At 38.6% G+C, this 288358-nt stretch overlaps 1 protein-coding gene and 1 non-coding gene across 3 annotated transcripts; one reads left to right on the plus strand and one right to left on the minus strand.

Annotated features, from left to right (window-relative positions):
* Positions 1-23134: 23134 nt before the first annotated feature.
* On the minus strand, positions 23135-184403 carry PAK3 (p21 (RAC1) activated kinase 3). 2 transcript variants are annotated; one of them, XM_028522624.2, is made up of 19 exons: positions 184199-184403; positions 183203-183268; positions 182974-183083; positions 177314-177460; positions 148357-148558; positions 126716-126816; positions 122007-122051; positions 120718-120871; positions 117790-117827; positions 112764-112895; positions 111769-111934; positions 100943-101006; positions 61326-61374; positions 60910-61022; positions 59486-59603; positions 57946-58045; positions 57283-57479; positions 32630-32767; positions 23135-29751 (listed from the first exon to the last, which is right to left on the minus strand). In XM_028522624.2, the coding sequence occupies exons 5-19, from the start codon at positions 148529-148531 to the stop codon at positions 29662-29664; spliced, it is 1680 nt and encodes a 559-aa protein (XP_028378425.1). In that variant the 5' UTR covers positions 148532-148558; positions 177314-177460; positions 182974-183083; positions 183203-183268; positions 184199-184403; the 3' UTR covers positions 23135-29661. The 2 variants fall into 2 exon arrangements, with proteins under 2 accessions (XP_028378425.1, XP_028378426.1); XM_028522625.2 differs by lacking the exon at positions 122007-122051 and having other exon boundaries at positions 184199-184402.
* A 15806-nt stretch (positions 184404-200209) lies between these two features.
* On the plus strand, positions 200210-200316 carry LOC114505817. Its single transcript, XR_003685287.1, has one exon. It is a non-coding gene; the product is annotated as a U6 spliceosomal RNA (small nuclear RNA).
* The last annotated feature ends 88042 nt before the right edge of the window (positions 200317-288358 follow it).

Consider the following 288358-nt stretch of genomic DNA (forward strand, 5'->3'; position numbering starts at 1 on the left):
TTAGAGAGGAAAGGGAGGGAGACAGAATGAAACATCAATGTACAGTTGCTGGGGGTTATGGCCTGCAAACCAGGCATGTACCCTGGTTGGGAATTGAACCTGCAACACTTAGCTCTCCTCATTTTTAAAAATTATTTTTTTCTTTGCTTCTCTGCCAGATTGTTTTCTCTACCTGTCTTCCCAAACACTGAATCAATCTTTGCTTCATCTAACCTACTATCTATTCCTCCCAGTGTTTTATTTATCTCTGATATTCCATTCTTTATTTCTGATTGATCCTTTTTTATGATTTCTATGTCTTTTTTTATGCTGTTGAATATCCTTATATTCGTTATTCTGAACTCTCTGACAGATTGTTTGCCTCCATTTCATCTAGTTCTTCAGGAGAATTGTGTTGTTCTTTCATTTGGAGTCTATCTCTTTGTCTTCCCATTTTGGCTGCTTCTTTGTCTGACTTAGTTTTAAAGCTAATGAGCTGTTAAACTAACCAGTCATTAATCCAATCAATCTGTGATTAACTCTCAGGCTTAAGTACCATGGGATGGAGCAGAGTAGTTCCTGTGGGCAGGGTTATTGCTTCCCCTCTGGCTGGTCCATTCAGAGATGAGTGCTCTGCCTGAGGGAGATGGCTCCTGCTGTATGGGGAACGACTCAACACTGGGATCCTGGCAGCTGCCATCCCTTTGTCAGCACCCAGGGAAGTGGCTGCAAGCGAAATTTGTGCTTTGGCCCTGCAAAAGGCTCTCTGCATCTCCAGCCATCTCTCCCTAGCTGACAGGATCCCTTCTGCTTTTCACAGCTGTTGTTATCTGGGTTCCTTTCTGGATCCAAGGCTATAGCCTAGGGAGCCCAGCTTGGGATTTAGACCTCACACTTCTCAGAGGGAACTCCAAACTGCTAAAACATTCTTCTAGCACTTCAGCTGCCACCCATGGGAGCCCAGCCAGACCTCTTGCATCTCCTCCACACTCCCTATCACTCATGTTGTGCTGAAGTGTTTCCTTTTCTCTGTCCATGGTTGTAAGGCTTCTCTCCAGCTACTGTTCAGTTGGTTATTCAAGATTACTTTTCTACATTTTAGTTGTAATTCCAGTTTGGTCCTGGGAGGTGGTTAGTATATCTCTCACTCCTCCACCATCTTGGATCATCAATCCAGACTCTTTATTAAAGTTTATTTTGTCAGCTATAAGTATTGCTACCCCATTTCCCCCCTTTTCATTTGCATGAAATATTTTTCCATCCCTTTACTTTTAGTCTGTGTCTATTTTTCATTCTGAGGTATGTCTCTTGTAGACAGGCTATATACATGTCTTGTTTTCTTTTTCTTTTTTAAAAGATTTTATTTATTTTTAGATGGAGGGGAAGGGAGGAAGAAAAACAGGGAGAGAAACCAACATGCGGTTGCCTCTCATGTGGCCCCCATTGGGGACCTGGCATGCATCCCAGGCATGTACACTGACTGGGAATTGAACTGGCGACCCCTAGGTTCACAAGCTGGCACTCAATCATTGGACCCACAACAGCCAGAGCAGGTCTTTTTTTTTCCTACTCACTCAATTACCCTATGTCTTTTGATTGGAGCCATTAAGCCATTTAAAGTGATTATGTATAGGTACATATTTATTGCTATTTTATTCTTTTAGCTATGTTCTTCTGTCTCCTCCTCTTCCTTTTCTTCTCTTCCTCCTTCCCCTCCTCCTCCCCTTCTTCTTCTTCTTCTTCTTATTGTTCTTATTCTTATTCTTCTCCTTCTCTTCCTCCTCCTTCTCCTGGTTCTCCTCCTCCTTTTCCTCCTTCCTCCTCCTCTTCTTCTTTGTCTTCTCCTCCTGCTGCTTCTTCTTTTTCTCCTTCTCCTTTTTCTCCCCCTCCTTCTTTTCCTCATCCTTCTCCTCCTCTTTTTTTCTCCTACTCTTCTTTCTTCTTCTTTTCTTCTGCTTCCTTTTCTTCCTTAGTCCTTTCCTTCTTCTCTTTCCTCCTCTTCTTCCCCTTTCCTCTTCTTCTCCTTCTCCTCAGGAAGACCCTTAAACATTTCTTGTAATACTGGTTTTGTGGTAATGAACCTCTTTAACTCTTTCTTTTGTGGAAGGCTCTTTATTTCTTTTTCGATTTTAAATAATAGTGTTGCTGGGTAAAGTAGTCTTGGTTGTAAGTCCTTGCTATTCATCACTTTGAATATTTTATGACAATCACTTTTTGCCTGAAATATTTCTGTTGATAACTCAGCTGTCAGTCTTATGGGAGCGCCCTTGTAGGTAACTGTCTTTCTCTTGCTGCTTTTAAGATTCTCTCCTTGTTTTTAATTTTTGCCATTTTATTTATGATGTGTCTTTGTGTGGGCCTCTTTGGGTTCATCTTGTTAGGGACTCTGTGCTTCCTGGACTTGTGTGTCATGTTCCCTTGACAGATTAGGGAAGTTTTAGTTCATTATTTCTTCAAACAGGTTCTTAATCTCTTGTTCTCTCTTCTCCTTCTGGTACCCTTATGGTGAAGATGTTGTTATGCTTCATGTTGTCCCAGAGGTCTTTTCAAGTATCCTTATTTTTTTTAATTCTGTTTCTTTTTGCTGCTCTGATTTGTTGTTTATTTCTTCCTTGTCTTGAAAATCACTGATTCAATCCTCTACTTCATTCAACCTGCTGTTTATTCCTTCCAGTGTATTCTTCATTTCAGATATTGTAATCTTAATTTCTGACTAATTCTTTTTAATGGTTTCTATGTTTTTTTCTTGCTATTGTAATTTTCTCTAATTTCCTTTTAGTTCTTACTAAGTTCCCTGAGCATCTGCATAATCACTTTTTGAACTCTATATCTGATAAATTGCTTGCCTCCATTTCACTTAGCTCTTTTTCTGAAGATTTCTCCTATTCTTTCATTTGAGCACATTTCTTTGTATCCACATTTTGGATGCTTTTTGTGTTTGTTTCTATGTATTAGGTAGATCTTCTATGACTCCAAGTGTTTGAAGGGTGGCCTTATGTAGTAGATGTCCTGTGGGACCCAGTGGCACAATCTCCTTTATCACTTGAGCTGGGTGCCCCTGGAATGTTCCTTGTGTGGGTTATGTGGGCCCTCCTGTTCTTATAAATTCTTTAGTGCTATTGGCCTGTTTGTGCATGGGGTCAACCCTCCAGCTGTTTGATATGAGGATCCACCCTGAATATAGTATACACATATGAGCTGCTCTGCAGGTGCTAACCACAGGAAGCAAAATTTGCTTCAAAATCATCTGGTGTCTGCTGAGAGCTTTCTTTTCATATTTTGCTTGTGAAGTTAATTGGATCCTACTCTGATGTTGTCTGAAGCTGGCCTCTGAATATGTTGGGTTTTGGTTTCTTGGGAGGAGCTTTAGTTCAGACCTATGTTAGATGCTGCCTATGACTGGCCCTAGGCAACCAGTTTGGACCAAAAAGTGATCTAGAATTTGTAGCTGCCTCTGCTGGGCCTGGGTGTGCACAGGAACAACCAAACAGTGCACTAAGATCCACTTCCACCAGCACCAAAATCCAGGGGCAGGTCAGTAAAAGACCCAAGGCACCCTGTGCTCAGGCTCTGCCTGCCTATACATGCTGGCTGTCTTTAGGCTCAGTTACAGAAAGAACCTCTGGTGGTATTCAACTTGCATGAGGTAGGTTTCTCACTGAGTTACTAAGTAGGGGTGAGTGTCATTCAGCAGGTTGATACAGGTTCAAACTCAGTGCCAGTACCAGGTCTGAGCCCATTCATCAAATGTCCCAACACTATTAGCTTTTACATGTATACTAAGTCTAGCTGCCATACGCTGGGTGTTTGCATACCTTTGTGGTGGGTGGGGTTTCAGGGAGTTGTCAGTAAGGCCAGCAGAGTTTATTCAACCCAAACAGACCAAGATATGACCACACAATTCAGTCTGTCCAAGATTCTTCCCAGATGTTGATCTTAGCAGGGTGGGGCCACTGGGATTTGAGAGGGTGGAGCTACTGGATTTCCCAAGAGGGGGAGGTGCCAATCAGGTTTGGGGGATTACTAGGGGAGTGCCCCAAGCCCCAAGAGCTACACAACTCAATTTATCCTGTATTCTGCTGAGTCTTCAGCATGATGGAGCTACCAAGATTCAGAAGGGTGGGGCCCTACAGGAGCCTGGGGAGTGGAATAGCAGATCTCCTGTGAGTGGGAGGCACTAGTCAGGTTCATGGGACTGTTGAGAGAATAACCCTCTCACCAAAGTCACAGAACTCAGTCACTGACTACCCCCCTAGTCTGCCCAGAGCTCTATACCTCAAGCCGGGCAGTTGACTCCTTAGCAGGGCCCAAGCTTTGCTGGATGGGGTGGCAAAGAGTCTAGAGGGTAGGACTACTGCATTTTCTCAGTGTGATGCCATGTGGAGGGGAGTGTTCTACCCAAGGAAGATAGCATCTGTGGTGTGGAAGAAGAATTCAGTCCATGGATCTTGGCTATTTTCTATTTAGCTCCCTCCCTAGAGCCACAAACCCCAGTGTCTTCTCATGAGACTCTAGTCTTCTCTGTCCTTCCTCTACCAGAGCCCAGAGTGAGTGGCTGTGAACAAAGTTTTGTGCATTGGACCTTCAAGGCTGCACCTGTGTCTCTAGCAGACTCCCACCTCTCCTTGGCAGACAGAATCCCTGCTGATTTTTGACAGCCAGATATTATGTAAGCATCTCTTCCTGGCTCTGGTGATCTGGGCTGTGGAGCTCAGCTTGGGGTTGAGAGCCCATGCTTCCTAGCTGCTGCTCATGGTAGCAGGCCATTCTTTTTCATGTATCCACTCTTCTTACCAGTCTCGATGTGTCTTCTTGTAAATCCTTGATTATAAGGCCTCTGTTCATCTAGTCTTCAGTTGGTTATTCAGGTTGATTGTTCTATAATTTCCTTGCAATCCAGTTTGATTCTTGGAAGAGGTGAGTGGAACTTACATCTACTCTGCTGAAATCTTGGATCCTGGATTGTCTTTTCTATTTTTTATGTTGTTCTTTGAAGCACAAGATTGTTAATTTTGATGATGCCTAATTAATCTATTTTTTTCTATTGTTGCTATTGTTTTGGTGTTATAGCAAAGAAACCATTCTCTAAGCCAAAGTCAGAATATTTATGCTTATGTGTTCTAACAGTTTTATCTTTGAACCATTTTTTAGTTAATTTGTGTATATAGTATAAAGCAAAGGTCCAACTTCATTCTTTTACATATGGATATCCAGTTGTCTCAGCACCTTTTGTTGGAAATATACTTTTCTGTTGAATAGGTGTGGCACTCTGGTTGAAAAGTAATTGACCACAAATGTATGGGTTTATTCCTAGGCTCTCATCTTGTTATGTTGATTTTTAAAGTATTTTTAATGATTATGCTATTACATTTTCCCTAATCTTTTCCCCTTTATCCCCCCTCCACTCTACTCCCCTAACCCTCCAGCATTCCCAGCCTTAGTTCATGTCCATGGGTTGTACACATAACTTCTTTGAGTCCTCTGTTTCCTATGCCATTTTTTATCTCTCCCTGTCTATTTTATGCTGACTAATTATGCTTCTTTTTCCCTGTACCTTTTCCCCTCTACTCTTCCCTTCTCCCTCCCCACTGAAATCCCTCTGTGTGATGTCCATTTCTCTGATTCTCTTCCTGTTCTGGTTGTTTGCATAGTTTCTGTTTACATTGTTTTTCTTGTAGGTTCATTTGTTGAGTTGTGAGTTTGTTGTCATTTTACTGTTCATATTTTTATCTTCTTTTTCTTAGATAAGTCCCTTTAACATTTCATATAATAATGGCTTGGTGATGATAAACTCCTTTAACTTGACCTTATCTAGGAAGTACTTTATCTGCCCTTCCATTTTAAATGAAAGCTTTGCTGGATAGAGTAATCTTGGGTGTAGGTCCTTGCCTTTCATGACCTTGCATACTTCTTTCCAGCACCTTCTTGCCTGCAATATTTCTTTTGAGAAATCAGCTGATATCCTAATGGGCACCCCTTTGTAGGTAACTCTCTCCTTTCCCCTTGCTTCTTTTAGGATTTTCTCTTTGTCTTTAATCTTGGGTATCTTAATGATGATGTGCCTTGGTGTGTTCCTCTTTGAGACTCTCTGGGATTCCTGGACTTCCTGGAAGTCTATTTCTTTCACCAGATTGGGGAAGTTTTCCTTCATTATTTGTTCAAATAAGTTTTCAATTTCTTGCTGTTTTTCTTCTCCTTCTGGCACCAATATAATTCAGATATTGGAATGTTTCAAGTTGTCACAGAGGTTCCTTAGCCGCTCTTCATTTTTTTTTGGAGTGTTGTTTCTTCCTTCTGATTCAGTTGGATGTTTATTTCTTCCTTTGTTCAAAATTGTTGCTTTCAGTCCTGGTTTTCTCCCTGTCATTGTTAGTTCCCTGAATATTTTGCTTTATTTCATTTTGGATATCTTTCACTTGTTCTTTCATTTTTCTACCAAACACAATCAGTTCTGTGAGCAGTTTGATTACCAGGGCTTTAAATTCTCCATCAGATAGGTTGCCTATGTCCTCTTTGCTTAGTTCTTTTTTCTGAGATTTTTGCTCTGTTCTTTCATTTGTGTCATGTTTCTTTGTCTTGGTGCCTTGCCTTAGGTATTCACCCAGGCAGGGCAACTTTCTTTGTTGCATTGCAGCACTGCCTATGGGAGAGGGGCCATAGAGGAAACAGTGTGGTTCACCCGCTGGCCTCTAGTAAACTTTCCAATGAACTCTCAGACTTTTGTGTGAGACTTGGAGAAACTCCCACTGCAGCAACCCCAGCCATAGCCCACAGTCAGCTGAGTCTCAGTTTTTCCCTTCAGTCAGCCTCTCCTGCACAGCCTCGCTGAGCTCAGCAGTCAGCCCTGTCCTCAAGGTCTGCTGCATCAGCATGGTTTTTCTGAGTCCACCCTCGTGGTTGCCGCCTTACCAGTCTGCTTATTCTGGTTGATTTTTTTTCTTTAATTCCTTTGTTGTCAAAGTTTCATTCAGTTTGTTATTCTGGTGCTTTTGGTTGTTTATTGATTTTAGATTGGTTGTTATCCTCCTTTTGGTTGTCTGAAGAAGCAAAGGGTTTCTACCTACACCTCTATCTTGGCCAAACTCCCTTGTTATGTTGATCTTTAAGTCTGTTTTATAGCAATACCACACTGTCCTGACTACTGTAGCTTTTCAGTGTGTTTTGAAATCAGGAAGTATGAGAGTTCCAATTTTGTTTTCCTCTTTCAAAATTGTTTTGGCTATTTTGGGTCCCTTGAATGTCCATATACATTTTAGGATAAGCTTTCAATTTCTTCAAAGAAATTTGAGATTTTGAAAGGGATTGCATTGAATTTGTAGATCAATTTGGAGAATATTGCCATCTTAAATATATTAAATAGCACTTGACTGAACATCAAAATAAACATGAGGCATGTATTGATTTTTGATAAAAGTAAAGCTAAACGTAAAACATTATTTACAAAGCTAAAAAGTAAAACATTATTTATTTATAAAATGGTATAGTAACCCTTTTTGAAAGTCCTCATTTCAAAAGCGCTCAATCTCTATCTTGTGTTTTTCTATCTCATATTTTAAAGATAGAAACAAAGACTTTGCTATTAGAACTGTGACACATAAAAAAGGGGCAGCCTGGCCCTTAGGATTCGTGGTTTTTTAGACTCACTCTTCATACAGTCCCAGGCTGGAAAAAGGTAGAGTAAAACTATTATTTATCAAGAATGCACTGTTTACCAAGCCCTGTGCTCTGCATTTTACCACAGCATGGTCTCACTCAATCCTTACAACAACATGGGTATAACTATTCTAGTTTTACAGATGAGGAAGTAAAAGCCCGAGAAGGGTAAAACATTGGATCAAACTAACAAAGCTATTAGGTGGCAGAGGTGGATTTGAATTAAAGTTGTTCTAATTTCAAACCTCTGATATACCCACTGCTGACATTCTCGGAGACCACTGAGAGTATGAAAATATCTGTTCAAACCCTTTTCTATCCTTGCTGCCCAGACTTGGCAGAAGGTTCTCATATCTTTTCTATGGGCCCTCCTAGCCTGTTGAGTTTCTCCCAGATGCTTTTTACAGACACTAAAGGATACAAGGAAAGTCTGTAGTCTGTGCTGAAATTCTTACTTTAGCTGATGTGGACCATGGCATAGTGAAGCTCTGCTCAGAGATAGGCATTGCCTTTTGTCCCACAGATGGACTTATAGTCAAATCAACACATACTTTTGGATTTCAGTGTAGAACTTCTTCCCTGGTAAACCATTTGAAATGAAGTTTAGTGACAATTGTATAAGAATGCATTCTACTCAGTAGTAGGGGATTTCTATGTGTCTAACTCTATATAAGTATAGGACCATTTCTAATGATTTTGAATATATCAAACACATCTAGGTTATTGGTCAATGACCATAACTTCTGGAACATAAATATAAGAGGAGAGTTAATTTACCTTCCAGGCTGGAGCCTGACTTGCAGCAACTAGAAGGACAAATCCAAACACCATGAAATGGAGAACACTGTATGTTTCTTTTGAATGATGCCCAGAACAAAAATGCTTCTTCCTCCTTATCAATATGTGAGATCTCCACCTCAGAACTGATTATATCATTGGGCTTATTTGTTTTTCCTATAGGATTATCACACAGAGAGAGTTTACAGTCACAATCTGTAGCCAACATCCTTTACCACCATTTTTTACCCTCTACTGACTTAGGGATCATTAATTTTGATTCCTTGATGTGACTGTCATATGTGGTTCCCATATCTCTCTATGAATCTATAAACAGGGGTCAAGGATCTCTTGAGCTTGATGTGAGATCCTTATGAAGTGGATGCCCCAGAGAATGAGGTCTATCATCGTGGTGCCAGAGATTCCATAAAAAGGATTTAAGAAATGTTACAATTTAGTCAGATTTACTTTTTAGAAAACAAAACAAAACAAAACAAAACACTCCAGCAGCAATGTGGATCAAAAGAGTGCCAACAGTGAAAACTGAGAGATCAGTTCCTTCAGGCCTCCCGTTATTGATTTTCCTGCATTGCTGCAATATCCTCCAGTAGTATTGGAGGTAAAGACTAAGGTATATTTTGAGAGATATTTAATAGGAGGGATCAAGAGAACTTGGTAACTAAGAAAATAATAGTGGTATTAAGATGAGGAGAAATTCAGGATGATGCTTAGATTGCTGACTAAGGGATGGTGATTAGAGACAGCAAAAGGAGAGGACCTCATATGGTGAATATGAGATAATATATTTAGTTTTGTACAATTTGAGTATCGAGTGCATTTGGGACACATTAGTGGGGATTTCAAGTAGGTAGATAGATTTATAGTTAGGGTTTTAATCTCAGAGGAGACATATGGGCTGGCCATGTTAATTTGGGACTTATGATATAGGCAGGAGCTGGAGACATGGTGTAAATAAAATAGACCATGAAAGAATCTTGAAGCAGAGGGCACCCACATGTAAAAATGACTAGAAGCAAGATTTTGAAAAGGAAACTGTGGAAATGGCAAATAGAGAAAGGTAGGAGAATGATCAGGAGAGAGTGGTCACTTAGCCAAGAGAACAGGGTTTCAAGAAGAAAGCAGTCAACCAAGGTTTATTGAGTGACTACTGTATGCCTGGGGATGCCCCAGGGAATTAAAAACAAACTATGTTTGCCCTGGTGGAGCTTACTTTCAACTGGGAATAACCAGATGATAGATAGATAGATAGATAGATAGATAGATAGATAGATAGATAGATAGATAGATAGATAGATAGATGATAGATAGATAGATAGATAGATAGATAGAGTATGAAAAGAAGTTGATAGATGTTATGGGGGAAATGACTGGAGAAAGCATATCAGGAGTTCTGGTGTGCAGTTAAAATGAGATAATCATTGAAAAAAATATTTAAGCAAAGACTTGAAATGGCACATGGGGTATGTGGATACCTGATGGAAGAGTTTTCCAATCAGAAGGAACAGCCATCATAGAAGCTCTGAGGGAAACACGTCTAAAATGTTTGTGGGATAGAAAGGAACCAGTATGTCTGGAGTAGAATGAGTGAAGTAGAAAATAAAAAGGAACAAGATAAGAAGGCAAGAGTGTTGTACACACAGAAAAGTATTTTTAAAGTCATTATAAGGACTTTGTCTTTATTTTGAGAAGACTATAAGACCAACGGAGAGTTTTGACTTGTGTTCAATGTTCTATTGAGATTATAATTAGGCATGCAAGGGTAGAAGGAAGGAGGCCAGTTAAGTGACTATTGAAACAATCCAAACAAAAGATGAAAGTGCCTTAGATCAGATCAGATACAGTGAAGGTGGTGAGAAGTGGCCATATTAAATATACATACATTCACAAACACACACACTCACAATCATAAAGCTTTTTAATGAGTTTTATTCAAGTACATTTTAAATAGATAAGATTGCCTGATTTTAATTCTGTGATTTAATTATGGGCAAGTTGTATCTTATATGGATGCTATAATGCCACCTGCTAAATGAATTGGAATAGGTAGTTTTTCCCAAGAATATTATGTCAAGGTTTTTAAGAGTATTACACAATGACTTTGGCAATGAAAGAAAGGAAAAGATTTAGTAACCATTAAATAACTGGTTATTTCAGCCAAAGATACATGAAGTCATGAAATAGAAATGTGAAATATCGGCTTGTTTTGCACAATATAAGCCCTCAATAATACAGAGAGAGTAACTGCATGCTATTCTCAGATGCAAGCCACTGGTGTTAATGAGAAACGATTTCTTACTTTTGGAAGTAGATGGGAAAAAATTGGGGTACATATTCACACTGTCTGCATACTTCACCAATTAGGACCCAACCAGACTTGTCCTACACAGGACCAAAGGCTAACAATGACTATCTTGTTATTGGAAGAAACACTTCTCTGTGTTTGGATTGCCAGCCAGAAATCAATCAGAGCAGTGACTATTATTGAAAGTGTCTGATTGGCCAGGCTATTCCTGAAAGGCTAACAGTAACACTAGTTATGATTTATTGAATACCTACTATGTGACCAAATAAAAATTTTAATGTTAACATTTTTATTCTTCACAAGCCCATGATGTATTTGTATCATCTTTTTTATAATTGAGGTAAATGCTTAGAGAAAAGTGAAATGCAGACCTAGTTCTGAAGTCTAAATTCTTAATTCTATATCAGCTTAAGGGGGATGCATAATTTAAGAAATTCAAATGAACTGACAGCACATGATAGAGTATTATTGGTGCAAGAGCAAAAGAGGTGGTGGGAGGCAGGATGGAGCATTTTTAGTATAGTAGTTATTACCTACTGGGAATTATGAATTTACTCTTATTTTTTGTTGAAAAACCCCACTTCACAGAGACTTCTATAGGAGAGAAAGTGGGATGTATGGAGATTAGAAAGCTGATATAATATGTAGGTAGACTAATATAGAAACTTACAGGTTGCCCCCCACCAAACCATTTTGTAGCAACCTTGAATGGAGCAAGCCCCAGTGCAATGTTAGTGTATGATGATAGGAGCTACATAAAGGAGTGCTGAGTTATATTGAGGCATTGAGGGCCTCCACAGTGAACCCCAAATGGTTGCTCTATCTATGGGCAGGTGAAAAATGTGAATGAACTTCTCACAATAGGCCACAGTGTATACTCTAGGCAGTAGGTAATTAAGGGAAAGTCACTGGGCTGCTATCTATGCATTAGCTGGCAAAGTAAGTGCCCTTCCAGGCAGGGTTCATTCCTTTACTTCTTACACATTTAGAGACTAAGGAGACAAACAGGTACTTGACCTGGCTCCTGCAGCTCCTATAATCATCTTAGTTGTAGCCAGGCACCATGACAATGATGAGAAACACCTTGACTGGAAATTATTCATGATTGATGATAACATATGGAATCCAGATTATTTTTTAATCCAAAGGAGTTAGAATACAAAATTACAAACTGGGGCAAGTCATTTCCACAGTCAAATCTTATGACAGAAATATCCTGGAAGCAGATTATGACATATGCACTTCTGTTTCAGGAGAAAAACAGCTTACTGAACACAATACATTCAAAATCAGAACAAAAATTATTGCTGAAATTGGAAATGGACTGATAAAATTGGAGATTAGGATCTTCCTAGAGGGGAATAGTTTGGAAATCCTGCTCTGTACTTGAATGGTAGAAGAGTAACTATATCTCATTTAAGTTTGGGGAAGCTTTTCCCACAGAGCCCCCATCCACCATGGATGAGAATAAATCTACTAAGACATCATCTGTTGAGGGAGGAAATATGGCCGATCTCTTGAAGGAGAAGGACCAAGAGCCTTTTCCTCAATTGGGCTTTTATTGGGTTCAATTTGCACAGGAATACAGGCAAAGCTCATCAATCATTGTCAGGCAGTTAGGATCAAATAATCATTAACATACAAAGAACTATGAGGGCTTATTCTGAGTCAGGGTCAGTTGAAGGGCTATAAGACTTTGGGAAACAAACTCATTTCCTGCTCCAACCCTTATCAGAAAATTGAGGGCATTCTTAGCAAAACAGGTTTCACAGAATTTTATGTATTCTTTCTTAGGCCTGCTCACCCCAGGGAAACACTGGTTCCAGCCCAGGGCTGCACCACCCTCTGTCATTGTTTCAGGCTTAAGTCAGGCAGGGGAAGTAAGGCAGCCAAGAGGTTAGGGGACTTATTGCAAACAGAATGAGGATAGAATCAGGCTATGTCAAAGCCAAGGGGCGAGGGTCCATCATCCCCTTTTTCTATAGCCCCCCAAGTCCTTCCCTGGGGGCCCCTTCATGACCATGCCTGTCTTAGGTTGTCCCTCCCTTGAGGAATCTTACCCATCATTGGCTAACTGGTCAGGCTTGGGGCCAAGCAGGGTGAAGTAAAGGGGACAGAGGTGGCACCCCTGCCAGGGAGATAAACTTTTTCTCCTTAGTGGCTTAGGGTCCCAAGGTCTCTCACTCAGCCTTAGCCATGGGGGGTTACAGCTTCTGAAACCAAGCAGGGCAGTTCCCAACATTTAAGTGATTAATTTTGAGAATTATGTCACACATCTATTTATATATGAAGGCAATTTTAGCTACTATTTGCTAATGTCTGCTCAAAAATTAGAATAAAAATGTAGAAAGAAAACATGATGGATCTATTCATTTGTATCTACTTCAGGATTTCAGGCCATAGTGTTAAGAACCTTGTTTTGTAATATAACATTGTTAGAACATAGAATATAACATTCCCCTCCTACAGTTTAAAGCACAGCAGGTTTTTTTGCCTGCTGTAAAATTAAAAGTTGTTTCTCATTATGAAATTTTATTCTCATAGGACACCATAGTCTGAGGAACCAGCCAGTCAATGTATGTCCACAAGAAAGAACTCATAAGCACTTATATTTGAGCTCTGTTTCCTTAGTGAGGCCTCAGTAGTGTCTGAAGAGAAAGCAGGAAGTGTAATATGTAAGATGGGCAGGACAATTGACAGTGGACTTAAGTTAGGAACTTCTTGATACCAAGGTAATGGTAGTTGCTGGTGGAAATAGGTTGGGGCATGATATCCAGCCTGCATCCTATGTCCTCCCTATGACCTATGAATTGTCATAGGGGAGGTATCTTGCAGCCTGTTTCTCTTCTTATTGAACATTTTATTGAGGTAATTGTAGATCTACATGCCATTGTCAGAACTAACACAGACATATCCTGTGTACTCATTACCATACATTTTCCACCAATAGTAGCATTGTCTATTGCTTCTTACTTTGTAGGAATGCATGTCCCTAAAAACAGGACCCAGTTACCCTAGTTAAAATGTTAAAGTAAATGTGGAATAGAGTCAAGCTGCCAATTTCCTTGTAGCTCCAAGCAGGTTTGTTTCAGAGACCATGGAGATTCTTAAAATAATGATTATAGCACAAGCTTCAAATTAATCTTTATGGGAGGTGGTAGCCCTGAAAAAGGCTGGGATATGTACATCTCAACCTGACAAGCCCTCCTAGGAAGAGAGAGGGAGAAACCAAGATCCCTGATTTAATGAGGTGATAGAAATAAAAAAAGCACCACCAAAATGGGTCCAAAGATTTAGCAGAATGGGATGATGTCATGGGAAGTGTTTCTGATGTCAGGTATGGAAAACAAAAATGAGTAAAAAGTATTGGCTATAAAACTTCAAGTGGGTGAGTCACCCTCATACACTAACCAGAGGTTGCTAGAACTAGGGACTGATGTGAATATTGCAGATATAGATACATAGAGCAGAGAGCACAATAGTAATGACAGTGGCATTGGTATAGGATTAGTGAGAGACAATGGCAGTAGTGATGCTTGACATAGGTATGTGGGGAGCCACCAGATGCTCCCCAAGTGTCTGGGAGCCCCCATGGAATGGGACCCCATGGAATGTGAACCACCATAATTTGTGGGGCACTTCTGGAACTACCCCCTCCCCACTTCAGCAAGTGAGAGAGTTAGATGAGGCTAGAGTTCCAGAAATGGAGCTAGTAGGGCTGAGCAGTAGAGTAATACATTTATCATTTTCTGAGACTCTATTCCTTCAAGTTGTTGTGGCAAAGGAAAATGTCTTTTAAATTTTATTTTTGATGGACTATATTGGTAATTTGATAATACATAAAGTATTTCTACTTCATTTAACAGATTAAAAATAGTTGGAGGAAACGTTCTAATCAGAGATGGAAGGATATAAGGTTGATAGTACGAGTGGCAACTCAGTAATGTGTGCATATGGGCTGTAGAAAACTTGGCTCCTTAAAGGCTAAGTTCTAGGATTCTCATTCCCTGGCCTCTTCATATTTACAGAAAATGCCTCTTTTGTGTGGAGAGATTCAGTGACAGAAATAAAGCTTGCATGTAAACACAGTGAACTTGGGAAACAACCAAATAACAGTTGCTAAGATATTAATTCATTTATAGGAAATATAGTACCACTTGTACCCACTTTAAAGAATATCAAATTACATACAGGTGCGCCAAAGGGTCATTATACACACTGTACAAGTAATATTGGTGGAACCAACCTACAGTTTTCTAAATCTCTGGTACTTTTGTCTGGAGTATTGAGGACTCAGAGTTTCTGAGAAAACTTACTCCAATAGATGCATCTAGAAGCTTTGAATGAGCTTTACTGTCATTTAGTCATATTTGAACATGGTTTCTAAAAGAAATGTCATTCTTATCAGAAATAAGGATTTTATTATTTCCTGTTTTTTTTCTTTTTTTCTCTTTATTTTATTTTAATCATTGTCCAAGTACAGATTTCTCCCTTTTACTCCCAATCCAGCCCACCCACCCAACCCTCCCCACTTCCCTCCCATTACTCCCCTCCCCCTAATTTTTGTCCATATGTCTTTTAAATTTGTTCCTGTAAACGCTTCCATTGTCCCCTGAAATTCCCTCTTCTCTCCGCTGTGGTCACTGTCAGCCTGTCCTCTATTTCAGTATCCTTGGCTATATTTTGCTTGTTTCTTTGTTTTGTTGTTTAGGTTCCTGTTAAAGGTGAGATCATATGGTATTTGCCTTTCACTGCCTGGCTTATTTCACATAGCATAATGCTTTCCAGCTCCATCCACGCTGTTGCAAAGGGTAGGAGCTCCTTCTTTCTTTCCGCTGAATAGAATTCCATTGTGTAAATGTACCATATTTTTTGATCCAGTCATTTACTGATGGGCATCTAGGTTGCTTCCAGCACCTAGCTATTGTAAATTGTGCTGCTATGAGCATTGGGGGGCATAGGTTCTTTTGGATTGGTGTTTTAGTATTCTTAGGATAGAGTCCCAGCAGTGGAATTGCTGGGTCAAAAGGCAGATCCATTTTTAGTTTTGTGAGGAAGTTCCATACTGCTTTCCATAGTGGTTGTACCAGTCTGCAGTCCCACCAACAGTGCACTAAGGTCCCCTTTCCTCCACAACCTGTACAACACTTGTTTGTTGCTTTGTTTATGATGACCATTCTGACTGGTGTGAAATGGTATCTCATTGTGCTTTTAATTTGCATCTCTCTGATAGCTAGCGATATTGAACATCATTTCATGTGTCTTTGGATTTTCTCTATGTCCTCCTTGGAGAAGTGTCTGTTCAAGTCCTTTGCCCATTTTTTAAATTGGGTTCCTTGTCTTCTTAGAGTGTAGTCATGGAAGTTGTTCATATATTTTGGAGATTATACCCTTGTCTGAGGTATCATTGGCAAATATGTTTTCCCATACAGTTGGTTCTCTTTTAATTTTGATACTGTTTTCTTTAGCTGTGCAGAAGCTTTTTATTTTGATGAGGTCCCATTTATTTATTCTTTCGTTTATGTCCCTTGCTCTAGGGGACATGTCAGTAAATAAGTTTCTGCATGAAATATCTGAGATTTTCCTATGTACGTTCTCCTCTAGGACTTTAGTGGTGTCACATTTTATATTTAAGTCTTTTATCCACCTTGAATTTATTTTTGTATATGGTGTAAGTTGGTGCTCGAGTTTCATTTTTTTGCACGTAGCTGTCCAGTTCTCCCAACACCATTTGTTGAAGAGGCTATTTTTACTCCATTTTATGTTGCTGCCTCCTTGTCAAATATTAATTGACTGTAGAGACTTGGGTTTATTTCTGGGCTCTCTGTTCTGTTCCATTGCTCCATGTGCCTGTTTTTAGGCCAGTACCAGGCTGTTTTGATTACAGTGGCCTTGTAGTATAGTTTAGTGTCAGGTATTGTGATCCCTCCTACTTTACTCTTCTTTCTCAAAATTGCAGCAGCTATTCAGGGTCGTTTATGTTTCCATATAAATTTTTGAAGTGTTTGTTCTATATCTGTGAAACATGGCATTGGTACTTTAATAGGAATTGCATTGAATGTGTAAATTGCTTTGGGTAGTATGGACATTTTGATGATATTAATTCTTCCAATCCATGAACACAGTATATGTTTCCATTTTTTTGTGTCCTCCTTGATTTTTTTCCTGAGTGTTATGTAGTTTTCTAAATACAGGTCTTTTACCCCTTTGGTTAGGTTTATTCCTAGATATTTTATTTTTCTTTTTGCTATTTCAAATGGGATTTTTTTTCTTGATTTCTGCTTGTTCTGTTTCATTGTTGGTGTACAGAAATGCCTTTGATTTCTGGATACTGACTTTGTATCCTGCTGTTTTGCCAAATTTAATTATTAGGTCAAGCAGTTTTTTGGTGGTGTCTGTAGGATTTTCTATGTACACTGTCATGTCACCTGCAAACAGTGATAGTTTTGTTTCCTCCTCTCTGATTTGGATGCCTTTTATTTCTTTTTCTTGTCTGATTGCTGTGGCTAAAACTTCCAGTACTATATTGAATAGAAGTGGTGAAAGTGGACAGTCTTGTCTTGTTTCTGATCTTAGTGGAAAATATTTTCATTTTTGCCCATTGAGAATGATGTTGGCTGTAGGTCTCTCAGATATGGCCTTTATTATGTTGAGGAATGCTCCTTCTATTCCACTTTGCTGAGTGTTTTTATCATAAATGGGTGCTGTACATTATCAAATGCTTTTTCTGCATCTATTGATATGATCATGTGGTTTTTGTCTTTGCTTTTGTTTATGTGATGTATTACATTTACTGATTTGCGAATATGGTACCATCCTTGCATACCTGGAATGAATCCCACTTGGTCATGGTGTATGATCTTTTTAATGTATTGTTGGATGCGGTTTGCCAGTATTTTTTTTTTTTTTTGAGGATTTTAGCGTCAATGTTCATCAGTGATATTGGCCTGAAGGTTTCTTTCTTTGTTGTGTCTTTATCTGGTTTTAGAATTAGCATGATGTTGGCCTCATAAAAAGAGTTTGTGAGTCTCCCATCTTTTTGGATTTTTTGGAATAGTCTGTGAAGAATAGAGGTTAGCTCTTCCTTAAATGCTTTGTGGAATTCTCCTGTGAAACCATCTGGTCCAGGGCTTTTGTGTGTTGGGAGTTTTTTGATTGCTGCTTCAATTTCTTTTGCTGTTATTGATTTGTTCAGGCTTTCTGCTTCTTTTTCTTTGAATTTTGGAAGATTATATTTTTCTAGAAATGTGTCCATTTCACCTAGGTTTTCAAATTTCTTGGCATACAGTTCTTTGTAGTAATTTCTTACAATCCTTTTTATTTCTGTGGTATCTGTTGTAATCTCTCCTCTTTCATTTCTGATTGTGTTTATTTGGGTCTCCTCTCTTATTTTCTTGATGAGTCTGCTTAAAGGCTTGTCGATTTTGTTTATCTTTTCAGAGAACCAGCTCTTGGATTCATTGATCCTTGGAATTGTGCTTTTAGTCTCTATGTTATTTAATTCTGCTCTGATCTTGGTTATTTCCTTCCTTCTGCTTGCTCTGGGCTGTCTTTCTTGTTGTTGCTCGAGTTCTTGTAGACGTAGGGTTAGGTTGTTTGTCTGAAGTGTTTCTAATTTTTTTTAGGTGGGCCTGTATCACTATGAAGTTCCCTCTTAGGACTCCCTTTGCTGTGTCCCATAACTTTTGGGTTGTTGTGAGTCATTTTCATTTGTTTCCAGAGACCTTTTGAGTTCTGCCCTAATATCATTCTTGACCCATTCATTGTTTAATAGCATGCTGTTTAATGTCCATGATTTTGAGTGTTTTGGGTTTTTTTCCTTTGCGTTGGTTTCTAACTTCAATCCCTTGTGATCTGAGAAAATGCTTGGTATGATTTCAATTTTCTTGATAATTTTGAGGATTGTTTTGTGTCCTATCATATGGTGTATCTTTGAAAATGTCCTGTGTACATTTGAAAATAATGTGTACTTAGCTTCTTTGGGATGGAGGATTCTGTATATATCAATAAAGTCCATTTCATCTAGGGTATTGTTCAGTGCCACAATATCTTTGCTGATATTTTGTTTTGAAGATCTGTCCTTTTTTGACAGTGGGGTTTTAAAAATCCCCCACCATAATTGTGTTGCTGTCCATATCTTTGTTGAAATCCTCTTAAGATTTTGTTTATGTATTTGGGTGCCCCTATATTGGGTGCATATATATTTACAATATTTATGTCTTCTTGATGGATTCTTCCCTTGAGTATTATGAAGTGACCTTTGGGTCTCTCTTTATGGACATTTTTTGGAAGTCTATTTTGTCTGATATGAGTATTGCTTCCCTGGCTTTTTTTTTCCTGTCCATTTGCTTGTAAGATTTGTTTCCAGCCCTTCACTTTTAGCATGTGCAGGTCTTTTATCCTGAGGTGGGTGTCTTGGATGCAGTATATGTGGGGATCATGTTTTCTCATCCATTCAGCTATTCTATGTCTTTTGATTGGAGCATTTAATCCATTTAGGTTTAATGTTATTATTGATAGGTACTTATTCATTGTCTTTTATATACGTGTGTTTTTCTCTCTCTCTCTGTCTCTCTCTCTGTCTCTCTCTTTTCCTTCCTTTCCTTAAAGCAGTCCCTTTAGAATCCCATGCAGAGCTGGTTTGGTGGAGGTGTACTCTTTTAGACTTTTTTTGTCTGAGGAGCTTCTTATTTGGCCTTCTATCTTAATTGAGAGCCTTGTTGGGTAAAGTAGCCTTGGTTGAAGACCTCTGTTTCTCATTTCTTGGAATATTTCTTGCCATTCTCTTCTGGCTTGGAGGGTTTCCATTGAGAAGTCAGCTGTTAAGCTTATTGGGGCTCCCTTGTACGTTACTTCCTGTTTCTCCCTTGCTGCCTTTAATATTCTCTCTTTGTCTTGATATTTTGCCATTTTAATTATGAGGTGTCTGGAGTTGGGCCTCTTTGGGTTCCTATTGATTGGGACTCTCTGTGTTTCCTGGATTTGTGTGACTTTTTGTCTCATCAAATTAGGGAAGTTTTCCATCATTACTCTTTCAAATAGGTTTTCTATCCCTTGCTCTTCTTCTTCTCCTTCTGGTATCCCTATTATATGGATATTATTACATTTCATATTGTCTTGCATTTCTCTTAATCCCTCTTCATTTTTTCTGAGCCTCTTTTCATTTTCTTGCTCTTTCTGGATGTTGTTTTCTACTTTGTCCTCTAGCTCACTAATCTGACCTTCTGCTTCATCAATCCTGCTTTTCATTCCTTCTACTCTGTTGCTCAGTTCAGAAATGGCATTCTTCATTTCCTCTCGGCCCTTGTTGATAGTTTCTATTTCCTTTTTCATGTTAATACATTTTTCAGTGAGTTCATTGTATTTTCCCTATAGTTTCTGGTAATTCTCTGTCAGCTCATTGAGCTTCCTGATAACCATTGTTTGAACTCAATATCTGATAGTTGAGTTGCCTCTATTTCATTTAGCATTTTTTCTACAGCTTCCTCCTTTTCCTTCATTTGGGGATTGTTTCTTTGTTTTCTCTTTGTTGGTGGGATTCTTCTTGTTAGCCTCTGTTTCCTAAATTGATCTGTTCTGGTTCCCTGTAATTACGGTGTGAACTTCTGTGGTAGAATACCTGTGAGATTCAGTGGTGCAGTCTCCTTCTTGTATTGTGGTGTTCACGACTTTCCCCTAGTCTTTTTTGTGATCAGTTGGAGGAGTAAGGCGAAATGGTTTAAGACAGCAAGACAGTATACTATGATATTTACATTAGCAGACAGTATAGAAGAGATGGGATATCCTTTGGCTTCTTATAGTGTTAACCATGATCCTCCACCCCACTATCCATGTTTTAGAAAGGATGGAAAGAAGGTAAAACTCTTATTGGGCATGAAAGGATTGTTAGTTAGATCTAGAAAGCTGTGAGGCTGTGGGAGGTCAGATTCTGAGGTAGGGTTGGAATAAAGATTAGTAAATAGGAGTAGCATATAAAAGAATAGAGAGAACCCCCACAATAATAGAGTTCAGGAAATTGCGAAGTGGGCTGAGATCAGGCAGGGGTGCTGATTAGTATTTACAATTGTATGAACTCGGTCTTATTTACAGTAATATTAAAGCAACAATCTTGTGGCAGAATCTATGAGATCTAGATAACAATAAGGAGTACAGAACCTTGAGAGGTGTACTAATGGAACACAAATGAAGGATAGTAAATTATCAACACACTGTGACTGAAATAACAGGGGGAACCTATCTAATGACAGTATAGACAGCCAAGCAAAGAAGATTATACAGAAAGAAAAAGCATACCAAAATACTATTAAAATAAAAAATGTCACAAAAGTGAGAAAAAGATAATACAAATTTACAGTAACTTGCAAGCTAAAAAAAAAGGTAAAAAAAGCAGAAGATGGAGTGCAGGAGAGATAAATTTGGAGTGGAAGGAATAATGCTAGGATGAATGGAAGAGAAACATAAGGGATTGAGAGATATAAAAATAATAAGAATTGAAAAATAAAATGTCACATAAAACACAAGATAAAATCAATCAACCAACAATAGCCAAAACAAAACAAAACAAAACAAAACAAACAAAACAACCTCTTGTTGGTTTCTAACTGGCCAGACCAGTTTTTCTGGCCTTGCTGGCTTCAGCATGCTGAGGGGCGTTTGAAATGCTTATCCCTCTTCCCAGTCAAATCTCAGTAAGTCTCTCAGGTACCATCCCTAAGGCTAGCAGGGCACTCTCCCCAGAGCCAATCTGACTTTCCTCTACAGGATTCTGGGTTTTCCTGAGCACGCTCTCCGGAGCTCAATGTCTCGGTCTCCCGGGCTTCAGGGCTCCACAGGGCTCCTGCGTCTTTTCAGTTTCAGATGCAAGATCTGGGGATCGCAAGATGCACCCTTCCCCCAAATTTCACTGCGGCAGGTGCTATGTTTTCAGGAAGCATTCACAACTTTTCTGGATTCATGGTGCGATCTCTGGGGATTGTAAAGGGGTGTGCCCATCCACCAAATTTTTCAATTTCAGGCTCTAGGAACGCTCTAAGTGTTGCATCCCTTCCGGGTTCACAGTGCGAGAGTCAGGATTCCCGAGGGGGCATACGCTTCCACAGTTTACCACTGCAGCCTCCAGAAACCTGAGAACACTGTGCCCTTTCCTTTTTTTGGGCTGTGACTTCTGGGTTTTCCACTGATCCACACTCCCACTGGCCTGGGGGTGCGGGCGCACTTCTAGGCTGCCCCTGGTCATGCTGGCTGGAGGCATTCGCTTCTCCCAGGGCTATGGGTGGGTGCTTACAGCCCCTGCATGATTGTCTCCCAGTCCAACTCCCCTTTCTCTGTGCCTTCAAGCCACAAGGTCTCTCCTGGTGTTGCTCAACCCCTGAAGTCTGGGGAGGGAACAGCGACTCTGCTGTCCCGGGTGCCCTGAGGCAGACCAGGGAGCAACGGGCCTGGGGACTGCAACCCCACTGGTCCCCTAGCTGATCCCTGGGTCCCTGTTGTCCTGAAGCAGTCTCCTTACTGTCTGGTTTTTCAATGTCCGCTATAATTTTTGATGTCCTGTTTTCAAAAATGTTTCGGTAACCTAGGCCACTTGCTCTGTTCTTCCACCCATCCGCGAGTTTCCCTTTCCTGCACAGAAGCCGAGAATCACGCTCCCTGGAGCAAAGCCGCCATCTTACTCTATATTTTCCTTGTATTTCATATGTTGGGCACAGTGCCCAACATATAGCAGGAGGTGAAGATATATTTTTTGAGTGAAAGAGTGAGTGAGTGAATGTATTTCTTGGTAATGTGAATTTGGAATTTTTCTTCTGACTTGTAGACCTTGAGACTAGATATAAGATAAAAAGTAAACATTACACAGATGGCTTAACATGTTTAGAATTTTCCAAGCAGAAAGATGAACAGGCTGACAGTGTCCAGAGGGGAGGGGGTGGCTATTTCAGGGGGAAAGGAAAAGGTTTACAGGAACAAGTATAAAGGACACATGGACAAAAACTAGGGGCAGGTGGAAATGGGAGGGAGGTGGAGAGGGCTGGGTGTGTGGGCTGGGATGGGAGTAAAAGATAGAAAATTGAACTTGAACAACAATTAAAATAAAAATTTAAGAAGATGAACAAAATATATATTTATTACATATTATTTCCTTTTGCAGTTTTCCTTCACCTAAGTCTTATATCTGCCAGGCTTTTGCCCTGCATTGAGTGTACATATTTGTCTACCTGAATTGTTCTATGTAAGCAATAGATAGAGACTGTGTCTGATCTACTTGTGGCAGACTCCACAGGACATTTCTTATATTGCATTTCCCGGCTTTGACACCTGTGAGTGCTGCATTTCAACCTGTGAAGTAGGTAAAATCGCAAATGTTGAAAAGGTGGGGGAAAGGTGACAGAAAGGAGAAGTACCAGCTCATTGATGCTTGTTATTTTTATTTGTAATACTTTAGGTCCAAGTTTCAAACTGCAATATTTTTACACTCAACACACAGTCATGCACAATCCATATTTCAACTTTCTATTGCTTCAACCACAATTTAAAATAACAATATTGGAAACAAAAAAGGTCTTAAGAAGATAAAATGCTGAGGTCAGAAGGATGGAATCATTCCATCAGCAGGTCTACAAAAGGAATAACTTACTTAAAAACCAAACAAGCAAAAAGACCATAAATATCTTTAATCCAGAGTTACAGAAGAATTTCACTATACATTGGTTTACAGATAACATTTTAACAAAAGTAATGCACAGCCAAATGAGATACAATTCTGATAAACATTGAAAATGTAGATCCTCCTCAACTTGCTTTGTCTGGATATTATGAGAATAATCTCAGTAGACATCAGTACCCTGTGATCTGGCTCCTTCCTGCTGATGTACTGAGATCTAAAACTCAACCCCCTAATGGTTATAGGATTCTGTGAAAGATCTTATAATCATTAATGAATATAGTATATGTGGTCCATAAAGCACACCACACACAAGCACACACAATGAACTTGAATTTTTCACTTAGGGCTGGTTGGCACTCTACTATAGGCAAGGAATTGGGACTGTCTGCTAACTACTGTCCAATTTACCCTCTTTCCAGCAGCATGCTCATATAAATGGCCAATCATTGTGGGAATTATAATCAGAAATGCTATCTTTGGTTCCCAACAAGTAGATTTGTCAACATTCCTTAATGCCGATAGCATGTAATTACATTTTTATCTCTCTCTTTGCAACCTGCAAGTATGTAAGTCCACTCTTAGTAGTAGTCCAAATCATGACAATACATGGCTTCTGCCATCTTGTGCCACTTATGAAGTAAATTCTATAAAGCCCAGCATTGCTTCATTGGAAAGAAGAGGCTCAAGTATAGTTCTATTCTAGCAAGTGTGACAGTGTATTTTGTTCTAGTTGAAAATACTGGCTACAGCTTAATAAAAACCAGACTTTACATACAGAGTGTATATAAAATGAAAACTGGGGACACTCAACAGAAAAGTGGACATTAAAACCAAACTAAGACAAAACAAAACAACATGAAGGAATTGGAAGGCTGCCACAAGTTTTTTCAACATTCCCTAGTAGTAATAACCTGATTTACTTGAGTTTTTCATCAACTTTCATAGTGCTATTGTTTAACTGCCACATAGAAATCCAGGCTTAAACATATGATATTTGCCATCACTTTAAGCAGGTTGAATTTACAAGGCACCTATAATACCACAGAATGTTAGAACTTTTGGAAAGACCCTGGAGATCATCTAGTCCAATACTCTTATTTTACAGATAAAGAAATAGCCATGACAAGGTTAAGTGACTTGCCAAAGATCACACAGTAAGTAACAGAATCCATGTCTCCTTACTCCTAAACAAACACTCCTTCCATTACATCTGACATTCTCTACAATTGCTGTTCCTTTCCTCTTAGGTACTAAATGAGGTGAACATGGTAACTGCCTTACTGTTGGTATTATGGGATAGCAGTTACCTGATGACAGCTTCCAAAGGGGACTCTGATGGCACTAACCAGTTTCAATAAGTTTATCTTGTAAGTTCAACTATATTACATGGCAGTAAATGTTATTTGTATTATAGTATACTTGTACACAGAAGTGTGCACACGGAGGTGATATTTCAGTTTCCACATTTTCAGATTCAGTTAGATATTGTTCAATATTAAACAGACATTCCCGATGCATGAGGAGTTGGGTTATATTTATTTAGTTACTAAAGGAGTGTGGGATCAGAAAAGGAGAGAAAAAAATTGAAGTTAACCAACTAAATGATTATATATCATTAACAATTCTCTTATGAAAAAAATTCTTTCTTAGGAAAAATGTTTCAATTATTTCCAAGGCCCCATATTTCCATCCCAATCCACATGTAAATATATGTTCAGAATTGTGTGTTAAGTTCACTCAAAAATCCAAAGCCTATTAGACTGTCAATTTACAAATGCTGAAATGCAGTCCTCTTGCTCAGAGATTAGGAGAAGCTCGCATCACGGGACATGCCTTTACTTAATTGAATATTAACTTCAAGTAGCTTAGAAAAGGACCATGGCATTCAACTGGGGATAGCAGGGTTAAGACTTCCATATATTGAGAATGGTCAGTGAAAAGCCTGTGGTTCTCTAGGTACAAGATCTGCTCTTGACAGAACTGAGTAACATCTGAAATTACTACCTCATTATAAAATACCTCACCTAAAATTTCTTTGGTGTGTTACAAGGAAATTCCTCTCTTTTGGTAGATAGTCTCCCTTTTCTCTTTAACAATGATAACTACTGCATACAACCTATAATCAAGGAGTACAGTAAGTACATGGTGGCCATCTCAGACCAAAGCTAACAAGACTGTGACTGAATGCCAACAGGCAAATGCAGTTCTAAATATTTGTCTTAATGTTTTCATAGTTAGCTTTTAGTTGCAAGTCATAAAACTTCTACTGCAATCAATGGGAATTGCCTACTGGTCATTAAAAAAAAATCCTACCTGAATGATATAATATCCTGTCACACAAGAAAATATTGGGATTTGGAAATTTTGTCCTTCTATTCTCCAAAATTCAACTTGAAACTCTGCTAAAATGATCCAGAAAGGTGATACCTGAAACACCTATTATCAAGGGAGGCTAATCAAATGTCACCTCTCCAATAAAGTAACCGAAACAGAAACCTTGAAGGTCATACCAAAGTGGAGAGCAACCAGTTTTAAAGCAGAAGGATGTGTTTGGAGTTGCAATGGTGACATCTCCATAGCTTTAACTCAGAGATAATAATCCCCTAAGAAAGGAAATGCCACACTGAGTGTGCGGCAACATCAGCGCCCAAGCAAATATAAAACCTATGGAATAATTGTAACAAGCAGATATTTGTGCCCTGCATGCTCTGGGCTCTTGCTTCTGGCATCTTTTCTATTTTTCTATTGTCCCCTTTCTGATGTTTATTATAAAGCAATATTATAACAAAATTAGAAATTTTTTTTTGCATAATCCCATCACCTTAACTGATTTCAATTCTCTGTGTTCCCAATCTTTGTCCATGTGCACACTTATTTTTACATAGTTGTAATTCCTGTTTATGTTATTTAAAAAATGATTTACAGAGTCTCTGTGAGAACTTGCAGCCTCATTAGAAATGAATAACCCACTGAGCAATGGAATACAATTATTTACATTGATCTTTGAGCTGAGATATATCCTTTATAGACAAACTTCTCAAACTACCAAAACATATATATAGACAACAGGAAGTAATTTAATATTTATTTTTGTTTTAGCAATGGAATGTGCTTCACAGGGGAGGGATAGATGTGGGGATCAGCTGGTTCAACTCAAATGACGGGGCACAATTCACAAGCCTGAAAGAAATCTGAATAACATTATTAAAGAATAAATACTTGAGTTAAATCTTCATATGTGACTTGGCCATCCAGTAGCCAAAATGGAACATGGATGCACAAGTATTTACAATGACACACAGATGAGATCAGCAAGAATGAAGTCATTACCCAGCAAGCTGACTGATTTGAGAAGATTATGTCATCCAAATATCCTCAGAGGATTAGGACAACTCACTGGATCCTTGTTACAACATTAATGTTCTTTTTTTCTTAAATACATAATCTCTTCTGTGCTTCTCACCCTTCCCTGACTTCCCACTGCCCTATCCCTATCTCAGGACATTTTGCAATCAATATTCGATGATGTGCCCTCATTATCTCAGATCACACTAGCAACTTGAAAGATCTGGATAGACTCACCTGTGTCAAGATGAGCTTTTAGAAAAAAATCCAGGGTAAGGGAATAAATGATTAACCATCTAGAATCCAAGTTGTTCAAGTGTATCAAATGTGAATTCTTCAGCATCATTTTAGCAGGAGAAACAGCTTCTCTCTAATACTTACTAGAAATATACATAACTCTCCAACACAGGGAAGGGTCTTCAGAAACTGTTTTTATTTTAAATTTTACATAGATATAAATTTGTAAGAGTAAAGCCTATTGGAATATATTATAAAATCTTGGTACAGTAGAATGTGACAAAGAAGTACCTGGCTCCTCCTGGTTAATATGCTGAATTAAAAGCATAAAAGAGCCGCCATTTCTCTGCTTACAGTGAGCTGAAGGATCAGGGCTCCAGGTCTCCCTCACCACAAAAGATCTTTATGACATAAAAGGGGTGCTAATTGTCAACTAGGAATTTCCAACCAGGTTTGGGGCTCTTTCCATTGGAAGGCCATAGTTATCAATGTTCTGAATTCTATCTGTATCCCAGGTATTATTTCATTGAATTCCCTGGCACTGTGAATGGAAAAAAATTAAAAATACTTAATTTTAAATGAAATAAAAATTTTAAATGAAATAAAAATTACCCCCCTTTCATTAGGACAGCGTGGCATTAAAATATTCAGGTTCAGCCATGATTTTGCAAAATATAATGTGGTATGCTTCAAATTAATATTTTTTATTTGATTTTCTTTTCACATTTGTTTTTTTATTCCACTGTGGACATTTCTCAGGGGTTCAAGTCCCTCCCAAATTTTATAATCAAAGAAAACAATAGGAAAATAGGAAATCCACCAATGGTGTCATTTCCTAAATATAAATATGCATTATATGGTTAGCAGAAACTTTCTAATGAAAGTGCTTCCATTTTAAGGAATAGAAAATGGTTAGATGGATGGATGTACCTTGGCAAAGAAGGAGAGAGGCCCAAGGCACTGATCTTTCTCCCTCTTGCTGCATATAGATAGGCTCTATTCATATTCTTGATATACTACTAATCAAGAAGACTTCTACAACAAATTGCTAGCTTTTCAAAGGCTTAGAGGAACAACTTTGCAGATTTTATAAAATTTGACAATTCATTGAAAAGAGAAGTATATCCTTTTCTATGCTAACACCCTCCAGATATTTTTCTACTGTCAAAAGATTCAGGAAGTTCTAATTGTTAATTTTTTGATAAAGAGCCACATGGTGAAACGATAGTCAAATTTTCATATCTTCTCTAAGCCACAAAAGGAATTCAGTTGGACTTGTGTTCCTTGGGACATATGACTGCACATCCTAATTATTTTCACTGGAGAACTTCCAGATCTTTATGAGCATGTTTCTCAAATTCAAAAACCCAAAATACTAAGTATGAACACACTATAACTTGAAACAGAAATTGGTGACATATAGGGAAAATGGGGACAAATTCTTATGGCCAATGGTCACTGAGACATAATTTTCACTGACCTCCCATTTCTTACAGAGTTGAATGCTTACAAAAATATCTGTTTTCCAGACCTTTTAAAATTTTTTAAATGTTATAAGTTGTCAAAATAGTTTTTTCATAAGCAAATGTTGGTTAATGGGTCTGTTTCTTCCTGATGTGTTTATTTTACAGTGCACATGTTTCACAAGCACAAGGGAGGATTAAACTAGGTATTTTTTTATCTTTGTTTACTTACTGTCCAAGAAGGATTTCAGTACTTACTGCTTATTTTCCTTTTGGCTCTCAGAGAGAGTCCCATCTTTGCTTAAGTATGGTTTCTCCTATGAAGATTTCCTAAGTTTAGTACCTGGACTCACTCAACAGGAATACAACAGTTTTGGCATATCTTTTTTTCAGTTATCATGAAGTTGAACAAGCTAATTTATATAAATGTTAAATCAACTACCTCTTAAGCATTATCATGAAAATGTGACAGGATTTCACCATTAGAGCTTTATTTGGATATACAGTTTTGATAGCCTTTCCTGAACACACATGTTTCTCCTTGCTTTTGGAAAGTATCTTAAAATACACCTTTTCCAATGCAAGTGCAGAAAAACAAGTACACAAACCAAGCCACCACTATAGAAGAAGAAGAAAAAAAAATTGCAACTCTAATAGGGCATGGACTTCCACATGTTCACACAGTACTTGCTATTTTTTTTTGTTCACTTGTTTTGTTTTTTTTGTTGTTTTTTGTGTGTGTTTTTTGGTTTTCTTTTAAAAAACATTTTGTATTTTCTTCTGAACATCTAATGACAATGCAAGTGAAAAACATCACATTGGGTAAGGAATTTTGAAAGAGGCTCGAATGCAAGAGGGACTACTCTCTAACTTAAAAAACAAACACAACACTATGAAGAGGGAGTGTGCACCTTTGAGAAATCTTTTTCTTCAAAGTGAATGCACAAAATGAGAGGATTCACTACTGGCTCTTTCGCTTCACGGTGGAAGTGTCCACTTTATGGACACTTCAGCATTGCTGCCCTGTTTGGGCTGCTATTCAGGCTTACAAATAAATTACATAATCTGAAGGAGTAGGAAAAAGGCTTATAAGAAGTTTCTATTCATTTGAAAGTTAAAGAACCCCCACCCCCATTTGACTATCTTTCTTCCATTGTTCCTGAAGCAGAGTTTTATTTTAGTCTTACTCATGAGGGAGATGGTGTAGGGTAAGTCTTTCAGTCCTAGCGGCTGCTGTTCTTAATTGCTTCCTTTGCAGCAATAATCAGAGGAGTCAGGCTGGAGAGAGGTTTGGCTAATTTTAAAAATGGATGCTGCAAAAAAAAAGAGGAATTACTTGAATTATTTCCTGCAACAAGTATAATACTTTACATTTTCAAGCAGTCCTTTTTCATTAACATGTATTTTGAGCACCCAATTAAATATTTTATTAAAATAGTGCTAGCTTTTGTCCTTCAGTGTTATGAAACCTTCTGGAAGCTGACTGGCAGAGTTCGAAATTTGAGTTGGGGTCTTGTAAAATGTCAGTGTTTACAACAGTCTAACTTTTTGAATTTTTTAAGACTGATGATTTTATCTAGAGCTTCTCTTATACTTGGAAAAATGTCTTTGACTTTGACTTTGAAACCAATGGCTTCCTAACTGCTAAATAGCCAACAGCTGTGCCTCTATCATTTCACTTTTGGCTCCTCTGTAGTACTTAATACAAGTGAATATCTCTTCCTTATTTGAAATGGTTTTCTCTTTTGACATTCTACTATCTTGGTTCTCTTCCACAAGCATGTTCACTAACTACTCTCTCCCATCTTCTTCCCTGGTTTCACCTCCTCCCATCTCCCATATACCAGTACTAGTCTCTCATCACCTTCTTTTTCTAAGTTAATTCCTTTGAGAGCTCACTTACTTTCATGGTTTCAACCACTCATCAGCTTTATGGTGATAACTCCCAAATCTATATTGTGTGACCTGGTATCTTTCCCTAATTTTGGTCCTATTTCTTCAATTGCCTGCTGGATATTTCCTTTTAAATATCCTTCTGTCACCTTGAATTCAGCATTTAGAAACACATGTTAAACACTCCCACCTGGGACCTCTTGTGTGATGTAAACCACAGAGGCTTTGGAGTGAGAGCACTTAAATTCAATCCTCTCTACTTATTACAATGGTTAAATCAGTTAAGGTAAATGCCAGTTCCTTGTAGACTACAAAGAAGCAAATACATCCTGCCATTGTATTATTCTCTATCACTTTTGTTTTACTGAATGTTACCAGTGGTTTTATATTCTGAAGTCTCTTTTATCTTCCTCTGTCTTATGTCCTACATGAAATCAGCTACCAAGTACTTCCTTCTCAATGTTCCTCAAAATGATCTGTTGCCTTCCCTAGTTCGGGCCTAATCAACTTTAATTCTGAACTATAACAATAATTCCCCCTTGATCTTCCTTGCTTATTTTTTTTTCCCGTTGCTAATTCTTATCACATACTACTAGATTACTCTTTTTTAAACACAAAGCTTTCATCATGTGATTCCCTCAGATATCTTCAGTATTTCCCCACTGTCTATATTCCTAATTCTTTAGCCTGGTGTTCAAGGCCCTCAATGGTCTTATCTCTTGCAACTTTCTACTTGAACTCTTCAGCTATACTTTCTATTTTCTGTTCTCTTAAACCTTGCCTACATGACTTTGATCACAATATAGCTGTGCCATCTGTAATTCTTCTCCCCTTTTCTTTAACCTATTTTAAATTGACCTGTCTTTCAACACCCAGCAGAACTCCTTCCTGTTTTTAGACATTTTCTGATTGCCTATTGAATAATGGCATTTACTGTTTGAACAGTCACTTGGTTTGAATGAATATCTAAACAAATTTGCATTTTATGTACCCAAGAGATTATGAACTTCTGGAGAGGAGAAATCATCATGCTTTTAACAGGTTTATATCACACACTGTACTTAAGCCTTGCAAAAAGGAGTTGTTCAATAAATATCAATTAATGGACAGAGAACTGGCTTAGGCCATATAGAAAGTCACACAAATATTCAATACCTTTGTCTTTTCTCAATCCTTCTAGTGGTATGAATGTCATACATCTCTTTACTTTCTAACCTCTAAACTGGGCATTGATAAACTAAAGTCAGAGAATGAAGTTATACGGACTTAAGGTGATATACAGGTTATTGCTAATATAAATAAAATGAAGAGATGCAACAAACTATTCAATTTAGACTCAATATAGTTTTACATCAGCTATCTCACTGGTTCAGATAAAAGTACTATGAGGGATGGACAAACTAGATAATTGATTGAATTATCTATGTGACCATATAACTACATCATGAAAACCACTATCTTTTTTTATCCTTGGAACATATATCAGGATGTGTATGTGGGGTGGTGAGAGGAGTGAAAAGATGTGGAAGTGAAGCACTTAAAAGTTCAGGTTTTTCATCTGTAATTTGAGATAGGAGGATTAATAAAGGGCCATTCCCGATTTGACATTTTAGGGTCCTAGAAGGGCCTGTGAAATGCTCATAAGTAGCAGAAAAGAGAAGGTGTAGCTTCTTTAATTCCTCCAAATAGGCTTATCCCTGGTGTGAATTGGGTTGGGGGATATTTTTTGCCTGGTCTCTGTCAGGAGGGAGTTTAGAAGCAATGGAAATAGTTCTGTATTTTATTTTTTTCCCTAGAATTGGCCGAGTCTGTGGTTGTGCCTTTTGTTTAACTTGACTGTGTGTTCAAAGTCTCAGAAAGAACAATCAATCACTGTTCTCAAATATTACAGAGCTTGATACATGTCCCAGCAATGAAGCTACATGTGTAATACTAGACTTGTGTTGCTTTATCAATATAAATAAAGGTATACCTTGTTTCATGGCCCTTCACCTTATTGCACTTCATGGATGTTGCATTTTTTCACAAATTGAAGGCAAGACCCCTCCCCCACCAACAACAAAATTATTATTGTAGTAGTCAGACAGACATGAACAGAGCAAGGACAATGGGCCAGGTACAGATGGTCAGCAGGGCTGGAAGCCCTGGGTGCCCAGCAACAGACAAAACTAGGAAAACAAAGACCTCCAGGATGACCTTTCCTCCCCTAGCATATTACTTGTCATGTGGTTTAGACACCCTGACCTTTCATTTCGCTGGTCATGCAGTTTGGATGTAATTGTCCTACTTTATTTTCACCTGTAAAAGCTCCTTGGCAGATCCTCGCCTATCCACATCCATCTCAAGACAGCGATTTAAAAAGTCACGGAATACAGCTGACAGTCTTTCAGGATTCTGGAGCTCTGGGGTTCCATTGGTAGCTATCAGATATAATGCCTATAGGAAACAAAATCAGAGAAATCTATTCAGCACATACGTATTAAGATTATGAAGTGGCATAAAAGGTACAAATCCAGTTTCTTCTGCTTTATTCAGTGGGTCTTAAAAATTCCAGTATACAGAATGACATTGACATACATTTCAAAGTTTCTATAACCTTTAGTTATTACTCTTGGCAGTAAGTGACAAGACATCAAGATGTCCCACCCCACAAAATTTGGAAATAAGGTTATGTTTGTCCTCTGAAAGTTAAACCAGTAAAAATCCATATGCTATAATGAATGTGTGATTAACCACCCAGGAAATTAAACCAAGAATTGCCTGTAAATCTGTGGTTCTGAAGAGTTGGGAAACATATACATCAAATCATGTTGATCTGACTATGTATAACCCCTGAAAGGCATGGTTGCAAAGGATATTGTGATTTATTAAGTGTTTATCTCATTTAAAGAATACTTGTGAGCAACCCAAGGATGAGGAGAGTCCATTAGAGAATTAGAGAAGTATAAAAACCAGAAGATGGCAGTGCCTGGATGAACAATAACCTGTATGGCCCAAAAACTCAAGTACTTTTATACTGTGTCAGATGTACCTCTATAGATTTTAATTAGATTTCCCATGAAGGTCTACCTATGAGAAAAGCTCGTGTTAGTAGCCCTGGAATCTGGCAATTATGTATCCTACTATAAAATAATAAGTTGCTACTATATCATTGAAATCACTGTTGTACAAGGCTACCAGAGATATCTATCTACTCATGGTGAGCTGAAATAACCAAGGGACCTAGTATTCAAGGCATAGAGTCGGACCTGAGACCATGATTAATTCACAAATCCCATCGTTCAAAGGCTCTTGATAGCCAAAAAAGATGGCCATTCCTCATGACTCCTCTAAGCAAACAGTTCTAGAGCACTAAGTATGCTTCAGCAATTTTTAGACATTGGAAGATCCAAAGATATTGGGTTGGCCAAAAAGTCCATTTAGTTTCTTTTTCTGTAAAATAAAAGACACATTTTTCATTTTCACCAATAACTTTATTGATATGGATATTTTGAGTGTGTTGGCCTCTCTCCTATGTGGTAGAACATTGATTGTTCTCAATTAATGTCTCGAATTGATTGCTATCAACTTCAACTGGTCACTCGAACATGGAACATCATCCAACGAGAAATATCCAGCATGAAACTTTGCAAATCACTTTTGACACATTTGATCAGTCACAGCACCTTCTCCATACGCTGTGCAATTTTTTTTTTTTTTTTTGCGTTTCAGTTGGTTTTTACCTTTCTGGAAATAATAAAGCATAATATGCTGAAAATGTTGCATATTTTCTTCCATCTTCAATATGAAAATGACTTCACAAACATTCACCAATTTTGATGTTTTTTAAAAAATGCACACTGATATGACAGCTGTCACAATACAATCGAACACAATTGTTTTGAATGAAGTTAAACACAACTAAGTGCTACTAGAGCCATCTTACAAAAAAAAAAGAAAAAAAAAAAACAAATGAACTTTTTGGCCAACCCAATATATAAAGAATGTTCTACTTTCAAAGATCACACAATTTAGTGAGGGAGAGAGACATAGCTTCAAGACAGTGAGACAAGACCTAATCAAGGAACAGAGCAAGTGCTAAGTAAACACAAGGATGAAGCAATTTACACCAGAGCTAAGAGCTTCACATAAGACATTGGCATTTGAACAGTATCTTGAAGATTAAGTAGGGATTTTCCTGCAGGTACTGCCACCAGGGTTATGCCTGCCTATGCAACCAACCCCCTAACTATTACACAAACACATTCTCTCCTTAACTTGCTTGGGCTTTGCAGCAAATTATCAACTCCCCTCCCTTTTCCCAAGCCAGTTTTCATCAGTGGTAAGAAGATCTCTCCTTTTAAGAAACCTCCGCTGATGTACTTTAGATAGGGTTAGGAAGGAGTGTTTTATCTTGTGGCTGCCAACCTATAGCGTGCACTAGAATCACCTAGAGAGCTTGTTAAAACAGATTCCTGGGCCACCTCATTGTAAATCAGATTCAGTAAATCTGGAGAGGGCCCCAAGAATTTTTGTTCTAACAAGTTCCCTTTTTGATGCAGAAGCTTGTGGTTCCAGGATCACACTTTGAGAACTGGTTTAATACACCCAGCTAATTAAGCAATAGGATACACTGGAAATTCCTACAATCACCTGGGTAGATTTAAAAGCTTCCCCATGCCCACTTCTCAACTCAGGCCAATTAAGTAAAAGTCTCAGCGTGGAACCCAGGCATTGGTAATTTTTTTAAGCTCTCCAGAAGATTACAACTTACAGCCAACATTGAGAAACACTGCCCAAGGACTTGCAGCCCACTTAATAACTCAGAATTTTTGTATCACAAATACAATGAAGATGAGAGCCACAAAATCCCATAGAGGGGGATTCTTTTGCATTGTAATGAGTGAGAATTACAATGCCACATACTTCTCTAGGATGAGATGAAACTTTCTTTTTTTCCAAAAAAATATTAAAGAAACCCACATGTGAATTCACCCTCCTCCAAACAAATAACTTCTTTTCTGTCACCCTTCCTATCTAATTTTAAATTATTTTAAATTCATAATTTCAAATTGATGAACAGCAAATGCAGGTGGTAGCTATTAGCACTTCCATGCCAAAATACAAACCAGTATCAAATCTAGTCTTGACTAAAAGGAGCTAGTATAGAAAAAGAATGCTTTTAGGAAATCACGAATAATACTAAAATCAAATGGTGCACAATCATAGCAGATAAATTTAAGTTCAGAGTGCTTTTAGTCCTTGGATAATTAGTGCTTGAAGCACTTGTTCTCACAAACCATTTCAGTTCCTTTATTAAAAGAAAACTGGTTACTGCAAATTAAACTCACTGCCTCCTCCCAAAACTCTCTTATTTCTATGGGCCACAATTCTGCCACACTCTCTAGCCTTTGCTGCCTTTCTCTTTGCTCTGTAGCCAAGCCCAGTCCTAAACAAACACATCTCTTTTCCTTCTTTCCACCTTGCCTAGATCTCTTTGAATGACATACTGTTTCATTTTCTCACTTTTCATTCAGTATTCTTAGCTCAATACATTCTACTCTATATACTATTGTTCCTCACAAGTACAGATACATCTCTACCCAAGTTGTTCTCACCTCTCTTCAGTCCATGCCTAATTACCTCAGGAAATGCCTGCCTCTCTTTCCATTCCATTTATGAATAAAAAATGACCCTGATAATAGTTGTGAAGCCTGAATGGTCTTAGTGATACAGTGCAGCAAGGGAAAATAATTGTCATGTAATATGAGGGAGAATCAACAGTAATAAGGATAGTGCTGTGAACTGCTGCAGAACTTCAAAGAATGCATGTGCCCTCTTCTGAATTTCTATAAAAAGAATGGCTGTGGTTTTTGTTGGGGGATGGGACTGATGGTGGGTGAGAAGGGGTCTTAGTTGGCAGCGTAGCATGTGATTCATGCAGGGTGAATAGTGTCACTAACATAGGTATGAAATGCAAGTCTGCCTTTTACTTAACATAGTATCATAAATATTGTTTGTTGTTTTTAAATTTGCTCAAGAAGTATAATTTTAAGAATCGCATAATAGTTCAGTATAGGGATATACTATAGTTAATATTGTTGGACTGATTTTAAATGCACGTACTAAGAAAAAGGTTGAAAGGAAACACCAATATGTTAACAGTGGTTCCCTCTGGATGGTAGGATTAATTTCTGAAACATGTATTTCAATTTTCCAAATTTTGTACAATGAACATGACTGCTTCTGTTATTTTTAAAAACTCTTAAAACATCACTTAAAAATGAAGGTAAAAGGCTGTGCTGTCCAATTTAAACAAAATTCCTTATTTTTTTTTCTCTTTGTGTTCTTAGGATTGAATCTGCTTTTCATCTAGTACTACCCCTTGAAGGGAAGAAAAGCTCAGATGATTTCTTTTTCAACTATCGTTTTTGTTTTAATCAAAACAGTATTACTTTTCAACTAATTTCCATCATAAAAATCCATACTTTCAATTATTATTATGGGCTGCACTGGCTTTTGTGGACTTGTCTGGGAACAAATTCACTATGCACATGCATGTTCTATGGGAACATGCACTCTGAGTTTCAAATAATTAACTTAAAAACAAACTTTTATAATACATCCTGTGTGTTAGCTATAAAAAGAAAATTGTTGTCAACAGCCATGTTAATGAAAGACAAATACAACTGTATATAATAATCATGGGGAAAAAAGGATTTTACTAGCAAAGTTGTCTTAGCTGAAGAAAGATTGAGGAAAATATATCTAGGCATGAGTGATCACATTTTGGTTTTATCTGAGTTAGTGGAAACTCAGAGAAAGTGGGATGGTTATTAGAAATTAGACTAGAGATTTCCTTTTTAGTTGGTTGATTCTTAAGAAACCCACTTGAGTTCAACTTGCTCATCCAGCAACCTGCCTCTCCTTCACTCTTACTGTAACCATAACTTCTGTTACTACAACCTATAGAAATGTTTTTCATACTCAACAATTTCTCTCCATATCCACTATCTCTGCTTAAGGCTGAGTTTCCCTCAGACTGTTCCATAGCTTGCTGATTGGTTTTCTTTACTCAAGCCTTTTTATTCTCCAGTCCATTCTCCTTACCAATCTATCTCATCAGAGACCTCATCATGTTACCCAACTCTCTGCTTTGAAAATTTTTGGTGACTCCCCATGGTCCATAGAAGTGTTTTTCAAAGTATTTTCCCCCAAATTCTCCTTAAAGGCAGCTAAGAGGAAAAAAAGGTGGGAGAGGGAGATAGGTACAGAGATTCTAGGACCCTGTGCCCACACATATCTATTTCAATGTGAGAAATATATTTTTATTTTTTTTTATTTATGCATCCAAGCAAAGCTTCATCTGAACCAAGGAAGCACTATAGTCATTTGAAAACTACTGGTCCTCAGGACATAGTAAAGATTCCTTAGCAAGGTATACAATGTCCTTCATGATTTGGCACCTGCCCACCCTTCCCACCCTTATCTGTTTTCTTCTCACCCTGGAACCCTTCTTACCTCAACCCCACACACATGTGCCTGTTGCCCAAAGCCATACACACCAATTTGTTCATCATTCCCATAATAGGAAATGTTTTTTCATATCTGACTAAAATTCTATCCCTATTTCCCTTAGGTGCCTGGTGAAATTATACTTGTTTTTTAAGCTCTATTTCAAATGGCACTTCCTTTTTATAGTCTCTCAATCTGTCCCTGATAGATATAGTGATCAACCACCTCAGTTTTCTGAGAACTATCCTAGGTTTTAGCACTGAAGGCCCTGTGTCCCTCAATACCAAGCAAAGCAGGATAACTGGTCACCCTACAGATAGAGTTAGCCACTTCCTCCCTTGAGTTACCAGAGTCCTTTGTTCATATGCCCATTTTTGTACTGTATTGTGAATACTTGTTGTGTCTCTTTAGGTCTGACATCCTGGAATGTGAAGGTTGAAATTGTGCCTTTATCACCTATGGATTTCATGGCAATGGACTCAAAATAGTTGTTCAATAAATATTTTGTTGATGAATGAAATGAGAGACAAAATATATAAATAAATGTAACTTAACTGGGAATATAACAGACTATATACAAAGTGTGAGAGCTCAGAACCCAAAGTAAATTTTAAACATGTAAGAAAATACACAGAGAATTACAAAGGCAACTTTTTGTAGTTGAAAAGGCCTGGCACGTGATAACTTCTGACTAATCACTTCCCAGTGTGGGCTAAGGAAGAGGGCTCCATGAGCAGTGATGTAAGGAGATACCATTAAAAGGAGGAAAAACTGGAAAAAGATGACCAAAACAGGAAGGGGAAGAACAAGTGCTCTCTGGAACTTGGAACATAGTTCAGAAACTTAGTTTCCTCTGACTGATCTTGAGCAGAGAAGGTGGTTTTGATTAATCTTCTGTTATATCATTGAACAAGGTCTGTTTAATTTCTAAGGTAAGGTAATATAGGACCTATGATCTTATTTATAATCTTAGAAAGACAACTTTTGGCTAAAAAAATGGTGTCCCTCTTCATTGTGATATACCTAGAAGCTTGTGATATTCTGGAATTCTTAGTGGTTCAAATCTCTAAGTGACAAAAAGATCACAGTTTTCACTGATCCCAATGTGCAACTAAATACACCTAAGTACTCAGAGAAAATCACTTTGTCCAGTTGAAGGAATAATTCAATTTACCTTATTGGCAATTTCCTCAGTTAAAAAAGATCAAAGCAGTCATCTTAGAAGTTACCACATTTCTTCAAAACAATCCATTTATACCCAATAAATTTTCATTAAAGCACTTTTGCAATAGGACTATTTAGTTAAAAAGTTTCAGTTTGTGAATTCATTCATTATAACAGTTTATATATTTTAGGTTAGGATGCTAGAAAGCAAACCAGGAGACTTACATGGAAATGTGTTAGTAACCATGAGAGATCCCAGCAGTGGATAAAAAGAGGATAGGCAATGGTACAAACATTTCCTTCTAAGTTGATTACTTGAGACTCAAAACACATTTTTTTCCCATGGATATTCTGTTATACATGGTGAGCAGGCTCCCAGCTTAGTTCATACAATGCAGTTTAACTGTAAGACCATTAGGCAGGCTATTCATCTACCTTGCAGTATCTATATAAATACTATGTCCATGGGAAATATTAATGTCTAACATTCATTAAATGATTACTATTAGCTCACTTAATCCATAAAACCCATTGAGGTAGACTGAATTATGATTCCCAATTGACAGATGAAGAAACTGAGGCCTGTGATGTTAATATAATAAATTATCTAATATCACACAACTAGTAATAAGGGGATCAATATTTGAATCCAGGGAGTATAAATCCAGAGCCCATGCTTTTGACCACTGCACAATGTCACCTTCCACAGTTCCCAGTCTCTGAAATAATAATTCTCCTACCAGAGGTAGACAAGGGCTCTTCAAGAAATGAGGCACACTGAGCATGAACAGCTACACCTCTAATTTTACAGAAGAAATAGGCCCCTTGAAGTTGTTTTCCACTTGCTTGGAAATGGGAAACAATGAGTTAGAAGAGTTTTACACTGTATTTACCAGTGTCTATATATATGGGCAAAATCAAAGGCAAAAACAAAGATTTAGAAGGCCATTGAACAAAACATGTGAGTGAGAATTTCAGTGAGCAAATACCTATCATCACACTCCATGATTTGCATATTTAGAATAAATTTTGATTTTGAGGGATTTAACTCCTTAGTTATAAGTCTGGTTATACCTATCAGGGCCCCATAGGGGCATTTGCATTTCACAGGTGATTGGTGATTTGTGACCCTATGCAGCAGAAAGCAATGGTATCCAGCTCCATCCACGCTGTTGCAAAGGGTAGGAACTCCTTCTTTCTTTCTGCTGCATAGAATTCCATTGGGTAAATGTACCATAGTTTTTTGATGCATTCATTTACTGATGGGCATCTTGGTTGCTTCCAGAATCTAGCTATTGTAAATTGTGCTGCTATGAACATTGGGATGCATAGGTTCTTTTGGAGTGGTGTTTTAGTATTCTTAGGATAGAGTCCCAGCAGTGGAATTGCAGGGTCCAAAGACAGATCCATTTTTAGTTTTGTGAGGAAGTTCCATACTGCTTTCCATAGTGGTTGTACCAGTCTGCAGTCCCACCAGCAGTGCACTAGGGTCCCCTTTTCTCAACAACCTCTCCAACACTTGTTGTTTGTTGTTTTGTTTATGATGGCCATTCTGTCTGGTGTGAAGTGGTATCTCATTGTGGTTTTAATTTGCATCTCTCTGATAGCTAGCGATATTGAACATCGTTTCATGTGTCTTTGGACATTATGCTTAGCGAAACAAGCCAGGCAGTGAAAGACAAATACCATATGATCTCATCTTTAACAGGAACCTAAATAACAAAACAAAGAAACAAGCAAAATATAACCAAAGACACTGAAATAGAGGCCAGGCTGACAGTGCCCACAGAAGAGAGTAGAGGGAATTTAAGGGGACAGTGGGAAGGGTTCACAGGAACAAACTTAAAGGACACATGGTCATAAACTAAGGGGCGGGTGGTAATGGGAGGGAAGTGGGAAGGGGTGGGAGGGGGGACTAGATTGGGAGTAAAAAGGAGAAAACTGTATTTGAACAATGATTAAAATAAAAAAAAAGAAAGCAATGGTAAATTAGTGCATGTTGTTTTCTCAATATTTCTTTATCTTTCTTAATTTTCTTACTTTGGAAACCTTATGATGAGACTGTTTACTCATTTATAGGGTCACCAGGAGACTGAGGACAGCACATAACAACTTATTAGGACAATAAGGATTATATATATTTGGCTTATTCCCAAACCATGCTATAAGGTCACTGAGGAATGATAAGAGTAGGATAAAGGAATATCATTCTTGGCCAAAAGTAGGTCTCCAGTCAATTTTTTATCTTTCTTTCTCCCTTCTTCACCTAGTCAGAGTCTCTTAGATTTTAGTTTGTTGTGAAATCAATTTCTCCTTTGCCTGTCTTCTGGGTCATAACTCACAACTTTGAGGTGTTTGCTTCCAAATTGCAATCTAAAAGATATTTGAAGCTTTCCTATAGTTAGATCCCACTTTTGTACGTTAAATTACTGACAGCCAATGATTCATCAAAGTTGTCTATCTTTTGATAGGCACTGTTTTTTTTTTCTGATTAAAAAGAAATCCTGTTACTGCTTTATAATTATTTTAGTTGCAGTTATCCCAACTATCCCCTACTTTTAGGCATAGGTTTACCCTCAGTGTAGGAGTGTCAACAAACCATCAATAAACCTTGCTGTTCTATAGAAGGTTCAATAAACCTTGCTGTGGCTTATGGAAAATGGAATGCTCCCAGCTCTTCCTAAAATACACTCAAAACAACACTGACCGAGTGCTAGCAAAGTGTGCTTGCTTCTCTGGAGATCAGTAAGTTTATGTCTGACTTTAATTCCAAATGAGCAAACACCTTCAAATCCAGACATTCCAATCCACAACATAGGTTCCAGTGGCTAGAGGAAGCTAGAAGCACCTTGTCCTTGGTTGCTGTTTTTTAGTTGCTAGAGATTCTCTTCTGCTTTTGCTCTTTTCCAGACATGAAACTAACCAGAATTTCCCTAACCAGAATAATACTTGTGTAGCGCTTTAAGTGTAGGGAAAGGGGGAGTAATGAGTTTCCTAGTGCAGACAACAGATCCAAATTTAGATTTCTGCCCTCTCTTCTCCCTGGCTATAGAGATTATGCACTCCTAATCATGAGTAGTCAGACTGATGGCTTTATTACCACCAGTATGTGCTATATACTCAGGAGCCAGCATAGTTTAATGATGAACTCCATTTTCAAGAGAAACAAAATTGAAAAAGAAAACGACATATTATGAAGGTATATGCTGAACTAATGCCATTTCCTTTTTGATAGTGTTACTGGACAAGTAAATCAGAGAATGCCATGGAGTGCATCAGGACTTCAACAAGGTTTTGAAAGAGTTACTAATGACACTTTTTTGGATGAAATGAGGAAGTAGGGGAAGAATGAGAGTGTGCTCCTTTCTGACTGAATAACCATGCTCAAGAGGGCTGATTAAGATTTGTTTTGCAATCTAGGCAGGGCTCTGTAAAGGGCTTGCCACAGAGCTTTGCATTTATTTGGTTTAGTCCTTGGTGTAGAATCCTGATATCATAGGTTCCTAAAGCTCCACAGGTGATTTCAATGTGCAGCCAACTTGGAGGACCACTATTATAGGATCAATGGTTTGCATACTATACTACATAATGTTTTTAGCATTCACATGTCTCATTGATACCAATAACTATCTTCCAAAGATCCAATGTTTGATACAGTTTCACAGATGCTTAAAGCAAGGGTAGAACAAGAACAATTAAAATTCCATCTCAATTAGGATGAAGGTTTGGAAAATTACACATAAAAAGGGTTCTCCCCACTGGGTCCAGTAAGGCCCTCAATTCAGTGTTACTGAGACATTTCATAAATACCAAATTCCATTAGAACTCATTAACAAGAACAGCCCTGTTATATGCATGAAAACAATATTAATAAAAAAGCGCATTTTTCGTGTTGAGAAAAAAAATAAAGACTGGTTATATGGAAGTTACTATGCTTCATTATTTAGAATCAGGTCATTATAACCACAGATATTTTAAAATTTAATGTTAACTATACTTTTTCCATTACCATTTAGTCCCCTTATACCTCCTAACTCCCAGCAATCACCACACTGTTGTTCATGTCCATGAGTCCTTTGATCTTTCTGCTCAATCCCTCTATCCCCTAACCTCTCCACCCCCAGTTGTCATCCAGCTCTCCACTTATAAGTCTGTCCCCATTTTCCTTGTTCAGGTTGTTCATTAGATTCCACATATGAGTGAAATCACATTGTATTTGTCTTTCTGTGACAGGCTTATTTCACTTAGCATAATGTTCTCAGGTCCATCCATACTGTCACAAAGGGCAAAACTTGCTTTTTTATGGCTGAGTAGTATTCCATTGTGTAAATATCCCAAAGTTGGCTTTTTTTTTTTTTTTGCATTTGAAGCTGTTTATTATTTTTTTGAATTTTAACTGTTCAGCTACAGTTTTCTTATCTGCTCATCTACTGATGGACAATTCGGCTGCTTCCACATCTCACCAATTGCGAAAAAACTGCACTGAACACAGGGGTGCTTATGTTCTTTCAGATTACTGTTCTGAGTTTCTTTCCATATAATCCAGGAAGTGGGATCACTGGATCAAAAGGCAGATACATTTTTAATTTTTTAAATGTATAACCATACTGCTTTCTATAGTGGCTGCAACAATCCAGGTTCCCACCAACAGTGCAAAAGGGTTCCCTTTCTGTACATCCTCGTCAGCACTTGTTGTTTGTTGATTTATTGATGATAACCATTCTGACAGGTAGAGATGATATCTCATTGTTGTTTTAATTGGCATTTCTCTGATGATTACTGATGTTGAGCATTTTTTCATGTGTCTATTGGCCATCTGTATGTACTCTTTGGAGAGGTGTCTATTCAGGTACTTTGCCCATTTTTTATTTGAGTTGTTTGATTTTTTGGTGTTGAGTTTTGTAAGTTCTTTATAAATTTTGGACATTAACACCTCATCAGATGTATTGTTGAATATTTCTCCCATCCTGAGGGTTGTCGCTTCATCCTGTTGATGATTTCCTTTGCCGTATAAAAAATCTTCAGTTTGAAATACTTCCACTGATTTCTTCCTTTTCCTGTTTCCTTTGCTGGGGAGTTATAGCTGATAAAATCTTGCTATGAGCAATGTCCAAGATTTTGCTGCCTATGTTTTCTTCTACATTTTTTATGTTTCGGAGTCTAACATTCAAGTCTTTCATCCATTTTGAATTTATTCTTTTTTTGTGTGTGGTTTATTTTTATTTGTTTATTTTTTGGTTTCATAAATTACTTTACTGTTGTTTAATTACAGTTGTCTGCATTTTGTCCTCCCACTCCTCCCCACCCCATCCAAACCCACCTCCCTCTCTTGTTTCCACCCTCCTCCTTGGTTTTGTCTATGTGTCCTTTATAGTAGCTCCTGAATATTCCTGTATGTGGTGTAAGAAGGTGGTTGAGTTTCATTTTTCTGCACATATCTGTCCAATTTTCCCAACACCACTTATGGAAGAGACTATTTTTAGCCCATTGTATGTGTTTGCTTCTTCTGTAGAATATTGACTAGAAAGGTGTGGATTTATTTCTGGGCTCTCTATTCTGGTCCATTGATCTATGTTTCTCTTATTATGTCAGTACCACAGCATTTTTATTATGGCCTTACAGTATAGTTTGATATTAGGTAGTGTGATTCCTCCAACTTTGTTCTTCTTTCTCATCATCATTGTTGTTGCATGGGGCCTTTTATAGTTCCATAGAAAATTTTGAAATATTCGTTCTAGTTCTTTGAAATACATCATTGGAATGTTGATAGGAATTGTGTTGAATCTACTGATTGCCCTGAGCAGTATGGGCATTTTAATGATGGTAATTATTCCTATCCATGAACATGGTATGTATTTCCACTTATTTATATCTTCTTTGATTTCTTTCTTCAGTGCCATATAATTTGCAGAGTACAGACAGATCTTTTACATTCTTGGTTAGAGTTATTCCTAGGTACTCTATTCCTTTTGTAGCAATTGTGAATGGGATTGATTTCTCAATTCCCCCTTCTGTCAGTTTGTTACTGGCATATAAAAATGTAACTTATTTCTCTATTAATTTTGTATCCTGCTACATTGCTGAATTCATTTGTCAGTTCTAGAAACTTCTTGGTGGAAGCTTTAGGGTTCTCTATGTACACTATCATGTCATCTGCAAGAATGATAGTTTTACTTCTTCCTTTCCACTTGGATGCCTTTTATTTTTTTCTTCTTTTTTGATTGCTGTGATTAGGACTTCCACTACTATATCGAATAAATAGTAGAAAGTGGACATCCCTGTTTTGTTCCCAATCTTAAGGGGAATGCTTTTAGTTTTAGCCCTTTGAGTATGATGCTGCTGCCATCATATGGGTTTGATGGCATATGGGTTTGTCATATAGGGCCTTTAATATGATTAGGTATGTTTCTTCTAATCCCACTTTGCTGGGAGTTTTTAACATAAATTGGATTTTATCAAATGATTTGTCTGCATCTATTCATGTGATCATGTGGTTCTTATCCTTCATATTGTTTATGTAGTGAATCAATTTATTGCTTTTTGAATGTTGTATCATCCTTGCTTTCCCGGAATAAATCCCACTTGATCATAGTGTATGATCTTTTTGCTGTGTTGCTGTATTAGTTTTGCTAATTTTTTTTATTTTTTTAAATTATATTTTATAAATTATATTTACAATAGTTTTGATTTAGCCCCTTTGCTGCCTTCCGCTCAGCAACCACCAGTCCCTTGGGCAATTCCCTCACCATTGTTCTGTCCGTAGGTCATGGGTATAAGTTCTTTGGCTACTCCATTTCCTATACTGTACTTTATATCCTCATGGCTATTCTCTAACTACCGATTTGTACTTCTTTTTTTGTACATTTTTTATTGTTGTTCAAGTAGTTTTCTGTCCTTCCCCTCACCCCTCCCCACCACCCCAGGCCTCCCCACCTCCTTCCCCTGTTTCCACCCCCCCTTGTTATTTTCCATATGTCCTTTATAATGTTACTGTAAACCCTTCACACTTTTCCCCATTATCCCCTCCCCTCTCCCCTCTGGTCACTGTCAGCCTGTTCTCAATTTCAATGTCTTTGGCTATACTTGGCTTGCTTGTTCATTTTGTTGATTAGGTTCCTGTTAATGGTGAGATCATATGGTATTTGTCTTTCACCACCTGGTTTATTTCACTTAGCATAATGCTCTCCAGCTCTATGCATGCTGTAGCAAAGGGTAGTAGCTCCTTCTTTCTATTTGTACTTCTTAACTCCTCACCTCTTTACCCAATCTGGACAACCCTTCCCATCTTGCAGCCATCAGAACGTTCCCTGTATCCATGATTCCGTCTCTGTTCTTGTTTGGTTAGATTGTCTTTTAGATTCAATTGTCCATAGATATGTATACTTATTACCATTTTATTGTTCATAGTTTTGATCTTCTTTTTCTTAAATAAGTCCTTGCAATACTTCATATAATAATGGTTTGGTGATGATGAACTCCTTTAGCTTTTTTTTTTCTGTTTTTTAAGATTTTATTTATTTATTTTTAAAGAGGGGAAGGGAGGGAGAAAGAGAGAGAGAAACATCAATGTGTGGTTGCCTCTCACGTGGCCCCCATTGTGGATGTGGCCTGCAACCCAGGCATATGCCCTGACTGGGAATCAAACCTGCGATGCTTTGGTTCACAGCCCGAGCCTTTAGCTTTCCCTTATCTGGGAAGTTCCTTATCTGTCCTTTGATTCTAAGTGATATCTTTGTTCCATAGGGCAATCTTGACTGTAGGTCCCTGCTTTTCATGACTTTGAATATTTCTTGCCAATCCCTTCTAACCTGAAAAGTTTCCTTTGACAAATCAGCTGACAGTCTTATGGGAACTCCCCTGTAGGTAACTAACTGCTTTTCTCTTGCTGCTTTTAAGATTCTCTCTTTAACTTTAACCTTTGGCATTTTAATTATGATGTATGTTGAGCCTATTTGCATCTTGTTTGGGACTCTGCATTTCCTGGACTTGCATCTCTATTTCCTTCACCAAATTAGGGAAGTTTTCTGTCATTATTTTTTCAGGTAGATTTCCAATTTCTTGTTCTTTCTCCTCTCCTTCTGGCACTCCTAGGATGCAAATGCTGGAATGTTTGAAGTTGTTCCAGAGCCTGTTTACACTACCCTCAGGGTTGTTTTTTTTTTTTTAATTCTTTTTTCTTGCTGTTGTTCTGATTGGTTGTTTTCTGCTTCTTTATGTTCCAAAAACTGATTTGATCCTCGCCTTCATCCAGTCTACTGTTGTTTTCCTGTAAACTGTTCTTAATTTTAATTAGCATATCCTTCCTTTCTGACTGGATTGCTTTTGTGCTGTCACAGTCCTCATTAAGTTACTTGAGTGTCCTTATAACCAGTGTTTTGAACTATGCATCACATAGATTACTCATCTACATTTCTTTTAGCTCTTTTTCTGGAGTTTCAATCTATGCTTTCATTTGGGCCATGTTTCTTTGTCTCCTCATTTGGGCAGCCTCTCTGTGTTTGTTTCTATGTATTAGGTAGAGCTGCTTTGACTCCCTGTCTTGGTAACATGGCCTAATATAGTAGATGTCCTGTAGGTTACAGTGGCACAGCTTCCCCTATCATCCAAGCTGGGTGCTCAAGGTGTGCCCTTTGTGTGGGTTTAGTACACCCTCCTCTACTAGTTGAGTTGTTGCTGTTGGCAGGTCAATGGTGGGGAGATTTACCCAGGCCAGTCACTGCAATGATTGGCTGTGACCATTGACCACCATCCTATAACCACCATGGAGGATTAGCTGTGCAGAGGCAGGGTGGTGGTGCTCTAATGTAGTTTATAGCTGTCCACTGGGTACACAGGCCCTGATATTTCCTGGGTGTTTCAGGCCAAGGTCGGCTTCCACCTGTGTTCTGTCCAGGGCCACTCTGCCTGCACTATAGAGCAATCTGAGATGGCTGCTACTTGTGCTGGGCTTCAAGATTCCCAGGCAAAGCCAAACTGTGAATCTAGGCTGGTAGCTGCTAGTGCCATACCTGAGGATACTCAGCAAGAAAAATGGGGGCTGGGGGCTCACAGAGGGTAGATGTTACTTGTTTGAAAGAATTTAGGAAGTTGTGAAACATGAGCTAAGACCAGCCATTCATATGGAAAGGTCACTGTTAACAGCTCTAAACTGGGAAGGACGGAGCCTCAGTGGACCTCCAGGGCAGGGCAAAGAGGGTTAGCCAGGTTGATTGAGTCCAAGATATGACATCTGACTGCCACCTCTGTGGCACCAAAGGGGAGGGTTCAGAAAAGTGGCAATGACCTCTGCCTGCCTTTCTGTCTGGGAGAAAGCTGTCCCCCAGCTCCTGCCTTGATGCCAGACACTTCCTCTTTGTATGTCATGGGTACCTTTCAAGCTGCTACCTTGGTGCTGGAGCTCAGAGGGAGTGAGTCTGAGTCAGTCTGTGTGTGGGTTCATTAAGAGGAACTTGTTGGGACTCCAGAAGTTTCTTCTACCACCTCAGTCCCCACTGGTTTTTGCAACCAGAAGAAACGGGGACTTATATTCCTGCCACTGGAACTGTGGGCTGGGGCTCAGAATCCTTGTTCCTGAGACATCCCTCCCAAATATTTATCCACCGTACGTGAATGTGGCACTAGGTCTTCCATGTCTCTGCTCCTTCTAAAAGTCTGAATGGTTGTTGTTTCTTTAATCCCGTAGTTGTCAGACTTCCATTACACTTGATTTCTCATGGTTCTGAGTGATGGTTGTTCTATAATTTAGTTGTAACTTTGATGTGGTTGTGCAAGGAGGAGAGCCATGTTTACCTATGCTGCAATCTTGACTGAGAGTCTTGGTTTGCTAATATATTGTTGAGGATTTTAGTGTCCATGTTCATCAATGATATTGGCCTATAATTTTCTTTTTTGCAGTGTCTTTATCTGGTTTTGGAATTAGGATAATACTGGCTTCATAAAGTCATTTTGGGAGCCTTCCCTCCTCTTGAATTTTATGCAACAGTTTGAAAAGGAGAGGTGTTAGTTCTTCTTGGAATATTTGATAAAATTCACCTGTGAAGCCATCTGATACAGGGCTTTTGTTTGTGGGAATGTTTTTCATTATTGTTTCAGTTTCACTAGGTCTAATCTGACTATTCAGATTCTCTGATTCTCCCTGATTTTTTTTTTTTTTAGAAAATTGCATGTTTCTAGGAATTTATCCATTTCATCCAGGTTGTCCAGTTTGTTGTCATATAGTTATTTATAATATTTTCTTACAATCCTTTGTATTTCTCTAGTGTCAGTTGTTATTTCACCTCTTTCATTTCTGATTTTATTTATTTGGGTACTCTCTCTTTTGTCTTCATGAATCTGTTAAAGGTTTGCCAATCTTGTTTATCTTTTCAAAGAACCATGTCATGGATTCATTGATCCTTTGTATCATTTTTTTAGACTCTATTTCATTTATTTATGCTCTGATCTTTAATATTCCCTCAATTCTACTCAATTCGGGCTTTGTTGGTTATTCTTTTTTCAAGTATGTTTCAGTGTGAAGTTTGATTTGTTTATTTGAGCTTTTTCTTGTTTTTTTTTTTTTTTTTTTTTTGAGATAGCATCATAATGCTATGTATTTCCCTCTTAGGACTGCTTTCCCAGTGTGCCACAGATTTTAGATTGTCGTGTCCTCATTTTCCTTGTTTCAAGGTATCTTTTGATTTCTTCCTTGATCTCATTTTTGACCCACTTATTGTTTAATAATACGTTATTTAGCTTCCATGTCTTTGTGTGTTTTTCAGTGTTCTTTTGGTTGATTTCTAGTTTCATAGCATTGTGGTCAGGGAAGATGCTTGATATGATTTTAATCTTAAATTTATTGAGACTTGTTTTGTTTCCTAAAATGTGGTCTACCCTAGAAAACATCCCATGTGCACTTGAAAAGTGTGTATATTCTGCTGCTTTGAGGTGAAATGTTCTGAACATATCAATTAAATCCATTTGATCTACTGTGTCATTTAAGGCCACTGTCTCCTTGTTGACTTTCTGCCTGGAAGACCTATCTATTGATATTAATGGGTATTGACTGTATTTCTGTTGATGTCTCCTTTTATGTCCATCAAAATTTGTTTCACATATAGGTGCTCATCTGTTGGGTATGTAAATGTTTACTAGAGTTACATTGTTGGATTGTTCCCTTTATGTAGTGTCATTCTTTGTCTCTTACTATATATAGCCTTGGTTTTAAAGTCTATTTTGTCGGATATAAGTATTGCTACCCCACCTTTTCTTTCTTTTCCATTTGCATGAAATATCTTTTCCCATCTCTTTACTTTTAGTCTGTGTGTATCTTTCGACCTGAGTTGTGTCTCTTGGAGGCAGCATGTATATGGGTCTTCTTTTCTTATCTATTCAGCTACCCTCTGTCTTTTGGTTGGTGCATTTAAGCCATTTACATTTAAGGTGATTATTGATATGTTTTTAGTGCCATTTTATTGTTAGATTATTTTCCTCTTGTTTTCTTACTGTTTTTCTTCTTTTTCTTCTTAAAGCAAGGTCTTTAACATTTGTTACAGTATTGGTTTTGTGTTAACAAACTACTTTAGCTTTTTATTGTCTGGGAAGCTCCTTATCTATCCTTTGATTTTAAATGATAGTCTTGCTGGGTAAGTCACTTTGGTTTTAGGTCTTTGCTTTTCATCACCTTGAATATTTCATGCCACTCCTTTCTGGTCTGAAATGTTCCCATTGAGAAAGCACATGACAGTCTAATTGATGCTCCCTTTCATATAACTACCTGCATTTCTCTTCCAGCTTCTAGGATTTTCTCCTTGTTTTTCAGCCTTGCATTTTAACTATAATGGGTTTCAGTGTAGGCCTCTTTGGATCCAACTCGTTTGGGAGTCTTTTTAAAAAATTTATTTTCAGAGACAGGGGAAGGAGGAAGAGGGGGAGAGAAATATCAATGTGTGGTTGCCTCTCACACACCCCCTACTGGGGACCTGGCCCACAACCCAGGCATGTGCCCTGACTGGGAGTGGAACTGGTGATGCTTCGGTTCACAGAACACACTCAATCCACTCAGGTGTGCCAGCCGGGGCTATTTGAGACTCTTTGAGCTTCCTGGACTTGTGGGTCTTTTTTCTTCATCAGATTAGGGAAGTTTTCAGTCATTATTTCTCCAAATAGGTTCTTGATCCTTTGCTCGCTCTCTTCTCCCTCTGGTATTTCCATGGTGTGGATGTTGTTATGTTTCATGTTATCCAAAATGTTTCTTAAGCTGCCCTCATTTTTTTTAATTATTTTTTTTTCTTTTTGCTGCGTAGCCTGGGTGTTTCCTTCTATCTTGACTTCCAATGCACTGATTCGATCCTCTGCTTCATCTAACCTACTCTTCATTCCTTCCAGTATATATTTTATTCCAGATATTCCAGTCTTTATTTTTGGCTGGTACTTTTTTCCTCTAGTATTTTCTTTTGATTTTTTTTAATTAAAAAAATATTGTTGTTCAATTACATTTGTCTCCATTCCCCCTCCCTTTATTCTCCCCTGCCTGTGCATCCATCCCTCCCACATTCAATCATCCCTCTCGTTGTCTTTGTCTATGGATCCTTTACACACCTTCCTTGACTTCACCCTTCCCCCTTTTTCCCCATTATCCTCCTCCCCCCTCCCTTCTGGTCATTGTCAACAGGTTCTTTATTTCCATGTCTCTGGTTCTATTTTGCCCACTTGTTTGCTTTGTTGATTAGGTTCCATTTATAGATAAGATTGTATGGCATTTGTCTTTCATCACCTGGCTTATTTCACTTTGCATAATATGCTCCAGTTTCATCCATGCTGTTGTGAAGGGTAGAAGTTCCTTCTTTCTTTCTGTTGTGTAGTATTCCACTTTGTAAATGTGCCACAGTTTTTGTATCCACTCCTTTACTGATGGGCACTTAGGCTGTTTCCAGTACTTATATATTGTCATTAATGCTGCTATGAACATTGAGGTACATATGTTCTTTTGAATTGGTGTTTCAGGGCTCTTAGGGTATAATCCCAGCAGTGGAATTGCTGGGTCAAAAGGCAGTTCCATTTTTAGTTTTTTGAGGAAATTCCATACTGTTTTTCACAGTAGCTGCACCAGTCTTCATTCCCACCAACAGTGGACTAGGGTTCCCTTTTCTCCATAATCTCACCAGCACTTGTTGTTTTTTTTTTTTTTATTTGTTTATGATGACCATTCACTGGTGTGAAGTGGTATCTCATTGCAGTTTTAATTTACATCTCTCTGATGGCTAGTGATGCTGAGCATCCTTTCTTATGTCTATGGGCCCTCTGTATGCCCCCTTGGAGAAGAGTCTGTTCAGGTCTGACTAGTCCTTTTCTGTGGTCTCTATGTTTTTTTTTTAATGGTGTTGAGTATCCTTACAATCATCACTCTAAACTCTCTATCTGATAAATTGCTTACCTCCATTTCATCTAGATGTTCTTTTAGAGAATTCTCTTGTTCTTCCATTTTCAGTCTGTTTCTTTGTTTTTCCAGTTTGGCTGCTTCTTTGTATTTGTTTCTATGAAACAGATAGATCTGCAAAGACTCTGGCATAAGCCTTTGCCAGACACTGCTTGTGATTGGCCCTATTCAACCTGTTTGGAGCTATCAGTCATCCACAATGTGTAGCTTCCTCTGATGAGCCTGAGTGTATGCTGAAAGAACCAGACTGCATACCAAGGCCAGCTTTTATCACCACCCAGCCCCAGGTAGGGTCATCTGAAGTCTCATAGAGCTCCCTGAGATCCACCTTAGTTGTTAAACTAATTAATGATATAGCTTCAAGCTGTAATCAGCAGCTCAGCTTTAGCACCACAGGGCAGGGCAGAGTAATTCTTGTGGGCTGGGCTATTGCTTCCCCTGATGTTGATGCAATTCAGAGATGAGTGCTCTGCCTATGAAAGCTGGCTTCTGCAGTGTTGGGGATGACTCAGCACAGGGATCCTGATGGCTGTTCCTTCAGTTCTCTCCCCAGATCTGCCAAACTTAGACTCCCCTGAAGCATCTCTAGTCCTCTCTTTCCTCCCTCTATTGGAGCCCAGGTGAAGTGACTGCAAATGAAAATTTTGCATTGACCCTTTAAGAGGCTCTCTGCACCTCCAGCCACCTCTCACTGGCAGACAGAAACCCTGCTGCTTTTCACAGCTGGATGTTTTCTGGGTTCCTTTTCTGGCTCTGGTGCTGTAGGCTGGGGAGCCCAGCTTGGGGTTTAGACCCCACACTTCTCAGGGGAAACCCCCTGGACACTTAAATATCCCTCTGGATCTTCAGCTGCCACCTGTGGAAGCCCAGCCAGCCCTCTCATGCTTCCTCCACACTCCCTACCTGTTTCATTGTGGTGAAGTAGTTTTTTCTCTCTGTCTATAGTTATAAAGCTTCTCTCCACCTAGTGTTCATTTTGTCATTCAGGATATTTCTCTACAACTTAGTTATAATTGCAGATTGGTCCTGGGAAGAGGTTAGTGTAGCTTCCACTTATTCCTCTGCCACCTTGGACCACTGACCAATCACAGGTTTTAAAAGTTATATTTTCTTTCTTTATTATTTATTTTTAGAAAGAGGGGAAGGGAGGGAAGAGACAGAGAGAAGCATCAATATGTGGTTTCCTTTTGCACACTCCCTACTGGGGACCTGGCCCACAACCCAGGCATGTGCCCTGACTGGGAGTTGAACCAATGACTCTTTGGTATGCAGGCTGGTGCTCAATCCACTGAGCCACACCAGCCAGGGTTAAAAATTATATTTATAATTAACAAAAACAAGCTAGGTTGATGAGCAGAACACCAACATTTGATTTGCACATTGAGGGAAAGTTTGATTTTAACCCCAGTCACTTTTATAAACAGAACAAACAATCCATGTGATTATTGAAGATGTCCATTGGTCACATAGCAACATGTCCAAGGTCAATTATGTTGAGTACAAAGACTTCAGGCAGTGGGAAAAAGAAGAAGAAACTTGTCTCCTCTCTGTTACTGGAAGGGTACCAATGTTATAACATTAGTTTGGTTAATAACTCTCTAACATTTAAAAGACATTTTATAAACAAATTAAGTCAATTAGTACATATTAATTTACTTTTTAAGAAATCCTAAACACTTTATAACTAGGGGTGGTGGGTAGTACCTAATTCCTTGCATCACTGGTGTGTTAACAGGCAATATACATAGAGCATGCTCAGTTGCAACTAACACAACAAAGACATGAAAAACCCACAGTGAAATGCAAACAACACTCAAATGTATAGCCCCAGAGTTGACCTTTAACCTCTCCTGTTCAATGTTACCTGTTTATGATAAATTAACTGAATTATGTTAACCCTCTACTCCTTGAGGAAATAGGAGTATAACCAGTGTGGAGAGGAAGATTTGGGGAAAGTGGTATATCTAATCACCCCTCTTGGAGTAAAAAGCATGCTAAGAATCCTTTCTCTCATTTTCCTTTCTCACATTTTTATTCATATATGTGTCTCTCTAATATATTTCCTACACTGAGCTAGATACTGTTAGGTGATTTACATGCATTATGTCATTTAGCTTTCATACTGATTCTGCAAGATAGATATTGTCCCCATTTTACACAAAGAACCCAGCATATAAAAGTTTTATGTGATTTGCACAAGGTCACGGAGCTTATAGGTTGTGGGCTAGGACATACCTAGATCTGCTTGACTACATGGGCCAGATTTTTTACATCAACATGCAACCCCCTACTCTACCACTCTGTCTTCCTTCCACTTATTTTCTTTTTCCTCCTCAAAGCCTAAAGTGGTGGATGGGTGGTAGTACTGGAAGTATTTTTAAAGAAAGAAGGACTAACCTACTTTTCCTTTATAATTCTGAATGTGTATGATTTTCTATTTCCCCACATATAGCCTGGTGACCAGTATCCAAGAAAACATAGGCTTTCTACAGGCTCATGTTACATTTCTCTGAAATCTCTTCATGCTTTCAGTGACATTTTTTTAACAATCTGAAATAAGGGCATATAGCCTGAAACGTTGTGTTTTCTTTAAGAGAGTATGATAATAACATACTAAAAATAAAAACTAAGAAAGTACTTGTGGTGACCAACAAAGAGATAGGGGGCTGGCTCAAGGATTTGTTGATTGTTTCATTTGAGGTTGAACACATGAGGGAAGTAATGAGTAAAGTTAGACTAAATCCTTATCAGTGGACTTCAACAGGGTGGTCTTTCTGACAGGTCTTCTTGTTATATAGCCTTAATGCAGGCTTCCTGAACCTGGTGTTTTGTTAATCTGCAAGTACTTGTTTAGATACAAGGCTGTGGATTCTAAGAGACAAAGTGTTAATTAAGAGTTCTAATCCTTGCCTAGAAGATGGCTATAAAGATTAAATTTTGTTTCCTTTTTTCTAACAGTTAACAGCCTAGCAAAAAAAGAGATCAGTTGTAATGGGGAACTGAAGAAGAGAATAACTGCATTATTGTGACCAGTTGCTTTATAGTCATCTACTTAACCCTTAAATTTTGCAGGTTATAAATTACTCATTAGAAGGCAGAAAGCAAAACAGCCATAATCCTGTTTAGTGTCTCCAACCTCCAAAGAATTAGAGCAAAAAACCTTGGAAACAATAGGCCTGATGTGTTTTCATGCTGCTATTTCTTAACAAGCAAAGGTGGTTAAACAATGAGGACAAGCCCAAGTAATTATCCTGATATGCTGGTCCACAGGTCAGGGGTGGGCTTGATTAAATTCATGGAAGGCTGACCTATAAACATGGGAAAATGCCCCTTCTTTTCCACTCAGCCCTGCAGGCAGATAATCAATGAGCACATTTTACTTCCAGATTGAGACCAGAGCAATAGCCCATAGCACTCATTAGAGAATTCACTCCAATCTGTTGTTTTCTGATCAGTGAAGGGATTAGGACAAGAGGACAAGTAGCAGAAAGGAATTAGGAGGGGACAAAAGGAGGCTTTCCCTCTCTCCTCAATACATAGGGAATGCAGGTCTAAATTACAAAATTTTCAACTGCAAAAGCAACAAGACAATTAGTTTGTAGGTTTCTTTACATGTATAGAAAGCTACATATATTTGGCTTGAATATAAGAGCTTAATGTGCCAGGGACATCAAAACTTTTGGCACCTGCGCACCATACTGGAAGAAGAGTTGTCTTGGGCCACATATTAAATACAATGTGACATGTAATCACAAAAACTATCATAATGTTTTAAGAAAATTTATGGTTTTGTGTTGAGCTATATTCACAGCCATTTTGAGCCACATGTGGCCTGTAGGCCACAGGTTTGATACCCCTGGAACACTTAATTATTTACTAAGGACAATGGTTTTTGTATACTAAGAGTAAAATTCAATTTTAGATTCTTAGTGGTAATGATGTGAACATTTTTCAAGATGCCTTTGGCATTGTAAGTCTATTAAATAGACCAATTACATTTTGAGAGTAGAATTTGAATCTTTGCATATTTCTTTTTTTTATTAGTGTGATAATCTTTATATGTACAACACAGCTTCTAGTTCACCCTTTGGCTATATAGAATGAAATAGCTACTGGCTGACCTTTGTATTGAGCAAGCATTTCTTTCATATTCCTTTGCCTTTTCCTCTCATGATCAACAGCATATCTGAGTCAAGATGGTAGTGTTAAGCTATGAAATGGAGCTTTGCTCTTTGCAACGTAACCGGACTATGTAAGGATCAAGCCTCTAATTCTGCAGTAGAAAACTGAGTTACCCAACACAAACTATTTCCATTTATTTTCTTCTTGACAGTCTAATTAAGTTTGTGATTTCATCAGGCAGGCATTGTGTCTATCCTATGTTCCAATCACTACCTATCAAGCTGTTGCTCAGAAAATCATTACTGATAATGAAAAATCATTACTGATAATGAAACAAAATCTAATATTAAAAATATAGCTATTCTGGAAATGTACTTATTTACTTTGTTAAAGTAGTTATAGAGCAAGTGTTTCCTAGATAGATCATTTAACCATAGCATATAATAAAATGACTCTTTTCTTCCCACATCTTGCTTCTTTTTTTTAAGCCTTCTTAATAGCAGAAAGCTAAACTAAAAACTTTTAAGGATCCCTGCCATTAGACATATTGATGTGAAAGCACTGGAAAAAAACTGTTTGAATATCTTAAAAGAAATGAAAAGTAACTCCTAGTAATTTTGAAAATTATAATTTGAAGCTTCTATGTCACTTGTCCCAGGAAAGAGCCCATTCTGGCCAATTCTGATGGAGACAAGAAATGACATTTTGCCTTTTCCCTTACCAGAGGATGAAGTACCTGAGTTTTCTTTTGACTTACCCTGAGTGGATTTTCATTAAGGTAAGGGGGTTCACCTTCCACCATTTCAATTGCCATAATCCCCAGAGACCAGATATCAACTTTCGGACCATAAGCTTTTCGAGTCACCACCTCAGGTGCCATCCAATAGGGAGTTCCCACCATAGTGCTTCGTTTACTTTGCTCAGGGGTGATCTGGGCACAGAACCCAAAATCAGCTGCAGAGAAGAAAAGTCCCTTAAAACCAGCTCAAATTATTTTTCTTTTATAATAGCTCATTTTCATACATGGCTGTACTTTCCTTTGCTAGACACTGAGCTTCTACAACTGTCTAGCTCATATCCCTTTGTTGCCTGATCTCTCATCTGGTCCTGATTTTAAAAGGGTCTGAAATAGCTAACTGAAGTGATGCCAGTCTGGTTCCCTCCAACTTACAGAACCCTTCAATCTTCTTATTATATGTCACCCAGCAGATCGAAGTCACTAGAAATTCTGAAATATTACCTCCCGCCCAAAATATGGCCACAATCTACAGAAACACAGCATTAAACAATTATTTACTTAAAACTGGGCTCTAAATGCTTTCAAACCAATTGCTTTCAACAACCATTTTCTTCTCAACATAGTGAAAAAGCAGAAATCCCCCAATACACTCTCAAACACCACCAGAACCAAAATACCTACTCAATTTAACAGAGCCATCCATCCCAAGGAGAATATTGTCACTCTTTATGTCTCTATGGATCACCTGGTTTGAGTGCAAGAAATCCAAAGCTTGGAGGCACTATTGGATCAGGAAAAAAAAGTTCTAATTATATCACAAATAATTTTTAAAACTAAGTTTAATCTAGATAAATTTTGGGAAGGAGTATAATTTTATGTTGTCAAGTGAAATAAATTATGAAGTGCTTTAACACCATTTTGAAATCACATTGCCATTTACATCAGTGATGCAATTTAGTTTATACATATGAAACTCCTGAGTCAGACTAGGACATGAAGAGTGGTAGTATGATGAGTAGCACTAAGTCATTAATATAGTCAAACTAACCAATTAATATAATCATACTTTGACCTAGTTATCTAGAGGGTATGAATTCAGCTTGGTCTTAAACAGATGCAGTAAGCTTCTGCTTCAATGGTATGATCTGATTCAGTAGGTCTGGAGTGGAGCCCAGGAACCTGCATTTAAAACAAGTGCCCCAAGCTATTTCTGATGGACATCTAAGTTTGGGGACCACTATGAAGTAACTATAGGTACTTGTTTGAAAATGGCTTTGCATTGCATTAATAGAAGATGGAACAAACAGACTCAGAATCAAATATTCCCCTAAATACTACATGTTTGATATATTACATGAATAGAAAATATATGTGTTTAGTGGATATGTGTGTATGTTTGGGGAGGAGAAAATGAGAGTGAGAGGAGAGCAAGCAAAGGAGAAATTTAGGTGAAAATTTAAGATAAAAATCAAAGACCAGCTGGAATTATTTGGTTTCATTTTTCTATCACTGTTTTTTAAGTTTCAGTGGGTCAGGATTCCTAATGTATCCATAGAAAACCTCACCACAATGAATAGAATAGATGGTAATGCCCAATATAAAATTCCAATGAAGAGTGTTTTTTAATATTGAAAAATAATATAATAAAATATTCTTGGTTTAGCTTGAAAATAGGTATATGCCACTATTATTGGAAAAGAGGCAGATACTTTGATTCACTAGAGGCCTATGAGGGATGTCCAAATTTGTACTGTGGACATAACTACTTTTTGGGCTGAGGGAAGTCCTGGGTTAAATTACATTCTAGAAAAATATGGGATTATAATATGGTCTGTATTTTCACATGGCTCATTTGCACATTCAAGACAAAATAACTACCGTGTAAAAATTCCTTCAAATCAGAAAGAAGTTCCGTGCCAACATTACTGTTTTCCATGTTCACTGAAAGTTAAAAGCATGTAGGCTTAAATGTACCTTATGAATGGCATAATGGAACTCAAAAGACCCATATCAAAACAATTAAAATAAATAAGGGGCTGCAGGGGGAAGGGAAGGGGAGTGCTATTATGTTAAGATTTAAACTGAATTTAGTCTCTCCATTTTTTCAGTACAAAAAATGCACTATTATTACTTTGATGTTATAAACATTCTGAGTAGTCAGAGATAAAGAAGGAACTTCCAATTTTGGTGTTCTCATCATCTAGAAATGCTGTTTTCTTACCTCTCTGCAGACAGCTGCTATCTGTCCTTCATCCATACAGGTCTCTGTGACCACATCTGTCAAAGAGCCACCGGCCAAATATTCCATGACTACCCATAGTTCATCACCCACTAAGTAGCTAGAGCAAGAGAAGAAAAAGATGTTGACTCAGGCCTGAGAAAGTGGAGATTCTTCCATATTCCCATTAAGAAGGCAATTTGCAAACAGTCTTTTTTCCATTTGATTGTATTACATAACAAGAAGAGAATACCAGTGATGATGGTAATGAGATACTTGCTTAACATTAGAAGAGAATATGCATGGAAACCAAAGGATCATCAGTTATGACTGTGTGCCATGGAGAAAGGAAAGAGCAAGGAGGCCTCTGGTAACTGACTACTACATTCCTTGTAAAAGCTAGTTTCAATGAGCAGGATGAGTGAATAGCCCTTTTGGATAACTCAAGCCACAATGCTGACTTCTTGGACTGCAGTGGCCCATGGCATACAGACTTTTAGGCCCTTTATTCATATCTTGGCATTATTTTTTATTTTCCTGAATTGATTACTGAAATGTTTTCCAGCAGTCACTAAATCAAAATGATTCATGTTTGCAATGGATTTACTGTGCTGAGGTACCAGTTCCAATAGAAGTCAATTGTAACACTTTATGAGACAGTGATTTCTACTGTAAAATTTTACCCTTCTCTTTTCACCTCCTTTTTTTCTCTTTCTGTACCACGGGTATACCTGGCTCAAAGCACAGAAAGAAAGATCTTAAGCTCATTGAGGTTGTAGACCTAGTCTTATTTCTTTTGTATTCCAACCACAGAGTATATAGCACAGTGGAGTTAAACAGACACTTACTGAAATGGAATGACACAGGTGTTAACCACAAGTGAAGAGCTGATGCTGTCTTCAAATGTCTGTTTATAAACCACTTTCTAATACCACTGATGAAAGAGACATTAATTACCTGGTCTAGGAAAAAGATTTGAGATTAAAGTTTCAATTCCCTAGGCCTCATTATCAGTTAATTACAAAATACCCATTAGAGCAAGGGTATTGTAGACAGCCTTCCTCACTTAGACACCCAGAGACTGCACTGGCTTCAAACACTTGATGAAATAAATGTTTAATGCACCACAGCCCTCTCCTATATGCAATAGGCTATTTCTTGCCGAGACAAAGTCATGATCCCCAACGGGAAATTACACAAACTGCTCATGTTTAAAAGCAACACTATAAAATGTCTTCCAATGTTTGATGGATGGTCAAAGATAAGTGGATGCAAATTTAGCAATAGCTCTGATATTCTACAATTTTGTAGCATTTGAGAAATATTTATAGAATGAATACTAAATGAATAGATCCTAAATAAAATAATCTGTCAAGAAAATGATATACCATAAAGAAAACAAGTGCATAATGAGAGAAGACACTTACCTATCTAAATAATTAACAATATTGGGGTTCTTATTTTCCCTCATGACTAGAATTTCATTAATAATTAATTCTTTTTTGGGCTGCTGTTGAAGGTTCATCTGCTTTATGGCCACCTAAATGATGATTAAAATATAAGAATGAACTATAATTATTAGACTAAAAACAAACATCCACATTTTGGGGTACACAAATTCTTTATCTTAGTAAGCTTTTACTTGGTGCCACATACCTATTCCCCTTTCTGTGGTTAATCATGAGTAAACTATCCCCTTCAGATACTTTGGACATCAAAAAAGAAAACTTCAACATTAAGCCAGTGCTATCCATTGTTTTTCAGGCATAGATGCTATCAAAGAGGAAATCTGATCAATATGAATAATGGAAAATAAAAATCGACATTGAATGTTAGCACTTACCTCTTGTCCTGTTGCAATGTCTAGTGCTGTATAAACAGTACCTGATGCCCTGTGGGGGAGAAAATTATCAACTGAATAAGCAAAGTACTATTAATATATTTCCTTTTAAATAAATATAATTATTTTTAGGAGAGGCATATCAGTCAACTCAAAATTAAAGGATGAAGTTAAAAAAGAGTAACAACTGTTTTGAATAGTAACTGCACTTTAATTAATCATGACATATTCCTTTGGTGGACTAGGAACTCCATTTAGACTTCCTGGCAGCAGTCTATGTGCCATGGCATTTACAGTAATAATTTGAGCAAAATGTCCTTCCTCTTGTTAGGAATCCCCTGGAACATTTTAAATACTCCTTGGATGTTGCAACAACCAACACTGCAATTCTCTAATTAAACTAAAATACAGTTTAGGAAAGAATATATCCTTTTTTTCTTAGCAAACTGTAAATTAGTTGCTTCTTTTAACATATGGACAAAGTGGCTTTTAAAATATATTTTTAATTCTTAAGAATATCTTCATTTAACAAATCAAATACTCTCAGTCCTGTACTTACCTGTGTATTACACAAACCAATAACAACATGGCTTTACTGTTGAGTCATTTTTTTTTTCTTTCTGCTAAAATTCTCAACAGCTTCTACTATGAGGTTACATTCCAGTCCACTATCCTTTTAAAATCTACCATTTCTTGATTCTTGGTGGTATTCATGTTTGCATTCTAACTCCAATTGCAGGGTTCCTTTGCTTTGCAAATAGAAATTGCCTAGCAAAGCTCAATTCATGGTAAGGTTTTGTGAAATACTCATGCATTGTGAACCACCTCCCCACCTCCATCCCCAAGAAAAAGGAAAAGCCTAGTTATTTTTGTAGAAATGTTTCTTGTGAATAAAGGAATTAGGGAAAAAGTCACAGTTCTGTGACTCTCCAGGCATAATAATGCTCCAACATTGCACTTTCTGGCAATTATGGTTTCTCATTTGTTCTATACTTACCCTTTGTTCTTTTGTTTTTTATGTGTAGGAATTCTCTTGTTATGTCAGCCATTTCTTTGTCATTCTTCTCTTTGGATGAGCTAAAATATTTATCATAGGCCTAAGAAGTTTACATTACCTACTCCTTGGAATTAAATGAGTGGTATAGTAAAAGGAACATCTGAGTACTAATAGAGATTTGAGTTCTAACATTTGCCCTATCATTAAGCTACATGACCTTGGGCTACTCATTTGGGCTAGTCATTTTCCCTCTCTATTTCAGTCCCTTCACTTGGAAAATAATGATCACAACAACAGTAAACATGTATTGAGCATGTTGTGTGTGTCAGACACTGCACTAAAAACCTCATATAAATTACCTTATGTAATCCTTACCATATTTCTATAATGCAAGTGCTATTATTCCCATGTTATAGATAAGGAATCTGAGGCTCAGAGAGGTTAAGAAATCTGTCCAATGTTATAGACTTTATAATTCTAAGCCTGTCCCTCTGACCTGCAAAATATAGGAAATGGGTTACTTTACTTTTAAAGTTCTTTCATTCCATGATCTAGAATTTATGAACTGTTCATGCCACTTTGTATGTGCATTTAAATTATATTGGAAGTAAACTGAGAAATCATGCCTAATCAATAGGTGCCATCTAAACCAGGATTTGGTAATTTCAGAAATTTCTTAGATTACTTTAATCAAATTGGCATCTTAATTTTGTATGTTTGAGATTCTGGGCTCAGTGCACTTAGTTGGTCAATGAGTACTTGTTGAATAAACAAATTAATAAAAGTCTTTCAAGCAAACATTCAATTGCAATAAAACCTTGCATTTCTCTGAAGGAAACATTTCTTCTTTTACTTAAATCTACATAAAACTCTTTCCTCTTGGAAAAAATTATCAGACATTCCTAATATTAGTGGCCAGTTTGTGATTTGACCTTCCAAACTCAGAATTGCCTGAGTTTAAAGGAATAGATCATCTGAACCTGGTATGTATTTCAGCTGCATAAGCCCTGAACAACTATTTAAATCTATATGTTGAATGAAATTTAAAAATGCCTTTACTTGGTTTAATCTTATATATGTAGACCACTTGCTCAATTCTTTCAGGTACAAAAAAGTGATGATATCTGCAAAATTAGGTAATGAAAGTATCTATCTCATAAAACTACAGAGAACTAAATGGTACAATTTGCTTAAACATTTAGCCCTGTGCCCAGATGAGAGTTGATGTTTAATATAGTAACTGCTATTGTCATTATTTTGCTGCTGCCACCATTAGCTTGACAGTAGAGGATCATTGATTTGCTGAGTTGTTAGTTGGCTCTCCCCAGTCTCCCAGACAAAACATTCTTCTTAGCATCCATAACTATTTTCAAAAAGGACAAGGACTAGCAGAATACTTTTTAGAAGTTCCATGTCCCTTTTTTCCTTACTTAAATAGTTTTGTTTTTTCTTTAATTTTGGAATGCCTTTATCAAATGAAGAAACCATTATAATATGCAGAAACCATAATATAAAATGGGAGCTTTTCCAGTAAAGCCTAGGGGGGGAGGCCCAAAATTCCTGTTCCCAAATTCCTGCCCAGGTGGCCTTCCCCTTTTTCAGACCCCATCCTCCATTCCCTAATCCCATTTTCACTGTCCTGGAGGCTAAAATTGTGATTGGCTTGGAGTGCAAGGGTTATTAGTGTTTAACATCAGCAGAGCTTTAAAATCCTTGTGGGTTTTTTTGTTCCTCTCCTACCTCCCTTAGCACTTCATTGTCTTAAAATTGCTAGAGTTCTAACCATAGAATCACAATATTTGGGGGGTTTTGGTATACAAAATGCCCCAAATCCCTAATCCACAGAGGTTTAAGACTGTGAAAATCTAGGACATCAGTTATTAACTCAAAAACGAGCTTTCTCCTCACTTGTCTTTCCCCCACCTTATTGCATACATGCAGCTGTCTAGTGGGAGCCATTTTTCTTCCCCCAACTCTTATCCCTAATTTTAAAATAGTGACATCCTCATCCAACCCACTTTCCACACGTGATACCCACACCAACATATTTTCATCCATTTGGAATTCACTGCTCTGACCAGTAAGTTACTGGTTGGCCCAACTTCCAGCCTGTGTAGAATCCTTAACTCAAATGCATGTAGTCAAGTATTAACCTGCAGAGTAAAACTTACTGCCTTGTTTCCAGCTCCATCTTAACACTTCTAACATCTCTCTGCACCCAAGTTCTGATGTCTTTCCATATTCTAATTGGTATAAATGTGAATATCTCCCCTTCTTTTATTCATCTATTAAAGCACTCCTTTTGCTCACTGATGGGGTTAAGAACAGTAGTGCTCATCCCCATCTACTCAAACCTCTCCAGGTTCAAATCCTACCAGTTCCTAGTTATGTAGACCTAGGTAAGTAATTCAACCTCTCCTTGGCTCAGGATTATAGGATCACATGTACACAGTGTTTAAAACCAGTCCTGGTATATAGTAATTGTCAACAAATATTAGCAAATATCACTGTCATCATCATCATCATCATCATCAATTTCCATCATCATCCACAGACTACAACTTTATTTTAATGACATTTAATTACATTCACCACTATTATCCATCCTTTCCAATTATATAAGAAAAGTCTCCTAATTTTGAACAAAAGATTTTTAGTTAACCTATACTATGTTTCAAGAATATTAAATCAACCAACTGTTCAACCTTTGGGCCTCATCATCAATTACAGTGTGATGTGTATTGCTGGGTTCCTGGAATTACATTAGATGCTTTCTCAACAGTTTCTCCTTGACCTAGCCAAGCACTTATTACTCAAATGAAGACATTGGCATTTATCCTAAAGGATCTAGAAATAAACACAAAATAAACCATTTCTCTCTTATGCTCCCAAGACTAGTCAGTTTAATTATCAGCAATTTTCACCAGGTTTTGATGTTTCCTCCTAAGAACCAATGTCAAGCCATTATCATCAGTCATTGCCAAAGTGGAAACATGGTAGGACTTATAATTTAGATAAATCACTCTGATTCCAGCATAGAAATGAATTAGAGCAGGGAAAGAAGGCTAGTAGGAAGCTAATGGACTCAGAGAAAAATAAAAGGGAAAGAGGACTAGAGAGCTCAATGGAGTCCACGGACAGTTTCCTGGTAATAAGTATGAGCGAGCCAGAAGGATAGGGCAATATTCACATTTAAGTTTTACAAGTATAAATCTGATGTTAATGAGGTCAGAGTCAGGGATTTAATCCACATTTAGGATGGTTATTTTTGACACATATACCTAGTTCTACTGTTGTTGCTGCTGCTAGAAAAGTCTATATCATTTATGGAGCCTTACTTTCTGCTTGCTCTCTGTAGATGTGTGAATAATCTCACTTAATGCTCATCCTAACAACCCTATGAGGCAAGTTCCAGCATCTTCATTTTACAAATGAGGCAAACGAAACAGGGAAATGTAAATGTAAGTCCAAGCTTACATGTTAGTCAGCAAATAAGCTAAAAAATACATTAGTTTGACCCTATGCTCTTAACCACCATTTGATGATCTGTTGTATTCAGCATTTTTACATCAGTGCTAAGTGCAAGTGTGGTTCTTCCCAAAGTCTGCATTTATATCTACCATGCTAAACTGCCACCCTAAAATACAGGAGTGAGCAAAGTAGGCGTAAAGTTGTGAGTAGGTGAAACACATAGTTTATTCTTGTATTATTATTTATTAATTATTGTATCATTGTACAAACAACTGTAAACCCCTGTGTTTCTCTTGCCTCTAATTTTCTGCTCACTTAGTCCATGTGTCCCCTGAAAGCCATTTAGTTTGTCCCTGGACATGGTAAATTTGATCCCTTTGGCATAACTATATAAGATGGTTCTTCTGTTTTCTGACTCAGTTACAATTTGGTCATGTTGCAAGAGTGGACTGGTTCAAGGATTAGTTCTTAGAATTGGACTTTATCTTCTGCTGAGTATTTAAGACACAGTTACCACTTTTAGGCCCCTATTTAGAGATTGTCTTGGTATATTAATGCACTTGACATAAAAAAATACATAGATATCACATTGTACAAACTACCTACTATATATTTGATTGTTTTGTTGGGGATCAGGAAAGGAAGTGAACTGTGTTACCATTTACACATGATAACTTTTAGAGAGAGAGATTTTAACAGTGATTTCTTTTCTGTGATTTGCTTCTCAAAATGTACTACTAAATTAAAAAAAATTAAAATTATGTAAAAGTCATATCAACTCAGTCCTTTTCTAAGTATACAGAATGTAGCCAGGACCAGGTGGTATAGTTTTTAACTATGAGGATTATAAATCTGAATAGAATTTTTTTTCTTCAGCTAGGGTATGACATTTTCCAGAATATTTACGATCATTTAATTTTAAATAGAGCTGTAACACATTATGGATATGAGGCCAGGGAGTTCCCAGGGTTATATAGTCCAGTGATAATGAGGCCACACTTATAGGGCTTAATGCCTGGGAAGGCTAGATAACTTTAAACCTACCCACTTCAACATTAAGTTTAAGCAGCTGTTCCACCGTGTGCACCATTGGATTCAAGAGGGCCTGGACAGGAAAGGGAGCAGGTTGCTTAATACAAGCTCATTACTGTGGCTGCAAAAAACAACTTAAAGTGCAAATTCTGCTAATGTTGGTTGACTGAGTGGCATCATCTTTCTTTACATGGGAGAGCACACAAGTCAGTACAGTTAAGAGAATAAAGAGCATCTTCTTTTGCACCATAAACACTATTCTTCACAAATGCTAATATACGTCCAATCTCCTTCATCACAAAGCCTATTATAGAGCTCAGACTACATTTATTTAGTGCTTCATAGCAGTGTTCTACCATATATGGGCCAAAATAAATCCAATTAGGAAGAAAATACTTAATCACTCTGTAAGCACACTGGACACCACTTCTACTCCTGCCCATAGTTTCTTAAACAAAGAAAAACAAGTCAGAGGTTTTATTCTCAGAACTTATCCCTGAGTTCTATGCTGTACACTGCTTTGTCAGGTTCTTTAAATAAACTGTTATTCATCAAGTCCTTTAAGAAATAAGTTTCAAAACTATTGAACTTCAATATGGGAACTTCAAGGTAGAGCAAGAAAAGGGCTGCTCATTGAGTAGCAAAGTCTGAAAAATACCTAACATGATATATTTACTTTCTCAAGTCTTAAAACTAAAACTAATTTAGAGGGAAAGGGGTTGAGGGCTTGCAAAATAAGAAAAAAAGGTTGTTTGCAATCATTGATGGATTTAGTCACATTATCATTCTATATAATTATACAACTGTCAAAGATCCAAATATTTGACAAAATTACTTTAGCTAAATTTATAGTCTTTTATGCATAGGAGAACAATAATTTCAACAGATACTACCCTTGTCATTTTCTGACAAATTTAGCCACATAGCTGGTGTAATCTACAAAGACATATGATATACAACAAAGATACTTTGGCATAATACAGACATGGTCTATACTGGCCAATGGATTCTTCAGGGTAGACTTTTTTGGTCATAGGATTTCTTGTTAGAGTTGCTTTTACAAACATTTTTCCTTTTGAAAATCAGAGTGAGAATGTGTATTAATTACAGCCTTATAGTCCAAAATAAATGAATACAGCTGTGTTGCTGAGTGTGTTGAAAAACAGGCACTCTTATACCTTGGTGGGAGTGTGAAATGGAACAGCCTGAATGAAGGGCAACTTAGTAATTAAAACATGCATACACTGGACATTAAAGATAAACATAGATCACCTCCTCACACAACCACATCAAAATGACAAATAAACTTACGAATAACCATTATTCAGGGCTGTGAAAAACTGAACTGAATGAAAGTCCTACAACTACAGAATTAAAGAAGAAACAAAATACAGAAATAAAGAAGAAACCATATCAAGGCTGGTAGGAGGGGCAGTCACAGAATGGGCTGGTCCCACACCCACATGTGGCAGATAAATATTGGGAGGGATATCTCAGGAGTGATGGGTCCCAGCCCCACATCAGTCCCTCCAGCCCAGGGTTCCAGTGCCAGGAAGATAAGTCTCCATAACTTCTGGCTGTAAAAGCCAGCAAGGATTGAGTCTGTGGAAGACAGAAACTGCTGGAATCATAGGCAATTCATCTTAAAGGGCCTAAACACAGATTTACTTGGACTCACTTCGCTCTGAGCTCCAGAACTGGGGCAGCAGATTGAAAGGCATCAGAAACATGAAGGGAAGAATTGAATTGTCTTATACCAGGGAAAGAGCTGGAGGGCAGCTTTCTCCCAGACAGAAGTGCTGGCAGAGGCCATTGTTCCTTAGCTGAGCCCTCCCCTCATGGAGCCACAGAGCTGGCAGCCATTATATTTGAGATTCCATCAGCTTGACTAACTCTGTGTGCTCCACCCTGGTAATTCCCTGGGCTCTGTCCCACCCAAGTGTCTGGTCCACCCAAGCTGTTTCCAGTGGCTTTTCCTTACCAATGGCTTATCTTGGATCATGCTTCAGATTTTCCTAAATTCTCTCAAACAAGCAGCATCTGGCATCAGTACCTCTTGCTAAGTTTCTCCAGGCCTGGCACTAGCAGCAGCTGGCCCTGGCTCATAGCTGGACTTCTCCTGGGTAGCTCCAATCCCAGCACAAGTAGCAGCCATTTGCAGATCAATTCATAGCTTATGCTGTGTGACCCCAGACAAAACACAGGTGGTGCCTGATCTTGGACATGCCAACAGCAATCAAGGCTCAACTACAAGAGGATGCTGTACACAGCCCACACAGTGGGTGTGCCTTGAGTACACAGCTTGGGTAATAGGGGAGGCTGTGCCACTGGGCCCTATCAGACACCTGCTACCTTAGGCTATTCTATCAAGCTTGGCATATATAGCAGCTCTACATAATATATATAAACAAAGAGGGGCTGTAAAAATGAGGAGACCAAGAAGCATGGTTCACATGAAAGAAAAGAACAAAAATGCCAGAAAATGAAACTAAACTTAATGGAGACAAGTAACCTACTAAATGCAGAGTTCAAAAACACTGGTAATAAGGATGCTCAAGGAACTTAATCTGGACCAACAGCATAAAAAAGATCTAGCCAGAAATGAAGGATACACTAATTGAAATAAAGAACAATTTAAATGAAATCAACAGTGCAGTGAATAAAGCTAAGAATTAAATCAGTGATTTGGAACATAAGAAAGTAAAAACAACCATTCAAAACAGCAAGAAGAAAATAAAAAAAAAAAAAGCCCTGCTGGCTGGCGTAGCTCAGTGGATTGAGTGCAGGCTGCAAACCAAAGCATTGCAGGTTCAATTCCCAGTCAGGGCACATGCCTGGGTTGCAGGCCATGGCCTCCAGCAACTGCACATTGATGGTTCTCTCTCTCTCTCTTTCTCCCTCCCTTCTCTCTCTTAAAATAAATAAATAAAATCTTAAAAAAAAAAACAGCAAGAAGAAAAAAGTATCTAAGAAAATGATGAAAGTATAAGGAACCTTTGGGACAACTTCAAGTGTACCAACATTCACATCGTGAGGGTCCCAGAAGGAGAAGAGAAATAGCAAGAACTTGGAAAGCTATTTGAAAAAATAATGACAGAAAATTTCCCTAACTTGGTGAAGGAAATAGACATATGAGTCAGGAAGTGCAAAGAGTCCCAAACAAGATGAACTCAAAGAGGGGCACACCAAGACACATCATAATTAAATGCCAAAGTTTAAAGACAAAGACAGAATCTTAAAAGCAGCAAGAACAAAGCAGTTAGTTACCTACAAGGGAGCTCCCATAAGACTGTCAGCTGATTTCTCTAAAGAAACTTTGCAGGCTATAAGGGGTTGGCAGGAAATATTCAAAGTCATGACAAGCTGGGACCTACAGCCAAGATTGCACTACCCAACAAAGCTATCATTTAGAAGTAAAGGACACATAAAGAGCTTCCCAGACAAGAAAAAGGTAAAGGAGTTCATCACCACCAAAGCAGTATTACATGAGACATTAATGAGTCTTCTTTAACACGAAGATAAAAAAAATGTGAACAATAAAATGGCAATAAATACATATCTATCAACAATTGAATCTAAAAAACAAAATAAACAAACAAGCAGAACAAAAACAATACCATAGATACAGAGAATGTTTTGATGGTTGCCAGTTGGAAGGGATGTTGGGGAGATGGGTGAAAATGTTAAAGAGATTAAGAAGTACAAATTGGAGCGCATGCTGACGTGCTGGAGGGAAGAAATGAGGCAGGCAGAAAACTTGGAAAGAAAAGAGCTGTGATCCATCTCTTCCACCAAGAATGTACTTTCTTCTGAGGAACTTCAGTTGTGTGAATGCAGGTAGACTTTTTACACTGGGATGATTTACTCCAGCATTTTTACCTGCATGTTCCGAGTCAGTTCGGGCGCATCAGTCCTTTCAGCAGAACCTTCCACAGGCACTCAACCTTTCATGGCTCAGGTGTGCCAAGACAAAAAAAAAAAAGAGAGAGAGACCCAAATGGGAGAACAGATCAAAGCTCCAGAACAATACAACTAAGTGACGAAGAGATAGGCAACCTATCAGATGCACAGTTCAAAGCACTGGTGATCAGGATGCTCATAGAATTGGGTGAATTTGGTAGCAAATTAGATGAAAAAATGAAGGCTATGCTAAGTGAAATGAAGGAAAATGCACAGGGAACCAATAGTGATGCCAAGGAAACTGGAACTCAGGTCAACAGTGTGGACCAGAAGGAAGAAAGGAACATCCAACCAGAAAAGGATGAAGAAACAAGAATTCAAAAAATTGAGGATAGGCTTAGGAACCTCCAAGACATCTTTAAATGTCCCAACATCTGAATCATAGAGATGCCAGAAGGAGAAGAGGAAGAGCAAGAAATCAAAACCTTATTTGAACAAATAATAAAGGAGAACTTTCCCAACCTGGCAAAGGAAAGAGACTTCCAGGAAGTCCAGGAAGCTCAGAGAGTCCCAAAGAAGTTGCACCCAAGGAGGAACAGGAACACACCAAAGCACATCATAATTACATTAGCCAAGATTAAAGATAAGGAGAGAATCCTAAAACCAGCAAGAAAAAAGGAGACAGTTACCTACAAGGGAGTTCTCATAAAACTGTCAGCTGATTTCTCAAAAGAGACTATACAGGCAAGAAGGGGCTGAAAAGAAGTATTCAAAATCATGAAAGGCAAGAACCTACATGCCATATTGCCCTATCCAGCAAAGCTTTCATTTAGCATGGAAGGGCAGATAAAGTGCTTCTCAGATAAGGTCAAGTTAATGGAGTTCAGCATTACCAAGCCCTTATTATATGAAATGTTAAAAGGACTTATCTAAGAAAAAAAGATAAAAAATATGAACAGTAAAATGACAACAAACTCACAGTTATTAACAATGACACCTAAAACAAAAACAAGCTAAGCAAACAACTAGAACAGAAACAGAACCACAGAAATGGAGATCACATGGAGAGTTATCAGCAGGGGAGTGGAAGGGGGAGAGAGGGGGAAAAGATACAGAGAATAAGTAGCATAGATGGTAGGTAGAAAATAGATGGGGGGGAGGGGTAAAGAATAGTATAGGAAATGTAGAAGCCAAAGAACTTATATTTATGACCCATGGACATCAACAAAAGCTGTGGGGGGTAGGGGATGTGGGTGGGAGGGGCTGTGCAGGGCAGAGGGGAATAAAAGGGGGAGAATGTGACAACTGTAATAGCATAATCAATAAAGTATATCATTAAAAATAAAAAAGTAGAAATTGGTAGTTACAGAATACTCATGGGGATGTAAAGTACAGCATAGAGAATAGAGTAGCCAAGGAACATACATGCATGACCCATGGACATGAACAAGGGTGTGGGGATTGCCCGATGTACTTACTGGGTAGGCGGAGCTGGGTGGATGAGGGCAAAGGGAGAAAATTTGGACAAATGTAAAACCACAAACAATAAAATATAATTTTATTTTTTAAAGTTTATTTTAATCATTGTTCAAATAAAGTTTTCTCCTTTTTACTCCCAATTCAGCCCCCCCAACCCTCCCCGCTTCCCTCCCATTACCACCCTCCCCATAGTTTATGACCATGTATTCTTTAAGTTTGTTCCCGTGAACCCTTCCCACTGTTCCCTTAAATTCCCTCTACTCTCTTCTGTGGGCACTGTCAGCCTGGCCTCTATTTCAGTGTCTTTGGTTATATTTTGCTTGTTTCTTTGTTTTGTTATTTAGGTTCCTGTTAAAGGTGAGATCATATGATATTTGTCTTTAACTGCCTGGCTTGTTTCGCTTAGCATAAAGTTTTCCAGCTCCATCCACGCTGTTGCAAAGGGTAGGAACTCCTTTCTTTCTGCTGCATAGAATTCCATTGGGTAAATGTAGAATAGTTTTTTGATGCATTCATTTACTGATGGGCATCTTGGTTGCTTCCAGAATCTAGCTATTGTAAATTGTGCTGCTATGAACATTGGGATGCGTAGGTTCCTTTGGAGTGGTGTTTTAGGATTCTTAGGATAGAGTCCCAGCAGTGGAATTGCTGGGTCAAAAGGCAGATCCATTTTTAGTATTCTGAGGAAGTTCCATACTGCTTTCCATAGTGGTTGTACCAGTCTACAGTCCCACCAGCAGTGCACTAGGGATCCCTTTTCTCCACAACCTCTCCAACACTTGTTTGTTGCTTTGTTTATGAGCGCCATTCTGTCTGGTGTGAAGTGGTATCTCATTGTGGTTTTAATTTACATCTCTCTGATAACTAGCGATATTGAACATCGTTTCATATGTCTTTGGATTTTCTGTATGTCCTCCTTGGAGAAGTGTCTGTTCAAGTCCTTTGCCCACTTTTTAATTGGGTTACTTGGCTTCTTAGAGTACAGTCTTGTAAGTTCTTTATATATTTTGGAGATTAAACCCTTGTCTGAGGTATCCTTGGCAAATATGTTTTCCCATACAGTTGGGTCTCTTTTAATTTTGATACTGTTTTCTTTAGCTGTGCAGAAGCTTTTACTTTTGATGAGGTCTCATTTGTTTATTCTTTCCTTTATGTCCCTTGCTCTAGGAGACAAGTCAGTAAAAAAGTTTCTGTGTGAAATATCTGCGATTTTCCTACCTACATTCACTTCTAGGACTTTAATGGTGTCACATTTTATATTTAAGTCTTTTATCCACCTTGAATCTATTTTTGTATAAGGTGTAAGTTGGTGTTCGACTTTCATTTTTTTGCACATGGCTGTCCAGCTCTCCCAACACCATTTGTTGAAGGGGCTATTTTTACTCCATTTTATGTTGCTGCCTCCTTTGTCAAATATTAATTGACCACAGAGACTTGAGCTTATTTCTGGGTTCTCTGTTCTGTTCCATTGGTCTATGTGCCTGTTTTTATGCCAATACCAGGCTCTTTTGATTACAGTGGCCTTGTAGTATAGTTTAGTGTCGGGTATTGTGATCCCTCCTACTTTACTCTTCTTTCTCAAAATTGCAGCAGTTATTCGGTGTCGTTTATAATTCCATATAAATTGTTGAAGTGTTTGTTCTATGTCTGTGAAATATGCCATTGGTACTTTAATAGGAATTGCATTAAATGTGTAAATTGCTTTGGGTAGTATGGACATTTTGATATTAATTCTTCCAATCCATGAACATGGTCTATGTTTCCATTTGTTTGTGTCTTCCTTGATTTCTTTCCTGAGTGTTAGGTAGTTTTCTAAATAGAGGTCGTTTACCTCTTTGGTTAGGATTATTCCTAGATATTTTATTTTTCTTTTTGCTATTTCAAATGGGATTTTTTCCTTGGTCTTTGCTTCTGCTGTTTCATTGTTGGTGTACAGAAATGCCTTTGATTTCTGGATACTGACTTTGTATCCTGCTGTTTTGCCAAATTCATTTATGAGGTGAAGCAGTTATTTGGTAGAGTATACTATCATGTCATCTGCCAACAGTGACAGTTTTGTTTCCTCCTTTCCGATTTGGATGCCTTTTATTTCTTTTTCTTGTCTGATTGCTGTGGCTAAAACTTCCAGTACTATATTGAATAGAAGTGGTGAAAATGGACAGCCTTGTCTTGTTCCTCATCTTACTGGAAAAGATTTTAATTTTTGTCCATTGAGTATGGTGTTGGCTTTAGGTCTCTCATATATGGCCTTTATTATGTTGAGGAATGCTCCCTCTATTCCCACTTTCCCGAGTGTTTTTATCATGAATGGGTGCCATACGTTATCAAATGCTTTTTCTACATCAATTGATATGATCATGTGGTTTTTGTCTTTGCTTTTGTTTATGTGATGTATTACATTTACTGACTTGCGAATATTGAACCATCCTTGCATCCCTGGAATGAATCCCACTTGGTCATGGTGTATGATCTTTTTAATGTATTGTTGGATGCAGTTTGCCAGTATGTGGTTGAGGATTTTAGCGTCAATGTCCATCAGTGATATTGGCCTGAAGTTTTTTTTCTTTGTTTTGTCTTTATTTGGTTTTGGAATTAGGATGATGTTGGCCTCATAAAAAGAGTTTGGGAGACTCCCATCTTTTTGGACTTTTTGGAATAGTCTGTGAAGGATAAGGGTTAGCGCTTCCTTAAATGCTGTGTAGAATTCTCCTGTAAAACCATCTGGTCCAGGCTTTTGTGTGTTGGGAGTTTTTTGAGTACTGCTTCAATTTCTTTTGTTGTTATTGGTCTGTTCAGGCTTTCTGCTTCTTTTTCATTGAGTTTTGGAAGATTATATTTCTCTACAAAAATGTCCATGTCATCTAGGTTTTCAAATTTTTTGGCATACAGTTCTTTGTAGTAATTTCTTACAGTCTTTTGTATTTCTGTGGTATCTGTTGTAATCTCTCGTCTTTCATTTCTGATTGTGTTTATTTGGGTCTTCTATTTTTTTTCTTGATGAGTCTGCTTAAAGGCTTGTCGATTTTGTTTATCTTTTCAAAGAACCAGCTCTTGGATTCATTGATCCTTAGAATTGTGCTTTTAGTCTTTATGTCATTTAATTCTTCTCTGATATTGGTTATTTCCTTCCTTCTGCTTTCTCTGGGCTGCCTTTGTTGTGTTCCTCGAGCTCTTGTAGACGTAGGGTTAGGTTGTTTGTTTGGAATGTTTCGAACCTTTTTAGGTGGGCCTGTATTGCTATGAACTTCCCTCTCAGGACTGCCTTGGCTGTGTCCCATACGTTTTTGGTTGTTGTGAGTTTGTTTTCATTTGTTTCCAGAAACCTTTTGATTTCTTCCCTAATATCATTCTTGACCCATTCCTTGTTTAATAGCATGCTATTGAATCTCCATGTTTTTGAGTGTTTTGGGTTTCTTTTCTTGGGGTTGGTTTCTAGCTTCAGTCCCTTGTGATCCGAGAAAATGCTTGGTATGATTTCAAATTTTTTTGAAATTCTTGAGGCTTGTTTTGTGGCCTATCATGTGGTCTATCTTTGAGAATGTTCCATGTACATTTGAAAAGAATGTATACTTAGCTTCTTTTGGATGGAGGGCTCTGTATATATCAGTAAAGCCCATTTCATCCTGGATATTGTTCAATGCCACAATATATTTGTGATGTTTTGTTGGAAGATCTGTCCGTTTTTGATAGTGGGGTGTTAAAATCTCCCACTGTAATTGTGTTGTTGTCCATATCTTTCTTGAAGTCCTCTAAGATTTTCTTTATGTATTTGGGTGCTCCTATGTTGGGTGCATATATATTCACAATATTTATGTCTTCTTGGTGGGTTCTTCCCTTGAGTATTATGAAGTGACCTTCTGGGTCTCTCTTTATGGACCTTTTTTGGAAGTGTATTTTGTCTGATATGAGTACTTCTACCCTGGCTTTTTTTTCCTGTCCATTTGCTTGGAAGATTTATTTCCAGCCCTTCACTTTCAGCCTGTGTAGGTCTTTTATCCTGAGGTGGGTCTCTTGTAGACAACAGGTATGTGGGTCATTTTTTCTTATCCATTCAGCTATTCTATGTCTTTTCATTGGAGCATTTAATCCATTTACATTTAAGGTTATTATTGATAGGTACTTATTCATTGTCTTTCATGTACCTGTGTTCCTCTCTCTCTCTCTCTCTCTCTCTGTCTCTCTCTCTCTCTCTCTCTCTCTCTCTTTTCCTTCCCTTCCTTAAAGCAGTCCCTTTAGGATCTCTTGCAGAGCTGGTTTGGTGGAGATGTATTCTTTTAGACTTCTTTTGTCTGGGAAGCTTCTTATTTGGCCTTCTATCTTCATTGAGAGCCTTGCTAGATGTAGTATCCATGGTTGCAGACCTCTGGTTCTCATTACCTGTAGTATTTCTTGCCACTCTCTTCTGGCTTGAAGTGTTTCCATTGAGAAGTCAGCTGTTAGCCTTATTGGGGCTCCCTTGTATGTTACTTCCTTTTTCTCCCTTGCTGCCTTTAAGAATCTGATGTCTTGAAATTTTGGCATTTTAAATGTGATGTGTCTGGAGTTGGGCCTCTTTGGGTTCCCCTTGATTGGGACTCTGTGTTTCCTGGATTTCTGTGACTTTCTCTCATCAAATTAGGGAAGTTGTCCTTCATTACTTATTCAACTAGGTTTTCGATCCCTTGCTCTTCTTCTTCTCCTTCCGGTATCCCTATTATACAGATATTATTACGTTTCATATTGTCTTTCATTTCTCTTAGTCCCTCTTCATTCTTTCTGAGCCTCTTTCCCTTTTCTTTCTCTTTCTGGATGTTGTTTTCTACTTTGTCCTCCAGCTCACTAATCCAATCTTCTGCTTCATCAATCCTGCATTTCATTTCTTCTACTGTGTTCTTCAGTTCAGAAATTGTATTCTTCATTTCCTCTTGACCTTTGTTGAGAGTTTCTATTTCCTTTTTCATGTTTATATATTTTGTAGTGAGATTGATGTAGTTTCCCTCTAATTTCTGATAGCTCATTGTGAGTTCATTCAACTTCCTGATAATCATTGTTTTGAACTCGCTATCTGATAGTTGAGTTTCCTCTATTTCATTTACAATTTTTCCTGAGGCTTCCTCGTTTCCCTTCAATTGGGGGTTGTTTTTTGTTTTCTCATTGTTCATGGGTTTCTTCTTTTTTCATCTTGTTTGTTAAATTGATCTGGTCTGATTCCCTGTAATTATGGTGTGAACTTCTGTGGTAGAATATTTGTGAGATTCAGTGGTGCAATCTCCTTCATGTATTCTGGTGTTCACAGCTTCCCCCTACTCTTTTTTGTGATCCGTTGGAGGAGTAAGGCAAAATGGTTTAAGACAGCTAGACAGTATACTATGATATTTACATTAGCAGCCAATAGAGAAGAGATGGGTTATCCTTTGGCTCCTTATAGTGTTAACTGTTATCCTCCACCCCACTATCCACGTTTTAGAAAGGATAGAAAGAAGGTAAGACTCTTATTGGGGACGAGAGGATTGTTTGTTGGATCTAGAAAGCTGTGAGGCTGTGGGAGGTCAGATTCTAAGGTAGGGTTGGATTAAATTTTAGTATATAGGAGTAGTGTGTAAAAGAATAGAGACAACCCCCACAATAGTATAGTTCAGAAAATTGCAAAGTGGGCTGAGATCAGGTAGGGGTATTGAGTAGTATTTACAACTGTATAGACTAGGTCTTACTAACAGTAATAGTAAAGTGACAGTCTTGTGGCAGAATCGATGAGGTCTAGGTAAGAAGAATAAAGAGTAGAGAACCTTGAGAGGTGTACTAATGGAACACAAATGAAGGATAGTAAATTATCAACACACTGTGACTGAGATAGCAGGGGGAACCTACCAAATGACAGTATAACCAGCCAAGCAAAGAAGATTATACAGAAAGAAAAAGAATACCAAAATATTTTTAAAATAAAAAATGTCGGAAAAGTGAGAAAAAGATAATACAAATTTACAGTAACTTGCAAGATTAAAAAAAAGGAAAGAAAAGCAGAAGATGGAGTGCAGGAGAGATAAACTTGGAGTGGAAAGAATAATATTAGGATGAATGGAAGAGAAACACAAGGGATTGCGAGATAAAAATAATAAGAATTGAAAAATAAAATGTCACATAAAACACAAGATAAAATCAATGAACCACCAACAGCCACAGAAAGAAAACCAAACCAAACCAAACCAAACCAAACCAAACCAAACCAAACCAAACAAGGAAAGAAAACCCCTTGTTGGTTTCTAACTGACCAGACCAGTTTTTCTGATCTTGCTGGCTTCAGCTGGCTGAGGGACCTTTGAAATGCTTCTCTCTCTCCCAGCCAGTTCTCAGCAAGTCTGTCAGGTACCCTGGGCGCTCCGGAGCACACTGGCTCTCTGGATCTCACTTCCACATTCTTTCAGACTCCAGGGTCCTACAGGGTTCCATCTCTATGATCTCAGGAGGCACCCGCGACATTTTGGGATTCACTGCGCCGCCCCTGGGAATTGTAAAAGGGTGCGTCCCTCCCCCAAACTTTTGAGATTCGGGGTCTAGGATCGCCCTAAGTGCCTCGCCGCGACCCTTCCGGGTTCACAGCGTATGCGAGTCAGTCTTCCCGATGGTGCGCTAGCCGAGCCCTTTGTGGCTCTGTGTTCCCCGCTGAACTGCACTCCGACTGGGCTAGGGGTGTTGGCACCTTTCCCAGCTCCCCGGTCGGGCTGGCTGGAAGTTTCTGAGCCACTACTGTAGGAATGCACCGAGCGCCACGTCCCTCCCGGGATCACAGCATGCGATTCAGGCCTCCCTATGGGGCACGAGCCAAGCCCGGCCTGGCTCTGTGCTCTCCACCGATCTGCAATTCCACCGGGCTAGGGGTGTGGGCGCTCTTCCAGGCTGCCCCTGGTCGTGTCAGCTAGAGGCCCTCACTTCTCCCAGGTCTCTGGGCGGGTGTTCATAGTCCCTGGGCGATTTTTTCCCAGTCCAACTGGCCAATCTGTTCCTTCTAACAACACGTTCTCCCCTGGAGTTGCTCACCCCCTGTATTCGGGGGAGGGAGCAGCGACTCCCCTCTCCTGGGAGCCCTGAGGCAGACCTGGGAGCACCGGGCCTGGGGACTGCACACCCCTAGACCCCGCGCTGATCCCTGGGCCCCTTTTGTCCTGAAGCAGTCTCCTTACCGTCTGGTTTTTCAGTGATTGCAATAATTTTTGATGTCCTGCTTTCAAAAGTGATTCAGTAACCTAGTCCACTTGCTCTGTTTCTCCACCGATCCGCGAGTTTCCCTCCTCTTCACAGAAGCCGAGAAAAATGCTGCCTAGAGTAAAGCCGCCATCTTCTGTCCACCATAAAATATAATTTAAAAAATGCACATAACCTTTTATGTAATAATTCCACTTTCAGGAATTAATTCTAATGATAAATTTGCATGTGTATGAAACAACTTATTTGTAAGGATCTTCACTGAAGCCTTGTTTATAATAGCAAAGCATTTGAAGCAAACTAAATGTCTATCAATGGTGGCCTGATTAAATAAAGTATAGTACATCCAAATGACAAAACACTGCATCTGTTAAAAAGAATAAGTTACTGACATGTAAACTTTAAGACATAACAGAAAATGACACATAACAGAAACTGAGATAGTTTGTTACCACTCGTGTTAAATACATGCCCAATGCATACACAGAGAAATGTACCATAAATGCCCAAATACAAAGAGTATTTTTTTCATATTTTTTTCCTCAGGACAAAAGGATTCCTTCATATTCAAATCTTTCTCGTATAATTTGGTAATTCTCCATATTCATTTATTTTTTTATCTATAAAGTACTGTTTGGGAAAGACACATTAATTTGAAATATTCTCAATCAATGTTAGTTTTGGATGCTCATAGAGAGTACCTGTAAGAATTGGAATAAAAAGATGTATATAAATTATTTCTGAAGGTATTATCTAATAACCACAAGTGTTAGATTAACACAGACAAGTTTTTATAGGTCATATTCTAAATTAATACTGTGAAAAGGGATCACATTAACCAAAGATAGGACAGTTGGACCACCAAAAACAGTAATGAATGCGATTGAATGAAACAAATTAAAAATATAAAAGCCTATGAGTTTATGAAGATATTTTTAAAATAAAAGATAAAAAAGGGATGATAGTGATGAGAAAGGTGGGAGCAGAGTCCACTTCCCCCTGAGCATGGGTGAAACACTTAGCTGATTTTCTGAGGAACACAGTGAACAGCCAAAGGTGCCCCAGCATATATGAAGATTGGAGACCAAAAATTGTAGAGGACATTGAAAAATCAGACTGTAATGAGAGTGCTTCAGGACAATAAAGTCCCTGGGATCAGTGCGGGGACCAGGGTGGCTGCAGTCCAGGCCTGGTGCCCTCTGGGTCTGCCACAGGATTCTTGGGAGAGAGCAGGTCAGTGCCTCATTCCCCTGCCAAACAAGGTTTGAGCAGCACCAGGAGGGACCTGGATGCTTGAAGTTACAGGGGGGTGAATAAGGATGAAGTGGCAAACACAGAGGGGTGGTATGCACCCACGGAGACTGTGGATGGCCACAGTAGCTGTCCTCCTGCAGCAGTGGAGGCCTCGCACTCACACCCGTAGCCCCAGGATGGTGTGCACCTGAACCCTCGGCCCAGGGGCTGCCCATCCCAGGCCAGCAGCAGAGGCTGCGTGCTCATGCCCACAGCCCCTGGGATGGAGTGCACCTGACCCCACTGCTCAGAGGTACCTTGCACCCAACCCCAGTGCCTGTGCAGCAGCAGGGAAGGCCTGTGACCACATCCACCACAGCAGCCACAGAGGCACCCCTGCCCTGCAGGGCTGACTGGCTCTCTAAGATGAAGGCAGAGATGCCCCGTCAGAGGAGACCTGCAGGGCTCAGGGAGTCAGCAATCTCCAGGAAGACTTAACTCAATGAGGAAGCTGAACTACCCTAAAGAGACTCTGAGAGTCCCTGGCATCTAGGACAGCAAAGAGCAAGAAGGTGGTATGTGAGTTGCCCCTAATTGGTGCATCTTAAGGACAGTGCAACTGATGGAGTGAATAGTAGGCTGGGTGCAGAAGGGCACTGAGGAGCCTGCAGAGAACTGAGGAACTATGCTGGAGGATGGGAAACTGTGAAGAGTGGGCTCAGGAAGGGAGAGGAAAAAAACCAGTCCCCCCTTAGCCTGCTGCAGCCTGGAAAATCAGTGGAACTAACTTGGCTGGTTTACAGCCACAAGGAGGCCCGTTTTTTTTTTTTTTTTTCTTTCTTCCTTAAATTCCTTCTTTCCTTTTTTATTCATTCTTCCTTTCTTTTTTATTCCTTTTCCTTCCTTTTAATTATTATTTTTTATTTTTTTTCTTAAATTCAAACAAGTGAGACAATAGAATATGGAGCTGTGAAAGGACCAGAATTAGACCCAAAGAGGAGTCATCCCAACAATTGAAACAATGAGACAAATTTCACTTTGCTACTCCAGAGAACCTGCAAGTTATTGTATATTTGTATTATTAATTTTTCATTATTCTTATACCTTTTATTAGTATTTTTTTATTTCTTTTCTTTCTGTTTAGTCTTCTTTGCTTGGTTTGTTAATTATATTGTTTGACTGGTTTCCCTTGTTCTCACTTTCATAGTGTAATTTTAATTTTCTGTCTTTCACTTCACTTGTGTCCCAATAGCACATTATTTTAGGTCCTGTACATCCTACTCTTGTTATTCACATCATATAGACCCTGTCACATGATTGTTGCTCCATTACCATTATATATAATTGCTGTTCCATATAATTGTAAATACTACCCAGCAGCCCTCCTGGATCTTAGCTTACTTCACTGTTTCTGGAACTTTATTACTGTTGTGGTTAACTCTATTATCCCACACACCACAGCTATTTTCTATCCTTTACTCTCACTTTACCTAATAATCTGACCTCCCACAAGCTCACTGCTTTCTAGATCCAATTCACAATCCTTCCTCCTCCTAAAAAGTCTTATCTTTTTTACACAATTACTAAAAAGTGACTAGATAAGTGAAATATCATGGTTAACACTATACATATCCAAAGGATCTACTATCTCTTCTCTATTGGTAGCTACTTGAAATACCATAGAATACACTCCCAGTGTCTTAAACCATTTTACCTTCCCCCTTGAACTGATCTTAAAAAAAAAAAAAAAAGAGTAGAGAGGAGCTGTGAACACCAGGATACCTACTGGAAGAGGAAACTCACTAACAAAGGAACCACCAAAAGATAACAACAGAAGAAGGTGAAGGAGGGAGTGGAAGCTACACTAACTCAACCCAGGACCTATCTGGAAATATAACTAAATGGTGGAGAAATTACTCAGAACAAATAACTGAACAAGAGCAAGAGAGAATCCTCAAAACCTTGAACACATGGAACAACCAGCTTCAACATAACCTGTCCACACCTGCACAACAGAATACAAGATGTGGTGGACAGAGTGACCCTCAGTTAACCAGCTGGAGGGAAGGAATAACCAAAGAACAACCCAACAACAATCAAAACACAAACACATAGAGAGAGCCAACGAAAATGACAGCACAAGACCAATGAGCTCAGAAGATCAAGGAGACTGCACCACTGAATCTCACAAGTCTTCTACCACAGAAGTTTACACCATAAACCCAGGGAGTCAGAATAGATCAATTTAAGAAGCAGAGGCTAACAAGAAGAGTCTCACAAACAATGGGAAGACAAAGAAACAATCCCCAAATGAAAGAAAAGGAGGAAGCCTCAGAAAGAACGCTAAATGAAACAGAGGCAAGTCAAGTATCAGATACTGAGTTCAAAGCAATGGTTATAAAGAAGTTCAATGAGCTCACAGAGAATTACCAAAAACTACAGGGAAACTACAATGAACTTACTGCAAACTACTACAACATGAAAAAGGAAATAAAAATGATCAACACAGGCAAAGAGGAAATGAAGAATAAAATTGCTGAACTGAAGAACACAGTAGAAGGAATCAAAAGCAGGCTAAGTGAAGCAGTGGATTGAATCAGCGAGCTGAAGGACAAGGTACACACACACAAAAAAAACAACACCCAGAAAGAGCAAGAACAGGAAAAGAGGCTCAGAACGAATGAAGAGGGGTTCAAGGAAATGCAGGACAACATGAAATGTAATAATATTCATATAACTGGGACACCAGAAGGAGAAGAAGAAGAGCAGGGGATAGAAAACCTGTTTGAAAAAGCAATAATGGAAAACTTCCCTAATTTGATGAGAGAAAAAGTCACACAAATCCAGGGAATACAGAATCCCAATCAAGAGGAACCCAAAGAGGCCCACTTCAAGACACATCATAATTAAAATGGCAAATTCCAACATAAAGAGAGAATCTTAAAGGCGGCAAGAGAGAAACAGGATATAACATACAAGGGAGCCCTGATAAGACTAGCAGCTAATTTCTCAATGGAAATGCTCCAAGCCAGAAGGGAAGGGCAAGAAATATTCCAAGTAATGAAAACCAGAGTCCTGCAACCAAGACTACTTTATCCAGCAAGGATCTCAATTAAAATGGAAGGCAAAATAAGGAGTTTCCCAGACAAAAGAAGTCTCAAACAACATACCTCCTCCAAACCAGCTCTGCAAGAGATGCTTTAAGAACAGGAAGAAAAACAGTGAGAGCAAGAGGAATACAGGTAAGAAAAAATGGCAATGAATAAGTACCTATCAATAACTTTAATGTAAATGGCTTAAATGTTCCAATCAAAAGACATACAATAGTGAAATGGATAAAAAATCATGACTCACACAAATGCTCACTACAAAAGACCCACCTCAAGAAAAAAGACCTTCACATACTAAGTGAAGGGCTGCAAACAAATATTCCAAGCAAATGGACAGGAAAATAAAAGCCAGGATAAAAATACTCAGACAAAATAAACTTCAAAAAAAGAGTCATGAAAAGAGACCCAGAGGGTCACTTCATAATACTTAATGGAGGAATTCATCAAGAAGACATAAACATTGTAAATATATATGCACCCAACATAGGAGCACCCAAATGCATAAAGAAAATCTTAGTAAACTTCAAGAAAGATATGGATAGCAACACAATGATAGTAGGGGATTTTAACACCCCACTGTAAAAAATGGACAGATCTTCCAAACAAAATATCAATGAAGATATTGGGCATTGAACAATGCCCTAGATAAAATGGACTTAAGTGATATATATAGAGCCTTTCATCCCAAAGAAGCAAAATACCCATTGATTTCAAATGCATGTGGAATATTTTCAAAGATAGACCACATGATAGGATAGAAAACAAGCCTCAACAAATTCAAGAAAATTGAAGTCATTTCAAGCATTTTCTCTAATCACAAAGGTCTGAAACTAGAAACCAACCTCAAGGAAAAAAAAACACAAAACACTCAAATTCATGGAGATTGAATACCCTGCTATTAAACAATCAATGGGTAAAGAATGAAATCAAAAGGTTTCTGGAAACAAACCAACATGAACTCACAACAATCCAAACCTTATGAAACACAGTCAAGTCAGTCCTGAAAGGGAAGTTCATAGTGATACAGGCCTACTTATAAAAGATAGAAATATTTCAAATAAACAACCAAATCCTATACCTACAAGAATTGGAGGAACAAAAATAAAAAGACAGCCCAGAGCAAGTAGAAAGAAAGAAATAACCAAGATCTGAGCAGAATTAGATGGCATAGAAACTAAAAGCACAGTTCTAAGGATCAACGAATACATGAGCCAGTTCTTTGAAAAGATAAACAAATTCAACAAGCCTTTAAGCAGGCTTATCAAGAAAAATAGAGGACCCAAATAAACACAATCAGAAATGAAAGAGAGATTACAACTGATACCACAGAAATACAAAGGAGTGTAAGAAATTACTATGAATGACTATGTGCTGAGAAATTTGAAAACCTAGGTGAAATGGACAAATTTCTAGAAAAATATAATCTTCTAAAACTCAATGAAGAAGGAGAAAGTCTGAACAGACCAATAATAGGTGTCGAAATTAAAGCAGTAATAAAAAAGTTTCCAACACACAAAAGCCCTGTATTACACAGTTTCACAGGAGAATTTTAAAAAGCACTTAAGGAACAGCTAACCCTTATCCCTCACAGATCATTCCAAAAAATACAAGAAGATGGAAGACTTTCAAACTCTTTTTATGAAGCCAGCATCATCCTAATCCCAAAACCAGATAAAGACAGAACAAAGAAGTACAACTTCAGGCCAATATCGCTGATGAACATAGATGCTAAAATCCTCAACAAAATATTGGCAAACTGCATCTAGCAATACATTAAAAAGATCATACACCATGATCAAATGGGATTTACCCAGGGATGCAAGGATGGTACAATATTCACAAATCAATAAATGTAATAAACCACATAAAAAATGAAAGACAAAAATTACATGATCGTATCAATAGATTCAGGAAAAGCATTTCATAAGGTACAGCACTCATTTATGATAAAAAAACACTTAGCAAAGTGGGAATAGAGGGAGCATTCTTTGATATAATAAAAGCCACATAGGAGAGACCTACAGCCAACATCATACTCAATGGGCAAAAATTTAGAGCTTTGCTACTACAACCAGGAACAAGACAAGGATGCCTGGTTTCACCACTCCTATTCAACACAGTATTGGAAGTCCTAGCCACAGCAATCAGACAAAAAAAAATATGAAAGGCATCCAAATTGGAAAGGAGGACACAAAACTGTCATTGCTTGCAGATGACATGATAGTATACATAGAAAATTCTGTAGACTCCACCAAAAACCTACTCAATCTAATAAGTGAATTTGGCAAAACAGCAGGATACAAAGTCAATATTCAGAAATCAAAGGCATTTTTGTACACCAACAATGAAATATCAGAAACAGAAATCAAGAAAAAAAATCACATTTGGTACAGCAATAAGAAAAATAATGTACCTAGGAATAAAACTAACCAAGGAAGTAAAAGACCTGTACTCAGAAAACTATACAATACTGAAGAAAGAAATTGAGGAAGACACAAACAAATGGAAGCATGTACCATGTTGATGGATTGGAAGAATTAATATCATCAAAATGGCCATACTACCCAAAGCAATTTATAGATTCAACACAATCTCAATGAAAGGACCAATGTCATATTTCACAGGAATAGAACAAACATTTTAGAAATTTATATAGAACCACAAATGACCCCCAATAGCTGCAGAAATTTTGAGAAAGAAGGAAGAAAGTAGGAAGGATCACAATACCCAATATCAAACTGTATTACATGGCCACTGTACACCAAATATCCTGGTACTGGCATAAGAACAGTCACATTGAACAATGGAACAAAACAGTGAGCCTAGATATAAACACATGTCTCTATGGTCAATTAATATTTGACAAAGGGGGAAGAAGCATAAAATGGAGTAAAAATAGGCCCTTCAACAAATGGTGTTGGGAGATCTGCACAGTTACACGCAAAAAAATGAAACCCAATCACCCACTTACACCTTACACAAAATAAATTAATGGTGAATAAAAGACTTAAGTATAAGTCATGAGACCATAAAAGTCCTAGAGTAAAACATTGGCAGGAAAATCTCAGACATTCAGTGCAACAATATCTTCACTGATATGTCCCCTAAAGCAAGGGACATAAAGGAAAGAATAAACAAATAGGACCTCATCAAATTAAAAAGCTTCTGCATGGCTAAAGAAAACAACATTAAAATGAAAACATATTTGCCAATAATACCTTGGACAGGGGTTTGATCTCCAAAATACACAAGGAACTCACACAACTCCACTCCAGGAAGACAAAAAGCCCAATTAAAAAGTAGACAAAAGTCTTGAATAGATACTTCTCCAAGGAGGACATACAGAGGGCCCAGAGACACATGAAAAGATGCTCAGCAAAACTCGATATCAGAGAGATGCAAATTCAAACCACTGTGAGATACCACTTCATATCAGTCTGAATGGCCATCATAAACCAATCAATAAACAAGTGTTGGAGAGGATGTCGAGGAAAGGAAACCCTACTGCACTGTTGGTGGAAATGTAGGCTGGTGCAGCCACTGGGGAAACAGTATGGAATTTCCTCAGAAAACTAATAATGGAACTGCCTTTTGACTCAGAAATTCCACTGTTGGGATTATATCCTATGAACTCTGAAACACCAGTGCAAAAGAACCTATGTACCCCAATGTTCATAGCAGCATAATTTATAATAGCCAAGTGCTGGAAGCAACCTAAGCGCCCATCAGTAAATGATTGGATAAAAAAACTATGGTACATTTCCACAATGAAATATTATGCAACAGAGAGAAAGAAGGAGCTCCTACCCTTTGTGACAGCATGGATGGAACTTTAGAGAAGTATTGTAAGTGAAATAAGCCAGATGGTGAGGAACAAATACCATGATCTCACCTTTAACTGGAACATAATCAACAAAAGAAAAAAAGCAAACAAAATATAACCAGAGACATTGAAATTAAAAACAATCTAACAATCACAAGAGGGGAGAGGGGAGAGGACAATGGGGGGAAGGGTTTTCAGGAACTACTGTAAAGGACACATGGACAAAGCCAAGTGGGAGGGTGGAAGCAAGGGAGGGAGGTGGGTTTGACTGGGTTGGGGGAGTGGTGGGAGGAAATGCAGACAACTTTAATTGAATAACAATAAAATGATTTAAAAAAGAAATAGTAATAAAAGTCGTTCAAATTGGAAAGAAGGGTGTAAAAGTGTCATTGTTTGTAGATGACATGATAGTATGCACACAAAAACCTATAGACTACCAAAAAACTACTCAACCTAATAAGTGAATTTGGAAAAGCAGTGGGATACAAGGTCAATATTCAGAAATCAAAGGCATTTTTGTACACCAAGAATGAAATATCAGAAATGGAAATTAAGAAAAATCCCTTTACTATGGCAACAAGAAAAATAAAGTACCTAGGAATCAACTTATCCAAAGAAGTAGAAGACCTGTACTCAGAAAACTACAGAACACCAAAGAAAAAATTAAGGAAGACAGAAATAAACAGAAATATATACCATATTCATGGATTGGAAGAATCAACATCATTAAAATGTCCATAAACTCAGAGCAATTTATAGATTCAATGCAATCCTTATTAAAATACCAATGACCACATTTCACAGGTATACAACAAATATTTCAAAAATTTATAAGGAACCATAAATGACTGGAATAGCCTCAGCAATTTTGAGAAAGACGAACAAAGTAGGAGGGATTACAATACCTTATATCAAACTAGACTACCACTGTAATCTAGTGATTTTTGATTACAAGGCCAATGTAATCAAAACAGTCTGAGTGCAATAAGAGCAGACACATAGATCAACAGAACAGAACTGAGAGCCTAGAAATAAACCCATGTCTACAAGGTTAATCAATATTTGACAAAGAGGGGAGAAGGATAAAATGGAGTAAAAATAACCCCTTCAACAAATGACATTTGGAGATGTGGACAACTACATGCAAAAAAAAAAAAAAAATGAAAGTAGACCACCAACTTATACCATTCACAAAAATGAACTCATGAGAAATAATAGACTTAAATAAAAGTTGTGATACCATAGAAGCCCTAGAAGAGAACACAGGCAGGAAAATTTCATATATCCCATGCACCAATAGTTTCACCACTATTTCCTCTAGAGCAAGGTATATAAAGGAAAGAGTAAATGAATGGGACTACATGAAATTAAAAACCTTTTGCATGGCTAAAGAAAATATCAGGAAAATGAAAAGGGAACCAACTGTACAGGAAAATATATTTGCCAATGATACCTTGGACAAGGATTTCATCTCCAAAATATATAAAGAACTCACACAATTCCGCTCCAAGAAGACAAATGACCCAATTAAAAAATGGACAAAGGACTTGAGACATTTCTCCAAGGAGGACATACAAAGGGCCCAAAGACATGAAAAAAAATGCTCAGAATCACTAGCCATCAAAGAGATGCAAAGTAAAATCACAATGAGATACCACTTCATACCAGTCAGAATGGCCATCATAAATCAATCAATAAACAAGTATTGGAGAGGATGTGGAGAAAAGGGGACCCTACTGCACTGCTGGTGGGAATGCAGACTGGTGCAGCCACTAGGGAAAACAATATGGAGTTTCCTCAGAAAACTAAAAATGGAACTGCCTTTCAATCCATCAATTCTACTGCTGGGATTATACCCTAAGAACTCTGAAATACCTATTCAAAAGAAACTATGCACTCCAACGTTCATAACAACACAATTTATAATAGCCAAGTGCTGGAAGCAACCCAAGTGCCCATCAGTAAATAAGTGGATCAAAAAACAATGGTACGGGGGTTCTAAGATGGCGTCGGAGTAGGAAGGAGCAGGTTCGCCTTTCCTCTGCTCAGGGGAGAAAATCCTGACCGATCTATGGAGTAGAAAGGCAAGCAACCAACATATTTCAGCATTTTTGAAAACAGAGGACCAAGGATTGTGGCAGAACCGAAAGAACAAAGAATGGATCCTAAGGGGAGTGCTGCAACAAGGTAGGGTCCCAGGACAAGCGTGTGGTCCCGGGGCTGCAGCCCCAGGCCCGGGGCCCCTGCTGGGTTTACCATAGGGTCCTTGGGAGAGAGCCAGGTCAACTGCTCCCTCCCCAGCTGAGAAAGGTCTGAGCGGCTCTGGGAGGAATCCAGGTGCTGGCAAACACACGGGGGCTGTGAGCGCCTTTGGAGGCGGTGGACACCGGAGGGGCTGAGTCACGCAGCGGACCTGGACCCCCAGGGTCACCGGTCTGGCTGGAGCATTTGGCGGTGGGAGAAGCCAGGCCATGGTGGGAGAAGTCAGGCCACTGTGGGGAGTGGCAGGCTTGGACGGGAGGAATTTCTCAAGAGGAAGGAGTGAATAGACACAGACACTGTTTGGGGAATTCTCCTAAAGTGATCAGTGGCTCCAGCCTCCCTGCTACCCAGCTGTGGGCATGCTGGCACGGGTGTACCGGACCACCGGCACACCTGCACACCGGCAGATGGGTGCATGTGCACGGGCGCACAGGTGCACTGGCACACGGGTGCGCCTGCAGGGAGAGCATCCCCGCACACCAGCCCAGAGCAGTAACCCTGGGGAAAGACCTGATTCCCACACCCAGGGCCCAAAGCTGAGGAGCCAGTGCAAACTCCACTGGCCAAGGAAGAAAAGCCAAACAAATCATCCTTCAGCCTGCCTCAACCAGCAAGAGCAGAAAAAACGGTTTGGCCACTTTGAAATCAAGAGACTTTTTAATTTGATTCTATTTTTTAAACAATTTTGAATTTTTTAATTTTTATTGTTTTTATTTTCTTTTGATTTCTTTTTTCTCTCTTACCTGATTTCTTGTTTTATTCCTTCTTCCTTCCTGTCCTCCAATGTTATCTCTTCTTCCTTCCTTCGTCTGCCTTTTCTATTTTTTACTTTCTAAATTTTTTTCCTAAATACCTACAAGTGAGACAAAATCCTGGATCTGTGAAAAGACCAAAGTTGAACCCAAAGAAGGGGCATCACAACAGCTGGGACAGTGAGATAAATGTCACTCTGCTATTACAGAGAACCTGCAAGTTATTGCATATTTGTATTATTATTATTATTATTCCAGTGTTCCTACATCTTTTTTAAATAGTATTTTTATATCCCTCTTCTTTTTGTGTAGTCTGCTTTGCTAGGCTGGATATATTGTATGACCTGACAGCTTTCCCCTGATATCTCTTTCTATACTGTATTACTAATCTACTGTCCTTTAACTCACCTGTGTCCCATTAGCACACTACTTGAGGTTCTATACTCCCTATTCTTGTTACCTAGATCTCATAGACTCTGTCATATGAATGTTGCCATAATATTATTGTAAATAACTGCTGTTCCATGCAATTGTAATTACCTCACACCCCCCCCCCCCAGATCTTAGCCCATTTCAAAGTTTCCTGAACTCTATTACTGTAGTGGTTAACTCTATTCTCTCACACACTACGCCTATTTACTATCCTTTACTCTCACCTTACCACAGAATCTGACCCCCCACAACCTCCCTGCTTTATAGATCCAACTCACAATCCTTCCTCCCCCAACTAGAGTCTTATCTTCTTTCCATCCTTTCTAAAAATCAGCTAACTAAGTGGAAGATCACGGTTAACACTATACATAGTCAAAGGATCTCCTATATCTTCCCTACTTGCTACTACTGTAAATAGCATAGAATTCTCTGTTTCTGTCTTAAACCATTTTGCCTTCCCCCTCCAACTGATGACAAAAAAGAATAGGTGGAGGAGGTGAACACCAGCATACCCACTGGAAGAGGAAACCCAACAACAAACAAACCACTAACAGATAACGACAGAAGAAGGTGAAGGAGGGAGTAGTAACCACATAAACCTCAATCCAGGACCTACCTGGAAATACAACTAAACAGTAGAGACAGTACCCAATACAAACAACTGAACAAGATTTCTTTAAACCGTGTACACACAGAAGAACCAGCTTCAACACAACCTGCCCTCACCAGCACAACAAAATACAGAAGGTGGTGGACAGAGTGACCCTCATTGAACCAGGTGGTGGGAAGGAACCACCAAAGAAGGACTCAACAAAAACCAAAACCCAAAGGCAAACACAAAGTCAACTTAAACGACAGCTGAAGACCAGTGAGCTTGGGAGATCAAGGAAACAGCACCACTGAAACTCACTGCAATTCTACTAAAGAAGTTCACAACATAAACCCAGGGAGCCAGAACAGATCAATATAAGAAGCTGAGGTGAACAAGAAGAGTCTCACAAACAATGGGAAGACAAAGAAATAATCCCCAAATGAAAGGAAAGGAGGAAGCCTCAGAAAGAATGCTAAATGAAATAGAGGCAATTCAACTATCAGATATTGAGTTCAAAGCAGTGATTGTCAGGAAGCTCAATGAGCTCAGAATGAGCTACCAGAAACTACAGGGAAGCTACAATGAACTCAATGAAAACGACATCAGCATAAAAAAGGAAATAGAAACTCTCAACAAGGGCCAAGAGGATATGAAGAATACAATTTCTGAACTGAAGAACACAGTAGAAGGAATGAAAAGCAGGATCGATGAAGCAGAAGATTGGATCAGCGAGCTAAAGGACAAAGTAGAAGAAAACACCCAGAAAGAGCAAGAAAAGAAAAAGAGCCTCAAAAAAAATGAAGAGGGATTAAGAGAAATGCAAGACAATATGAAACGTAATAATATCCATATAATAGGGATACCAGAAAGAGAAGAAGAAGAACAAGGGATAGAAAACCTATTTGAAAAAGTAATGATGGAAAACTTCCCTAATTCGATGAGAGAAAAAGTCACAGAAATCCAGGAAACACAGAGAGTCCCAATCAAGGGGAACCCAAAGAGGCCCACCTCAAGACACATCATAGTTAAAATGGCAAAATATGAAGACAAAGAGAGAATCTTAAAGGCAGCAAGGGAAAAACAGTAAGTAACATACAAGGGAGCCCCAATAAGGCTAACAGCTGACTTCTCAATAGAAACACTCCAAGCCAGAAGAGAATGGCAAGAAATAGTCCAAGTAATGAGAACCAGAGGCCTGCAACCATGACTACTTTACCCAGCAAGGCTCTCAATCAAGATAGAAGGCCAAATAAGAAGCTTCTCAGACAAAAGAAGTCTAAAAGAATACACCTCCCCTAAACCAGCTCTGCAAGAGATGCTAAAGGGCCTGCTTTAAGGAAAGGAAGGAAAAGAGAGAGTGAGAGAGGATCACACATACATAAAAGGCAATGAATAAGTACCTATCAATAATAACCTTAAATGTAAATGAATTAAATGCTCCAATCAAAAGACATAGAATAGCTGATTGGATAAGAAAACATGACCCACACATATGCTATCTACAAGACACCCACCTCAGGATAAAAGATCTGCACAGGTTGAAAGTGAAGGGATGGAAAAAAATTTTCCAAGCAAATGGACAGGAAAAGAAAGCCGGGGTAGCAATACTCATATCTGACAAAATAGACTTCTAAAGAAGGACCATAGAGAGAGACCCAGAAGGTCACTTCATAATACTCAAGGGAAGAATTCACCAAGAAGACATAAATATTGTAAATATATGTGCACCCAACATAGGAGCACCCAAATACATAAAGAAAATCTTAGAGGACTTCAAGAAAGATATGGACAGCAACACAACTATTCTGGGGGATTTTAATACCCCACTATCAAAAATGGACAGATCGTCCAAACAAAACATCAACAAAGATATTGCAGCATTGAACAATACCCTGGATGAAATGGGCTTTACTGATATATACAGAACCCTCCATCCCAAAGAAGCTAAATACACATTTTTTCAAATGTACATAGAACATTTTCAAAGAGTGACCACATGATAGGACACAAAACGAGTCTCAACAATTTCAAAAAAATTGAAATCATACCAAGCAATTTCTCGGATCACAAGGGACTGAAGCTAGAAACCAACCCCAAGGAAAGAAACCCAAAACACTCAAAATCATGGAGATTAAATAGCATGCTATTAATCAAGGAATGGGTCAAGAATGATATTAGGGAAGTAATCAAAAGGTTTCTGGAAACAAATGAAAACGAACTCACAACAACCAAAAACGTATGGGACACAGCCAAGGCAGTCCTGAGAGGGAAGTTCATAGTGATATAGGCCTACCTAAAAAAAGTTAGAAACATTTCAAACAAACAACCTAACCCTACGTCTACAAGAACTCGAGGAACAAAAACAAAGACAGCCCAGAGCAAGCAGAAGGAAGGAAATAACCAAGATCAGAGCAGAATTAAATGACATAGAGACTAAAAGCACAATTCTAAAGATCAATGAATCCAAGAGCTGGTTCTTTGAAAAGATAAACAAAATCGACAAGCCTTTAAGCAGACTCATCAAGAAAAAAAATAGAGAGAAGACTCAAATAAACACAATCAGAAATGAAAGACGAGAGATTACAACAGGTACCACAGAAATACAAAGGATTGTAAGAAATTACTACAAAGAACTGTATGCCAAGAAATTTGAAAACCTAGATGAAATGGACAAATTTCTAGAAAAATATAATCTTCCAACACTCAATAAAATGGAAGCAGAAAGCCTGAACAAACCAATAAGAGCAAAAGAAATTGAAGCAATAAACAAAAAACTCCCAACACACAAAAGCCCTGGACCAGATGGTTTCACAGGAGAATTCTACAAAGCATATAAGGAAGAACTAACACCTATTCTTCACAGACTATTTCAAAGAATCCAAAAAGATGGAAGACTCCCAAATTCTTTTTCTGAGGCCAACATCATCTTAATTCCAAAACCAGATAAAGACACAACAAAGAAAGAAAACTACAGGCCAATATCGCTAATGAACACTGACGCTAAAATCCTCAACAAGATACTGGCAAACACATCCAATAGTACATTAATAAGATCCTACACCATGACCAAGTGGGATTCATTCCAGGTATGCAAGGATGGTACAATATTCACAAATCAGTAAATGTAATACATCATATAAACAAAAGCAAAGAAAAAAACCACATGATCATATCAATACATACAGAAAAAGCATTTGATAATGTACAGCACCCATTTATGATAAAAACACTCAGTAAAGTGGGAATAAAGGGAGCATTTCTCAACATAATAAAGGCCATATATGAGAAACCTACAGCCAACATTATATTCAATGGGCAAAAATTAAAATCTTTTCCACTAAGAACAGGAACAAGACAAGGCTGTCCACTTTCACCACTTCTATTCAATATAGTACTGGAAGTTTTAGCCACAGCAATCAGACAAGAAAAAGAAATAAAAGACATCCAAATTGGAAAGGAGGAAGCAAAACTGTCACTGTTTGCAGATGACATGACAGTGTACATAGAAAATCCTATAGACTCTACCAAAAAACTGCTTGACCTAATAAATGAATTTGGCAAAACAGCGGGATACAAAGTCAATATCCAGAAATCAAAGGCATTTCTGTACACCAACAATGAAACAGCAGAAGCAGAGACCAAGGAAAAAATCCCATTTGAAATAGCAAACAGAAAAATAAAATCTCTAGGAATAAACCTAACCAAAGAGGAAAAGACCTGTATTCAGAAAACTACATAACACTGAGGAGAGAAATCAAGGAAGACACAAACAAATGGAAACATATACCATGTTCATGGATTGGAAGAATTAATATCATCAAAATGTCCATACTACCAAAAGCAATTTACACATTTAATGCAATTCCTATTAAAGTACCAATGGCATATTTCACAGACATAGAACAAACACTTCAACAATTTATATGGAACCATAAACAACCCCGAATAGCTGCTGCAATTTTGAGAAAGAAGAGTAAAGTAGGAGGGATCACAATACCTGACACTAAACTATACTACAAGGCCACTGTAATCAAAAGAGCCCGGTACTGGCATAAAAACAGGCACATGGACCAATGGAACAGAACAGAGAGCCCAGAAATAAACCCAAGCCTCTGCGGTCAATTAATATTTGACAAAGGAAGCAGCAACATAAAATGGAATAAAAATAGCCTCTTCAACAAATGGTGTTGGGAGAACTGGACAGCTACGTGCAAAAAAAAGAAACTCGAGCACCAACTTACACCTTATACAAAAATAGATTCAAGGTGGATAGAAGACTTAAATATAAAGTGTGACACCATTAAAGTCCTAGAAGAGAACGTAGGTAGGAAAATCTCAGATATTTCACGCAGAAACTTTTTTACTGACTTGTCTCCTAGAGCAAGGGACATAAAGGAAAGAATAAACAAATGGGACCTCATCAAAATTAAAAGCTTTTGCACAGCTAAGGAAAACAGTATCAAAATAAAAAGAGAACCAACTGTATGGGAAAACATATTTTCCAAGGATACCTAAGACAAGGGTTTAATCTCCAAAATATATAAAGAACTTACACGACTCCACTCTAAGAAGACAAGTAACCCAATTAAAAAATGGGCAAAGGACTTGAACAGACACTTCTCCAAGGAGGACATACAGAAAATCCAAAGACACATGAAGCGATGCTCAATATCGCTAGCCATCAGAGAGATGCAGATTAAAACCACAATGAGATACCACTTCACACCAGTCAGAATGGCCATCATAAACAAAGCAACAAACAACAAGTGTTGGAGAGGATGCGGAGAAAGGGGGTCCCTAGTGCACTGTTGGTGGGACTGCAGACTGGTACAACCATTATGGAAAGCAGTTTGGAACTTCCTCAGAAAACTAAAAATGGATCTGCCTTTTGACCCAGCAATTCCATTGCTGGGACTCTATCCTAAGAACACTAAAACACCAATACAAAAGAACCTTTGCGCCCCGATGTTCATAGCAGCACTATTTACAATAGCTAAGTGCTGGAAGCAACCTAGATCAGTAGGTTGCTTCCCATCAGTGAATGAATGGATCAAAAAACTATGGTACATTTACACAATGGAATTCTATGCAGCAGAAAGAAAGAAGGAGCTCATACCCTTTGCAACAGCATGGATGGAGCTGGAAAGCATTATGCTAAGTGAAACAAGCCAGGCAGTGAAAGACAAATACCACATGATATCACCTTTAACAGGAATCTAAACAACAAAACAAAACAAAACAAAAAACTAGCAAAACTAGAATAATACTATTCTTGCCCTCCCCCTGTCTATTTTCTACCTACCATCTATGCTACTTATTCTCTGTACCTTTCCCCGCTCTCTCCTCCTCCCACTCCCCTGTTGCTAAACTCCATGTAATCTCCATTTATGTGGTTCTGTTTCTGTTCTAGTTGTTTGCTAAGTTTCTTTTTGTTTTTGTTTTAGGTGTGGTTGTTAATAACTGTGAGTTTGCTGTCATTTTATTATACATGTTTTTTATCTTCTTTTTCTTAGATAAGTCCCTTTAACATTTCATATAATAAGGGCTTGGTGATAATGAACTCCTTTAACCTGATCTTGTCTGAGAAGCACTTTATCTGCCTTTCCATTCTAAATGAAAGCTTAGCTGGATAGAACAATCTTGGATGTAGGTCCTTGCCTTTCATGACTTGGAATACTTCTTTCCAGCCCCTTCTTGCCTGCAAGGTCTCTTTTGAGAAATCAGCTGACAGTTTGATGGGAACTCCTTTGTAGGTTACTGTCTCATTATCTCTTGCTGCTTTTAGGATTCTCTCTTTCATTTTTACCTTGGCTAATGTAATTATGATGTGCCTTGGTGTGTTCCTTCTTGGGTCCAACTTCTTTAGGACTCTCTGAGCTTCCTGGACTTCCTGGAAGTCTCTTTCCTTTGCCAGAATGGGGAAGTTCTCCTTTATTATTTGTTCAAATGAGTTTTCCACTTGTTGTTCTTCCTCTTCTCCTTCTCGTACCCCTATAATTCGAATGTTGGAATGTTTCAAGATGTCCTGGAGGTTCCTAAGCCTCTCCTCATTTTTTTGAATTCTTATTTCTTCATTATTTTCTGGTTGTTCTCTTCTTCCTCCTGGTCCACTCCATTGATGTGAGACCCAGCTTTCATTCTATCACTATTGGTTTTGTGTGCAGTTTTCATTTCACTTATTGTAGCCTTCATTTGTTCATCTAATTTGCAACCAAAATCAACCAATTCAGTAGCATCCTGATTACCAGTGCTTTGAACTGTGCATCTGATAGGTTGGCTATCTCTCAGTTGCTTAAAAAAACTGGCTCTGGGACTTTCAATTCTCTTTGAGCCATCTTCCCCCTCCCTTTGGTCTGGTTGTGCCTGTTACATATGAGGGGTGGAGCCTTAGGTGTTCACTGGGGGTGGGGGTAACCCAGTCACTGGGTTGTGAGCTATATGTGGGGGTGGGTTCCAAGAGGGAACAATGGCGCTTGTTCCGCTCTCTTTCAGACGTCAGTCCCTTCTGCCACTTCCCCTGAGAAATCTGGGCCCCTCTGGTGCCAATTCCCATGTAGGTGGGCTTGTGCACCCCATGGGACTTTCCAGTGACCTCTCCTGTGAGGCTGGGAGTCTTTCCTTCACCTCAACACCCACAGGTGTTTTCAATCAGTTCCCCAAGGCTCTATTCCCAGTGCTGAGATCCTGGGTTGCACGCAGTGCCTTTCTTCACAATTGCCGCCTCACTGGGTCTGCTGGTTGCCACCCTTGGCCAGGGTCTGCCTGTTGCCACTTGCATGCCCAGGGTCCACCTGCTACAGTCTTTCACGCCCCAGATGCCTTATGTTCCCAGTCCCAAAACTCTCTGCTCTCTGCGCCCAGACCTGCGCCTGGCTGCCTGACTCCGCCCCTCCTACTGGTCTGGATGAACATGTCTATTTTAACTCCTTGGTTGTCCAACTTCCATACAGTTCAATTTTATGTCAGTTCTGCTTGTTACTCTGTTTCTAAATTATTGTTGTCCCTATCTTAGTTGTGCAAGGAGGCACAGTGTGTCTACCTATGCCTCCGTCTTGGCTGGAAGTCCAATCTTAATATATTTTAAACAATGTATATAAAATATTATTTCAATATAAAACTAATATAAAATGTATTAATATTCTGTACCATTTTTTCATTTTTAACTTTTTGACATCAGGTACATATTTTATACTCATGGCATATCTCAATCTGGACCAACCACATATCAAGGGCTCAATAGCTACATGGTTATTGTATTGGGCAGCAAAGATCTGGAATGCTACTTCTTTGTGGATTGTGTATACTTTCCTATTGTTAGTTCCACCTAAGACCCACCTGATTAAAATAAAATCTAAGAGCCAACTTTTATTTTCTGAATCTTCTTAATACACAATATTGTGTTTTTACAATGTACCTCGTAAAGTTTATCTTGGGGCATGAAAAAAGCCATTTGAGGTTGGCATATGGAAATGAGAAGGTATGGCTTCCTTGTCTAAGTACAAAAACCAGTCCAAAAGAGGTGAAGAAGGAAAACTCCAGGTGAGAAATAATGGCTATAGAAGTCAGCTCTGCTGCTGAACTTAGTAGATTTGTCTTGATACTCTCATTGCAGTCTATGTAGCCCTCTGTCAAACATTTATCAATGTAGACTTTAAGTTCCTCTAGAGCTTACATTGTCAATACCCATCTATATGTGTGCTGAAAAATTAATTGTTCAAATAAATAGTTTCTCATTTGCACTAGACATTTTAAGTGCTCTACAGCCACACACGCTAGTGTCTACCATATAGGATGGTACAGATATACTACATCTCCATCATCACAGAAAGTTTTATTGGACAGCACTGTTATAGAGAAATGGGCAGACATACTATCTGATTATTTAAGTGACAGGGGGTCCCTAGAGACCACAAAACACTTTTTTTATGAACAAGTGAGAATACCAGTGATATCAAATGACAAAGAAAGAAACAAAAGCACAAACAGGTATATATTTTAGCCTCCTAGAAATACCACACCATTATGGTTTTTAATGGAAGAAGTTTGGCTATACATATCTCCCTAAGTTTATGCGTCCCTCTCAGGGTTTTCTTACCTTGATTCCCACAAATAACAATCCCCACAAGTTAGGGGGTAAGATATATCCCTCTTACCCTCTAGCCAAAATGTAATGAATGTTTCCCACATTCCCCAAGATAACCTGTCAATTTCAAAAGAAACTTTAATTCAAAAGCTAGGGGGAAATAAATAAAATATAAAAATTATGAAAAATAGTCAAGTTTATATACAATATATAATTTTTTGAATCTAAGAATTCCAGGAACAGCAATGAAGTACTTGAAGAAATCCTACATTCCCTTATCAAAAAACAAACTATTGGCTGAGGGGCTAGCACAATTTTTCAGGCACATTAGAATATCCTTTCTTTCTCAGTTCCTTATTTCATCCAGGAGACTTCTGAGATACTAATTGGTTCCTGGCATACAGTTAATTGGTATACCCAAATATCTTGTCCCATTCTTCAATTTACGACAGCCCTTAAGAACACTTCATTTCTCTTTAAACAAGACTTTTTCCTGTTTCAAACACTGTTGCCTACTCAAGCCTCTCTGTTTACTTTCACACTGAGGGCTGAGAAACATATCTAATTACAACTGACTTGTAGAACTGATAAATCCTATCTTTAGCTCTGGTAAATGATCTAGCCCTGTGGTTTGTATGTCTAAGTAATGGTCAGGATTATCTGAAGAACTTTTCCAAAGTTCATTTTCCTGGTCCCCACTCCATACTTCTAAATTAAGTCTCTGACAGCAGGGCCTGGGAATCTTTATTCTTAACAAGCATAATAGATGAAAATGATGCTCTCTATTTTTTAGGAATTATTGATTGGTTTCCTCCTTACTTGGATAGTTAATTCTGCCCACCTCTGGATCATTCAATAAGAACTTCCCCTACCCTCACTCTGTCACTTTCTAGTTTGACAAGGAAATAGGATCTTAAGCACAATATTCATACAGATGTAGGGGGACAGGGATAAAGGGAGTTTTCATATAAACTACAAGTTTTTAATAACCTTACTGCTTTTCTAGAGAACTCTGTTTGAATCAGCAAAATATACTGGATAAAAAATGCCCCTAAAAAATTCAGTGTCAGCCCAACAATAGTGAAGATTCCAAAAGGATATGTTCCTTGGTTAATTATTAATAAAAGCCAACCAGAAAGGCCAACATTGAGTATGCAAACATGAATATAACCCAGGAAATGAGTGGCATAATATACCAGAAATCCAAGCTGCTATTGAATTTCACAGTATATCTTTGGAATTTATGTTTTAATATTTCAAATAACAATCACTTACCCTTGACCAATTTTTTCAAATCTTGTATATTTTTTCTTTGGATCACCAACACTCACAATGCTTCCTGAGTAAGGGCAGGGAGGAGAGGGAGAGAGAGAGAGGTTAAAATTTATTGATATCTTTTATGTAATACTAAAAATTAAGATGCCACAGTCAATAACAATATATTAGAACGACATTCCCATGTAATGTCTATAATTTATATGGATAATGATACATTTTACTAAAGTATCAAATAGTAATATATTAATTAAGGTACTGGTAATAACTATGCTGTTTATATTCAAGATTGATTATGTTTGGAAACAGAAAGGACTGTTCATAACTAGACATTTATTAAAAGGACCCATAAAATGATACTGTAGATTAGGACATAAAAACATATAAGAACTTATACATGCTATTTAATAAAATCATTATCTTCGCCCTGGCTGGTGTGGCTCAATAGATTGAGTGCCTGCTGGCAAAGCAAAGGGTATCTGGTTTGATTCTCAGCCAGGGCACATGCCTGGGTTGTGGGTCAGGTCCCTGGTTGTGGGCACAGAAGAGATAACCACACATTGATTCTTCTCTCCCTTTCTTTCTTTGTCCTTTCCCCTCTCCCTAAAAATAAATAAATATTTTTTTAAAAAAAATCACTATCTTCTCTGAAATGGAATGAAATCAAGTACTACACTACAGTTATGCTGGACAAATAACTATTAAGCAATTACTATGGACATAGTACTGTGCTATGGGCGATGGGGATGGACATGGGAAGAAAATCTAATCATAAAGTAATGAGACTCATGCTTTAAAAGAAGTGCATCCCTGAACCTAGGACCCTACTAGCACTACAAACATCTTTAAAAACTTAATTGAGGTATGATTTCCATAGAATAAAGTTCACCCATTTAAAATGTACAATTCAATGGCCTTTAGTAAATTTTTAGAGTTGTACAAATTTACTAAATTTTATCATGATCTAATATTAGAACATTTTCATCATACAAAAAAGAGAACTTATACCTGCTCTAAGTCACTTTTCATCTCCCCTCAGACTTCCAATTGATTCCTAGGCAACCACTAATCTTTCTGTTTCTACAGATTGCTTCAAACTTTATGGAATAAGTTTATAAGTCACACACACAAAAACATTAATTTATCATGTTTGAATCTGGAAAAATATTGGTTTTATTATTTGAAAATACCAAATCCACCACTCAGAATAAATCCAGAGGAAGTGACATTTGACCCTTCACTACAGTGCTCAAACAGGTGTAGAACAACTCTTGGCCATAGCATAATGGGTATAAGAGTTCAGCTTCTCAAGGGTACTGCTTTGAGAATAGTCATTTATTTGGATGTCTCTGGCCATTCCTTCTTTCTTTTTCGAAGCAAACATATCAGGTTCATTACCTTTGAGTTATATTTTACTAACATGGCCCCTGTCCCAAAGAAGAGTAGAGAGAGTTAGTGAAATGGGATTTACATACATGAACTAATCAAGAGAAGGTCTGTAGATTCTGTGTTATAACCGTCATTCTTATTCATCCCCTATTCTTCATGCCCAGGACCACTGTCATTGTTCAGACCCTCAACATCTCTTTTCCAAACAATCGTTCTGGTTGTTATCTGCATTTTCTAATTCCTCTCTCATAATGCTGTTGAAATAGGGTAACATAAAATTCATAATCTGAGACTGTTCAGCATAAACTGAAATGTATGGTCAACCTAATTCGGAGTGATTTCAATACATTGTTCTACATTCTTCAAAAGCTCCTCTTTACTAAAGGATCAAGTTCAAATTCCTTAGTCTGCCATAGAAAGCTCTTTACTATCAGGTATCATGTAGCGTCTACCTGACCAGTCTAATTTCATATTCTTCTTTCCTCACTCCCCCCAACTTTATATCCTAGTAACACTATTACTATCCAAGGCTTAGGTCTTTGCAGATGTCCCCCCTTTCCCTTTCTTATTTAACCCATGAATTCCTATTTACCACTTAAATACAATTGCAAGTCATTCTCTGTGAAGTCTTTTCTCATCCTTCTAATGAGACTCATGTGCTTCTTCTTGAGAGAAACAAGTGTGTATTTTCCTCCATATAACTTCAGTGCTTAGAATAGTGGCTTCCACTGAACAAATATTTGTTGGCTAAATAATTAAGAACAAAAAATATGTTTCAAGTACTAAACTGCACTTCAGACAATGCCTCACATTCATTTAGACAATGGTCCATTTTCTGAGCTAGTGAACAACTTAACTTAAAGCTACCAGTAGACAGTATATCTTGAAAAATAGTTAAATGTTTCACTCATGGATTGTTATTTTTTTTTGGTGGGTGCTTGCTTTTTATAATAGGAGTCCATGTTTCAGTTAGGTTAAATTAACACTTGTACAATATGAGTTATTATAATTATTTTTCTCTTGTAGCTTTCAATCTCAGACAATTGTACTACCATCCATCTATTCAGTAGCCTGAGTCAGAAAACTGTGAGGCATCTTTGACTTATCCTTTACCTTCACTCATCACATGCAACTGTTCACTGGGTCCTGGGCCTGTATCTGTTTATGTTCTAGATGCTATTTGAATCTGTGCCTTCCTCACCACTACTATTCTAGTTGGGTTTTCCTTTTTTCTTTTTTCTGGGCTATTTCAAAAGCCTCCTAACTGGACTTCTTATTTCCAGCCTCTGCCCACTTCAGTCTAGGCTTCATACCTCTGTGAAGATGCTCTAAGTGTAGACCTGATCATATGATTCTTTGGCCAAGGGGTCACTGATGCTTCCCCAACACCTACAGGGTCAAGTCCAAACTCCTTGGCATGTAATGTAAGGTTTTTTCATAATCTGGTTCTTGTTTTATTCTCACATCTCATCTCACCACTTCCCCATAGAACCCTATGCTTTGACCATAACCAATCAATTGTAGCTCATGATCAGCTCCTGCTTAATAATTTAGCTTCCTCTCCTAAAACTCCAGTCCCTTTATCCACCAGCAATCAATTCTATATTCAAGTGACATTGAATAAGTTAAAGTTCCCACATATATGTCTTCATACCTCCTTTATATGCTATTCTCTGTTTGCAATATCCTTCTTAAGTTGTCTTCCTGGCAAGTGCCTATTCATGGTTCAAATTGGTTTCACTTTTGCCAGTTCTTGGAAGCTTTCCCTGATTCTTTTGAATGAAGTTAATAATATCCCTTCTCTGGACTACTGCATTCTCTCTCTCTCTCTTTCCGTAACACACCACATATCTATATCTATTTATTTGCCATCCCCTTATAAACTGTGTCTTAAGTACAGAAGCCATGTCTTATTCATCTCTGTATCTTCAGTGTCTCCTCTCACAGCACTGTGTATGGTATATATTAGGTATTCAATAAATGTCTGTTGAATTAAATTAAAATAAAAATTATGCATTTTCTTTTGTATTCCATTGTATATATGTACCTTTTGTAAATGCCCCATATTTTAGGACACTGAAGAATGTATTTTACTTGAGTTATATTTATAGAATGCCACCAATTTAACAGTTTCTGAGTTGCTTCTCAATTTTTTCAAATTGTCTCACAGATTTCTACATCACTGAGAACTATCCTTATCCAAGACAGCTATTAATGGGTAAGAACCTGGACTACTACTTCTTTATTTTTAAAGGAAATAATGATTTTAAAGTCCCTTGAAACCATAGTTCTATTAAGTATTTTTTTCTAGTCTTTTAAAAAAGTTATACTATTAAGTTGCTGAGAAAACTCTTTTAAATATAATGAACAAAGGCAAATAAGCTTCAGCCCAAACCACTTTTTAAATTATAACCAATTCCAATTGGCAGGGTTCAGTTAATGAGGTTTCATGGTAGTTAAGTTATTCAGCCTTTATTTCCATGGTATGAATGGTAAAATAAACTAGAAATAAACCCTTTACCGAGGATTACCAAAAGACTACCATTTTGATGAGATACTGTTTCTGAATTTAACTGCTATTCAAATAAAATGGAATCCCCGCATCCATAACCCTTCACAGGAAAGTGTTTGCTGCCATCTACTGATGTTAGGTAAGTACACATGAAGTCTTATTTAGTATTCTAAATTACAAAACAAGTTTTCAAAGTGACCTCTTCCATCAGAGCCATTATACTTCACTTTATATATTTTAATAAAGGTAAAAATCATTGTGACTCAATGGGGGAGAAGTGACAAAAATCAGCAACTCAAAATCAAGAGAAAAAATCTGGTAGCAATACCAGAACCATTCCTACTAGAGCAATTTCCTAAATAAGAAACAAACTATTCATTTTAAACTACAAGGATTTAAGAAATCACTAAATACTAGTATTTGGAACTAGGGTTCATGATGTGGTTTCAGTGACAGAAAAGCCTATCAATATATTCTCTTCCATTTTAAACTAAGATGAATTCTAACTATTAAAACATTATTTCTTTAGTATAATGAAGGTTTTGATTTTTGAGAAAAAGGAAAATAAGCTCTAAATTAATTTCAGTTCTATCTGAAGAGAAACTGGAGTGAGTATTGAGTGAGGAATGCTAGGGGAAGGGAGGAACAAGAGGAGGTAGTGATTGTGGGGCCCAGAGGACAAAGGCCAAGGACAAATTTCCTGCGTTGCACAATTTTGCCGACAATTAGTGCCTTTTGAAAATTCTCACTGAAATCTAGGGGTTTCTTTATGTTTCCAATAGATTCAGACACACCACAATGAAGAAGCCATATCCAGGCTATCTGTAAGTGCAATATAAAACTGAAACATTACCAGTCTATTTCAGCCATTATTGATCCTTGATCTAGCCTCTACAATCAGTGTCTGCATGGAAGGTAAACAGCTTGGAGAGGTTTTTTTTCTGGGCTTTTCACCTCACAGTAATTGGATCCCTGAGACTGAAGGAATAGCCACCCTTACCTCTGCTTATGGTGGAGAGTCCACTCTTGTATGGGCTATAAGCCATTCCTCTACCTCCCTGTACCCCTTCCCCATTTCTATTACCTCTCAACCAAGGCTTCTCTACTGCTTCTCCAAGATCCAGTGAGGGCCTTGATTCCAAGGTTTTCAAGGACTTCTGTACAGGGGTAATATATCTGAAATTATTCCTGGTTTCAAAGAATCTGTTCCACGGAAGACCTTATGCCCCATTTTCTATATCAAAAAATATGCTTGCTCCCATTTTTCAAAAGTAGCATGATAATAATATACTACTATTTATTGTGCTAGGTATCTTATATACTTCACACCTAATTTGGTCCTTACAAAATCCCTATTATACCAGTATTATTATTATCTCCATTTTCCAGATGAAGAAACTGAAGTTCAAAGTTGAGTGACATGCCTAAGGACACATAGCTAGTCTAGGTTTATGACTCAAACTGAGTTATGATTCATTTCAAAGCCTGCCTCATTGTATTAGTTTAATAATCTAATTTTATTTATAGTATTAATCTATACTATAATTATACTATACTATAATCTAATTTATAGTGCTAATAGTACTATAAATTTAGTACTATTATTATCCTCATGTTTTAGATGAGGAAAAAGAGCTCCAGAAAAGTTAAATAACTTGCCCAAAGTGAGACAGCTGGTGGCAATCGGCTTGTAATTTAAATCTGGGCTTGATTCCAATACCTGTCCTTTCAGCCACTGATACAACTACATAAAATCCAGCTATAGACAGACTATTAATATGTAGTTATGATTTGTATCCCAATTGGTCAGATAAGAGACTGAGGCTGAGGCTAAATAACTTGTCAAAGATCACATAGTGAGAAAATGGAAGGGAGACAGTGCTAATGGAGCAGGAGTAGGAAAGACTGACTTTGCAGACTATGCACTATAGCTCAGTCTAAATCCGATTCATGAGAAGCAATCCCCCATTTCTTTGAAGGTTCTCCCATCCTTGTACTTACTCCCTTGTAAGTACAAGGTAAGGTTGGCAATTACAGGTGGCCAACTGACTAGAGTGAAAATGATTCTCTCTAGACCCAAGCTTTCTCCAATAGAGAAGAAAACAGTTAATTCATAATTTAAAATACAATCAAAAGTAGTTTTCTCCTCCTCATTGTGTTGCTCAGTGTAGAACAGAGTAAACAACAAATTATGAAGTCTACAGTTCGAATACCATTACAGTTTACAAACAAAGCAATATGTTTTTGGCCCAAGAAAATAATGCTTGTTTCTCTGTTACTGAACTTAAGAAAGCTATAAATGCAGTTAAATTATAATAAATCTAAAACAGATACCAAATAACAGTCATTTTTGCTAAAGTGAGGCTGTTAGCAAACATCTAACTATGTTAGATTTTCAACATCTAATATAATCCAATAGGTCATGTCTACATGTACAAGCCCAGAAATAAATCCAAGTCTTTATGGTCAATTAATATTCAACAAAGGGGGCAGAAGCATAAAATGGAGTAAAAATAGCCTCTTCAACAAATGGTGTTGGGAGGTCTAGATAGCTACATGCAAAAAAATGAAACTTGACCACCATTTTAACACTGTACACAAAAATAAATTCAAAGTGAATAAAAGACTTAAATATAAGTCATGAAACCATAAAAGTCCTAGAAGAGAACATAGACATGCAAATCTCAGATATTCCATGGAGCAATATTTTTACCAATATGTCCCCTAAAGCAAGGGACATAAAGGAAAGGAGAAACAAATGGGACCTCATCAAATTAAAAAGCTTCTGCACAGCTAAAGAAAACAGCATTAAAATGAAAAGAGAACCAACTCTATGGGAAAACATATTTGCTAAAAATACCTCAGACAAGGGTTTAATCTCTAAAATATATAAAGAACTCACACAACTCCATTCTAGGAAGACAAACAACCCAATTAAAAAATGGGCAAAGGACTTGAACAGACACTTGTCCAAGGAGGACATACAAAGGGCCCAGAAACATGAAAAGGTGTTCAGCATCATTAGCCATCAGAGAGATGCAAAGTAAAACCACAATGAGATACCACTTCACACCAGTCAGAATGGCCATCAGAAACCAATCAACAAACAACAAGTGTTGGAGAGGTTGTGGAGAAAAGGGAACCCTAGTGCACTGTTGGAGGGAATGCACACTGGTGAAGCCACTGTGGAAAACAGTATGGATTTCCTCAGAAAACTAATAATGGAACTGCATTTTGACTCAGCAATTCTACTGCTGGGATTATACCCTAAGAACACTGAAACACCCATCCAAAAGAACCTATGCACCCCAATGTTCATAGCAGCACAATTTACAATAGCCAAGTGCTGGAAGCAACCTAAGTGTCCATCAGTAAATGAGTAGATCCAAAGACTGTGGTACATTTACACAATGGAATACTATGCAGCAGCAGAAGGAGCCCCTACCCCTTGTGACCACATGGATGGAACTGAAAAGCATTATGCTAAGTGAAATAAGCCAGGCAGTGAAAGAGAAATATCATATGACCTTACTTATAACTGCAACCTAATCAACAAAACAAACAAGGAAGGAAAATACAACCATAGACATTGAAATAAAGAACAAACTGACAGCAACCAGAGGGGAGAGGGATAATAGGGGATAATAGGCAGAGGACCATCAAGGAACATGCATAAAGGACACATGAACAAAGCCAAAGGGGGTAAGTTTGAGGGATGGATGCAGGGATGGGAAGCGGGGGACATTGTGGGGTGAAAATGGAGACAACTGTACCTGAACAGCAATAAAAAAGAAAAAAAATAGGCAATTCTCTGAATAATAAAACTAAAAGTATCCAGGCATTCTTTTATTTTTCCTTCCCTTTTACACATATATACAGTTGGGGTATGCACACAAAGTTGGTAATGGAAATAGTGTAAGCTTCAAAAGCAAACAAATTTGAGTTCAAACTCTGTCTCTGCCACTCATTACTTTGGTGACTGGGTCACTTTAACTTTTTGAGACATACTTCTGTTACAGAACACAAGGGGGGCCTGGGATGATATACTATTATTGAAAGAAGGCCCCGGGTCTGTTATGTCCGCCGCCCTAGGAAAGATGTCTCTCAATGCCAGAGATTTGTGAAAAGGAAAGGAAATGTTTATTTAATGCTATACAAACTTAAATAGTGACCTAATGTCTTTACCAAAATCCCAAAGTCCCTAAAAACACCCACAAACACACAGTCCTTCCTTCCCCCTTTGCCCAGTCCAGAGTACCGTATCTCAGGAAAGGAAATAGAAGTCCATGGCTCAGGCAGTCCTCTAGTTCTTCTCAGTTAGTAATCCCTCTCGACTGGGAGACCTCCCTGGATCCCCAGCACCCTCGGCTGAGTCGCCAGGATCTCTGCTAAAACCAGGTGGTGGTTCCCCCTTCTAAAGCTGTGGGGGGTCCCCACTCTGCCAGGCCACGTGGTTCTCTCCTCCAGGGCTGCCACGTGGTTCCCTCTCTCTGGGATGCGGGAGTCTCCACTCTGCTAAAGACGCATGGTTCTCTCCTCAGGGCTGTGCGTGGTTCTCCTCCTCAATGGCTGCCAAATCTGGGTTTTAAATCCCTGCGGCCAATCTTCCTCTGCAGCCTCATTTCCGACTCCTCCCACACTCGGCTTCACATGCCAGAACTCATATCCTTCCAGCTTTACTGGGCTGCCATCCTGAGTCTGGGCAGGTGTGTCCCCAAGTTCTGGAGCCAATCCTCTCTGAGCTCCCCCTCATGCGCTGTAACTCAGGGGACCCGCCCCCCCCCCCCCCGTTACATCTGGGTGGGGAAGTTACTTCCATTCCCCTGGCTTAGAGCTGATCACAGCTACTTAACATATCTATGCAACCAGTCAAAGGTTATAGATATGCCAAACGACCATGCCAGAGCTTAGCTGCAAGGCCGTTGCTATGCTAAACAGCTCTCAATGGCCCTGCTCCATTTGTCCCTTCCCCCAACCCACGCCCTGGGCGGGGGGCGGGGGGGATGGAGACATCCTAAAATCTTCTGGACACCTTAAGTTCTGGACCCCATTTCAAATGCCTATTTGGGGTCCCCCCTCTTGGCTGCACCCTGTAACACTTCCACTGATCTGTAAAACGCAGGTATTAAAATCTACCACAAGGGATTATTTGTGAAACTTAAAGTTGATAATGTATGTAAAGAGGTCACCTCAAAAAGTGCTCAATAAATGGGAATAATTACTATTGCTACTACAACAGATAGCTGGCATTACACTAGAGGCATATTTAATCATGTCTGCTAAATTCAGTTGGCTAAAGTTCAGCAATTCCAGTTCTGAGTGCTCACAGACAGCTGCAACACAAACCTTTGCCTTTCTAAAATAGTTTGAGCTCAGAATGTCTTATCCATAGCATTGTTGACATTTAGGGCTGAATAATTCTTTGTTGCAGCGGGGAAAGGAGGGGTGCTGTCATTTACATTGTAGAGTATTTAGAACCATCCCTAATCTATTCCACTAGATGCCAGAAGCACTCTCTGTGTCATGACAATAAACATGTCTCTAGACATTCCCAAATGCCCACCAGAAGGCAAAATGGCCCTACAACCACCTCTGCAGAGTCTTCTTAGGACCTATAACTCCCCTAAGCTGCTCTCTTCCTTGTTCTGAGGTATTTTAGACAGACATTTGCTTGAAATAAAATGGCTTCCTATTCTTTAATTGTACAACACTATTAAATCTTTCTCTCTTTTTTTATCATTGTTCATTTAGTTGTCTCCATTACTCCCCTCTACCCTACCCACCCCTACCTCACACATTTAATCCTTATCTTACAGATAAAATTGTAATCAACAAAAAACTTGAATTGTAATTCAAGTTTTCTGATGGCAGGAAATTGTTTTTCTATTGTTTCCTCCAAAGAGTCTGGCATAGAACCGACAAGGAAGAACCCAGTGAAGATATATTTGTTTCCTTATTTTTTCATCCATTTACTCAAGAAGCATTTGTTAAGAGCTTTTATGTACCAGACACTATCAGAGTTAGACATAAAGGTAAAGAAGACACTGTGTCTGCCTTTGAGGAGCTCACAGTCTAAATGAAGGAAGGAAGCAGACTAATATAATGTGATACCTTCTGCCATAAAGGAAGCAAAGAAGAGGAGCACTTAGACTGGGAAAGACAAGGAAGGATTTCCTGGGGAGGAAACATTTGAGCTGAGTTTTGAAGATAAGTAGGAGTCAGATTGAGGGCACTGACTGTGGTTAACTAGCAATTTGTTAAAGGCTTTTGTAATGTTAAGTTTAATGAATATAACTATATTTCACAGACCTTTACTCTTCAGCAGAGAATGTTTTTTTTTTTCTTTTTTTTAGGTCTCTTTGATCCAGAAAGCAAACTGAAAGAGTGTTTTGCAAAACTGGAGTAAATGTGTATGCACAAACATGTACACACTAATGACACTGTGACAAAGAAACTGCTGGCATGTGTTGGCCCTGCCTCCTCTTCACAGAGACGTGCTCCTAAACTAAAGAAAAGGCTGTATTATTGTGGCTGCCAGTTTTTATTGACCATGTTTGGTTTTGATTGACTTATTTGTCTTGATTGATTGGTCAAATTAGAACCCTTGGGGTATGATCATAAGATATGTCATCAGCCTATTTTAATCCTTTTGGGAGTGTAATCTTAAAATAAAACTTACTAAATTAATCTTGTTAAGTTTTCAGCTTGGTTGATTTTTTCCAAGTGAAAATATTTAATTTCTATGAAATTAAAATTGTGAGGTAGAGAATGATCTAAAATATACAGTGAGGGCCCAATTTTAAATCACATGACTTCAGGGAGCCTGGAGTTCATGCAAGCAGATTCAAATTTCTAAAGGATCAATTCTCATTCTACTTTATGAGAAACCATTCCATGAAGAAAGTAATGATGGCAAAAGACTCACTCAGCTTCTCTAGAATCTCCTCATCTGTCATCTTGGATTTTTTCCTTTGTCGATCTGTGTTTCTATACAAAGTACTAGAATTGGCATTTTCAGTGGAAGGTGGTGTGACTTCTTTATTTGGTGCTGCTGGTGAAGCAATGGATTCAACCACAGAACGAGTGTAGATCTTAGAGGCAAGAAAAAATAGTTCTACAATTAAAACAGCAGGGTAAGGAAAAGGTATAAAGTCAAGACACTGTCATATCAGTGAGGTTTTTTAAATCAAGATAAATTTTAAGGAGCTTTAGGTTCACAGCAAAATTTAGGGGAAGGTACATAGATTTCCCATATACCTCCTGACCCCATTCATGCATAGCTTCACATATCATCAACATATCCTTACCAGATTGCTGCATTTGTTACAACTGATGAACCAACATTGACATCATAATCACTCAAATTCCATAATTTACATACAGTCACTGTCAGTGTAGTATATTCTATGGGTTTGGACAAATGTATAGAGACATTTATCTATCATTATTGTAATGTGCTGAGTATTTTCACTGCTGTTAATATTTTCTGTGCTCTGCCCACTCACCCTCCTATCCTGCACCTCAGCCCTCAATGAGTTTTTAAAGACAAATGATTTCCATTAAAAAAGAACTTTAAGTTGCTTCAAGTACACTGCCCTTAGAAGCTCTGAGGATCTAGTCCTTTGCTACCCCCATATATGCTGTGCTAATTCTGGTACTGGTGCCTCTGTTTATGCAAGTCTTCCTAACTGATTCATAGGGACTTTTTTCTCCATCTTAATGTCTGTAGGAGTTTTGTAACTTAACACTTATTTGTATATTGTTTGGTATTCTCTAATTATCACATACTAATCTTGCATCCCCAAGTTTTGGAACATAGTAAGATGTTCAGTAGGTACTGGTTGATTAACTGGATTCTGACCATGTGACTCTTCCCAAGGACATCTTTGAATCATTTGGAAATAGTCACTTGTGACTTACTGATTTTGTATGCTCAGGTCTTGGTGCAATAACTGGTGGAGGCTCATTGTCATCTTCTTCTTCTTCCTCTTCTTCATCTTCTTCTTCAGATACAGGAGGAGCTAAAGGAGGCTCTGATGCCGTTTTTGTGCTCTTATGACAAAAACAAAGTTAAAAGACCTGGTATTAACTCCTCATTGCTTTCCTTCAAAAATGAGACAAGGAAAATAAAATATTTAACTATGTAGGGTTAAGAGGGAACTGCATCTTTTAACAAAGGAGCAACCATCTAAAATTTGGTGCCCAGGACCTGCCCCCATTCAGAAATAAATCAGGTCATGTTTTAAACAGCATGACATTAAAAAATGCTATTTTTATTTTTCACCAAACTAAAAAACAGTGATAGATATTAATTTACTATTTTAAAGTTCAATTTTTTTGAAATCAATGAATATATTTAAAAAATCAAATTAATTACTATTAAAGCTTTGAATTTGTATACTATATACATTTGTATATTGACAGGCTTTTAAGGAGAAAAGGGCTATTTTGTGTTTAAAAATCAGAGCATGGCCCTGGCTGGCGTAGCTCAGTGGATTGAGCGCGGGCTGGGAACCAAAGTGTCCCAGGTTCGATTCCCAGCCAGGATACATTCATGGGTTGCAGGCCATAACCCCCAGCAACCGCACATTGATGTTTCATTGATGTTTCTCTCTCCCTCTCTCTCTCTCTCTCTGGATCTATCTCTCTCCCTTCCCTCCCTAAAAAATAAATAAAAATAAAATCTTAAAAAAAAATCAGAGCATATGTATGGATATGGTATTAACATAGTTCTACAAATACTAAGTACAGGCAAGCCCATGAATGTTTCTTCCCCATTCAGCCTCCTGAGATCAACTACTCACAGAGTAACAGACATGAAGATCTACATAAATAATTATTCTATCTTAACCAACAGGTAAATGGTGATTTGTAATGTTAAAAAATGCAGTAATACCAGCACTAAAAATAACAACAACCATAGCATCTAGGGTCACTTCTTCATCATTTGGTAAAATGGTACCAAAGCTGGGTTTTGAAAGAACTATGGTCATGGCTCTCAAACTGTGGTCCCCAGATTAGCATCATCAGCATTATCAAGAAACTTGTTAGAAATGCAGAATCTCAGGTTCAATTCAGATCTATGAATCAGAAACTTTTGAAGCGGGGCCTTGCAATCTTTGTTATAATAAGCTTTCCAGAAGATATTGATACAGGCTCAACAAAAAGAAGAACAGCCTGTTTACCAAGACTCTCTTCAATCCCTTCATTTCACTGTATTTGCCCATCCAAAGCTATTTAACATTATTTTGATCTACAACACTGTAGAATCTTAACCTGTTCCTCATCTTGCAAGACCTGCTTCAAAATCACACAGCCATGCACTAAAACCCTATAAATATTCTCCCTTAACATCCCCTTTCTAAGAAACAGCTAAGACTATTGGAGTAGGTCTCTTTCTTACCACTGTAAGTTTAATAAACAGCTTGATTAATTGGTTTTCCTGGTGGCCTTTTTGGAAGTCAAATGTGTAATATTGCTACACTTTTCCTTCCAGGCTGAGAATAATTATGTCTAAACTTATAAAAATAAAGATATATGGGAAGCAAGTAAAGAATTATTTCTCTTTTTGAAATTAGGTATTAGTTACATTCCTATTATGCCATACACTGGGACAGGAAAAGTAATTCTTGGCCTGAGTTGGGTCCTGGACTCTTAGAATTCTGAAGGGTTTGGCTTATCAACCCTCCAAAAAAACAAGGATATATATGCTCTTACATATAATTTCAAGGGTTCATAGATCTTCTAAAGCCCATTCATGGACTTCAAGTTATAAACCCTGCTCTAAAGAGTACACAAGCTAAAGAAACTATCTCAGAAAACTCTCCTTTGTTTGAGCTATTTTCAATTTTAATTTTTAAAGGTCAAAGGAATTAGAAATGAGGACTTTGGAGACTTTAGATAATGCAAAGTGTTATCTGTGGGGCACTTTTGGTGTTCATTTAAAATTCAGATATCAAAGCTCTGTTTAAGATCTACTCTTCAAGTAGAATCTTGGATTCTTCATTTTAAGAGCCTCCCCAGGCAATTCTGATGCAAAGTGAAATAAGTAAGAGAACCACTAATCTAGATGGATAAGGTTAACTGGTACTAAAAATCAAAAGCATTATCTGTCAATTCTACATCCAGATTCTCTAGGCGCAAATTATGGTGTGTTCATATTTTTGCTGTTACCTTCCACTTGGAATACTAGCCCAAGATTCTAAATGCATTATTTCACTCGCAACAGTACAATAAAAATATAAAATATCTAAAAAGCCTCAAATTGAAGAGTAAGTCTATGAACAGTATTTAGCATTTAAATACACTAATACCAAGGAAGCAACCATGAGTGAGCAGTAAGGCAGATGTCATATAACTATGGGAGGTATTGCTAAATGCAATATTAATTATATAGACAGTATTTAAAAACATTTGGTGAGTACAACATTGCTTCTATTTTAATTCCCACTCTAGTAGCACAGAGGATGCCAAACTTGTGATCACTTCGGGCTATATCTATAAGCAGTTGTTGATCCCATTAAATCAGACTCTGTAGGATAGCAAGGACCACTGGAAGTTTTCTAATACAAAATAATAACAACAATAACAATAATGATGATGATGATGATGATAATGATAATAATAATAATAATAATAATAATAATAATAATAAAACAGTGTGGAGTGAAGTCTTCCCTTAGAACCATAAGAAGGACACAAGGTGCAATTCTCCATTCCTAAGTAATTGAGTCCCACTGAAATGTTCCAATCTGAACTTAAGGGTCTAACTGAGTTCATTAAATCAGTAGAAATCCAACCTTAGTCAAGCAGTGTAATTAATTAATTATCCCCACCTGGAAGTCCTTCCTGCCCTTCAAACTCAAACCATCCAAGAAGAAACCCAGCATCTTCTCACAGAAATTTGCAACTCCTGAAAGATGACATGCCCATCTTTCTGGCCAAGTAAATATCATTCTAAGCCTGTAATCATCTTTGACGTCAACCTTTTCTCCAACATCCAATCAATAACCTAAACATCTCAGGAATTTGGTTTTAATCTCCATTCTCCATTCCCACCTCCACTATCTCACATAGGACCTCATTACCTCTGGCCTGGAGTCTTGCAATGCTTTCCCAACTGGTCTTCTTTCATCCAGTCTCAACTTCAGTCAATTTATTCTAGACATTTGCTGTCAGACTACTCTTTTCAAAGCATAAGCTTTAATTATCTAACACTCCTGTTCTAAAAATTTTCAAGAGCTTTCCACTATACACTGAAGAAAGCCAGATTCCTTAGAATACCATTTAAGTGGCTCTACAGTTTGGCTCCCACTTAATTTTCCAGGCTTAATTCCTGATTCATTTTCTTGCATCTCAGTCTTCATTCAAATCTGCACCCCTTAGTCACCTTGCTTTCCTCACTACCGTGTCCTTTTTCATGCTTTTCCTTTTTCTTAGAATGCCTTTCTCCATCTTTACAGATCCAAATCCCATCTGACCCTCAAGATGTAGCCCAAATGCCCTGTTTTATATAAACTATTTTCTAACTCAACCTTGAATAAATATGTACCAAGCACTATTTTGTACCAGGCATTGAGATTAAACCTTTTGGAGAAGGGCTTCCTTTAACTTCCCCAGCTAAAAGTAATCTCTTTTCTCTGAATTCTCATAGCAAATGAACACATTTCATGGTATATAACATGATCCATATTGTATTGAGTTTGTTTATATTCATATGCTCCAAATTTCCTAGTGATTTTAAGGAAGCACCTGAATAATATAAGTTTAATAAGTGAATACCCTGTGGTTTTATCTTCAAACAGTGAGATCATTATATTTTTCTGAATTGATAGGATATTTTGGTCATTATGTAGATTAGTGTTAGTATGACAAGCAAAACCAGTAGAAGCATGTTCAAAAATGCCAATATCTTAGGAGATATTAACTACTTACAAAATAAAAATCAATGCACAGACCATCCTAGCAGACTGGTATTTAAAATAACTGGCCTATGTAAAAAACAACTTTTTATTTGCCAGGATACCCAGTCAGTATTACACAATAATGATATTGATTAAATCAAGGGGCATGTAATATTGGCATTCTTTTCTTTCCCACTTTGCTATTACTTCCCTTCACATGCTGTTTTCAGTGTGGCCCAATAAACTGTCATGACAAAGAAAAAGGAGAAGGGGACATGACCAGTGAGAATATGAGGGCTATATTCTGTTTTCTTTTGTGTAATCTGAGCAAGGTACAAATACTATCACCTCACGAGCCTCAGTATATGAGCCTTATGTACGGAGAGAGGAAGTTTTTCCTCTTGTTGCCATCTAAAAATAATAGTAATAGTAGCTTACACTTCATAAACATATTACATGTTCTAGGTATGTACTAAGTGTATCATATGCATTATCATATTCAATATTCACACAAGTTTTAGGAGGTATATGCTGTTACACCCAGTTAAAGCTGAGGAAAGAAAGGCTCAGAGGATCTAAGCCATTTTCCCAAAATCGTTCAGCTTGTAAGAGAAGAAATAAGACTAAACACCTATGTCCAGGACCTTAAATCCTTTTTAAATTTTGTTTCTAATTGTGGTAAAACATACATAACATAAAATTTAGTATCTTAACTACTTTTAAGTGTCCAGTTCAGTAGTGTTAAATGTATTCAACATTGTTGTGCAACCCACTTCAGAACTCTTCATCTTGCAACACTAAAATGGTATACCCATTAAACACTAACTCTCCACCTCTACCTTTCCCAGCAACCACTTTTTGTCTGTATGATTTTGACTACTCTAGGTAACACATATAAGTAGAATCATACAATATGTATCTAAATTATACTTTTAAAAACTATTTTTAAAAGCCTCTACATGTAAAAACTAGATCTGCACAATTGCATTTTGTTGGACTACCAGAAACAGACTACACAAAACTGTTTTCAATTTTTCACTTACCGAAGGATGGGCAGCTATGTATCCATGTGCACTTTTATCTGAAAATTGAAGATAAAGCTATTACCTTTGTTTCATAAGGACTTTATTTTTAAAAACCATACTTAAAAAATCTGCATGTATTTGGCCAGTATAAAATTCTCCAATTCAGTATTAAATAGATATTATGACAAATGGCATAGTTTCTATTAATACGGTTCACACCCTTACATCCTCAGCACATTATCACCATGTCATCTATAGACCTAAAATGAAGGTCTTCAGTGAATCTCATCTATATGGAGAAATGTTAAGATTATTTACTCCTGGATTTCAATGATTCTCTATAGTAGTAACCCCCCAATATAGTAGATACATTTGAGCCTGAAACCTGAGATAATACCAAACTCTGTGTGTGTGTACATGCACACATGCACACACAGTAGGTCCTTCAATAACTTCATTTTGTTCAACATTGCTTCCTTATGTTGATGAGATACTGTAGACACTTAACTCTTATTTATATCAATTAGCTTATGGTAAAACTGGTTTCATTATATGTTGCTTGGCTGAAGTTCCAAGAACCTATGAAGGACGTTAAGTGAAAATTTAAAGAATCTAGGTTTTCTGTTTATGTCTTCTACCCACAAATTTAATGCCTTTTCCATTTTAAATAAGCACCCATTACACACTGTGACTATAACTCTTGCAGTTTGAGCTCTGACAGCAAAACTAGCATGGATTTCTTCACAATTACAAATAGAAGATTCATTCCTACCATAGATTTTAGCAACTTCAACATGTAATTTTTTTATTTCTGTATTAAGTCAAGAACTTTCACCTTTTCACTAAAAGGAAGCACTTTATGGGTTTTCTTTGGCGTATCTGAACTGCCAACATCACTACTCTTGAACTTTGGGGCCATTATTAAGTAATATAAGGTTACTTGAATACAAGCATTGGGATCCCACCACAGCCAATCTGGTAACCTAGAGTGCTACTAAGTGACTAACAGGCAGCGGGTGTGCCCAGTATGGATATCTGAACAAAGGATGATTCACATTCCAGGCAGGATGGAACAGGATCTCACAAGATTTCATTTTACAACTCAGACAGCACACAATTTAAAACTTATGAGTTATTTATTTCTGAAATTTTCCATTTTATATTTTTAGACTATGGTTGATCATGGGTAACTAAAACCACAAAAAACAAATCCACAGATAAGGGGGGATTACTGTACATTTATATCTAGAATTTGTCTGCTACTTCTTCCTTTCCTTTTCTCCTCTCTCCCTCTTTTCCCTTCCTCCCTTCTACCCATCCTTCCTCTCCCCTACTCTTCTCCTCCTCATCCTATTAGTCATTTGTGGCATTAGAGCATCCAGAAAACATATGGTGGTATTTCACTCAACTCAGAATAGTGTAATAACTCAGATACTGTTGAGTTTAAACATAGTTTTTTAGGGTTTTTTTTTTTGTAAATTGAGAGAATTAAAAACAAAAATAAAAGCATTAAAAAACAGTGGCAACTTGGAATAAAGACAAATTCTGAGAATCTGAAAGTATTAATGAGTACACTGAAATGATTTTTTGAATGCATCTTTGGTTCTCATAGCCTATGGTTGTATATTGCACTTGGAGCATAGCTGTAGATTCCTCACATTAAGCATTTCTTGATATGTCACATAAAAGATAATTAATATTATCTCTTCAATATTTTATTGCATGTGATAGACTAAATATCATTAAAAGCTCTCCTTGATGGCTTTCTTTTCTTTTACATTTTTGCCATTGGAAAACCGAAGTTAATCTTCTCATTAAAAAGAGTACCATTTAGCATGTAAATTACCATATGTCTTTAAGCTTGGGCTTTGATATTTGATATGGCCAAATTAGAAACCTCTCTTCTAAGTGCATTCTTGCACTATTCTTGAAGAGATCAAGCTTGCCCTAAACTAGAACCAATGCGAAAATATATGGGCTCTTTATAACTGGGGCATTAATGATAGTATTCTCTTTTTTCTTTAAATGTTAGATAGGAAATTGTTCTAGCCCTGACCAGTGTGGCTCAGTTGGTTGGAGTGTTGTCCATAAACCAAAAGGTCATGGGTTAGATTCTCAGTCAGGGCACATGCCTAGGTTGTGGGTTAGGTCCCCAGCAAGGTACATATGGGAGGCAACCAATAGATGTTTCTCTCACATTGATCTGTCTCTCTATCTCTCTCTCCATTCTTCTCTCCCTGGAATCGATAAATATATATGCTTGGGTGAGGATTAAAAAAATGTTGGAGAAATTATTCTAGAGAGGCAACCCAGATAATCTTCCTTAAAACACAGAAATATTGTTTGGTATGTGTATTTCAGTTGCTTATAGTGCAAATTTGAATATCAAAGTGTCATATAAAGTCCAGGTCTACAAGGTAGCAAGTGGAGTCAAAATCTGGAAGACACAAGGCCTTTCACCTTCTTAAAAATAGCAGGCCATGATTTCTTTTTTGAGGTCTGATCAGAATAACTTGGCAGCTATAAAGTTTGTGCTGTGTTACCATGGTTCAATTCAATGGTTCCAAAGAATAAAATAAATTTTAAGAGGCTATGGTTTGATCCATATACTTCTTATTTCATAAACACTTCACAAGGCCTGATCCTAAGTATCTGAGTGTCTTCATATTAATGAAGAGACAAAAAAACAATTGTGATTGCTGATTCAAACTGACAATTAATGCTTTACTGACCAATGTTCTTATTTCAGTTCTAAAATTATCCAAGCACTGTAAATCTCCTAACAACAACTTCAATTTCCAACTAATGTTCTGGTTTACTTCTGTTGAACTCATTTGGAGAAAGAACTAGAACTGACTTCAAATGCCCTACAGGTGTTCTGTTCTAATCCTGCTCTTTAATTAGAGTATTATTTTCCACCTTTGGACAGCCTAGATTTACTCTTACCTCCTGATGTAAAGCTCATGTATTTCTGGTTGTTGACTGTTTCTTTGGAATCATAGAATTTTAGAACATCTAGAACAGCTTGTGGGTTCTTCTTCTGTTCCAGTTTTGTTATGTTGGAAGTTTGGAGTAATCGTGCCCATTGCTCAGGAATTCCCTGTGGACAACCAAAGGAAAAGAATGGCAGATCAGAACATTCAGCTGCTATATTTTCTGGTCCAGTAAAGTTCTTCACCAAGAAGCCCATGCTACCTGTAGAATTACACTTGGGAAGCTGAAGTTACACTCTAGATTTATAGTTAGTAACTTAATAACTCAATCATTCCCTTTTCTAAATAAAACACATAGGGAAAACTAGGATCCAACTTAAAAAGGGTGGGTGGGAGTATGACTGTGATAGAAAAAAAAAAGCACATGAAAATCACCTCCATATTAACTCTGCTCATCCATGAAATGATGTTTACATCTTAGCTTATTTTTTTCTGGTGACTCAGGGCAGACATAGCAAGACTTCTCTCAATTTGCACACAGCATAGTATAGGGCAGATCAATAAATTTTATTTGACTGGAATAATACAAGCTGTTTCTGGGCATGTTGTAATTAGAATATATTTTAGAATAAAAGAAAAACCTCACCCTTGGTCAATTCATACTTTGTGATTATAAAATGTAATTTGGGGGGTGTAGAGCTTTAATAGAAAGGTTGATTGAGAGGAGACAAAGAATTGTGGAAAAGCAATAACCACTGAGATGCTAAACAGTAACATAATGCTGCTTTGGGCATTTTTCCTGCAGCTTCCTGGTCTCCTCCCTCCATCCCCTCCTCCCCACTTCATTTACTGGCCACACAGAGAAACCTGGGGATTGTGACAACTATGCCAAAGCCTTGTAAGAATTTTCAATAATCTGAAGCATTAGAGCAGAGAGGAAGGAGTATTTGGAAATCTAATCAAGGTGGGTTGCAAAAATTATACATAGAGGTTAGTTTTGCATTGAGCATTCAGTATTCTTCCTACTCGTTCAACATACAGATGCCCCCATTTCATAATAATCCAACCTCCAAGAGCAACTTGGAGCAAGAAACAGACACACTATTACTGAAGTGTGGCTTTGTCCTATGAAGTCTCGGCAAAACAATGTGTGACGTGGGCCTCCAGAGTTTGGGAATGAGAACAAAAAAGTGAGATAAGCCAAGCAACAACTCTACTGCACACACATGAACCTGCTGCTGCAGTTCTATGACATCTCAAAGAAGCACTTTGATGCAAGCTTCTTTTGGGCCTGTGACGCACCTCTGGGAGCTTCCCTGGGCACATCTGTGAGCCATAGAGATCTGGCTGTAATGGACGTAAATAAAGAAAGAAAAGAAAGTTAAAACAGAATGTGGGACAACTTAGAAGGTGGGAGGAGATGAAACCAATGGGTCTGAATGGGGGAAGGTAATCCCATCTAAGGTAGGGCGGTTATGAAAATAGGGAGGTATTAACTAAATCAGGGGCAGGACAGGCTATAGGGCAACAGATTAAAAAAAAAAAAAAACAGAGAAAACAACAATATTCCAAAGTTTGGATGTATAATTCCACTACTTTTGGCCAGATGTTTCCTCCATAAATACGCAATAATAAGAATTATCATTAAATGACTGGAAAAATTACTAAAAGCAAAAACATGAATTTGGAGGGAAGAAGAATGGCATTATGAACAGCTTCAGCAATAACTTGTAAGTTGTTTCCTAACTGGTGATCAATCACAGTTAGCCAATGGCCACGTTATGAACTTACAAATTTCAGTGCCCAATTCTAGTTAACCATTTTTGGTTTCACATTGGAAGTGTCTATGTGGCTAAAAGTCAAAAGATGGCTATATGGTGATGTTAAATTTAACATTTGTTTTCATTGATGTGATTCTTCTGTACTTTGTAGCTAAAGTCATGACTGGCTTAAAGAAAACTAGATGGAGGATTTCCTACAAAGCCAGACTGTTTGAATTTCTTAGACATTTAGACAAGGATAAGGAAAACCATTTTGTTTTAAACCATATATGAATATTTTCACTTTAATTCTACAGTTCTGAATACCCACTTACCACAAAATAAGATCATATATAAGGTAACAACTTTATCTAAGTAAAGATATCTCCAATGCTATAAAAGCATGTTTCAACCCAAATGGTTTAATCTGGGATGCAGGTTTTTAATTCTTAGCTTGGGGTTACTCCAAGCACAGTTAAAAATGCTTTTACATGCATTTAATAAGCAATTTGATGCTAAAACCTTAAGCCAAAAATCTGAACTCAGGAGCCCATGTATGATCTTCATTCTGATTCTCAGTGCAATTAATAGCATCTGGTTAATGCTGTAATGGCCAAAGCAGTTATTAAATGTTACAAAACCAGGTATACATTGCACATAACTACTAGAGCAGACATCGCTAGCATGTTCATTACCATCATCATTAGAATATTTGCAGTTATTATACATTCTCATGGCACTTCTAAATTTTGTGATAAATAAGTAGTCTTGTGATCATTAGACAGCTGGGAAAAATTGCTGCCAATTGAAGAAGACCTTCTAGACAACTTTACTTACCATATGACTATATGCCTGACATAATTTCTATTTTATTTTTTTAAGTTGAAATAAACCAATTGATAAATAAAACCTGACACTCAAATTTGAATGTATGCCACAAATACACATAATCAGAAAGCTGCCCTATTACTCCAAATCGAGGTACAAATTCCAAAAGTTAGATAGCTAATGGAGACCTGAAAGTGAGAGCATGAGAAGCAGGAGCAGGTATAAATGCCTGGACATGTATACAATAACAACTAGATATACATCAAGCTGGGTATTGTCCAGCGTAGCCCAGGAGAAGGTCAGTATGATACAACAGGCCAAGCATCGATCTTATCATAATAAATGATCATTTATATCACTCATACCATTTTTCCTTCTGATTCACTTGAAGCGAATATCACAGATCTAGAGAACTGGAAAGGGGAGTTCTGAAGTATTTGGGACAAAAATGGCAATATAAAGTGTAAGGACTTTTAATAGTTTAATGCCCTAAATCTCACCTCCCAACTTAATTTTAATCTCAGGGTCCAAGTATATGAACAAATATATAAGGTTATAGGGGCCAATTAGCCACAGGGCAATCATCAAGCAACACATCCAAACAGTGTCCAAATATTCAAAATAACAAGCCCCTGTAAGACAACTGGACTAGTCAGTTCAACAAATTGCTCAAAATCCTACTTAAATAACTGCAATAATTAAATTAGCTATACAATCAATGGATTAGTAGTACTGTGAAATTGGGGCTCAATTTTAAATTCTACCAACAAAATGATTTTTAAAAGCTTAAAATGAAGCTTATTGTTATTTTGTATTTTTTAAGTTTGTAAATGTAAATAATAGGTTAAGACAGTAAAAAAGGCAGAATTTGGCATCTTTAAAAGTAATGTGTGGACAAGTCATTGTAAAAGATCATCAAGATGACAATAAAGTGCATCATATTTCCAAATTTAGCCTATGTTGTAGCTATATATTCAAATGGATTTCTAATACACCATTGCATCCAAACAAATGCATTATTTCAAATAATTTCACACTGGCTGGTGTGGCTTAGTGGATTGAATGCCAGCCTGTGAATCAAAGGATTGTGGGTTCAATTCTCAGTCAGGGCACATGCCTGGGTTGAGGGCCAGGTCTCTGGTAGGGGGAGCATGAGAAAGCAGCCACATATGGATGTTTCTCTTCCTTCCTCTCTCCCTCCCTTCCTCTCTGTCTAAAACAAATAAATAAAATATTTTTTAAAATGTGGGGGTTTTTTGCAATTGGAAAGGTTGCCCATCACATATCCCACCCATCACTCTCTGGTTGGTTCTTTGGGTTCTAATTGATAAAGAAGTTAAAATGGCTGACTGCACTAAGCAAGATGATTCCAATTCATTTTTCGTCATTTCCATTGAAACCCATAAAGAAACAAGAAGTATCTGAAGATAGATTGTATAAGATGTCAAACAAGTTGGGAAAAGTAGAAAAAAATTTAAATTAGAAAGGAAACAGAATGTTACATGAGACGAGTAGAGAAGAAAACTTTTATATCAGAAAGTAAAAAGGAAGAAAAACAGAACAGAAAAATATAAAATAACAACAATAAAACATAAGAGAAATTTAAACATAAGGAAAACACATAGAACACAAAAAGATCAAAAACTGGAAAAATAAAGTTCTTCAAATTAAAAAGGGAAGAGATATTAGACAAAACTTATAAAGTTCAAGTATGTTTCTATTACAAATGTGAAAACAATAGTCAATCTATGATTTTTAAAAAGACCTTAACTTGTTAAGATTATAAAAATTATTATTTGGTGGTAATGATAGTGGTGGTAGTAATGACAATGAGGCTATATTTCTTAAATATAACTAAGGCAGTATTTTCACATATTGTAAACAGCAGAAGCTAGGCTCAAATTCCAAGGCCATTTGAATAATGTCTCTTGATTCCAGTGATGAAATTGGTTAAATCCTACCAGTATTTCAAATTTATTTATTTATTTTTTAAATATTTTATTTTATTTATTTTTAGAGAGGGGAGAAAGAGAGAGAGAGAGAAACGTCAATGTGTGGTTGCCTCTTGCGTGCCCTCCACCAGGGACCTGGCCCTCAACCCAGGCATGTGCCCTGACCAGTAATCGAACCAGCAACCCTTTGGTTCACAGGCCAGCACTCAATCCACTGAGCAACACCATCCAGGGCTAGTATCTCAAATTTATCAATGCAATTACTTCTTAATGTTCTCTTCTTACTATTGAGAATATACAAATAATTAGCTCACATTACTTCATACATCCAAGATGTTTACCTAATTTCCATTTCATTCTCATATAGTTTAATCCCAGAATTGAAAAAAAAATAATTTGGTTATCAATTCAGAGACAGGGTTTGCTTTCTCAAATCAAATTAATTTGTCATCTCTTTTTTTTCTTACATTTCACATAACCATATAACAGTGTACTCACTAGGCATCATGTTATATAATAGGAAATCCAACTCTTAAATCTAAATTTATCTCTGGTTTAAGAACCTATGAATCAATTGTGATGGTCACATCACAGATTTTTTTGTTTGAATGCATTCAAAATTATTCATTATCTCAGAATGCAGAGTGTGACTGAGTTTCTTACTAGTATGGGAAAGAGAGTTGATCTTCCTGGGGACATATTTCTAGGCAGAACTTTTCCTTCTTCCATCTAAAAAAAAATATGTCAGATCTTAAGTATAAAATGTCATAGATCTGAGATCCTGTGCAATTTGAGCACTACAGATATCCAAATATAGGCTGGATCTATAGATATGAAATTTTGTAGAGAATTCTTATTGGTATTTACTCTGGTATATATATATATATATATATATATATATATATATATATATATATAACCACTAAGGCATATATAATCTGTATATCCATCAATGTTTCTTCCTGAAACATAGGGTTTGTTTCTGAGTATCTACAAAAAATACCAGTGAAGCCCCCAAATAAGCTATGTTCTTGAAATTACGGGGCAAATAGGTCAGTTTTACAGAGTTGGTTTTTTTTTTTTTTTTTTTTGGTTACTGTGTGTAGTCATCTCATCTGGATAATACAGATTTCAATGTAAAGCCTGAATTATTCAGAAAGATTGTCTTCACTGTCCAAGTTGAGTCAATGATTCTCTGATTCACTTCAAATATAAACAATAGACTCAACCAAGCAGGGGCTAACTACTAGGACTACATCTTATATGCAATGGTAAATTAGCATTTTCAATCAAGTGGAAGACTACAGAGCCATCAGACATTTTTGTTAAGATGGACAACATTATTTTGCCAATATTCTTGCCATCAAAAACTTCAAGTCTATGACATTTTGGCACATGGCAATTCTTTCTTGATACCTATTATAATAAAGGATTTTTTGCAAGGCTTCCAAAACAAAATAAGCTTACTTACAGTGAATTCCCCAGTGACTGCATCAAACCCCACATGAATTGTATGTTCAAAGTCTGAAGGAAGAGAGATCTCTGGGCGTTCTTTCTCTTTCTTCTTATTGGCTAAAGGCAAAATGTCAATATGTATTTATTTGGGATACAGTTTTGGCATCTAAAATTTGTACTGTTAAGTTCATCAAAAACAGTTATAAATGTGAAAGACAGTTGATTCCAACACAATTTTAACAATATTTAACTGCAGATAATAAAATTTTGTTTGCAGAAGTGGCTGACAGTTGGACAAAAAAATGTTATATCCAAATAATTTATAATTTTCCAAAATCCAATTCAAATAAAATCTGCAGCCAAACTGATTTGCGTCCTCTGCCGATCTAATGATGTAACCACAAAATATCTATGTTATTGTATTTAACTGACCTTCTTGGATCAAATACTACTTACTAAAGAAGAAATACTTAAGTCAAACTAAGTCTAACTATTAGAAAGGCCCAAAAATAAAACTGCTTATGCTATCTAAATATAAAAGTGTTATGAATTGCTTCTATGTTAACCATAGCTAATTATCAAGTAGTTGGAACATCTTTCATGTGCATGTATACATTATGAAGCATGTCTTATTACACTCCAGTCTTCTTTCAACAAAAATTACATTAAAAAACAAATAATAATGTTACAAATCTTTATCATTAAAAATGGTTTTAATCATTTGCTACCTAGCACTTTGCTAGTAAAGACAAATTACTGTTTTTTATGAAGATTTTTTAGTTCTTAGAAACCTCAAACCAGTTTTTTTGATTTAGTCATTCTAATTTGTAGCTATTTTCCATGTCCCAATTATATTCTGTCATATCAGCTATTCAAAGTCATTGTCCTCAGGTAGCAGAGTTCTCATAGTGACACAATTATGAACCACATCAATAGTTAAATCAAAAGCCTTTAAAAATATAATCAGTGTATAAATTAAGTTGAGAACTGTAAAGAAATTAGTTCATCTAGAAATAGATCCCAGAGAAAGTTTCTGTGAAAATATTGTAAATGGTATCTAGTACCCTCCATAAAATACATATCAGCAGATTTGAGCATGTATCTTTGTTAAGGCTGAATTTTACACTAAAAAAAAAAAAATACACTCCAAATACTGGGCAGGTCAGTATAAACCATCTGTGCTCAATTAAAACCAATCAACTTCAGAATTTCCGGGGTGGCCAATTTAGAACATTCTGGTTCAAATAGATGTCTCCTTGGCCTGAATTTCAGACAACATTCAATTAACCATACATGAATTATTAGTTTTGTGAGTAACCCAGTATAATTTTAAATCTAAAGCCTTTTATTTTCAAATATCATACTATGGCTTCTTTTCTCTTTCTACCCTGACTGCTCCATATCATTAGCTAGGAAACAGAGATGTAGAGCAGAAATATGGAAATTCAAGTACTGAGTGGATTAGTATACAGAATTAGAAGCCGGGGGGATGAGAGTCACTCAAAGCCTTTGCCTGACCATGGAACACATTTAGGACACATTTTGAAAACTACACATGTGCCATCTAACTTAACTTTAGTGTAAATCTCAATTTTATAGTGAGCCTACTTTATTGATGAATGTTATCTTAACTGAACAGTGACGTTTAGAGTTTTCTGTTGGTACTTTTATCTCCCTGAACATTTGTGGACTCTAGCTACCATTTACACTTGTCAACTACCATTTTTACTTTTTCAGAAGGCGAAACAGAATAATCAGCTTTCTCTTCTTGCCACTTCCTTTGAAGGTGTCCTAGCTACTCATGTAATAATTTATTTTTCCTCTTTCCTGATCTCCCATTCATGTTGGACATGGCTAACCATCTCTCTTTCTACTTTACTTCCTTGACAATGTGGTCTCAGTCTTCTCCCTCAGTAACTATTTATTTGATTGGCATTGCTTCTCCTTTTGTCTTTCCTAGAGCACTCTTTGGCTTTTCACAGTCCTTTCTTTACACTCGTTCACCTTAGATGGCATCAACTCCCAGATACTAAGTAATGTTGCAAAATTCCATATATACAGCTTTCGTGGGACCAGACACTTTATATAATTTGAAAGGAACACTCACTTTAAGTAAACACAATACAAAATTGCTAGGACTCCTCCTATGGCCTTGGAAGAGTCCCAGGCAAGTGAGAAACTCTGAAAAAGAGGACATATTTATTTCATAGTAAATTTACTACTGGTGGTTGGTGATCTTTTGGGGGTCAAAGACAACTGTGAAATATCTGAAGATGTAGAACTTCTAACCATGAAAATGTGCTACACACACACACGCACATGCACATGCACACACACACACAATTTTGCCAATAATTTCAGAGGTTAGAAATTTCCCTGAACTCCAGGGTAAGAACCCATAGCTTGATTTCTATCTCTAATTATTATATCAGATTGCATTCATGACCTGTCTTGCCAGCAAATAAGCTCTCTTTATTTCTCCATTTAGTATCAGCTGCACGTTTGAAGCATACTATTTTAAACAAAAACACTCCATTTGATCTGAGCTATGTGAATTGCCTTAATGGTGTCTCCCTAGGCCACCTGATTTTCAGTCCCTTACCAGTCTAATCATGCCATTTCCTTTGCTCATGGCTAAGAATAACAGATATAGGAAGCCAAAACTTGCTTCTTCTCCAGTGTCCATGTTCTTGGTGAAATGATATCACTAACCACCCAGGTCAGAGAAGTATTAAGGCCTTAATGAAAAGATTATGATCCCCTCTCTTGAAATATATAATTCAAACTAAAGCATAAAAAGGTAAAGAAATCTAAAATATTCTGATATTTCTATAATGATTAAGTATTTTTAAAAACAATATATCCAAAATTGGTATGTTTCCACATTTTGGGTGCTCTGCTTACTCTGGCTGCTGGGTAACCCAGCACTGGCCTAACTGTCCAAACCATAAATGTAGGAGCTTCTTTGAACTCTACTTTAATTCTATCTTAGTCTGTCACCAAGTTCTTTATATTCTATATCCCAAACTCATCTTAAATCCATCTTCTTCCTTTCATCCTCACAAACCATTATCTTCATAAGGTATCAGCATTTTTCACCTGATCTTACTGTCTTAAATTTTGTTTCCTGCAATTTATTATGTTTCAAAAGATTATTTCAAAATAATCTTTATTATTTCAAAATAATCTTTTGAAACATACTATTACCATATCCCTATCTTTGTTTAAGACCCTTAAATGGTTCCTCATTACCCATGCTTCTTAGCGTACTATCCAAGTTGAAAATTTATGCCTCTTATCAGGCTATCCAAGGGCCTGAATGATCTGCCTCCATCCCTCTCCATCGTCTATTCTTGTGATGGCCCCCAGTGTCCCATACCCATTTCATGCTCCCTAAACTGCTGGCTTTTGTTTTTAAATTTGTTTTTCAATTACAGTTGGCATACAATATTGTATTTGCTTCAGGTGTATAACGTAGTGACTAGACATATTTTTTGGACCATAAAATGCACCCCCCCAAATTTGGGAGGAATAATGTCTGTTAATGCTGCTGTTGAGTTCTGTTTACATTTACATTGGTGAAATATTTTATTTATGTTATTAAATATTTTATGACATTTCTTGCTTCAAAATTTTTTTTTCCTATTTTCCTCCTCTAAAACCTAGGTGCATCTTATGGTCCAAAAATATGGTATATACTTTATGAAGTGATATAAGTCTAGATCCCATTTGGTACCTTTCATAGTTATTGCAATATTATTGACTGTACTCCTTATGCTTTAATTCACAGTCCCATAACTAATTTTATAACTGGAAATTTGTACTTCTTAATCTCTTTTCCCATATTCATCAATGCCCTGCTGGCTTTTCTCTTCTGCCAAGCTTTTACTCACATTAGGCCAAGGCCTGTAAAGTCTTACTTTTTACTGTTCCCCCTCTGCTTTGTGTGGATAACTCCCACTAGTCCTTATCTTTATCTTCTTTCAAAAGATTTTATTTATTTCTTTATTTTTAGAGACAGAGGAAGGGAAGGAGGAAGAGAAGGAGAGAAACATCAATTTGTGAGAGAAACATTGATCAGTCACCTCTCACATGGCCCCAACCAGGAATCTGGCCCCAAACCGAGGCATGTGCCCTGACTGGGGATCAAACTGGTGACGTTTCAGTTTGCAGTACAATTACCGTCACACTGAGCGACACCAGTCAGGGCAGTCTTTGTTCTTCACTCTTAGGTTTCCTCTCCTATAGCAAGTCTTTTCCTACTTCATTCTGCAGAGAAAGTTAAATGCCCTTCTCTTCATGCTCCCATGGAACTACCCATTATATACTTGGAGTTTGACACTTATCAACACTGGATTGTTATTCCTTCTTCACATACCTATTTCCCTAGTTAAAATTTGAGAGCTTGTTTGGAGGTTCTAGTAGGGAAGTGCAGCTACTCATATACCCTTGACTAAAGACTGTTCCTCTCCTCTAGTTGGGAAGGTTGTCCTCTTAGACATAGTGCAGCTTTGGGAGGGGTGCATATGGATTGGTGAGGGAGGAAGGGGACACCCACTTAGCCAGCCATATCAGCCAAATTAATCCTAGCGATCAATGGGGTGACAGATATCATAGCCAGATTGCCTTCACATCCTATTTCTCTAGTTAAGATTTGAAATATTTAACAGCAACAACTGTATCTTATGTGGTCTCACATTTCCTAGTTCCTGCCTTATGTCTGCGCACTTGATAACTATCATTTATGAAACATTCACCATGTACAAAGTGCTTCTAATATTATCTAATCACCAAAATCTTATAAAGTAGACCTTATTATTATTGTATTATTATTGTTTTATAGATAAGGAAATGAGGTGCAGTGAGTTTAAACCACACACCCAGGTTATTTAGCTGGCAGTTGTCAGAGTCAGAATTTGAAAAGATGTCCCAGTTGTGGCTATAGAACTGAACTTCTGAATAGCTACACTATTTTTTATTCAGTAGCATTAAAAAGAAAACACCTTGACATATTTAAACCCTAATCTTCAGTTAGTGTTTGTGATTGAATAGGGCCTAGATGAGAACTTTTTTTGTAATACTAAAATGTATGTCTTTCAGAAAATTCTGTGAGCCATTTATATGAAGATTCATCATAACCTGAATATTGGGATGATAAGGCTCAACCTGATCAGCTGTGAGTTGATATTTGTAGAAAGCAGAAGACCAAGTGATTACTACTTTCTAAGCATATTGTGTGTATTCTATTGAAACCTAGGATGAAGGCCACAAGTTGTTGACTAGACCACTGCAAAGGGTGTCCCTCGCCTTGGGACCCTCTAGGTGTACATGCATTCTGGTTGTAACTCCAGGAGACAGCTAATATTTGTCTCTAATCTTGACACTTTTCTTCATCCTTCTACCTTTGAGAGAAAGAAAAGCCCCTCTAGACATCTGTCATCTTCTATATAATCCACCAGTCAGAGTTCCATACTTCCTCTAGTGGCTAGAGCTTTTTACATTACAAATTCACCTACATCATCAACCTCTTCTTTAAATGCCCTCTTTACTTCCTGTCTTAGGTTCTCAAACTTCACTGTGTATCAGTCTCATCTGAGAAACTTTAAAATAAAGACAGATGTCTGAGCTCCACACCCAGAGATTCAGAATCAGTTAGTCTGGACTAGACCCAAGCACCTTTAATTTTTAAAGCTCCTCAAGTATTTCTATTAAGCAGCCGGGGTTGAAAAGAACAACTGTAAACCTTACTATCCAATGAGGGCACCAATTCCACATAATCCTTATGAGCACTGCTCATTCTTCCCCATCCCAAGTCCTTAGACCTGGGAGAATAAGAAAGGGCAGTTTCTCTCTTTTTTATTCCAAGTTGTACATTTGAACTCAGTACTACTGCACTTGCCAGCAAAGCCCCTCCTGTGCGGTTATTGCCATTGAGTTATCTTGGCCAACTCCCCTTATCCACTGAGGACTTTGATTTCCAGTCTTCATTCCTGTACTCAATGTTGTCATCACTCTGTGAAATGTAGTATATAAATGGACATCTCCCTCACACCCTTTCTTTTTAACTCCTTGACTTCTATCAACTATAATGAACTTGATCTCCCTTCCACTTCTGTAATCCATTCCAATGGCCACCTTTTAAAGCAGTGATTCTCAACCAGGGCTGCATATCACAGTGACTTATAGAGTACAATAAAATATCTGTCTGGAGCCCACCCAGAATCTACTATATCAGAATTGCTGGGTGTAGGGCCTGGGAAATAATTTTTTAAACTCCACACACAGATAATTTGCAAACCAAATGGAGAACCATAGCTACCCCAGTCATTTTCATTATCTATAATGACCCTTTCTCTAAAATATTTAACCCTGTTATCTCACTTCCTAAGCCCAGCCTCCCATCCTGCTAGCTTTCTCACTGTTTTAAGCCCTTACTCCTATTTTACCTGTTCTTTATCTCAACAAAACCACCAGCTCCTAGATGCCTCTATTTTAGCTAATTTCCCAGCTTCCTCCTGGTCAAGACTCTATGGCCCATCATTTAAATTGCTCTTAAGCCACTGCCCTGGAAACTCTTGGTCTTTGACCATTTCTTGCAATTGTTCTGCAAAACTCTACCCAGAGAAAATTCAATCACAAAAGCTTCTCTTCCATACCAAGGCTATTGAAAGTTGCTGGTGGAAAAACCACATAGCCATGGAAACTGGTGTTCATAGATGATAGTTGGGTGATTAATGGTGCTTGGTAATATTCTTCTTTCCCCTTGCCAACTTCATTTTCCACTCTTCTTGCTGAATATTCCAGAATTTTACCACTTTACTCAAACCTGTGCTTTAGCTTCTTCTCTCTTACTTTCAGCATATGAAATTCTTTTTACTTCAATGAGAAAAATGAAGGCCACCAGTTTGGAACTCTTTTTACTTCACTCCTTCTCCCAGTCTTATGCACTTATCTCTCAACTCACTGTAAGCAATGTTCCATCCTTCTGCTTAAGGTTTATCCTTCCACTGGTATCTAGATCCCAGTCCCTCTCACTTATTTTATTTCACCTGTTATCTTCAATCTCTCCCCCTCTACTGACACTTCCTATTTGGCTTAAAAGACATGCTGAGATTTCTTTTGTCCTTAAAAATTAAAACCATCTGTCACATCGCATCTTTCTCTAACTGCTGGTCTCTCAGCCCTTTCTTTTTTAAATGTTTTGAAAATGCAACCTAGACTTCCTTAGCCCTCACCCCTCCAACCACTGCACTAAGCCTCTGAGGTCACAAATTAACCACCTTCTTGAAAATGGCTACTTTTTATTCCATATCACCATTGACCTCTTAGTGAAAACTAACATTGCTGACCATAAACTTCATGGTACTCTTGCCCACCTTCTTTTACATAACACTTTTCTAAAGTCTGTTCCTACATTTATGCATTTTCTGTTGACTCTTTAAATAGTATTCACCAGGAGCTGTCCTAGGTCTTCATCTCTTCTTATCATCTCAACTCTGCCTTAGGTCACCTCATGTACTTATATGTTTTCAATTATCATCTACACTAGTGATTCTCCATATGTACCTCCATCCCTGCCCTTTCTGCTGTACCCTGAGCCCATGGAGTTAAGCACCTACTGAATACCTCTATTTGGATGCCTCATAGGCCCCTCACTCTAAATATTTTCTAAAGTAATCTATTTTCTACTGCCTTTCCCCACCTGAAACAAGATCTACAATTCCTCCTGTGTTTTCTACTTTACCCCCTCCAGTTTCTTCTCCTACTATCTGATAAGTTGCCTAATTCTATTAATTCTTCCTTCTAAAGACTCCTACTGTATTGTTCTCTCCTATTCATATTGATACTGGCCTTTAGGCCAGATCACTGTCATTTCTCATCTGGATGATTCCAACAGCCTGACTTGTCTCCTTCCATCCCTCTCTTCCCAAATTCATTCTTCTCCTGTGGCTAGAGTGATATTTTGACACAAAAAATATGATATATCCCTGATTCAGTGTTTCCCCACTGCCTTCAGAAACAAATTCAAAGCCCTTGGTGTGGCATAAATAAGTCCTCCAGGTCTGGTTCCTAATAACTTCTACAGCTCCATCTCCCACCACTCTCCTACTCTCACTGTATGTCCCAGCTATTCTGCACTACTTGTAGTTGTATTTATAGAACCTCAGCTAATAGTGTGCCATGCTTACTTCCTTTATAATGTTAATATTCCTTTGATCTGAAAGGCCACTCTTCTCTTACATGTATAGCTCTTTTCTTCTTCAAGACTCACCTCAGTTCAGTGGCTACCTCCTCCAGGAAGCTTTCCCTAACTTCCCCTCTCCTCAAGCTCAGGCTTGAATAGATGCCCCTCTTCAGTACTCACTTTCATGTTATACTTACCATGATAAACTCTAACCATTGACTGACTTCTCTCTGTCCCTCACTAGGCCATCAGTTTCTTAAAGGCAAGAACTTATACTTATTCACCTCTGTACTCCAGCATCTATGTAGAACAAGACCTATTCAATAAATATTTAATGAATATGCAAATAAACAAATGAATGGGAAAATAACTTTCATTTTATGAAATGAGACCCAGTATATGGAGACAGGTCATGCATACTTGCCATTACATGTTGATGGAGGAGGAAGCAATGATCCAGGTTCCCCAAGAAAGCTGGGGAGCGGGAGGATATGTTTTAGAGTAGTTATAATTGAAGTTGGTGGTGGTAGCATTGTTGCTGTTTTTCCCCAACAGTGGTGATGACTCTGTACACATCAGACATACCTCTTCTGAGGTGCCACTTTGGGGCTAAAACCATATATATTGGCAACACAGGTGGGCAGGGTTCAAGGTACAGCAAAACAACCAATTGCCCCCAGATGAAATCCCTAGATGAGCCTATGCTTGCCTTCTGATAGCATTTTAGAAAACTGTCACCTGAATCTTCCTTGTTGTAGGAGTTCCACTTGTCATATTTTCCTAAAATTCCTGGAAATTTTGTTGGGCCTTTTCATTGGATGTCATATGGTCATATCCAGAATTACTTTTTTAGAATACTTTCTAGCTCCTTGAAAACAGAGCATGCAGGAAAGAAAAGGAAGGACAGGGGACAGACATAGAGAAATGCTTTCCCACATAAATTTAGCCTGAAAGCACAGAACAATAATCATTTTTGAAAAAGAAATGGAAAATATACAAAGTTACAATATACAGTATAATTTAAAAAGTAACATTTAAAGCCACATTAATATAGATAGTGAAAAACGAAACACTATATAAAATGCAGAAACAATTTTTCCAAAGAAAAAACCACATAGGCTGGCTAGTTCTAAGCACCAAGCATTTCACAACCCTGGCTCTAATGACCAATTCCCTCCTGCTACTGGCCTAGCATTCTTTCCTTTGAATTAGTCAGTGAGTCAGTTAACAAGTATACAAAGAATTCAGGATCAGACTTCTGGCAAGATGGAGGAATAGGTGGACGCACCGTACCTCCTCGCACAACCAAGATTAGAACAACAACAATTTACAGCTAGAATAACACTCAGAACTGATAGAGGATTTATCTGAATGGAAGTTGGACAGCCAAGAAGTTGAAGTAGACCCGTACATCCAGGCTGGTAGGCGGGGCCAAGAGGACAAGCCGGGCAGTCGTGGGTAGGCAGTGCCCGGAGGTCGGGGAAAACTTGGTGCAAAATCGGAGCAAAAGCCATCCGGGGCACGCAAGAATGCAGCAGTGGTCCCTGAGTACGCAAGCTGTGGCTGGCAGAACCAGTGAGGTGGCGATTGTGGACCAGGGCAGAGCTCGCAGCCCATGATCCCAGAGAAGGGACTGAGATCCCAGGAGAACGGAACTACCGCCATTGTTTCCTCCCGTCCCCACTCCCGTATCCACCCCCACGTATAACATCATAATCTAGCCACTGGGGTGCCCAGCCCCGGTGAATACCTAAGGCTCCGCCCCTCACTGTAACAAGAGCGACCAGACCAAAAAAAAAAAAAAGAGAGAGAGCAATGGCTCAAATAGAAGAACAAATCAGTGCCCCAGAACTCATCCTTTTGAGCGACCAAGAAATAGCTAACCTATCAGATGCACAGTTCAAAACACTGGTGATCAGAAAGCTCACGGAATTGATTGATTTGGGGCGCAAATTAGATGAAAAGATGCAGGATACCATAAAAGAGATGCAGGAAGATACACAGAAGAGAGCCAATAGTGAAGGGAAGGAAACTGAGTCTCAAAACAATACAGTGGACCAGAAGGAAGATAGAATCAACCAAGCAGGAAAGCATGATGAAATAAAAATTAAAAAAAAAAAAAAAAAAAAAAAACGAGGAGAAGCTTAAGAGCATCCAGGACATCTTTAAATGTTCCAACATCCGAATTATAGGGGTACCAGAAGGGGAAGGGGAAAAGCAACAAATTGAGCACATATTTGAACAAATAATAATGGAGAAATCCCCCAATCTAGCAAAAGAAATAGTCTTCCAAGAAATCAGGAAGCTCGGAGAGCCCCAAAGAAGTTGGACCTAAGAAGAAACACACCAAGGCACATCATAATTACATTAGCCAACGTAAAAATGAAGGAGAGAATCCTAGAAGCAGCAAGAGATAAGGGGACAGTCACCTACAAAGGAGTTCCCATCAGACTGTCAGCTGATTTCTCAAAAGAGACCTTACAGGCAAGAAGGGGCTGGAAAGGAATGTTCCAAGTCATGAAAGACAAGGACCTACATCCCAGATGGCTCTATCCAGCAAAGCTCTCATTTAGAATGGAAGGGCAGATAAAGTGCTTCTCAGATAAGGTCAAGTTCAAGGAGTTCATCATCACCAAGCCCTTATTTTATGAAATGCTAAAGGGACTTATCTAAGAAAAGAAGATAAAGAAAAAACATGTATAGTAAAATGACAGAAAACTCACAATTATTAGCAACCACACCTAAAGCAAAACCAAAAGAAACTAAGCAAACAACTAGAACAGGAACAGAACCACAGAAATGGAGGTCACATGGAGGGTTAGCAACAGGGGGGTGGGAGGAGGAGAGAGGGGGAAAAGGTATAGAGAATAAGTAGCATAGAATGTAGGTTGAAAATAGATAGGGGGAGGGCAAGAATAGTACAGGAAATGCAGAAGCTAAAGAACTCATAAGTATGACACATGGACATGAACTAAAGGGGGGGAATGTGGGTGGGAGAGGGAGTACAGGGTGGAGGGGAGAGAAGGGGGGAAATGGGACAACTGTAATAGCATAATCAATAAAATATATTAAAAAAAGAAAACAAGTAAAAAAAAGAATTCAGGATCAATGTAGTGACAGACAGATTATAGTAATTCATTAGGAACCTAGAGTTCTAAGCTTGCTATCTAATTGGAGAAATAAGTTGAGCAAATAAAAAATAGAAATTGATAATACCAGATCAAAGAAAATTAGGTGCTAATATGGAAAGAATATAAATTCTGTAGTATGTCCAAAGATAAGACCATAGAAACCTGTGATAGACAGTGAGGGCTTACCAGCAGAGATAAAACTACAGAGATGGATCTTAAGGACTAAACAGGCAGGAAAGGGCAAGGCAACTAAAGAAGGATAAACAAGAGAAGCAAAGCTTGGAAGTAGAAATGTATAGCATATTGATGAGGAAGTGAGTGATAGTAATGAAAAATCTACTGGGAAAGTTTTTTCAGCAGATGAATGATATGATAGAGTGTTTTCTGGCAGAAAGTCCAGGTAGCTATGTGCTCCTAGGTACATATGACATGTGTGTGGGCAAGGCTTCAAATGGTTGCTATTTCATGTAGGCTGAGGAGAAAAATAAATGGTGGGGGTAGAGTGGGGAGGACATACTTGCCACTGAATCTGTTGCCTCTAAAGATTATCTATTAGGAACTTCCTATAAAATGTGTGTGTGTCTGATCCCTGCAACTAGATTGAAAATTACCTCAAGACAAGGAACCTGGTCTTATATATAGTAACCCTGACAACACTCAGCACAGAGCTAGGCACATAAAAAGCAGGCACAAATCTTTTCCAAGTGAATCATAAAACCTGCTCCAGGTAAGACTGCATTAACATCCAATTATATTATAACTGATTTTAAAACTGAGATAGCTAATAAACTAGATCTGTGCTCAAATTCAGCATGCAGCTCAGATTTATGCACTATCTAGTTGCATATGTCTCTAACCTGTGATCTTCCATTAAGCCCTTTGAAAAAAAGGAGGTCTATTAAAATATTTTCGAGGCTTATACTGGAGTTGCTGAAGTTGGAGCTCTCCTGGGAGTAGCCCTTGCCTCCAAATCCCTCCCTTGACACTAAAATCCCTCCCCCTGTCTCCTCTCTACTTTGTCCCACTCCCCTGTGCAGGTGCAATCTGCACTGTTATGTGTTTCTGAAGCCAAACAGCTTGTACAGATATAGGGGCCACTTCCAACAGGGGCAGTGAGGAAGGCTGGTTGGAGATACATCATACTAAAATACCTGTTTTTCACCTCAGTATTCCTGGACTTTGCTCTGGGAAAGCCATGTTGGAAGGATATAGAAGTATTTTTAAAGGGTCATCCATCTTCTGTTGCTGCAACTATCACCTTTCCTAGTAGATGATCCTTACTGACTTGGTTACTCTTTAGCTGGGAGGTAGGTGCTTTCAGTGGTTTATTAGTTTACTTCATTCACGAAGAGGCTGCTAGTCAATACCTCACAGGGACCTTTTACAAAATATTGTCCTTATGGCCTTTAAGAATTAAAATGCCTCACTGTTTACTTAACTACCAGGAAAATGAATTAAGTTAAGCACTGGAGTTGTTCTATTCCACCTTCTGAATCATGGGTCACAGAGCACACTGTGCCATAACCCCCCAAGGGAAGCTTTCTGAAGTCTAATACTTGGGTAAGAATAAGTACCTGAGAATAGTTAAAATATTCTGTTTGGGGGCATGTTATAAGAAGAGACCCAAAGGAATTGATTAGCTCCTGGACTCATGAAATGCATGTTTTCTCTTACACAGGGAAAGATTGATTCTCTAGATATCCTCTACTTTTTGGTAGAAAAATGTTCTTTTGTGGGCCTTCAAACTTATTTTTTTTTTCCAATGGAAATACTGCAAACTACATATGGTCATTACAGTGGAACATTGGACATAAAAACAGAGTTTATTCTTGGCTCTAAGTACTTAAAAATGACAGTGCAAAGTGGGGAAAATATATAAAAGGGGTTCTACATAACATATATTTCTGGCTTAAATCTAGCATCTTGAGCAAAACATATACTGATTCTGATCAGAAAAGTAAATAAGTGTTTATTTATTATATGAGGACAAAGAGCCCTGAATCTTTACATACTGAATTATGAGTGAATGTAAAGGAAAGGATGATAGGTGACTCTCATGTTCTATTTTAATATGGTTCTTTAATATTTTAATTAAAAATATCAGATATTTTTATAATAAACAAATATTTCATAGCCCCTCAAATAACAGGGTAATCAGGAGAAAATAATTAACTATTTTATTTTTTACAAAGGCTATTACTTTCTGCTATAAAGTTAGGCCCTTAGGAGGAATAACTTGTAAAGACAAAGGTATGACTTACTGTTGTATTTGCTGGTAGAGAAAATGGATTATTTTCACCTAGGTTTCACTTACTTCTGTAAAGATTCCATTTTTATATATTCCATTGGCTAAAACCTATTTTCAAGCCTTTTATAACACTGGGATAATCCTTGCCTCCATCATAGGAAGTATGAAGGAGGTAGATGATATGAAAATAATTTGAATATTGTAATATCCCTGTAATTGCCATCCAAAATACATCATCTCATTAACCTTATAAGTGAAGTCCTTAGAGATATAACTACCAAGAGAGAGAATTAAACTGGGCTGTTTTAAACATTCACTGCTCTTATTATAGTATATTTCATTATATTAGTAAATCTCAGAAGTGTATATTTGGGAAGGCCCATGGTGGAAGTTTCATTCTCTGGCCTTCAGGTAGGACCTGATAAAGCCATGAGACACCCAATAGAAAACCTAGAAAAGTTTACCCTTGGTAATCATTGTATCCAATCAGCACATCTGGAATTTCTTTATGTCTAGTTTCATTCTCTCTTGTAAAATAGTAAGCCCATTTCTGCCTGTCAGTTCTTCTGGCTATGGGAAACAATATATGCCCTCCATAAAGTAGCGGCCTTTAATGTATAGAAAAATAGTCAAAGTGGTACCTGACCTTGCAAGAGCAGCTACAAGCCCAATTCATAGGTTGGATGTTTCATGAGGATGACTGAGGAAAGGAAATGATGGTCCTATGTAAGCCATCACTTTCAGTGGTAACATCTTCAAAGACATTCAACAACAGTGATCATTCTGACTAATCAAGTTGACTCTTATGCCTACCTCCTTCCAGACAACTCACTGCTTCCACTCTCATTTACACCCAATTCACACATGCAACAGTTTCAATGAAAAATGTTTGAAAACAAAAAGTAAATATAAGGCAATGTCCTAAACCAGACACATCTGATCATGTGGGCAATTTTACAGGGCACAAGTTTGAGGGGAAAAAATGGGGGGGCTTCATTTACTTTAAGGAGGAAAGTAACTTTGTATCCTTTAGCTAGTGTCCTTTCCTTTCAATACTTCATTTAAATGTTTGATGCAACTTGCTTCTGTCTTACCCCTTCTTATCCATCCCCTGTATCTTCTTCACCTCCTAATCTCCCTCTCAAACATTACTTCTCCTCTCGATTTATTTCTCCCTATTATTTCTCTCCTTCATTATATGAGGAGGGACACACAAAAAAACAGAAATTATTTCTAAAAATTGTGTATTTATTCTTACATGTTTAAACTTCAGTCACATTCAAAGTACTCTCCATTTGATGCAATACACCTATCAAGACTTTGCTAAAAAACCAGTTTTTGAACTTGTAAATTTTGATGTCTTTTAGTGCTTCTGACATTTTTTGTTTCACCTCTTCCACATTGGCAAAATGTTTCCCTTTGAGGACTTTTTTCAGCCAGGGAAACAAACAAACACACAAACTTGCTCAGGGCAAGATTGAGTGAATAGGAAGGGTGAAGCACAAGGGTCATGACATTTTTGGTCAAAAACTGCTGAACACTCAGCACAGTGTGGGCAGGTGCACTTGTCAATCACTCATAATGAAATGGGCAAAGATAATGAATGAGTCTTCAAAAAAATTCACTGAAGCCTAACACAGCCTCTCACAACACCAGCTAGTACACTGATACAATTGGGTTCTTAGAACACTCACTTAGCGGGGACTCGTGCTCTAGAAGATAATTCTGATTTTTACTGGTCCCCCCTCATATACCTCTCCCAATCCTACAATCCATACTTGTTTTGAATTTGACTGCTGGTTTTAGTGGGCTACCATATTTTTCTCCAATTTCCCATTTATTAACCTTGAAGTGGAAGCACAGACCCTAGTAGATAAAGTGCCTCATTATCCCACCTTCTTCCCATTTCAACCACAGGGGACTTATAAAAGTAAAGGAGTAGTACAGGAAGTTTTTCCTGGGGCACAGCACTGACCCTGGAGTACAAGCAAGATGTCATGCCCTTCAGGCTTTCCAAAGGGCAGTGCAATGATCTCCAAAGGGCACTCTTTTGGTGAGCTGTATGGTCGACTTTGGAGAACCAAGAAGAATGTAAACACCATTCAAGATGTAGCAGTCTCTGACATCTGGCATTCTGATAACAGAAACCACAATTAATTGAGACTTTCATTCATTGTTGGTGCAATGATAATAACTTTGAGCTACTCAAGATCCCAAAGGGTCTTCAGCATCACCGAAGAAAGACTGCATACTTTTTAGTCTAGTTATCACACTAAGTATTTTTATTGTGCGTTAATTAGATGAAAGTTAGCAATGTGCATTAACCAAAACAATTGATTAACAAGAGCATAGGATAACTAAGAGTCTTCTTTAACATAATTGGTACACAGTAATGCTTTCTGCTGTGTAGTATATAGAAAATAACATTCTAGGAATTTGAACAACATATATGCAATACAATAACAAACTATATGGCACTTAAAGAACTTCTTCATATATATGAGCACACTCATTTAGAGCCTCAACTTTCTAACGTACGCAGTATTCAAGACTGTGAAGTGCACACACCAAACAAGAATCTTACCCACAAAACACCCAAATAAAATGTTAGTACAACTCTATTATGAAGAATATTTTCTCACCATTATTTTTTTAAAAAGCATGAAAAAGTTTTCATTCTTTCCTACTGAGTGGTGATAAAAAAAAGTTTGATTTTCTGAAAATGAGAAAAGTTTCAAAGCACAATATCATATTCTTAAGGAAAAATGAAAGCCACTGCTGGCTTTTGGATGCTAGGAATGAAGTTTCCCACATATTCCTTTTGTTCTGCTGCAAGGCTTTGTTACAGAGTATAGACCAACCATAGGGTTTAGAGTCCAAGACACCTGGGATACTTCTGGCTTCCATCATTTGCTATGTGATGCTAGGCTGTCTACTTAAATGCTTTAAACTCAAATTACTTCATCTGTAAAAAGGGGGTAATGCAGAGTGGTTGTAAGGATTTAAAGACTCAATATATGTACAGTGCCTGGAAAACAGCTTAGCTCAGTCAGTAAATGGTAGATCACTTCCTATCTGTCTTGATTTATATCCCACTACCTCCTAATACTCCTTTAGGAAGAGAGGCCTTTACTTTATTCCCAGGCTCACCAGATACCAAATTTCTCTGGATTCCCCACAAACAAAATGCACATGAACTGTACTCTCTAAAGACATAGCCGTTCACACAACATTACACGTCCTCTGAAACACACCTGATGCTCAAGTGCGACACAAGACACATAAGCATGCTTCAGAAGACACAGACGTCACAAAGACCACGTCTCCTCCAAATGCAGTCTCACTTGCTTCTTTCTCACATGTTCTTCCAACCTTCAAATCCTTAACATTGATTATTTTTAGAGGTACTATGCCATTTTCAGAGTTGTGGCAGATTCATTTGCCTCATTGCCTTTTTAATTTTTCATGTATTTATTTACTCATTCATGTATTTATTCTCCACCTTGTTCCAAAATGGATATCAGGTGGCTTACAAGAATTCACAAAATGCAATATGACACATAAATTCAAAGTAGATAAGAAAGTAAAAGGAACAAAAAAGATAGGACCATAAAATGGAGACTGGAAAAAAGCTAATGCAAAGGGTATACATACCATAGAGTCCCTGAAACATGCTATGCATAGGCCACACATTTGGCTCCAAGCTTTCTCATGGCCAACAAAAAAGAAACCTGATCAGTCTCACACTTCACAGGTTATGTAAAATAAAGTCAAAACACTTGTTTAGGATGTCCTTTTCCTGATCAAATGCTGAAAACTTTCCTATAGTGAAGTACCATAAAATGGTGGCAAATTGTCTATCCTAATTTGCTCTAATACCAATAATCAGCTCCTGGAACAGTCTCCAACAAAGACAGATCATCAATCTTCAAATTACATCTACTACTTCTTATGTTTTTTTCTATCTGTCTCTTGAAGTTCTATTTTTCAATGAAATGTAGCTATTTAAATAGACTTCTTAAAGCAAATAAGCAAGAACTTCTGCTGACACCAAAGCAAGTACTTTCATTTAACTAAAGAAGTAAACATTGTGACATTATTTATAAAAATTTGGAAAGGACCCCAAATATCCAATAAAAGGAAATGGTTAAATAAACCACTGTTGCCACTATATGATGAAATGTTATATATCATTAACAAAATGATATTTATAAAAACTTTAACAAATGTAAAAATACTCATGATAAAATTTTTAAGTGAAAAAAATGGATATAAAACTGTATATTTTATTATCTTAAGTAGGTAAAAATATGCCTTTATACAGCCATAAAAAACTCTGAAAAAGAAATTCACCAAAATGAGATGTGTGAATATGACTGACTTTGATTTTTTTCTATATGTTTGTCTTTATTTTCCGAAGTTTTTGATACTGGTAAAAAATTTCCCTATGATGAGAAAAAGAAGAATTAGGAGTAAAAATACTAACTCAGCCAGTTATTATTGGACTGTGGAATTATGGGAAATTTTAGCTTTTCAATTTTCTACAATTGATATATAAATTCTAGTCCAGAACAAAGTTACTGAAAGAAACAAGAATTCTAAAATCTAGTTTTATGGTTGTTTGTTTCTAAGGTCCAGAATGATGCAAATCTAATAACACCTTATAATTATTAAGCACTTAATAATTATAAAATTTCTTTTAAATTTAAAATATTAATTTTTAAAAGCATCCTCATACTTGAAATTACATATAATTATCAACAATATCTTGTGAGATAGGCTAGATATTACTCTCCTCATTTAAAAGGTGATAAAACTGAGGCTCAGAGAAAGTAAGTGACTAACCCAAAGTCACAATAATCAATGACAGAGGTGAACTCAATATCAGGCCTCTAAATCCAAGTCCAGGGCTCTTTCCATTCACTCAAGACTGACAGTGGTGTAACCCAAGCAGTCACTCAGAGGCAGAAGCACAGAAACCCCTCCCTAACTTTGAGGGTCCTATTCCATAATAGGAGACCCCCAAGGTAGAAGAGTTCAGCTGATGAAATTATGATTTCAGGAGGTTAAAAAAAAGAGCAAGGGAAGTGAGGTTACATGTGAATTTTTTGAAAGCCCTCATAAATACTTTTTTGCATAGTAAAATCAAACAATAACAACAGTATATTACATAAAAATAATAATGGGAGTTTACATAGCTTAAATTAGTAAAAATGACAAGCTCTGCATAGTTTCTATTTTCATCATAACATGATTTCCAGAGGTGATGAAGATGTAGCACTCATTATTCGCAGTGACAGTGAGGCAACAAACACAGGTGGACTATTAATTCAAATCATGGTTCTCCATACTCTTAGAGTCATCTAAGTCCAATCCTGAAATTATAGCAACTTGCTTGTGGCTTTAACCTTATCAAGCAAGTGATTTTAAGTGGTACAACTTAATGACTTTGACTCTTTTGAAGAGGCTTTCTATCTTCTCAAGTTTTTTTTTTTTTCCATGACAATTTAGCACTTTGGTATGGAATTCAAATTAAATTATTCAAGCTTTTCCTGAAGGCAGATTATCAGCTGTTCAGCACTGGTATTTAAATGACATTACTTGATAATTCACGTTCTTCTGAGGTTGCTTTCTTCCCAATATGGTGTTGTCAAAAGACTCTTATAACCTCCTTAAATAGTTCAATTAAATCATTCACACTTCTGAAGGCAGCTTATCAGCTGACCAGCAATGATATTAAATGGCACTATTTGATGATTTAAATCCTGCTGAAAGATGGTTTCTGTCTAATGCCGTATTTTTTAAGGCATCATAGTACCTCTTTATAGGTAAAGTTTGACATGTAGAGGTGTCACTTTTAACTATTGGGGAGGTTATAATCTTGTTCTAAAATATTTGTTCCTGTTGCTCCAGTTCCATAGATCTTATCATCACTTCTGATAATCACCTCTGGGTTACTGGAAGTTTCCTGAGAGTCATAGCAGCATCACATCACTTGGATTAGTGTCAACAGGTTTGGATTCAACTTCAGCCAATGACTGCTCCAAATGTTCACCTGCACCCATAGGTTCTTCTTGATCCAAAGATTTTTTTGTCTTCAGAATGCATTGCTGAAAGATATTTCATCATATCTAGCCAAATTTTCTCTTAGGTTGCATTCATTATAGGCCCTGTTAAATTATCTAAAGCCTCTTTTATTAAGAGTATAACATTAGTGGTGGTTTAGGAATACCATGTACAAGGGTCTTAAGAAAGAGGAACCGTTGTGAGATTTTGAACAACAAAGGTATATGACAAATTTGGCACATGTCTTCTTGAATGACCATTTCAAACACTGATCTGAGAGCTTGAGTATGTGAGACATGAAACTAGTTATAAAAACGCCCTTAATATCAGGATGCACACTGGCAAGTACATCTGAGGTACCAAAAGGACTGTGAAAAATGAGCAGAATTTTGAATTCAAAATTTAAAATGGTCTTAAACTTGGACAAGAAAGTACTTTTCAAACAATTCCTTATGGAGAGAAGGAGTCATCCAGGCTTTTCAGGCTTTTCTGTTTGCACACAAATACACTGGAAACTTGGCTGGGTTTTTTCCTCTGGAAAGATTTGGTCGGTTTTCTGTACAGTAGTAATGATTTCACTATGAGGTCACCTGAAGTAGTGGCACAAAACATGAATGTAATCTTCCCTATTTTTGCTGACCTCATGCCAGCATCAGTTGGCTCCTACTCTTCGAAAGGGAAAGTAAGATCATTCAATGACTTCCAAAGCACAGCAGTCTCAACAGCACCAAAGAATTTTTACAGGCACATAATCCCCTTCTTCAATCACTTCACTGTGGCAGATACAACAGAAGCTGCAGGCTCTAATAGTTCTTTCTTTGGCACCACTGCCACATAGAATTTGGTCTCCAGGTCATGGATAGTTTATCAAACCATACCTTTTTCCTTGCAAAAAAATTTTCTGGATCCACTTCAGTGTCTGAAAACAGGTCTTCAAAAATTTCTCTTGCATGGTCATAGATCCCTTACATGGAAAGTGTTTCCTTATTCTTTTGTTTGTCTTTAATCCAGATGTTTAACATAGTTTCCATCTTTTCCATCCCTATGTCACAAGGGATAAAGCATCTCTTAAGTGATGTGGGTATAAAGAGACAATACTGACCTTAATAAGAGTTTCAACTTTCCTTATGGTACTAATTGTGGATTCATTAACACCATGAAGGCAACCTATACAAAACTATCTGGTTTACCTTGAAGAAACAGATCAGGAATGTCCCTTTTCTCTTCTCAAGACATCATCCTTTTTGCCCTTATGGCAACTTTTTGTGGTAACAGTGTTCCTGTACTTCATTCACTCTCTTCTGTCTCAACAGTCACATTTATAGAAACCATGTTTAAACTTTATGCTAATTAACACAGCCTGGCAATTATTTACCAGATATTTTAAACCCCCTAGTGTTACAAAGTGTCAGCATATGATATTTAACTACCAAATGGTATTACTAACAACACAAGGATAAATAATAATATACTGTTGCAATATTCAGTACAAATAGGGCTGGTTGTGTAGGGAACAACTGGCAGAAGATAAGAGAAAAACAAATGATTTGGAAATTTCTTCCCACCTTGTGATATAGTCAGAGAGACAATAATGTAGCAGCTTGGACTGACTCCCACATACTCAATTCAAAAGTTTCACAGCTGTCAAAAAGATATACAGAAGTAAATCCACCTATAGTCAAATTTCCAATAAGGAGAACTTGCAGTTTAGAAAGGATTAGTGTAAATTCTCCAAGTTATCAGAAAGAAAGTCACTGTTTATATATTCAAAAGTACTATTCCTATGATTTACCCTGGGTTAACACTATGAATTCAATTTTATGTAAAAGGTAAACACAACAAAAGTAAATTTTCTGTAAACCACAGACATCAATCACATATTCTCACAAAATGCAACTCTGAAGAAGTAGACATAAAGGTTAGGCAGGTCCTAAACAGTCAATGCCAAGAAATAACTACCCAAGAAAGAAAGTGACAGTGAGAGAATAAATTATCCCCTTTTCAATTCCCAGCCACTGATACTTTACTTTTATCCCCTCCTCCTGGGAAGATAGAGCGGAGCCTGGCTTTCTTATTCTTCTCTTCAGGGGCCATGGGAAGTGGTTTGGAGCTGTGGTTGACTGTTGAAGAATCTCGGTTGTTGCTATTCATCCTCAGTGGGGGAGCTGGGGGTTTCTCTTCATTATCCAGACTGTCAGACATTTTCAGTTACAACTAATTGCACAGCTCCTAAAGGAGGAGGAGAAACAGAAGTTAAGAAAGAATAGGTATAAAAAAATCTAGTAAATGTGGGGATTCTAACATCTTAGAAATAAAAGCATTTTCTTTCATTTCAGGTTTTTCATTGACCATTTTGAGGGGTTTCTTTTCAAGAGGGAAATGTACTGCCTCCCTAAAGACCAACAATACATTTTCCCAAAAAGAAAAGTGAAGGCAATGATTAATGGCTTTTCAATATGCACACACAAACACACAAGGTCTCTTCCTTTCCTTGTGATGAAACTATTTTCTGCTGTTCACTCAGTCTTGTAATGAGCAATTTACAATCTTTCTTTTTTAAAAATTCTATCCTGATGATTGCCATGGTAATATAGCATAATGTCCTCAGAATCCAGAGTTGACATAGGTTTGGCTATTGATTTTTAATGGTCTGCAAGAACAATTTAGCCCTGGCTGGTGTGGGTCAGTGGACTGAGTGCCAACCTGCACACCAAAAGGCCACCAGTTCGATTCCCAATCACAGTACATGCCTGGGGTTACAGGCCAGGTGCCCGGTTGGGGACATGTGAGAGGCAACCAATGTTTCTCTTGCACATTGATATTTTTCTCTCTTTGTCTCCCTCCTTTCCCCTCTCTCTCTAAAAATAAATAAACAAAATCTTTAAAAAACAGACATGATGTGAATATTATTTTTTTAAAAAAAGAATGATTGTTGGCTGCTTTGTCATTGGGATGTATTTGATGTCTTATTCTTCCCTGGTGTGTACCTGATTTACAAAATACAGGCTACTGTTTTATGAAAAAACTGAGAAGCAATCTAGTAGACCTGGCAGCTTCAGCAGAATTGGAGTGTATAGATAGAGAAAACAATTCCCCACTTCAGGTAGCAGGTAGAAGGTAAAACTGAGCCAAATGTCACCATGAGCCAAGAGTACCTTCAAGTAGAGGACCACTTCCTGAGGAGATACTAAAAGCTTACTCCTTGTCATATTTTATATCCTGGAACAAGGAACAAGGAAGTTGACAGAGGTAACATGGCTGTAAGAACCAGTCTGAGTTTTAGCAACTTGTTTGTTTTTAATTTCATTATTCCTTTGCATCTTGTGCTTAGGGCTGAATGAATATATTTGAGTTTCATCCCACTAAGAGGGTAAAGTGGACTGGAAAAGCATGGACTGCCCATGGAAATATTTGTTTCTAGCTGTTTTCCTATTCAAATTTAAGTCTTTCATTAGGGACCTAAAACTTGCCATGGCAAGTCAGGTGTCAACACTATCTTCCAAGAGAATCTCCAGTTTGAATACAAGAAAAATCAAATTCCATTGTAACAAAATCTCTGTAAATTTATCAAGTATTAATTGGCTCTGATTTAGGAGCATAAGAACTGTCCAAACATAACTTAGCACATCACTCCATTCTAACAACATTTACTATAAACAAACCTAAGTACAACAACAACAAAAGCAGGACCTCGTTACCTGTAATAATGAGAAATAACCCATCATGATTATTTTAACTCTTTAGTTGTTATGATGTTTATTTTCACTAATGAACTCTAATTAGATTATATCATTCAATGTAGAAACACTTTTAAATTTTACAATGTTCTAAGTTTTCTCAAACATATACAGTCTGTGAATATTCAAGAATAAGAAAGTATCAGTTAATAGTTTCTCCACCTGCACAGTTGACTGTCAACTAGCAATGATTGGCTTGATCTTGATTTGGACAAGAAATCTCTTTTACTTTCTTAAGTGTCACACTTTGTATTATCTTAATGAATTACAATAAAGTCTGTTCTTCAGTAATCACCATAGTGAAAATACTCTGTATTAAATGTTTTGCCATGAATGGCACCAACTTGACAAGTCTCACATTGTCCTATGCAGGTGAAACTATAGTACAAGGCAAAATAAAAAGTCACTGTTATGTCAAAGATAAAACCTACTCATGGTTACTACTGGTATTATTAGTACATATTTTAACTAGGATATGAAGCTGGTGCTAATGGGTCTACATTCCACTTTGAATTTGATTTTGATTTAAATTCACTGTTTCTCCAAAATAAAAGTGAGATTAAGACTGACTTAATCAGTGGCATTATTCTGATTTGGACAGGTTCATGATTTTAATTTAACCACCGAGAAGAATTTGCCACCAGAAACAAAGCACTATTTTTTGTTGTGTTTTATTTGTTTGTTTTACTTTACTGAGTTAAAAAATGTCTGAATATAGGTGATTATTCAATAAAGCTCGGTTATACAAACTGTAGCTTGTATAATAATGAAATTTGATAATAAATGTAATGAAAATTTAGAGTTACTGAAAAAGAACTGAGGATTTAAGTAGAAATACCTAGAAGAGAAGTTTCTGAAAAATACATCTCACAGAGAGAGAGGAGCCACCATATTTGCATGACACATATTTTCTGAGGACTGATTACTTGAGATGACAGAAGTCAGAGAAACATGCATGGCCTCTTCAAAATGATTTACAGAGCTGGTCTTGTATAATAAGGCAAGTAAGATTCTGGGTCAGTCGGGGTTCTAGGGCACCTATGTAATTTAAAATACAAGGATCCTTTGTTCTTGATAAATGGGTGTGGCTAATGAAGTGGCCTTTTTTGTTCCTAATTAAGGGCTCTGGCCAGAGACTCAAAAGGTAGGTATCTAGTTTCTTTTCAGGATGCTTCATTATCCTGGCCTTATTTGACCCAGTATATTTTAGGTTGGGAAAAAAAGGCTACTTGTAATATAAAACTCAAACTATATTCTCCTATGTTAGGCTAGAAATTTCTGACCAAAATGTCAACCCCACACACTTGCTGAGGTCCAAATCACAGGCATTCTCAAAGGATCTAGCTTATGCCATTTTTAGTTTATTTTAAATTTCAATATGTATTTTCATATCTTGTGCCAAAGTTGTACATTCAGCAAAATTTCTTTCAAAGTTACATTCTCATGTTTGTTGTAAACAGAGGTATTATGCATGAAGCTTTTTATATAGTCATGGATTATTTTTGAATTGCAAATCTATATTAACATTTCCCACTTGGTTTAAAATAGTACCCCATGCAGATAAGTTGCATACAAATTTGTAATGTATTTTCACCAAGATATTTTTAATTTGAGAATAATGTCTTCTGTCATTTTGATAGGGGACTCAAAACTTAGAAAATTTTAGCTTAAGGTAAATAGCCATAAATCTAGCAAGTAATGCATATGTTAAGCTCTTTGTTTCAGAAACTACAGATAAGGCCCATCTGGCACCTGAAAAAAAGCAGCTGACCTTCTGGGGTGCTGGCTAGAGATTACTGCTTGGAGACAACCGTATGGGACGAGCAGGCAACTACCCCCCTCCCACTTGGAGATAGCTATTGCCTAGAAAAAAGTGCTGCAGCTGTGAACTTCAAAGACTTTCACTAACTCCTGTTTGCCCTCCCCCAACCCCCTTATAAAAAATCTGGCCAGGAAAAAAAGGGGAAGATGGTTCGTTAGGGTATGAACAGACCATCTTCTCGGATCACCGGCCATCTGAATAAAGCTCCTATAAAAGATCCAATCACTGTCATTGCTTATTGGATTTGGTAGTGACAGACAGCCCGAATGCCAGTGTCTTTTCTGGTTACAATTTCATATTATATACTTTAGTATATGATTAACACCTTTGATTTGTGAGCAGAATGCCTTTATTTTTTTTTTTTATCTTGTTGCCTATCAGGTATCCGTACATTTGTAATATAGTTTTTATTTTTAAGTCACTTTTTATTTTACAATTACAGTTGACATACATTATTATATTAGTTTCAGGTGTGCACCCAAGTGATTAGACATTGCATAACTTACTAAGTGATCACCCCCAAAATCTCACACCCATCTGATACCATACATGGTTATTAGAATGTTATTGATTGTATTCCCTATGCTGTATTTTACATCCCAATGATTATTCTGTAAACAACCACTTTGTACTTCTTAATCACTTCACCTTTTTCACCTATCCCCCAACTGCCTTCCAATCTTCAAAATGTCCTCTGTATCTATGAGTCTGTTTCTGTTCTGCTTGTTTGTTTTGTTTTTTAAATTCAATTGTTGATAGATATGTACTTATTGCCATTTCATTGTTCATATTTTTGGTCTTTTTATTTCCTTCTTAAAAAAGACCCTTTAACATTTCATATAATACTGGTTTGGTGGTAGTGAACTCCTTTAGTTTAGGTTTGTTTTTTTTTTTCTCTCTGTCTCTCTGGGAAGCTTTCTTCTGTCCTTTGATTCTAAATGATAACTTTGCTGGTTAATTTTGGTTTTAGGTCCTTGCTTTTTATCAGTTTGAATATTTCATGCCAATCCCTTCCAGCATTCAAAGTGTCTCTTGAGAAATCAGCTGACAGTCTTATGGGAGCGCCCTTGTAGGTAACTAACTGCTTTTCCTTTGCTGCTTTTAAGATTCTCTCTTTTGTCTTTACTATTTTGCATTGTAATTATGATGTGTCTTGGTATAGACTTTAGGGTTCATGTTGTTTGTGACTCTCTGCATTTCCTGGACTTGTATTCTATTTCCTTCATCAAGTTAGGCAAGTTTTCTGTCATTATTTTTTCAAGTAGATTTCCAATTGCTTGCTCTTTCTCTTCTTCTGGCACTCCTGTGATGTGAATACTGGTACACTTGAAGTTGTCCCAGAGACTACTTACGCTTTTCTCATTTTTTTAATTCTTTTTTTTCTTTTTGATGTTATGATTGGGTATTTTTTGCTTCCTTATATTCCAAATCACTGGTTTGATTTTTCACTTTATCTACTCTACTGCTGATTCCCTGTATACTGTTCTTCATTACTGACTAGTTCTTTTTTATGCTGTTGAAGTTCTCACTAAGTTCATTGAGGGTCCTTGTAACCAGGGGTTTAGAACTCTACATCTAGTAGATTGTTTGTCTCCATTAAATTTAGATTTTTTTTCCTGGAGTTTTGTTCTGTTCTTTCTTTTGGGACATGTTTCTTTGTCTCTTCATTTTGACAGCCCCGTGTGTGTGTTTGTTTGTATGTATTAGGTAGAACTGCTATGTCTTCTAGGCTTGGTAGAATGGCCTAATGTCGTAGGCATTCTGTATGGTCCAGTAACACAACCTCCCTGATCGCCCAAGCTGGGCATGTAAGATACACCTTCTTCTTGTAGTTGAGCCTTGATTGCTTTTGGCAGATCAATGCTATTTACCCAGGCCAATCAGGTGCAAGGACTAAACACCAACCTCTGACCAACATGGAGGATCAGCTGTGTAGAGGACCACCCCACAGAGCAGGACTTACTTCAGCAGGGCTCTGATGTCCATTGAGTTTGCCCCTTGAGTAAGTTGCTTGTGGAAATAGTTGGGAAGTGGAGTTTCAACATGGTCTGAAGCTTTCCACTGGGTTTGCTAGCTTTGAGGCCTGCTGGGAAGTGCAGGCCATGGTCAGATGCCACCTGTGTTCTGCCTTGGGCTACCCAGCATGAGTTACAAAGCAATATGCAGATGGCTGCTACTTGTGCTGAGCTGGAAGGTACCCAGGTGAGGCCAAGCTATGGACCAAGGCGAGATGCTGCTAATTCTAGGCCTGGAGCCACTTAGCAAAAGGTATGGGGCATGCTGAGGCCAGATGCTGCTGGGTATTTTTAGATATTTTAGGAAAGTCCAAAGCATGAGCCAAGATAGGCCATTCATGTGAAGACACTGGAAACAGCTTAGGTGGGACTAAAAGTTGGGTGGTGTGGGGTCTCAGGGAATCACCTGGGTAGGGCAAACAGTGTGAGCCTGGTTGATGGCACCTGCCTACCAGCTCTGTTTGGGAAGGGTTCATCAAAGAAACAATGGCCTCTGCCAGCACTTCTTTCTGGGAGAAAGCTGTTCACCTGCTCTCACCTTTATGCCATACAATTCATTTCCTCCCCATATATCTCTGGTGCCTTTCAAGCTGCTGTCCCAGCACTGGAGCTCAGAGGGAGTGACTCCAAGTAAGTCTGTGTGTGCGCCTTTAATAGGAATTTCTTGGGATTCCAGAAGACCTGTTTCCCTGAGCCTCAATCCCTGCTTGTTTTTAAAGCCAGAAGTTACAGGGACTTCTCTTCCTGGCACTGGAACCATGGGCTGGGGTGGGGTACTGGTGTGTGGATGGTAATCCTTGTTCCTCAGGGGGGACCTCCACAGCTGAGATATCCTTCCCTATATTTATCTGCCACTCATGGGTATGGGACCAACCTGTTCCACATCTTCTACCAGTCTCAATGTGACTTCTTTAATTCCCTAGTTACAGGACTTCCATTCAGCCAGATTTCAGGTGGTTCTGAATGATGGTTGTTTCTTAGTTTAGCTGTAATTTTTAAAAAAAGATTTTATTTATTTATCTTTAGAGAGAGGAGAAGGGAGGAAGAAAGAGAAGGAGAGAAACATTCATGTGTGGTTGCCTCTCGTGTGCTCCCCACTGGGGACCTGGCCCACAACCCAGGCATGTGTCCTGATTGGGAATTGAACCAGTGACCCTTTGTTTCACAGATTAGCACTCAATCCACTGAGCCACACCAGCCAGGGGAATTTAGCTGTAATTTTGATGTGGTTGTGGAAGGATATGGGTACTGTGCTTATCTACATCACCATCTTGAATGGAAGTCCAAGGACTCAACTTATGTAGCATACCTTTGTACTTCCCAGCAAGTTATATTTGTTTTAATTTCATTATACTCATCAGGAGATTATAACAGGAGTTGAAATAAATCTTTTACAAAAATGAAAATAAAGTTGGAAAATCTTTGTCCAGTCCCACACCAGGAGCATGTAGCATGAACCAAATAATCTCTCTTTTACCTAAATATCTCAGATTTGTTCTTCCTTTAATTATCCTGACATTACCTCAGTTCTTTATTACCCTTTACAAGGTACAACAAAACTTCATCTTCTTCTGATGCTTCCAAATAATTCTGACTTTGTGACAAAAGATTAATGCAGGAGGCTCTTGTTATCATTAACTCACATTCAAAGCAAATCCTTCAAAGTGCACTTTTAGAAGACCAATGGAGAATGGCTGGGACCTATAAGGAAGCCTTACTTTCAATGTATTTGTTTCTCAAGTGGGAGGTATCTCTGACTGTTCCACAAATGTAGAAAAAATGGGGATTTCATTATATTATCTTTGTAAACAATGTCAATTTACTAAGCCAGATCCTTCCCTTGAGACAGTTTTATACAAAAAATACTAGTTAATGGATTGCTGGTTCAATCTGCCTACGATGTCATTATTTCCAAGATCTTGAAAGAGACTATTTTGTTTGGGGTGGCTTTAGGATCTATTTCAAAAATTATACAAAAGCACCATTATTCTCTAGGAACCCAATCAAAAATGTTTATCTTTAAAGTTTAACTGTTATCATTCCCTTCTTCAATAGAATAGGAACTTACAAGTGAGTGGCACATTGGATCTCATCACAGGCCATTCATTTACTTTTTAGAACTTGACCCTTATCATTGTGGAAAAACAACTAACTTAAATGGACAACCAGCAACAAAACTGTTATATCTGTTCACAGATTGATTTCATACTTGAATATTGGGGTTCTGGGAGAGAATTCAAATGGGTTCTCTGAATTTTATGTATTTATAATCTAGCCCTTGAGACTTTATGTGGCTTAACAATGCTTGATAATCACAACTGAAATTCATCAGTAATAAGAAGTGGGCCTCTTGCCTCATGATAATCAAGGAGCTTGAACATCATTTTTTCACGGTAGTAGGAAATATTACTTCTATTTTCCCCTACCTCATCTCCCTTTCTTTATCTCTCTTCCCTCTTCCCCTCAAAAGGCATGAAGGCATGCATACATAGGCCCATGCACAAACACATACACAGCCCTTGGCCAAGCTGACTTGGCTTTTGACACAGAAATCCACTGCAAAGAATTTTAGAGGAATATTTTAAACAAGATGCATGGCAACTCTAAATGAAATGATTAGGCATTATAAACAATTGTCATAATTCTCCCATTCCTTAAAAATGCATTCTCTTAATCAGTGCAGTGCCAAACTAGACAGAGAATGCTCAGTGGCTTAAAAGAAGCCACCAACTTACATGTTCCAGGAGCTAAGGGGAAAGATAGGTAATCAATTATACTCTAGCTAATGTGACCAAAATTCATACTCTGGCATACATGTTAAATTGGATGCAACGAAAAATGCCAAGCATACCCATTTGCCACAGGTGCTCTACCCAGGTGTATAAAGGGTGAGACTACAGAAATACTGGTCCTACAACTTGCAAGGCCATCTATTAAGCCATAAGAAAATGAAACAAATATTTTCATCATATCTGATGCCATCACAGACAACTGAGATCCCTGCATTATCCTTTCTACTTTCAAAATCTAAGTAACTGTTTATTTGTATACCTTCTCAATGAGAAACAATACTGGCCTCCTTTCAAAAGCAAAAGCCCAGGCCAGCAGATGCACAGGCATGATCTAATAAACCCAGAGGTAAATCTTGAAAACCACCAGTTACATAAAGTTATTAGTAGAAATTGTTGAGCACACCAATATTTATCAATGTCATTTTCATATAAAACTAGAGGATCTAACATAGGAATGAGATGTAGCCTAGGGGAAGTTTCCAGGAAGGAACCTCCTAATGTTTCTGAGATACCTACATGATGAAAGGGGTTGCAAGACACCCTGATGTTGAGGTGGCTGTCAAACTGAAAGGGAGCACATAGGAAAGAAGATGGATTTTATGTTCTCAAAATTGAGGTAAACAAGTCAAAGAACTCTAAGTGAAAAAGAGTAACAAAATATGAGAGTATTCAAATTTCTAGAACTTGAGAAATCTTTTTAAGAAGAATTAGGTCTATACATCAAGACAAATTGAACTTTTGATGAAAGTTTCCAGACTTTCAGTTAATAAGTAAACTTAGATTTAATTAAGCCAATGTCAGTTCTGGCCAAGATGGAGGCATAGGTAGAAACTCTTCACTTCCTCACACAACCAAAAGTAGGATAACAATCAATCTAAAATCAATGAACAACCAGAAGTGGCAGAAAATCAAACTGCATGGAACTGCATGGAACTCCAAACTGCAAGAATTAAAAAAAAAACAGTCAAACAGAACAACCAGGCTATTAAGGCAGCTGATGGAGAGAACCCAAGGCCAGGCGGCAGACCATGCTGGTGGGACTGACTAAGAAAGCCCGATGAGGTGGCAGGCTGAGGGTGCAGGTCTGACTTATGGGGAAACTGAGACTCAGAGCTGGCTGTGGACTATAGTAGTTGCCATGGTGGGAGAAACTTCCAGGCTCACATGAGAGTTTGTTGGAAAGTGGACTAGAGATGAGCAGGGGAGATGCATTGTTCCCTCTCTGGCCCCTCCCCCACAGGCAGCCTCACAGAACAGCAAGGAGGGTTGCCCTGCCCTAGCAGAATACCTAAGTCCCCACCCTCTTAAAACTTAACAGGTGCCCTGAACAAGAAATAGGGCCAAAATGAAAGAACAAAGCAAAACTTCAGAAAAAGAGCTAAGCAATGAGGAGATAGCCAACCTATCCGATGGAAAGTTTAAAGCCCTGGTAATCAAAATGTTCACAGAATTGATTGAGTTTGGTTGAAAAATGAAAGAACAAATGAAAGATATGCAAAATGAAATAAAGCAAAATATTCAGGGAACCAACAATGACAGAAGGAAACCAGGACTCAAATTAATGATTTGGAACAAAAGGAAAAAAATTAACATCCAACTGAAACAGAATGAAGAAACAAGAATTCAAAAAAACAAAACAAAACAAAACAAAATGAAGAGAGACTTTTGAACCTCTGGGACAACTTGAAATGTTCTGATATCCGAACTACAGGGGTAGCAGAAGGAGAACAACAGCAAGAAATTGAAAACTTATTTGAACAAATAATGAAGGAAAATTTCCCTACCTGGTGAAGGAAATAGACTTCCAGGAAGTCTAGGAAGCCCAGAGAGTCCCAAAGATGTTGAACCCAAAGAAGAACACACCAAAGGCACATCATCAGTAAGTTACTCAAGATTAAAGACAAAGAGAGAATCTTAAAAGCAGCAAGAGGAAAGGAAAGAGTTACCTACAAAGGAATGCCCATAAGACTACCAGCTGATTTCTCAAAAGAAATCTTACAGGCAAGAAGGGGCTGGAAAGAAGTATTTGAAGTCATGAAAGGCAAGGGCCTACATCCAAGATTGCTCTATCCAGCAAAAGTATCATTTAGAATGGAAGGGCAGATAAAGTGCTTCCCAGATAAGGTCAAGTTAAAAGAGTTCATCATCACCAAGCCCTTATTATATGAAATGTTAAAGGGATTTATCTAAGAAAAAGAAGATAAAAAATACGAACAGTAAAATGACAACAAACTCACAACTATCAACAAATGAACCAAAAAAAAGAAAGAAAGAAAAACAATGAAAACAAAAACTAGGCAAACAACCAGAACAGGAACAGAATTAAAGAAATGGACACCACATGGAGGGTTTTGAGTGGCAAGGGGAAGGAAGGAATGGTGGGAAAGGTACAGGGAAAAAGAAGCATAATTGGTAGGTATCAAATAGACTGGGAGAGGTAAAAAATGGTATAGGAAACAGAGAACTAAAAAACCTTATATGTACAACCCATGGACAGAAACTAAGGGGGGAACGCTGGAGGGTTGAGGGGTGCAGGGGGGAGCAGGGATAAAGAGGGGGAAATTGGGAAAACCATAATAGCATAATCACTAAAAAATACTTAAAAAATAAAGTCAGCCAATATCTCCTTAGACAATGATATCAACATATGCTGTTCTTTGTATTTAAGGATGAGGTTGCTACTTTAACTAACAGAAAGATGTACACACTGAATTATAGTTTGGTGGTGGGAGAAAGGATCTAACAGTTACCTGCTGGCTCTTTCCTTGGTTCCCTGTAAATAAAAGCACATATTTTCAAGATGGTTACCTAGACTTCTAGGTATTGCCTGGGACTGAGAAACAAACTCTGCTTTGCTAGCTAGTCTATGCTGGTATTAAACCCACTTTATCTTGGACACATTATTATCAACTGAATCAACTGGCTCAGACACTTATGATTGACAATGTAAGAAAATGCAGTGGGTTGGTTTTAATTGTCAGAAAAAAAAGAAAAAAATCTAGCTTTCTACAAAGTGGACAATGTACTATAATTTAAAAGAAAGATTATGTTTTGCATTGTATTTCTATAGCAACTTGCATCTGAAGATTTCTGATAACTTTGCAGACATTAATACCCATAATATACTAGGATGCCAAAGAAAGAGCATTTATCTCATTTTACAGGAAAGAGAACAAGCATAGTCTGGGTCTCTCAGCATCTCTAAACTTATACTCCCATTTGCAGACAAGGTTGACAGGATACAGACCAACCATATGGGCCCAAGTGAAAACTTCCATTATCTCATTTCAAACTGCACATAGTCATTACATATGTCATTCCCCTCACTAAATCATAATTTCCTTGAGGGTAAGGCCCCCTCAGTCATAACTGTATGCTTTCATACTGCCTAATACCATGCCTTGTTTCCAGTAGACATTAGGTATACATATGAGGTAATGAAACTGAACTCTATACATTCTATGCATTTGTTGCAGCTCTGATTAAGTTTTTCATAATGTTGCATGAATCTATATGCCTACTCAAAGCAGGTCTGAGCCAAAAAAAAAGGGTATGTTTGGAAATATAGGCACTAGTCTAAGTGCCAAAAAATTGGCATGATGTAGAATCCAGCTACCGTATGATTATCAACACCTCATTTTTTACTATACCACTTTGTAATGCCCAAAGAGCTCCTATGTCTTATTCTCACTTGACACAGATGACAACATGTGAAAAGGGGAATACCATTCCTATTTTCCACATGGGAAATTAATAAAGTATAAAGGTTAAGTGACTCACCCAGGGTCACAAAATAAGTGGAAGAACTGAGAGTAGAATCTCAAACTCTTCTCAATTCCCTTTCTACTACACCAATACAATGTGTAACCAAGTAAACGCATAAATACACACACACTCTTCATATATACACTTCTCTCCTCCCCAAATATTCATATGGCAGTTCCAGCTTTTTCATTTCAACACACTTCAGGATGGTACTTACTGATTTCAACTTCTTTTCTCATCCAAAGACCGAAGGCTAGGTGACTTACTGACAGAACTCCAACAAGTTTTGTTGACTTGTAATATCAATTCTTAGGCAGCCTTGTTTTGGAGCTTGTCTGTTCTGGGGCACTCAACAAGGGAACTCTGCTATCAGAGACAGGGGTGTGCTGTTTCAGAGAGCCTCACCTGGGAGATACCATTACAAAGTGTAATGGAGGGAAGTTGTTTCTAAGATCATTTGATCAGGAGGAGCAGAGTCTACTTGTTGGGCAGATTTGCAAAAGCAGCCAGACAAGCAAGGGAGGTAACTAGCTCTTTTTACAGCTGCCTAGTTTCAATCTTAGATCCTGCAAAAGATAACTAACTACTGACACACATACAAGCACACTCACATTGAATGTATTCATGTTCTCTTTTATACACACAAGCAAGTGAGGTAGGTTCTGCTGTAGTCCTGTTCTCTGCTAACATTTTTATGAGTGACTTCCATGGTTTTCAGTGGGAACTTGACATTAATTGAACCCAATCAGCCAGCATTTTATAGTTACAAATTTCAATGACAGGTTGCAAGCAAGGAAATTCACAGGTATAATGCAGCATCTCAACCTCATATATTGCACATATTATATGAGAAAAAATAGTTTTTTCTAATTAAGCTTATAAATATATGCAGCACCATACTTTATTATTTATTGCATAGGCTACATGAGCTAATGCCAAGAAAATGCTAATGATCATCTGATGTGTATTTATATTTGCAAATTTGATGCATTATTACAGGTTTCAGCTTTTCATTTCCAACATTGAAGCTTCTAAAAAGAGAAAATAAAGTGCATAAAGAACAAAGGTAAAATTTTTTAAGCATAAGAAGTAAATACTTTAAAAGATGCCTGAGAGAAACGTGTAGGAAAAAGAAAAGGGAAGTAAAACCTAGTAATAAAATATTTCATAGTTCTCAAAACAGCATGTGGTATCCTAGAAAGTATTCAGATGCAAAAAAATAGATGCAGATGAACAGCCTAAGTGAACAGGATATGGTAAACCAACATTTTGAATCTCTGAGGTTGTAGATGCATGGGTGATAATTATACCCTTCCCTGACCCACTCTAGAAAGTCTTCAAATTCAAGACTAAAATTTCAATCCCAATAATTTCTAGGGCTTCTTGTATATCATATAGGTGCAATGTCCAGGCACATCATTCTAGGTCCTTCCTTCAGTCTCAATTTGTCTGTACCCAAATCAGTATTATGCAGGGAAGATGTTCTCTGCATGTTTGAATAGATGAGCCAATTGGGGTCAATTGAGACCTTGTATTATTTTTATACCAAGAATTGGGATCAACTTAGCAATTCACATATTTCACATACACACAAAGAAAAACTTGACAGAACTGGAGACCAAAGAATTTGAGCCAGCATATAATGCAACAACTCCTTCTCAAATTTTGTTACTTCACCTAAGTTCACATGACCACATTTTATTTTTTTATCCTTACCCGAGGACATTTTTTCATTGATTTTTGAGAGAGAGAGAGAGATATCAACGTGAGAGAGAAACACTGATTGGTTGCATTCTGTATTCACCCTGACCAGGGATCAAACCTGCACCTGGGGTATGTGCCCTGACTGGGATAAACCTACAACCCTTTGGTCTATGGACAATGCTTCAAGCAACTGAGCCACAATGTCCAGGGACCATATGCACACATTTTAAAAGAGCTGAACATACATTCCAGCATCTTATCTGGGGGGTATGGCTAAGGAAGAAGAAATACTATCTATGAAAATAAAGGGTTTCTCTCAAATACTGAAGGAAGAATGGGATATGACAAGATCTCCTTTCCATCTATCCCACTCCACAAGTGGTAGATAAACATTCAGCTGGCCACAGCCTTAGTTGCAGGAATTGCCTACTCCCTATCCCCAATAAGGACAAATTTCTGTGTTTTTTTTTTTGTTTGTTTTGTTTTGTTTTTAAATTGAGATATTTTACATTCTTTTTTTTTAAGATTTTATTTATTTATTTTTAGAGAGGGAAGGGAGGGAGATTGAGAGAGAGAGAGAGAGAAACATCAATGTGCGGTTGCTGGGGGTTCTGGCCTGCAACCCAGGAATGTACCCTGGCTGGGAATCGAACCTGGGACACTTTGGTTCCCAGCCCGCGCTCCATCCACTGAGCTACGCCAGCCAGGGCAATTTCTGTGTTTTAAAGAAAACTGGCCATGGGTCTAAGAAAAGATCATAATCCACCCAAAGAAAATTCTTGTATTTATAAACTAAAAACCAAATCTGAAGGATGACCTCACAATACAGCATGTTGGTTTTCTCATGGCCTTCCTGTACCCAGCTTACACGGATCTTCATTTACAAGTGGTTAGATCTATCAAATAGTGTATACCCTTTGTTGCCCATTACTCTACTTACCTGGTTGCAGCTGCCACTGTGTACTTATATACTGGTATGATATGGCTCATCATTAGTTCATGCTAAAGGAGATCCCTACTCCAGCACATGATTAGCTTGCTTCCCCAGTGCATACATACATACAAAGAGAAGACTGCCATAGGCCTAAGTACTTTTTTTGGCCCTGGGAAGCCCCCACATTGCAATTGGATGACCCAGCCCTCGCCTGAAAGGAAGATAATAGTATTCTGGTAGGAAAATGGCAGATGAAGCAGAAGCAGGATTTGATGCAAGGAGCTGAAATCAGTAGGCCTGAGGGAGAATCAGTTAGTACTTCCCAAATTACTCCTGTGGCACCTGGACTGTATCTTACAACACATCCTGACAAAAAAATGGGGGGAGAAAGAGAGGAGGAAAGCTTGATGTTTTAAATCAATCAATCAATCTGCAAACCATGTTTATCTCAGAGTATTCTTTCTCCTTTGACATTGAGCCTGATATGTTCCTTGCATTAACAATAATGTCAGGCAGCAGCCAGCCAGCTGTGTGGCTTTTAGCATGTCACCTAGGCATGCCCTATACTCTTCTGCCCAGCTTAATAAAGAGGGTCTGTAGGTCACACAGCTGTATAAAAAAGGAAAAGAAGAAGATTCCCTGGCTGGCGTAGCTCAGTGGATTGAGCGCAGGCTGCGAACCAGGCATCGAAGGTTCGATTCCCAGTCAGGGCACATGTCTAGGTCGCAGGCCATGGCCCCCAGCAATCACACATTGATGTTCTCTCTCTCTCTCTCTCTCTCTCTCTCTCTCTCTCTCTCTCCCTTTCCTCTCTTAAAAATAAATAAATAAAATCTTTAAAAAAAAGGAAAAGGCCTCCCCCGCCCCGTCCTCCGCGCAGACTGCCCCAGCGCTACGACCACCCAGGGCTGGGCCTGCGGCCAGCACTGCCCACGCACTCAGGCTTTGGCTAAAGAAACATTGTTTTGTGCTAAAGTAACACTTCTTTTTCTAATTATGAAAATTGCAGGGAATTAGTTTGTTTCAAGATGGAGGAATAGGTGGGCGCACTGTACCTCCTCGCACAACCAAGAACAAAGCAACAATAATTTACAACAATGATTTGCAGTCATAATATCAGAACTTTGCAGTCAGAGGATTTATCTAAATGGAAGACGGGCAGCCTAGAAGTTGAAGTAGACCCGTACATCCAGACTGGTAGGGGCGTGCAGGCGTGGGGCTGGCGCGGGTCGCAGGCGCGCGGAGGTTGGGGGAAATCTGGTGCAGAATCCGAGCGACAGCAATCCGGGATGCAGGAGCCAGCGCAGTGGTGTAGCGGTGATCCCTGAGTACGCAAGCGGCGGCTGGGGGAATCAGTGGGGCAGCGACTGGGGATCAGGGCAGAGCTCACAGCCCAGAAGCCCAGGGAAGTGTCTGACTCCAGGAGAACGGAAGGGTCGCCATTGATCCCTCCTGTCCCCGCTCCCGCCCCTGCCCCCACATAAAACGTCACAAGCTAGCCACTGGGGCGCCCAGCACCGGTGAACACCTAAGGCTCCGCCCCCCACCGTAACAAGAGCGACCAGACTGGAGAAAAAATAAATAAATAAGTAAAATAATAGGAGAGACGGGGAAAGACGTAAGATATGTTTCCAGCAGAACAGATCAGACCCCCAGGACTCATCCTTTTGAGTGACCAAGAAATAGCCAATCTATCAGATGCACAGTTCAAAACACTGGTGATCAGGAAGCTCACGGAACTGGTGGATTTTGGATCCAAATTACATGAAAAAATGCAGATTACCATAAAAGGGATGCAGGAAGACACACGGAGAAGAGCCAATTGTGAAAGGAAGGAATCTGAATCTCAAAACAACACAGTGGACCAGAAGGAAGATAGAATCAACCAAGCAGGAGAGCATGATGAAATAAGAATTCAAAAAATCAAAGAAAAGCTTAAGACCATCGAGGACACCTTTAAACGTTCCAACATCCGAATTATAGGGGTACCAGAAGGGGAGGACCAACAAGTGGAAAAGTTATTTGAACAAATAATAAAGGAGAACTTCCCCAAACTGGCAAAGGTAACAGTCTTCCAAGAAATCCAAGGAGCGCAGAGAGCCCCAAAGAAGTTGGACCCAAGAAGAAACACACCAAGGCACATCATAATTACATTAGCCAAGGTAAAAACGAAGGAGAGAATCCTAGAAGCAGCAAGAGATAAGGGGACAGTAACCTACAAAGGAGTTCCCATCAGACTGTCAGCTGATTTCTCAAAAGAGACCTTACAGGCAAGAAGGGGCTGGAAAGAAATATTCCAAGTCATGAAAGACAAGGACCTACATCCCAGGTTGCTCTATCCAGCAAAGCTCTCATTTAGAATGGAAGAGAAGATAAAGTGCTTTTCAGATAAGGTCAAGTTAAAGGAGTTCATCATCACCAAGCCCTTACTTTATGAAATGCTAAAGGGACTTATCTAAGAAAAGAAGATAAAGAAAAAACATGTATAGTAAAATGACAGAAAACTCACAATTATTAACAACCACACCTAAAGCAAAACCAAAAGAAACTAAGTAAACAACTAGAATAGGAACAGAACCACAGAAATAGAGGGCACAAGGGGGGGCTAGCAGTAGGGATGGGAGGAGGAGAGAGGGGGAAAAGGTATAGAGAATAAGTAGCATAGAATGTAGGTTGAAAATAGATCGGGGGAGGGCAAGAATAGTACGGGAAATGTAGAAGCTAAAGAACTTATAAGTATCACATATGGACATGGACTAAAGGGGGGGAAGGTGGGTGGGAGAGGGGGCATGGGGGGAGGGGAGTGAAGGGGGAAATGGGACAACTGTAATAGCATAATCAATAAAATATATTAAAAATAAAAAAAAAGGAAAAGAAGAGATTTTATGTCAGCCTAACATAACTTTTTATAGGAAAGTAAACTAATTACATGCTTTCTTCACATTAATTTCTGGTTGGCTTTCATTTCAAAGAATCCTGAGACCAAAATAAAGAATTACTACCCTTTGAGGGGCTAGATAGTAACTCTAAGAAAATGTATCTTAAGCAACCAATCTGTGACTGTATTGATTTATTCAAACAACAAATATTTATTGACGCTTATGTGTCAGGCACCATTCAAAGTGCTGGGAGTAGAGAAATAAATGCCTATCCCTAAGAGAGGCTATATGTTTGAGCTGTGGGTTTTATATCTGGCCGCCATCTAAAATGTATATTAAATACACAGATAAAAATGCAACTATAATACAAGTAAGGGCATGTATATTGCAAAATGAAGAGTATACAAAATAGAGGACTACAGTAGCTCAGCAGAGGGCAAGACTCTCTTTAACTGACTATGGTCTTATTGTATGAGAAATTGGTGCCAAAGATTGCACCTTTATACAAAACAAAATTGTTGATATTATTCCAAAGAACATTATTGCCTGGTCTTCCATCTCCATACTACAAACATTTATACATACTAGGTATTATGTAAAGTACAGGGTGTACACAAAGAGAGATGAATAAAGACTAGTTTCTGTATTCTAAGAGCTCACAGTTCAGTGAGGATGACAAACATGCATACATACAATAGAGAATACAATGTAATTCCACCTAGGTAGGCAATGGATGCTCTGGAAGGACAGAGCAGGAAGGATATCTAATGTTCCCAGAGGAACCAGAGGATATAGAACTTGAATGGGTTATTGAAGGATGAGTAGGAGTTCACCAAGATTTGAAAAGTGGAAAGCACTAGGCTGGTGTAGGCCATTATTCAATAGTATATTCTAATTAACAAATACTGAAAGCATGGTAGATTTTTTTTTGAGCCTGTGCCAACTCCTGTTGAACTAAGTGATGCTGGTGTTATGTAAGGAACAGAACAGATCTCTAAACTGTGGAAGATAGTAACATGTAAAAAACTTTTTTAAAAAAGCTAAACACTTGATGAACTACAAAAGAAGTGTCAATGTGGCTTGACATGAACCATTTTTTATAACTATAGTCATATATTAGCAGGACAGACCTATTTTGGGGAATTGTATTAAAAATAGAACACTTGGAAAATAAACTCCATCCTTTCTCTTAGAAGAAACCTCTTTTCTTAGAATAACTAAGTTGCATCTTGTTATGCAGCTTTAAGTTGGGATTGGGGTTGACTTTTAGTTAGTAGATCTTTTATCTCTCACAAAATAAGAATGGCTAATTTCAGCTCCACTTCTGGCTTATTCCGTGATCCTGAGGAAATCATTAGGCCTTCATAAATTCATTCTTTCAGCATTTATCCAGTGTTTATCATGTTCCCAGAAAGACAAGAGGATGCTTTGGAAGGACAGAAGAAAAAGGGTGATAGATGAAAAAGGGACAGTCCCTGTCCTTGAAGAGATTCAAAATGTAATGAATTTTGGCCATGACAGCTCAGTGCAAAGACGACAACCTGTTGCTACTAAAGGATGGAGAAAGGGATTCCTAACAGCCTAAGGAAGGATACTTCACAGAGGAAGCACATTTAAGCTTGATTAGGAAAAACATAATCAAACCATGGTTATGGTATTTTTCAGACAGAAGAAACAATAGCTGTTAAGGCTCAGAGGAGATTAGAGACAATGTAGTATATTAGAAGAACTGCAGGAAACTTAGAATAACTATAGCAAAGGAGAGGGATGGAAAAATATAAGATCAGTAGAGATCAAATGTAGAAGGGTCTTATATGCCTTTTTGGGGCGTTTGGACTCTTTCAGTCTAGATGAAGAGGTTTCAGGCAGTGGAATGGCAAGATTAGCTTCAAATTTCAGAGCCATTACTCAGGTAACAATGTAGCAGACACCTAATGTTGAAGACTTGGGGAATTTTTCCCCTATGGAGTGGGGTGTTCCAGGTAGCAATATGAAAATCAATATTGAAAACTGAGAAAATGAACCAGGGGGAAAGAAGCACATGGCCATGAGCATGGAAATAGAAAGACAGGAAAAGATAGATTTCAAGAAGGGCCTCTATTTTGGACATTGGCCAAAGATGGCAGGGTTGCTAGGTCTAGTGGGTTGAACTGATCTCAGGATTCTAAATGGAAATCTGGGGAGAAATATATTTATTTCTATCTTATGAGACCCAGAAGAGTTTGGTAGGCCTAAAGGTTTTTTTTTTTAAGTCTTTAGGAGTTTCCCAGCTTTATTGAGGTATAATTGACAAAAATTATATATATTTAAGGTACACAATGTGATAGTTTGATATTTGTGTACACTGTGAAATGATTACCACAATCAAGTTAATTTGCACATCTATCACCTCACATAATTACCTCTTTTTGGTATGGTGAAAACACCTCAGATGTACTCTTTTTGCAAATTTCAATTATACAATACAGTATTATTAACTGTAGTCACCATGCTGCATATTACACCCCCAGTATAGCCTTTAGTTTTTGTCTGGGTTCCAAACAGAATAGAGCCTCAGATTCTGTTTTTTTTAAATAAGCATAAACAACTAGCATAGAATGGTGATTAAGACAACCAATGAAGCTAGTATGAAAATAACAAATATTATGTTGGAGGCCCCTTGGATTAGCAGTCATTGGATCACCAGCAATACTCATATTCCTGAGTATAATAAGATCACATTATTCTGGTTTTGGTCAATAGGACAACACTGATGAGTTTTATTGAAAATTCATAGACTCTATAAATTCTATGAAGGCTAAATAACTGCAAATGGACTGCAAATCTATAAATTTTATATGTCAATATATACAGAAGAGAGAACAAATACAGTAATACATTTGATATCTCAGTAAAAATTAAATGAGTAATATCTAGTGGGAAGCAAAACAAATATGTATCTAACCATCTTGTCTTTGAGCTGTATAAACTACATAGCAAGTAATGAAAAGCTGAAGGAAACATCAATTCACACATGGTAGAAAATATCTATTCCTCTCAACAGAGAATAGCTAAATCTATTCCTCTTAGTAGAGACAGCAAGATTAAGACAACAAATACAAATATAGTAGCAGCACTTCCTACATGTTTATTTGGCATTGACATTAATTTGGAGACCGTCAGCATGGGAATAAGACGCAATGGGAGAGTTTAATATCTTCAGCCCATGTGTCCAGCTCTGCAGTGAGCCATTTTATAATGCATGTCTAAACTCTGAATATTTGATTTTGCTCTAGCAGCATGAACAGAACCACACAGCATGCCCTGACTTTTGGTGGTGAATGGTACCTCTGCTCTACAGGAATCAGGAGGCTCTTCTATAGAGACCCTCTCTCAAGTTTCTGTGTCTGCAAATCAAGGTGACAACAGTGAGGGCTTAACTATTTCAAAGGAATTGGAAAATTGGAGTACTAGAGGGGCCATTTAAATTAACAAGAAACATTGCTGCAATTTCCAAATAAACATGTCCTAAAAATGATGTGAATTGAGGAAAGTCCATGGGTTAATTCTGTTTTTCACTCATCTTCTTAATTGTTTATGCACTACTCCTAGCTTTTGGTTAAGTGGGAATAAAGGCAAAGAAAAGTAGGCAGCAAGTACTGTGAAGATTGGGTGTTTGGCTACAAAAACTATACTGTTTTTCTGTGATCCTAGGGTTCTGTCCCTTTGAAAGTGCCTACCTCGAAGGGTTGTATTAAGAGTAACATTAAGATCTGTCATTTGTAGAACACTATAGGCTAGACATTGTGCCAAACGCTTTCATAGATTATCTCATTTCATCATTACAACTCAGTGAGGTACACATTATTCGTGTCACACCCATTTTACATACAAGGAAACTGAGGATTAAGGGGGACAAGTCATTGACTCCAAGTTACATACCTAAGAAGTGTTCAACTAGGATTTAACTGCTCATCTACTGACTCCAAATGTGGTATTCTTAATATCTCTACCATAATGGATGAATGGGTTAATAAATGTTTTGAAAAGTATACAATGCCGTATAAATGCAAAGGGCTGGGTCTCCTAATTTAGTGCTTTTTTAGTGAATTCAGGCAGGGGAATCTTTCCCTTCCTAAAACTCACTCAGTCCTGTAAATTATATAAATTACTTTTGGTGAATCTTGATATATTGACAGAAACTATCAAAAGAAAATTGACCAGGTTATTCTCTAAATCTGTCTCCTGGTGGAGGTGGCACAAGGTTTTCATCAAGGTCTATAACTTGCTTTTATTTCTCTGCCTTTGGCCCAGTGACAAAGGGCCCTTTTATACAATCCTCTGGAAAGATAGCATAGCCCTGTGCTGAGCAAGATCTCTACAAGGGGGTTTATTTTGGGAGGTGATTGCCTTATATCCTGACTGCTGTTCTCAACTACTCACAGGCCCTCAAGGCCTTTGGAATCTGAAGGGCACTGAATTATGTGATAAAGATCCCTATAATACCAAACCTCAAGATTTGTTGCCTTGTTCTACTGCTTCATGCTGACTTCATCTTTCCCACACAAATGCAAGTAATTCATGGGAAGAGTATATTTCTTTCACCCATTTGAATCTCCCACTGGGTCTAGCACTATGTGAGGTCTATTGAAGATCTTTTGTATAAGCTGGTGATACCATTGGAATTTTGGGACTGAGGAAGAGAGGCACCGGATCTGTCCTGATAACACGTTGCTATCCACATACCACTTTCAAGTTCTTAACTGACTTTTACAAGTGGCTGCTCTGGTCCTGATATTGAACAGGTATTTGGAATCCAAAATAAGTAAGATGATATGGTCTTTGCTATTTTTCAATCTAGGAATTTTTCAATCTAATGGTGGTTGATAGGCATAGTGGGTGTTATTCCAGAGTATAGGCTTTTCCCCATGATGTGCCAGAACCCATGTCAAATGGTGGCTTAGTCATATTTTGCACTCATTTTTTCACCAGAGAGACTCTAGCAGGGGAAGCCATGAACTAGGGAGGTTGTTACAAGGTACTTTCATATTTCTAAATCTCTGGTAGGGAACTTGGGTGGCACATGGTTCTAATTCCAGGCTTCTGGTCTATTGATTAACTCCTGGGTTTTGAGCATCTTTTATTCCCCTTACAGGGAAATCTACAGTCTGTCTGGAGTGCAAGGGAGTTTCATTAGCTTGTTTTGTTTTTAAATATATTTTATTGATTATTCTATTACAGTTGTCCAGATTTCTTCCCTTCACTTTGCTCCACCCTGCACACCCCCTCCCACCCACATTGCCCCCCCTTTAGTTCATGTCCATGTGTCATACATATAAGTTCTTTGGCTTCTACTTTTCCCATACTCTTCTTACCATCCCCCTGTCTACTTTCTACCTACAATCTATGCTACTTATTTTCTGTACATTTTCCCCTCTCTCCCCCTTCAATTACACTGTTGATAACCCTCCATGTGACTTCCATTTCTGTGGTTCTGTTCCTGTTCTAGTTGTTTGCTTAGTTTGTTTTTGTTTTAGGTGTGGCTGTTAATAACTGTGAGTTTGCTGTCATTTTACTGTAGATGTTTTTTATCTTTTTTCTTAGATAAGTCCCTTTAACATTTCATAAAATAAGGGCTTGGTGATGACGAACTCCTTTAACTTGATCTTATCTGGGAAGCACTTTATCTGCCCTTCCATTCTAAATGAAAGCTTAGCTGGATAGAGCAACCTTGGATGTAGGTCCTTGACTTTCATGACTTGGAATATTTCTTTCCAGCCCCTTCTTGCCTGCAAGGTCTCTTTTGAGACAGGCTGATGGAACTCCTTTGTAGGTAACTGTCTCCTTATCTCTTGCTGCTTTTAGGATTCTCTCCTTAATTTTTACCTTGGCTAATGTAATTATGATGTGCCTTGGTGTGTTCCTCCTTGAGTCCAACTTCTTTGGGACTCTCTGAGCTTCCTGGACTTCCTGGAAGTCTATTTCCTTTGCCAGTTTGGGGAAGTTCTCCTTTATTATTTGTTCAAATAAGTTTTCCACTTGTTGCTCTTCCTCTTCTCCTTCTAGTACCCCCATAATTCAGATATTGGAACATTTAAAGATGTCCTGGAGGTTCCTAAGCCTCTCCTCATTTTTTTGGAATTCTTGTTTCTTCATTCTTTTCTGTTTGGATGTTTCTTTTTTCCTTCAGGTCCACTCCATTGATTTGAGCCCCAGCTTTCTTTCCATCACTATTAGTTCCCTGTGCATTTTCCTTCATTTCTATTAGTGTAGCCTTCATTTGTTCATCTAATTTTTGACCAAATTCAACCAATACTGTGAACATCCTGGTCACCAGTGCTTTGAACTGTGCATCTGATGGGTTGGCTATCTCTTTGTTGCTTAGTTGTATTTGTTCTGGAGCTTTGATCTGTTCTTTCGTTTGGGTCATTTTTTTTTGTCTTGATGCCCCTATTACGTATGAGGGATGGATCCTTAAGTGTTTACCCAGGCAGGGCAACACACATTGCTGCCTTGTGATGCTGTACGTGAGGGAGAGGTCTCAGAGAGAACAATAGTGCTTCCTGCTCTCTCTGCCAGATTTCAGTCCCTTCTGCCACTTCCCTCAAGCAAACTGGGCCCTTCTGGTGCTGATTCCCATGTGGGTGGGTTTGTGTACATTCTAGAACCCTGTGGGTCTCTCCAACGAGCTCTCCTGTGAGGCTGGGAGTCTCTCCCAGCACCTCGACCCCCACAGGTGTTTTCAATTGGTGTTTTGAGGCTTTATTTACCTGCACTGCACTGGAACCCTGGGTTGAGAGGTCTGTCTCACTCCCCAGTTTCACCTGGTTTATCTGCGTGTGAATGTGGGACCACCCTGTCCCCCAGCCACCTTGTGCATTGCGCCCTGCTCCACAATCCACCAACTCACTGGGTCCACCAGCAGCCTTGTGCACCATGCCTCTCCACAATCCGCTGCCTCACTGGGTCTGCAAGCTGCCACCTTGCGCACCCAGCATCCCCCAGCCACCACCTGCATGCCTGGGGTCCACCAGCTGCTGCTTTTTTTTTTTTTTTTGCCATGACTCCTCTCTGCCCAGTTGCCCAGCTCTGCCCCTCCTACCAGTCTGGATGAATGTGTCTACTTTAACTCCTTGGATGTCAGATTTCCATACAGTTCAATTTTCTGTCAGTACAGGTTGTGATTCTGTTTCTTAATTTTTGTTGTTCTTATTTTGGTTGTGCGAGGAAGCACAGTGTGTCTACCTACACCTCCATCTTGGCCAGAAGTCTCATTCACTTGTTTTTATCCATGCCTACTCAGAAATTTCCTCTGTTAACTTGTTAGTAACAGCTGTTGAAATTTCAGTGAGTCTATGGATGCACATGCACACTCACAGTAGAATTCATTTTATCATACTGCTAACCCATTAACCTTTTTTTCCTCTTTCTTGAATACCATGTTCCTGGGTTAATGGGATAAAAGTAGGCCTGCCTATATTAGAGATGCCTGCTTGGAGTAGGATTGCACTTGCCATTTGTCTAATCCACAGGTAATTTGAGATCATAAACATAAAATTGGAGACACACACTTTAGAATAGGAAAACATGAAGTGCATAAAAAACACATTATTTACCTTCCCCTCCCCTTGGAAGGGAGACAAGACAGCAAGTTTAGCCATAAACTCCTAGAAAAAGAAATAAATCACCTAAATTAAAATCTCTTTTGGATAGCACTAGATAAGGTTCCAGTAGAGATAATTTCGATAAAAGGAAACTGGTAAAAAGATATAAAACTTTATCTGTGTGTTTGACCTTTATCTTTTTAATACTACATATAAATTCCACTCCTTTCTGCACTGGAAAGATCTAGTCCCATTAGCATCCTGGTTAAGACCAATATTATTTCTTTGGTGAGAGGTTGCTGCAAAACCTTTTGGCAGGGGTGAGAACAGTATTAGTGGCAAATAAAAAAAAGGAGTGACAACTATGATTATAAACAATTACCTGTAATTGGGTGTGTTACAGTGTATGTTAGTGAAAAAAGTATGTGAATGTGGCAATATTCATGTGGGGGTATGTATAAGAGTTTAGCAAAATATTATATGGGGGTGTGAATGAGAGTGTGGTTCACTATTAGCATGTGTGAATCAATGTGTGTAGATGTGGATCAATGGGATCATCTCAGTGAGAAAGTGTAGGTCAGTGTCAATGTAAGTATGTGTCAGTGACAATGTGTCCATCTGAGAGTCCAGGTAAGAGCTGATGGAAGTTCAGTAATGTATGTGGGTCAATGTGATCAAGTTTATCAGTGTAAGGGAGGATGTAACAGGATGACTGTGAGTGTGAGTGAGTGTCAGTCTATATGGAATCAGTCACTACCTCTGTATGAGTGCATGTATGCATTTTACTAAATTGATTGTGACTGTGTGAACTGTGTGGGTCAGTGTGATTTGTGTCAAGGTAATTGCAGTTAGTTACTATTCATGTCACTACATGTGTACTGGTGTGAATGTATATAGCAATGTAAGTAAAGGTGTGTCAGTGTGAGAGTGAGAATGTGTAAGAATGTGAATGTGTGAGAAGTGCGGTTATGCCAGTATGAATATGGGCAATGTATGAATGGGAGTTGGTGCATGAGAAGAATGCACACATGAATGGACATGGGTGTCAGGAAGTATGACTATGTGTCCATGGGAATGTGTGGATGTGTATGCTTTTGAGTATGTGGTTGTGAATGTAAGAATATGTGAAAATGTGAGAATGTAAGTATGTAGGTTTGGGTGTGCAGTGTGGGTGTGTGAATATCTGTGAGTACTGAATGTGAGGGAGTATACGTATGTGTTAGCATGTGAAGGAGACTACACCTCTGTGTGTGTGTGTGATTGTGTATGAGTGTGACAGTAGGGTGACGGGTGACAGGTGCCAGTGAAAATGGCTGAGTTTAAGAGAGTATGTTTGTGATTATATTTGTTGAATTTGGTGAAGAGTGCAACTATGCCTCAGTGAGAAGGTGAGTGTATTAATATGTATCAAAATAAGTGTGTTTTTATGTGTAGGTGTGATTATATGTGAATGTGACAGGATAGAGAGATTGTGTCAGTGCTGAGTATACGAGAGCATGTAATTCTAGTGTAAGAAAACTAGTAAGTATAAAAGTTTCAACAGGTGAGATTGTGTTTATGGTGTGAGCATATATAAATGTGAGCATGCATGTATCCCTATGCTGAGTTATAATGAATGAATGTGAAAAGGAAATAGTGACAGTGCAAATGTGTTGGAGGGAATGAAATTGAATGTATGTATATCTATGAGAAATAAGCAGAGGAAAGTCAATATGTATTTGTGTATAGAGTGTGTATAAAACGGTGCAGAAAACTGAGGGTTAAGGGTGATTCTATCATCTGTGTGGATGTGACTGTGAAAGCGTGACTATGAGTGTGTCAGAATATAAGAAAACATAAAGGTATGAGTGGATGAGAATGTGAGAGTGGGATGTATGGCAAGTGTGACTGTGTGTCAGTATGAAAATATGAATGTATAAATGTAGGTGTCAGTGTGTAGCAATAAGAATGTGCCTGTATGTACTGAATTTATAAATATGATTATTTATGAGGGTGGGGGGTAAGAATGATCATCACTATGTATTCAGCATGAACACTGATTATGAGTCAAAGAAGTAAATAGGACTGTGTGAGTGTATGAGTATGGGAGTGTGAGCACTGAAGAGAATCAAAATAATTTGGGAATCTTAGAAATTCTTCAGGACGTATCTTCTCCCAAAGTCATGTGTCCAGTTACAGGCAAGTTACTTAGCACCTCTCAACCTCTATCTCCTCATGAGTAAAACACTGATGATACCTTGAGATAGTATCATTTTTATAATGAAAAACAAATATAGTACCTATTAGAAAAAAACATACCTTCTTTGCAATAGAATCAAATTGTTTCAGGCAAGTAAAATGCCTAGTAGGGTGCTGACAACAGTAGCTAGTCAATAAATACATGTTATTATTGCAGCTGTCATAGAACACTCAGCAGAGACTCAGGGACTTGCTTCTTATTTTAGCCAGTTCTAGTTACCTTCTGTTGTTCAAGAGCTATAGAGGATCCCCTACCACAGCATCTCTAGAAGTTGAATGCATCAGTATCAGCCAGGCTGTAATTTCATACCTTTAATTTCACAGCTGAAACTCTGGAGCTTGCCCTTCATGAGAAGGCATCATATAAACACCTGTTGCTGAGCTGCAGTTTTCCTTTGTCCTGTAGGCCCCAGGACAGGCTCAGTGTGGAAGGGAATTCGATTCTATATGCCTTGTTTGTTTATTTTTAAATTTAGCTTGTTTTTCTCTTGGGTGTTTTTTTTTTTAATTTGGTTGTTTATTTTTGACTTGGACAATATGAGAGTTGCTTAAATAACTGACAAAAAAACTGACAGAAGACCAGGCATACAGATGGAGGGATGGTAAGATACAACAGGTGGCTGGAGTACAGTGTATAGCAAAAGAAGGCCAGATGGAGAAGCCAACTGAGGAAGTTAAAACAGCTTCCTGAGAGGCAAACAGACAGAGAGATGATCAGAGAATCAGGCCAAGAAACATGAAAGAAGTAGAGAGGGAGAGAGAAAGAGGCTCAAATTGAAAAACTGCTGGGAAGCAGTCAGGCACTTGTAAGAGAGACTAGAAACTGGTAAGATCTAGTCCCTACCCCTCAAGAGCTTATGGTTTAGTTTACCTACTAAGATGAGTACTGCAGAAACCATGCAAGAATTATTTTAGGTGGTCGAGAAGCAAGAACTAATTGTCTGCCAGATTCAAGTGTTGGAGAGCTGGGGAAGGAAGTATTACCTGGTTGGGTAAGAAGGCATACAGAAGGTTCTGGAAGGTGTAAGTTAAGAAGCTTGGATGGATTGGGTTGTGGGTTATACTTTAAATAGGCAGGTACAATTAAGGTTTTGAGGTATTAGAATTTACCAGAACCAATTGGTAATTTGTGGCATATGTCTGAAATACCACTTTAGCATTAGGAAAGCAGGAGGAAAAGGAAATGACACCTTGATAGGAAGCAGGTCTGTGTTACAGTGAAGCTCTTTGGATGGAGCTTAACATTAGCAAATGACTTGTAAGTGACCGTGAATTTGTTTCTCCTGCTCCCCCTAGGATGCAGGTCAGGGCTGTTATTCCCATATTAAATATGGGAGAACCAAGAGACCAAGGGCAGCTGTACTGGGCACAATCTCCCAGAAATAAGGGGCCATGACCTGGAGCCCGGCTGGTGAGGTCTAGTCAAAATCTTTGAAATTGGGAGCTCTTATGGAAAGGTGAGATTTACCTGAACTTAGAGGTCCCTAACACCCTGCCCTGGAATCCATTACTCACCTCACACCACCACCACTGCAGGACCTCAGCATGGGTGGGTGCTGCCCATGAGAAGGGGCCAGGCTGCCTTCAGCTCCGATGAACTCAGTGCTGGGTACACCAGCTGCCACAAGATGCAAGGAATCAGCTGTTCTTTCTTGGGAAAACCTGCCAAGAGAAGTATTGTGGGGGAGCAGGAACCTCTTTTCCCACCTGCTACTACTCCCTTATCCAACCCCTCAAACATCACACATGCACTACAGTGAATTTCAGAAAATCCCTTCAAAAGGCAGAGAATCAGGGAAGTGTAAAAAAGTGTTGTTATATAAGAGTCCAGAAAGTGCACTGAACTGGGGGTTTCAAGTTGAGAAGTGCTGTCACTTTACTACTCTGGATCAGTTTGCTATCATGTAGAAAAGACCTGTCCCAGTCATCTTGGACAATCATTGGGAGGACTAAATCAAATATGATAGTTGTGAAATATCTGTATATTTACTGGAGGAGGTACAATCCAGTGTACCATGGAAAACAGAAAGATGGTGGCAAATACAGGAGGGCTCTGAGGATACCTGAGCTTCCGGAAGTCCTGGCACTGCTGTTCATCACTCAACTCCAAGCGTTCACCTCCATTTCCATTTTCCATCCCACCAACCTCCTTCACTAGTGCAGGAAGCACTCTGAAGTCCCCTATACCATTTCACAGCTGTGGAGGGCTTCGGTCTCTGATCCTAATTGGAAATTCTCTCTGCCTTCCCCGTCTCCACCACATAGATGTCTTTTATAATTTTCCCAAGATTTTGTAGGGCAAACATATACTAGAGTTTTATTTTTAATTTATGTGTGCGTGTGTGTGTGTGTGTGTGTGTGTGTGTGTGTGTCTATGTGGCAATTTACCCTATCTTCCCCACAAAGGTTTCCGTGTCCAACCATGAAAGAGATGGAGTCTCTCTAATCCCTCCCTTTTCTGCCTTTCCTCACATTCACTTGAGCCTCTCAAGGGTTTAGCACTCTCAGGGAGGAGAACAAACTTCCCTTGAACAAAAATCCCAACCTCTGAAATCCTTCCTACCATTCCCCCCTTTCCCTCCACAGTGTTTTTCTTCAAAGAAAAGCAGCACTTCTCAATAAAGGCAGATCTCCCAATAAAGCCAGATCCAGGCTAGTGCACATGTTATTAGAGGACACCAGAATACACAGGTCCTAAGTCAAAGTCAGGATTGATGGATGGGTGGGTGGGTGGATGGATGGAAGGATGGAAGGATAGAAGGATAGAAGGATAGAAGGATAGATGGATATATAAAGGTAGAGATAACAAAATTAGAGCCCCAGGGAACCAAGAAAAGCCCTATGATTCTCAATACAACCTTCTCAAATAAAAGACCAAGCCATACCCTAGGTGTTCCACTCGCTCCTAGAAATACTCCAGAGCACATCTGCCCCCAGTGGCCTTGACATTCCCTATGTGCTGCCCACATGCACACTCCAAGAAGCTTTTCCAAATCCCACTCACTGCGCAGGTGAATGGTGTGCCTATAGCCTCCCCCATTGCATGAGCTCATTCTGCAGTGGAGTGAGTTGCGGGTAGGGGAGTGAGGGTTGTCAAAGTTCCAGAGAGGGGCAGGGCTCAAAGAGGGCTCAAGAAGGATGGCCACAAAAAAAAAAGCTTGCCTATTCTCAAGGCAGAGGGCTAGTCCCAGTGAGGCAGCATGCACCCATAGGGGTGGGGAGCAGCACTAGAAGATCTGGAGGGGAGGGGAGATACATCAGCCTGTACTAACCAAGTACCTCCAGATTTCTGCACAAGATCCAGAGCTTTCCTTAGGCCTGCCTCCACCTCTCCTCATTCACTTATTAACTCCATGCAGCCTGCCTCAAACTCATCAGTTACACAACTGGAGCCAGTGCAGATGCAACTGGCCAGATGCAGTGCTATACCTGGTGGCCACACCCTTCCCACCAGGGTCTTCCCATAGAGTCAGCCTGGGTGGTGTGTCTTGTGTGAGAACATGGGGGGTGGAATATATCTGTGCTGCTCCAAGTACCACATTGTATTGGGTGCCTTGTGTGTCTATACCATGTTGGGTGTGTGCCAAATCATATTTATGCTATGTTGTGTGTATATCAACTCTGTATTATATTGGGTATATGTGCAGTCATGTTTATATCATGTTGTGTATGTGCATCATATCAGTACTGTATTGTGTTCTTGCCGTGGGCCTGTACTGTGCTGTACGAATATTGCATCTATTCCATACTGTGTGTGTACCATATGGCTAATCCACATTGTGTGTCACACAGCTATGCCACACTGTGTGTCTGTGTCATGTGGTGTGTCTATACTGCCTTGTGTGTATGCCTGTGGCTCAGCCTCTTTCCAGGGGCTGGGGTAGAGATCAGTACACACATCTTGTGCCTACTAGCAACCCAACCTTGCTAAATTCCAACTTCTTGCCAGCATCTCTGTATGGGGACTAGGGCTGCCACCTTGTTGGGAGTGGGGTGAAGGAAGCTGTAGACAACCAATCTCTCTATCAGAGACTCCTCCCATGGCAAGTGCCCGGACCATCACTGAGGATAGTTGGGAAGGAATTCTGGAGCATTTTTCAGGCTCAAAGAAGCAAACTGAGTACTGGAGGTAGGGGCATGAATGGCTCCTTCTCTCAACGCCCAGCCCTATTCATACATGAGAAGGGCCAAAAGAAGCCATAGCTACCTAAGTCTCTACTTCAGGCCAGTTAGAAGAACTGGAGCCCTTCTCCACAGAGAGCAAGGGCTTCACAAGTGTCTAGCACTGGCACCAGAGCTGAGCTATGTGATGGATGTATAGGGAACTCTGCTAAGGGTATCTCTGTTGAGGTCACTAGTGGATATGATAGTGCTGATCATTAGGGGTAGGTATCTTGAGGATTGAAGAATTCCAAAACAGTTCACCTGGCTCAGAAAGAGATGAGGGAGAAAAATAGAGGGGAAATGATCCACACCCCAAGCCAGGCCCTTCATTCACCCTCACTCAAAGCTCTTCTTTTATGAAACTCAGGGAGTCAGGGCCAGTAGTGAATCTCTGTACTGCCACTCCCCACTGTATAAGATCCCCACATGGTTTTCTTGTGGGCTTGATTCTCCACCTGGGCTTCTATTGTTTTCCCTATTGTTTATCATTCACATAAAATAAAAGTATAGTCATACTGTTGAAGAGATGAATAGGGTTGCAGGTTTGTTTGGTACTGTTTCCCCCCAAATGGAAAGCATGCAGAAAGGAGTGTGATTTAGAAAGGGTAAATCTGGGGGAGAGGGCTGACGTTTAGTGGGCCTGTCCTTATTACCAAAAACAAATGGATCTACTTCCTAAAACATCACAATCATTTGAGAAACCATTTCCTCCAAACCCAATTATTTGAAAGACAAGGAAACCGAGACCCAGAAACACAGAGAACAGGTCGACTGACTCCTGATTCCCAGGGTTCATTCCACATCAGATCCTGGTGCACTAGTGCCTAAAAGTATTCCTTTTCCAAATCCAGTCCAACCCACCTCAGAGCAAAACCCTGGCCTTCACCTCCACTGTGGCCTCCAATATCATCCTATTCCATCTCAGTGATTACTCTCCCAGGCTTCTCTATGGCCACGCCTTTGGAATCATTTACATTCTCCACCAGTACATTGTTCATCTCTTTCCACTGTTCAAGGTTCACATCTCCCATTTTGCTTCCCACCTGCAAGACCTAGCAATAGCTAGGCCAGGAATGTCAAACTCATTTTCACTGAGGACCACATCAGCCTTGTGGTTGCCTTCAAAGGGCCAAAATAATTTTAGGGTTGTATAAATGTAACTACTTTTTAACTGTTAAGGAGTTGAAATTACATTTGGCCCTTTGAAGGCAACTACAAGGCTGATGTGGTCCCCAGTAAAAATAAACTTGACACCCCTGAGCTAGGCCATTTTACCCCTTATCACATCCCCTGGGTGCAGCACATATTGTCCCAACCTGTAGGTAATTGACTGAATGTGAAAATCAGACATGGATGCATTGCAATGACTAACATTTCCAATTAAACTCCTATGTGTATTATTGACTCCAGTAATCACCATATATGTAAATCAAAATTCCCTTCAAAGTCCTGGAGCCAGATAGGAAGCAACACATTTTTAGGTGCTGGGGGATGAAAACACCTGGGAGTTTACTTGGTTCTTTGCTACTAAGGGGAAATAGAAACGGACAGCCATACCTGGGAGTCTACTTGGTTCTTTGGTATCCCTATATCAGATATTACATGTTTGGCTGTTATCCAAAGCTAGGGCTTCACACCTGTAATGGAGGACTCAGCCCATCCTGTCCCCTGCTGGAGAAGCTGCATAGTGATGAGTTGGTAGGGAAGTCCACCCCAGGCCCTGTAGAGGAAACCAACTGGTTTCTGGTAGATGGAGAGGCTGGTAAAAAAACAAGGAAGCTAAAGCTTAAGCTGTACCCCAGATGCCTTGACAGCTACATTTACCTTCTAGGGTAGTTGTTGTCGCCATCCCTCAGTCCACACAGGGTCCCATGGGCCGCTGCCTGGGAATGAGGGCTTCATTTTTCTGTTTGTTTGAGCACTAGCAGATACCCCTATTCCTAGAGCAAGGGCCAGGCACATACCATGTAAAAGAAGTCAACCTACCTGTCTTGGACAGATTCAAAGCACCCTCAGTCTCCTTTGGACCCCTGCCCCTCCCACTCACTTCTCCTTACCCTGAAAGCTAAAGCTGGTTGTTGAGATGGCCACTCATGGAGTTTCTTCTTCCCTTGACAAAAAGCAACTGCCTCCTAAAGGTGTATTACATGAATGGGGATACTATTGATTCCCTAAATACCAAGAAATTTTCCCTTTAAGTCTGTGCTGAGCCACAGGTGCCTCAATCATCAGTTCCCTATCTCATCAGGGATATAAGGGCCTTTGGATTCCTGGTAAGATGATATTTTTTCTTCTATCACTTTGTTCCTGCCTACTCCATCCAATCTACCTGCCTATTCTGATTTCTACATCCTATTTATTTTTATTTTATTTTTGCTATGGATGTTATCTTAGATCTCAAGTAGCTTAGTCTCTGGACTCACAACAGTGAAGTCTCTAATGGAGACAGTACCTCCCCATCCCCACAGTTATTCCTCATTCCCCTCACTTGTTATGACCACTGCTCTACCCAAAAGACCTCAGCCTATAGCTCTATAGCCTGTTTGCTCTGTATACCATGTCCACCTCCAACCAGGAAATCTGCAACCTATGGGAATGGTCACCTAGTTGGAACATCCTCTAGGGTGTATGGCCCCTTGCCTGTACCTTTATCACAGCTGAAACTTGTTTTTTCTGTTAGGTCTCTCCTACAAGGCTCATTTGCCAGCTTGGAAGGTCTGGTCCATGACATCACAAGGTCCCTCTGTCCTCAAGATTCTCAGCTGTCAGCTTTTACTCAGCATATACCCCAATCTCTTCTTATTTTGCCTTTCATGGAGGCAGGGGATATGACATTTTCATCCAGAAACAGAGGCTTAAACAGCTGTTTCTCCAAGCTCTGGCCTATTAATTGTCTATTACCATATTAACTCCTTTTTCCCAAAGGCGCCTATGATTAGAGGCCTCAAGTATCAAAACAAAGACCTGCCCAGTTATAATTTTGCAAATGGCCCAGTGAAAACCGCACTGACCTTTATACTTCGGTCATCTCAGAACAGGGCCACGGTGTTGTCACCAACAGGAATGGACCTCCTCTTTTTCCAACACCTCAGACAGCCATACAGTTGGCCTGGATTTGAGTCTGCAAAACCATGGGGTGAGCAAGACTAACACAGCTAAAAGCTTCCCAGCAGAAAGCCGATTTTTAAAAAATAGCACTGCAACCACCCCCTTCATGTTTCCCAAAGCCAAGCCACTCACCCTTCTCTCCTTTGCTTCTACAGACCATAGCCCAGAACCCTCAAGTCCAGAGTCTGGCAGTGGATTCTGGAAGATGAGACCAAAAACAAAACAAACAAACAAAACAAAACAAAAAACAAATGGAGCTTCTGGTTCCCTCCCTTCAGGGCACCACCCTCATGCCACTCTCCCACCCCACCCCTCAACCACTACCTAAGGAAGGAAAAGCTGCTGAGAATAAGAATCTAAAATGTTCCATCTGCCCACAAGTACGATAGTAATCTTGCCAAATCCAGTTAAAAAACTAAGGGCAGTGCTCCCTCTGAGCTGAGAGGACAGGGAAGGAGGGAGGGCCAAAGGACATAATGAACCCCCTCCCCAGAAAAGACAACAGACAACTGAATGACCTAAGGCTTTTTAGGGACATTATTGCACAATTTCAAACCCCAAAGGAGAAGAAATGAGTCCTCCTGCCATTACACTCCCCCCACCAATAAAGGGGAAAGAGGATAAAGAAATATAATGGAAAGGGGGAAAGGCGCCCCTTTAAAAAAAACCGTCACTTTTTCTGTTTGTCAGGTTGGGCTCTACCCCCTCACCCCTGACTTGCCAGGGCCTCCACCATACCCCTCCCCCTTGTGGGGGGGCACTGCCTTTGCTGTAACAGTGGCTGGTGTAGGGGGCGGGCAGATGGCATAAGGTTTACAGACTGACGTAGCTCCTGGGGCAGATATGCCTCCAGGGGCCCAGGCCCCAATACATGGGTCTAGGGCTTTACTCAGTGAAGGGTCCCAATCCCTCGGGGAAGGGCCCTGACACACCCACTAGTCCTCGTTCACGATCCTGGATCGTGCAAATGGAGCACTAAGTCTCAGAGCTCCGGGGAAGTCCTGTCAGGGACTCAAAGCATTCCCGGAGGGGGACCCGAGAAGGCAGAAAATCTGCCTAGCTGTATAAGAGAAATGCCCAGCGGCCATCCCCTCCCCTGAGTAAGGTTCCATAAGTCCTGGGATTTACCTGCTACTGGTCCAGCGACACTGTCAAGACCTTTCCTCTACATCTGAGCGCTCGGGCTGGCGGGACTGGGGAGCCTCATCCCCTGGTACAGCCCGCTCCCCACCCCTGGATCTCCTCCTGGACCTGCGCGCTTGTTCCAGGCAGGGAAAAGCTGCAGCCATTCAGGCAAGACCCCAAACAGCCCAGCCCAGAGCTAGAGCCCGAGCTCGACAACCGCTCCCTAGCCCTTCTCTGCTATGACGTCACCCCAAGCTCTGCACCGCACATAGGCCAATCAGAGGATGAGTATCAAACTAAAATCGCCCTGAATGGGCTACTGGGGACCAATCTTTTGTTTCCAGGCAGGAAGCGCCTAGGAAGGGGAAAAAAAAACTGAAGAGGAGGTTTCAGGGAGAGGGAAAGGAAAAGGAGGTGGAAACTTCTATATTGTCAGGGTTGTCTAGACAGAGGTCTGGCCATCGAGAGAGAGGCTCATCTGACAGTAGGAAGGAGGGGTGTATTTCATTTCTCTTCCTTAACTGACCTCTTCAAGAAGACTTAAATTTCAGATAAGTTTACAGGGAAAAAATCTGTCCAGCTATACGGGCACTTTTTGGGAAGGAAAATGGTTTGGGTTTGGGACACCACTTGTCAGTCAAGCAAGTATCACTGATGGACTCTCTGGAATACACAGTAAACTCAGAGAGGCAGATAGGGCACTGGGATTCAAAAAGATGACAACCTGGATAGGGAAACGACCTTTCTACACAAGGAACACATTTTGAAACAGAGCATCACACACAAAAAATAATTAATCTACTTCAAATTTATATATATGTATATGTATAGATATATATAGATACATTTAATTTCATTAAAGTGTGGCTCTCTCTAAAACCTTCCGTCGCTTCTCTTGTCTTTAGGAATTCAAACTTTTGCTGGTATCCAAAGCCTAAAATCTACCTCCAAAAATTATCTTTTGCTATACCCAAACCCATACCCCCAACTCATGACTTGGCTAGCTTATGTAAATTATGGTAAAACCCAGAGAGGACAAATTAAACTGTCATAAAAAATTGCAATGAATGCAAAATAATAAGTTCATTCGAATTATAATGATGTAAAATATGCTTGCAAATAGCCCTGGCTGGCGTAGCTCAGCGGATCAAGCGCAGGCTGCAAACCAAAGTGTCCCAGGTTCTATTCCCAGCCAGGGTACATTCCCGGGTTGCAGGCCATAACCCCCAGCAACTGCACATTAATGTTTCTCTCTCTATCTATCTCCTTCCCTTCCCTCTCTAAAAATAAATAAATAAAATCTTTAAAAAATAAATAAAATATGCTTGCAAATAAAGACTGGAAAAGAACACAAAACTGCAGCCGTTGGGTTAAAGTACGAGGATTATAGGTGATTTCCCCTCTCCCCTTTCAAACTTCTTTTTATAAAGATAAACATATCCTCACATACTTAAATGGTAAAAATGGGTCATGACACTCCCAGTGGCTGTTTATCCAAGTTTCTCAACTCCTCATAAAATCTAGCAATCAGCTCTCCACAATGCCAACAAAATAAGCTTCAAGACTGAGAGTGAACTAATATATCTGCCCAGGTCCTTTTAGGAAAAGTCACACAACGGGCCTCTAGATAACCAGAGGCAACATCCAGGAAAATTAGAGAATAGGAGGCCTCTTTGGACTAATTTATTTTAAAATGTGATGATACTGGGAACTGGAAAAACAACAACAATGACACTTGCAAGGCATAAAAGATGGAGACAAACACTAAGTGAACTGCATACTCAAGACTTTTTAAAGGATCAATTTGCATTTACTTTTTATTTTCTTTTTTTTAATATATTTTATTGATTATGCTATTACATTTGTCCCATTTCCCCCCTTCTCTCCCCTCCACCCTGTACCCCCCTCCCACACACATTTCCCCCTTTAGTTCATGTCCATGTGTCATACTTATGAGTTTTTTAGTTTCTACATTTCCCGTACTATTCTTGCCCTCCCCCTATCTATTTTCAACCTACATTCTATGCTACTTATTCTCTATACCTTTTCCCCCTCTCTCCTCCTCCCACCCCCCTGCTGCTAACCCTCCATGTGCCCTCCATTTCTGTGGTTCTGTTCCTGTTCTAATTGTTTACTTAGTTTCTTTTGGTTTTGCTTTAGGTGTGGTTGTTAATATTTGTGAGTTTGCTGTCCTTTTACAAGGACATGTCTTTTCTTTATCTTCTTTTCTTAGATAAGTCCCTTTAGCATTTCATAAAATAAGGGCTTGGTGATGATGAACTCCTTTAACTTGACCTTATCTGAGAAGCACTTTATCTGCCCTTCCATTCTAAATGAGAGCTTTGCTGGATAGAGCAATCTGGGATGTAGGTCCTTGTCTTTCATGACTTGGAATATTTCTTTCCAGCCCCTTCTTGCCTGTAAGGTCTCTTTGGAGAAATCAGCTGACAGTCTGATGGGAACTCCTTTGTAGGTGACTGTCCCCTTACCTCTTGCTGCTTCTAGGATTCTCTCCTTCGTTTTTACCTTGGCTAATATAATTATGATGTGCCTTGGTGTGTTTCTTCTTGGGTCCAACTTCTTTGGGGCTCTCTGAGCTTCTTGGATTTCTTGGAAGACTGTTCCCTTTGCCAGCTTGGGGAAGTTCTCCTTTATTATTTGTTCAAATACGTGCTCAATCTGTTGCTTTTCCCCTTCCAATTCTGGTACCCCTATAATTCGGATATTGGAACGTTTAAAGGTGTCTTGGATGCTCTTAATCTTTTCCTCAATTTTTTGAATTCTTATTTCATCATGCTTTCCTGCTTGGTTGATTCTATCTTCCTTCTGGTCCACTGTATTGTTTTGAGACTCATATTCCTTCCTTTCACTATTGGCTCTCCTCCGCGTGTCTTCCTGCATCTGTTTTATGGTAATCTGCATTCTTTCATCTAAATTTCGACCAAAATCAACCAGTTCCATGAGCTTTCTGATCACCAGTGTTTTGAACTGCGCATCTGATAGACTGGCTAATTCTTGGTCGCTCAAAAGGATGAGTCCTGGGGGACTGATCTGCTCTGTTGAAAACATGGTTTTTTTTCCCCCTTGTCTCTCCTTTTTTTTTCCGGTCTGGTTGCTCTAGTTACGGTGGCGGGGCGGAGCCTTAGGTGCTCACCGGGGCTGGGCACCCCAGTCGCTAGATTGTGACGTTATTGTGGGGGCGGGGCGGGAGAAAACAATGGCGGTAGTTCCGTTCCTCTGGGCTCAGACCCTTGTCTGGGCTTCTGGGCCGCGAGCTCTGCCCTGGTCCACAATCGCTACCCCTCTGGGTCTGCCAGCCGCAGCTTGCGTACTCAGGGATCACCGCTGCCTTCTTGCGCACCGGATGGCTTTTGCGCTGATTTCGCGCCAAACCTTCCCCCGACCTCCGCGCGCCGCCGACCCGAGTCAGCCCCGCGCCTGCCAGGCTCGTCTTTTCCTACCAGTCCAGATGAACGCGTCTACTTCAACTTCTTGGCTGCCCGACTTCCATTCAGATAAATCCTCTGCCGGATCTGGGTGTTATTCTGATAGTAAATTATTGTTGTAAATTATTGGTTTTCTAATCTTGGTTGTGCGAGGAGGTACGGTGCATCCACCTATTCCTCCATCTTGCCGGAAGTCCTACTTTTTATTTTCCTTAATTAAAATATACTTATGCATACATGAGTATTACATGAACATTGTAGAAAGTGGCACAACAGAAATTTTTATCTAGATCTGAGTCCAAAGTCCATGCTTTTACTAATATGATGCATGGTTTTACTGGTTTGGTTAAAATACATGTTTGCTTTGAAAAAAAACCCAATATACCAGATAGGTGATTTTTAAAAATCAGGCATTTTTAAATAGCTTTTGCTTTGGCATGGTGGTTACTTGTCTTCTGATGCAAAAACACACACCACCATCTTCTCAAATCCCTTATTAATAGATTGAAATCAGGATGGTTCTGCTTCCAATGGTTTTACAGATATCTTTTAATTTAACTTTGGGGTTTAAAAAAAGTAACCTATCATGTTAATTTTTGTTTTTACATCATGGTAAATTTAATCTAAAAAACCCTCTGATCTACAAAATTAATGTAATTTACTTAAATGTTACATTTCTGATTTGTAAAATGTAGTTATCTGAGTTATTTTTAACAATTAGAATTCTTTTAAGAAATAGAAATATATAACTGGATTTTCCTGGCTAATGATTTAACTTGGGTCTTCTAGTCTATTGATTTAAATAATAATTAAAAGGTACTTGATTTCACTCTAATCCTCCTGTATACCTCTGCTATAACTCAGAGCTATTTATGTAGTCACCCTACACAGTTATTTAAACATTTCATGTGTATCTTTTTTCTCTTTCTGGTGATTATAGAAAGTAGCACAGGGCCACAATCTTCTTAGGTGCTTGACAAATTAAAGCATAGTAGTGTCATAGAAAAAGGTCTGGACTTAGGAGTCAGGTCTAACACAAAGGACTTCAGTCTTCCTGTGAAAGGCAGATAACCTATTTTATTCTTGATATCATAAAACAGTCTTTACTTCCAATGTGGTTTGTTCTCCAAGAATACAGGACAACTGCATGGGAACTTTCAGGGAAGCTGAAATTTCTTCGAGATTTCATCTGTGCAATTTTTCCCACCAAACTACCGCTGTCCCTCTCTCCCTCCCCCAAGCTCATTAGTTTAAGGCTACAATAACACTACCATAATTACCACTTGGCATGTGTATCCTGCTTCTCAAGTTACAAACCACTTTAGTATCTCCCAGTTTGATCCTCACAACAACCACAGCAGTGTACAAAGGCTGTGGCAATTATGATCTCCATTTTACAGACGAGGGAATTGATGTCCAGGGTTTTAAAGTAGCCTGTCCAATGCCTCAAATAGATGGTCCTAATAACCAAGTCTCTCATTCTCAGTTCTGTGTTCTTTCTACTACCCTACATAGCATCTTCAGTTGTATTTCTTCTTTGGCTCCCACCAACCCAACAAACCCTTTGAGTCACATGAGAAATGAGAGGGTCTGAGATGGGGCTTGTTGCAAAAGAAATAAACTAAAACAAGTATTTGCAAACTGTTCCAGTCAAATTCCAGAAGAAGGGAACATGTGTTATTGATGGGAGTGTAAAATGGCACAGCCTTTGTGGAGGGCAAGTTGGCAAGGAAATTTTTAAATGCATGTCACTTGACCAGGCAATTTCAACTCATGGAATTTGACTATGGAAGTACTCATATACACATGCCAAGATATGTTCAACTATCTTTGTTATGAATTTTATGTAAGAATGAAAAAAAAAACATTACATAAAAGACAATCTATGTGCCCCTCAATAAAAAAAAAATGTTAAATCAATTATGGTATATATGCTTTTTGGAATGCTGTTTATCAGCTAAAAAGAATCAAATAGATTGCTATGTGTTGACATAGAAACACACATCGACACATACTTGAGTGAAAAAATGTGACAGAACAACATGTATACAAATATTTTATTTTTTAAAATTGTGTGTGCAGTATGTGTCTAAGCTGGAATTACACACACCAAACTGCTAATAAGGTAACTCTAGGAATTAAAAATGTGGGAAGGAAAACATGTAGGTATGTGTGTATGCTCGGGGACATTAACAATTTTCTTTATATATTTCTCCATTGTATATTTTTACAATAAGAATACACAGGATTTTGCATGTAAGAAACATTAAACAGGGGAATTATAGTCTTGTTTGGATTAAGACAAGACAAACCAAAACAAATGAACAAAAACAATCGTGCTATCACAACATGGGTCTAAATTGCAGACCAATGTTTCAATAAAGGCTATAGTGTACCAGGCTGAGCTGAGCCATACCTGGACAAGCACTGGATGCAGGGCAGAAATGTACAACCTACTGGGTAAAAGCAGCCAGGATATCCTGGCTCTATTCCCACCCCTGCTTCAAGTCCCACAGCCAGAAATTGTTCCTAGTGGTAGACTGAATCTCTGTGGCTTTCAGTCATCACAGCTTTTACTACACCAGCTGCACTTTAAAAAAAATCTTCCCTCCTGCTCTGAATACAAAAGAACTTGGCTTGGCATCGAGTGTACAAGGCATCGGCCAGGTACACAGTACCCACTCCTTCTCCATCAGGGCCTGCTCACTACAACCTATTGCCATCACTGAGATCAGGCCCTATTGAGCCCCTTCTTGCCTGCCTCCCACCCTCATTTTTAGGGGTTCCAGCTCTTCTTTAGGAGGCAACATGGTAGATAGCCTTCTTGGAAAAAGAGCAAGGAGCCTCAGAGATGCCAAAAGGTTTCATCATAGGTCCCTTAAAAAACAGAGGCTGGGGAAAGAGGGAAGCCCATGGATAGGAAATAACCATCCTCTTGGGCCTTCAGAGTTTTGGAGGCCCAGATACTAGTCTAGCTTCTGGCTAGGAAACCTTAAGGAAGATGCAAATTTCTCTGGGCTTTAGTTTTCTTCTCTGTGAAACTTGCCTTGCCTAGCCCCCTGGATTCTTTTGTGGTAAAAATGGATAATGAAACAAGAGATGGATTTTACAGATTTCAGAGGTGTATACTTCCTTGATAGACTAGATGAGTCTTCATTTACATATGTTCCCTGGATGGTGGGACCTTGGGAATGGGAGGATCTCTCTTCACCTTCCTTCACTACAGTTGCCATCCCTTAGAGGCCTGCCCTGTAGAACCTATAAGTTTGCAGAAGCCCACAGCCCCTGTGCTCCTCCCATCCACTAGGGAGTTAGCAAAGTGAAAGCAGAAGACAATTACTTACAGTTGGCTCTGGATGAATTAGTATGAGAATAAGGGAGTCCCTCTCCTCTGACTTGGTTTTAATTAGCCCCATTTCTAACATGGTCCTACATATCAAACCACATTATTTAATTGAGCTGATGCTCTGTTTGGTTTTGCTCCTCAGTAGATGACATTATGCATTCCTTCCCCACGCATTCTGATCATTGCACTGCCCCAACCCAAGTGAAACTGCAGAATAAATTGAATGTGGAAAGTTGCTTTCATTTCTCTCCCCATTTTACTAGACAAGAAACAGAAAGGAGAAGTGGAGGACAAAATCTAACAAAGAACCAAGGAAAGAAATAGAACAACAAATGTTAATTTTTCTTGTGGACCAGCTGGACTATGATGTCATACTTTCCCAGCTCACCTGTGATTGGCTGCTCAGTTCAGCATCTGCTGAGCGCTAAAGGCTGATTATTTGCCAGAGATACAAACCTTTCAGGGAAGCTTTGAATCACTGCTGGTTGTCCTGACAACCTAGGCAGTGTCTGCTTCTGATAACCACATAATGAGGTTGTCAGGAACCGAAGTGGCCCCCATCACCACACCCAACCATGTGAAGTGGTGAGCAATGGGATATTTCTCTCAGAAGGTGAAGGGGGGTGTAAATCACCAACAGGCATGGTGGAGATCACTTTAAATAATATACATCAGTCAAATTTTGGGGAAAAAAACCTTCCTTCTTGAGGAATTTCTTACCTATAATCTTCAGGTCATGCCTGAGCCATTGTATGTGCTATAATTCAGAGAACTATGGAACAAGTGGTGGAGGGGGAAGGCAATTCTGCAACCCTCCAGTAAAGCTAAACAGAGGGAATACTAAATCGATTAGAGAAAGGTACATCACCTCTTTTACAGGATGTCATCATGGCATGATCCAGGGGTAAGGTGGTGGGGTGTATGTGTCAAAGATGGCAGGGCATGGCCATCCCCAGTCACCAAAGTCAGGTACAAAGAGAGCTTGAGGGGGATGAGTTGTGTGATTTTTCTACCTGCTACTTCCATTTTCCTGGAGGTAAACACCTCACTTAACATTATTTTGTGGTCCCAGATATTCTAGAGAGGGAATATCAACTGCATCTGTGCAATACATTATTCATTCCTAGGACAATTTATTCCTAAGACAATTTTATTAGCACCTACAAAGTGAAAGAAAGGCCCACAGCTAGGGGCAACAGATGATACACAATGAACCAAAACAGGACCATTTCCTTAAGGACCCTGGTATCTAGTTGTGGAGAAAAGATACATATATAAGTAACATTGATATAAGACAAATGTAATAGATACTACAAGGAAAGTCCAAAGCCCTTAATTTAAGAAAGAGAAATCACATACAGGCTGTCATACTATAGCTCCAACCCATTTTTCAGGTTCTTCTTTCATCAGTTTTCCTTTATGTCCCAAAAAGTCAGCCCTATCAAACTATGATCTGTTTTTCCCTGATATTCATTGATTTCCATACCTCTATGCCCTTCTTTCCTCCTGCCCTTCCCTTTACCTAGCATAAATCTCATCCTCTTTTCCCTATCTGGGGATATTTAATGCATATTTCCATACTCTACTCAAAACCATCTTGTGGATGTGCAAACTGGTACCATATTTATAACCTTACAGGCATCTGTACCTGCTAGACATGGATGTCGAGTGACATCACTACTGTGTACTGCATTCAAATCTAGCATGTTCAAGTCTAGTCCCACATTAGAAAACATTGGTACAACTGATTTTGGAATTATCAGGGGAGAGCATATATAAACCCAGACTACTTTTAAAAAGCCTTATTTAGATAATCAACACTTGTTCTTCTACTTAACATCTATGTCTTATTTTTTTTTTTATTTTGAAAAGCTTAAGGCTCTCAAGAAGTTGCAGGAATAGTACAGAGAGTTTCCAGGTATCTTTTCCTGAGTTTTCCCCACTATTTCGATCTACTATGGTATGAATTTTATTTTACACAGCCACAGTACATTGTAAAAACCCTGGAAATTGATATCGGTGTAATACTACTAACTGAAATGCAGTCCTTCTTCATAATTCGCTGGTTTTACATGCACTCTTTTATTAAGTAATTTTCCAACTCAGCTTAAAAGTAGAAAAACTGTTAGTTGACTTCGTTGTCAACTTTTTTTCTCAGGCCCATCCCTCTGAAAAAGGCCAAAACCTAATAGTCAACACTTGCTTGGGAATGAAAGAAAATCAGCTTGAACTAAGATAAAACAGCCCTGCTATTAATCAGCTGGGGAAGATAGACAAATAAAGCCAGGCACTAAATTAGCAGAAAATACAGTTTCTCCCATGGTCACATAGTGACTGTAAAAAGCCATAATGACCTCCACATTCTTTGAGTACTGCTTCCTTATCAATGATGCTCCAGACCTGCTTTACTGTTTTCATTTATTACTGGGGATTTCCATTTGCTCAGTCACTCTCTCCTCAGGGCAGTGCCCAAATTCCTAGTCAAGAAACTGCAATCAATCCAGGACATCCTTGCTTCCTTAGATCCTCCTCAGAATCACTTAGTGAGAGCCCAAAAGTTACAAAAGGTGTTTTCTCTTCCTTCTTTTCAATGCACTTCCACAATAAATTTGACTTTATGGGACTACAGTTTGTCTCTGGTAGTCTTTGGTTGATCCCCAGACATTCTAATTTAATTGCATGGTAAGAATCTGGGTATTGGGATTTTAAAAAGTCTCCCCGGGTTATTATCTCCTCATATTCTCATGTACAGCAAAGTTTGGGAATAACTGCATTAGAGATTTCATTGCTTATCTTTCTTTCCTCTTTAGGTTTATGCATAAGTTTTGGCCATCTTTCTCAGAATGTCTATCACAAGGCCAGAAAACAGAATTGGAGAATTTTCACAAGGGGCAGGCTTTTAAGTTTGGTCCTCTCTGAGACTTCATCCAGATTTTTTCTTCAGTCCATACTCCTTTTGCCTTATGGTGGATTCAGCTTAGAAAAGAACATAGCTCTTTTCTTCCACTTGCGTAGAAAAATGATAAAGACATTGACTATTTGGGTAAAACTGTAGTTGTAGTCCTTTCTCTCTCTCCCCTTTCCACCTTCCCAAACATAACTCAGTCACGCTTCAAATTAACTGGACTCATGTCAAATTAAAAAATGAAGTTAATATGTGCATGTAGGATTGGGTGACCATCAGAGATGTGTTTAGTAGATGCAGATCTAAATGTGCTGTTTTCTATATAATTAAGCACCTGTTGAGCTCCATATTATCAATCTTTATTCTGTTATCCAGGAACTCATTACATTCAATGTTCTCTGGTTTTTACCCAATCAGGACACTTTAGGGGGGAGGGCAATAGAAAAAGCTTGCCACTCCTCCCTTTTAATCATCCAAGAGAATGCATCACCTACTCAACAAATAATAAATATGACTCAAATGACGGGTTTTAAAGATCAGCTAAGTAGAAGTTTAAAATATGTTAATGTTGAGTTTTAAAAAGTTGTTCACTTTACCGTCCTGGTGTAGCTCAGTGGATTGAGTGCAGGCTGTGAATCAAAGTGTCGCAGGTTTGATTCCTAGTCAGGATACATGCCTGGGTTGCAGGCCATGACCCCCAGCAACCACACATTGATGTTTCTCTCTCTATCTCCCTCCCTTCCCTCTCTAAAAGTAAATAAATAAAATCTTAAAAAAAAAGTTGTTCACTCCTCCCCACAACACACATACTCTGTATTAATTCCAGCTGTTAATATGGAAAATTTCATGAATTCTGACATGCTAGGCTAAAGTTCACTGCCAAAAAGGAAAGGGAGCAGGTTGCTAGGCAAATTAATACTATAAACACAGGAAAGTGACAACCTTCTAGGGGAGTATACTAACACTTGGATTTTAACTGTACTGAACATTCAAATGACCAATATGCTAATTATAGCCCTTATCCGTTTGTTCAAGGCCTTAGGAGTCAGGACAGCTTAGAGCACAGATCCCAACCAACAGTGTGACTGCAGGTTTTTGGGAGTAATAACATGGTGTTTCTTTAAACATATTTTCAAATTCAAATTACTTACAAATCAAGATGGACCTTTCCCCTATTCAGGGAATTAGTAAAGCTTAACTGTATTAACTATGGTGATGGCCCCCACAAAGCCCTGCTAACAAAGGCTCTGACTCCCACTTGAGCACTGCCTGTTAGGGCAGATTTCCATGGTAATGTGTTGGTTCTTTTTTGCAAGACATAGGGTGTCTTTGTAACCTGGAGGGTGGGTGTACTTTCCCATTAATCTTGGGATGTCTTTGACCCTTTTTAATTTGCACCACCCATGTAAAGCCAGAAAAGTCTCTTAACCTGGCTTTTTGTAATTTAAAGCAAATGCACCCCCTAAAGCTGTTCTTAAGAGAAAGGGGGGGGGTGGTAGATACAACAGTTGAAATTTCAGGCCTTTATCTGAGCTACATTTGTCATGGGGAACTGAGGATTTATTACTCTCCCCCAGGCTGTATTTGGATTCAACTGGTAGAAGGGGATGATGGTGAAACACATCCTTCAGATTCCTGAGATTTTTTAGTCAAATCTAAATAATCCAGAATCCCCAAAAGAGCAGCTTCAAATAAGTTTATTATTTTTATTATATTCTACTTTTAACCCCCCACACAAGAATGTGTGCACTGATATCAGCGTCTTCTCTCTACAGTTTAAGGCAATGACCAGTGGACAGGACAGGCGTGAACTGGCCTTAAATTGTTCTTTCCTTTCCCGTGTTCTATCCTTCAATTCAAGGATGTCTCCAATGAGCTAAAAAAATTCCTTCCTGAGTCTGGGAAGGAGAAAATCTGATTGGTTTCTCAGTACAGTCTCAGAAATTTCATTTATTGCTTCTTTTAGGTTCCTGTGTTTTAGGAAGACCCTTCTGGCATGGGAAATGTTTGATTCAAAGGAATGAATTGCAGAGGTGGAAATGTAGAAGCCACTGCAGGCATCGGGAGGGAGAATAAGAGAAGAATATTTTTGGTGAGAACTATTGCCACTCACACTGCTAGAGAGCTGTGTATTTATAGATAAGGAAACTGACATTTAAACATATTCAGAGACTTGGCCAAGGTCACAGAGCTAGAAAGTGCTGGATCCTGAAGTAGAATTAAGGTCTGTCTGAATCACCCATAGTGATTTCCTGTACACAGGTTTAGTTGGGTGTTCATGCAGGAGGTAGGGAGTGAGGGTGGATGCCTAAATTAAAGAATGGTTGAGACCAAGTGATCAGAGCACATTTAAAAATATGTGTGTCTGTTAGTTGGCCACCTTAGTAATACCATGTTTTAGTACTACTTTTAGAAAACTGACAAAGGATTAATTGGAAAACTCAGAAAAATGATCTATTTTAAAGGGTTCCATGATATGTATCACTTTGATCTCTGGTGGAAACAAGTGGACTGGCATTAAAAAATTTGAACAGTACTAGCCCTGGCTGGCGTAGCTCAGTAGATTGAGCACGGGCTGCGAACCAAAGTGTCACAGGTTCAATTCCCAGCCAGGGTACATGCCTGGGTTGCAGGCCATGGCCCCCAGCAACCACACATTGATGTTTCCCTCTCTCTCCCTATCTCCCTCCCTTCCCTCTCTAAAAATAAATAAATAAAATCTAAAAAAAAATTTGAAAAGTACTATTTGCTCAAGATAAACCACATATGTGACCAAATAAGCCATACTCCAGAAATGTTACAGCTTCATGCTATACTCCCAGCACTTTAATAACTGTAATTATAAGAGTTGCTATTTTTCATAATATACAAGAAATCCTGCTATATAGTTTATATCATTTTATTTAATAATCTTACAACCCTGAAATTATAGCTAGAGATGGTAATGATGATGATGATGATGATAACAATAGCAATGCATTAAATCTTTGGTAGGCACTAAATGAGCTAAATTCTTTATGTAGATTATCTCAATCCTCACAACAAACCCGAGGCATATATTATTATTCCATTAAAGCTAAGGAAATTAAGGCACAGAAAGTTTATAATAATGTGTCCAATGCCACACAGACAGCCAGTTAAGTAGTCACTATTTCATAGTTTTATCAGTTTCCAAAGACCAATATGGCCTCTGTGAACTGTCTTCCTCAATGGTGTATATAAGAGTTCTCCAAAACACTTTTAATATCTAGCTAAATAATATAAGTATGCAACAGGCTGCTTCATTAGGTTGAACCACTTACATGGATTCTGAAGTCTGATATGTAATAATTCATTAAACCTGAGAGTCACCAGATCAGTACATTTACCCTATGAAGTATAATTGGAAAAATATTTTAATATACACATCAAAGGTTGGAAAGTGGCAGGTTGCATGTGAAAGAAGTACATGAAGAAGCACATGCACTCCACAGTCTGAGGGAAAGTATCACTGCATTGCAGGATAAAACAATTCTCTACAGGCAAACATGAGTGAGTCAGGTCTGCCCTCAATTATAAGGAGGTGAAAGTGAAAATTCTCCTCCCTAGATGCCCAGTATGTAGCAACATGGTTGGACTCTTTGGAGATCACCATCAAATCAAAGCAGTGACTAAGACAGAATAGCACAATGCAGGCAAAGTACAAACAGTAGCAGGGTCAAGTACAGAGTCTTCAGATGGGACTACAGAATGGTATTTTCTGTAGGCCTCAGTTGCCTCACCTGTAAAAGGGGATCACGATAGCATTTGTAGCTGAAGGAAGGGAGCTACATTAGATAGCATCAAGGTCCTTTTGAAATCTAAGGTCTATGAATCATTTAAAAGAGCTATTTGTGAGATCTAATGATGACTACAAATACACAAAGCCCTTAACATTAGATTAAAACATCCTTGTTTGTCTGGGCTGGTGTAGCTCAGTGGAATGAGTGCCAAACCACAAAACAAAGGGTCACCAGTTCAACTCCCAGTCAGGGCACAAGCCTGGGTTGTGGGCCAGGTCTCCAGTTGGGGACATGTGAGAGGCAACCACACATTGATGTTTCTCTCCCTCCCTTCCCCTATGTCTAAAAATAAATAAATAAAACCTTAAAAAATATATCCTTGTTCTTTAAAAAAGCTTTCACTCCTTATCCCTGGCCCAGTTCAACCTGAATTTCAAAGATTCTTTTTCAGCAAACATAGCTCAGCCTCAGAAAGCCAAGATGGCTCCATTTGAGGCATGTCCTGACCTGGACACACGACTGTAACCATTTTGAAGTCACAGAGTACTACTAAACTCACGGGAAGTGTACACAGGGCAAAACTAACCTGGTTTGTCCATATAGATGATCAAATTCAGCAGTGAAAGATAGGGACTTCAGAACAGCTCTGGGTTGGTGCAACTCTCCTGGAATCCCAGTCAGTCTGTTTCTTGGTTCCACAGTTACCTTGTGCCCATATAATGCAAACTCACTTTGTAATAGCTTAAATGAGTACAAAATTGGCTATAAAAAATGAAAAACCTAATAGATAATCCAGTTCACTGCACAGGGAGCATATCTGGCAGGGAGGTTAGCAGAATTCACTGTCAGGTCTGCCTTTATCCTGCACCGCACTGTTAATGATACTGAAGTGAGGAAGAAAAATGACAGTCAGTCTGCAAAAGAGCCCAATTAAGGATCATCAAGGAAGCAAGGACATTAAAAACAAACAATGGGAACATAAAAACAAAACATTCTGCTGGGGTACAGTCGGAAGAAAATAGCCCTATTCATTTGAAAAACAAATTAACACCCACTATTCTCAGAATGTATGTATCAGGCAGCACTCAGGGATTGAGAGTAGCAGTGGAAGAAAAAAAGAGACCACAACTGCAGCCTGAAGAAAGCCCCTGTCCTGTGATATGATGTACACAATGTGTCACAAGGCAAAGAGACTATATTCTTACAAGTAAAGTATAAAGGGAGATGAAACGCCTAACCGGACTGTTAAGCAGGGAAAGGTGTATTTAGTTTTAGTTTTGTTTTATTTTGCTAATAATATTTTGTCCTTATTACATTTATTCTTTCAACAAGCATTTTCTGATGCATTCATTTCGCTTAGCTCTGTACTAAGTACTTGAGAAACTACTGTGGAGCCAGGTAATATGCAGTCCTTGGATTCAAGAACCTTAAAATATAAGTGGGGAGATAATTACTCAAGAGTTATAAACATAAAGAAATAAGTATCATAAGTTATGAGGTAATGTATCAATTCTTCCCTTTCCTATGGGCACTGTGTGTTAGAAGAGCAAGAAGGCAGTGGTGTTGAGTAGAATCAAAATTGACCAAAACTCCTAATCTCCATAGACAGATGAATTGTTTTTTCTCCAGAACAGGACTTAGAAGATTCTATTTCCTCAGTCTCAAGTGATTTGTGGGATGTACCCATAACATACTAGACAGGACTCTTCAGCATAGCTACAGATCACTAGAATCAGATCAGTCAATGTGGTAGGTATATCCTGTCTGGCAGAGAGAATTAATGAGACAAATACTTTCCTTCAAATCCTGAAGAGGTAGCTCTATAAGGAAAGAGCTGTCCTTTTCTCAGTAGATCAATTGACTTTTTGGAGCTGACATTCACTCTCATTTCTCATATCCCCAAATGTCTACTCCAAAATAATGTTGAATATAAAAAACCTAAAATCACACTGCTTGCAAGTGGGAAAACAGGGACACACACCACACAATTACTGTTTGTATTGAATGAGAACATCAATTCAAAATCTAGTCATGCAGGACTCAGAAACAATTAGAAATCAGCAATAAGAAGTGAACCACCTACCCACTCCTATAACACAGGCTCAATGCAATATACATCTCTAAATTAAAAAACACAGCCTAAGTGTTTATTCCATATATATATACATAGTAGAATATTATTCAGCCATAAAAAGAATGAAATCTTATCATTGGCAACTACATAGTTGTATCTTGAGGGTATATGCTAAGTGAAATAAATAACTCTTAAATAAAAGAGGAATTTAAATTGATACTACAAATGCTTTTGAACTGAATGATGAGAGGAATACATATCAAATTCTGTTGGATATAATCAGAGAAATAGTCAGAGAATAATGTATAGCCTTAAATTCACTTATTAGAAGATAAAAATAAATGGAAAATAAATGAATTGAGCTTGGAAAAATAAATGAGTTAAGCTATAAACTCCAGAAATTTAAAAAAGCACAGTAAAATAAACCCAAAGAAAGTATAGGGCAGGGATTGATAAAGATACAATCAGAAAACAGTGAAATAGTGCTCATTTCCACAGCATATATACTAACATTACAATGAAACAGAGAAGACTAGCATGGCCTTTGCACAATGATGACATGCAAATTCCTGAAGCATTCCATATTTTTAGAAGGAATCAAAAGCAGGCTAGATGAAGCAGAGGATTGAATCAGTGAGCTGGAAGACAGGTAGGAAAAAAGACTCAGAAAGAGTAAGTAAAGGAAAAAAGACTCAGAAAGAATGCAGAGGTGTTAAGGGAACTGGAGGACAATGTGAAACATAATAATAACCACATAATAGGGATACCAGAAGGAGAAGAAGAGCAAGGGATACAAAAACTGTCTGAAAATGTAATGATGGAAAACTTCCCTAATTTGATAGGAGAAAAACTCACACAAATCCAGGAAACACACAGAGTCACAATCAAGAGGAACCCAAAGAGGCCCACTTCAAGACACATCATAATTAAAATGGCAAAATTCCAAGGTAAAGAGAGAATCTTAAAGGCAGCAAGGGAGAAACAGGACGTAACATACAAGGGAGCCTAAATAAGACTAGCAGCTGACTTCTCAATGGAAATGCTCCAAGTCAGAAAGGACTGGCAAGCAATATTCCAAGTACTAAAAAACAAAGGCCTGAAACCAAGGCTACTCTATCCAGCAAGGTTCTCAATCAAAATGGAAGGACAAATAAGTTTCCCACACAAAAGAAGGCTCAAAGAATACACTTCCTCCAATGAGCCCTGTAGGAGTTGCTAAAGGGTCTGCTCTATGAAAACGAAAAAAAAAAAAAAAGACAGAGAGAGGAACATAGCTACAAAGGAAGTAAAATGGCAAGGAATAAGTGCCTATTCATAATAACCTTTAATGTAAACATATTAAATTTTCCAATCAAAAGACATAGAATAGCAGAATGGATAAGAAAATATGACCCACACATATGCTGCCTACAAGAGACCCATCTCAGAAGAAAAGACCTATACAGATTGAACGTGAAGGGCTGGAAACAAATATTCCAAGAAATGCACAGGGACAAAAGCCAGGGTAGCAATGCTCATATCAGACAAAATAGACTTCAAAAAAAGAGTCACTTCAAGAATACTATGAAGTCACCAGAAGGTCACTTCATAGTACTCAAGGGAAGAATCCATCAATAAGACATAAACATTGTAAACATATATGCACCTAACATAGGAGCATCCAAAGACATAAGGAAAATCTTGGAGGACTTCAAAAAAGATATCAACAGCAACACAATTATAGTAGGGGATTTCAGCACCCCACTCTCAAAAATGGATAGATCTTCCAAACAAAATATCAACAAAGATGCTGCAGTATTGAACAATATCCTAAATTAAATGGACTTAACTAATATATATAGAACCTTTCACCCCAAAGAAGCAAAATACACATTCTTTACACATGCACATGGAAAACTTTCAAAGATAGGCCACAAAACAAGCAAGCCTCAACAAACTAAAAAAAAAAAAATAAATCATGGGACTGAAACTAGAAACCAACCTCAAGTTAAAAAAAAAAAAAAACTCAAACTCATGGAGATTTAATAGCCTACTATTAAACAATGAATGGGTCAAGAACAGGATCAAGGAAGAAATAAAAAATTTCCTGGAAACAAATGAAAATGAATTCACAATAATCCGAAACTTACGGGACACAGCAAAGGCAGTCCTGAAAGGGAAGTTCATAGCAATACAGGTCTACCTAAAAAAGATAGAAACACTTCAAATAAACAACCTAACCCTACATCTACAAGTACTGGAGGAAGATGAAAGTCAGCCCAGAGCAAGTAAAAGGAAATAAACAAGATCAGAGCAGAATTCAACAACATAGAGACTAAAAGCACAATTATAAAGATCAATAAATCCAGGAGCTGGTCCTTTGAAAAGATAAAAGTGACATGCCTTTAATCAGACTAATCAAGAAAAAAAGAGACTTCCGGCCAAGATAGAGGCATAGGTAGACACACTGTGCATCCTTGCACAAACAAAGGGAGTACAACAACAAATTTAAAAACAAAAAAAGCAACCAGAACTGTTAGAAAATCAAACTGTATGGAAGTCCAACAACAAAGTAGTTAAAGAAGAAACATTCATCTAGACTGGTAGGAGGGTCAGACTCACAGAAAGGCAGTGGCTGGAGGACCTGTTTGGACAAGGTGGTAGCTCACAGACTGAGCAGTCCGACATTTCTGTGCTGATAAACCAGGAGGAATACCTGGGAAGTGAGACAGACCTCACAACCCAGGGTTCCAGTATGGAAAATAAAGCTTCCAAACCTCTGACTGAAAAAACCTGTGGTGGTCAAGGTGGCAGTGGGAGAAACTCTCAGACTCACAGGACAGTTTCTTGGACAGACTGACAGGATACTAGATCATAGACAAACCCACTGACCTGGGAATCAGCAGCAGAAGGGCCAGATTAGATTGTGAGTAGCAGGGGAATTGACTGAAAGCCAGCAAAGAGCAGAGCAAGTGGCACTGTTACCTCTTGGACCCCTCCCCCACATACAGCATCACAACGCAGTGACCCATTGCCCTGCCCTGAAAACCTAAGGCTTTGCCTCTTAATATGGAACAGCTGCACCAAGATTAAAAAAAAAAAAAAGCCCAAATGAAGGAACAGATCAAAGCTCCAGAAAAAATACAACTAAGCAACAAAGAGATAGCCAAACTATCAGACACTCAGTTCAAAACACTCGTAATCAAGAAGCTCACAGAATTGAATATGGTCACAAATTAGAGGAAAAAGTGAAGACTATGAAAAGTGTAATAAAGGAAAATGTATAGGGCACCAACAAGGATGGGAAATAAACTAGTTCTCAAATCAACAGTTTGGAGCATTAGGAAGAAAGAAACAATCAACCAGAACAGAATGAAGAAACAAGAATTGAAAAACAATGAGGAGAGACTTAGGAACCTCCAGGATACCTTTAAATGTTCCAACATCTGAATTAGAGGGGTGCTGGAAGGAGAAGAACAAGAGCAAGAAACTGAAAACTTGTTTGAAAATATAATGAAGGTGAACTTGCCTAATCTGGCAAATGAAATAGAATTCCAGAAAGTCCAGGAAGCTCAGAGAGTCCCAAAGAAGTTGGATCCCGCCAAGGAGGAACACACCATAACATACATGTTATAATTAACATATTGGGTAATGTTAACCATAATATTATCCAACATTAAAGATAAGGACTCTTAAAAGCAGCAAGAGAAAAGGAGACAGTTACCTACAAAGGATTTCCCATAAAGCTATTAGCTGATTTCTCAGAAAGAAACCTTGCAGGCAAGAAGAGGCTGGAAAGAAGTATTTGAAGTCATGAAAGGCAAGGACCTACATCCAAGATTACTCTACCCAGCACAGCTATCATTTAGAATAGAAGGACAGATAAAGTGCTTCCCAGATAAGGTCAAGTTAAAAGAGTTCATCATCACCAAGCTCTTATGATATGAAATGTTAAAGGGACTTACCTAAGCAGAAGATAAAAATGTGAACAGTAAAATTACAACAAACTCATGGCTATTAACAACTGAACCTTAAAAAAAACCCCACAAAAAACAAACTCATTAAACAACTAGAAGGAGAACAGAATCACAGAAATGGAAATCACATGGAGGGTTTTACCAGCTGGGGAGTGGGACAGGAAGAGAGGGGGAAAAGGTACACAGAATAAGTAGCATAATTGGTAGATAGAAAATAGGGAGCAGTTAAGAACAGTATAGAAAATGTAAAGCCATAGAATTTAACTGTACAGCACATGGAGTTGAACTAAAGGGGGGAGAAAGAGGGTGGGAGGGAGTGTGCAGGGTGGAGGGGAATGAAGGGGGGAAATGGGACAACTGTAATACCATAATCAATAAAATACACTAAAAAGAAAAAGAAAAAAGAGAGAGAACCCGAATAAACACAATTGAAAATGAAAGAGTACAACTGATACCACAGAGTGACAAAAGATTGTAAGAAATTACTACAGAGAACTCTATGCCAAGAAATTTGAAAACCTAGGTGAAATGGAAAAATTCCTAGAAAATTATGATCTTCCAAAACTCAATGAAGAAGCAGAAAGCCTGCACAGACCAATAACAGCTGACAAAATTGAAGCAGTAATCAATAAACTCCCAGCACGCAAAAGCCCTAGACCAGAGGGTTTCACAGGAGAATTTTACAAAACATTTAAAGAAGAGCTAACCCCTATCCTTCACAGACAATTCATAAAAATCCAAGAAGTGAGAAGGCTCCCAAAGATTTTTTTATGAGGCTTGCATCATCCGAATCCCAAACTAGATAAACACACAAAAAAGAGAGGAAACTTTAGGCCAATATCACTGATGGAGATAGATGCTAAAATCCTCAACAAAATATTGGAAAACAGCATGCTGCAATATATTGAAAAGATCATTCACCTAGACCAAGTGGGATTCATCCCAGGGATGTAAGGATACTACAATAATCACAAATCAATAAACATAATACATCACAGAAACAAAAGGAAAGAGAAAAATCACATGATCATATCAATACATGCAGAAAAAGCATTTCATAAGGTAGAGCTCCCATTTATGAAAAAAAAAAACACTCAGCAAAGTGGGAATAGAGGGAGCATTCCTCAACATAATAAAGGCCATATATGAGAGACTTATAGTCAATGTCATATTTAATGGGCAGAAACTAAAATCTTTCATACTAGTATCAGGAACAAGACAAGGATGTCGGCTCTCACCACTATTATTCAATATATTATTGGAAGTTCTATACAAAGCAATGCAACAAGAAGAAGAAGTAAAAAGTATCCAAATTGGAAAGGAGAAAACAAAACTGTCATTATTTGCAGATGACATGATAGTGTACATAGAAAATCCTATAGATTCCAACAAAAAACTATTCAACCTAATAAATGAATTTGACAAAGCAGCCAGATACAAAGTCAATATTAAGAAATCAAAGGAATTTTTGACACCAACAATGAAATATCAGAAACAGAAATCAGGAAAAAAATCACATTTGCTATGGCAACATGAAAAATAAACTGACTACAAATAAACTTAACCAAGGAGGTAAAAGACCTGTACTCAGAAAACTAGACAGCACTGAAGAAAGAAATTAATGAAGACACAAACAAATGGAAGCATGTACCATATTCATGGATTGGAAGAATTAATATTATCAAAATGTACACATTACCCAAAGCAATCTACAGACTCAGTGCAATAACTATTGAAATACCAATGACATATTTCACAGACATAGATTTCAGAAACATTTCAGAAATTTATATGGAACCATAAATGACCCCAAATAGCTGCAGCAATTTTGAGAAAGAAGAGCAAAGTAGGAGGGATCACAATACTTGATATCAAGCTGTATTACAAGGCCAGTGTAATCAAAACACCTTGGTACTGGCATAAAAACAGGCACGTGGACCAATGGAACAGAACAGAGAGCCCAGAAATACACCCAAGTCTCTACGGTCAATTAATATTTGACAAAGGGGGCTAAGCATAAAATGGAGAAATATTAACCTCTTCCATAAATGGTGTTGGGTGACCTGGACAGCTACATGTATAAAATGAAACTCGTTCACCAACTTACACTATACACAAAAATAAACTCAAGATGGATAAAAGAGTTAAATATAAGTTGTGATACCATAAATGTCCTAGGGGAAAACATAGACAGGAAAATCTCAGATAGCCCACGCAGCAGTATCTTCACCGATATGTACCCTAGAACAAGGGACATAAAGGAAAGAATAATCAAATGGGATCTCATCAAAATAAAAAACTTCTGCACAGCTAAGGAAACCAGCATTAAAATGAAAAGGGAACCTATCATATGTGAAAACATATTTGCCAATGATACCTCAGACAAAGGTTTGATGGACCAAATGTAGAGAGAACTCATACAGCTCCACTCCAGCAAGACAAACAACCCAATAAAAAATGCGCAAAAGACCTGAACAGACATTCTCCAAGGAGGAAATACAGAGGTCTGAGAGACATATGAAAAAATGCTCAGCATCACTAGCCATCAGAGAAATGCAAAGTAAAACCACAATGAGATACCACTTCACACTGGTCAGAACACCCATCATAAACATATCAACAAACAGTAAGTTCTGGCATGGTTGTGGAGAAAAAGGAACCCTAGTGCACTGTTGGTGGCAATGCAGACTGGTGCAGCCACTGGGGAAAACAGTACAGAATTGCCTCAGAAACCTAAAAATGGAACAGCCTTTTGATCTGGGAAATCCACTACTGGGATTATATCCTAAGAACCCTGAAACACCAATCCAAAACAACCTACACATCCCAATGTCCATAGCAGCACTATTTACAATAGCCAACTGTGGATGCAACCTAAATGCCCATCAGTAAATGAATGGATCAAAAAACTATGGTACATTTACCTGATGGGAAACTATGCAGCAGAAAGAAAGAAGGAGCTCCTGCCCTTTGCTACAGTGTGGGTGGAACTGGAGAGCATTATACTAAGCCAGAGTCTCATGGGAAAGACAAATACCATATGATCTCATCTATGAGTGGAACCTAATCAACAAAACAAACAAGCAAGCAAAATATAACCAGACACATTGAAATTAGGAACAATCTGACAGTAACCAGAGGGGAAATGAAAGAGGATAATGAGGGGAAAGGGGGGAAGTGTTTTCAAGAACAATTACAAAGGACACGGTCAAAAAAAGGGGGTGGAATCAGTGGAGGGAGGTGAAGATGGCTATGGTGGTGGGGAGTGGTGGGGGGTAAATGAAGACACCTGTACATGAACAATAAACTAATTAAAAAAGAAAACAGTGAAATAGAAAACAAAGTTGATAAAACCAATTTTTTTTAAGTCAAACCTTTAGCAACTCCTTAAAAAAAAGCAAAAATTACAAATAAATGCCAAGGAAGCCAAATAGAGTTATAAATATAGATATCAAGGTGATATTGCAAATACTACATAAGATTTTAAACTAACATGTTTCAATGGAAAAAAATAAGGAAAGAAAAATTACTAAAACCTACCCAAGAAGAAGTAGAAAAATCATAGACAAAAGTCATAGAAAAATTAACAGGAATGTACCTTCTATCGTATAGAAAAAAAAGAGTTGCTCCCACAAATCAGACAAACAAGACAAGAAAGGATAAAAAATATTAACTAATTTTACTCATGAATAGAAAATTTCTTAAGCAAATGGAATTTAGAGGCTTATTAAAATAACACATTATTCCCAATAATACATCCGAGGAATGTACGGTTAGTTCAACATTAGCAAGTTTACAAATGTAATTCACTATAATGACAGATATAAAAGTCAAGTCATACAATCATTTCAACAGATGTAGACAGAAACATTTAACAAATTTTTAAGTTATTTTTGATTATGTCATTACAGTTGTCCAAATTTTTCCCCCTTTACCCTTCCCTCCACCAATCTCTCCCCTTAGTTCATATCCATGGGTAATGCATATAAGTTCTTTGGGTTCTCCATTTCCTATACTATTCTTAATATCTTCCTTTCTATTTCGTACCTACTAATATGCTTCTTATTCCCTGTACCTTTTCCTCCATTCTCCTCCTTCCCCCCTCTCAAGTTATAGCCCTCTGAATGATCTTCATCCCTATGATTCTCTTTCTGTTCTGGCTGTTTGTTTAGGCTTTTTTTTTGTTTTGTTTTGTTTTGTTTTTTTGATTCAGTTGTTGATAGTTGTGGATGTGTTGCCATGTTAATGTTCATAGTTTTGATCGTTTTCTTAAACAAGTCCCTTTAACATTTCATGTAATACTGGCTTAGTAATGATGAACTCCTTTAGCTTTACATTGTCTAGGAAGCACTTTATTGGCCCTTCCAATCTAAACGATAGCTTTGCTGGATAGAGTAATCTTGTTTGTAGTTCCTTGCTTTTCATCACTTTGAATACTTCTTGCCAGTCTTTTCCTCCCTGCAAAGTTTCTTTTGAGAAATCAGCTAACAGTCTTATGGGAATTCCCCTGTAGGTAACTAACTCCTTTTCTCTTGTTCCATTTGAGATTCTCTATTTATCTTTAACCTTTGGCATTTTAATTATGATGTGTCTTGGTGTTACCCTCTTTTGGTCCAAATTGTTCTGGACTCTCTGCATTTTCTGGACTTGTATGTCTACTTCCTTCACCACATTAGGGAAGTTTTCTCTCATTATTTTTCCAAATAAGTTTTCAAATTCTTGCTCTTCTTCTTCTCCTGCCATCCCTATGATTCCGATGTTGGTACTTTTGGAGATGTCCCAGAGGCTTCTTATACTATCCTCGTTTTTTTGTTTGTTTGTTTGTTTGTTTTGTTTTGTTTTGTTTTGTTTAATGCCTGTTTCTTCTTGCTGTTCTGGTTGAATCTTATTTCTTCCCTATCCTCCAAATCATTGATTTGAATCCTGGCTTCTTCCCCTTCATTGTTGGTTCCCTGTAGATTTTTCTTTATTTCACTTAGTGTAAACTTCATTTCTTCCTTTATGTTGTTGCCATACTTAATGAGTTCTTTGAACATCCTGGTCACCAGTGTTTTAAACTCTGCATCTGATAGATTGGCTATCTCCATTTCATTTAGTTCTTTTTCTGGAGTTTTGTTCTGTTCTTTCACTTGGGCCATATTTCTTTGTCTTCTCAATTAGGCAGCCTACCTGTGTTTGTTTCTGTGTATTACATAGAGGTGCATTGACTCCCTGTCTTAGTAGTGTGGCCTATTGTAGAAAAGGCAACTGTAAATTGTGTGGGGAAGAGCCTTAGAAAATCGCCAGGGTAGGGCAACCTGCTTCACCAATTTGTGATCTGTGTTGGAGGAGGGTTTGGAGAGGGGACAGTGCTGCTGCCTGGCTTCTTGACATTTGTCCAGCACTTGCCTGATTTCCAGTCACTTCACCCACTCCCTGTATGTGACTAATGCACTTCCAGATGTTTCCCTGGTGCTAAATCCCAGAGTGGGTGGGTTTGTGTATGTTCTAAGACTCTATGGGCCCTTTAAGTGGAGTCTCTTGAAAATCCAGCTGTTTCTTCTGCCACCCAAATCCCTACTGGTTTTTATAAACAGAAGTTATGGGGATTTATCTTCCTGGTGCTGAAACCATGGTCTGTGTGGCCAGGAGCTGCGATGACTGGCACCCAAGGTATCCCTACTGATTTTTATCCACTATACATGAATGTGAGACCACCCATTCTGCCACTGTTGCCACATCTCCACACTACACGGTGTCTTCTTGCCTCTTTGCCCATCTCCACATCTCCACCCCCTCCTGCCTGTCTGGATGAATGTGGCTTCTTTAAATCCTTGGTTGTTGGGCTTTCATATAGTTAGATTTTGTGACAGTTCTGGGTGTTATTTGTTTTGAGGTTTAGATGTAATTCTCTCTGTAATTTCATGAGGAGGAGATAAGTGTCTATCTATGCCTCCATCTAGACCGGAAGTACACATTTAACAAAATGTAATACCCATCCATGACAAAAACCCACAGTGCACAAGAAATAGGGGAAAACTTGCTTAACAATCCTTTAGAAAACTACCAAGAGGTGATTTTGGTTATGACCACAAGTTTTTAAGTTAGATACCTTTAGTTTAAAACTTGGTTCCATCATATACAGGCTGTGTGATCTTGGAAAATTATTTAATCTCTCTGAGCTGCATTTTCATCATTCATAAAACTGAGGAAAATAATACTATAATTCTTATAGTTTTAGTATAAGGATTAAATGAAATAAAACATATAAAGGTGCTTACAGGAAATATTAACTGCTCTATAAACATTAGTTATTTGCAGTACATTTTTGAGAAAATACTAAGGTGAAAAACAAGATAATTATGGCCACTATTACTACTTACTATTCAACACTCTGATGTCCTAACCAATGCAATATGGTAATAAAAACAAGAAAATAAGGATTAGAAAGCCAAAGACAAAATTGCTGTTATTTACAAACAATATATCTATATAGAAATCTAAGACATTCAACTTTCATATTAAAACCAATATTAAAGTCCAGCAGGGTGGTTAGATAAAATATCAGCCTATGAAAATTGACAGGTTTGACAAACTTCAGCAATAATTTATTAAGAAATATGATAATAAGTTATTGCTGAAGTACAATTCCATTTGCAATACTAACAGAAACTATATCACACTAGTTATGATACTCTAGCAAGTTATTTAATCTCTCTGGGCCTCACCTTTTTCATATGTCAAATAGATAAGTTAATAATGCCTTCCTCATTGGGTTCTTATGAGAATTGAATGAAGCAAAGCATGCAGAGTACTTAGCAGTGTTTTTTTTTTCTGAGACAGAATATATACTCATTAAATGGTATCATTATTACTACTATTGCTATTAATATTGTTGTTTTTTTTTAATTATCCTATTTTCTTCATCACAAAGTATTGGTGAAAAAGGTGTAACTCATGGTGTCATTCACTTTCTGCAAATAAGAGATTGTTCTTATGAAGTAGGGGAATAGTTTAGCCAAAGTAGAAGCATTGCAGAGCCCACATTAGAGACACTATCTTGTTTGTCACCTAAATGACCAAGGCACTCTGATGTTCAGAGCAGTGAAGAGATTAGCATAGTTCAGGGTGCATGGGAGGGGTCTGTAGTGTAGAGCTGTCCTAGAATTGTACCCCTCTTCTTGCCAACACCATCTCTGCAAGGCCAGAACAACCTTGGAGTTAATAAGGAATTCAATCAAGGCAGTCTCAGAGTCCAACCAGTCCTGAACTGTGATGAGGGGTCTAGAGTTTCTTCTCATGTTTAGGAATAACTGCTTTTGAAGTAAATGTCCAGTTTCACTTTCCCACCCTTCCCCATAAGAAGAGATGGCAGATTTAGAAGCAGGGGTCTGCTGAAGACCTCTTTGAGGCATTTTAGTTTTCTTTGGTTAGACTCAAATAATTTAGTGAGTGCAGCAAGTCACTGGAAAGAGATGGATATAGAATAAGATAGTGTCTCTTCCCTCTCACTCTAAGGTTTATCACAATGATTTCACTCAATACTTCATTCTAACAAATAATACAGCATCCAGCACAAATAATGAGTTTTTTATTGTAAAATCTTTTATTGAAAAATCATAAGCATGTAATTCTGTAACATAACAATATCTCATGCCTGTGTGATATTTTAGGTGAAATGTCAAAATTGAAATTATAAATTATTGCACCCATATTATTACCCTACCAACCACTTCTAAATCTGGCAAGCCTTACTTCTACCAGACCCTGTATTTTGTGAACACTAAATATTGCTAGATTCTTTGCTAAACATTTTATTCCTATCTCTTTTAATCATCACAGTGACTTCTGAGATAAATATTATTTTTATCCTAAGTCAGCATAAGGAAACTGAGGTTGGAAAGAAATTAAGTGATTTCTCCCATCTCACACAGCAAGTAAGGAAAGGGGCTAATATTAGAATCCAGGTCTGTGGACATCTAGCTGTTTCCACAGTACCATCACCTGACTGAAAAATACTTTGTTCAATTCAGCCTTCCAGGTATTTCCAAAAAAAATTAAAAAGTGAGGGAGAGAAGTATTTCACAAAAATGTTCAATTCTGATTTCCAGGTATTCCCCAAAAGTGTGAGGAAAGCACCTGTTGGGCATTTGGCTTCAGTCACCAGTTTTTCTAAGCTAGGGTAAGAAGTAAGAATTTTTTTCAGGTAGTACAAGCTGAAGCTATCATACCGCACTGCAAATAGTAGGAGTTAATTTCCTAACCCAAGGGGTCTACAGTTTGATGAAGGTGTAACAAATCACAGCTCTCTATTCTCTTCTTATCCCAAATGGCTTGATAGCCTAAGGCAGGCAAGAAGGTAACAGGGTCTGCAGTAGGAATCTTATCTGCTTGGCCTGGACCCCTCCAGTATATCCTCTTCTGCCTCTCTTCCCCCAAGCAAGATTGTTTCCTGTTGAGACTCAGCTTGTATGGTATGTACAGAGCCCTCCCTATGGGAATTTCTTCACTTCTAGGAGATTCCACAGATGTCTGGCTGGGCCAATTTGCAGGTTCCATCTGCCCATAGTTCAGTTCAACCCAAGCCAATGCTCTGCAGTGCAGGAGTCCTTGCCGCCTATATATTCTTTTCTAATAAAGATTCTTCTTGGTCTCAAGATTTGAGCTACATCGAGTACAACATACATCCATGATTTCACAAATCTTTTAGTAAATTAAAAATCTCTTATCTTGTTCAAACTTATGTACTAAAGCATGCTTTAATGGCAAAAATTTAGAAGGATTTTCATTGAAATGAAAAAGAAGAAAAGAATAATTATGAAAAACCACTATTCCATATGGTACTAGATAACCAACAATGCAATAAGATATAAAAAGAAATAAGGTTTTAGCCCTGGCTGTGTGGCTCAGTGGATTGAGTGGCAGCCTGTGAACCAAAGGGTAGCCGGTTGGATTCCCAGTCAGGGCACATGCCTGGGTTGCAGGCCAGGTCCCCAATAGAGGATGCGCAAGAAGCAACCACACATTAATATTTCTCTTTTTCTTTCTCCCTCTCTTCCCCTCTCTAAAAGTAAATAAATAAAATATTTTTAAAAAAAGATATAAAAAGAAATTAATTTTTAAAATAAAGTGACAAACTATTTAAAGGCTATAGCACTTTTTAAAGTTTCTTGGGTTTATGGGTCACAGACCAAAATTAATAGTTTTCAATATATCAGCAATAACCAATTGGAAAATATATTAGAAAAAAATCACACTTAGAATAGCAAAACCAAAAAAAAAAAAACAAAAACCCTCTGAAACACATGGAAATAAATCTGTCCCAAAGAAATGGTCAAAACATTTTGTGCATAAAACTAAAAATTTACTGAACAGCATAGAAGAAGACCCTGTATATGCATGGAAAACATGTTGTTTAGCATATACATTTTCACAAAAATAATCTGATAAAATCAACACAATGACAATGTAAATCTTAAAAGATATTTCATAAAATTTGAATAGTTGACTCTGAAATTTAAAAATGAAGTAAATATGCAAAAGAGCCAAGATAATTTTAAACAGAAATAAACATACTTGCCTTGATAAATATCAAAGAATATGATTAATTTGAGTAATTAAAAATGTATTTACATAAGACCAGACAAAGATAAGTCAATAGAGTATAATGAAAAGTCTAAAACTGATTCATATATACATGGAAATTTAGTACATGATAAAATTGGCATCTCAAGTCAATGAAAAGTCTGATTATCCAAAACATTGAATCTGGACAATTGGTTATCAAATACTTACCTTAAATACATCATTTGAAAAAATAAATTTCAGGTGTATTAAGAATCTAACTGAAAAATATGGATATAATCTTCACCTAGAATATGTAATAAGTGCCTACAAGTCAACAAGACAAAGATGATCAAAAGAGTAGCAAACTGGGCAAAGAATAAACAACAACACTTCACAGAATAGTAAACCCAAATAGCCAATATATGTGAAAATATATCCAATTGTCCTAGTAATTGACAATGGGATCTTATTTTTATCAGATTTTCAAAGTGTACATTTTTAAAAAATATTGATGTTGTCAAAAAAATGTTTAACCTGACACTTCTCAAGCACTTAGATTTAACTTTTAGGTTACAGGAAATACAAGATTGAAAAGAAAATGTTAAAAAACACCATGATGAAACAATCAAATAAATACAAAATTTGAGACCATCTACACTTGGTGTCTTTAAAAGAAAATGTCATGAGGAGAAAAAAAGGTGGGAATACAGTTCCAGAATAAAAGAAACTAAAAAGACATAACAAAAAGCAAAGGTTGTACAAATGACCAAACTGATCAAAAAATAAAATTTTAAATCTGAATAGAGCAATATAAGGAGATTGAGTTAATAATCAAATAATCAAATCTTTCTACAAAGAAAAACCCAGGACAAGAAGACTTCACTGGTGAATTCTACAAAATGTTTAAAGAATAATTAACACTAATATTTCACAAACTCTTCCAAAAGTACAAGAGGAAGGAACATTTCCTAACCCTTTCTATGAGGCTAGTATCACCCTGATACCAAAATCAGACAAATACATCACTAGAAGAGAAAACTACAGACCCATATCCTTTACAAACATAGATGCAAAAATTATCAACAAAATAATAGCAAATCAAAGTCATATAAAAATGATTATACACCTTGCCCAAGTGGGATTTATTCCAAAAATGCAAGATTAGTTTATTTAATATATATGATAAATTTTAGCATATAAAAGTAAATGTGGCACACCATATTAGTAGACTAAAGGGAAAACCCTTACATGACCATCTAAATGGATACAGAAAAAACATTTGACAAAACTTAACATTACTTCATAATGAAAATACTAAATACACTATACAGGGAAACTTCCTCAACCTGATAAAAGGCATCTATGAAAATCCATAGCTAACATCACACTTAATAATCAAAGAATAAAAGTTTAGCCCTAAGATAGTAAGAAACAAATGTTGACTTTCACCATTCCTATTCAACATCATACTCAAGGTTCTTGACAGAGAAATTAAGCCAAAAAAAGAAATAAGTGGTATTTACATGGCAAAAGAAAAATTAAAAACTATTTCTATTCACAGATAGCATGACATTTCATAAAGGAAATCCTAAGGAATCCACTAAAAATCTATTAGAACAAATAAATGAATTCAGTAACATTGCAGGATATAAGACCAATATAAAATTATACAAGAAATCATTTTTATTTACAATAGTATTAAAAATAATAAAATATGTAGGAAAGACATTAACCAAAGTAGCAAAAACGTTGTACCATAACAACAGTAAAACACTCTTGATAAAAATTAAGGCTTCAATAAATGGAAAGCCATCCCATGTTCATGGGTTGAAAGATAATATCATTAAGATGTCAAAACTCCCTATATTGATCTATAGAGTCAACGCAATCCCTATCAAAACTCCAATAACTTTTTTTTGCAGAAAGGAACAAGCTGATCCTAAAATTTATGTGGAAATGCAAGAGACCCAGAATAGCCAAAAGAGCTTGAAAAAGAAGAATGAAGTTGGGATGGAAAATTCACACCTAGCAGTTTTAAAACAATACAAATCACAGTAATCAAGACATAGATCAATGGAATAGAATTGAGATTCCAGACCATATAAAGAGAAAAGAACAGTTTCTTAAACATAATGTGACAGGATCACCAGATATTCACATGTGTAAGAATGAATTTTGACCCCAATATTATATTATTATATATTATTTTAGATATGACACCAAGTGCATGAACAACCAAAGTGGAAATATAGATAAATTGGACTTCATAAAAATTTTTAAAAGCTTTTGTGTATCAAAAAACACTATCAAAGAAGTAAAAAGACAACTCACAGAATAGGAGAAATATTTGTAAATCACATATTTGATGAGGTATTTGTACCTAGAATACATAATGAACTCTTACAACTCAATAATCTAAAGAACATCCATTTAAAATTGTAAACGATTTAAACAGACATTTCTTGAAAGATATACAAATGATGAGAAGATGCACCAAGATGCTCAATATCATTAGCAAATTCAAATCAAACCCACAATTAGATATTACCACGTTAGGTCCACTAGGATGGCTACAATATTTTTAAAAAGGAAAATAACAAATGTTTGTAAATATTTGGAAAATTTGGAACCCTCAAACATTGTTGAAAGTAATGTAAAAAGGGTCTGCCAATGTAGAAAACAGTTTAACCCTGGAAATGTTAAATCTAGACTTACCATATAACCCAACAGTTCCACTCCTAGGTATATACTCAAGAGAAATGAAAACATATATCCACACAAAAATTTATATAAAACTGTTCATAGAAACATTATTTATGAAAGCCCAAAAGCAGAAACAACCCAAATGTCCATCAACAGAGAGATAAACAAAATGTGGAACATCTGTGTAATGGAATATTATTTGGCCATAAAAAGGAATAAAGTACTCATACATGCTACAACATGTATGCATCTTGACAGCATGATGGCTAAGCAAAAGAAGGCAGACACCAAAGGTCACATATTGTATGATTCCATTTATATGAAATATCCAGAATAGGCAAATCAACAGAGACAGAAAGATTATTTGTTGCCAGGAATTTTGATTAGGAGGAATGAGAAATGACTGTTGATAGGAATGAGGTTTGTTTTGGGGGTAATGAAAATGTTCTAAAGAAAAACAGTGGTGATGGTTGCACAATCTAGTGACTTTACTAAAAACCATTGAATTGTTCAATTTCAAATGGTGAATTTTTGGTATTTGAATTATAGCTCAATTAAAATGCAATTAGTTAATCTTGACTAGATTCTGCTTGTCAAAATAAAATATTATAAAAAAGATCTTGAGACACTTAGAGACATTTGAATGTGAACTAGATATCGAATAATATAAGGTATAGGAAATTATTATTTTATATAGATGTGATAAGCTAATGTATAAAAACAAATTGCATGTATGTAGAAAAATGTTCTTATTTTCAGGAGATTCTTACTAAGTATTTAAGAGGCAAGACTCATGATACTTACAGCTTACATTGAAATTATTTAGGGATATTTTTGAGAAAAATCAAAATTTTCAAGATATAATGGTTAAAATCCAAAAAAGAAAAAAAAGGGCTCAGCAAAATAGATAGACGATAGAAAAATAGATAAAACAACATGATGAATGCTAACAGTTATTGAATCTAGGTATAATTACATTGCTATTCATTGTACTATCACTTTTTATGTTTGAAAATGTTCACAATAAAAAATTTAAAAAATATTTTCAAATGATTGGGGAAATATACACAGTCATATACTTCAGTGGCATAAAAATTTGGAAAAGTCACTTATGAGTTCAATTTTGCAGTATTTATTAAAATGAGAAAAGGGGGCCAATTCAGTATGACCCAGTGATTCCATTCTGAATAAATACCCTAGGGAAACCTTTACTCTACACAAGGAAGAATAAACTAAGGCTTTCACTGAAGCATTGTTTGTAATACTAAAATATTGGGAACAACCTAAATATCTATTAATAAGGAAGTGATCACATAAATTGAGATGTATCAAACTATGCTATACTATGCAGCAATTTATGTAAACTAAGCCTCTATTTACATGACAAGAAGTTCAACATAATGTAGAGTGAAAAAGTAAGTTGTTTATATATACATACATGTAAATGCAGAGAAAAAAGTCTTAAAATATACACACCAAATGAATGAAACTGTACATTCAGGGGGCAGTTGAGATTGAGTGTGGTGGTAATACCCACATATGAGGCCCAAAACCATCAGAACATAATGAAAGCAAAGAAATGGGCAGAAAAGTTCAGGAGACATGAAAGACAGTGAACTACAGTTTAACCATCTAACTTAAAAGATTGACAACAAACATACACATGAAGGATTTTTTATTATATTTTATTGATTGTGCTACTGCACTTGTCCTGAACATCCCCCTTTGCTTCCTTCCACCCAGCAGCCCCCAGTCCCTCAGGTAATTCCCTTACCATTGTTCACGTCCATGGGTCATGTGTATAAGTGCTTTGCCTACTCCATTTCCTATCCTGTACCTTACATCTCTATGGCTATTCTATAACCACTTATTTGTACTTCTTAATCCCCTAACCTCACCTCTTCACACATTCCCCCTCACCCCATCTGGTGACAGAAACCTTTCTTTTACTACCTCACTGCAACTCTCCTGTCATTAGTTTTCCCTAAGGACTGAGGTTTGCCTTTTCTTTTGATGATGAAGGGTAGCTGTCAAGGACTCTGGATTTTATACTCACTGGAAGCTTGAAGTTGTTGACTTGCTGCCAGTTAAAGTGTTGGTGAGATTGGGGCAGAAATCTCCAGAGAAAGGGTGAGTGCTTCTGGTAATTTCTCTGTAGACAGAAGGGCATGTCGGTAATGAGCTATATGTTCAGTGTGGGGGTTCATTGCCCAACCTTAGGGAAAAGATGGATGAGTTACATTAGCTCTTCTGACAGGTAGCTCCCTGACATTTTACCCTTGAGATGGCCTGGAGTCCAATGGCTGGAACCTTGGAACTCTGGGTAATAAGCCTATTAACTACTTCTTCACAGCAATAGTAAGAGCTTGTACTTATTTAGTTCTCACTTTGTGCCAAGCCCCTGTCTAAGGGCTTTACCTGTACTAACTCATTTAATCCTCATAAGAACTCTAAAAGGTAGGGAACAGAACAACCAAGGAGCTTGCCTAATGTCACATAGCTAATGGTGCTATTGGGTTTAGAAACTAGGCAGCCTGATACCAGAGACCAAGGGTTTAGCCCACTGCCCTATACAGTCTTTAATAGTTTTTTTCTTTTTAATATATATGTTGTAATTGTTAGTTGCAGATATCCAGAAATATAGTGAATTTCTGTATCTAACAACCTGGCTAAATGCTTTTAAAATTAATTATAGTTGATTTATCTGAGGATATTTTTGAGCTCTTTCTGTTGATGTCCATAATCTGCAAATGATGGGACTTTTGTCTTTTGATTTGCAACCATCATATTTTTTATCTTTTTAAATTAAATTTATTGGTGTGACATTGGTTAACAGGATCACATAGTTTTCAAGTGTACATCTCTGCATATTGAATTGTGTGCACATTACCCAAAGGCAAATCATCTTCCATCACCATATATTTTGTCCCCTTTACCCTTTATTACACCAGCCCTTTTTCTCTGTTAACCACCATACTGTTGTCTGTGTCTACGAGTTTCAGTTTTATATCCCACATATGAGTGAAATCATATGATTTGTAGATTTTCTAACTGACTTATTTCACTTAGAAAAATACTCTCAAGGTCCATCCATGTTGTAAAAAATGGCAGTATTTCTTTCTTTCTTTTTAAAGATTTTATTTATTTTTAGAGAAGGGGAAGGGAGGGAGAAAGAGACGGAGAGAAACATCAATGTGTGGTTGCCTCTCACGTGACCTGGCCTGCAACCCAGCCATGTGCCCTAATTGGGAATCGAACCAGTGGCCCTTTAGTTTGCAGACCAGCACTCAATCCACTGAGCCACACCACACAGGACACAAATGGCAGTATTTCATCTTTTCTTATTGCTCAGTAGTATATATTTACCAAATCTTCTTTACCCAGTCCTCTATAGAAGGACATTGGTTGTTTCCATGTCTTGGCCATTGTAAATAATGCTGCACTGAACATGGGGTTACATATTCAAATTTTTTGAGTAGATACCCAGAAGAGGAGTTGCTAGGTTGTGGTTAAGATCTGTTATATAATGTTTAATAGAAGTGACAGTAGTGGTTACTCTTATCTTGTTCCCTGTGTTAAAGAGTATGCTTTTAGTGTTTCACCATTAAGTATGATGTTTGCTATAGTTTTTAGTTGATATCTGTTATCAGACTATAGAAGTTCCCTTCTATTCTGAGTTTGCTAAGTTGTTTTTTTTTTTAAATCATGAATGGATGTTACATTTTATCAAAGGCATTTTTCATCTATTTAGATGATCACAATGCTTTTGTTCTTTAATCTTTCAACATGGCAAATTATGTTTATTGCTTTTTTAATAGTTGTCAGGGTATTTTAATTTAGATCACCTTTTAAAAAATTTTATTTATTTATTTAAAATTATATTTTATTTATTGTGCTCCTACAGTTGTCCCAATTTCACCAGCTTTGCCTTGCTCCACCCAGTACCCACACTTTCTCAGGCAATCCCCACACCATTGTTAATGTAAATGTATCATATACATAAATTCTTTGGTTACCACTTTCATATACTGTACTGTACATCCCCATGGCTATCCTGTAAATACTTATTTGTACTTCTTAATCCCCTCACCTTTTCACCAATTCCCCCACAGTCCCCTCCCATCTGGCAACCATCAAAACTCTCTGTATCCATGATTCTGTTTCTGTTCTTCTTTCCTTAGTTTGTTCTTTAGATTCAATAGTTAACAGGTATGCATTTTTTGCTCTTTTATTGTTCATAGTTTTGATCTTCTTAAATAAGTCCTTTTAACATTTCATATAATAATGGCTTGGTGATTATGAACTCCTTTAGTTTGTGTGTGTGTGTGTGTGTGTGTGTCTGAGTAGTTCTTTATCTGCTCTTCAATTCTAAATGATAGCTTTGCTGGGTAGTTCAATCTTGGCTGTAGGTCCCTGCTTTCCATGACTGAATATTTCTTGCCAGTCCCTTCTAGCCTGAAAACTTTCCTTTGACAAATCAGCTACAGTCTTATGGGAACTCCTCTATGGGTAACTAACTTATTTTCTCTTGCTGAATTTAACTATATGACAGGTGCATCAAGATAAAAAAAAATGGCCCAAATGAAAGAACAGATCAAAGCTCCAGAAAAAATACAATTAAGCAGTGAAGAGATAGCCAACCTATCAGATGCAGAGTTCAAAACACTGGTAATCAGGATGCTCACAGAAATGGTTGACTATGGTCATAAAATAGAAGAAAAAGTGAAAGCTATGTAAAGTGCAATAAAGGAAAATATAACAGGGAACCAACTGTGAATAGAAGGAAACCAAGACTCAAATCAATGGTCTGGAGCAGAAAGAAGAAGTAAACATTCAACCAGAACAGAATGAAGAAACAAGAATTCAAAAAAATGAAGAAAGGCTTAGGAACCTCCAGGACAATGTTAAACGTTCCAATATCCAAATCAGATGGATGCCAGAAGGCGAAGAAGAAGAGCAAGAAATTGAAAACTTATTTGAAAAAATAATGAAAGAGAACTTCCCCAATCTGGCAAAGGAAATAGACTTCCAGGAAGTACAGGAAGTCCACAAAGCCCAGAGCATCCCAAACAAGGTGAACACAAGTAAGCACACACCAAAGCACATCATAAGTACATTGCCAAAAATTAATGTTAAGGAGAGTATCTCAAAAGCATCAAGAGGAGAGAGTTACCTACAAAGGACTTCCCATAAGACTATCAGCTGATTTCTCAAAAGAAACCTTACAGGCAAGAAGGAGCTGGAAACAGGTATTGAAAGTCATGAAAGGCAAGGACCTACGTCCAAGATTACTCTATCCAGCAAAGCAAGCATTTAGAATGGAAGGGCAGATGAAGTGCTTCCCAGATAGTCAAGTTAAAGGAGTTCATCATCACCAAGCCTTCATTATATGACATGTTAGAAGCACTTAGCTAAGAAAAAGAAGATAAAAAATATGAACAGTAAACGTATGTTTACTGTTCAAGTAAAAAATATGAACGATTGCCCTGGCTGGCGTAGCTCAGTGGATTGAGCGCGGGCTGGGAACCAAAGTGTCCCAGGTTCGATTCCCAGCAAGGGTACATTCCTGGGTTGCAGGCCAGAACCCCCAGCAACCGCACATTGATGTTTCTCTCTCTCTCTCTCCCTCTCTCTCTCTCTCTCTCTCCCTCCCTTCCCTCTCTAAAAATAAATAAATAAAATCTTTAAAAAAATATGAACGACAACAAACCCACAACTATCAACAACTAACCTAAAAAAAATAAGCAAAGAACTAGAATTTGAACAGATTCACACAAATAGAGATCTCATGGAGGGTTAGCAGAGGGGCAGGGTAGGGGGATGAGGGAAAATCTACAGGGAATAACTAGCATAAATGGTAGGTACAAAATAGACAGGGGGAGGTCAAGAATAGTATAGGAAATGGAGGAGCCAAAGAACTTATATGTACAACCCATGAACTTGAACTAAGGAGGGGGATGTAGGTAGGGGAGTGCAGGGTAGAGGTAAATAAAGGAGGGAAAATGGGACAACTGTAATGGCATAATCAATAAAATATATTTAAAAGAAAAAAATTTAAAACATTCTCTCTTTATCTTTAACATTTGGCATTTTGATTATGATGTGTCTTGGAATGGGCCTCTTTGCATCCATCTTGTTTGGGGCTCTCTGCACTTACTGGACTTGCATGTCTACTTCCTTCACCAAATGAGGGAACTTTTCTTTCATTATTTTTTTTTTCAAATAGATTTCCAATTTCTTGCTCTTTCTCTTCTCCTGGTACCCCTATAATGCAAATATTGGACCTCTTAAAGTTGTCCCAGAAGCTGCCTATACTATCCTCATTTTTTTTAATTCTTTTTTCTTCTCATTGTTCTAATTCGTTATTTTTCACTTCCTTATGTTCCAAATCATTGATTTCATTCTTGGCTTCATTCACTTTACTGTTGTTTCCCTGTAAATTGTTGTTTATTTCTATTAGTGTATCCTTTGTTTCTGAGTGGACCTTTTTTATACTGTTAGGGTCCTCACTATGTTCCTTGAGCATCCTTTTAACCAATGTTTTGAACTCTGCATCTGATAGATTGCTTGTCTCCATTTCACTTAGCTCTTTTTCTGGAGTTCTGATCTGTTCTTTCATTTGGACCATGTTTCTTTGTTTCCTCATTTGGGCAGCCTCCATGTGTTTGTTTCTATGTATAAGGTAGAGCTGTTTTTAACTCTGTGTCTTGGTGGTTTGCCCTAATGTAGTAGGTATCCTGTGGTGTCCAGTGGCACAGCCTCCCCTATTACCCAAGCTGGGCACTTGAGGTGCGCCATTCCTGTGGGCTGAGTATACCCTCTCCTATAGATGATCCTTGGTTGCTGTTGACAGATCCATGGGAGGGATTTACCCAGGCTAGTTAGGGGCAAGGACTGGCTATAATCACTGGTCACCAACCTCCGCCCTCCATGAATCTGTGCAGAGGCAGGGCAGTAGTGCTCTGAAGTGGTCTGTAGTTGTCTTATGTGTGTGCTGGCCAAAGGGTTCCCTGAGTGGTGCAGGCCAAGGTCAGCTCCCACCTGTGTTTTGCCCTGGGTACCCTGCCTGAGCTATACAGCATTCTGAGATGGCTGCTACTTGTGCTTATTGGAGATTCCCAGGTGAAGCCAAGCTATGTATCTTGGCTAGCTGCTGCTAGTGCCTGGCCTAGGACTCACTAAGGTCAGCCATTGCTTGTTTGAGAGGATTTAGGGAGTTGTAAATCATGAGCCAAAACCAGACAGTCATATGGAAAATTAAGTTGGGTAGGGCAGAGTCTCAGGGGATCTCCAGAAGGGGTCAAACAGTGTTAGCCAAGTTGATGGAGTCCCATATATGGCAACAGCTCTGTGTCTCTGGAGGTAAGTAGAAATGAGACAATAGACTCTGCTCACATTGATACCAGGCACTGCAGTTCCTCTCTTTGTGCCACTGGTACCTTTCAAGCTGCTACCCCAGTGCTGGAGCTCAGAGGGAGTGAATCTAAGTTGGTGAGTGCGTGTGTGCGTTCTTTAAGAGGAACTGCTTGAGGATCCGGAATTTTCTTCTGCTGACTCAATACCCACAGGTTTTTGCAAACAGAAGTTGTGGATACTTATCTTCCTGGCACTGGAACCCTGAGCTTGAAGACCTGCTGTGGGGCTGGGAGTCCTTGCCCCTGGAATATCACTCACCACTTTTTTCTGTTTGTTTTTTTAAGTGTTAATGTCTTTTTTTAAATTCTCGCCCAGGTATATATTTGTTGATTTTAGAGAGAGAGAGAGAAGAGAGAGAAAGAGGGGGAGGGGAGGGAGGGAGGAAGAGTGAGAGCAAGAGAGCGAGAGAAAGATCTATGTGAGAAAGAAACATTCACTGGTGCCTCCTATATGCTCCCCAACCAGGAATTGAACCTGTAATGTTTTGGTGTACAAGACAATCCTCCAACCAACAGAATAACCTGTCCAGGGCTGGAGTCTTCTCCATTTTGTAAGAGATTTGCCTATTGGAATATGCACCAAAGTAGTGAGCTCTAGAGAGCTACATAATATTCAGTGCAGTAATTATAAGAGAGGATGATATTAAAAATACTTAACAACAGACTCTGCATGGGAACCAGCCAATCAGTACAAACATTAGAACAGGATGCTGAATCAGACCTTATTCCTCAGTTGCTAGATTATGAGGTGATCCAAGAATCCTTAGGGGAAGGTATAGGGAAGCTTGGGGGATGAAGAGATTCACAGGGGTCAGGAAAGGTGATTCAGGGGAAAGAGTTCAATATTTTAAAACCTGGTATGGCCATACCCACATATTCTGGATGATTATTATGGTGTAGGATTACTATTCTAAGCAAGAGTTGGCTAATGGTGTAAGGCATTTTGCATAGTGGTGGATGAACTGCCTCATAGTTTATGGAGAAATGAAAGGGCAGAGCCAGAATAAGACCTTTGGAAGCCTTAATCACAGGAAAGATTTTTGCATCCATCCTTCTCTCTGTAATTTAAATGCAAACAATTTTAAACCATACAAGTGTTTTAAAAATCCAACAAAGTTCTGATTTTATAATTTTGACTACTTCATTTTTAATATCAAATTTCCAACTTTTAAAAATATATATTTATTTATTTTTAGAGAGAGGGTAAGGGAGAGAGAAAGTGAGGGAGAGAAATATCAATGTGTGGTTGCCTTTCACATGTTCACCAGAGGGGACCTAGCCCACAACCCAAGTATGTGCCCTGACTGGGATTCAAACTGGTGATCCTTTGCTTCACAGGCCCTCACTCAAGCCACTGAGCTACACCAGCCAGGGTTCAAATTTCCAATTTTTCAGGAAATTATTGACTTATGACCCTGGAGTGCTATGCCCTAAGCACATCTTACCTGGCTTTCTGGATAACACAACACTGATTAGAGGCACTGGAAAGTTTCTTCACTGGGTGTATAGTGAGATGTGAACACTGGTCTGGGAGAAGGCTGCCTTTACTCTGAGCAAAATGGTTGGATAAGCCCTGATGAAGTTTAGAACTGGTGAGGTCAGTCTCAGTGTGGACCCAGCAATGGGAGTCTCTGGACTGGTTGTCCCGTGGAAAGTGATGGTTGTGTGGTCAGGATGGACCTCATGATGTTTTAGTGTGGCAGCATGTTGACAGACCAAGCTGGCTTCACTGCATTGGAAATTTCAGTGAGAGCTCCAATCCGAGTGAGTATGGCCTCACAGAGTAGAGTGGCTAAGTAAGCCATGGTGATCAGTGTCAAGGCAACATAATTGTAGGGTATACTCTGGTGGAAAACAAAGTTTTCTCAGTTTGTATCAGAGCTAAAGTGATCTCAAAAAGAAAGCTTGTATTCCATCCACAGTTAGGGTATGGCTTCACATGTGATCAGAGACTGCCTGATGGTGTCTGTAATGTGAGTGTGTGCCAGGAGGACTATCATGGGGTATGCACTGTGGTGGTGTAAACTTGTTCTGAGAAAGTGCTGTGTGGGGTTATCCTGATGAGTGGATGAGGGCCCTAAAGAACTATAAGAAAAAAGGGGCTCTGGGCTGGATGCATGCCTGCCCAGTGTGGTATGGTGTAGTTGTGAGGATATTAGGTGAGGTAAGAGTATATACAGCTTGGTCTGAGGGTCTTCATCTTGGCAAAATCCTGCCTAATAGCATGTAGTGTTTCAAAAGTGCCCAGACCTGAAATGGACCTTTGAGCAAATTATAGCCAGACAATTGTAGCACATAGGGAACTGGTACAGCAAGTCCTCAAATAATGTCATTTCATTCAATGTAGTTTTCAATGTAGTTCATAAATGTAGTATAACATTGATGAGATGCCATAAGAACTTGACTCTTGTTTACTTCAATTAGCCTATGGCAAATTTGGTTTCATTTTATATTGTTTAGCTTAAAGTCTCAGACCCCATCAACAATGTTAAATGAGACTTACTGTACTCTAGAAAAGTTGCCCACTGGTGACTAATTCATAGTCTATAACTTTCTATAATTTAATATTTATATTGATAAATAAGTAGAAACAATCTCATAGTTTGGGATCTGTTCCAGGAAATGTAAGCTTATATAGCCTTGTATCCTCGAACACATTGAACTTTCAGTTCCCCGATCTGTTCTAGCAGACACTGGCAGCTAGCTAACAAAGAACATTCTCAACCTCAAGCTTTAGAACTTGGTTTGGTTCCAGCTCTTTCACTCACTCCTGATACAATGATGGAAACTCATTCCTGAACCAGGCATAGCTCAATCCATGAAAGTACACTTGGAGCCTACACCTGTCTATATTCTAATCTAACATCCATCATGGAATAAATATATAAAAAGGCCCTGCCTCAAATACACTTCACCTCAGTTACACAGGGGTATATTCCTCAGTTTGTCACATATCTCAGTAAAACATATGTGTATATGAGATACTTGTACTTTACAGCTATCAATATTTCCACAGTAAAAGCCACCACTGTCTACTCATAGCTTAATAACATATATAATATGGCTTGCTATATAGTAAAAGTATTTATGTAAAATATTTAAGTATTTAATAAGAATATTTATCTTTTGAGCTTTTCTGGCATAAAGGGGTGTCACAATTGTAATTAACTCCCACGTCCCATGGAAGAAGACAAAGTTTTACAAAATCATCCATTTGAATTGCCACTGCATCAGCTTAAGACTTCATGACATTGTTAACTTATGTAACAGTGTTAAAGAAAGGAACACACCTATTATATCATATTAGTTAACAGTTTTGGTTCTGTGGTTGGAGAGCCTACTTCCTATTCTGTTTCTATCAGTAGCTGTATCACTCAGTGGCTGTATTACCCAGGAAAACTTACTCAATATTCTACGCCTCAGCTTCATCATCCCATGATGTCCCATAGGAATCACTGGGAGGATTAAACTAAATTATGAGATATGTTTAAGAGGATTAAGAGAGTGTCTGGCACATAATAATAAATGTTAACTACCATTATTAATACTACAAGGTAAAGAGACAAAAGAAAGAAACTCAACCATTATTATTCTATACTCTCTATAATGTAAAATAAAGAAAACTCAGTTCTGTTTAAGCTACAGAGTTACTTAAAACATTTTATGGAGAACCTCTGGCTCACATTCCAGTACTTTGTGGTCTTAAATAACACATTTTCCTGTGCTGACCTACACATTTTTCTTGACTGCTGACACTCTCCTGTCCCTTCAATTTTTGCCCATTCACCATTAAGCGATCTAACTTAATGCTAATATTCCTTCCTCAGCAATTTCTGGAGATGGTATGAGAAGCTTGAAGGAAGGCTAAGAGTTCATGACTCAGGTATCTGAATTATGCAGCATAAAAGAAGTATGCTCAGCCCGGGCCAGGGAAATTTGGTGTGGTATCTACTGCCTCCAATGTCTTCCTCACAGGAAAATGGAAGTATTGTTTACAGCAAGGGACGTGCTTGTCTTTCAGGCTTCCAGATTCTTATTTTACAATGTCCCTCAAGTTGTTGAGAGTTAGCCATCTGTATATTTTTGGAAGGGACAACAATCGCCTGGAACTGAGAGCTCCACCTTACAGCCAATTTGAAGATTAGTGTCAATGAGACATGGTCTTTTGTCTAGTACTCACAATGAAAGGCTGAGACATGCCTAATCATTTCACTTCCATGTGAATCATCACTTTCCATTGACTTGTTTAGGTTCTTTATCTTTTCCATGCAGTTAAAAATGGATACATGCAAACACACATACACACCCCACAAACACATTTTTTTAACTTTATTTTTTTAACTTGTTAAAATCCTCACAGAAAGACATGCTCATTGATTTTAGACAGAGAAGAAGGTATGAAGAGAGAGAGAGGGAGAGAAATATCAAGATGTGAAAGAAACACCAATCGCTGCCTCCTACAAGTGCACCATTTGGGGATTGAACCAGTAACCCAGATATGTGCCCTGACTGAGAATCGAACCTATGACCCTTCAGTCCACAGGCTGAGGTTCCAACCAACTGAGCCACTCTGACCAAGGCTACACATTTTCCATAAGGACTAAGGCCACTGATGTAATACCAAGCAGAGATCAGCATCAGAACGGAAATCCAAGTTATCAGAGGCTCAAACTAGGGCAGCAACCCAGTGACACAGGAAGGAAAAATGGTAGCTTGGGAAAACTAATAGTTCAAAAAAATCACAAAAATATTCAATATGCAAAACTAGGTCTAGAGAAAAACAAAAGAGGAACTAAATATAAAATGATTTAAAAAATCTCCATGAGGTTATGACTTATTGCTGGAATGTTACACAAACTAAATCATTTTTTCTTGCATTTTTATTTTTATTTTTCATCACACCTTACTTTTAAAAATCATTTCTTATTCATATTCTATTACAGTTCTCTCAATATTTCCCCCATTGCCCTCTTCGACCCATGACATAACCCCCATCGCACAGTCAATCCCCACATTGTTGTCCATGTCCATGTATCATTCATACTTGTTCTTTGACTAGATCCTTTCCCTTCTTCCCACCCTTATCCCCCTCCAACCTCCCCTCTGGTCACTGTCAATCTATTCTTTATTTCCATGCCTCTGGTTCTATTTTGCTCATTTGTTTTGTTCATTAGATTCCTGTTATAGGTGATATAATATGGTATTTGTCATTAAACACCTAGCCTCTTTCACTTAGCATAATAGTGTCCAGTTCCATCTGTGCTATCTTGAAAGGTAAGAGTTTCTTCTTTCTTTCTTCTGTGTAGTATTCCATTTTGCAAATGTACCACTGTATTTTTATCCACTCATTTACTTATGGTCACTTAAGGCTGTTTCCAGCACTTGGCTATTGTAAATAATGCTGCTATGAACAAAGGGGTGCACAGGTTCTTTTGAATTAATATTTCAGGATTTTTATGGTATATTACCAGCAGTGAAATCACTGGGTCAAAAGGCAGTTCCATTTTTAGTTTTCTGATGAAATTCCATACTGCTTCCAACAGTGGCTTCACTAGTCTGCATTCCCACCAACAGTACACTAGGGTTCTCTAGTGTACTGTTTCTCCACTTCTTCACCAGCAAGTGTCATTTGCTGATTTATTGATGATGACCATTCTGACAAGGGTGAGGTGATATCTCATTGTGATTTTAATTGGTATCTCTCTAATGGCTAGTGATGTTGAACATCTCTTCATATGTCATGGGCCCTCTGTACATCCTTCTTGGAAAAGTGTCTATTCAGGTCCTTTGCCCATTTTTTAGCTGGATTGATTGTTTTCCTGGTATTGAGTATATGAGTTCTTTATATATTTTGGAGATCAAATGCTTGTCTGATGCATCATTGGCAAATATGATCTCCCAAAAGGTGAGTTCCCTTTTCATTTTGATAATGGTTTCTTTAGCCATAAAGAAGCTTTTTAGTTTGATGTACTCCCATTTGTTTATTTTTTTCCTTTATATCCCTTGCCCTAGGAGATAATATTGGCAAAAATACTCCTATGTGGGATATCTGAAAAATTTCTGTGTATGTTTTCCTCTAGGACTTTTATGGTGTCATGTCTTATATTTGTCTTTTATCTATTTTGAGTTTATTCTGGTGTATGGTGTAAGCCGGCACATTTATTTTGTATTTACCAGTCTAGTCCTCCCAACATTTGTTGAAGAGGCAATTGTTTTTTAAGAATATTCTATAGATTATGCTATTACAGTTGTTCCAACTTCTTTCCCCCCTTTATCAGCCTCCTCCCTGAACTGTCTCCCCACCCTCCAGCATTGCTGACCCCTTTAGTTCATGTGCATAGGTTGTACATATAAGATCTTTGGCTGCTCCATTGTCTATGCTATTCTTAACCTCCCTCTGTCAATTCTATCCCTACCAATTATGCTTCTTCGTCACTGTATATTTTCCCTCCATTCTACTCCTCCGCCTCACCATTGATAACCCTCCATGTGATCACCTTTTCTGTGATTCAGTTCCTGTTCTACTTGTTTGCTTAGTCTTTGTTTTTGCATTTTAGGTTCAGTTGTTGATAGTTGGTAGTTTGTTACCATTTTACTGTTCATAGTTTTGATCTTTTTTTTTTTCGTAGATAAGTCCCTTTAACATTTCATGAAATAAGAGCTTGGTGATGATGAACTCCATTAAATTGACCTTATCTGGGAAGCACTTTATTTGCTCTTCCATTCTAAATGATAGCTTTGCTGGAGAGACAAATCTTGGATATAGGTCTTTGCCTTTCATGATTTTGAATACTTATTTCCAGACCCTTCTTGCCTGAAAGATTTCTTTTGAGAAATCAGCTGATGGTCTTATGGGAACTCCTTTGTAGGTAACTTGCTCCTTTCCTCCAGCTGCTTTTAAGATTTTGTCCTTATCTTTGATCTTGGATAACTTAATTATGATGTGCCTTGGTGTGTGCTTCCTTGGTCCCAACTTTTTTGAGACTCTCTGGACTTCCTGGACTTCCTGAACTCTGTTTCCTCCACCAGACTGGGGAAGTTTTCCTTCATTAATTTTTAAAATATGTTTTCAATTTCTTGCTCTGCCTCTTCTCCTTCTGGCACCCCCATGATTTGGATGTTGGAATGCTTAAAGTTGTCCCTGAGATTCCTAAGCTGCTCCTCATTTTTTTAAATTCTATTTTCTTCATTCTGTTCCAATTCCATGCTTATTTCTTCCTTTTGTTCTATATTGTTGATTGGAGTTCTAGTTTCCTTCCCTTCACTCTTGGTTTCCTGTACATTTTCCTTTATTTCACTTTGTGATATCCTCACTTATTCCTTCATTTTGTGACCGAGCTCAGTCAATTCTGTGAATATCCTGATTACCAGTGTTTTGAACTCTGAATCAGATAGGTTGTCTGTATCCTCATCACTTCATTCTTTTTCTGGAGTTTTGATCTGTTCTTTCACTTGGGCCACATCTCTTTGTCTCTACGCAACTGTTATGTGGTAAGGTGTAGAGCCTTAGGTGTTCACTGCAACTGCACAATCCATGTCCCTGTGTTGTGTTGCTGCCTGTGGGAGAGGGTTCAGAGAGGGAACCACGCTGCTTACTCTGCTCTTGTCCCACTTTCTGTCATTTTCCTCAATTCCTAAAAAGGACTGTGCCTGATCAGGTGCTGATTCACAGGGGGATGGATTTCTGTGTATATTAGGATCCTGTGAGACTCTGCGACAAATTCTCCTGTGAGGCAGGGAGTTTCTCCCACCACCGCAACGCCCACATATTTGAGTACAGTGAGGGGTTTTGAGTCTGCAATTTCCTGCACTGGAACCCTGGGTTTTGCAGTCTGTCTCATTCACCCGTTCTTCCTTCTGGCTTATCTGTACAAATGTGGAAGCGCACATGCAGCCCTCTGCCTTGCCTTGTTGCATACCCTCTCCACCCAGGCTGCCCAACTCCATCCCTCCTACCAGTATGCATGAATGTTTCTTTAACTCTTTGGTTGTTGGACTTCCGTGCAAACTATTTTCTGACAGTTCTGGTTGTTCTTTCTTTTTAAAGTGGCTGTCACCCTTCTGTTTGTTGTGCTAGGAAGTGAAGCATTTCTGCCGATACTTCCATCTTGGCTGGAACTCTGAAGAGGCAATCTTTATGCCATTGTATGTCCATGACCCCTTTCTCAAATATTGAATGACCATAGAGACTCGGGTTTACTTCTTGGTTCTCTATTCTGCTCCATTGATCTATGTATCTGTTCTTGTGTCAATAGCAGAAAGTTTTGATTACATTGGCCTTGTAGAATAGTTTGATGTCGGGTATTGCAATTGCTCCTACTTTCTTCTTTCTTAAGATTGCTGAGACTATTTAGGGTCTTTTTTGGTTCCATATAAATTTTCGAAATATTTCTTCTACATCTGTGAAATATGCCATTGGTATTTTCATAGAAATTGCATTGATTCTATAGATTTCTTTGGGTGGTATGGACATTTTGATGATGTTAATGCTTCCAATCCATGGACATGGTATGTGCTTCCATTTATATGTCTCTTCCTTAATTTTTTTTAAAATTATTTTATTGTTCTTCAATTACAATTGTCTATATTTTCTCCCCATCCTATCAAAACCCACCTCCCTTGCTTCCACCCTCCCCCTTGTTTTTGTCCATGTGTCCTTTGTAGTAGTTCCTGAAAACCCTTCTCCCCTCTATCCTCTCCACCCCACCGGGCTATTGTTATATTGTTCTTATTTTCATGGACAACGGTTATATTTCATTTGCTTTTTTTGTTGATTATGTTCCAGTTAAAGGTGAGATCATATGGTATTTGTCCATCACCACCTGGCTTATTTCACTTACCATAATGTTCTCTAGTTCCATCCATGCTGTTGTGAGGGGTAGAAGCTCTGTCTTCCACTCTGCTGCATATAATTTTGTTGTGTAAAAGTACCATACTTTTTGATATGTTCATATGCTCATGTGTGCTTAACTTGCTTCCAGCACTTGGCTATTGTAAATTGTGGTGCTATGAACATTGGGGTGCATAGGTTCTTTTGGATTGGTATTTCAGGGTTGTTAGGGTATAATCTCAGGAGTGGATTTGATGGATCAAAAGGCAGATCCATTTTTACTTTTCTGAGGAAATTCCATACTGTTTTCCCCAGGGCCTGCACCAGTATGCATTCCCAGCAGCAGTCCACTAGGGTCCTCTTTTCTCCACATCCTCTCCAACACTTGCTTGTTGATTTGTTTATTTTCGCCATTCTGATGGGTGTGAGATGGTCACTCTGTAGTTTTAATTTGCATCTCTCTGATGGCCAGTGATGCTCAGCATCTTTTCATGTGTCTCTGGGCCTACTGTATGTCCTCCCTGGACAAGTGTCTGTTCAACTCTTTTGCCCATTTTTTAATGGAGTTGTTTGTCTTCCTGGAGTGGAGTTGTGTGAGTTCTTTACATATTTGGAAGATCAAGCCCTTGTCTGAGGTGTCATTTGCATATGTTTGCCCATACAGTTGGCTCTCTTTTCATTTTAATCCTGTTTTCTTTAGCCATGCAGAAGCTTTTTAATTTGATAAGAACCCATTTGTTTGTTCTTTTCTTTATGTCCCTTGCTTTAAGGGACATTATCAGTGAGGATGTTGTTGTGTGGAATGTCTGAGATTTTCCTCCCAATATTTACCTCTAGGACTTTTATGGTGTTAAGACTTATATTTAAGTCTTTTAATCACCTTGAATTTATTTTTTTTATGGTGTAAGTTGGTGATTGAGTTTCATTTTTTGCATGCAGCTGTCCAGATCTCCCAACATCATTTGTTGAAAAGGCTACTTTTGCTCTATTTTATGCTGCTGCCCCCTTGTCAAATATTAATTGACCATGGAGACTCGGGTTTACTTCTGGGCTCTTTGTTCTGTCCAATTGGTCTGTGTGCCTCTTTTTGTGCCAGTAGCAGAGTGTTTTGATTACACTGGCCTTGATATACAGTTTGATGTCAGTTATTGTAATCCCTCCTATTTTGTTCTTCTTTCTAGAAATTGCTGCAGCTATTTGGGGTCGTTTATGGTTCCATATAAATTTCTGAAATGTTTGTTCTATACCCGTGAAATATGTCATGGGCACTTTAATAGGGATTGCATTGAATCTATAAATCACTTTGGGTAGTATGGACATTTTGATGATGTAAATTCTTCCAATCCATGAGCATGATACATGCTTTCATTTGTTTGTGTCTTCCTTAATTTCTTTCTTCAGTGTTGTATAGTTTTCCGAGTACAGGTCTTTTACCTCCTTGATTAGGTTTATTCCTAGGTACTTTATTTTCCTTGTTACTATATCAAATGGGATTTTTTCCTGATTTCTGTTTCCAATGTTTCATTGTTGGTATACAAAAATGCCTTTGATTTCTGAATATTGACTTTGTATCCCGCTGTTTTGCCAAATTTACTTATTAGGTCATATAATTTTTTGGTGGAGTCTATAGGATTTTCTATGTACACTATCATGTCACCTGCAAACAGTGACATTTTGTTTCCTCCTTTCAAATTTGGATGCTTTTTATTTCTTTACCTTGTCTGATTGCTGTGGCTAGGACTTCCAGTACTATGTTGAATAGGAATGGTGAAAGTGGGCATTTTTGTCTTGTTCCTGATTTTAGCAGGAAAACTCTAAGTATTTGTCCATTCAGAACGATGTTGGCTGTAGATCTGTCCGATATGGCCTTTATTATGTTGAGGAATGCTCCCTCTATCCCCACATTACTGAGTGTTTTTATCATAAATGGGTGATGTACTTTATCAAATGCATTTCTGCATCTATTGGTATGATCATGTGATTTTTGTCTTTCCTTTTGTTTATGTGGTGTATTACATTTATTGATTTGCAAATATTGTACCATCCTTGCATTCCTGGGATGAATCCCACTTGTTCATGTTGTATGATCTTTTTAATGTTTTGCTGGATGTGGTTGCCACTAGTTTGTTGGTGATTTTAGCATTTGTGTTCATCAGTGATATTGGACTGAAGTTTTCTTTCTTTGCTGTGCCTTTATCTGGTTTTGGGGTTAGGATTATGTTAGCTTCATAAAAAGAGTTTGGGAGTCTTCCATTCTCATGAAGTTTTGGAATAATCTGTGGAGGATGGGGTTATCTCTCGCTTAAATGCTTTGTAAAATTCTCCTGTGAAACCGTCTTGTCCAGAGCCTTTGTGTGTTGGAAACTTTTTACTTACTGTTTCAATCTGATCAGGTATTATTGGTCTGTTCGGACTTTCTGCTTCTTCTTTATTGACTTTTGGTAGATTATGCTTTTCCAAAAATTTGTACATTTCATTTTGGTTTTCAGATTTCTTGGCATATAGTTCTTCATAGTAATTTCTTACAATCCTTTGTATTTCTGTGGTTCCAGTTGTAATCTCTCCTCTTTCATTTCTGATTGTGTGTATTTGGGTCTTCTGTCTTTGTTTCTTCATGAGCCTGCTTAAAGGCTTGTCAATTTTGTTTATCCTTTTGAAGAACCAGCTCCTGGATTCATTGATCCTTAGAACTGTGCTTTTAGTCTCTATGTTGTTGAATTCTGCTCTGATATGCTTTATTTCCTTTTACTTGCTCTGCGCTGACTTTTATCTTCCCCCACTACTTGTAGATGTAGGGTTAGGTTGTTTATTTGAAGTGTTTCTATCTTTTTTAGGTAGACCTGTATTGCTATGAATTTCCCTATCAGGACTGCTTTTGCTGTGTCCCATAAGTTTCAGATTACTGTGAGTTCATTTTCATTTGTTTCCAGGAACTTTTTGGTTTCTTCCTTGATCTCATTCTTGACCCATTCATTGTTTAATAGCAGGCTATTCAATCTCCATGAGTTTGAGTGTTTGGGGTTTTTTTCCTTGAGGTTAGTTTCTAGTTTCAGTCCCTTGTGGTTGGAGAAAATCCTTGACATGATTTCATTTTTTTTTTTGAGTTTGCTGAGGCTTGCTTGTTTTGTGTCCTACCATGTGGTCTATCTTTGAAAATGTTTCATGTGCATTTCAAAGGAATGTGTATTTAGCTTCTTTGGGATGAAGGGCTCTGTGTATATCAGTTAAGTCCATTTCATCTTCGGCATTGCTGAATGGCATAATAACTTTGTTGATATTTTGTTTAGAAGATCTGTCCAGGTTTTAAAATCCCCTACTGTAATTGTGTTGCTGTCAATATCTTTTTTGAAGTCTTCCAAATTTTTTCTTTATGTATTTGGGTGTTCCTATGTTGGATGCATACATGTTTACTATACTTATGTCTTCTTGATGGATTCTTCCTTTGAGTACTATGAAGTGACCTTCTGGGTCTCTTTTTATGACTCTTTTTGAAGTCTATTTTGTCTGATATGATCATTGTTACCCTGGCCTTTTTTTTTCCCTGTCCTTTTGCTTGCAATATTTGTTTCCAGCCCTTCACTTTCAGTCTGTATAGGTCTTTTGTTCTGAGGTGAGTCTCCCATAGGTACCATATGTGTGGGGCATATTTTCTTATCCATTCTTCTATTCTGTGTCTTTTGATTGGGACATTTAACCCATTTACATTTATGTTCATTATTGATTGATAGGTACTTATTCATGGTCATTTTTTTGTACCTGTGTTCCTCTCTCTTTCACTGTTTTTCTTCCTGTTCGTAAAGCAAACCCTTTGGCATCTCCTGCAGAGCTGGTTTGCAGGAAGTTTATTCTTTGAGGCTTGTTTTGTCTGGGAAGCTCCTTTTTTTGCCTTCCACTTTAATTGAGAGATTTGCTGACTAAAGTAGCCTTGGTTGCAGGCCTCTGGTTATCATTACTTGGCATATTTCTTGCCATTCCCCTCTGCCTTGGAGTGTTTCCATTGAGAAGTCAGCTGCTAGAGTTATTGGGGCTCTTTTATATGTTACTTCCTGTTTTTCCCTTGCCTCCTTTAAGATTCTTTATCCTGGAATTTTGCCATTTTAGTTTTGATGTGTCTTGAAGTGGGTCTCTGTGGGTTCCTCTTGATTGGGACTCTCTGTTTTTCCTGGATTTGTGTGACTTTTTCTCTCATCAAATTAAGGAAGTTTTTCATCATTACTTTTTCAAAGAGGTTTCCTATCCCTTGCTCTCCTTCTTCTCCTCTGGGTATCCCTATTATACGAATATTACTATGTTTCATGTTGTCTTGCATTTCCCTTAACTCCTCTTCATACTTTCTGAGCCTCTTTTCCTTCTCTCACTCATTCTGGGTGTTTTTTCTACCTTGTCCTTTAGTTTGCTGATCTGATCCTCTGCTTCATTGAGCCTGCTTTTGATTCCCTCTACTGTGTTCTTCAGTTCAGAAATTATATCCTTCATTTCCTCTTGACCCTTGTTGATAGTTTCTATTTCCTTTTTCATGTTGGTATAGTTTGTAGTGAGTTCATTGTATTTCCCTGTAGTTTTTGGTAATTCTCTGTGAGTTCATTGAGCTTCCCTATAACCATTTCTTTGAACTCAATATTTGATAGCTGACTTGCTTCTATTTCATTTGGCATGCTGAGACATCCTCTTTTTATTTCCTTTGGGGATTGTGTCTTGTCTTCCCATTGTTTGTGAGAGTGTTTTGTTAGCCTCTGCTTCTTAAATTTATGTGGTCTGACTCCCTGGGTTTATTATGTGAACTTCTGCAGTAGAAGACCTTGAGATTCAGTGGTGCTGTCTCCTTGATGTCCTGATCTCACTGGTCTTGGGGTGTCATTTATGTTGGTTCTGTGTTTGTTTTGGGGTTTTCATTGTGTTTGGGGTTTTCTTTGGTGGGTCCTTCACAACAGCTGGTCAACTGAGGGTCACTCTGTCCACCACCTTTTGTATTTTGTTGTGCAGGTGTGGGCAGGTTGTGTTGAAGCTGGTTCTTCCATGTATACAAGATTTCAAGTATTCTCTCTTGCTCTTGTTCAGTTGTTTGTTCTGGGTAATTTCTCCACTATTTAGTTGTATTTCTAGATAGGCCCTGGGTTGAGTTAGTGTGGCTTCCACTCCCTCCTTCACCTTCTTCTGTTTTTATCTGTTGATGATTCCTTTGCTGGTGGTTTTCCTCTTCCTGTGTTCACAGCTTCCACCTTGCAAGTTCTGTGCAGTAGCAAAGTGAAATTTGTCTCACTGTCTCAGCTATTGGGATGTCCCCTCTCTGGGTCCAAGTCTGGTGTTTTCACAGTTTCAGGGTTTTTTGGTCTCACATCTGGTCTTTCAATGTCCTCTACAATTTTTGGTCTCTTATCTTCATATATGTTGGGGTACTGTTGGCTGTCCACTCTGTTCCTCCGTAGATTGGCTAGGTGTCTCTCTTGTGTGTAGGGGTAAGTGGAATCCACTTCCACATACCTTGCTGCCATCTTTAGTCTCTAGTCTGTATTTTCCTGAATTTCTTTCTTCAGTGTTGTATAGGTTTCTAAGTACAGGTGTTTTACCTCCTTAGTTAAATGTATTTCTAGGTACTTTATTTTTCTTGTTGCTATAATAAATGGGATTTTTTTTTTTTTTACTTTCTCCTTCTAGTATTTGATTTTTGGCATACAAAAATGCCATAAATTTCTAACTATTGACTTTGTATCCTGCTATTTTGACAAATTGACTTTTAGGTCAAGTAATTTTTTAGTGTAGACTATAGGGTTTTCTACATACACTGTCATGTCATCTGAAAATAATGATAGTTTTACTTCCTCCTTTCCAATTTGGAGGCCTTTCATTTCTTCTTTCTTGTCTGATCATTGTGGCTAGAAATTCCAGTAATGTGTCAAAGAAGAATGGTTAAAGTGGAAACCTTTGTATTGTTTCTAGTCTTAAGGGGAAAGCTTTAAGTTTTTGTTTGTTGAGTATGATGTTGGCTGTATATTTCTTGTATATATCCTTTAATAAACTGAGGTATGCTCCCTATGTTCCCACTTTGCTGATAGTTTTAATCATAAATGGGTGCTGGATTTTTTTTTAGAGACGGTAAGGGAGGGAGAAAGAGAGAGAGAGAAACATCAATGTGTGTTGGGAACCACCCTGCCTGGTATCAGAAGCTGTAACCCCCACCTAGGCTAAGGCTAAGAGAATGCCCTTGGAGCCGTAAGCCAGCAAGGAGACAAAAGCTTATCTCCCAGGCAGGAGTGCTGCTTCTGCTGCTTCATTCATAACTGAAACCCAAAGCTTGGTCGGTTACCCAAAGACAGGTAAGATTCCCCAAGGGGAGAACGTCCCAAGACAGGCACAATCACGTGGGAGGTCCCCAAAGGTAGCACTTTGGGGGGTACAGCAAAAGGGGGTGATGGACCCTTGCTCCTTGGCTTTGACATAGCCTGAGTCTTCATCATCTGGGAGAAAAATCTCCTTATCTCTTGGTTGCCTCACTTCCCTTGCTCCACCTAAGCCTGAAACAATGACAGGGTGGTGCAGCTCTGTGCTGAAAAGGGCGGATTCCCCGAGTGATCAGGACTAAGAAAGAACATGTAAATTCCTGTGAAACCTTCTTTGTTTAGAATGCTCTCAGTTGAATGAGAAGGGTCCAAGGAGGAAGTTAGTTTGTTCCTTAAAGTTTTACAGCTGTTTGACCCTGACTCAAAATAGGCCCTCAGGCTTCCTTGTTATCTATTGTTTGATCCTTACTTCCTAGCAACGAGTAATGAGCTTTTACCTGAATTCTTATGCAAACGAAAGCAATAAAAAGCCTCTTGGAGGGGGAACCAGGGAGGGTGGCCAAGTGGCGCCCTCCAGGAGAGAGGTTGGCCAAGGTGCTCCCCATGTGAGGAGTGGCCCTGCTGTTCCTATTCCCCCACAGGACCTGTTTGTCTCTGTGTATGTTTTTCTCACGTTTTGACGAGCCATCCGCAGCATTCTGTGATCACTGCTGGCCGGTGACCTACGCAACAAATGTGTGGTTGCCTCTCATGTGGCCCCCTCTGGGAACCTGGACCACACCCCAGGCATGTGCCCTGACTGGGAATTGAACCTGCGATGCTTTGGTTTGCAGCCCGCGCTCAATCTGCTCAGCTATGCCAGCCAGGGTGGTGCTGGATTTTATTAAATGCTTTTTCAGCATCTATTGATATGATCATGTGATTTTTGTCCTTCATTTTTCTATGTGTGGTATTATGTTTATTCATTTGTGAATATTGTACCATCCTTGCATCCCTGGGATCATGTGTATGATCTTTATAATGTATTTCTCAATCTGGATTGCCAAATATTTGTTGAGGATTTTAAAATCTATTTTCATTAGAAATGTTGGCCTGCAGTTTTCTCTTTTTGTTGTGTCTTTACCTGGTTTTGGAATTTGGATGATACTGGCCTCATAAAAAAGAATTTGGGAGTCTTCCCTCTCCATAGATTTTTTGGAATAGTTTGAGAAGATGAGAGTTATTTCATCCTTAAATGTTTGGTAGAATTCACTTATGAAAATGTCCAGTTCAGGGCTTCTGTGAGCCAGGAATTTTATTATTACTGCTTCAATTTCATTAGTACTTATTGGTCTATTCAGGATTTCTGTTTCTTATTGAATCAATTTTGGAAGATTGTATGTTTCCAGAAATTTGTCCATTTACAAACATTGTCAAATTTCTTGGCTTATAGTTGTTTGCAGTAATTTCTTACAATTCTTTGTAGCTGTTTTATTGATTGTATCTTCTCCTCTTTCATTTCTCATTTTATTCATTTGGGTCCTGTTTTTTTTTCCTGAAGATTCTGTTTAATTGTTCCCCTATTTTGTTTATCTTTTCAAAGAACCATCTCCATTTATTGGTCCTTTGGATTTTTTTTAACTTTTTAAAAATTGTTTTTCAAGTACAGTTGTATCCATTTTCCCTCCTGAACTACCCCCACTTCAGCCATCCCCACTCTTGATCCTACTGCCCTTTTCATTTTGTACATGTATCCTTTATAGATATGCTTGAAAACCCTTCCCCACTTCTCCCCATTATCCACTCCTGTTACAGGGTGCAGCCAAGGGGGGGGGGGCAAATAGGCATTTGAAATGGGGCCCAGAACTTAATGTGTCTAGGAGATTTTAAGATGTCTCCATCCCCCACCCCAGGGTGTGGGTTGGGGGAAGGGACAAATGGAGCAGGACGATTGAGAGCTGTTTTGCATAGCAACAGCCTTGCAGCTAACCTCTGGGTTGGTCATTTAACATATCTATAGCCTTTGGCTGGTTGCATAGATAGGTTAAGTAGCTGTGATCAGCTCTAAGCCAGGGGAATGGAAGTAACTTCCCCACCCAGATGTAACTGGGGAGGGCGGGTCCCCTGAGTTACAGCACCTGCGTGGGAGCTCAGAGAGGATTGGCTCCAGGACATGGGGCCACACCTGCCCAGACTCATGATGGCAGCCCAGTAAAGCTAGAAGGATACGAGTTCCGGCATGTGAAGCCGAGTGTGGGAGGAGTCGGAAATGGGGCTGCAGAGGAAGATTGGCCGCGGGGATTTAAAACCCAGATTTGGCGGCCATTGAGGAAGAGAACCATGCTGCTTTAGGAAGGAGAACCTTGAGCAGCCCTGGAGAGGAGAACCATGCTGCTTTAGGAGGTGAGCCATGCACAGCCCGGAGAAGAAGAGCCATGTGCAGCCATTGGGGGAGAGCCATGCGCAGCCCTGAGAAGAGAACCACGCGGCCTGGCAGAGTGGGGTCCCCCACAGCTTTAGAAGGGGGAACCACCACCTGGTTTTAGCAGAGATCCCGGTGACTCAGCAGAGGGTGCCAGGAACCCAGGGAGGTCTCCCAGTCGAGATGGAGTTCTAACTGGGAAGAACCAGAGGGCTGCCTAAGCCATGGACTTCTATTTCCTTTCCTGAGATACGGTACTCTGGACTGGGCAAAGGGGGAAGGAAGGAAGGACTGTGTGTTTGTGGGTGTTTTTAGGGACTTCGGGATTTTGGTAAAGACATTAGGTCACTACTTTAAGTTTGTATCGCATTAAATAAACATTTCCTTTCCTTTTCACAAATCTCTGGCATTGAGAGACATCTTTCCTAGGGCGGCAGACATAACGGACCCGGGGCCCTCTTTCAATAATAGTATATCATCCCAGGCCCCCCTTGTTGTGTTCTGTAACACTCCCACTTTCCCTCTGGCTGCTCTCAGTTTGTTCTTAATTTAAATGTCTCTGGTTATATTTTGCTTGCTTATTTTTTTGTTGTTGTTGATTAGGTTCCATAAAGGTAAGATCATATGGTATTTGTCCCTCACCGAGTCACTTATTTCACTTAGCATAATATTCTCCAGTTCCATACATGCTGTTGCAAAGGGTAGGAGCTCCTTCTTTCTTTCTGTTGCATAGAATTCCATTGTGTAAATGTCCCATAGTTTGTTGATCCATTCGTTTACTGATGGGGCCTTCGGTTGCTTCCAGCACTTGGCTATTGTAAATTGTACTCCTGTGAACATTGAAGTGTATAGGTTCTTTTGGATTGGTGTTTCAGGGTTCTTAGGATATAATCTCTGCAGTGGAATTGCTGGGCCAAAAGGCAGTTCCATTTTTAGTTTTCTGAGGATTGTTTTTTAGTCTCTATGTTATTTAATTCTGCCTTGCCCTTTATTATTTCCTTCCTTCCACCTCCTGTGGGCTTTATTGTTGTTCCTTTAGTTCTTCTAGATGTAGGGTTAGGGTTTTTGTTTTTTATTTGAAATGTTTCTATCTTTTTTAGGTAGGTCTGTATTGCTATGAGCTTCCCTCTCAGAACTTACTTTGCTGTGCCTGATAGGTTTTAGGTTTTGCATTCATTTTCATTTGTTTCCAGATGCTCTTTGATCTCTTCTTTGATATCCTTATTAACCTGTTCATTATTTAATAACATGTTATTCAGTCTGTATGTATTTGAATGTTTTTGAGATTTTTATTGAGGTTGGTTTCTAGTTTCAATCCATTGTGATGAGCACATGCTTGATATGATTTGAATTTTCTGGAATTTGTTAAGGCTTGTTTTGCACCCAGCCATATGGTCTATCTTTGAAAATGTTCCATTAGCATTTGAAAAGCATGCATATTTTGCCTCTTTGGGGTGAAAGATTCTTCATATATCAATTAAGTCCATTTGATCTAGAGAATCATTCAATGCCATAATATCCTTGTTGATTCTTTATTGGGAAGAGCTTTCCATTGTTGACAGTATGGTGTTAAAATCCCCTGTGATGACTGTGACGTTCTCAATATCTTTCTTGAAGTCCCCCAGGATGTTCTTTGTATATGTAGGTGCTATTATGTTAAGTGCATATATGTTTACAAGTGTTATATCCTCCTGTTGGTCTTCTCCCTTAAATATTATGCAGTGATCTTCTAGCCCCTTTTATGGCCTTTGTTTTGAAGTCTATTTTGTCTGATATAAGTATTGCTACCCCAGCTTTCTTTTTTTAAGGATTTTTATTTATTTCTAGAGAGAAGGGAAGAGAGGGAGAAAAACATCAATGTGTGGTTGCTTCTCACGTGACCCTCACTGGGGACCTGGGTGCAACCCAGGAATGTGTCCCAACTGGGAATGTGAGCCTCAAACTGGTGACCCCTTTGGTTCACAGGCCAATGCTCAATCCGCTGAGCTACACCAGCCGGGGCTATGCCAGCTTTCTTTTCATGTCAGTTTGCTTGGAATATTCTTTTCTATGCCTTCACATTCAACAGGTGTAGATCTTTTGTTTTAGTGACTCTATTAGACAACATAAATGAAGGTCATGTTTTCCTATCCATTCAGCTACCCTATGTCTTCTCATTGAAGCATTTAATCCATGTACATTTAAGGTTATTATTGATAAGTACTTATCCATTGCCATTTTTTCCATACCTGTGTTCGCTCCCCCTCCTCCTCCTTCTCTTTTTTATAGAAGTCCCTTTAGCATGGCTTGCAGTGCAGGCTTGGTGGAGATGTACTCTTTTATCTTTCTTTTTTCTGGGAAGCTATTTTGCATTCCATTTTCAATGAGAGTCTTGCTGAGTAGAGTAGTCTGGGTTACAGTTCCTTGCTTTTCATTACCTGGAATATTTCACGTCAATACCTTTGGGCTCATGGTGTTTCTGTTGAGAAATCAACTGATATCCTTATTGAAGCTCCCTAGTATGTTACTAGCTGATTCTCCCTTGGTGCTTTTAAGATTGTCTGTTTGTCTTTAAAATTTGTCATTTCAATTATGATGTGTCTTGGAGTCGGCTTCTTCGGGCTCATCTTGATTGGGACTCTATGCTTCCTGAAGTTGCATGGCTTTTATCCTCATCAAGTTAAGGAAGATTTTTGTCATTATTTTTTCAAACAGGTTTTCTATCCCTTGCTCCTTTTCTTCTTCTGATATTCCTATGATGTGAATGTTGTTATGTTTCATGTTGTCCTCAAGCTCCCTTAAACTATCCTTTTTGTTTTTCAGTCTTTTTCATTTTGTTGCTCTGACTGGATATTCCTTTCTACCTTGTATTCCAGCTCACCAATTTGGCCCTCTGCTTCATCTAGCCTGCTTGTCATTCCTTCTAGTGTATTTTTCATTTCAGATATTGTATTTTTCATTTCTTCCTGGTTCATATTCAGTTTCAATATACACTTTCATGCTGCTGTAACTCACACTAAGTTCCTTGTAGCTACCATAAAGTCCATTGTAGTTTTCACTGAGTTCCTTGAGCATCGTTATAACCATTCTTTTGAGTTCTGTGTCTAATACAATGCTTTTCTCAGTTTCATTTAGCTCTTTTTCTGGGCATTCCTCTTTTCTTTTCCATTTGTGGTTATTTGTCCCTCCATTTTAGGTGAATCTTTTCATTTGTTTCTGTGTCTCAGGATGCTCTGCTTTGCCTGCCTGTCTTAGTGGGGAGACATTCTGTGGTAGAAGTTTTGTGGGACTCAGTGATACAGCCTCTTTGATCTCCTGATCTGGATGCTCTAGTGTTGCCCTTTATTCTGTTTGTGTTGGCTCTTTTGTTGTACTTGGGCTTGGATTATTGATGGCCCATTCATTGGTGGTTTATCCCCTCCAGCTGGCTGACTGGTATCACAGCCCCGACCATGTCTTATATGTGGTTGTACAGGTGCTGGTTAACAAAGAAATACTACCCAGAGAACCAAACCCATGCCAGCAAAAGTATTCTCCTATCACATCAGCAATATCAACAGCAAATGAGCAATGATTTATATAGGTAAAGACAGATTAAGAATATTATAAGGTAGGGAAAAGGAATATGAAATGACTAAAGGAGAGAAAAAATATTTCGAGAAAGAAGAGGAAAGAGAAATAATAAGTGTAGGGAATAGAAACAAGGTAAAGAAAGGGAGAAAATAAAGTCCTGGCTGGCATAGCTCAGTGGATTGAGTGCGGGCTGCAGACCAAAGTGTCGCAGGTTCGATTCCCAGTCAGGGTACATACCTGGGTTGCAGGCCATGACCCCCAGCAACCACACATTGATGTTTCTCTCTCTCTATCTCTCTCCCTTCCCTCTCTAAAAATAAATAAGTAAAAAAAGAAAACAAAACTGTGAATTTAAAAAAAATGATCAATAAAAAATAAAAAAGAAAGGGAGAAAATGAAATTTAAAATATAAGCAAAACAGGGAAGAGTGATGGAAAAATGGAGTAAGAAAAGGGAAGAGTATACTATGAGGTTTGAAATAAAATGTTAAAAGTAGTAAACCAAAGGAAACAAAATTGCAGAAAAACCACAGCAGAGTCAATAACAATGACAGCAGAGAAAAGATTAATAAAGGTGAAAAGAGAATAAGAATATGAAAGAGAAAAGGGAATTTAAGATGTCTACACTAAAGAAAAATGATTTTGAGATGATGGAGGGAGGAGAAATAATAAGAGTAAGGAATAGAATCCAGTCTAAGAAAGGGAAAAATAAAATTCCAAACTCAAATAAGCAAGAGCAGGAAGAATGCCAAATGGAGTAAGATGGGGGAGAATAACTTATGAGACTGGAAATTTTTTAAAAATGGACAAAGAGGAATATAGTTGAACAAGAACAGAAACAACCATAATATCCATGCTAAACAAGCCACTATTTATAAAGGTGGAAAGAAAATACAAATACTATAAGAAGGAGAAAAAGAATGTGAGATGAATAAAGTAAAAGAATGGTTTTGAAAGGATAGAGAGAGGAGAAATAGTAAGGATAAGAAACAGGAACAAGGTATAGTGTGGGGGAAAATAAAATTTACAATGAAAATAAGAAAGGGCAGGCAAAAGGCAAAATGGTGTAAGACAAAGGGAAGGTACAATCTGAGATTTTAAATAAAAATAAAATAAAAAGTAATATAAAATCTAAACAAAAAGAATAAAAATAAAAGACAAAGAATAGTGAATTAGTTGGAAGACAGTTAAAGGAAAAGAAAAAATATTAAAAGACTATGTGAAAGAAAGACAAACTAACACAAATTCTGAAGAAGAGTGAGGTGGAATTAGTCTCAGTAGAGTTTAGTGTTTGCCTTCTGTCTTCTCTTTATGGATCTGCCTCTGGCTTTTTATCAGCTCAGGGTTCCAAGGTGGGTTGTCCAACTTCTGGCATCACAGCCTATATCACCATCACCTGCCTATAGAGGAGGCTTCTGTTGCAATCAAGCAGGTGGGACCCTTGTGTCTCCCCTGGGAGGCCCTGTTCAGTCTTCTGGTAAAATTGTGGGTGTGTCCCCCATGCCCTTGCACCACCCACCTGCCATGCCCCATTAATGTACAGTTTCTGATGAATTAGCTGTCTGTTTCAAGAGAGGGGCCAATCTGTGTAAGAGGGTCAGCTCTTTCTTGCTTGGTGCTGATGGCAGCTCTATATGAGAGCTGAGGCTGGGCAAGGCCCTGATTCCCCCTTGCTGCACTGATTTATGGTCTCCCTGTTTTGCTGGCCTTAGTGGAATGGGGCCCTAAAAACAAGTGTGTTTTGTCTCCCTGAAAGAAGTTCAAAATGTGTCCTTTAGGCATTTCTCTTTTTGTCTTTCTTTTGTGGATATGCACCCTGGGGGGGTTCCTGAGCCTGACCTGCCTATTTTGCAGATATTCCCTGCTCCTGCAGAAGGTAGGGGCTGGGTATTTCCTTCTTTTCCCACAGGTCCAATCTTTTCTGGGGAAGGGGGCTCTGTCTGGCTGTAAATAATCTCAGATGCTCAACTCCTACCCATCCAATTCCCAGCCCACTGCCCTCACAGCAGACACAGTCCCAGACTCTCTACTCTGCACAGCCTACAACCTGCCAGCTGCACCAGGCTGGGGCTGAAAATATCCCCTCACTGTGCACCTTGCTGATCAATCTTCCCAGCTGCACTCAGTGGAAGCAAACCGTGCCCTCAATCTTTTCCCTTGTTGGCAGGACAGCTGTGCATGAGGGCCCTGCCCAGCACACCTCAGCTCCCCTTTTAAAACTAATACAAAACTAATTCAAAATAACTAATACAAACTTCCACTGCAGCACTGAGTCACTGTTCAGCTATCTGTACATACCACCTCTCCAAAAAGCCAAAAGTCTTTCACAGTCATGGCTGGCCATGGCCTGTCTCCTCCACCTGACCCAGGTGCAGATAGAATCTCTCTCTCTCTCTCTCTCTCTCTCTCTCTCTCTCTCTCTCTCTCTCTCTCTCTCTCTCTCTCTCTCTCCCCACCCACTCCCAGTTGGCATTTGCCACTGCAGCTATGGGTGTGCTGCTCGCTATGTGTTTGTGTAACCTGGATCTCCTAGACTTTCTGTATCCAAGTCACTCCTGGCTCAGGTCTGGGGGTTCTCTGCCCTGGGAGGGCAGTAGCTGCAGAGCTGTGATCTCTGACCACACTTTCTGTGGCTACAGGTGCCAGGCATATGATATTTCTCCTTCGACCTATAAAATCTCATTACCACCCACTGTGAAGCACCTTCTGTACCCCTTGGCTTCTAAACTTCGTATCAGCTAAGATTGCATTGAATGTTCAGTTTATTTTTTGGAAGATAAGCTATGTATCTGAGTTGGGAGCAAGTGCAAGTGCACTAAGCTTCCAACTGCTTGGTTGCCATCTTCTCTCCCTTCAATCACACTTTACTTTCAATATTATTTTGTGTTAGTTTCAAGTGTACAGCATAGTGGTTAGACAATCATACACTTTACAAAGTGTTCCCCCCTGTATTTCTAGTACCCACGTGGCACCATACATAGTTAGCATAACATTCTTGACTATATTCCCTATGCTGTTGTACACCCCTGTGACCATCTTGTAACATCAATTTATACTTCTTAATCCCTTCACCTCTTTCACCCAGCCCCCCAAACCCCCTCCCCTCTGGCAAACACCAGTCTGCTCTTTGTGTCTGTGAGTCAGTATCAATTAATTAGTTAATTTGTTTTGTTCTTTAGACTATACATCTAAGTGAAATCATATGGTGCCATCCATGCTACTGCAAATGGTAAGATTTCATTCCTTTTTTATGGTTGACATATATACACACACACACACACACACATAGATTAATAATTATATTGTGTATAATAAGTTATATATATATATATATATATATATATCACTAATTTTTATCAACTCATCTATTGATGGGCATTTGGGTTGCTCCCATATCTTAGCTATTATACATAACACTGCAAAGAACACAGGTGCACACATCTTTCGAAATAGTGTTTTGAGTTTTTTCAATTAAATACCCAGAACTGAAATTACTGAGTCATAAGGCAGTCCCATTACTGATATTTTGAAAAATCTCCATACCGTTCCCCATTGTGGCTACACCAACCTGTATTCTCACCAACAATGCCAAAGTTTCCCCTTTTTTTACATCTTCTCCAACACTTGGTCCTTGAGAATTTATTGATAATACCCATTCTGACAGATGTGAGGTGATATATCATTGTGGTTTAAATTTGCATTTCTCTGATGACTAGTTAAATATCTTTTCATACATCTATTGGCCATCTGTATGTCCTCTTTGGAGACTGTCTATTCAGATCCTCTGCCCATTTTTTAATTTGATTGTTTTCTTGTAGTTGAGTAGTATGAGCTATTTATAAATTTTGGATGTTAACCCCTTATCAGATGTATCATTGGTATTTTCTCCCTTTCAGTGGGTTGTCTCATTTTGTTGATGGTTTCCTCTGCTGTGAAAATTATTTTTAGTTTGATGTAGTCCCATGTTTATTTTTTCTTTTGTTTACCATGCTTGAGAAGATTTATCAGAGAAAATATTGCTAAGAGAAATGTCCAAGACTTTACTGCCTATGTATACCTACAGGAATTATATGGTTTTGAGTCTTACATTTAAATCTTTATTCCATTTTGACTTTATTCTTGTATATAGTTTAAGAGGGTAGTCTAATTGTTTATTTTGAATGTATCTGTCTAATTTCACACCATTTATTGAATAGACTGTCTTTACCCCATTGTATATTGTTGTCTCCTATTAACTGACCATATATGTCTGTGTTTATTTCTGTGCTCTCTATTCCATTCCACTGATCTTTGTGTCTGCTCTTATGCCAGCACCATGATGTTTTGAATTCTATAGCCTAGAGTATAATTGATACCAGGTTGCATTATACCTCCAACTTTATTCGTCTTTCTCAATATTGTTGTGGCTATTTGGGGTCTTTTGTAGTTCCATATAAGTTTTTGGATTATTTGTTCTGGTTCTGTGAAATACACCACAGACATTTTGATAGGAAGTGCACTGGATCCATAGATTGCTTTAGGTAGTATGGACATTTCAATATAGTCAATTCTTCCTATGCATGAACACAGTATATGCTAACACTTATTTGTACCTTCTTCCATGTCTTCAGTGTCTTATAATTTTTTGAGTAATGGTCTTTTAAATCCTTTGTTAAATTTATTACTATGTACTTCATTTTTTGATGCAATTGTAAATGGGATTGATATCTTAGTTTTTTTTTCTTTCTGATAGTTCATTTTTGGTGTATGAAAATGCAATTAATTGCTAGACATTCATTTTGTATCCTGCTACATTAGTGAATTTATTTATCAGTTTTAGTAGTTTTGGCAGAATCTTTAAGGTTCTCTATGTACAGTAACATTTCATCTACAAATAATGATGATTTTACGTCTTCTTTTCCAATTTGGATGCTTTTTATTTCTTCTTGTCTGATCACTGTGGCTAAGACTTCCACTACTATGTTGAATAAAAGTGGTGTAAGTAGACACCCTTGTCTTGTTTAAATCTTAAGGAGAACACTTTTAGTTTTCCCTATTGAATATGATGAAAGCTGTGGGTTTGTCTTATACAGCCTTTATTATATTGATATACATTTCCTCTATTCCCACTTAGATGAGTTTTTATCAAAAATGGGTGCTGGATCTTTCAAATGCTTTTTCTGCATCTATGATATGATCATATTATTTTTCTTTCATTTTGTTTATGTGATATATTATATTAATTGATTTGCAGATTTTGTATCAACCTGGCATCCTAGGAATAAATCTCACATATTCATGGTGTATGATCTTCTTAATGTGTTGCTGGATTTGGTCTACTAATAACAAATTAAATTCTTCCAGTGAAAGCTAGGGAGAGATTTCCACTGGTTAGGTGAGTTCATAAATAAAATTCTAAAATTTGGGACTCACATTTAAATCTTTTTAAATTCATTTATGTATCCAACAAATATTTATTGTGCATCTACTATGCCAGGTACTCTTCTAGGCCCTTGAGATACAGGTGAACAACACACAAAGTTACTGCTTCAATAGAAGTTATTGAACCCCAATATTATTGAACCCCAATATTGAACCCCACTCTTATTTTTTCCCCAATAAGAGTGGAATCCTTTTCCATAGTCTACATTCAAAGTCTCTTTCAAAAGACAATGGCCCACTCTGACCACCTAAACCCACACCTCTCTTTCTGCTCAAGCCCGAAGCCCAAGGCCCAGGTTTGGTTTCCACAGCAGCTGAGAGCCTTGTCCTCTGAGTTTCCAATTTTTAGCTTTCTCCCTTTCCTACCCCTGCCACCAGGTTTGCCTTGTAGGGTCTACATCCACAGACACAGGACAAATAAGCTCTTCAATTGAAACAAAGGCCTCATTGTCATGTCCTCATTAAGGAACCTATTATATACTTTCCACATAAGCTCTGACACTAGCTGGTGCCAATCTGCCAAGGGAAGCAGAACAATCAGTCTCTGATAAGCTCTTGGCTGCCATAAGGGGTTTAGGATGAAGCCCAGCATGGAGGATAAGACCTTGCTTACTGGCAAAAGGAGAAGGTAGAATAATAGTCTGAGATTATTGCCAACAGCTCCTCCTGAGCTGAGAGCTAGGGCTAGAAGTCTAAGGACCTCATCCCAGCTCTGCTGCTAATTCAGATAAGCTCTTTCATTTTGCCAAGCCACACATTGGCAGTGAATGAAATTATAATAGTGCTTCAACTGACAATAATTAGCCAGATTAATAAAATGCTTTATGTGCCTTGGTGAGATTGTTGCTGTTGTTGCTGCTAACTGCATTGTTTCTGGTGTTTAAGGAGTCAAAATGTGTATTTGTATTGGGAAAGCAAAATAGTGGTAGTGATTTTACAGCCAGGCTTTTTCCGCAATAGTTCTGTCATTCCAAGACATTCCACTCTTTTTACTTTGAGCCCCTGTGAGTAATGAGAAGCATATCTGATGAGGCTGATGTCAAGGAGGATACAATATGTCTTCATAGCCCGTGCTTAGGGCCCCTTCCCTAGGAAAGAATACACAGGATTTCCAAGAGAGGAGGAGAGTGAACTATGGAGAAAAAGCTGGGGAAATCAGAGATTCTTATAATCCACACTTTCTAGTTGTACTTTCTGGAAGCTACAAGATGTGATAAACAGATCCTTTTAAGTAAGGATTTTCTCTATACTTCCATTGCTTTGTATCCCTCAAGGATACCACTTCCATTACTTTAAACTCTCATCTTTATGCTTATGATATCCTCAGCTTCTATCGCTTCCTCGGTCCTTCCTATAGAACACTTAGACCCACACTGAAAGTCTCTGTGTGAAATCTCAGGGGATGAGTAAAAACCAGTATGTTCCAAACCAAAATTTTTACCCTCCCTTCCTCCCACCAGCAATTCTTCTTCCAAAGTTACTGCTTTGTTTTAGTAGTAAGAACTTATGGAATCACCATTTTTCTCTTCCTTCTACTCCTGCAACTTCTAGATAGCAATTTCTATTGATACAGTCCTTCACTTATTTTTTTAAAAATTATCAATGGGTGGATAGTTACTTACTGCTTAATTGATTTGTGGTCCCAGTTTTGGTACTCTATAACAGAAATAGTTACATAGGAAGAATTTTTAAGTGTTTCCAGTATTAAATATCATTAGATAAAATCTGAGTGGGTTTGGCCTAACATTGGTTTTTTTTTTTCCACTTTGCTTCTTACCACTACCAATTTAATTAAAAGTTCATTTGCCTGTTGTCTGTGTTACTGTAGTCACCACTCTGCTGCCAACTAATTTATTCAATATTCATTCAATGAATATTTACTGTGTCTACTACATGCCAGATGGTGTTCCAGACATGGGAAATATAAGGACAAATGGGACAGAAAAGGTTGCTGTTCTTATACTGTTAATACGCCATTTGGAGAGTAGAGTGATCAAACACTTACCTAATAACATAATTTGATAGATATAAATACTATGAAGAAAATAAAACATGGTGGTATATTGGAAAGTGATGGCAAGGAATCAAGGCTACTTTAGGTTGTCAAGACAAGGCTTTCTGAGGAGGTGACATTTAAGTTGAGATCTGAATGACAAGAAGAAGCCTGTGACATGTAAAGAATTAGGGGAACAACACAAGATGAGAAAAGAGGTGGTTCAGAATCCTAACTAGCTTGTTTGCAGAATAGAAAAGACAGTGAGACTGAAAAATAGTGAGCAAGAGGGAGTGTGGAACAAGATGAGGCTGAAGAAACACATAGGGGCCAGATCCTATAGGATCCTTGTAGGTCATAGGAAGGGAGTTGGATTTTTTCAGTAATTACAATGGGAAACTTTTAGATGGTTTCCAGCAGATGAGTGGCATGATCTAACCTACAGTCTGAAAAGTTAATTTTGGAGGATCTGTGGAGAATTAATTAGAATACACACACACACACACACACACAAATAGAAGTGGGAAGACCAATTAGAAGACTATTCTAGTAGGCTAGGCAAGAGATAGCTTAGACCAAGATGAGAGCAGTAGTGATAGAATGGATATATATATATATATTTTTTAAATGTGTTAAAGGTAAAGCCAATAGGATTTGTTGATAAACAGATGAATAGAACATACTGAGTGAGAGAAAATAAGATCAGGAATGAGGCTTAAGTTTTGGTCTTGGGAAAATAGTGCCATTTACTTAGAAGGGGAAGCTGGAGGTAGGAACAATTTGGTGTTGGAGTAGGAGGTGCATGGATCAAGAGGGTTTGGGGGGCCATGAGAAAAGTTTGAGATGCTATTAAGCCTCTAAGTAGATACTTAAGTTGATAGTAGGATATATGAATCTAAAAATCAATCAAAAACTATGAGCTAAAGATATAAATGTGAGTACCATCAGTATGTTTCAAACTAAAAAAACAACTGGATAAAATTATTTTAAGAGAAAATATTGATAGAGAGGCCCTAGAGCTGAGAAATCATGTGTCCCAACAGTTAGAAATGAGGTAGAGAATAAATAGTTAGCAAGGGAGACTGAAGCAGAATGATTAGAGAGATATGAGGAAAACTAGAGAGGTGTAAAAATCCAGAAAAAAGAGTGTTGCAGAAACAAGATGGAGAAATGACCTTTGAATGTGATTCTGTGGAGGTCATTGGTTACCCTGACATGAATATTGCCCATAACATACCTAGGAGTAGAAGACTGACTAGAGCAAGTTGACAAATTGAGAAGAGAATCAAAAAGGAGGAAGTAGAAACAAGAGTATAGACACCTTTTTCCTCACTAGGAGTTTCATTATTAGGGCAGCAGGGGAATGGTGAGGACCCTAGAAGGGAGTATGGAGTCAAAGGGAGTTATCATTTGTCAGCTGTTTTTTTCTTTTAAAGTGATGACACACTGAATATTTTTCAGAAGTAGAGCTCTCAGTATTTTGTTAAGACTTTACTTATTTATATTTAGAAAGTGGGGAACAGAGGGAGAAAGAGTGGGAGAGAAACATCGATGTGAGAAACAAATATCAATCAGTTGTGTCCCGTATATGCCTCAACCAGGGACCAAACTCACAACTCAGGCATGATGTGCTGACAGGGAATTGAACCAGTGACCTTTTGCTTTGTGGAAAGATGCACAACCAACTGAGCCACACTGGTCAGGGCTCACTTTTTTTAAAGCAGCACACTACCATTATATATCTGTGGAGAAAGATTGATGATGCAGAAGAGATCAATGCCGTTACAAGACAGAAGTCCTTGAGATGGTCAGAGGTGATGGCATTTACTGTATACTGCTATCAGAGAGCCTTCCAAAAGGGCATTTTTACTAATGCAATTACTCTACTCAAAAATTCCCATGGCTCTCTACTGCCCATTATATAAACTCAACTTTCTAGACCGGCATTTAAGCCCAGGCCAAAACAAACTTTCCAGCCTTGTTATCCCTCAGCAATTTCCCTGCATATCTTATCTGAAACCCAACACAAGTTACTCACTGGTACCTTCATAATCTGCACGTTCTCATCTCCAGGGCTTTACTGGTGCCCTTTGCTCTAAGTTCTGCCTCAAGTCTCAGTGCCATTCCTGATGCCCCAGCAAGAAATGATACTTCCCTTCCCTAGTGCCTACAACAATTTATAATTCTTTTTTGTGGTATTTTTACTTATTTTTTATTGTATTTGTTTCCATTTAGTCCCCTTATACCTTGTCCCCCACTATCACCACACTGTTGTTCATGTCCATGAGTCCTTTATAATTCTTAAGGTCCAAACAAAAGCAACTATTAGGTTTTTATAGTTCCATTTTATAAAGGATATGTGTATGTTCTCATTTAGCCTGATAATTAACACTGTCCTGTCTTACCAAGTGTTGAGTTTGAATATGTATCATACCTCTTCCACTAAAAGATCAACTTTCTGAGGTCAGGGTTTAGACCTTAGTCCTATGCGTATCTCACAAATGACACAAAATAGGCGTTTACTAAATTTTTTTTTAATGATTGATTATATTTTTTGAAAGAAACTTTTATTACTTATGTCATTACAGTTGTTTTAGAGTGATGAAATGATGTTGAATATTCCTCTATACCCAGGTATATCTCACTTAATGCAGTAAATATGTTTCTGAAAGTTAAAAATCATCCCAATTTATATAAATGAATCCTTTACAGCACAGGTGGCAAACACAAGGCCCATTGCCCAAATATGGGCCTTCACTTTGTTTTATCTGGCCTGGCACTTTGTTTCTACCCAGCGGCAGTACCAGGCTCCTTGCCCCTAGTTAAGGAGTAGTTATATTTATACAATCCTAAGATTACATTGGGCCCTTTGAAGGCAACTGCAAGGCTGATGTAGCGGGCAGTGAAAATGAGTTTGACACCCCTGCTTTACAGCACTCATCTCAGAGGCTGTCAGTTTTAAGAAGCCTTGTTTCTCATCCACAAGGGAGTATTGCGCTCCCACCCCTTATATGGCCAGGTGTCAAGGCATATGTGTTCTAGGGCAGAGTTATGTGTTATGTATTAGCATGTCAAAAGCTATATACAAAGTATACAGAATTGCAGCATTACTCAAATTCTGTTGCACTAAGGATTATTAACACCAGGAGAGTACATATGGGAAAGACAGGGAAATAGAATATCCATTGTATCTAATGTTTGTAACAATAAATAGTACTTACACAGTACTTATTATGTGCCAGTACCATTCTGAATGTTTTTCATATATTAATATTATCTCATTTTTTCCTTACAAAACCCCTGTGAACAAGTACTATCCATATCCTCAGTTACAGATGTGGAAACTAAGGCACACGGAAGTTAAATGTCTTGCCTAAGTCACACAGGTGGGAAGCTGCTGTGCTGAAATTTGTAATCCCTTACCCCACCTGTACTCTGGTTCTATATTGCCTCACATGGTATTATAGAATATTTTATACTTTTCTAAGCCTCCTAATTTATATCACTGTGTCCTTAACAATGATGTACAGTAAGCTGAGCAAAGACTATGTGGCCATTTTACAGAGGGATAAACTGAAACCCAGTGAAATGAAGTGGTTCATTTCAAGTCATATACTTGTTTGATCATAAGTTTTTTACTCTTCTCAGAGTAATCCCTCCTGTACACAGTCCCACTTCAACTACTGCAGGGAAAACAATTTAGCCTCCCACTCTTTACGGTTGAGCCATTTAGACCCTTCCTTCTGTTGACAGCGAATAGTTTATGCATATAAAGCACCCAGAATGGTACCTAGCAGATAGTAAACACTCAGCAAATGATAGTACCCTTCTTGCCTTTCTCTTTCTCAGCTCTCATACAGCTGTCTCTGCCCACCATCAGTCAAGGCTCTTTTCTGGCCCCCAATTGATCAAATCACCCAGGGTGGCCCTTGGTAACCATAAGAGATAAGGTTACCACATGAAACTTAGGTTGATAAATGAGAAGGCTCAGTTACTTCAGCTTAGTTGCATGACAATGGCAAAAAACAAAAGCTCAGAAACAGGGTCAAATACAGGTGACCAGTGCTGAAAAGTTTTTGTTCAATGAAGTCCCAGACCAACATTACCAATGTAACTGAGAATCACCCACTCTCCCCACACCCTAGCCCAGCTCTGGCCCATAAAAACAGCAGGTGGGATAGAGTGAATTTGATCATGGAGTCAGTTGCCTAGAATCTTGAGACCATAACATCCTAGGGAAAAATAAATCTTGCTCATCTCAATGGAGACTATATAGCTGGAGGTGTGTGACTAGGCATGATGTCTGGCATGGCATGTGGCCTTTACTTAACAGAATGGATTCAACGTCTACTTAGTAAATCCAACTTTCCAATTATCTTCCTTCTCATTATCTTGAGAAAACATCAGCCATTGAATGCAATCATGTCACATCTAGGGGAATGATTAGTGGTCTCTTATGTAAATAAAAAAAGTATCTACATGCTCAATTATCCACAATTCAAATATCAACAGAAATACTGTGCTCCAAATGTCATAAAATATAACTTGAAAATAAAAATATAACAATCCTCACAACCTGGCACTACCTGCCCATAACGTACTAGAAAGTGTTAGCAGTGTGGTTCTGCATTTCACTAGTGTCAAACTACCTTAACGCTTTCAAGTTGACATGCAAGGTAATTTTATATACGTTTTGGACATTTTTTTTTTCATGCTTGCCCTTTTTGGCCTCTTTCCAGACACTTGTGTCTGATTTACATGCAACATCTGCTGAGGATCCTTGGGAAGAACTAACAGTGTCTAAACTCAAAGATGGAAGTCAATTTTACTGAGTAGGAGAGAAGTGGAAAGGTGTGGGGAGGTCTATGGCTGGGGCATCTGTCCACTGGCCCTTCCTTGCAAAGGCTGTGTAGACCACTGTAAGTTTTCATGTCATGTGTCACAGCCTGAATCCTCTATCTCTCAGACATTTCTGAGTCTCCTATGCTAATCTCCACTCCCATCCTAAAAAAAAAAAAAAAAAAGCACAATCTCAATGTCTCAGCTTAGGTGAGAAATGCCAAAAGGGCAGATTTCCTTGGAGTTGTTTTTACTACTAACCTGCTTAAACACATTCCAAGATAAATTCTGTTAGTCACAGGTGACAACACAGATGGAGAAATGAACACATGTGTAAAAGCACTCCAGAACTCTGGAATATATGTTTTCCAGAATTGCACCTAAGGGACTGCTACTGCAGGGTGAGAGGTAATAGTAAATGCAGGGAGAAGAAGCCTTGTTCACCAGCAGCAGCAGTCATGCCACCACAGTAGCCAAGTGGTACTCACATATTTGCCAGTGATTTCAGACCCCACTGCCATACTTATTTCCATATTTCCAAAGCAACATCCATGGTGTGACCAGAGTAATTGAAACAGAAACCAAAGGAAAGGGCCAGGAACCTTGACACCACTGCTTTGGAAAATTTTGTGACCCTTTTTCTAGTGGTTTCTATACAAAGCATAGTAGTAAAACTCCAAATAAAAAAAAAGCACATCTTGCTCTTGGGGAATGTTGCTATTGGTAGCCATTGGAGGAAGGTACAATAGATAGAATAGCAACTGCAACTTAGGGCCGTCCTCCCAGCATTTGGCAAGAGAAGGAGTAGTGCTTTTGGAATAACACTCAATTGTTTGGCCCTGGCCAGGTGGCTCAGTTGTTTAGAACATCATCCCATACACCAAAGGGTTGTGGGTTTGACCTCCAATCAGGGACCATACCTAGGCTGCAGGCTCAATCCCTAGTTGGGGTACATGCAGGAGGCAACCAATAGGTTTTTCTTTCTCACATCGATGTTTCTGTCTCTATCCTTTCTCTCTAAAATCAAGAAAACATGCCCTCAGGTGAAGATTAAAACATTATTTTAAAAAACACTCCATTGCTTGGTAATGTGATGGTGGTACAGGACACAGTGCAAGGGATACATGGCTGAAGCCCAGGTCCTCCTTCAAGCCCCATTATTAATTCACTGCATGGCTCTGGGCAAGTAAGTTCAAGAAGTTTCTTTATTCAATAAAGAATTAACCAGGTAGTGAGTATTATAGGCCAAAACTGAAATGATTATGAGAACCTAGAGATTTGAATGAGAATGGAGGTAGCTTCTTTTGTTCAAGGCCATTTTCAATGCCAGCAAATTGTAACTTCCCTGTTGAAAGCTTTGTGAGTCAAAGGGAATAGAAACCAAAAACCAGAGCCCAAAGAAGGTGAAAATGGGCATAGGCACAGTCAGGAGCCCAGGCAGGGCCTGAGCAAGGGCAAACACAGGATGAAATAAAAACTACTACAGATATGACAAATTGGTTGTTTGGATACTTGGCCATTCAGTGATCTGCTGTCCACAGGATTTATTTTATAGAACTGGCTTTTAGTATATTAATCTATAACCATTTGATATGTATTTGCTACATGTGGATTTCCCATTTCTTGTTCCAAGGACTTAGGGAGCAGCACAAGGTAATGGGAATGGCTAATAGGACTGGCTTCATGGGTATGCAAACTATAAAGTTGTCAGGGCTCCACACTGAGAAGAAACCCATGTGTAGTTTAAGGCTCTGTCTTCAAATTCTTATTGTTTTCAACCAGAGACCTCACATTTCTATATTTTATTGGGTCCTGCAAATTATATAGCTGATCCTGAGAGCTAGAGTGTTAAGTGAGTATCAGCAGATGGCAAAGATAAGACCAATGGCCACTCACTGAGTTTTGCCAACCTAATGGCTCATGAAGGCTCCCAGCCAAAGGCTAAATGAGTGCCACAGGGGTGCCATACACATCTTGAGATGTGTTGAGTGGAAGTGGTGACTGAGATACCAGGGCATCCATCAGGAAGTATTTGAGGGCTATTTTAGTAACACCACACATCTAGGTAGCACTCACTATATACCAGGTACCGGGTGAGCTCTTTGTACATATTGTCAAATGAATTCCTATTTGTGAGTGGGGTACTATACCAAGTACTGTGGGAAAACCAGAAATTCTATTTTACATCCTTTTCAGGGAGGAGCTTATTCTCTAGTTAGATAGAGACACATAAGCAGCACAGGCTTTGGGCAGCAGAAAAGTGGCAGGATATATGGATGTTGGGGGAAGCTGACCTTGTTTCAAAGACAGGAGTATGGAATGAGGTAAATGGTTCTGGAGCTTCCACTCTCTATAAGGCCATCTGGGCAAATTGTGCCTCAAATAGTCTCCCAGGACTGGCCCTAAAGAATACCACCCAAGAGGGCAAAGTGAGAGCATCTCTCTACCCCTCACCCTCTCTCCTCCTCATCCCTTTCCAGCATAAGTCTATCTCTATCCCAGCTCTTGCTTTAGTCCTATACACACACTAATAAGTGCCCAAGTGTTGCCATGGAAACCACCACTTCATCTTTGTCATGTAGTGTTCTGCAGCTGCAAGGTTTCCAGCTCTGGGAAGCTTTTTGCAAATATTTGAGGAAAGTGGCAAATGCATCAGCCAGCAGTACATGTAGCTCTGACCTGTGAGGTGGGAGGCTGGAAGGGGCTATATCATAGTACAAGGTCCACTGGGGAATCCACTCAGTTGTGGGGTCACAGGAAAACAATTACCTTTTATTTATTTTTTTAATTTTTATTTAATCTTTATTGTATTTTTATTATCAATTTAATCCCCTTATGCCCCTCCACCTGGCCATCACTACATTGTTGTCCGTGTCCATGAGTCCTTTTCCTTTTTGCTCAATCCCTCTAACTCCCACCCTGTCTACACTTAGCTGTCAGCCTGCTCTCTATGTTTGAGTTGTTCGTTCATTAAATTGCACATATGAGTGAAATCATATTGTATTTGTCTTTCTCTGACTGGCTTATTATACTTAACATAATGTTCTCCAGGTTCATCCATACAGTTGCAAAGGGTAAAACTTTTTTCTTTTTTTATGGCTGAGTAGTATTCTATTGTGTAAATGTCCCATAGTTGTTTTATCCATTCATATATTGATGGACACTTGGGCTGCTTCCATATCTTGGTGATTGCAAATAATGCTTCAATGAACATAGGGGTGATTATGTTCTTTCAAATTAGTCTTTTGGGTTCCTTTGGATACATTCCCAGAAGTGGGATCACTGGGTCAAAAGGCAGTTCCATTTTTAATTTTTGAGGTACATCCATACTGTTTTCCACAGTAGCTACACAAGTCTTCATTCCCACCAACAGTGCAAAAGGATTCCACTTTCTCCACATCCTCACCGACATTTGTTGTTTGATTTATTGATGCTAGCCATTCTAACAGGCATGAGATGGTATCTCGAAAATAATGACCTTTGAAAACCACAATGCCTTTCATTAATATGCTGGCCCCCTATCAATGTTTTACCTGTTTTCACTACCACTGGATTATTCCCTAGAGCCTGATAGTGCCAATCCCACCCACCTGCTCAGGAGACCACTATTAACATTCTGGACCTCTCTATGGTACCATTTAAAACAATAGGGTGGTAGAAACACATGGAAAACAATAGGGCTGAGAGTTGCAGAGGGGAAAACATCCATAATGATATTAACCAGAAATAAATCTTAGTTTATTCTGTACATGGCACTGCACTAAGCATTTTATGAGGGTTTCCTCATTTAATTCTCACAATATCCTTTGAGATTGGTCCTATGTGCCTCAAGTGGCTAAATGATTTACCCTGACACTCACAAAGAATAGATCATAGAGCTGAGGGTGTGAACCATGATTTGTAGTACATTCTTAATCACTCTGTCACACCACTTTTCTCTAATAATGGATTTACTGTGAAATATAGCAGGCATTAAAAAGTATATGAAAATGTATATGTATTTTCTTAAATACTTTTATTTATCTGCTTCAGGTAATTGATCCATAGGATGCTGCTGATGATAAGAGTACACATTTATGAGGCACTTACATTTTGCTAAGATTGCTAAGTGCTTTACCTACATTCTAGATATGTAATTCCCAAAACAACCCAATAAATCAAGGACTTTTATTATCATCTCTGATTTAGAGAAGAAGAAATTGAGTCTTAGAGGTGTTAAGTTACTAATCAAATGGAATTGGCAAAGCAGAGACACAAAGCCAGGTCTCTCTCACCCCAAGGCTATGATGCCATTTGTAGTCACCTAATGGCATTCTCTCTGGACCTAGATTAAGTCTTCTAGTATATGCAAACTTCCAATTCTGACTACCCTAATGGCATTATGGATTCATTTTTTGCTATATCCACTTTTTCTGGAATGGTTAAGAAGTTCTGGGGGCCCAACCCTTCTCTAACATTCAGGATGTCCCACTGGAGTCTTAGGGAGAACAGGTGTGCCTTAGCACAACCCCTAGGATTATGTACCTGACAGGTCCCCTTTTTAGCTACAGAGTACCCCATGGGCCTAGATACTTTAGGGGAATTCATTCACCTATGTGCTCACACCTTGCCTTGCCTTCCTGGTTTAGACGTCAGCTCAGTTACGACTGGGTACACTAATACTACATCTCTAATCATTCAAAAAGCTGCATCTGTGTGGGCTACAGTCTAGCCTGGTTTTCCAAGTGAGAAATCATCTCTGCCCAAGTTTTCCCACTGCTCTTCATCTGCATGGTCTATTAAAGCACCAGTCCACTCTACTGAGCTTAGAGTAATACCAACACTCTCTCTGTCTCAGTTCATCACTGTGTAACCTCACGTGCAGGCATATTCTTCTGGTCTTTAGTAAGTGGCAGGTGGTGGAGTATGGATGAATGTATGTTATTTTTTGCCCAAATGAGAGGCTAAAGTCAAACTGCAGATACAGGTAAAGCTAGATCAGATATGAAACAGATAAGTTGATGGCATCAATTTTATAAAATGCTAATTTCTGTCATTAAAGAGCAACAGGAACTTTACAAATTGGAAGACTGTAAATCAGCAAGGAACATCCAGCACATTAATGAAACAATTTCACCAAAAGTCTTTTGTCAAAGTTTCCAGGATCTAACAAGGGGGCAGAAAGTAAAACTGGCTTTTGGAGTAATAGGTGTTTTGTGAGTGTTGGAAGGGTGGTTAGTCATAACCCTTCATACTACACTGAATTTCATGGATCAATTTAAGAATATCATCCAAGGAAATACAAGCTTAAATGAAAGTGAGATAGAGGAAAGAAAACTCTAAGGTCTGGCTTAAACTGGGTTTATCATAAGCCTTCCTTACTATTGACTAGGTGGGTGACCTTAGGAGGCAAGTCATAGAACTTCTGATCAGGAAGTGATTGTAAAAAGTATATCTTGTCCAATCCTCTCTTGGTGCTTAAATATATTTATACCAGCCGCCTTTACTGACATCCTGAAAGTGACAGGGAACTTGTTGCCCATTAAAGCATTTCCTCCAATTCTTAATGAGCTCTCAGTTTTATCTATTTTGTTACTTGACAAGCACTTATATTGTGCTTCATATATAACAGACTGATCTAAGCAAATCATAAATATTAAACTATTTAATTTTTACAACAATCCTATTATGTTGGTGTTGGGAACAAGGAAATTAAGAACTAAATTTAACCTTAATAGACAAGAACCACATTGTAGCTAAAAGGTAATGATAAGGGAGACACAGGGCAGTTAAGCAAACATCCTGTGTCTAGCAGATGCTCTCCCCTAGGTAGGCTAGATAAGCAATGCTTTGTAGTTTTTAATGAGAAAATAGAAAACTAGCTAGCTAGAGCCAGGAGATTACTAGGTTAATGAACAAACAGCCTGCCTTCCCGCCTTATGCAAGAATGCTTGGTTTGAAATTCCCGCCGCGGTCTTTGTAAGTGAATTGCTAACTGCCACGTCTACTTCTATATAACGCTTGCTTGCCCACCCCTATATAAGAACGTAGTTGTACACGCTCGGCGCGGCTCTCATTTGCAGCTCCTTGTGGGCACTGTGTCACTGGACACTTTGAGAGTTCGCCCCTGTGCAGGTTAAACTTGGCCAATAAAGTAACATCTTTGATACCCTGAAAGTCTCCGATATTGGTTCTTGCGTGTGCTGGATGCTACATTTTGGAGGCCCCAGCGAGATCAAGATCTCTCCGTCGGTGGAGTTTTCGGTTCGGAGACCAGACGGGCAGCTCAAGCTGAGTAAGTATGTACCGAGGATCCTCTTTTGGTTTCTGGTTTCTGGGCTCTAGAGCAAATAACCCTGAGGTAGTAGGTGGGACGCTGCCGGTAACCTACCCAGGGACCTCCAGAGGCGGGACGCTGCCCCTGGAATTTGGTTTTGGAAATTAAGTAGTGACCGGTCACGTCAGGTTCCCTTCCCTTTTGCGCCATGCCGCGCTGCGATTGAAATATTTGAGTGTGTGAGTGAACGAGCTCGTGAATGACTGTGTTTGTAGCCCCACGGGGAAACCTATGGGGCATGAGAGGGCCCTAACCTGCGGATCCTGTGTTAGATCATACAGCATAATGGTTGGCAGTCTAACCCGGACTCTGATCGGGCAACCTTAGCCAAGATCGACATCACCTCGCCAGAGGGCAGGCCAGGCGGGCAAGCGACTGTGTTCTGGGTCTTGTTTTGTCTGCGCGTTGTGTCACAAGTTGACTTCTGAATTACATGCCTAATTCGTGTGTGAGGGATATTGCCTTGTCTGTCGCCTTGTTGGTTTGTATTATTTGTCTCTTCTCCTATCTCCCGGACCTCATCAGAATGGGCCAACAGGAGTCAGTGACGGGATCCCCACTTGATTGTCTGTTAAGGAATTTTTCCGATTTCCAGCAGCGAGCACAGGGGTATGGAGGACCCCCACCGGATCCGGAATTTTTAAGAACATTAAGCCAGCATGAGTGGCCCACCTTTGATGTTGGATGGCCCTCGGAGGGGACTTTTGACTTGCCCACCCTTTTTGCTGTTTGAGCCACAGTATACAGGGTTCCCCATCCAGATCAGTTCCTCTATATAGATGTCTGGGTCGACATTGCCACCTAGCGGCCCCGATACATCAAGAAGTGTCAGGGTGGAAATCAGAGAGGGTGGCAGGCTGTGTGCCTAGCATCAGCAGGGAATAAGGCGAAAGGGAGGGGAACTGAGACCCCAGTCACCGTATCAGGCAGGCCCCCGGGACGGTCAAGACTGTACTCCGTCTTACCAGGGCCGCCAGAGGACCATTCAGATCCTGTGAATGCACCCCCGCCTTATCCCCGGAAGGAGGGGCCTGATTCTTCCTTGCAGGAGATAGGTGGAGTTTCCAGCCCGCCACAGAGGCGAGGGGGAACTCACTATGGAACGGGCGCGGGAGGCACCGCCATCTTGCCTCCTCCAGGAGGCGCTGCCATCTTGCTGCTCCGGGAAGCACCCCCTGCACCGGATGCCCCGCCACGGGCACCCCCATGGTTAATCTATGTTCCCTTTTCCACTAGTGATTTGTATAATTGGAAGCACCAGAATCCTCCATTTTCTGAGAAACCCCAGGGATTGATTTCCCTCCTAGAAACCATTTTTAGGACTCACCAGCCAATTTGGGTTGATTGTCAGCAGATTTTTCAGACTCTCTTTACATCAGAGGAAAGAGACCGTATTATAAGGGAGGCAGCAAAATCTGTATTAGAACAGGAGGGGGAGACAATAGCTGGTAGAAGGGAGATCGAGGACATCCTCCCCTCTCAACCCCCTGCTTGGGACCCTAATATTACTGGGGGAAGGGACACGCTCCGCCAGTACCGCCAGGCTCTGTTAAGGGGATTAAAGGCAGCAGCAAGGAAGCCTACCAATTTTAGCAAAGTCAGTTAATAGCACAGAGAAAAGGGAATTTACATATGAAAGATAGATAGGAGAGGGGCCAGGAAGATCTAGGTATTAACACCGCTGCAGGCTGGTCAGAGTTCCTGCAGCCCCAGGGGACCCACTCCTGTGAGTGAAATGGGAAAGGCATCCCTAAACAGAAAGTCTGAGTAAGTGCAGGCCGAGCAACAAAAATCCACGGAAAACTCCTCCCAACACTAGGAAACAGTTAAGGAGATTCCTAAGAATGGCAAGTGACTGCTGCATTTGAGTTCCAATCTTTGGGCTCACTGCTAATCCACTGTGTGAGGCTCTGAAGGGACCTAAATATAGCCCTTTAAAGTGGACAAAGGAGCGCACTCAGGCTTTTGAGTCTCTGAAAGCGCACCTGGCTTCATCACCAGACTGGAATTGTCTCATGGAAAGTGTGACTGTGTGTATCAACTCAAAAAATCACACAGGTTAGTAAAATCCTAGGAATTAAGTGAAGACTCCCATGCCGCATCCCTGACCGCTCTAAGACCCGGGCGGAGGGGGAGAGAGGAACCACGAACTGTTAGAGGCACCAATCGGAATCAGTGAGTGCCACATGCTGAGTCTAATACTGAGTTTAAGTATAGTCCTTCCCAGTGTGGGAAAGGAACCAGGATTAAAAGAGGTTGATGGTTAAATCTGGATGTGTAAAAATTATGTGTAAAAGATGTGAAAGTTTTAAACCTGGAGTAAAGGAAACCTGAATTGTTTTCTGGTTTTGTAGGAAACAAGCAAGATTTCTAACATTGGTGTTGTTTCTGATCAGAAACCCTCTGTACTTTAAGACCTAGGAAAGGTTACCTGTAACCTGTTGGGGAGAATGCTTTTGCCACTTGGGACCCAGGAAGGGTCATTTAGGGCTGACGAGTGCTTCAGCCAGAGGCAAAGGGGGCATGTCTCTGCCAAGAGACCGGACCTGAAGGAGCATGTCTCTGCGAGGCACCAATAGACACATTGGTGCAAGAGAATGCTTCTACCTGTGTATTATTCTGGAACTCTATGTTTGGATTTTGCTCTATATCTGCTCTGCAAAGGAAATTGAGGATCCCAGGAAAGGTTGAAACTGTATACTCTGCAGGAAAGTGCACAGGGGAAAGTGTAAGATGTGTAAATGAAGAAGGCATATTGAAGAAAGATTAGAAGGTTTGTGAATGTTTCAGAAGGTCTGTGGAAGTGAAAGTTTTCAGAAGCCCGGTGGATATCAGAAGGGAAAAGATTTCCCTTCAGGCTTTGTATTTTTCTCCCTACCTAATCCCTCCAGAATTTGGCACTCTGAAGAAGTGAATGATAATATAAGGTTTCTTTTCATAAAACCAATAAGACCAGTCGTTAATAGTGGTTTTGTTAACCAAGACTTTGACTGGAATGTCACACCTGAAGGAGGCATGTATGGGCTCTGGTCATCACCAGAAAGCCCTGAGGAACTGGGATTGACTTGTGAAGCTAGCATAAGCCCACGAAAAAGCCTGGTACTTTGGTTGGTTGTGTGGTTCATGGCAGTCTTTCCAGGGAAGGAACGAAGGTTGCTTTGCTGAAAGATGGCCAAAAGAAACCTGTAAGCACAATGGAAGCCTCAAGGATTTAATGAAACAACTAGTACAGGCGAAGCCAGATGGCAGATTTGTGGCTCTGCTTCTGTGCCCCAGGAGTGGACTGAGAAGTCAATCTAAAGTCTCCCTGTGTGAGTTCCAGCAAGGTAGACTCAAGGAACATAAGTGATCCAGGCTGCTCTTTGTGTGTTTATGCAAACAAACAGTCAAAATTAAAGTGGGACTCAAAGTAGTCCCCATAATAACAGTGAGGGTGATCTTAAGGAGAAAAATTGTGGTTCAAGGAAAATCACAATGCTTAGTATTAGACATCAGAATGGTGCAGCTAACTGTCTTGAAAGTTTGTTTTCATTTGAAAGTTAAAACTGAGTTTGTAATATCACCAAAAATGTACAATTTACAGGTACGGAGGACCTGTGAAATTGCTATTGCTAAATGTTATTGCAGGAAGGACCTTGCAATTGAATGTCTTCCCAAAAGACAGTCTCACAGGCACAGAGACTGGTTTGGGGATTGTTGTGTGAATTAACCTGTGTGTTCTTCTGTTTTCATAGGGCATATGCCTATGACTTCATTGCCTAAGTGATCGGTTGCAATATAGGCCTCACTTAAGGAGCCCATTTTCATCGTTGCCCCCTGGAGCTCAATGGTTTGGCTAAACTAAGTGGTTGGGTTAGTAAGCAGTTTGGGCGATCTGTGGGCTTCACTTTAAAACTGATTTTCCCTTTTCTGTCTTAATAGCTTGAACAGGAAAAGTTTAGATATCTGAAAGGAGGGAGATCATAATATATTCCCTCAGCCTGAGTAAAGTATAATGGACTACAAAAGCTTTGGATAGGTGTAGCATGCCTTGTATACCTTCCTCCTGATAAGCCATTCCTTACTTAAGTCCCTGCCTTTGTCATTTAATGGTTATGATTTAATTGTGCCTTCCAACTCTTTCCAAATCTGTCACCTCCAGAATATAACCAGGATGCCAACGGTCCAGCAATGCCAGCCTTTGGACACCGAGCCTGTGACTTCCTGGTGACAGCCAACTGACCAGGATTCTGTAAGGTCCTTCCCCTTACAGGAAGGACTCCCTCTATGCTGCACCCCCCTTTCAGGGCACCCCTGACCCATGGGTGGGTAAAACAACGTCCGTTTCCAGCCAGAAGCAGTTACAAGAAGATGAGACCTTTGTCCATTGTCCTTTAAAAGAATTTAAAGTGGGTATATCTAAAAGGAGGGTGCAGCCAAAGGGTCCCCAAATAGAGATTTGGAGGACAAAATCCCCAGAAAATCAATTAAAAGAAAAGTAGACTAGACCTTAAGATATACTCCTGCTAGCAATGACTATAGGGCCCTACATGTTAAATAGGGTCATAGCCTTTATTAAAGAAAGAATAGAAGCAGTAAAGCTAATGGTTCTATCTCAACCCTATACTATGATTCCTAATGATGAAGGGTCAAGGGTTTGACAAACCCCCAAGAGAAAACAGGGGAATGTTGGGAACAAGGAAATTAAGAACTAAATTTAACCTTAATAGACAAGAACCACATTGTAGCTAAAAGGAAATGATAAGGGAGACACAGGGCAGTTAAGTAAACATCCCGTGTCTAGCAGATGCTCTCCCCTAGGTAGGCTAGATAAGCAATGCTTTGTAGTTTTTAATGAGAAAATAGAAAACTAGCTAGCTAGAGCCAGGAGATTACTAGGTTAATGAACAAACAGCCTGCCTTCCCGCCTTATGCAAGAATGCTTGGTTTGAAATTCCCACCGCGGTCTTTGTAAGCGAATTGCTAACTGCCATGTCAGCTTCTGTATAAGGCTTGCTTGCCCACCCCTATATAAGAATGTAGTTGTACGTGCTTGGTGCGGCTCTCATTTGCAGCTCCCTGTGGGCACTGTGTCACTGGATACTTTGAGAGTTCGCCCCTGTGCAGGTTAAACTTGGCCAATAAAGTAACATCTTTGATACCCTGAAAGTCTCCGATATTGGTTCTCACATGTGCTGGATGCTACATTTGTACTGTTATTATCCTCAGGTGAAGAAGCTGAGGTTCGGGAAGACTAAAATATTCAGACAGCAAGTAAGTATCAGAATTAGGATTCTGACCCAGGCAATGTGGCTTTTGACTGCATGTGCTAAATCACTAAAGTATGAAAAGATATTTTACTAGGCTGAAATCTGTTTATTTCTTTTTAATTTGCATACCATTGGTCTTAATACGTTCTCTTCCTGGAGTTCCATAGGCCACATTATATTTAACCTCACAAAGGCCTTTTCCTAAGCACAAGGAAGATTAAGATGCTGGTACCATTGCTGTAACAATTATAGGGTTAGTACCTCACCCTAGGTGGGCAGAGAATAACAGGGCATTTTATTCTCAAAGTGCCAGACCCAAAGAAGTAAAGGAACTCCAAAGTCAAAGACTTGGTTGGTAATAGAGTTTAAACTTGAATCTATGTATTTGGAAATAATATCAATGTCTTTTATGATACAGTTCTGTAGTAGGGTGCAGGCAGAGGGTCCCCAAAAGAAGGATTTGTAATGGGGTTCAGAAATCAAAGTGTCCAGGAAATATTAGAAAGATATATAGGATGTCCTCACCCTCCACCACAGGTGTGAGTTGGGGGAAGTGGCACATGGAGCAGGGCCATTCAAAGCTGTTTTGCATAGCAACTAACCTTTTCAGCTAACCTCTGGCATGGTCATTTAACACATCTATAACCTTTAACTGCTTGCATAGATATGTTAAATAACTGTGGCCATGCTCTGAGCCAGGGGGATGGAAGGAACTTCCTCCCAAGGTGTAACTGGGAGGCAACTCCCCCTAGTTACAGCGCCTGTGTGAGAGCTTGGAGATGATTGGCTCCATGACATGGGGCCACCCCTGCGCAGACTCAAGATGCTGGACTCAGTAAAGCTGGACTGATACTTAAACCCAGGCTTGGTGGCCATTGAAGAGAGAACCATGCAGTTTTTGGCTGAGTGGAGACTCCTGCAGCCATGTAAAGAAAGGGAGCCACACGCCTGCAGCCATGTAAGCAGGACCACACACTTTTGGCTCAGGGGGACCCCCCCCCCCGCATCCTTTCCATGAGAAGAATCACCATGCAGCTTTATCACAGAACCACCATGCACCTTTAGCTGGAGATCCTGGCAACACAGCTGATGGTGCTGGGAACCAAGGAAGGCCTACCAGCCAAGCACGGATTACTGGGAAGAACCTGGAGCTGCCTGAGCCATGGACTTCTATTTCTTTCCCTGAGATACAGTACCTCAGACTGGGCAAAGGGGGGAAGGAAGGCCTGTGTGTGTCTGTGGCTGTTTTAAGGGACTTTGGGATTTTGATGAAGACATTAAGTCATTACTCTTAAGGATGTGTAACTTGAATAAATAATTCCTTTCTTTTTCACCAATCTCTAACATGGAGAGCTATAATTCTCTGGTGGAGGGAAAGGTGAACCTAGTATAGGAAGACCCCAGGAGGAGTGGTAGCTTTAAAGTAATACAACTACTTGTACAGGCTCAGTAAAAGTCCACCAAAACTAGCCACAAAGGATCTGCCCTATAAGAATAGAGTCCCTCCAGCCCATGAGGTCAATATCTGCTTGGAGTTGGCCTGCTCCCATGTTCTCTGCTATAAACTCTGGGTGTCTGGTTCAATTTTTTGTTCCAATCACTAAGAACCTGGTTACCTGTCCCCACCTGTGACAGTTCCTCACAATACCTCTATCCTTGTCTCCTTCCCCAATGCATACATTATTATTGTTATAGTTACATAATTATAGCTATCATTCAATGAGTGAGTGCTTAACTATTCTGTCTCTGATATTCTGCATACATGTTCTCACTTAATCGTCAGAGTGACTTCTACCTTGTGACAGAGGAAATACTATCATCTTTATTTTACAGAGACGGATGTGAAGACAGAAGTCAAATAATTTGCCAGTACCTAAATAGTTAAGTTGCAGAAGTTGGATTTGAACTCAGACCTTTCTGTCACCAGATTCTGGGATTTTAATAACTATTTTGAAGGCCTCTCCACAATTTTCATAGGAAACCTGGCACACCTTGGAAACCCCTAGTTGAAAGGAAGATTTTTAGTGTTAAAAGACCTATGAAGACCTATAGATACCCTGTTTCTGATATAAACAATTTTTTTAATATTGGAAAAGAAGAATTTAAGAGAAAGAAGGTAATTTGCCTCATAAGTCACATGATAAAACATGGGGCTATAACTGGTAATACATGATTCTCGGGAAAGATTCATGACTGCTCTAATTTTACAATAGTATATTATGTACTATGTACTGTACTAGGAATACAGTCTGTCTGCTACTTGATAGGCTAAATGTATTTCTTGACAGGGTTATGCTGAGTCTCTACGGTTAGGAGAAAGACAATGCTCAATCTATTTCTGCCCAAAACTGAAATACATGCTTTTTCTTGAGAGGTAAAAATGAAACTACCAAGTAAAGAAAGATTAGTTTGTGAACAAATAAGGGATATGGGAAGAGGTGAAGAGCCATTCATACTGTAGGAGGGTATAGCCAGGGAGCTCCCAAAAGGAGGATTTGTAATGGGGTCCAGAACTCAAGGTGTCCAGGAAATATTAGAAAGATATATAGGATGTCCTCACCCTCCACCACAGGTATGAGTTGGGGGAAGGGACACATGGAGCAGGGTCATTCAGAGCTGTTTTGCATAGCAACTAACCTTTGCAGCTAACCTCTGGCATGGTCATTTAACACATCTATAACATTTAACTGCTTGCATAGATACGTTAAATAGCTGTGGTCACGCTCTGAGCCAGGGGGATGGAAGGAACTTCCTCCCAAGATGTAACTGGGAGGCAACTCCCTCTAGTTACAGCGCCTGTGTGAGAGCTTGGAGATGATTGGCTCCATGACATGGGGCCACCCCTGCGCAGACTCATGATGGCAGCCCAGTAAATCTGGAAGTATATTTAAAGCCAGACTCAGCAGCCATTGGAAAGGGAGCCACGTGGTTGTGGCAGTAGAGAGAGGAACATGCGGCTCTGGCAGTGAGGAGAACCACATCGCTTTGGCCAGAGTGGGGGGACCCCACCTCCACCGGCAGTCATGAGAAGAATCACCATGCAGCTTTAGCAGAGAACCACCACACAGCTTTAGCTGGAGATCCTGGCAACACAGCTGATGGTGCTGGGAACCAAGGAAGGCCTACCAGCCAAGCATGGATTACTGGGAAGAACCTGGAGCTGCCTGAGCCATGGACTTCTATTTCTTTCCCTGAGATACAGTACCTCAGACTGGGCAAAGGGGGGAAGGAAGGACTGTGTGTGTTTGTGGCTGTTTTAAGGGACTTTGGGATTTTGATGAAGACATTAAGTCATTACTCTTAAGGCTGTGTAACTTGAATAAATAATTCCTTTCTTTTTCACCAATCTCTAACATGGAAAGCTATAATTCTCTGGCAAAGGAAAAGGTGAACCTAGTACAGGGGGAGCCCAGGACAACGGGGGTCAATTCGGGAGCATTGTGGGACCTTCTGCTCTGGTGGCCAATCAGGGAAAATCACGGGAGACCACATGTGCAGTAGTAGCTTTAAAGTAATACAATTACTTGTACATGCACAGTAAAAGCCCACCAAAACTAGCCAGGAAGGATCTGCCCTATAAGAATAGAGTCCCTCCAGCCCATGAGGTCAATCTCTGCTTGCAGTTGGCCTGCTCCCATGTTCTCTGCTATAAACTCTGGGTGTTCGATTCAATTCTTTGTCCTGATCACCAAGAACCTGGTTACTTGTGCCCACCTATGACAATACCAACCCAAACCCCAAATGGAAATCCTCTAAATTTTAAAACACTTGCAGGGAATCAGAAAGCTTAAAAAAAAGCAATCACCACAGATGTGACAGAGGGTTGATAGCCTTCACATACAAAGCATTTACACATTTGTAGCCCTGGCTAGTGTGGCTCACTGGACTGAGTGCTGTCCTGTGAGGTGAAGGGTCACTGGTTTGATTCCCAATAGGGCACATGCCTGGGTTGCAGGCCAGGCCCCAGTGTGGGGCACATGAGAGGCAACCACACATTGATGCTTCTCTCCCTCTCTTCTCTCTCTCTAAAAATAAATAAATATTAAAAAAAAACATTTACACATTTATAAAGAAAATCACTAAAATTCTAATGGTTAAATGGTCAAAAGAGATAATTTCTAAAAAGAAACTCAAAATGGGTAATAAATATATATGAAAGCAATTCAATCTCACCTAGTAATAAACTATATAAACATGAAGAAAGTCAGATTGAAATTGTGCCCATTAAATTAACATTTTTTTTAAAAATTGGAAGACAATGCTGACAAGAGGTTTTATTGACACTCTTAAACATGGCTAATAGGAAGTGGACATGCTTTCTGTAAAGAAATTTGGTAATAAGTATATTAAGCCTGTATGTTTAGACAGTTGAACACATAATCATTTGTTTTGGGTCTGTACAAGGAAAGAGTGATGGTCTGGGACACAGGCCTAACTATTTACTCAACAGACACTCAGCATACTGCCTTGCACAGTCAAACTTAGTCTTGTGACTCTTGGTGTCTCAGTTGGGCTCTGGTGTGGTTCAATATCACCTCCTTCAACAAGGCCCCTGCACTGAGTATGCATGCAAGGAATGGGTGCTTAATGATCAATAAGCTGATGAGAATGGCAGTAAACTATACAGATAATAAGCATGGACTTTGGTCAGGTTCTTCCATGGACTAGACATTTAGCTTTGAGGAGTTTATTTACTTCTATGTTTATTTAGTTACCTCTGACCTGAAATTTGGGGCTGGTTTCATTCGCCTCTTACAATGACTTTGGATAGAGGCTCTGCCAATTCCAAGCTGTTTGATCTTGAGAAAGTTACTTAATCTCTCTCAGACTTCAATTTGCTCATGTATTTAATACTTCTCTCATGGGGTTGAAGTGAAGATGGAATGAGATACTGCTTATAAATAACTTAGCACTGTGCTAAACACAGAATAAGAATAATAATGAAGGAGGCTAAACCATAATATGTATCTTATAGTTGTGCAGCATTTAAAATTCTGTTTTAAAGGCATTTCCTATTTTTTTCTTTCTCTTTCTAAGAAAATGTGAAAACATCTAGCTAATAATGCCTCACAGCCATGACCACAACCTCTGCTTACTGGCACACCACAACACTTCCAACCTGCTCTCACACCAGATGCCATTCAGTCCCCAGCATGGCATCAGTTAGCCCCAGGAAAGAACAACAGGTGGTTTGGAAAAATTCAGCCAACTGCTCACAGCTCCCTCTGGGCATTGCAGTGGCTATTTAATGGTGGTTAAACTGAGACAGAGTTTTGGACAATTCCCTATAGAATTTAAAATAAAAGGCAGAATCTTACCCTTGTTGACCACAACTACCTACAGTAGTAGCACAGCACTGAATGTGTTTCAGGATGCTTTCCTGGCATCTCAGTTCAGCTTCCCAACAGTGCCGTGAGGTCATCAGGGCACATATTACCATCATCATTGAAAAGACAAGGAAGTGAGGCTCAGAGGAATTCAGCATCACCTAAGGTCATATGGTTGTTAACAGGAGAGGTGAAATGAGAACCTAGGTCCCTTCTCTGGTAGTCTAAAGTTCTTTGCACTATACTACAGGTCCTGCACAGATACCAAGGTCAATTTCAAAAAAGTGCAACACCTCAGATAAGATGCAGAAGCTATCTGGGGAAAAACAGTAGATGACTGGTGATAGCAACCACAACCTTTGGCCCCACTGTAATGTACTTGCCCTGACCTGGAAAATTACCAAAGGACTGAAACAGCAGCATCTATTGAGTAATAAAGAGGTTTTCTAAAAGACCACCCAAAGAAGCTTATGTAAAAATTGGATTTTACACATTGTTGGAAATGGAAAAGTGGAGAACTAATGACCATGTGTTCAGTTAAGCATTCAGCCACAATCTCTTGCTTATGGAAAGGGACTTCCATTTTTTGCTCTCAGGGTTATTTTTTAAACCTGTGGGCTTTTAAGAAAAAGGATCTATCTGACTATATATGAATATCTGTAATCATCTCTGTGAATATTTTGGCCCTCCAAGTAGGTTACTATGACCACCTCCCAGGAAATAGGTTATCCTTCAGTTACACTGTCTAGCTGTCATTCTTGTGAAGAAAACAAAGCATAGAAAGAAAGTATAGAAGGGGAAATTTAAAGTAGAATTTTGTGTATCACTTGCATGTGTATTTACGTAAGAGTGTGAGTATATGCAAGGGGAGGAGAAATAAAAGCTTGAAATTAAGAGAAAGAGTACCCAGCTCTGCTGGGGTGATGAGACTGGAATGTCCTAAGGAATGAGATTGGGGAATTCTTTATCAAAAGTATATGAGATTATGCCCCCTACCATGATTGCAAAAGAATAATTATTATAATAATAACAAAATTAATGTCACATTTATTGAGATATTATCATGTGCCAGTTACCCTGCTAAATGTTTCATAAATATTATTTGATTTATTCCTTACAACTCTGTGTGGTAGGTATTCTTATCATTCCTATTTTACAGATGGACAAATGAGTGCTTACAGTAATTAAGTAACTAAACCAAGGTCACAGAGTTATTGTCACAGCTCAGACTGAAACTAAGCAACTAGCCCTGACTGGTATGGCTCAGTGGATTGAGCATCAGCCTACGAACCAAAGGATCGCTGGTTTGATTCCCAAGCAGGGCAAGTGCCTAGGTTGTGGGCCAGGTCTCCAGCTGGAGGCACGCAAGAGGCAACCACACATTAATGTTTCTCTTCCTCTCTTCCTCCCTCCTTTTCTCTAAAAATGAATAAATAAAATCTTTTTTAAACCAAGCAACCAGCTCAATAGCCTATGACTTAAAATAAACATTATACTCCACTGTCCTGAGTGGTTGCTGGTACATGGACCCGTGAACCCCAAAAGATAATATTTACTAAAATTCCTCAGAATAAATGTATACTTTTTAGTTTTTTTCATCCTTATTACATGTATTATGTGTTTGTTCTATCCTATAGTAACGAAAAAGTAGAAAAGAGAAGATAAGGAAAACAGCTCAAGGTTCCATAGCTAGCCAATGACAGGGAGAATTAGAAGACAATATTCCTCATATTGTAATATACAATGCTATCTATTAATTATACCAGGCATAATTAATTATACCTGGAAAAATATTTTTTTAAAAAGAAGACAAGATTCCTGGCACCCAGTTCAGTGCTCTTTCCATTATACTATGTCTGCTCAACAACTTCTGACAGGGATCCCAGTGTTCCCTGCTCTGGTATCCATAGGCATGAAATGTGGACAGGACCTAGTGACTTGCTTCTCAAGAACAGAATATTGCAAAAGTGATGGAATGTCACTTAACTGATTAACTTAACAAAGACTACTCATCCATCTTACTGGCACTCTCTCTCCATTGTCATTTCAGCTTGGACATGTTGATGAAGTAAACTGCCACAATGGAGAAGCCACATGGCAAGGAACTGAGAGCAGCTTCTGGCCAGCAGCCAGGAAAGAGCTGAGGATCTCAGTGAAATAACCCACATGGAGCTTAATCCTTCCAAAAACCACATGAGTACACTTTAAAATGGACCCTTCCTAACCTGAGTTGTGAGATGACTACACCCCTGGCCAACACATTTACTACATCCTTGTTAGAGACCCTCCTAAACTGTACCTGGAGTCATGACCCACAGAAATGAAGATATTGATGTTTTTTTCTGTTAAGCCACTAAGTTTTGGTGTGATTTGTTATGTAGCAATAGATAACTAACACAATAAAATTCCAGACAGCAGCTTCATTGATCTTCTTATTCATAGCAAAACAAATTCATGGCACAGCCCTTGAAAAGGCTGAGAAAAAGATACAGGCAAATTTGTAACTCTAGGGTAAGTGTGTGAAACCAAGGATCACCTCTTGGCCTGATTCAATGTCTCCTCTGCCCTGAAGTTCTGGTAGCCATGGCCTAAGGTGATGCAGGTATATCTAAGGCTTCCCATAATCTACTGGTCACTGAGCCCAGCATGTCTCAGTGCTCAGCTTGTGTTCAAACCAAGTGGTTGGCCACATCTGGTTGGCTTCTCCTCAGTTTCAGCTTGGCCCATTAATCCCCCTTTAGGATTTCCCACAGGGCCCAAGCCAGCATACCAGGCTGTCTTCATTGAAGCAAATGTAGCTGCTCCCAGCTACTGCCCCAGCCACAGTGTTATTTTGGAATTTCCAACTGAGTGTGGGCTGGAGTAAGTGAGGTGTTTTGATAGACTCCAAAAAGCAATTAGCCAAGTGGGAATCACTTATGCTCAATTTTCAAATGGCTAACTTGGTATGCAGGGGGAGGGATCTTCTTTAAAAAGCGTGGGTGGCAGACATCTCAGCAAAGCCTGTAACTATTTAGATAGATAGCTTAGACAGGGAGTTGCATTCCCACATACTAAAAAAAGGAACCCACCTGAGTTCCTTCTTTCCCATCTCAGGTGTCTACCAAAATTAGAAGAAAGCCAGGGTGAGTTGCCTTTCACCATGTCAGCAGAAACACCAAGGTGAATGCAAGCCAATGTGGGGCCTTTCCACATCAGTGTGGTACCTGTGAGGTAAGGATACTTGGCCTCCACTTCTTAGGACTGTGTGTCATGAACGCCTGTGTGTATTTGGGTTTGCAGGGCTCAGGCAAGTGTAGGAGACCATTCTGTGTGGTGTGGGCCCAACTCCCACTGGGAGATGCACAGGACCTACCCACAGATAGCTTCTCCTGTGGGGAATCAGGCCTGTAATGTACCTAGACTGCTATGAGTCTTGCTTTTTTGCTAAAACTCCCTCACCCCGAATTGAGGACATTTACTGCAAAGTAACTCCCTAAAATCCATGCTAAACCTTCCAAGGATGAGTGTAACTGGTTCAACCACTTTTGCCTTTTCATTTGCAAATATCCCTCTTCTGTGATGTGATTATCAGCATTGGCTCCTTTGTTTATGCCCACCTAAAGGGAACCTGGGCATAGTAAATGAGGACCATCATGTAATGGGTGGAGAGATCCAATAAAGGCCTGGGATGGTGGAGGCCAAGGCTTTTTGCTCCCCTTGAGAGAAAATCCATGCTGTCCCTTTTCCTCCACCAGACTCAGTAGTTCATGTGAATGTCTCATTTCATCCATAATGACGTGGACACTGTGGGCTGGTGTCTGTATCAGGGGAGGAGAAAGAGGAGTGTCATGACACATTGGGGAATGTGCACTCTTCACAGACATGTAAGCTTAAACAAGTAGCATCTCTTACAGACGTATGCGATGGGTGTAAAGACTTGGCTTCTTACAGCTACATGTCACATGCATGTATAGGGGTCTGTGGTCATAAAGATTGTGTGTTTGTGACCCTTGTATGTGCAGAGGGGGGCTGTGAATATGAGAGCTCTACCCAGCACCCACTATATAAAACTGTCATGTTTCAGGGCCAGCATACCTAAATCTGGTGATAATAAATCAAATCATAGTGGGACTATGTATATATGTATAGCACATCTCAAATTCTCAGTGGACCATTCTCTGACATGTGTGCAGGAGCATAAGTGGACCTTCCTGCATGTCAGTAATGAGGGAAAACAAGTATATGAGCATGGAAGATGGGAACTGACAATGAGCCCATGAAGAGCCCTTTGAGAAGAGAACCAGAAGATTTGGCTCATTAAAGACCTACTTCATTAGGCCCTGATTGTCATAAACCTAAACCAAACTACTTTTTCTCTTGACAATTGAGCCAAGACACCTACCTCCTTCCTCCACTTCAGTAATCAGAAGAAAAGAAAATGGAATAAAATTGCTCCCTCTTAGGTGAAATGCACAAGTCCTCCATGTCTTGTTCTTTTCTAACAAGTATCTGTAAGTACCTGCATAGCCCAGCTCAGCATTGTGCAGTCTCCCTTATGTTTTTCGTTAACATTGGCTCTACATAAGTATATTCACAGGGACATCCAAGGAAGAAAAAGAGTTAAATACAGTACTATGAGCTATCTGACTCACTTCTGTTTCACAAAATAATACAAGCATTGGCTACAAGTAGAGCAATAAATAGATTCTGTTGCACCCAGAGATCTGGGCCCTGAAGAATCAAACTTGGACTTCCAGCCAAGATAGATGTGTAGGTAGATATGCTTCACCTCCTTACATAACCATAATAAGGATCACAACTAACATCAAAACCAAAAATAACCAGGACTGCCAGAAAATAGAAATGTATGGAAATCTAACAAGCAAGGATTTAAAAAACAAATATTCATCTAGATGGGTAGGAGGAGCAGAAACGGGGAGGCATGGCAGAGAGGACACAGTGTGACAGCAGTGGGTCAGTGGCAGTGATGCAGAGGTGGCAGCAGCCGGTAGAATGGACAGTCCCACATTCATGTGCGGCAGATTAAAAAACAGGAGGGACACTTAAGGAATGAGCAATCCCAGCACCAAGCCAAACTGCACAGCTCAGGGTTCTAGCACTGGGCAAATAAAGACTTATAACTCCTAGCTCTAAAAACCAAGAATGTTGGGTGACAGAATAAACTGCTGATCTCTCAGTAAAATCTTTTTAAAGCACCCAAACAGTCCTAGAACATACACAAGCCCACCCAGTCTGGGATTCAGTACCAGGGCAGCAGCTAGAAGGGTGCCAGTCACATATGGAAAGTGAGTGACACGACTGGAAATAGGCAAGAGCTGAGCAAGCAGCATTGTTCCCTCACTGGCCCTGCTGCCACATACAGCACCACAAAGAGGCAAAGCAGGTTGCTCCACTCTGGGGAATACCTAAGGCTCCACCACCTACAATGAAACAGGTGCGCCAAGACAGGGAGTCCAAATAGCTCTACCTAATATATAGAAAGAAACACAGAGCGGCTGCCAAACTGAGGAGACAAAGAAATATGGCCCAACTGAAAGAACAGATCAAAACTCTAGAAAAGGAATTAAGTGATATGGAGATAGCAAACCTATCAGATGCAGAGTTCAAAACACTAGTGATCAGGATGCTCAGATAACTCATTGAGTATGGCAGACAATAAGGGAAGAAATAAAGGCTACACTAAGTAAAATAAAGAAAAATCCACAGGGAAACAACAGTGAAGGAAAGGAAGCAGGGATGAAATCAAAGATTTGTAATATAAGGAAGAAATAAACAGTCAACCAGCACAAAATGAAGAAACAAGAATTCAAAAAAAATGAGAAAATAAGGACCATCTCCAAAAGCACCAATACCAAATCACAAGGATGCCAGAAGGAGAAGAGGAAGAGCAAGAAATTGAAAACTTACTTGAAAAATGAATGAAAGAAAACTTCCCTAATTTGGTAGAGGAAATAGACATGCAAGTCCAGGAAACACAGAGATTCCTAAACTAGTTGCACCCAAAGAGGGCCACACCAAGACTCACCATAATTAAAATGCAAAAGGTTAAAGATAAAGAGAGAATCTTAAAAGCAGCAAGATAGGAGAGTTCCCTACAAAGGAGTTTCCATAAGACTATCAGCTGACTTTTCAAAAGAAACTTTGCAGGCAGGAAGCAACTGGCAAGAAGTATTGAAAGTGATGAAAACCAAGAACCTAAAACCCAGCAAAGTTATTACTTAGAATGTAAAGACAGATAAAGTGCTTCTTAGACAAGGTACAGCTAAAAGAGTTCAGCATCATTAAGACCTTACTATATAAAATGTTAAAGGGATTTATTTATGAAAAATATCAAAACTATGAACATTAAGATGACAACTCATAACTATTAACAACAGAACCTAAAAAAAAAAAAAAACTAAGCAAACAACTAGAACAGAAACAAAATTACGGAAATGGAGATCACATGGAGGCTTGCCAGCTGAGAGGGAGAGGGGGAAGAATGGGGGAAAAGTTACAGGGATTAAGAAGCATGATTGGTAGGTACAAAATAAACAGGGAGATGTTAAGAATAGTCTAGGAAATGAAGAAGTCAAAGAACTTATATGCAGCCCATGGACATGAACTAAGGGAGAAGGATTGCTAGGGGGAGGAGGGTTACTGGGTAGAGAGGGGCAAAGGAGAAATATTGGGACAACTGTAATAGCATAGTCAATAAAATATAATTAAATATTTTTTCTTTTTAAATTATTGTTCAAGTACAATTGTCTCCATTTTCACCCCACCACAGCCCCCTGCCCCTCTGATCCCTGACTCTCACCCTCAAAGCTACCCCTCACGGCTTGGCCCACATGTCCTTCATACATATTCCTTGATGACCCCTCCCCTATTATCCCCCACTATTCTTCTCCCTGCTCCTGTCTGGTTACTGTCAGGTTGTTCTTTATTTTAATGTCTCTATCAATATTTTCCTTGCTTGTTTGTTTTGTCAATTAGGTTCTGCTTCTAGGTGAGATCATATGGTATTTCTCTTTTACCATCTGCATTATTTCACTTAGCACAGTACCAGATATAAAACTATATTACAAGACCACCATAATCAAAACAGTCTGGTACTGGCATAAGAACAGATACAAAGAAAAATAGAACAGAATAGAGAGCCCAGAAATAAACCCAAGTCTCTATGGTCATTTAATATTTAACAAAGGGTTCAGAAGCATAAAATGGAGTAAAAACAACCTCTTCAACAAATGGTGTTGGGAGAGCTAGACAGTTATATGCAAAAAATGAAACTCGATCACCAACTTACACCATACACAAAAATAAGTTCAAGATGTATAAAAAACTTAAACATAAGTTGTGACACCATAAAAGTCCTTCAGGAGAACATTGGCAGGAAAATCTCAGATATTCCATGCAGCAATATTATCACCAATATGTCCCATAGAACAAAGAACATAAAGGAAAGAATAAACAAATGTGATCTCATCATAATAAAAAGCTTCTGAATGACTAAAAGAACCAGCATTAAAATGAAAAGGGAACTGACTGTATGGGGAAACATATTTTCCAATGAGACCTGGAAAAAGGGGTTGATCTCCAAAATGTATAAAGAACTCATGTGACTCCACACCAGGAAAACAAACAACCCAATTAAAAAATGGGTAAAGAACCTGAACAGACGCTTCTCCAAGGAGGACATACAGAGGGTCCAGAGACATATGAAGGATGCTAAGCATTAGTAACCATCAGAGAGATGCAAATTAAAACCACGATGAGATACCACTTCACACAAGTCAGAATGACCATCACTAAAAAATCAACAAACAAGTGTTGGAGAGGATAATGGAGGAAAGGATACCCTAGTGCACAGTTGGTTGGAATGCAGACTGGTGCGGCCACTATAGAAAACAGTATGGAATTTGCTCAGAAAACTAAAAATGGAATTGCCTTTTGACCCAGCAATCCCACTGCTGGGATTATACTTCAAGAATCCTGAAACACCAATTCAGAACAACCTATGCACCCCAATATTCACAACAGCACAATTTACAATAGCCAAGTGCTAGAAGCAACCTAAGTGCCTATCAGTAAATGAGTGGACCAAAAAACTATGGTACATTTACAAAACGGAATACTATGCAGCAGAAAGAAAGAAAAAACTCCAACATTTTGCGATGACATGGATGGAACTGGAGAGCTAAGGGAAATAATTTTTTTAAAGAATCAAACTTGAAACACCAATCCAAAAAAAACCTATGCACCCCAATGTTGATAGCAGCACAATTTACAATAGCCAAGTGCTAGAAGCAACCTAGATGCCCATCAGTAAATGAATGGATCAAAATTCCATTGTGTACATTTACACAATGCAATTCTATGCAGCAGAAAGAAAGAAGGAGCTCCTACCCTTTGCAACAGCACAGATGGAACTGGAAAGCATTATGCTAAGCAAAATAAGTCAGGCAGTGAAAGACAAATACCATATGATTTCACCTTTAACAGGAACCTAAACAACAAAACAAACAAACAAGCAAAATAGAACCAAAGACACTGAAACAGAGAACAGGCTGACAGTGACCATAGGGGAGAGGGGAGGGAATTTCAGGGGAAAAGGGGAAGGGTTTACAGGAACAAGTATAAAGGACACATGGACAAAAACTAGGGGGTGGGTGGATGGGAGGGAGGCGGTGAGGGTTTGCAGGGGTGGGTTGGGATGGGAGTAAAAGAAAGAAAACTGTACTTGAACAAAAATTAAAATTAAATTAAATTAAAAATAATAAAATATAGTAAATATTAAAAAAAGAATCAAGCCTGGATAAAAACCAGAGTTGCTCATATAATGTTCCTTTTTTGCCTGTAGTTAGACAAACACAGCCCCATTTTCATGATCTTCAAGAGGCTTTATCCAAATGTTTTCAAGCTTTAAAAAGGTTCTAGATGAAAAATGCCTACATAGTGGTGAAAAAGAAATGTGTTGCTCCTACTTTCTAGAGCAAGCAATTACAGTAAGTGTAACATTGGGCCTCCTAACCATTTTGGGGCTATGAACCCCCAATCCTCATGGCAGTCTGAAGAAATTATGAATCCCTCTCAGAACAATATTTGTAAATGTATAAGAAATCAAACATTTAGGATTATGAAAGAAACCCTTTTGCACTGTTGGTAGAAATGCAGACTGGTACAGTCACTGTGAAAAGCAGTATGGAGATACCTCATAAAATTAAAAAAAAAGGATCTATCTGCCTTTGACCCAGTGATCACACTTCTGGAAATGTATTTGAAGGAAATGAAAACACTAATTTGAAAGAACATAAGCACCCCTATATTCATTGCAGCATTATGAATAATCACCAAGATATGAAAGTAGCCCAAGGTCCATCAGAATATGAGTGGACAAAATAACTATGGGACATTTACACAATGGAATACTACTCTGGTAAAAATGAAGATGTAACCCTTTGCAACAGCATGGATGGACCTACAGAACATTATGCTAAGGAAAATAAGCCAGTCAGAGAAAGACAAATACCATATGATCTCACTCATATGTGCAATCTAATGAACAAACTAAACTAACAAACAAATCAGAAACAGACCCATTGGTGGAAAATGGATGACAGCTAGTGAGTGGGGGAAGTTAGGGGGTGTTGGGATTGAGCAAAAAAGAAAAATGACTCATGGATATGGACAATGGATTGGTGATTACTGGGGGAAGAAGGGCATAAGGGGACTAAATGGTAATGGAAAATATAACAAAAATTAAATATTTATAAAAAACGAATGTAAGGAGGGCAAAATGAGAAGTAACTATTACATGTTTTTAACTTGCCTCAGTCTAGTCCCTCTACTCATTGGTCTCCACAACTATCTCTCCATTTAGTCAACCAACCAACATCCCTTCAACTATTTTTCTAACATCAATCTATCTGTTCATATATGATCTATCCATATATCCAATATCTCTTCATCCATCCACCCACCATCTATTTAGCCAACATAACTAGGAAGTTGTATCACCTTGGAATCTTTAAAAAATGAACACTGGTTAATATAGCTTTCAAACAGTGTTGTGAAAATTCTGATGGGTAGTATTGAAATCTTTTATTTAATAACTGTTGAGTTGAACTAAGCAGTCCCTCTCTTTAAAAGTATCCTAGATCTTTTTGGTCTTGCCCTTCCCTTTCACAGCAGATTCCCAATAATTCTAGCATATCAATCCTGTCACCCTTCTATATAGTTTCTCCACAATTAACACTGATAAGAATTTAGTGGGGCGATACTTCCTCCTCAGAATGAAAAAGGAAATTCTGCTGTAGTCTTTTGATAAATGTGGAGAAATGACAAGGAGGTTTTAGAAAGAATGTGACAAAAGGAATCTTTCCTTAAAACTCAAATTCCCCCTTAAAATTCCATAAATCTTCAGGGGCTCCCAGTATTTTAGGGAGGGGACCACTGAACAATGAACAGATCAAGAATAACAGAAATACCTAAAAGTTTTATGGGAGCTTGTTGCCCCAGAAAGCTAAGCCTCCAATGCAAGTTTGCTGAGATTTCCAGGCAGAGAGAGGAAGGCAGAATGAAATGATGCTATAACTTAGTTCCTAATTGTCATCTGCAATCCCTGGAAGAAATGAATGAATCAGTTGAATGTGGTCAAGTGAGATAAATTGCCCAAACAGGTCTAGCAGCCTTTCTCCCATCCCCAGGGAAGGACCTACATTGCCTGCTCCTTGGGGCATATCCATCCCATGCTCTTTGATTTGTTTTAATTTCCTTTTGTGTATATTCTAAAGACCAGGGGGTGTCAAATTAATTTTCACCAAGGGGCCACATCATCCTTGTGGTTGCCTTCAAAGGATCAAAATAATTTTAGGCCTGTGTAAATGTAACTACTCCTTAAGTGTTAAGGAGCTGAAATTACTTTAGGCCCTTTGAAGGCAACCTCAAGGATGATGTGGCCCCTGATAAAAATGAGTTTGATACCCCTGCTATAGACAGTTCATTTGTGGTTATCATGGAGATTACACATAACAAATTAAAGTTATGCCAATCTATCTTTAATTGATATCAATATAAATGCAATCACATACAAAAGCTCTGCTCCTTTACAGCTCTACTGACTCCCCATTTTATGTTACTGATGTCACAAATTAAATCTTTATATATTGTGCACCCATTGACATAGATTTATATTTTAATGCACTTATCTTTTAAATCCTTTAGAAAATACAAAATAGAGTTAAAAAATACAATAATGATGTTTTTGTATTTGTCCATGTATTTACCCATACTGCAGAACTTAATATTTTCTTTCTTTTTTTACTATTATAATCTTTATTATAGTTTTCCATTACCATTTAGTTCCTTTATACTTCCCTCCCCCCAGCAATTGCTGAACTATTGTCCATGTCCATACTCCTTTCTCCTTTTTGCTCAATCCCTACACCCTCTACCCACACCCCCAACCCAGCTGTAACCCTGCTCTCCATCTTTGAGGCTGTCTCTGTGTTGCTTGTTAGTTCACTTTGTTCATTAGATTTCACATATGAGTGAAATCATATGGTATTTGTCATTTTCTGACTGGGTTATCTCACTTAGTATAATGTTCTCTAGGTACATCCATACTGTTGCAAAGGTTAACACTTTCTTCTTTTTCACAACTACTTTATGATTTTTTAAATTTTTTAATTGACATTTGAATACAGTTGTCTCCATTTTCCTACCACTACTTTCTCCTGCCCTATCCACACACACCTCCCACCCTCAATCCCACCCACCCTTGGATCTGGCCATGGGTACCTCATACATGTTCATTTATGTCCATTTCCCTTCTGTCCCATGTTGTTTCCTTCTCCCCTCCCCTCTGGTTCCTGTCAGTTTGTTATTGATTTCAATATCTCTGGATATATTTTGCTTGCCAGTTTGTTTTCTTACTTAAGTTCCACTTATAGGTGAGATCATATGGTCTTTGTCTTTCACCACATGGCTTAGGTCAGTTAGCATAATACTTTCCAGTTCCATCCATGTTGTCTAGAGGGGGAGGAGCTCCTTAATTTTTTCTGCTGCAAAGTATTCCATCATGTAAATGTACCATAGTTTATTAATCCACTCATTTACCAATGCACACCTAGGCTGCTTCCAGCATTTTGCTATTGTGAATTGCACTGCTATGAATATTGGGGTGCTTAGGTTCTTTTGAATTAGTGTTTCAGGATTCTTAAGGTATAAACCCAGCAGTGGAATTGCTTGAGTCAAAAGGCAATTCCATTTTTACTTTCTTGAGGAAAATCCATAATTTTTTTCCTTAGAACATGCACCAGTTTGTATTGCTACCAACAGTCCACTAGGGTTTATTTTCTCCACAACACTGCCAGCACTTAACTGTTTGTTGATTTGTTTATGATGGCCATTATGACTGGTGTGAAGTGGTATCTCATTGTGGTTTTAATTTGCATCTCTCTGATGGTTACTAATGCTTAGCATCCTTCATATGTCTCTGGGCCCTCTGTATGTCCTCCTTGGAGAAGTGTCTGTTCAGGTCCTTTACCCATTTTTTAATTGGGTTGTTTGTCTTCCTGGTGTGGAGTCATGTGAGTTCTTTATACATTTTGGAGATCAACCCCTTTTTCCAGGTCTCATTGGCAAATATGTTTTCCCATATAGTCAGTTCCTTTTTCATTTTTTTAAAGATTTTATTTATTCCTGGCTGGCGTAGCTCAGTGGATTGAGCGTGGGCTGGGAACCAAAGTGTCCCAGGTTCGATTCCCAGCCAGGGTACATGCCTGGGTTGCAGGCCATAACCCCCAGCAACCGTACATTGATCTCTCTCTCTCTCTCTCTCCCTACTTTCCCTCTCTAAAAATAAATAAATAAATAATCTTTAAAAAAAAGATTTTATTTATTTATTTATTTATTTATAGAGAGGGAAGGGAGGGAGAGAGAGAGAGAGTGAGTTAGAGAGAGAGAGGGAGAGAGAGAGAGAGAGGGAGAGAAACATCAATGTGTGGTTGCTGGGGGTTATGGCCTGCAACCCAGGAATGTACCCTGGCTGGGAATCGAACCTGGGACACTTTGGTTCCCAGCCCGCGCTCAATCCACTGAGCTACGCCAGCCAGGGCATTCATTTTAATACTATTTTCTTTAACAGTGCAGAAGCTTTTCATTTTGATGACGTCCCATTTTTCCACTCTTTCCTTTATGTCCCTTGCTCTAGGGGACATATTGGTGAAAATACTGCTGCATGGAATATCTGAGATTTTTCTGTGTATGTTCTCCTCTGGGACTTTTATGTTATCACACTTATATTTAAGTCTTTTATACATTTTGAGTTTATTTTTGTGTAAGGTGTAAGTTGGTGATCAAGTTTCATTTTTTTGCATGTAGCTGTCCAGCTCTCCCAACACCATTTACTGAAGAGGCTATTTTTACTCCATTTTATGCTTCTGAACCCTTTGTTGAATATTAATAGATCATAGAGATTTGAGTTTATTTCTGGGCTCTCTATTCTGTTCCATTGATCTACATGTCTGTTCTTATAGCAGTATCAGACTGTTTTGTTTACCATGGCCTTGTATTATAGTTTGATGTCAGGTATGGTGCTCCCACCTACTTTGTTCTTCTTTCTCAAAATTTAAGCAGCTATTTAAGGTCGTTTACGGTTCCATATAAATGTCTGAAGTGTTTGTTCTATATCTGTGAAACATGTCATTGGTATTTTAATAGGGATTGCACTGAATCTATACATTGCTTTGTGTAGTATGGACATTTTGATGATGTTAATTCTTCCTATCCATGAACATGGTATATACTTCCATTTATTTGAGTCTTCCTTAATTTCTTTCTTCAATGTTTAGTTTTCTGAGTACAGTTCTTTTACCTCCTTGGTTAGGTTTATTCTGAGGTATTTTATTTTTCTTGTTGCTATAGCAAATGTGATTTCCCCTCCTGATTTCTGTTTTTGATATTTCATTGTTGGTGTACAAAAGTGCCTTCGTTTTCTGAACATTGACTTTGTATCCCAATGTTTTGCCAAATTCATTTATGAGATTGAGCATTTTTTTGATGGAGTCTGTAGTTTTTTCTATGTACACAATCATGTCATCTTGAAACAATGACAGATTTACTACCTCCTCTCCAATTTGGGTGCCTTTTATTTCTTCTTGTTTGATGGCTGTAGCTAGAACTTCCAATACTATGTTGAATGGAAGTGGTGAGGCCTGGCTGGTGTGGCTTAGTGGATTGATTGTGGGCCTATGAACCAAAGAGTCATTGGTTTGATTCCCAGTCAGGGCACATGCCTGGGATGAAAGCTGGGTCCCCAGTGGGGGCACCTGAAATACAACCACACATTGATGTTTCTCTCCCTCTTTCTTCTTCCCTTCCCCTCTCTGTAAAAATAAATTAGTAAAATATTTTTAAAAAGAAGTGATGAAACCTGACAACCTTGTCTAGTTCCTGATCTTATTAGGAAGGTTTTTAGTTTTTCCCATTGAGTATGATTGTGTCTGTAGGCCTCTCCTATATGGCCTTTATTATGTTGAGGAATGCTACATCTATTCCCACTTTATTGAGTGCTTTTATCATAAGTGGGTGCTGTACCTTATCAAATGCTTTTTCTGCATCTATTGATATGGTCATGTGATTTTTCTTTATTTATGTGATGTATTATATTTATTGATTTGCAAATATTGTACCATCCTTACATCCCTGGGATGAAACCCACTTGATCATGATATATGATCTTTTTAATATATTGCTAGATGCAGTTTGCCAATATTTTGCTGAGGGTTTTAGCGTCTATGTTAATCAGCAACATTGGCCT

This window comes from Phyllostomus discolor, chromosome X (genome assembly GCF_004126475.2).
Source record: "Phyllostomus discolor isolate MPI-MPIP mPhyDis1 chromosome X, mPhyDis1.pri.v3, whole genome shotgun sequence".
Classification (NCBI taxonomy): domain Eukaryota; kingdom Metazoa; phylum Chordata; class Mammalia; order Chiroptera; family Phyllostomidae; genus Phyllostomus; species Phyllostomus discolor.

Excerpts from the sequence above, each read along its gene's own strand:
- PAK3 (XM_028522624.2), bottom strand. The coding sequence starts at position 148,531 with ATGTCTGACAGTCTGGATAATGAAGAGAAACCCCCAGCTCCCCCACTG. Across the intron at positions 122,052-126,715 it reads CAGTCACTGGGGAATTCACT|CCAGATCTCTATGGCTCACA; the intron begins GTAAGTAAGCTT and ends CGTCCATTACAG. Across the intron at positions 59,604-60,909 it reads ATTGTTAATTATTTAGATAG|CTACTTAGTGGGTGATGAAC; the intron begins GTAAGTGTCTTC and ends CTCTTGCTCTAG.